Consider the following 242,717-nt stretch of genomic DNA (forward strand, 5'->3'; position numbering starts at 1 on the left):
ATTATTTGACAGTGGAGTTGTGGTGACGTCATAAGGAGCACCCAATAGGAGTGGGGCTGGCAGAGTGATTTCAGAGTGCTATTTTGGCGGACCACAGTAAACGACATTGGGGAAATGGAGGAAAATGTAGAGCTGTCAAAATTAATTGATTAATTGTCAAGTAATCAATTATCAAATTATTGACAGCTATTTTAATAATGGAGTAAATGTTTGGAGCCATTTTTAAATTGACAATCGTCCAAATCCTCTGATTTCAGCATATCAACAGTAATTGTTTACTGATTATTGTAGACTGATTATCTTCCGTTTTTAATCAAAATAAGACATTTGCAAACATCTGTTTTTACTTCGGAAAACAATGACCAAACCGGTAACATAGTACAACATAACCCCCCCCCCCACACACACACACACCTTCTTTTTTTTTTTTTTTTTACCAATATACAAATACTAAGTATGAAATAAACACCAATCAAAAAGTAATCAGGGGAAAAAAAACGCTTTTTGAATACACTTTAATGGTAAGTCAAAATTAGTCGATTAATCGAGATTAATCGATTCTAAAAATATTCGATAGTGACACCACTAAATGTGAGTGTTAAGAGCTTTGGAACAAATGAGAATTACCTATGGAGACCTCAATAAATACAACTTTAAGTGGTCACATTCTCCTTTTTAAAAAACAAAAACAAAAATTAGATCATTATTTTTCTGCTTGTCTCCTCCTTCTCATCCTTAAAATTAGCAAAAGCAGGGCTTTCTTTTGTCTTAACTATTTGTATAAAAGTCATCTTTTCATAATAGCGTCCCTGGTAAAGGAACCAAAAGGATCCTGAAAGAAATCGAGTCTTATTATCAGCACAAGAGTCTTATTTTATGGAAATGAAAACAAGTTTTGCATCAGCCACCCATGAGAGACGCACGCGTGTGCTTCAAGGATAACAAGCACATTCTTGTATCATAACAGGATGAGAAATGTAACCGTCTTCACTTTGTAACGCAACAGCAAGTTACATACATTGAGACATTACGAACGCCAGCACGGCCGCTAAACAGTCGACGCCATATTGTGGTCGAAGCCTGCAGCTGTGACAAGTAGCGATGAAGCCTATTTATGCGACTGAGGTCACGTTCATCAAATGACCACAGCATATTTCTCCCTCACCAGCCACTTCATTAAGTACAGCGCAATCTAATGAGATCCTGTACAAGAGCTCAGTCAAAAAATTAGTAGATTGCTCCTTGCACATAAACTCCAGGACACAGAAGACAAACAAGAAACTCGTGTAAATTGGTTCTACATGTAGTTCCCCTCCAGTGCAGAAGACACACATGAAAAGAAAATGTTCAATAAAGGGTAAAATTATGCTCCTGGCAAGGACATTTAATAATATGTGTTTATTGTTGTTTTTCTTCAGTAGACTGGAACTGCACATCACACTGAAAGCTAACAAGTAACAAAACAATTGATTGGGTGTTGCATATGGATTAGTTCAAAACATGGATGGCAAAAGTCACCTGAGCATTTGGTTTGGTAATCTAATAGTAAATTGAAGTTGGCAGCCTGTTACAACAGCTTTGCTGATTTTCTCCTTAATATGTATTTTTTCCACCCTTTTTTTGGTCATTAATGATTGTTGAGCGCCAAGGTAAACATTTTTGGACTGCTTTTTTTTTTTTTTTTTTTTCCCTTTTCTTTTTAGCCATGATGATATTCTATGAACAATATCGGATCTTATTGTGCATGTCGTCACCGGTGGAATGTTTACATCAAGTTCTGTTGTGTTTTTCCGGGACAAGAGAAGGAAGTAATGTCAAGTGAGAGAAACAGGACAAAATCGAACCAGTCCTATTGTCCTAAACTATTGGCTGTTAGAAAACGTCAGTTGTTTGTTTACATTCAAAGTCAGCTTGGAGCAGATGTGAGCGACGTCATGCATGCTTTGATCCCAACATTACGATTTCAACATCTATGAACCTGACTTAAAGCTTGCTTCTCTCTCTCACATCTACTGACAGCTACACATGTGCAACAAGAAGGAATAAAAGTCTCCACCTCTTGTACACTAAATGCCACCGTACATAGAGCTCTCGTACATTTTAATTTAATTAGAAATGTTTTATATAGTCACTATTGCATACTAAATGTATTTTTTCTACTTAATAAGATCGACATTGGGTATGTTTTGTTAGCTTTACTTTACCTTACGTGAGAAAGGTCCACAGTTTAAAAGGGGTTTACATGCCCACTTCATGTTTTTTATTTTATTTTATTTTAATTATTTATTTATTTTTTAATAATAATACTCAAGGCAAGTCACCAGGTGTATTTCCACCAATCAGATTGTGCCAGTGGGTCATACCAAGTAAAGGGGGAGGGGGGAGTACATGCTCTAATTGTACTTATTATTTAATTGGGTATATATATTTTTGAATTATTTCATAATATCCTTATGTGGGTTGGTAACTAAGAATTATGGTTTGCTAAGTATGACTTTGGGGGGAGGCATGTTGACAACAGGTTCCCTACCTGAAAAGCAAACACACCCACCAAGTGATTCCTACAGCTGGGGGGCAGTAACCTAATACAAATTTTCATCACATACATTTTTAAAAAGGTACGCTTGGTAGAATTACCCCTTATGGCATCACATACATTGCTGCTTAAGTGCTAATAATGTTGATAATTCCAAATTAAGTCCAGTCTTTGCATTAGCGCCAGAATATAGCCACAAGCAGATGCTAGCTTGCTACATGTGACAAGCTAGCTTTGAGATGTGTCTGTTTTGGAACATTTGCTCAAGTTTAGTCACTTGCTTGACATCTTAAGGGCATGTTAGCAAACTGTTACATTGCTGCTGGTTGTCCTATAGTGGTTGTTCTCATCAGTGGCGAGACGTAACAAACTAGAACAAAGACTTTGCTACTGTAGGCTACTATCAATACTATCACCCACATTGCACTACCGGTGCACATAGAATACATTCTAGACAAGCAACCCTTTAAACTGATATTTACACCTTTGGATATTTTGTCTGAAATGAACCTAATGTATGTTTTTGAAATGTGAGCCTGGACAAAACCCACACAAACATGCCAGCTACACAGAGGAAGACCGGAGCAAAAATCCAAACCTTGAACCTCAACAGGAGACGCGCTAACCGCTCGGTAGGTGAATATTTTCTTCTTCTTTTGTTTTGCTAGCTTTACATCTCACATACTGCTGGTCATTTGAGAGTCCTGTAATTGTGCTTTATCTGAGTAGAGGTTGGTGTACTGTAAAAAGTCTTAATTACATTCACTTGCTTCAAGGCTCCATTGTACTGCTCTGTGGATGAACTCTCAGTTGCAAAAAAAAAAAGCAAAGAATCTTCTGAGCAGTAAGAACAGCCTTTGTCGGTGAGGGGGGTAAAAAAAAAAAAAAAAAAAAGCACATTCACTGACCTTGAAATCTGAAAGTATAAAATAAATAAATAATGCATTGACATGAGGCCCTCACCTTTTGTCATCTACAAGATGACACAGAAAGTCAAGTTGACGGAAAAAGTGCTGGCCGCTGTTGTCCTTCCCACCGGGATCATATCTTGGTCACCATTTTTTTTTTTTCCCTTTCTGTACAAACAAATTGAGATTTATACAAAGCGAAGGCTGCGGGCAGCAGGTGCTATTGATGCAGCTCGGCCACACGGTCGACAGCTCACTCTCTCCGCAGGCCGTCCCCCGCCGGAACGCCTTGCCAATGAGGGGGTAATTGGACTGATCACTCTCTGTTTACTCATTATGCTGCAAAGATGAAGTGGCTTGCACCCAAATAAAACTGTGGCAAGCTGGCAAGGGGAAGTGGAGCCTCCTCCATCAGCGTCTTACCCTAAAATCTGTTTGGAGCCGACAGTATGGCTTACGTCAGCTCAGTTTGTGTCTGTTGTCAAAAGTTGAGAATGATAGTAGGGTTGATTGGCAAATTTGTTCGACTGTGTGTAATGTGTTTTTAAAGAAATCGAGGCCCTGTGGATGTATTTGCTAGAGGTTTAACGGCTTCAGAATTTGTAGTGGACGCAAAAGTGACGTTGATTGATTGATAATATCATTGATATTTTTCTCAGTTGTAATGGGGGGCAAGGAAAGCCTGGTGGGCCAGCCAAGTAGTGCTGGTCAATACATCGGGCTATTTGATTAAAAGTCATTTTAAAAATGGTTGAAAAATTGCTAAATTGTGAAATCCAGTTTTGTCTTCTGGATTATTAAAAGCTGTTTGTTCTTATGTTCTGTTACATCCAAACGTTATTGTGAGTTGAATTGTAATTTTGGGAGAATTTTCACAAGAGATGTTTACAATTACCAACTACTTATTTGTGGCATTTAAGCACAAACTACGAATGTTAAGTTTGGTCAAACTGATTTAGAATCAGTAATATACATTATTGTTGTCTGAACATTTTGCACAGGAATGATTTTTGAATAAATGAAAACATTTAAATAAATGTTTGCTGGGATTAAAATCGATTAAAATCGATTAAAATCGATTAAAATCATATTGGTACTGAATGACAAAAATATTTTTTGGCTATATCGCCCAGGCTTACTGCCAGGCTAATAAAACGCTGGGGTGATCGATGAAGACGTGTCAGTGACATAATTATTAATCGGCTTTGACTCGACTTTCGACATATTATAGGCGACTGCAAAATGTGTCATTAGATTGTTAAACCTTAACTCTTTGACCGCCAAAAATGTTTCATAACGATGAGTAAAATCACGATGGATGCCTCCATAAATGTTAAATGACATCAACTAAGTTTTTTTTTTATCAATAGGAAGTGCAACATCTAAGTCTGGATAATTTTATCACTATAAAAATCAGAATGTGTCAAATTTGCCACAAATCGTATTTAAAGTTCAGAATCTACTCATTGTGTTGACCCCTAACTCATTCAATGCCAGCCCGGTTCAAATGAATCGTTTGACGTCTATAGCCGTCAATGGCAGTCAATGAGTTAAGTGAATGCTATCCTTGTTAGCCACTGTGTGATGGAACAAAGCCAGATCAGGGTTTATTTACTGTTTCAAACCGTCCCATACGTGACCTGAACTAAACTCTATTGCTTGGAATCATGTCTTTAATAACCCAAATTCAACTTTGGAGGAGACAGAGAGAGCCCAGTAAAGTACCGACTGTGCTTGTGTATGAAAGTTATAAAAGTGTTTTTAGGAATAGCGAGATATCTCCTGGCGGATTGATGTTGATAACAAGGAATATCGCACATCTTCCATGGTGGAGTACATTCTTGCGCGGTATAAGAATTAAAGAGCATCAGGCTGAGCAGTGTGTGCGGCAGTATGGTTTGCTCTCCATTTTTTTTTTTTTTTTTTTTTTTATGTGCTCCTCTCTCCGGTGTAGATCATTAGCAAGATTATCAGATGCAATCATCTCATTCTGGTGGCGCATAACTCAGGCAGGCCTCCTCTCCCGCCCGTGTCTCTTGTGAAGCAAACTCGAAAGCTTTCCGGACAAAAATCCCATTTGTGCATCTGCAGTCTGCCTTCCCAAGCTTGTTAGTTCCAACACTTCAGTGATCCCGGTGGAGGCACTAGCACGAGCCATAATGGCCATCATCCAGACAGCTCGCGCTCGCATACAGGGGATGAACAGCAAGGTGCACTTCCCTCTATGGTTTATACCCACGCTGTTAAAAAGGAGAAATGTCCTTTTTGTTATTGCAAATGACAAAATGGCAACTGGAAAAATAGACTTTTTACAATCTCTGTGGGAGGAGTACTTTAGGCTAGTTTGCCACTCTCGTACAACCTTCCTCGCCGTGGCATTGGCGCATATTACCGTACAGCATTCATGTCGGTTTGCCGGCAAGACAAACTCATCTCCCGCTTGTCGCGTTTCATCACAAATACTCGGATGAGCTTATTTCCTCGCCCTTATGATATTAACTCCTCGGATTCAAGGATTCGCGGGTAATTTATGACAACTTGGAACTGATTTTTATAGTTTGGCCGCCGTAGCGATCTGCGCTTACGTTAAAGTAATTGCTGCGATTTGGGGGACTCAGCACATCACTTCAACAAAGTCATTTGTGAGGGGGGGCATCAGTCAGAGAGTCATTATGCAACATTTGAACTTAATTATGTTGAAGTATTTTTAAGAGAAAATGAGTCCTTCTGCACAGTCAACCCCCCCCCAAAAAATGTTCTATGCAGCCCCACTGGTCTAGATATGGTATTCTGGTTAATATCGTATTAGTGGAATATGAGTTACGCATCAAAATCCAGCCATTTTTTAAACATCTCAGGGGGCGCCCATTTTGCCACTTGCTGTCGACCGAATATGGCATCAATGTTGCTCAGGTAGCAACCAATCACAGCTCATCTTCAGAAAACAGGTGAGCTGCGATTGGTTATTGCCTGAGCAACTGTGATGTCATCTTCAGTCGACAGCAAATGTCCACAAATGTAATATTAATCAGAATTTCATGTTTAAACTAGTGAGGTCACATATAACATATTGTTGTCAAGAAATCTTTAAGGCTGACTTCCACTTTAAAACTGATGCTTGACGACCAACAAACATTTATACTGAAACCTTTCAAGCACACGTGAAGGCCAGATAATTAGGAATCCGATTAATATTTTTGGAAAAGGTCACAAACAGGAACACGTGTAATGACATGAAATGAAGTAAATCACAGTGTGTACAATAAAACAACCATACTAGCTGAAATGTTTTTTTTTAATGAAAGACTAGTACAAGGTAACATTTTGAACTGTCTGAAACATGTAAGTGGTTCACAAATGTGATACACCAAGATCTACTACACTTCGAAAAGTACTTTAACTCTCAAAATGTCACAATAATGACCAGTATTATAGTGTTAAGTGAGGCAGTGGTGAGTCCGTACCACTTGTGGTTCCTTTACGTACTGTAATATGTTCCATGTGGGAACTTTGTTTGTCTCTCATACCGAATGCTCCACACCAAAAAAAATGTGAATCAAAATATACACTATGAATCGTACCAATCAAATTAGAACTTTACTAGTATCAATAATATTAATGCTGTGTTTTCTTTCCTTAGGTTGAGTTCAACCTGCAAAGATGGATCCAACATCAAAGCATGCAGGTAAAGATGTTGTCATTTCCCCCCCCCCCCCCCCCCCCCCCCCCTTAGTCTTTTACTTTTTGTTTACTGGCATCATCCACTTATTATCCACTTCACGTACAGTCAGGAAAGAATAGTACAGGCAGCAATTACATTTTGACAAGAACAATCCCACAGCTCAGCTATTGACCCAGATAGTGCTTGTGATGTTAGCATCCGCGGTGATTGGCGAAGGTGAGAAAACGCAGGTCGGGACTTAGACAAATTGTCAATCGTTGGCAACTAGTGTTGAAAGCCGTCCTCCACAGTCTTGTTAGCGTGCTTTTCCATTTAAAAAAAAAAAAGAAAACAAAAAAGAAAATACTGTGAACAAGTGCTGTATGGTGGCAGTGAACAGTTTGGCAAATAATGAATAAAAAAAACAAACAATTCAAGCCACTTCCTGTTGAAGTTTATTGTCAACTATATGTATCTCATTTTGATTTTGTAGGTCAGTTTAATACTATTAATTTACACATAAATTTACTGTATAATTGCTTTGCCACGTACGATTCCACATCAACAACTGATTATATGTCCATTATTATTATTATTATTACTAAAATGTGTATTTTTATTAGTTGTAGCGACATCTTGTGATGTGCGATTGTTATTTTTTGTTTTGTTGCAGCTGTGGTTGTATTTTGAAGTGCTCAAATGAGTTCCAAGAGAATGTGTTTTACAAGAGGAGGTGCTCATCCACCTCATCCTGGCCTGATATCGAGACCAACAGGTACGATGAAATAATCATAAAGCGGCTCCATTAAATCTTAATGAACATGTTTATGTATCGCCACTGGAGAGCAAACGCCATCTGCTTTCAAACGCACTGTACATTTTCTGACCCACTTTGGGAAATTATACCCCACATCTGACTGTTAAAGTGGGGACACACACCAAAGCGATTGTTATGCAAAGGTTAGTTTGACTTGTATAAATGAACCTTTAATCTCACTTGAACCGTATCCAATTTGTTCGCGTCATTCCGCTAACTGGAGGGAGCCTTTTTCTTTCCTTCCCCTCAAGGGAGAAGACATGTTAGCGCCCATTTTATCCACTGAATGGAGTCTGCTATTGTCAGGCAGATAAAGCCAGCGTTGAATTGGGAAAGGAACGCTTAAGTGTAATGAAAGCAACCGGAGATTTGAACATAATTCCATTAGTATATTGGGGAGTAAAATTTAGAGGACATTGTCGAGGTAAAACAATGGAGCTAGATGGATGACTTTGGTCAACAACTTTATTTGCAAAGACAACAGTGCGCAAGTGTTAGCACCCGTTATATTTTATAAATGTGGCAGTAATATACATTTATATAAGAAAGAGGAGGGCCCCAAATCCGGGTTGCTAATTGTACTTTTGCCGAAAAGCACATTATAGTCCAAAATATATATATTATTTTATTTCAATTATTTACACCATATGTTGTCCAAATCGCATTACCAAGCCTCATATTCACTTTTTTGAAAACATAGAGTGTATGAGGCCGACATGCTAATGTGGCCGTGTCAAACCCATGGAAAGGTTTTTCTTTTTAGTTTAAAATTACTTACTAATGGCTGATGGTAGAACTCAATGTGTGTGTTTTTTTGTTTTTTTTCCCTTTTTGTAACCTTTTAAATCAACCCGTGTCATCCATCCGTGTCGTATCAGCTAGCTAGCTGCTACCTAGCTAGCTAGCTGCTACCTAGCTAGCTAGCTGGTACGACACAAGCTACATAGCACTAAGCTAACCTAAGGGTTCATCTTTCGAGTCCAGCGTCCAAGTTTGTAATGTGTACGTACGTACCTTGTCATTCAAAATATTTCTATTACACACGACAATATACTGTGATTCGTCCTCACGCGAATCAGAAAGTTCTGATTCGGCATTCGTTTTTAGCGGCTAATTCGCATCTCAGGTCGTACATATTTGGCCATTCCCATGCTTGTAGTGCCGTCGTTTACAGTTCAGTTGTACACCGCTGCAAACCACAATACTGTTTTACACATCTTATTCTATTAACACCTCATTTTGTCATTGTCAGTCTGAGCATTATTGTCTGTCTCTGGTTGGATCTTATTAGAAAACGCCGTATCTACTGTTCAGGCTGGCGCGTTCACTGTTTCACATGGACTGAATCTACAAGTTGACTTATTATTAAGGCAGGCAACAAATGAGACGTCGTCTTGCATCTCTTCGTTCTATCTTGAGGGCATCGCTGCTGTTTTAGAATGTCAGACCATAATGTGGGAGTAATATATGCATGCGAGTTCCAGTAGGGCTGCATGGTAAGTAACAATAGGCGTAGATTAGATTAACAAGCAGCATGACATGGACACATCCCCGTTCTTCCCCGGTTTGCCTTCGTATGATGTTTGGCAGATTTATTATAAGGGAAACATGGAAAATTAAAAGGGCAAGGTGTACGTGTTGGGAATGAAAAGTGATTGGAAAAAAAGTGCTTCCTTCCCTTTCCCCGGCACCATAAACAAGTAATGGTTGTATCAGTTTACTGCCCCTGATATATTTTATGCTGACAACAGCGAGGAGAGAGAAACGCCTCCCCCATTATGGATTTTGTCCCATCATCGGCGTTTGGGTTTCCTCGGACTTTTCAGTGGGATTCCCTCGCCCGGCCAAAGAGGGGGGGGGGGAATCGATACTTTGCTCCGAATTCTCTGCAGCCTTTTTTTTTTTTTTTTTTTTTTTTTTTTTTCTGAAATGTCTAAATGAACACTTTGAAAGGGCTCCAAAGGTGACATGATCCCGGCTCCCTCACTTTTCAGGAGCGACTGGCAGGCGATTGCACCCCACCCGCGGCCCTTTTACCTCTCCTGCACACACACACACACGCACACGCACACACCCTCTTTGTCTATCTATCTCCTTTCAAGTCCATTTCCACACGCTTCTCTCCCAGCTGATGTATCACCACTCCTTCTGCCCCCTTCCATCTCACCCCTTTTGAAGTTGGAGACAGCTCCAAATCCAACGTGGCTTTTAGGACAGCCGGGGGGGCGGCAGAGAGGAAGACGTTTAAAAAAAAAAGAAAAAGAGGGGCTTAAATTTGATTGCAAAAAAAAAAAGGAACAGAGAGTCCCGAATTGCATGATGTACAGTTTCAAACCATCACAGTGTTATATGAAGATGTATCGTCCACCAACATGCGCCGATTGGGCATAATTGGCGGGAGGAAGAAATGAAAAGCCGCTCCCGATACCCGAGATATGCACGAGTGGTGTGAGAACAAGAGGAAATATTGTACACCATCCGTGCTCGAGCTACCCCGCCTCCGAATCACTCATTCAGCACTCAGATGTAATTGGACGATATAACACCTGCAGTATGCATACATCTTTTTTAAGGCAATGTATGTGAGATTTTAAGTGATTTCAACCTCTGGTGTCATACAATTTGAAATTACAGCAGAGGAAAATTATCACTCTAAAGTCAATAGCGCATTACGGGCGGGGCCTTTGGGACTTCCTTATTTCACCACAAAAAGTTTCGATTTTCCAATTTATTAGGGAAATATTATGCTGTGAAATGCAGACATTGTAGATGCAAGCAGTAAAATATGTGAGCTTGCCTACAGGGTGGAAAATGACAGGGTGGACATTTTTGTCATAATTTAGTTCACAAAGTGTACTGTAATGAATGCATTTCAAATGACTTTTTATATCAGTTAAGGTCATATTTTACTATGACAGAGTTGACAATATCTAACTACAATGCATAATATAATCAAAATTATGAAACTGTTTTTGTTCAGTGCACCATTGTCACTTATGATAATTACGTTTATTAAAAAAAAGAAAAAGAAAAAAAAAGTGGCTTAAGGTGCATTTGTCACATGAATCACCTTCACATTAATAGATCTTAACATGACACTGGCTACCTTATTTTTATACTTACAATTATGAATGATAAAAGATAGTTGAATACATTTATTGTCAGTGGTAAACATTTGACTGGCTATTTTACTATCCTTACTTGGCCAATTTTTATGAATAATTTATTAGAAACAGCTCTTAGCATGGTATAGTTCAGTTTTACACCAAAATAATAAATTTTATTATTAACTCATTCACTCCCAGCCATTTTCACAGAAGCAATCCCGTTCGCTCCCGGCCGTTTTACTGGATTTTGACTGATTTTGCAAGGCCCACAGAATATTGTGTTCAATTGCTATAAAAGCATGGAACCTATCAAAAGAAAGATTAAAGTCTGTTCTTTCATCAGGAAAAAAAAAAGTATGTTTCTATCTGTTTCCATTTTGCAGCAATTAGCATTAGAAGAGAGCTAAGTTTCATCAGTTTTCACAAATCTATTTCAAATTGTAAGTAATTTAGCTTTTTTTCTAGATGGCCCTGGTTGATCTCCTTTGCCACCTGCTGGCCGTTTGTGTAATAACTACCATTTCAGCAACCGTTCTTTGCAGTTGAGAGGCTGCATCAAAGCCTTCTGTATAATCTACCATTTTAAAAAAAAAACACACACAAAAAAACGTATAAATATGTCTTTGGGACACCTAAAACAAAAAAAAATCGTATTTACACGTTATTGGGAGCAAATGAGTTAATGATATTGCCAATTAAAAGTGAACCTTATGTATTGTTTTGGATCATATTCGGTTGTGCAGGTGTAGCTCATGAAAAGTCCTATTTGAGCTACAATATATTCTTTATTGTCAAGTGTTAGCTGGTTTAGTTATTCCCGGGTAGTGCATATTGCTGCCAAGAAGCTGAGTCATATTGGAGCGAGATGTTGCTTTTGATTTTGCAGACCTTTTTGTCTGCCTAATAAAATGCATCACAATTAGAGATAAGAGCTTTTTCGCCTTCAACATCAGCCGCAAAACAAAGAAACTTGAATCATTTATCGTATGTGAAATCATTCTTTAAGGGGAGCAAGTGAAGGAGGCAAGAAAAAAAAACTGGTTGGACTGTCATCACTTCATCTGTGTGTGCCATTATCCTTTCCAACATGGCTCCACCTTTCACGTTCACGCAGAGCGGTTGACTAATGGCGGCGGCTCGCAGACTAGGACGCCGGCTTAGTTAACTGGGGAATGCTCTCCCAACGTCTCATTCCGAACGCCGGGCTGCCACGTTTTACAGGCGCCGCCGTGAAACTCGTAGTAAAAAGTGTACGGATGAAGGGAGTGCGACGAAAGACGTGATAAAGTTTCTCCGCTCGTGTAGCCTTTCTCCACTGGGTTGAGATGCAATGCATCCTTGGAGAGCAGACAAGGTCAGGTTAAGCCGCGGCACTGGAAATGCATGACTAATGCTCTCGATTCTTTGTGCTCGGGTTCATAAAAATATAAATGTCAGCATTTGCATTGTGAACTTGTAGAGGTATTGTTGGGCGTGGTTGCATAGGACACTTCATTAGGTACACCTGCATTAATATAGGAAACCTTGATTTATGTATTTTTTTCCTTTTACGTAACAATATCATATACTGTGCTTTAGAGCTGTCAAAATTAATCAATTATCAAATTAATTGTCAATTAGAGTAATAATTTGGAGCCATTTCTTAATTTAAAATTGTTAAAATCCTCTGAGGCGGCACGGTGGTTGACTGGTTAGCACGTCCGCCTCCCAGTACTGAGGACGCAAGATCGAGTCCAGGCTTTGGCCTTCCTGGGTGGAGTTTGCATGTTCTCCCCGTGCCTGTGTGGGTCTTCTCCGGGTACTCCGGTCTCCTCCCACATTCCAAAGACGTGCATGGCAGCTTAATTGGGCGCTCCGAATTGTCCCTCGGTGTGCTTGTGAGTGTGAGTGGTTATTCGTCTCTGTGTGCCCTGCGATTGGCCAGTTCAAGGTGTACCCCACCTACTGCCCGAAGCCAGCTGGGATAGGCTCCAGCACCCCTGCGACCCTAGTGAGGAATAGCAGTTAACAAAATGGATGGATGGATGGATGGATAAAATCCTCTGATTTCAGCATATCGACAGTAATTGTTCACTCATTTCTATAGTCGCTCATGAAAGAAGACAGATTGTCTTCTGTGTTGCCTGTATTCAAAATTAGTCATTTGCAAATTATGTTTTGAAATTGGAAAACAATGACTGAACCGGTAACAGTACAACATCAATCCCTGGTTAATAAACAGCAATGAGGGGGTAAAAAAAATGCTTTTGTATTACATGTTAATGCAAAATTAAAATATTCCCATTTAGTTGATTAATCAATTGAATAATCAATAGATTAATAGATGATAAAAATATTTGCTAGACAGCACGACTGTGTTTCATTCGTGACCTCGAAATGTTTGTTTAGCAGGACGGCTGTTGGTTAACGACCCCCTGCAGTGGTTAACTTCTCTTTGATGTATGGCGATTATGAATTTGATGTTACTTTCATCAGTGTCTTGACAGTTTAACAATTGTGGGATAGTGGCTGAAGGTCTTCCTAGTGAAATAGATGAAATTGGGTACATTTCAACATCAAATTGGCAAATACTGTACAACAAATCCTACCATAGTTAGGTGGTCTTCATACACTTGTAAACTGGGAAATATGTATTCATTTTTATTAGCATCCTGTAAGTAATTGGACCACACACAAAAAAAGCCAATGGGTAAACATGTTATGCAATCTACATCTCTCTCTTTCTCATGCTCTCTTGCTTACGTGTCAATCTCCAGGCAGTAGCTATGAATAGACTGTTGGAATTTACCAACATTAAATGTCTTATTGTCCAGCTAGTTCCGCTGCCGCACTCGACATCTAACGGAAACGCACCAGCGTACTTCCAGGACTTGAGCGTTGACCCCGCAAGGGCGACTCGCCGGCGTAATGTACTTGTGACTTTTCCGGCGACTTTACAAAATGCGCCATTAGTCCTGTGAAGTCGGGCCATCTCATTTGGAGAGGAGCTGCAGGTTCCGTCTGGCATTCAGCTGCCTCCAAGGACACATGAGGCGCTCGCTCATGATGCGGGTCCTCCTAATGGAGAGACGCAGCCTTCATCCGGAATATAAAGCCGCCTCTATTTTCAGCCGCTCAAATAAGATGCATGGCGAGGAGCTACAAACGGAATAGTCGCCCGCATCTGATGCTGCAACCCAGTTCCCACAGGTCCCAAGAATTTTTACTCTTACACTTTGGAAAAATGCTGGAGTGAAAAATCAGACATACGACACTTTCCAAATGAATGATAATACCGCTCCCTTGCTGCCATATAGTGTTAGGAAGTGTTTGCATTACCTGTGAATTTCCCAGAGATGCAATACAGGACGTTGGCAGGATTTTCTGCGCGGTGTCCGCGCATCCGCAGAAATCCATTAATGCAGACTGAAGGACTTCCAATGAGCACTTTGGAAGAGCGCTACAGCAAGCTAAAAACTTTACCTGGAAAAGTGGCGCTGTACTTTGAAAAGTGCATAAAAACACTGCAACTGTGCAATCGCATTTGGTGTAATTGTCTTCAAAGCAACATTTGCCGCAGACGTTACCAAAATGTTACATTTTGATCACAAAATGCTCATTTTTGCTCATGATTATAGCCATTATGGCTGAGATGTTTTTTTTCCCTTTCCAACCTGCTAATTCTGCTGCTGTTTGCCATAATTGTCAAAATGCTGTCGGTATTCTCTTGCCAGATTCATTCCACCATGTATCCCCATTCTGACTGTTACTACTAATAGTGATGGTGTACATTTGCTGAACTAAAATAGATTTCAAAACAAAACCAAAACAGTTGATTTAGGGCATGAATGCCCTTTTCACCATGTTCTAAAAGCACAACATTGCAGACGTTACTTTGGAACATGGGTGAACATACAAATTCCCCGACTGTACTTTGAACCCTCAACCACGCAACTATTCGTATGAGGATGATGACAGTAATTCTACATTGTTCAACCAAAAATTCCCAATGGGACGTTCAACAACACGGATTCACTTCACTCCCAATTTTAAAATTCGAAACATTCAGCTCATTTTATTCACCTTGGGAACAAGTTTCAACACGACAAAAATTGCCATTCGGCCAAAATTGAACATTTTCACGATTAAATAACCACCAAAAAAAACTTCTGTTTATTCCCAATAGCACATTCTGCTTCATATTGTTTGCATTTGAAAATCTAAACGTTTAGCAAATTATATTTGCATGCCAAAAACTCAGATTTATCAAAAACTAAATATTTTCCCAAATAAATTCTCACAAAAAAATCATCTCAGACACGTTCAACCAAACAGATTCACATCATGCCCGTCTAAATTCTAAAATTTCAATTCATTCAATTCACATTCGTAAAGATTTTCAACATGACAAAAATGACCATTTACCCCAAAAAAAATTTCATTATTAAAATACCCACAAAAAAAATCACTTCATTCTCAGTGACACATTTAACAAAACTGTTTCACATGCCAAAAATTATCTACCAAAAAAATTCTTCTCACTGCACATTATGATTTTTTTTTTTTTTTTTTGAAACTCAACAATGTCCCTGCATTACACAAAATACCGCTATATTCCCCACACGTTTGCAGCCTCCTTGCATGCAGCTTCCTGAATCTTTTATTGGAGAATGGCTGAATGCCTCCAACACGCTTGTTTGGAATTGAAACGTCACGAGTTAATGAAGGATCACATTTCATTTGCCTGCAAAGTGAGATGTTGACGTTGCACAATTAATCATTTTGGCTCCGATAACTTGCAGCTAAACAAACTGTAAATACAAAAAAAAATAAAAAAATTTAAAAAGTTGTGATTGTACTCGTGGCTTATAATCTCAAAAGTTTACGACTCGTGCTTTCCAGTGGAAAATGGCGAAATAAGCCACAAAGTGTCTAAAGGACAAGCGTTGGCCAAGAGGAAACGTAATCCCGGTCACTGACAGGAAATGAAAGGGTGAGGCGAAGGTTTCGCTCTGAGCTCTCACTTCCCGCTGAGATTGTCTTAAAAGGGTTCCCTATCCAACTAATTCGAAAGGAGCGATCCCTGCGTGGCCCAGCCTCCTCCCGAGCTCTTTTCACACGGCGAGATGGAAAAGTGACACACTTGGGTGTGGGAACTCTTGTCTGGGCCCGCCTGCATGCGTCCGCGTGTGCGAGACGTATTTACAGCCGCTGAGGACACTTGTGACAGCTTTCCACTGAAAGCACAGGATCCATCTTCCCCCATCACACTTCTCTTCCAGTTCACTCACTCTCATTCTCCCCTTCTGCACACACTCTGCAATGCTGTCAGTCAGGGAACCTCACCGTCGCTTTTGGGCGGCAAATCAAGTGGAAACTATATGATAAGAAAAATAAAGTGGAAGTACATGAGAAAATACACACATCTTAGAGAGGAAATACAATTACAAACAACAGTTACAAAGTTGCCCATCGGAAATTATGCCAATTACCGTATTTTCCGCACTAGAAGGCGCACCTCATTATAAGGCGCATCTTCAATGAATGACATATTTTCAAACTTTTTCCATATATAAGGCGCACCGCATTATAAGGCGCACCTTCAATGAATGACATGTTTCCAAACTTTTTCCATATATAAGGCGCTACAGTAGAGGCTGGGGTTACGTAATGATCCATTAGATGGTGCTGCGCTAAAGGGAATGTCAACAAAACAGTCAGATAGGTCAGTCAAACTTTATTAATAGATTACAAACCAGCTTTCTGACAACTCAATTCGCTCACAAAATGAATAAACAGCTGTTTTATTATTTTCTCTGAGGTAAAGTATTAGTATTAGCTATAGCGATCCAAGATGGCGGGATCTTCTGCCAATCGTGCAGGGTCACCGATAAGCGTCTTGACAGCGAGACCTGTTGCGGCTCAATATTGATCCATATATCAGGCGCATTGGATTATAAGGCACATGGTTAGCTTTTGAAAAAATTGAAGGCTTTTAGGTGTGCCTTATAGTCGTGAAAATACGGTAGTCATATTTTTGCTCCAGGTTTAATTAAAAAAAAAAAAAAAACAGTTAACTGGATTATTGTCAATAACATTTGAATGCAAGTTGTGGTAAGTGAAATTGCAGTAAAACTACTCACCCTGATGCTGTGATGACGTCTTTGATGTGATGACACCAATTCCCTGTTTTTATCCTTAGGCCATAGCCCTGTCTAATATAAAAGAATGATAGTTTGTTGTCATCTTGATGGCAAGGAACTACAGCATGTTGAAGTGAGGTGAAGAGCTTCATTTATCAGGCCATACCCCTGGCCTGTCGATTCTAAAAGTAGTGCTTAACCACTATTTTATAATCTTAATCTTTCACTTAGGTACATTGCTTTAAATTTCATGTGCAGTACTCCTAAAAATGTACATTTTAGTACATTCCAATTAGTGCCATCACTGTCAAATATTTTTAGAATCGATTAATGTATCGACTAATCGGATTCTTTTTAATATTGCATAAAGTGTATTACAAAAGTATTTTTTTCCCATGATTACGGTTTATTAAGCAGTGATTGGTGTTTAGTTAGTAATTCATATTCGTTAAGCAAAAAAATGGGGATTGATGTGCAGTACTATGTTACCAGTTTGGTCATTGTTTTCCAAAGTACAAACAGATGTTTGCAAATGTCTTCTTTTGATTAAACAGTGAACAATTGTTGTTTGATATGCAAAAAAAGGTTTTTAATACTTTGCCATTCACTCCTAAAAACGTGTTTTTTTTATGTTGTTGTTGTTGTTTTTTTAATAAAAGAGCATACCGAAGGCTTTGATGCAGCTTCTGACATGAAGAGGTGGCTTAAAGTAATGGTAGTTATTAAAAATACGGCCAGGGAAGTGGTAGCAGAGTATAAGAGATCAGCCAGGGCCATGTTGCAACAAGCTCTGTCGGTGTTTTCACCAGGAATGTGAATATTGATGAAACGTAGCTACATATATTCTAATGCTAATGGCTGTAAAATTAAAACAGATACATTTTTTTTTGCCTGATGAAAGAAGAGACTCTAATCTTTCTTTTTGTGGGTTCCATGTTTTTTATAGCAATAGAACACAATATTCTGTGGGCCTTGCAAAATCTATCAAAGGGGGTTTCTTCAGTGCGAATGACTGGGAGTCAATGAGTTAAGGAAAAGCAAAAATGCTACCCTCTAACGTTCTCATGGCATCATGTAGTCCAGCCTTTGTCATTTTGCATGACTTTTCGCCTATATGTTGGTTGAATTTGCAAGTGTTCGACTTTTAGGAGCCAACACTGCACTTCTGTACTTCCCATAAACTCTGAACAAAGTCAGAGCAGCACAGCATAGCAAGCATTTGCAAAACGCTTCATTTCTGCTGAGCGCAATCTCGAAAGGGGCACCTGTTTGTGTCCCGCCTTTGCTGTGCAACACCAGTTCAACACAAGGACCAAAATGTTTTTCCCCCCTTTAGTGGCAGCTTACGCATAAAACGAAGCTACAAACACACACATACATCCATAAATTAAAAATCCCCCCTCCCCGGAAAGAAAAGCCAAAAGCTGCGAGTGACTTTGCATTCTATACATGTTTTTAATTACTTTTAAGTTCTCTGAAAAACAGGACATCAATGTTTCATTGATGTTGTGGCGCAGTGGTTATAAAGACAGAGCAATAATCAATCCTGTCTTTTTTTTTTTCTTTTTTTTTTAGTCAGCCGGCTTGTAAAAAACAAAAAAAAAAAAACGGACTATTCAGTTTAAGATTAAGCCATGTAGCCAGCAGCAGGGATGCTAAAATGTGATATACACAATAATACACCTGAAAGATTATTTAGACGTGAAAACAATGACCATAGTCAATTAGATTGTTGTTCTTTTTGTCCGACGCACCATCAATTGAAATCAATATTATGTAAATTGAGTCTTCTTCTTCTTCTTCTTCTTCTCCTTCTCCTTCTCCTTCTCCTTCTCCTTCTCCTTCTCCTTCTCCTTCTCCTTCTCCTTCTCCTTCTCCTTCTCCTTCTCCTTCTTCCTTCTTCCTTCTTCCTTCCTCCTTCCTCCTTCCTCCTTCCTCCTTCCTCCTTCCTCCTTCTTCCTTCCTCCTTCTTCTCCTTTTCTTCTCCTTTTCTTCTCCTTTTCTTCTCCTTTTCTTCTTCTTTTCTTCTTCTTCTTTTCTTCTTCTTCTTCTTTCCCACTACTTTTCTTCTTCTTTTGTTTTGTTGGGTTTTCTTTGTGTGCAACTTATTGACTTCATTTTTTAAAGGTAACAGCTATAATTGGTTTCTGATAGACATGATTCTTCAGAAAATTTCACTGAATATAAAAAAAAGAAAATGATGTTTTTGTTGGATTTGTTTAGTTTGCTTTGTGTGCAACTTTTTGACTTTGTTTTGAAAGATAACAACGGTACTGTAATTGGTTTATGATTGGTGGAAAATCTTCAAAACATTTTCCCAGAATGTGAAAATCGGCCATCAGCTGACATCAATAATGTTATCTAACTTATCCCATCAGACCTGCTTTAAAAATTGTTGTGCCAATGTATTATTTTCTTCCTATAACATAAATAAAATTTGCTGTATCTAGACAAAACTGTTTGAGAGATTTACGGGACGTATATGGCTGCTTTATATTCATAAACGTCCCCCTAAACACAAGACTACAATTTTGTTTTAGCTATTTATGTAAATTCAGCAAATGTCAGGATTTGTAAACGATGTCACTCATACTACCAATGGCGGGAACACAGCTTTTGCACTTATTTATTGTTTTATTATATGGCGGCTGCATCCAGTGGCGTTGCATTTACTCGCACATGTTGACATTGAAACTTCTGATGATGAAAAAGGAGATTAAAAAGAGAAACAATGAATCACCATCGATAGGCCAGGAATGAGCATCACAACATCGGCCTGCATGAATGGAGAGGATTTTGACTTTTTGTCTCTACTTTTCAAAAACAAAACCACACATCTGTTAGTCGTGTAAACATTGTTGATTTGAAAGGTGCTCATTGTTTCATCCTCCATTCTGACTGCTCTTGTACAGAACAACTTCCCGCTGCTATGTGGAAGTGAGGACGTGTTGGTGCTCGGCAACTGCGCAAGACAGGCGCACTCCCCGCTGCTGCAGGGGTGAACAGAGATGAAAGGTACGTTCACATGAGACACGAAAAGGGATTGGCATCTTCTTGAACTGGGCACATCATTAGGTACGTCTCCACAATGGAATGCAGCATACTGTATTGTCAATGTGCTGCAGTATAATCCAAGACATGCAGTTGAAAATGTCACTTTATATGGTGCATTTGAGATTAACTCATTCACTGCCATTGACGGAAAAAGACGTCAAATTATGCTTTTTTTTTCTTTTTTTTTTGCTGGTCTGGCAATGAATGTGTTAATGGGTATTATTATTATTATTTATTTATTTATTTATTTATTTATTTTTTAATAAAATGGGATATTATAGACCTTTGGTGTCCAACCGCTAGGCTTTGTACGTGTCTGTGGGACATTTGGTGTCGGACCACACAGAGAAACTGAAAAATTAAATTATTGATCATCAGCGTACACATCTGAAATCGCTCATCTTGCCAAGAATGATTTGACAGAAGAGAAAGAAGAGCAAACGACTTCCAAGAAAAAAAGAAGACACACTATCAGCGGTCCTGCTTAAAATATCTGTTTATCACTCCTGGTTGTTCTCCTGCAAAAGGCCCAATCTGCATAATAGGTGGCAACAGACTAACAAATGAGGAAATGAAGCTTTCAAAACTGCTTCCGCACATATAGACCAAGCGAGACAAGCCTGATTAAAATTAAAGCAAAATATCTTTAAAAAAAAATAAATAAAATAAAAAAAATAAAATGAAATCCTTGCCTGCATTTCTGCCATCCTATCTTTGTGATTTGGGATGTTCTGCGATGATGACGACCGAGCAAAATGATGGAGTAGACTGGAAATGTCATACATTTCAGGTCTCCCATTACCTCAGCTTTTCGAATAGAAACAAGTGCCGAGATCCCGACCGAGTACATTCAGCATAATGGTGAGTTGTATTTCTAATTCTTTGTTTTTGTCTGTTTCTTGTCTTGTTTTATCGATCTATCTATCTATCTATCTATCTATCTATCTATCTATCTATCTATCTATCTATCTATCTATCTATCTATCTATCTATCTATCTATCTATCCATCTATCCATCCATCCATGTAAATGTTATTCACTTGTATACTTACAATGTTTGTTTTTAAAGTGCTTTATAAATAAACTTGAGTTGAGTAGAGTTTCTATGCAACTCTGTAGAAATAATATTGCATCATGTGAAACATGTATTTGGTGCAAAAAAAAGAAAAAGAAAGGATGGGGGTTGCAGCTATAAATTAATTGTAGCACAGATTCTATAGTATAGATAGTGCTTAAATTCTGTTTGTGCATAGCATGGCGAGTAATACACAATTCAAATTCTCAACTCACCATTTTGAACAAGCATGCAATAAACTACGTCACCCATAATTTTGTGGCCTGCATCCTGGCGGATGTAAATAATCAGTAATAATTAAAAATAATAATGAATGATTACGTTTGACACCAATACAAGTTATTGACCAATGACCACATATACTCTCCATTGGATTATGAGCCTATACTGTTAAGTACCAAATACATTCTTTATTCTCTGTCTGCTTTTTGTATTCATTAGCATTTTTTAGTGAGCAGCTCCCTGCTGTTAAATCCGCACCAGGAAGTAAGAGCGCGTTGCTGCTCATCCCCGCAGGAGAGAAGCACTCTCACTCAGGTGCTGCGGGATGAACAAAGATGATAAATGTACTTTCGCGAGAAAGAAGGAGCCGAATGCGCTTTAGGATGACCTTGGAGTCAGGCAAGTGCGACGGATGACTCTAAATAGCATCGAGTAGGGGCCAATCAAACTATAGCTTAAACCGCACCCCTTAGCGCCAAACTTTCGTATGAGCACTTCTCAAGCGAGCGGGTCACAGTGCACGACCTCCTTGACTCTTGGTTGTTCTGTGTGCGCTGTATTTGTGTGTGAGTGTGTGTGCGCATTCCTCCCCCATTGTTCTGAGCTTTTATTCCTCACGCCATTAGCAAGTCACCCTTCTCCAAATCCCTCCCTCCCCCATCTCAATCGCTCTCCTGCACACGCCTGCAGGATTTACTGTAGATCCCTGATATATTATGGATAGGGGGAAAAAACGCCCCCAAAAAACAAAGGTTGCCCGCCATTTATATGACACACTTGTAAGATCACACACTTGGGGTGATTACAGTGGTCAAACAACACCTCAGGGGACAGGGGAGGCGCTTGGTGGGAGCACAAAAAATAAAATAAAAAGAATTTGAGCCAGGGCCATTTTTTATTTTTTTTTCCTTCTCCTCCTTCTCTTCCATGTGTCGTCTTGTAACAAATTACACTGAGCCGCCACTCCCACCCATGCTGGGAGTCTATTAAATCCTGCCTTGATATAATCGAGGACTTGTGTATGTTCTATCGGCATGATTATGCTTTTAATTGAGGTTGAGGGCAAACTTCATCAAGCCACAGGCGCTTCCTATGCACAAGCGAATTAAAACAGTTGTTATGAGTTATATTATATGAATATATTTCCATGGTGAGGACGAGGCGTTTTTAAAATATTACGCCTCAGTTGGTGTTCCGCGTGATTGAATAAATACGTATGGAATATATAATTATGCGCTGATGTCAAGGTCACTTATTTTTGTGTGCTTGTAGACTATTTCAAAGTAATTGTTTGTTTGTTGGTTTGTTTGTTTGTTTGTTTGTTTGTTTTTGAAGTATGAATATTACTTAATATTAGGGACGTAACAATATCCAAACATCACGATACAATATTATCATGATATGAAGGCCGCAGTACGATAATTATCACGGTATTGTGGGTAGGTTGGTGATATATATATATAAAAAAAAGTTACAATATTGTAAAAAGAGCTCATACTAAAGAAAAAACAAAAACAAAAAAAACAACAACAATATGCTTTTGTACATATCAGTACATGTAAAAAAAAAAATTAACCTACAATTTCCAATAACTTAATATTCAGACGCTTACTTGCCAGCATATTACATTCCCCTTCATCTGGCTATTAGCGTGGATTTTAAACATAGAAGGGCCAAAACATGCCTTGCGAAATTAAACTGCGCTTAAAAAAAAATAGCCACAAGAGGGTGCTAGAAATGCACAAATGGAAATCAACCTGATTATTTTTTTTTAAACAAATATGCTGCTTTTAATATCGTGACATGACGACGACAATATTGTGGCAATTTTAATATCACGATATCACCATGATATTATTATATCAGTACTTAATATGTAAAAAAAAAAAATAATAATCAATATTCCTGCACTATCTTACAGTATTGCTGTGTTCGTACTTACTATAATTCATGTGGGAATGGAGAGCCACAGTCGCCGAAGCACTCTGTACATGTGTACAGGCCCCGCCTCTTAAAGGGGGAGTCAGCCCCAAAAGCTCATCTAGTGTAATCTAAACACAGTATTCTGATTATTGTTGCATTTGTGGAATATGAGTTAAGCGGCAAAAAATACCCGTTTTTATCCATCTCAGGAAGGGCGGCCATTTTGTCACTTGCTGTTGACTGAGAATGACATTTGACACAGTTGCTCAGGTAACGACCAATCACGGCTCAGCTGTTTTCTGAAGCTGAGCTGTGATTGGTTGGTCACTTAACTTTCCAATAGACATTTGTTGCCTCTTTTATTGGCGAAATTGCACTGATCAGACAGTACAGAAATGTGTGTGCGTGCGTGCGTGTGTGCGTACATGTAGCACTTTCCCACCGCTCTTGTTATATGGCTTTAATTATTTTCTTTTTCATCACAAACTAAACAGTAAGAAAAAGCCAAATCTGTATAATTATTTCCTGATCACTGCTCTGAAATTTCATTTTCTTGAATTTCATTCATTTGTAGAAGACTCACTTGAATGAATTTTTGCACATGAAGGCACCATAGTTGAATTCAATCTTGACATTGTGCTTTGAAGGCTTAACTGTAGCCTGATTAGATTTATTTTAGCAGAGTGGAGGATAGGATGTCAAATTTCTAAGGAACAATTTAAGGTTTTGCAGTGTTTTGACTCTCGCTTCTTGGCTCTGCGCTTTATGTCTGCCAGGCATTGTCAATCAAACTGGATGCGACTCGCCCACACAGCCTTGATGAGGCAGAAAATTGACTTGTTTTGTGTCTTTGATAAATAATAGCAGAGGTTTGTAGTGTATTGCATTCCTAATGCTACAGAAAAATGCTTTTAAACCCGGTTTAAAGAAAAATAAATAAACAGCCCTGTGTACAACGGTACTGTAGATATGAAACAACAAATTAAACATATGTTAATTCCTTCATGGAAGCGCACATCATTAGCAAAGTTAATTTTATTTTTACACGGAAGCGTGGACATGGCTTCCTGGATTTAATTTGTCAAACTTATTCCGGGTAAACAGTACACCCAAATAAATGTACACCAGCAGACATTTTAATCTTGATACTAATGCTCATTTGGAGTTTGGAAGGTCAAAGCGTTGCCGCTTATGCTAATTAAGCTCCATCTTGTGTGTGTGTGTGTGTGTATGGGAATCTTCAGCCTGAACATCCATACAAGACACACGCACCGCGCACTGATTGAATGCACAAGTGTGTCAAATACCCGTCGTATTGAGAAAAGAAAAAGCTCAATTAACGCGCATCCCATAGTAAGCACCTTTCAAAGTTTATAATATCAAGGGCCTTGTGATAAGTGGTCCAAGATATTTGTCATATTCATGCACATCAATCAAGTAGAATGGCACTGAGTAGAGCGTAGACCTCTGCCAAGGCAGACAAATGCACAATGCGGTTTGTCTGTCAAATCCAAGAAAGCCTGGCTGAGAATATCTGAACATGTCATTTACCATATCACATACCTTTTTTAGGTATTATAGCATCTGAGTAATCTCCACTTTATAACATAGCATACAGTATTTCTTCATATAGTGCATATTTGTGTCACAATTAGTCACCAGGTGAGTCATCCACTGAAGACATTGAGGAAAACAAATGGTAGTACCAATAAGCTCTGAAGCTATTTGAAATGTTGCTAACCAAAAACAGCAGCACTTACATTATATAAAAACAGTGTACGTTAAAACATCAGCTTTTATACATGTAACATCACACACGTGCTTTCCGCAGTTATCTGCAATCGTGTATCGAGGCTGAACTATATTTAGAATTTCACTGTCTGTAGAATTAACAGTGAATTTCTGTAAAAAAAAACTGTCAATACAAAAACAATGAAGTATTGTGTAAATTAAATCATCCATCCATTTTCCTGATCTCTTAATCCTTCCAGGATAATTTAAATCAATATGTTGTAAAACTCTGAATCAAACACAACTATTGATTTGACAGCAAGAAAAAATAACAAAATAACTTCTTTTTTTTATTTTTATTTTTTAAGCATTCACAAATTACAACATTTAACATAAGGAACTTTAAAATAATAATAATAATAATAATAATAATAATAAGTAGGCCGGGCGGCACGGTGATAGAGTGGTTAGCACGGCCGCCTCCCAGTTCTGAGGACTCCGGTTCGAGTCCAGGCTCCGGCCTTCCTGGGTGGAGTTTGCATGTTCTCCCCGTGCCCGCGTGGGTCTTCTCCGGGTACTCCGGTCTCCTCCCACATTCCAAAGACATGCATGGCAGGTTAATTGGGCGCTCCAAATTGTCCCTAGGTGTGCTTGTGCGTGTGGATGGTTGTTCGTCTCTGTGTGCCCTGCGATTGGCCGGCAACCAGTCCAGGGTGTCCCCCGCCTACTGCCCAGAGCCAGCTGAGATAGGCGCCAGCAACCCCCGCGACCCTTTTGAGGAATAAGCGGTCAAGAAAATGGATGGATGGACAAATTACTGTAATTTAAGCATAGATAAACTGTAAAACAAAAATCATTGGGATACTGTTAAATTTACATCATAGTAGCAGTGTTAGAATAAAAAAACAATTTTCCAGTAGGTTCTTCGGTACATTTTGTTTACGCCTAAAGAAACTTGCATTTTACAAAGTCATATTACAGATAAGAATATTTAGATATACGGTAAAAGCATGTACATATAAAGGTTAAACTAAATGTATTATGTTCATTTAAAATTGATATACTGTAGACCCAATTATATATATATATATATACTGTATATATAAAAAAAGAAGTTTTGTTTTTGACCACTAGCGGTAGACGACATACCACCAGCCACACTATGACAATCGTTGTCCCAAAACATTGCTTCGTTTACAATTCACGTAACAGTCGCATATAGTCTAAGTGAAGTCAAATGGAATATTTCTTCAGTTTTAACTTCCAGTGTACAGTTTTCCCTTCTGCATTATTCCGAGTGCATCTGGCTTGCAGTTTAGACATCATTCATATGGATAGAAAAAGACACGCTTGACCTCAGATTAGCATATATGGTAACTAGTATGGCGACCCAGATGAATTTAAGATAATAGCGATCAATAGGACACCGCTCCGGTGTCCTCTCTGTGGATGTATGCTGCCGCTGCTCCTTCTGCAGTCTCTTCATCTTGCACCACGCACGCTCGCTTCACTGTCTGGCAGAAATGAAAATGCATCCATAAAAAAAAAAAAAAAAAAAAAACGTCTATAAGTACGTAGCTGCGCGGCAAAGAGTCTGATTGCGAGAGCGGGATCGCTGTTGTAAAATAGAATATTCAAATGTGCCAGGATCACTTTTAAAACGCAGACGGACCAACAAAAACGTCGAGCCATGAATATAGACGGACTACTTTTTACTTTTACTTGAGTCTTAGGGACTTGCGCGCACCAGGTTTGTGACGTACTTCCGTTCTTGCGAGTAATTGGCAAAATTGCTTCCGCTCCCTTCAAAATGATTGGACATAAAAACTGAAAAGGTTTACCTGCCAAAAAGTAGTAAATATAATGTGAGGGATCCTCTATAAAACTGTTGGAATGAGTATCATCGAGTCGAGTTGCGATAAAAGCGAAATTAGCTTCCACAGTTTTCTTCAAGTCTTTTTGAGCATAAGTGGCTACACAGAATACAAAAAGAGCGGGTTTGTTGTTATTCAGCACACAAAGATATAGAGCAGACATTTCGGCAAGGATCAAATTCATTGTTCTGCTGAGCATCCGTTTTAGTCACCAACATCGCATCATTGTTGTTTTGTCATTTCTTGCCCTTCCGACATCACCTCACCTTCATCCGAACACTCTCAATGCAAGCTAATGTGCAAAGTGGGGAAGTAAAAAAATAAATTAATCCCGCCCCAATTTTTTGGACAATAATATATTCTATGCAGTCCCACTGGTCTAAATATGATGTTTTGGTTAACTCATTCACTGCCTTTGACAAGTATACTTGTATTTTTTTAGAATGGGGATAGATGGGGGAGAATCTGATTATGCTTCACTGTAAATGTCAGACTTGGAAACAACTTTACTGATGCCCAACCACCGGTAGATGACGTCATTGCCCCATTTTATACGAAATTAACACAGTTTCAGAGTCCATGGGAGAAATGACTGTATTTTGGCAAACCTACATTTTTTTTCTATTGCCAATTATAAAAGAACGGGACGAGGCAAAAAGTAGGGAGTCTATTCTGTCATTTGGTAGATTCGGTTTATATATATATATATATATATATATATATATATATATATATATATATATATATATATATATATATATATATATATATAAAATTATTGAACGTAATATCGCGTGGGTATTGAAAATTTTGAAATTTCTAAAATGGCTGGCAGTGGATGAGTGTTAATCTTGCATTAGTGGAATATGAGTTAAGCAGCCAAATCCAGCCGTTTTTATCCATCTCAGCCATTTTGCCACTTGCTGTCGACTGAAGATGACATCAATGTTGCCCATGTCTCAGGTAACAATGAATCACAGCGCAGCTTCAGAAAACAGGTGAGCTGTGATTGGTTGGCAAGTGGCAAAATGGCCGCCACCTGAACTGGATAAAAATAGCTGGATTTTGCTTCATAACCTATTTCACAAATGTAATATTAACTCATTCACTCCCAGCCATTTTCACAGAAGCAGCCCCGTTTGCTCCCGGCTGTTTTACTGGATTTTGACTGATTTTGCAAGGCCCACAGAATATTGTGTTCAATTGCTATAAAAGCATGGAAAGATTAGTCTCTTCTTTCATCAGGGAAAAAAAGTATGTTTCTATCTGTTTCCATTTTGAAGCAATTAGCATTAGAAGAGAGCTAAGTTTCGTCAGTTTTCACAAATCTATTTAAAATTGTAAGTAATTTAGCTTTTTCTCTAGATGGCCCTGGTTGATCTCCATTGCTCTGCTGCCACCTGCTGGCCGTTTGTGTAATAACTACCATTTCTCCAACCGTTCTTTGCAGTTGAGAGGCTGCATCAAAGCCTTCTGTATGCTCTAGCATAAAAAAAAAAACATAAAAAACGTATAAATACGTCTTTGGGACACAGAACATAAAAAAACAGATTTATACGTTATTGGGAGTAAATGAGTTAATCAGAATGTCATGTTTAGACTAGTGAGGTGACATATAACATATTTTTTGTCACGAAATGTTTAAGGTTGACTTCTACTTTAACAAGCGGTAGGCTTTCCTGTCAGGTGCGTGACAACACTCGCGGGTCCTCCAGCTCAACTTTGCGAAAGTTGGAGTGAAGACAAATTCAAGTTGCGACATATGCATAATTCATTATCATTATTCCTTCCATCCTGTCAGACAGCCGCGCATTTTGAGTTCAAGGGCCGAGATGAAATGATAGCACAAAGGGGGCGGGATAACTCACAATGGTAAAATGGCATTATATCTCTTCCTTAATGTTTAATCAACGGCGTCGCTGAGCTCCCTCAGTCGACTCCATTTCAATAACTCTCCTTGTGTGTGCGCTCGCAGCAGCTATTCCTTATGCAGTGGGGGACATTAAAGTGTTTACATGGGCACGTCGCGGGGACTCACCTCCTTTTTGAGGACAAAGAGTCCACTTTATGCGACATAAATCGTCATTTTGTAGCGAGGGCTTGTTGTAAAGCAAGGTGCATTTACTTTTGGGGCCAGACGAGAATCGAAATCAACATGCTGTACATCCTGTGAAGTGCGAGAAACATTTATGCGCATGTGCGTAGTTGTGTACGTGACCAGCTTCGGATTGAACATTCATTCGGAGATGTCCTAGAAACTTTCCCAGTGTATTTCCACCGCCCGCAAAAGGAGCGGCGAAAATCACCAATTAAAACGTCAATGCTAAAACCAGCAGCCAGGACAATAATAGACTTTTATCCCACTGACGCAATAGGTTCCGCATGCATATTTCATAATTGCTTCACCAAGTTCAATTAATGGATTCGCTCGTCTCATCCTCCGAAAGCGGCCGCGACAAACTTGGTCGTCCCGTTGATGTGTCCGGGCACTAGTGGATTTCAATAAGCAGAAGGACTCTTTTGGAAATATTAGGGCCACACTGGGAAAAAAAAATACTGTATGTTGATTGATATATCATTGAAAACACATTTTCTTGTAACATTTCAACTTGCATAATTTTATAGGCATACTTTAATGGTCAAAAATTTATTTTTCTCTCATAACATTAACACAATTTGTTTTTCTTTTTTTTCTTTTTTTTTCTTAAGTCGCATTATTGCAGTAGTCACCACTTCTTTCTTTTTCTTTTTTAGAATATATTGTTTTTTTTAAGAATATAACAGCTTTCCTTATGTATATGAACCTTTTCCATTGGAAAAAATATTCAGATTTTTTCCTCTCATAATTATTCTCCTTTTTAGTGCTTAATACTCTTACAGTTCAGCTACCTTCATTGTCTTTTCCCACAGAGAAAAAAATTATACAGCCACTACTGTCATCAAATGATCAGAAAGCAATCCTCAGTTGGGTTTGTTCCATTTTCTGGCAGCAATTAGGCTGTGGGATGGTCAAATTGGAATTGTAGTGGTTTCATCTGCGGAGGTAAACCCGTGTAGGTGGCTCAGGAGGTCGAGAAGCCATTTAATCTTATGACTCGCTTCCTTTTCTCTTCAGGAAAACATCCAACATGGATTAATCACACAAAATGCACTTGGGAGAGCACAAGGGGCATGCCGGAAGCTGATTGGTTGGGGACTTTGTAATGCCATGGCCGTACAATATTTTAATATTTTACAAAAGGCGTGTTTCAGATATGTTTTGGACTTAAAGTAGGCATATTATGGGGAAAAAAACCTGCCATTTTATTGGCTTGTATACAATAACTTGGGTGTATGGAGGGCATATTGTCCCATTCAGTTTGAAAGTGAATAACCAAATGCAGTAGATAAAAGTCTACACACCCCATCCAAATGCCAGATTCAACCTTAGTTTCATTGAAATATAACAAAATGTCCAAGAAATTGGACACGAGAAATGTCCACAACCGCTTCATCACTTGTTGTCTAGCAACTCAAGTCGCAAGTTGAGGCGACAGTGGACACGATAGTCGTCTATTTTCTGGAGCTCTCCATTGCGAGCCGGCGAAACTTCCTTGTTCACCGAGCCGCTCGCTCGACCAATGACAGGCAGTTTGCAAACGGCGGAGTCCAACCCGAGACGCGCTTAGGACCGCCCCCCTCATTTGAATAACATTTCGACTTGGCAGTACGGCCCAAAACTGCCAAAATTCAAAATAAATAAATGACTAAATAAATAAATGCATGACTAAATAAATAAAAAAAAAAATGACTAAAAGTGAAAATAAAAACGGATATAAAAAAAAAAAAAGTAATTCGATCATTAAATACAAATTTATTTATTTATTTATTTATTTATTTATTTATTTTACTGTAAATGTTTTGCTCTTTTTATTTACATTTATATTTACTTTTTTGGATATAATTTTTGAATTATATCGTTTTTATATCTATTTTTATTTTCACTTTTAGTCATTTATTTATTTATTTATTTAGTCATTTATTTACTTTGAATTTTGGCCGGTTTGGTCCTCCATACTATGGATTTATTTATTTAGTCATTTATTTATTTTGAATTTTGACAGTTTTGGTCCACCATACTGGTCGTCATGGTAACCAAAGCCGGCCTCGGTATTGGTCCACGATTCCATTATATGGGGCAATGGATACGGTCAAACACTGGCACGGACCCCTTTAAAACAAGCTAACTTCAGCAAGCCAAGAAATAGGGTTTAAAGTGTACAATAATTCTTGATCCCTGTGCTATTGAGACGAAAAACATGGCACAGACTTATTAATTCACTGGGGGACTGTTTTAAATGCGCAATATGTCTTTCCTCATTGTTTGGTGGTAGAGGTTTCATCAATACTCCATTTGTTTTTCACTTGTGTTGCGTGAAAAGTGTTTTGTCTTGAAGAATAAAGCCCGCTCCAGCCTTGGAGCTTATCTGAATGCACCGCGTGGCCCTCTTGCAGACTTTTAAGATTTCCAAATGGGAGGTCATTACGCTTGACGAGAAAATATCACCATCATTTCCCTTTTGAAAGCAGGCAGCCGTACACAAAACAAACAAGGCGAGGCATCGCAATATACGAGGCAACGTGTCAGGGGAAGATTATGTTCTCTCGGCAGGTCTTATTTAGATGTCTGCGCGAGCACATTAGCGCTTTATTTTCTCCCGCATCGTGGCGGCCGTGCGCCCGGCTGACGTTTTTAAACGCATCGCCGCAAGTGCGCGCTATTTACATTGCAAATTGCTCCGGCGCTAATTAGTGCACGCACGTGTAAACATTTTTCTTTAAGTGCACCGGACCATTAATTCCACATCATGCGTCGTTAAAATAAAAATAAAAAAAAGATCGTAAGCTTGTTAGATTTATGAGATTAATTGTGCATGGACCGCTCCCACGCTCTTAAAATAAGGGAGGTGGGGGGGGAGACGGATGAGTCTCCATCAGGCAGTTTCCATATTGCTTCAGTTTAATGTTATGTAAAGCACAGCCCTCGGAGTGCCAGTAAATAATCTACTGGTACAAGAAGTGCCTGTGGCTGTGCAGTTTAAAAAAAAAAAAAAAAAAAGTAGTGTTTGGGGTGTTCAATCAGTGGTCAGGAGTGTAATAAGTGTGGAAGTCACTCCATTGCTAGTGTGAAAAGGCACTTTGCTGCAAAATAAAAAAGTATACATACTTTATTACTGTACTCTAGTTTTTTTCTGGTATCTTTACATGAGTATTTTTCTGATGAATTATTTTTTCTGAGGTCACAACATGAGCAAACGCTATGACAACACATTGGGGTTTTTTTTTATATATTGTAAAATTTGAGCCAATGCTAGCTAGCACCTAAATAAAACCATGCATCATGTAAAGTCTTTCTTACCTTATTCTTCTGCCACCAAGATGTAAGACCATAAAAACAGGGAGACTTTACTGTTCATCACCAAATGAACATGACATCTACATTTAAGCATGATTGTGTAACATCATGCTTTGGATTTGGGTTAGGGGGTAAAAGCATAAAAGAAAATCTGAACTTTATTTTGGGTTAATCCGAGGCATGTTAAATGGCCGCCTGTCTGTCCGAGACCCATTTAACATGAGTTTGAATAGGGTTATTCTAAGGGTGTGTACACTTGTGCAACCATTTGACCTCAGTTGTGTATTTTTTTACTTCCAGGGCCTATAAAAGATTTTTATTAAAGTAGTTGTTCATTGGAAAAGTATTTCTTTCATACCACAAGATATGACAAGAACCTGGCATTTGTCTAGAGGTGTTTAGACTTTTTGTGTCCACTGTTATTGACAGTAAAAATCAATTTGACTTTACTTTTATACTTGGCTACATTTCAGAATCTGTAGTTTTACTCTTTTTTTTTTTTTTCTTTTTTTTTTCTTTTTTTTTTCTTTTTTTTTCCTCCCCCCCCTAAAGTACTGGAGTTGAATCAGTACTTTTGCCAGCCTTTTGTATGCTTTAAACAAAAGACAAGGCAAGGCAAGTTTATTTGTATAGCACATTTCATGCACAAGGCAACTCCATGTGCTTTACACAAGGAAAGACAAAACATAAGCATCAAGAAACAGTAGTTAACATTCAGAGGAAGAAAAATAAATGAAAATAGGTTACAAAATTTACTAAAAAGAACATACAATAACAATCTTAAAACATTATTCAACAAACATTAAAACATTTAACATAAGGAAGTTTAAAAAAATAATCATAATAATAATGATAATAATAATAAAAGTATAAGTAGGCCGGGCGGCACGGTGGCTGACTGGTTAGCACGTCCCCCTCCCAGTTCTTAGGACTCGGGTTTGAGTCCAGGCTCCGGCCTTCTTGGGTGGAGTTTGCATGTTCTCCCCGTGTCCGTGTGGGTCTTCTCCGGGTACTCCGGTCTCCTCCCACAGTCCAAAGGCATGCATGGCAGGTTAATTGGGCGCTACGAATTGTCCCTAGGTGTGCTTGTGTGTGTGGATGGTTGTTTGTCTCTGTGTGCAGCTGGGATAGGCTCCAGCACCCCCCCGCGACCCTTGTGAGGAATAAGCGGTCAAGGAAATGGATGGCTGGATGGATATAAGTTGGCCTAGTTCTACTTACATGGAGGCGGCATGGCTCAGTGAGGTTGTGGGTACGATCCTCACCCCTGGTGACCATGTCGAAGTGTCCTGAATTTACTCCCAGTGCAGCTGGCAGTGCCCTGCGTAGCAGAAGCCAACCACTGGTGGATGAGTGTGTGTGAATGGGTGAATGTGAGTACTTTTGCCACCAAAGGTGAGCCCAGCCCTTGCCTCATCAGGCGCAGATCTCACACGCGCTAACAAGGTATATAAACAGTGACTCGATTTTTAATGACTGTGGCGCGCCTCCAAAAACACCTCCCTGCCAGTCTATAAACTGTGAAGGTTAGCCGACCGGGGAGGGCGGTGGTCTCCCTCGCACCCCAAGTCAATTTGTGCGCCGCGTCTTGGCCTTTTAGCCCTCAAGCTGTTTGATCGGGCTGCGCCGGCGCCGCCGTCTGCTCTCCCGCTTTGCCATTTTGCTACTCGGGTCGCTGAGCAGCGCTGGTCGCCTCACTCCGGCGGTCGGGTCGTCCGCTGAGGCCCGCGCTGTTTTCATACGGCTCATCTCATTTTTGAGACAGGGGTGGGGATGGGGGGGGGGGGTAGACTTCAGCCCTGGAAGCAAAAACATGTCAGCATTGATTTAAAAAGCCAAGCTTGTGTGTTTGAATGTAATAAGATTTCACCTGCTTGAATTTCCTTTTGTTTGTGTAGTGAAGACCGAGTCACCATAAACACAGTAAGAGGAACCCCTTGCCAATTTATCCATCCATCCATCTTCTATACCCCGCTAGGGTTGTAGGTGTGCTACGATGGAGCCTATCCTAGCTGACAAGAGGCGGGGATGAATTGAAACCAATTTTTCAATTTGGGCGTAGCGTGCTGTGACGTCATCAGTGCGCAGCCAATAGGTGACAGCAGCAAGAGATTTTGGTTCGACAGTGAAAACAGCATGGGGGAGGAAATGGAGTTATTTAGTTAATATTTAGATTTGTGGGTGAACAATACAGTACTTGGTGAATTTTGCCTCCGGATGGTTTTGGTCAGCGCTCCATCTGGCTTTTAAACGGTTTCCGACTCAGACCCAAGTACACCTCAAAGCGGTCCTCATGGATCTGTGGCTCAAGGACGAGCCTAAAGTCCCTCAGATCCTGCTGTCACATTACAATCGGATGAACGCGTTTTCACAAGTTCCTTTTTATACCTGTGTACTTTTATTTCATTTTGGAAATGCACTGTTTAAAATAATAAAATTAATCAAATCCTTTGTAATGTTCTGAGGTTGGGTCTCAAAAGCGCAGACACAAATAAGAGTTTAACACTTTATTCGCATAACATCGAGAGGCGTGGAACTAACTTGACTTGACCAGAAACAAGAGGAGCATTTGGCTACCTGGACAGAGGAATAATCCAATATAGAACATGAATCGATCAGATTGGCTGTGGCTAGACATGTGGGTAACAGGACTGACATGGAATTATCCGATTGGCTGTTGACCAGATAAAGAGATTAACTCTTTGACCGCCAAAAACGTTTAATAACGATCAGTAAAATCACGACGTATGCCGCCATAAACGATAAATGACGTCAACTAGGTTTTTTATTTTATTTTTTTTCTCAGTGCAACGTCTAAGTGCAGCGCTGCCCGGTCAATGGGTTGTGGAATCAAAAACACTCTAACTATGGCCAGCAGATGGAAGCATAGTATCTCTTTTTGTGAATGATCAAAGCCTTTGTCATATCAAAGGTTTTTTTTGATAACCTGTGGCAGTAAAAGAGTTAAAGATTCTTGACATCACATAGCTCCTGACATCACATAGCTTAAGACCAGTTGAAACTAGATGCCGGTTACATCAGTTCAAAACAGACACTTGACCTGAAACTTAACCCTGGCATGACGCAGTATTGACATTTTTTCTAGCTGCTGCTGCCGCCAACACCACTGACCAATTAAAAAAAAAAAAAAAAAAAGTAATGCTAACTTCCTTAGCATCAGCTTGAAGAAGCTCTAGTTTCCAAGTTTTAAGAGCAAAGCTAAACAAACTTGATTTCCATCATTGGGTTTGAATTTGTACATTAAGGAAAACGTTTGGTTGCTGTTTAAATCCAAAGTTACATTGCCAACAACTTCCCTGGCATGAATACTGCGGAGTTACTCATGTGGTGTAAACAAATACTAAATAGAGACGAAAAAAATAATAATTGTCATTTCATATAGTTGCCAAACTGAGCTCTATTGTGTCTAAGAGAAATAGCATCTTAATTTTCATTTTCCTTTACTCTGATTTAACTGTGATGAATATTTTATCAGTCTTTTATTGCAACCTTCCCTCTAGTGAAGCTTTGCAAAGTTTCTTCTCCTTCAAAATGCTGCGGATTTTTATTCCTGGCTTTTCAAATGAAGAAGGTTCTGGACCCTCGTGGACACGTGTTAATGTGTTCTGGTCACTAAACGAAAAAATCCAATATGCACAGTATAATTGAGTGATTCAAAACTAAATATAGTATATTGCTATGTCGACAATGTCAGATTGACGGCTCAAATTGGAGGCCTTGCATCATTGCTCTCAAGTGGATAATGTTGAAAAGATTTACTCAAATAATTACAAGTTGTTTCTCGAGAATCATCACAGCAATTGCGCTTCATCTGCTTTGTGTGAGTTGAGTGGAGGAGATGATGTTTTTGGATGTTGTAATTGCTTTTGCAACGTCAAACGCTTCAAATGGGTTCTTGGAGATGATGCATGTGCACAGAGAGAGCGCGTGTTTGGATTACAGCGAATCCTGCAAAAAAGAAAGAGAGAGAAACAAAGACGCGTGTTTGTATTTGTCTGTACATGCAAAGTTATATTTGTAGGGCCTTGGCTTACATCGGACTTACCCTGAATGTCAGATGATCAAACGCATGAACATTAGCAGCGACACCAATAAATTACCATCTTATTTGCGCAACATGCGCTTTCCGTTCTTCGACGATAAACTGGAACGTTTTGTTCTATGGATGTCGTCGTTTTTGATTTGTGCTTTGCACGCATGTCGACGTTGTTTCTCGAAAGTACAGCCTGAATTGCTTTTAAGCGAGCTTATCTGGAGGAGGAGGAGGAGACCTATCGGGCTTTTGATTATTTTCTGACATTTAAAAAGACGTAAAATGTCGGATGGGCATGTTGGAGTGTCAAATAATAAGGTAAACAACAACAAGCCCTAAGGCAGGTTCTCAATAGATTTTTTGCACCAAGTCAACTCGTGATGGATTTTTATGTTTGAAAACGCACTCACTTTGACATTCAATGGGCCTTGACGATGTAGTTGTTCGATTGGGGACTAACAATAAAATAATCAAAGTTTTGTTACGTGAAAATGTGTTATGGTTGGGTGAGTTCCTGCCCGAGAAAGGACGACAAACTCCTTTTTAACTTTGTTCCAATCATAGTATTACCAGGAGGCTTTTTGACAGATATTACCTGATTATAATCAATGGCGGATTTAATCTTGTTCATCTTTTGTTTTCTCTCGCACGTCAATTTTAATATTACAAATGCTTTTAACATTAATGCATGTTTTGCCCTGATACTCAAGAGAAGGACGCTCACCAGAAACAGTTGACAAAAGGTTTTGGAAATGTTCTCCTTGGTCTGAGTTGTGCAAAATATTATTTTATGGAAACGCTTGGGTTATTATTTGTTTTGTTGACCAGATGGCCTTTTGGCTATTCCCCATAACTGAAAGATGTTATTAGCTTCAAGCAAATACTACAACGATGTGTTTTAAGATATAAACAGTTGAAGTCAGTTTCTTTTCAATCTCCTTTCCTCTGCTTGAACCAAAAAAACAAAACAAAAAGGACATTTTTCTTTTCTCACCGTCACTTAAAGATGGGTTACGCATGCCTATAATTTGGCCTAATTTGAGCTTGATCCACCCGCTTCTGATGAAATTCAGCAAAGGACTGATTATATTATAAAAAAAAAACAAAAACAAAAACAGTGATACTCAAACTTTTTAAAACCTAAAAAAAAAAACACAAAAAAACACCATCATGACCAATATTAAAGTTCAGTAGGATAACAGAACTACCCGTAAGTATTCACCCAAAATGATGCAGAGGGTTTATTTAAAATTGTTGTAAGTCTCGTAACATTATGCACAGTTTCAGCACCGACACTGTGCTTACGTATAGAACATAATAAAAAAGAAAATCACTTAAATATTCAACTAAACTAACTGAACATGAATTAAATATTTTTCACTGAGTAAATTTAAAAAGAAAAAGGTCTGAAAGATTAAAATTGAAATTAAACTGTAATTGTTAAACCTGTTTATTATTTACAATCGTAAATCTTTGCATGTAGTCTGAGTTTCAAAGTTAGATATTCTACCAAAGCTTCAGAAAAGCTCCTCAAGCTAAAATGTATTACCAAAGTACAAAGACATGGGGTTGTGGCATCCTGTCTATAATTGGTTGTTTTTCTTCGGGCACTGTGATTCATTGAAAATCTAATTAACGAAACCATAATTTTCAACAGATCATTATTAATAATCTGCTAAAGTCACACAGTTTTAACAAACAAACATGACAATACTTTTTTTTTTTCTTGAAAATTGCAAACAGCCTTTTGAAGATGTTGAGAAAATCCTCCCTATTGTGTTTCCCCCTTTTGAGGATCTAGTGGGTCCATTTTAATGTGTAAGTAGCATGGCCCTCCTAACTAAGCCTGCTCAATATGAAAATGGCCTTGATATAACTTTTCCCTTTTTATTTCCCCACTATATAAAAAGCGATGAATTGAATTGACTGCTACCAGCCTGCAGAAGTTTGTCAAGATTCATCAAGAACTCTGGATCAGTGAATCATTAAAGAGCCCAAAAGTGGGTCACGGCGCCAAACGTTAAGCATGTAAAATATATCTTGGTGAATTTTCAAGACTTAACATAGAATAACTTGGTGACTTTCCAACTCGGAATAGGAACATTAGGTATCACAGACTGGTAAATATGTCTTCTCTTGGTGACCCAACACTCTTGTAATAACTGATTTCACAAAAAAAAAAAAAAAAAAGTAAAATCAAATGATTTTGGAAGACGACCTAATTCCAAACACCCGAAATAATTTCCACTTGTGTCAACAAAGGCCAGTGCTTCCGCCACATTTCCATCGTATTGCTTTAATGTGAAGTAACCATGTAGCCAAAGTAATGAGGCCTTTGGGGAACACACAGCCATTATTCATGACATCTGTCTCGGTATGGCGGAATGTCTGAGCGGCTTTTCCGTATGTTCAATAATTCTTTCAAAAGTTCTTGAACATGCGTCGCGCCCAGCACGCAGCCCTCCTCTATGTTGAATACGGCTAAGAGTCGACGGCAGGAGACGACGCGCTCGCGCCTGATACGGTGAGAATGAAAGCGTTTGAGGAATGGCGCCGATCGTCATCTGCCCCGAGATTGCTGAGCAGGCTGACATTTTGATTTCTTTCCCGCGAGCTTGATGTTAATGATTTGGCTTTGGATGGGGGACCGTCACAGCGTTGCAGCCGTATGAGTGCAATTTCCGTCCTGGGGATGAAAGCACATCGATTGCCCTCTGATGGTTTTATGGGGGGGGGGCTGCTTTCATCCAGACGGAGACATTATTGAACTGCGTTTGTCACTAATGTAGGCCTGATTCTGTGTAACTATATCAGCGTGAGTGCAGCAAACAGTCAATATGCGTATGTGTGTGTATGATAAAAGTAATTCATTAGTGCAGATTGCTGTAATACGCTCGTGAAATATGGTCATTTCGTATTTATAATACAACACAACCCAGTGAGTGAATGACAGCAGGCAGCTATAATTTTATATAGTCTGTAATTGATTTTAAAATTACAATTACACTTTCCATTAACTCTTTGACTGCCAAAAACGTTTAATAACGATTAGTAAAATCACGACGTATGCTGCCATAAACGTGAAATGACGTCATCTACGTTTTTTGGGTTTTTTTTTCGTCAATGGACGGAGCAACGTCTAAATGCAGCGCTGCCCGGTCAATGGGTTGTGGAATCCAAAACACCACCTAACTATGGCCAGCAGATGGCAGCATTGTGTCTCTTTTCAATGGGCTGCTGGTGTATGGAATTACAATGAAATGTAATCAGCAAAATGGCACTGTGCGGGGGTTGGATTTTTATTTTTTATTTTTTATTTTTCATAACGTGTGGCAGTAAAAGAGTTAAGATAATCTTTCAGAATTCACGTCAATTTTCCCCCATGCTGGTGTACAGGTGCTATGTTGCCCCCAGAACTCACTTTTTTTCCCCCTCATAAAGTCCTTTCTCCGTGCCTGGTTGGATTCTGGAATCTCCCACAGCTTCTTTCACTGTGCTGGTGGGGAGCTTGCTTGGGTTACACATTTAAATGTTCTCAAATGGTCCCCCTGGGGAGTACAATCTTTCGACATCAATACGCTTTGGCAGGATCTGCTGTGACTCAGTCGTACCTAAAATCAACTTAAGAGCACATATCGGTAATTGTGACAAATTTAAGCGTTTCCTCCCGACTCCTCCAATCATAGTCACTGTAGCATAAATCACTCATTGGATTTCGAATTGAGTTTACTCAATCGACAGCAGGATGTCGCCATCTGACTTCTCGTTGAGCTCAAATATTACTTTAAGTGTAGGCCACCTTCAGATTTAAGTTTCTTAATGATTTGAAACACTTTAATGCAGTGCTACAAAAATGAAATGAGTTTGTTAACTTGCATAACATGAGCTCTTCTAAGATGTCAAACAAACTTACAGGCTCAACTTTGTGACAACAGGGGTTTTTCAACCGGGCTAAAACGAGACTAAGCTAGACTAAAACCCACATTAGTAAACAGTAACTGAGACTAAATCAGTAATGCATTTTCATTGACTAATGAAGACGAGACGACTTCACTTAATAAAAACTGGACTAAAACCTATTGACATTTTAGTTCATGAACAAAAACGAGATGAAAATTATATGATCTTGTAAAATCTAGTCTCTGATAATCTGTCATGTGACACAGTGACACACCCCCTTTCAAACGTGCAGCTAGCGAAAGTGCAACATGCACAAACACATGGGACAGACATGAGGTAGATTCATGGTGAAACGTTAAAAAATATAATTCTTGTAGTTCGTAACATTTATCCAACTAATGCGGTCTAATTTACTAGCTTGTAGGATGTATTATTATTATTATTATTATTATTATTATTATTATTATTATTATTATTTCATTTTATTTTTTATTATTATTATTTTTATTATTATTATTATTTTTATTTTTTGTTTATGTGAAATAGTTTTAGATCCGAAAGGTTGAACATTACCTGCTGACAAAATAAATGATTGTCCTGACTGAAACTAGACTAAAATGTTGACAGTTTTTGTTGACTAAAACTAGACAAATTAAATGATGATTCCTTGGACTAAAATAAAGACAAAAATGCTAGATTTATAGTCAAACTAGACTAAGTGAAATTTCTGGAGAAATTGCGTGGGAATGCTGAAAGCTGAATGCTAATAGCTGAATGCTAATGAAGGAAACAAAGAAACTGTGAAAAGTAGAAAATAATTACCTATTAATTACTAGTAATAGTAGTAGTAGTAGTAGTAGTAGTAAAAACAGTAGTAGTATTACTACTAATTATTAAGTAGTATGCTTTCAGCATTCCCACAATAAAAATGGGATGAGATTGTCTAACGATCATAAAAACTAACAAGCGTGATTGAAACTGGAGTAAAACTGAGACTAAATTTAAAAAATTCTGATCATGTGTGTATAATCCACCAACTATTGTATAGTAAAATAGCCCAGTTCTAAATGTACAAACTCTGCATTTAATTTTTTCCCCACTAAATCCTCACGAGAATACAGAAACGTGTCATGGTTGCCATGCACGTGGAAACTTATTTAAATATTTTCCTTCCCTGTGTCAACTATCTGTCATCCATTTTTAATGTCTGTACAGCCGCAACAACCCCAAGGGAGGTTTTACCTCTCGTATGATGCGTCATGATGTAGTTCAGTGTACCTCGTTACAGCATGGCGTCTATGTTCAAACCTATAGGACAAAAAAAATAAAAAATCTCTCGAGGGATTTTCGTTTATTTTACTCTGGACACGTTAGCGAGTCGTGTGCTTTCAAAGGGTTTACATTGTTGGCATCAAAGCGCAATGATTTAAAAAAAAAAAAAAAGATCTGCATACAAATTATCGTGTACAAGTCAAACATTCTCCGTGAACATTAAATGAGACGTGCATATTTTGAACACTTTTAAACCGTTCCCAGGTGTCCTGATAAAAAGGTGTCAGGCAGTCTTTTTATCTAAATGAATTCAAATCAAAGCTTATTAGAAGAATTACAGGACATCGAATATCCACTTGTCATACTGCTTAGTATGGGTTTCGTTACCATGCCGACTGGGGGGTGGAGCAAGGGCGTGCGACAAAGTGAGCAGCTACTCAATACTCATTATGATTCGAGATGCCACCACTGGCTAATTGAGCTGATTTGATTACATTTTCACCTGCGGAGGCAGCACTTCATCACCAAACTGCCGCAGGAAGGCCGGAGCCTGAACTCGAACCCGAGTCCTCAGTACTGGGAGACGGACGGGCTAACCACTCCCGCCTTGCTGTGTTATTTTCCTATAAAAATTCGATTGACGGCAACCAATTCTGATTACCGTACTGACTAATAATTGTCACCTGCAGTTATGTGTTTGGCGTGACTGAGTTTTGTTGCCATTCAAGTGTAAACAAAAAAATTGAACCTAGTTAATCAATTTCCACGCTCAGTTTGAAGTGAGGCAGTGAGTCATTTCGATGAAATGACTCACCGGGACTCAAATGTGGGTGAAGTTGGGGGGGAGCGGGTGATTTTCAGCACCCAGGGAAAGAGTGCCGAGTGTGCACGTTTGCCTGGTGGAGTCGTGACCTCTGCTCCTTGACAGCGGGAATGTAAATATGGAACATGGCCGACTCGCCTCTGCAATCCAAATTAGCGCGACGCGAGGTGAGCTACGGGCCAGGGGGGCCAAGCACGTTACAGTGGTATAAATATAAACCCGTACGCGAGTCAAGAGGTCTAATTAATTCCTTCATTACAATACTTGAGCAGAGCTGATTTGGGACGGAGTGACACTTCCTCTAAAAAAAAAACATATCCAGAAAATAAAACCCGACCGTCCTATCTAATCGTCTGGATTCAAATAAGCACAAATGATGTTTGCGCGGCATGCCAAAGGCGACCACCCACAGGACTTTTTTTTTTTTTCATCCCGTCCAATCCAATTTGCACTTTTGTTCCTCAGCCCTCTCCTTTTTTTTATATTATTTGATGCATCTTTTTTTTCTTTTTCTCTCCCAACTAAGACCCGCAATCCCCTCAGATCTCGAGAGGCTTAATCAGTGTCTGTGTCAGACTACTTCATGGCAGCCTTCGGCCGCGGCGGATATTATCCATCTTTTCCTCCTAACAAATCTGTCAATCCACTCGACAGGAAATGAAAGTTTTCCTTTTTTCTTTTTTTTTCTTTTTTTGGCAGACGAGCAAACTGTTTGCATCACGGCGAGAGATAAATCCGAGCATTAAAAATAGGCGGAGCGCTGAGGTGAGAAAGTGAGAGAAGTAACAACAACAACAAAAAGCAATATGAGGAATAAACTATTACAACATATGCAACAGAGAAGTGGGGGTCGCACTTGCTTTGATTCGGCGCCATTTGCATAAACCCTCCCAACTATGCTTTTAATAAGTGATCCTCACCCAGGGAGTTGCCGGTGCATGGCTTATTAGCATATTCCGCACAACACGCAGTGGGGAAAGACAAGGGAAAGTGATGTGGGGGGAAAAGTGGTACAAGGGCAAATTGGAAGAAGGCGATGAGGAAGAGGAGGAGATGTGTCTGTGTGCACCAAAACGACCTGTTTGTTTTAAATTTTATTGAGGCTCAAATACAATCTTATGAGTCCCCTGCTAATTGGCTAATGGCTGCATTGCTTCAGAGCGCCCCCTTGTGCTTTTTGATGTTGTTTGGGAGAGACAACGTGACAAAGAAAAAGCAGCCGAGCAAGAACCACGGGAGGCTAATGGCTCCTCAGGGCACTGATGGACTCAGATGAAATGTGTACCATAATCCAATATTACTTCCAAAATGTGTATTTTATTCCTCATGGTGGTTTGTTGTCTTTTTTTTTTTTTTTTTTTTTTCCTCATGGTGTGTGCAAAATTTGACTAAAAAGCACTTTAAGCTGTCACATGAGAATGCATTGTAGACGTCATCATGTCTCTACACACTAGAGGGGGCTAAATCATCGTATGAAGCTGATTTCATTCACTATAAACATGGATGGGGAAAAAAAAACAGTATTTACAAAAAAAAATAATAATACAACAGGGCAAACAGAATCAAACCTTCCAACTCGTTGCCTTTCGAAGGTAACACTCCAGAGAAAGAAGTGACTTTGACTGCTGCGTGAAAGAATTAGTCCAATAAAAAGATACAGTGCTGCAGGTCCCCACTTTTGGGGCCTGTGCGGCATAAGAGGGGGAGCCAGCTAATTTGTCACAACCTTCATTTGCATGTATTTCAAAAAGGCACTATGCAAAAAAAAAGAAAAAAAGAAAGAAACTAATTGGTGGTTCTGTGTGTGCGTATGTGAAAAGAAGGCAAGTGCCTGCTGAATATTGGCAGGAACAGGAGCACGAGGTCTATTGTTTAATTGCCTTCCAAAGGGAGAGGGGGGGGGGGGGAGAGAAAAAAAAATCTCATTAGCCACAAGAGCAGAATTGGATTTCATAATAAAATACACCTGAAAATCAACACCTGGGTGACCGTTTTCACATTTTGCCAGGGGGGATAAAAATATATATATATAAAAAAAAATATTCCGATTGGGAGGTTTCAATAACTGCTTGGGAGAAGATGCGTCGCCCGCACACAATAACAGCACACGCCTCATTCTTAACACTCTCACAGTTAATATCTTGTATTTTATTAATTCATTTTACTTTTTTATTCATTCAGTAGAGTCACATTTCTTTCAAGTTCTTTCAAAGTGGAAATAAATGTCTCGAAATTTTGATATGCCACAGAAGTGTGTTGTTTAAAAAATGGAAAATGCACGATATAAATACAGGATGTATACCCATGAACTCCTTCTCAATCTACACCTCTGGGCTTCTGTTAATGTGTGGTGGTGATTTTTTTCCTAAACCCCCACGTCCCCAGCCTGGATTTTGCCATTTTGTGTTTGTTTTGTCAACAGCGGGACGTTTCTGTGGACATACAGTTGTTTACCCCTTCAGCCAATCGCAGAGCGGGGGGTGGCGGGGGGCGTGTCCCTCACTGTCGTCAGAGGGGGCGGGCGAATGTGTCGGCTGCATGATGTCACTCCCGCTGCAACTTGACAGCACGCACGGATTTTTTTTTTTTTTTTTTTTTTTTTTTTTTTTTTTTTTTTTTCCACTCACTCACACAAGACATTTAACTTGTGAAATGTTAATGATAGGAAACAAATGTCAAGTGGAAAGAAATGAGGCTTCAAAATCATGAAAAATCAAGTCGTTCTCTCTGCTCTTAAATGCGGAATATGTTGAAACCACACCTGCTCAACTGTCGATAAAATACCACTCATACAACCTTAAGAAATGAGTGCTACTACATCTTGCGTCTTACTTATGACAACAAATAATCCATCCTAAGAGACCCTAACTTCGTCCACGTTTAACCGTCTTTCAAAATTTTGTCAAGTCCTCATTAATCATAAAGCAAGAAAACCAATGCGCATTTTTCGCTTGATTCTCCAACCGCTGTGGGATGGATTTCATTGAACCCTGTTGATTTTCAGTGATATCATTATTATCATATGAAACATCCACACATAATGGTCTATTTAGTCGTGTGTTTTCCTTTAACTCAGCAAGACATCAGATCTGTTTTGATGTAAAGCTCCATAGCATAAAGGCTTACCCCGCATAACATACTTTGCGCAGGATGTTATCTTTTTAATTGGTCACATAAAGCACAGTACATTAATTTTTCTGATTAAAAATGATAGTCGGGGGTGCAACGTGAAAGGGGTGCGTGGGGGTGTTTCCAGTCCAGTGTGTCCATACTCACCACAATATCCGTCTTCAGCACATCTGTCTTTACTCACGCTGTAAAAAAAAATAAAAAAATGACTTCATCCCCGCATGTAAACACACACTCGGATTAAATCAATTCAAATCAACAACAGGCATGCGGTTGAAACAAGTGACTGGCTGCAGAGTGAAGCCTGGAGCAGATTCAGTGAAGGTCAAAAAAATAATTAAAAGAAATCAGTGTACTCTCCCTGACTACAGGCAAACAGGATGAAATGAGCCCCCTTTGTTTTTTTTGTTTTTTTTTTCTCCATCTTGTTCCTCATAAATCACACTAACAAGAACGTAGCTTAATCACCAACGATGCAGATAAGAAAATGGCTGTGGTGTCACACTTGTTGTTGCCAAGGAAACCAGTCAAGATCAGTCCAGCAACCACATGGAGTTGGAGACACAAAATCGTCCTTCTTTAACTGGCAGGATATTTACGTCCACGCACACGAGACAGCTGTTAATATGTAGAGTGTATATACAGTAGTTAACATATATATACACAGCATGAAGTATGCGGCCGAAATAGTGTAAAAGTAGCCCTTAAAGAGCCATATTTGGTTATGTAAGTGGGTGTTAAAAATGACCAAACATGCTTCACTGTGAGGCACTTCTAAAGTTAGTTAAGTCAGTTAAGCTATGATGATGTTCATTATCATTATATTAAAAAAAATGAATATAATTAATAGTGAGCTCTAATTTTGTTTATCACAAAATTAACTCGACTCAGTTTCCAACAAGCAGCAATTTCTGCAATACCACCAACTTATTTTACTGAATTGAATTGAATGTAACTTGTTGAAATTTCTGTCAAGTAGATGACCAAAAAACTAATTAAATTAATTTAATAATTAATTTTAATTTTTTGGGGAAAAAAAAAAGTTTTTATTTTTAAGCTATGATGTGTCCACTACAGAGGACACTTTTTAAAACGTAAATGCTAGGCTCAAATACAGTTAAAATAATTCAAACAATACTTTAATGTGTTCTTAAGAGTCTTATAGAAAACATGCTAAGAACATTTAAAGCCCAAATTTGTTCAATAAAAAGTGTTATACACTTTTCCTCTTCACTAAAAAGTGCTTGCACTGAGGGAAGCCATTTTCTTTTATTATGCAATAAAATGTAGCAAAGCCGTACACATTTGGTATCAGTGGAAAGCTCTGAATGTCCTCTATAGAGCACAAAATGAGTTAATTCAATCGTATGCACTGGGTGGGAGATATTCAGGTTTAAAAAAGTCCACTACAGAGGACAAATTTGAATTGCTGTTAGTCAGGAGCAAATATTGTGACCAACTAATAATAATAACTAATTGAAAAGGTCACATTGTTTGCTCCAGCTCCTGCATCCGCCACCATCACATTAGATTATGCAAGTGGTCACCATGTTGCGGCCCAAATCCGAACATTTACAGCAACGTTCAAAACACTTTTCCAAGTGGTGTCGTTGACACACTTGCAAAAATACACACTCGCGTCACACACACTCAAGAGGTGCTCACGGTGACAGTGACAGCTCATATAGTTGGCCGGCGTCGTACTCGCTCAGCCGAGCATGCAAGCGTGTGATGGAGCATCTGTTTGACACAACAAATGGGAAGGAAAGAAGAAAAGAATTGTGAAGTCGACGCTCTGCACAGCCTCATCCCAAATTGTAACCAATAACGGACACGGCCGCGGAAAATCCCGCACATGGAAGAGGCAGACTATCAACATTAATTCAGCAGAAGCGTGTTTAAACTAACAGTGACGCGCGTGCGGCGGTCGTCGTCGTCGTCGTCGTCGTCGCACTGGAAGCGGGCGAGGCGGCAGCAGGATGGCGAAGAAGCTCATTTGTATCGGGAGGAGGCGAGCTGTCAGCCAGCTGTGGCACTTCACCTTGCTGACAGCTTGCTATGAGGGCCGCTGACGCCACATCTGCTTCCGCAACGACACCGATCGATACTCGGCAGACGAGCGCCGTTTATGCTGAATGTCACCGGGACAAGTTTTACACTCGCCGGACAATACATTAGGCACGCCCGCGCAATCCAAGGACAAAAATGACGTTTATATTATGTTGTGTTCCAGAACCACCCGTGATAGACGGAAATCTGCAAAGTAGCGACCAGATTTATTTACTTATTTATATATATTTATATATTTTCTTAAAGCTTTATGGACAATACCAATACAATATACTGTATTTATTTGAGGCCCAGTTGTTTCCCATTTGTTTAATCAGGGTCACCATCCTCACCTCACATTGTACACTATACTGTGTCTTTGAATGTGTGGGGCTTTAAAAGGCGGAGCTTGGCCGGTGAGTGACATGGGTGTCGGTGAATTAGAGTGTCGAGTTCGTTAACCCACCAATGTGCTTCTTGGGTGCCTGCGCGTCAGTTACGAGTGCGCAGGTAGTGAATGCAGTACTGTTTCAGTTGGCCACTTCTTGCACAACTTGCTGTTATCTAACAATCAATAAAACTTTATTTATATAGCACCTTTCATACATTAAAATGCAACTCAATATGCTAAACAATTAAAACATATTTAACTCAACTCAACTTTATTTATAAAGCGCTTTAAGAACAGGCGTTGCTGTATACAAAGTGCTGTACATAAACATCAGTTTTGCAGTAAACAAGAAAAAAAGCAAACATTTTGACGTGCGAATACAGGTTTTGTTTTTTGTTTTTACAAGTAAATATATTTTACATCAGTGAATAAATCAGAAGTAGTGAATAAAGAGATAGATAAATAAATAAGTAATATTTAATACAATAAAAAGAAAAAACACTCATCTCCCCAACCATCCCTGGAGCACACAAAACATACAACATAAAAAATAAAAAATAAAAAAGCATGGTGGGGCACAGAGAAACCATGTGAGGAAAGAGCACCCAGGAAACACTGGAGCTAAAAATTAAAAGACAACAAAATGAAAACAGTTCAAAGCTAAAACAGAATAAAAGGCCAAAACAAAGCTAAAAGACAATATACATTTTTTTTTTAAATCATTTAAATGCCAGACTAAAAAAGTGTGTCTTGAGCCACCTTTTAAAAATATCAATAGGACCTAAAAGGCAAAATTTCAAATAAATATATGTAGAATGCCTTACCAATACTTAAACATAAGTTTGGACGTAGAATACATCATCTGACTCTGTACTATTGCACTCTGGAAAATCTCTCTTTGGTTCATTGTGACAGTTGCGAGGCCAAAGTAATCATTGTGTTTGTGTGAGGGACGTTGTCATCGGCGTGTCCTCTGCTGCAGCAGTGGTCATTAGAGAGGGTGTGTCTCTGAGGAGCACGACAAGAGCACCAAGGATCTGTCACAGCTGTTAATCAATGATGAGAAACATCCTGACCTTGACGTGTGATTGTTTGCCTGTAATGCAACAAGGACTCCTTCTCCTCTATTCTCAACTACTCTATGAAATGACAATGGTTTTCTTCTTCTACACAGATAAAAGTAACATATGACAATTCGGTGGGTTTATGGAAGAATCATTGTTTAGAAAATAAAAATTAGATGGAAAGGAATATTTTGTATTCATATAGTGAGAGAAAAAAAAAAGGCGGATTGATGTTGGCCTATGTTACTGGTTCGGTCATTGTTTTCCAAAGTAAAAACAGATGTTTGCAAATGTCTTATTTTGATTAAACACAGAAGGTAATCAAAATCATGAAGGACTACAGAAATCAGTGAACAAAAAAACGTATAAATACGTCTTTGGGACACTTAAAACTTAAATTTAAAAAAACGTATTTACACGTCATTGGGAGCAAATGAGTTTTTAATCGATTAATTATGACAGCTCTACTAATACTAATCCAGGATCTCTTATATTGGATCACATTAGATTCATGTGTACCTAATGTTGTGTCCTTGTGAGTGTATGTATATACAACAAAAACTCTCCTGATCTTAGAAAGATACTTTCCAGGTGCATTTGCCAGTAGTTACACAATGTATCCAAGTTTATTGTTTGTATACTTCAATGTCTTGTAAACTTGTCGTTGTGAGGACTTTTTATTCTTGAGATTGTAGTGATTTGTGTCTGAGTGGGAAGAAGGCAATGAAGGAATTTGTAACGTCTAAGCACTGAGGCTTTATTTAAAAAAAAAAAAAGAGAGAGAGAAAAAATATGGTATTAAAAAAAAAAAATCAGTATATTGATCTTGCTATGGTGTAGAGAAACCATCTTTTAAAATGTTGATTGTAGTTGAAAACCCTTGTTGAGATGAAACCTGACTGCTTGCATTTAAAAAAAAAGTTCATGACATTCAACTTGAGCAGAGCTGAAAACTAACGCTTTATCCCTCATTTGACTTTTAAATTGTGTAAAGCTCGTCCATCTTGTTGGCCATTGTTCTAAATCGGTAACATTCTTGAGAACTTTTGTTGACACAATTGAGAGTCGCTCGACCAGGAAGAGGTAGCACACAACAGAAACGAATATTTGTGATGCAACCAGCAGTATACCGTCATCTCCATGCTACACTTATGAAGCACACCAAGACAGGAAGCGCATCCGAATAAATTCACGCCGAGCACTTTAATTATGCATTTCCGCCAAGCTTGATGAGCGCGCTTAAATAGTTACCGATGATAAATGTGGCATTTCATTATAAACACGCTTAATTCATGCTTTGTTTACGCCCCGCGCCAGTTCACATTCCGACTCTGTCTCGGCCACACGCTTTACAGGCTCTTTATTGGTCTAAGCCAGGGGTGTCCAAACTTTCTCCTCTGAGGGCCACATACAGAAAAATAGAAAGCTGCAAGGGCCACTTTGATTTTTTAAGTTATTTATTAATACATTCATTGTTAGACCAGCAAATGTATATATGTATATGTATATATATATATATATATATATATATATATATATATATATATATATATATATATATATATATATATATATATATAAACATCAACAACAAAATAAATCCAAAAAGAAAAACCAAATAATATAAAATATTGACAGCTCGTCTCAGAATCATATCTGTATTCGGTTTGCAATTTGATTTCTGACATTCATAACAACAAAATGACAATGGCATAGTGTTCAATCATAATCTCATTCATATTCTTTAATTATGTAAATACTTAACTTTTGTCTCAAGATATCAGTCATTAAGAACATTTTAGTAGCTTGGCTTTAAGGAATGACATCATCAACCGGTTATTGTGGTAATCTTCTAACTTGTTTTCCAGGTGTGATCAACATTCCGTATGTTTATGCTTTTGTCATTTTGTTGTTGTTGTTGTTGTTGTTGTTGTTTGTTTTTTGTTTTCTTGAGGCACAATTGAATGCGGTGTCAAAGTTGATCATGTCATGGCTTTTCTGACGAAAGGGGTTCATGCGTTGTAGTTTTAATGGACTGTGGATTGGTGTTCAGCACTCATTCGTAACACCTCCAAAATGATCCATTCATATTGTACAGCGATCCCATTTTTTTGTTTTTGCTATAGCTTTATCTCATTTGGTGCAGATGGCACGACTCGTGCGGACATTCAACAAAACAACTGAATGCACCCTTGTGAGTCTGTGGGAAAAAAATTGCTAAATTAAAAAAAAAAAAAGGAAAAAAAAAGATTGCCCCCTTTCAGCTCCTGGTGACAAACACATGATCAGTTGATCTTCCTGCGGTTTTCCAGTGCCACTCTCGTGTCCGTATGTGGTCCGTCTCTTCCTGATGCCCTCCAGGTGGGGATCATCTGATGCGCTCGTGTTGCTTTGTGACTTTTTTTTTTTTTTCTTCTTCTTTTTTCACAGCTCAATGGCGTTTGTTGTCCAATCAGAAACGGCAGAGAGCAAACGTACGTTTATGGCCAGCTGTCAAGATGGTGGCAAAAAAGCCCCCCCCCCCTCCCAACACACACCCACAGGCAGCTGCTGCAGCGCCAGGTGCCCCGCTCCAAATATTCCACAGTTGCAAGGAGGTGCGGCACGTTGCCCACGGCATGTTCAAACCTTTGACTGGGGGGCTTGGAGGCGCGTCAACATGGAAACTGGTTTGAAACGTGAGCTTTGCATGAATGTCATCACGTCTAAAATAGTCATTGCTGGAAATTATTGACACAGCGGCTTAATTGTCACAGTATCTGTTGTTGTTGTTGAACTTTTGGGGGAATTTTCAAACGTTCCCCGCTCTCGTGTACGCGCATGCCATCAAAAGAATGCCGCCATTCACGTGAGACCTGTATTTGGCAACGGCACAACTCGTTTTTGCAAGTCTTGTTTACAAGCTCATTTTGAATAACGACATTGATATATATGGTTCGAAAATAGACACGGCACTGGTGGAGAGGCGTTGCCCATTGTTTCAGTGGTGATGTATTTGCACGTGCGTCCCCATGCAGATCGTCCGATTAGTTCGTTTCAAGTGAAACCTTTAACAACACAAACATCTCCTTTTCAGGTGTGTTCAGTTTTATGCTGCCGATTCTGACGCATCCGTCATGCATGAAGCAGATTGAAAGACTGGTCACATTGTTTAGCTGGTCATTTTTCAATTTTAAAGCTGCTCACTACCGATTTATTTTAACGAGGGGTGTCAGGCGATTACATTTTTTTTATCGTAATTAATTGCATGACTTCAGTAGTTAACTCACGATTAATCGCAATTTTATATCTGCTCTAAATGTACAATAAAATGTACATACGCTTAACAAAAGTGGGGGGGGGGATTTAAACAATATAACTAAAAATATGGCGGCATTTTTTAGTCATTGGTACACTAATTTCATAATAATTTATAAAATTGAGTTAAAATTAAAATGTTCTGTCCTGTAAAAAAAAAAAAAAAAAGTGTGATATCAGATTAATTTGTGTTGTGGTCATTTTACTGCCACTAGATGGCATAATTGCAGTTGTAAGACGTTGGTGAGAGCTCAGTGCATTTTTCTTTAACATGAAGTAACTTGTGAAATTTTGCACATTTTTTTTTTTTATTGTAAAATACAACTTGACCCCAGTCGCCATAAATATATACAATATTATTAAATTTCTTATTGCAAAATTTTGACGTGGACATGTCTGCTGCGTTCCTCCAGTACAGGTTTCCAAGTAAGGGGCGTTCATTAATCATTAATAAAAAATAAAAAAAAATTAGTGCCATTAAAGAAACTTTAGATTACCTGAAAATTAACGCCATAATTTTGACCACCCTAATTTTAACATTGCATCATCAAAGAGAGCAAAGCATTTGCAGCACCTTATTTCAGGGCCCTGGCTGCCCACGCAAGTTATGTAATCGCCAAGGCCACAAGGCAGATTCCTGGGGGCAATGACCATCACGCTGGCCGTGAACAAGGTGTTAAATGTCTTCCGAAATAAAAGTTTTATTCACGCCCATTGCAGATTTTTTTTTTTTTTTTTTTTTTACCGCAGAGAGCGATGAAGACTGGCGAAACTTTTTTCGTGTCGAGTTGTGTTGTTTCACCGTTTTTATTTTCAGCTCCACCATCAGCACGCTGCCTGAAGCCAATCATGTCCATACGGAGTCATCACGGCAAGATGTTCTAGTAGGCTTTTTATTGCATTTTGTTTGCATTCTCGTAGAAGCCTGAAAGTTTTCTGCTAAGGTTGACTTATTTGGAACTGTTCATAATTCCCTCCAGCTTGCCTAAGACCCGAGTCCTCTTCACGTGCCCACGTTTGACCTCTTTATTCTTGATAATGGCACTGTTGTGTAGGGCTGGGTATCGATTTCTCATTTCCTCAATCGATTTGATTTCGATTCGAAGAGTTCAGTGCGATTTGATTTGGATTCCCCCCCATTTGAATTGACGTCAGTTTAATCCGACATTGATTAATTCTTCTTGAATGTCAAGAACTTGATAAAAACGTCACAAATATTATTTTTTTATGAAAAAGTAAAATTTGCAGATGCAAATGACTTAGTTTCTTAATGAAAGTAACAAGTGTTAAGTGTTACACCACCGTCGACATCAGCAAGCATGAGATGAAAATGTTTTCATAATTCTAATTTAATAATTGTAAATATAAACATAAAAGATTCCGAATTGTCTTAAAGTGCAATAAGTCGTCTTTCATAAATGTAAGAAAATTACTCTTAAATTCACGTGAACAGTAAAGGAAAATTAATTTGTGATTGATTATTCTTTTTTCTTTTTTTACCCAGCCCTACTGTTTTGCTATATAATGTGTATTTATATTATTATTATTATTTTTATTATTTTTATTTTTTTTATTTTTTTTAAGGGATGCCGCAGCAGCAGATTCTTTTTTTTTTTTTTTTTTTTTTTTTTTTTTTTTTTGTGCTAATGTTTCAGGCGACGACTGGATGCTGGCTTTGCAATCTATAAGTGGCTGTTTCCATTATTTATGTATTTATTTATTAGCCAAAATGAATTTTAATGTTGATCAAATTTGTTCTATTTTTTTATTTATTTATTTTTTATTTTTTTTTAATTCAGGCATAACTGTGTAACGTCTGCCTGCCTAAAATAACCTCCAGGATTTATAGAACGAACCACCTGCTGCTTTGGCAATTAAGCTCTTCTTGACAGCCTGACGAAATCTATATATTTTCTTAACTGCAGGTTCGCCTAGTTTCACTGTTATGGCATCATCTACATTTGAGGCGAGCTCCTATTGAAAGCACTTCCTGCATGGACGTAGATCGACTCGGGTCGGTCCAAAAACAATCGAGGAGAGTTGCATGGAGCGCGCGTGCCTGTCACGTAAACGGATCTTCCCGCCAGGCTCCGCCTCTTTTATGCAAATGATGCATGCGCCGAGCATGTGCACTCGTGTGTCTGTGAGGCTATTTAAGCTTCTTTCTTTTTGTGACTGAACACATTCCGTGCCGCAGCATCTCGTGCGCTCTCGTGTGTGCGTGGCTGGAATGAAGGATTCAAAGACGCGCTTTGGAAGAAGACAGTTGGTCCTGGATGCGCCGCTAAGTTCCGAGTGGAGAGGACCTTGAACGCATCCGTGCATCTCCACCAGCAGCAGCAACAACTATGGGAGGCCAAGTGACCAGACACGATTGTAAGTAGCTAAAACATGATTTTGTTTGTTTTAATCACATTCGTTTTTGTTGTTGTTGTTGTTATTATTATAATTGTTGAAATGTATATGTTGTGGGATCTTTGTGGCATTTTCGTTAAGAAGCTGTTTGGCTCGTTTTAAATGTCCCTCAGGCTGCTTTGAAAAATCACATGGTGATTACTTTGCAAATGAAACCTGTGCTTACATTTCCTTAAAAAAGAAATATTCCTAAATGGTGTCAGCATACACTTATGTTTATTTCTTTCCTTGTCTTGACTTTTTTTTTTTTTAAGAGTTGTTTGTAAACTAGTATGTTTATTTTCATCTGCTTTTCAACTTGTGCTTCTTTGCTTTATGGGGCTTCATAGCAGTAATGGAATGTAAATCAAACAGGTACATCAGACTGGTTTTAATCTGCTTGATGTTCTTGAGCTGCTTATCGTCACCTGCACAGACTTTTAAGTTTTGTTTGCACCTGTAAACATGTTCTTCTTGTAGTTTATTTATTTTTTTCTTGTGCAGTTAGAAAAGATCATTTGTATTTATTTATAGCTCCCCCCCCCCCCACCTTCATATATCCAGGCAAGGCAATTAAGGTTCTGATTACTGATTATTAGTAGCAAAGAGGGCCGATAACCAAGATTTGCAGCCGATATTTATTTACATTAAAAGGGAAAATATTGTTGTTGATTTTTTTTTATATACAAAGTCCAACTCTTAAATTTTTAAAGCATATGTTTACTGAACAATTTTTAAGATTGGAAAATATGGTTAATTTTAGCTTAGTCAATAGACATATGTGTTTTAACATTCTAAGAAGTTCAAAGAGCTTCCATGGGGTCATTATCATGTCTTAAAAGGTAAAAACAAGTCAATAGCTCCCTAATCTACAGTAAACAAAATTTCCAAATGTCTGAAGTTTTAATTTCGAACAAAAACAGAAGGTGCCGAGCCAGAGAGTGTCTCAAAGTTAAGTCAAATTCCCTATAGTTAATATTTACATAATACTGTCATGCCCTTGTCCAGTATGTGACAAGGATGACCATCGCTGATGCATTTCAATTGGTTTATTTCCATGAGCAGTAACAAAATATACAATTGGCTACAACTCAACACTAACTTGAGCCACCGTTAACAATGCACACACAATAACCGATATTACAACACAAAATATTACATCATGGTGAACAAAAGGTTCATAACAGGCCAAAATTCAAGTTTAAAGCAAAGGCGTGGAACCTACAGCCCATGGGCCATACAAAGCACCTGATAGCATTCAATCTGGCCCACTGTGCAAGAAATAGAAAGTCCTGGTCATAATGTCACAGAAAAGTGTATATCTTTGTTGTGATATTGACCCATGAGCTGTATTGAATTGACTGAGGATTGTTTGCGTCCGTACGCCAGCTAGCTTGCAGAAGCTACACTGTGAATCAAGAGCTGGAAGCAGACAGACAGACAGATGGACTCCATGCTTGCCAAATTTCACCTCGAGGGCGTGTTGGTGTTGAGTCGCGATATCGGTTCTGTGTTGGAAATTCTTGGCTGACCAACGGCTCCCTCTCATCCTCCTGGAACCCGAAAACTGCACATATCAGTGATCCCTCTCAGGGTCTTCTTGATCCTCTTGTCCCCACTCAAGAGCCCATCAATCACTTTTTCGGTCCAACCTCACCCCTGCGCGTTTGTCATTTTTAAGTCCACTCAGTGTCATCATGTAAACAAGCGAGAGTGATTATGTTTATCATGAAAGTGAAACTGAAAAGTTAACTCAGTCACCTCCATTGACGGAAAAAGACGTCAATGTCAAATTTTTTGCTGGCCTGGCAGTGAATGTGTTAATGATGATGTACTCACACTGGAAACTTTCAGATTTTCTCTTTTAGTGGCAGAATCTTTTAGATATTGTAAGATTGTGTAGCTGAGTATGACATGAATAGTTCCATAAAAAAAAGATACTTAATTTGAATACTTAAAAGTACCACCAAAAATACCAGGTAAAACCAACATTTTGAGCAGAATTTCTAAGTATTCTGAACAAAACTGTCTTTCATTTTCTTTTTGTAAACCCACAAAGGCATCTTTCAAAACACACACGCACATTAAAGGCAAGTCAGGCAGTGTTCATGCTTGTGATTTGGTACTGTGGTCCATGATGCCTTTGGAATCACACGTTTGGTTCACTCAGCACTCACAAAGGCGGTCTTATGAAGTCACAACTTGATTGAATGAGTGTACCGGATTAAACTTTGACAGTATCATTTTAATACTGGTCTGTGTAGGGTTGACACAAAGTGAACGGAAGTGTACCAGAGTCGGTTTGAAACTGGATCAATACCACCTCTTGAAGCAGTCGCCGCATACAATAAAAACGGTTTGAATGATGGCGTTGAATAGAAGTGTCACACATCCAGCATGGTGGAAATATGACCGGGACAATTGAGTCTTGTTCTGCACAGAGAAGAAAGAGTGTGAGAAGAGAGCTCGAAATGATTGTGATGCTTGGCCAACAAGTCTAATGGAGATTAACTCTTTGACCGCCAAAAACGTTTAATAACGATTAGTAAAATCACTATGTATGCCGCCATAAACGGTAAATGACGTCAACTTTTTTTTTTTTTAAATGCCTTGTCAATGGATTGTGGAATCAAAAACACTAACTATGGCCAGCAGATGGCAGAATTTTATCTCTTTTCAATGGGCTGCCAGTATACCAAATTACAATGAAACATGACGGAATCTGATGAAATAGAACGTTTTCAAGGATGACGTGAATGATCAAAACCTTTGTCATATCAAAGTTTTTTTTTGATAACGTGTGGCAGTTAGAGTTAAATGTCGACTGTCCAAATTGCACATGCTAATCCGCCGCGTGACACTCTTGGAATAGAAGCAGCGGTGATGTGTCTGAAGTGGTACACAATGAGCATTTCCCGATCCCCGGTTGTCTTGGGTTGATTGATCATTTGTCTCCGGGGTGCAAACCTCTTGACATCACAAAACACAAAAGAAACTGCAATGCAAATTGCCATCATTATATTTTTAAAGCGTCTTCATTCATGAGCAAAACATGAATCGCATTGGATAGTTTCAGTTTGCTAAAGTTGAAGTTGAAATAATGCGAGTCCAACATGTCTTGATCTCATAATTGTTGTGTGTCACAGATCCAATGCTTTCATCGGTTCCCATCTCAGCTCTACCGTCTGACGCACTTCACCACAAGCACTCCTATGACTTCTCGGCTGCCACCATGGTTCCGCCATCCTCCTCACACCACCACCACCATCATCATCACAGTCTCTACAGGCCGACACATTACTCGGATGTGAACTTGTCGACCCCCGCGCGCCATAGCAAGCACGCCCGACCGCCGGCCTCTCAGCCCTGGCTCCCCCGTGACGAACCTCTGCTCTTCCACCCGACGGCGAAGGGTTCGCAGATCATCATGGACGAGTCGCAGAGGGTGGTCAACAGGAGAGGGAGCTTCTGCAACGCCATCGTTTTCAGTGACAGATGTGTGGCTGTCAACGAGGTGGTCCGGCTGAAGGTGAGACAGATCACGTGTCGTTTTTCTAGGGAAATACATCTCAGTTGTCTACTCTGTTGCTTCTGGGAGCTTATTCCTTGACCATCTTTTTATTCATCCAGACATCAACTTGGTTGTCCATTTATTAGCTCATCCATTATCATCTAACAGTTTGTCTATGCTTGCTTGAACCATCCCTTTTTTCTATCCATTTCCATAATCCATCTACTATCTATAGTTCGTCCTATCAATGTATCCGTCTATTTGTCCATCTATCATTGTCCATCTATTTTCCATCCGTCCATCCATGATCCATATAGTATATCCATCCATCAACCAATCAGTCTTTCAATTTTACCAACCATCGTCATTTTCACAAATCTATTTAAAATTGTAAGTAATTGAGCTTTTTTCCTAGATGGCCCTGGTTGATCTCCTTTGCTCTGCTGCCACCTGCTGGCCGTTTGTGTAATAACTACCATTTCTGCAACCGTTCTTTGCAGTTGAGAGGCTGCAGCAAAGCCTTCTGTATGCTCTAGCATAAAAAAAAAAACAAAAAAAACGTATAAATACGTCTTTGGGACACTTAGAACATTTAAAAAAAACATATTTATACGTTATTGGGATAAATGAGTTAACAAATCAGCCCATCCATCTGCCAATAACCGTTCATCAAATAATTTCCAATACCGCCATTTCTATTATATCTCTCAACTCATCTTCCACCTGTCCATCAATTTAAGTATCATCCATGCATCCATTTGATTGAATTGTTAATGTCTCCATCTATGAACCCGTGACCTCAACCATCGACCCATTTAAGTACGTTGCACACATGAAAAGTATTATTGATGTTTCTGCGGTGCTATATTAGAAAATCAACGGTTATTGTGTAAGAGTGTGATCGTGCGAGAAAGTCCTCCTTCACGCCTACTCGTCTTGTCACCTCTTTTCTCTCCTCTTGGTTTTTTTCTCACTTTTGTATTTGTGTTGGCCAAAGAGGCGGCTCAGCTCAAGTTTCCACTTGAGCTATCGGGCCATCTAGGTCTCGAAAAGTGAGCGCACAGTCGACTTTGCCGTTTGAGGAATGCTGTCATCTTGTACAGCAAATGTCATTTGAAAGGGAAACATTTGTGTTGCAGGCGATTCGGTGCTCACTTTAGATTTCAGCTCGTAGATATCCGTCTTGCCTTTAACTCATTCACTCCCAGCCATTTTCACAGAAGCAATCCCGTTCGCTCCCGGCTGATTTACTGGATTTTGACTGATTTTGCAAGGCCCACGGAATATTGTGTTGAATTGCTATAAAAGCATGGAACCTACCAAAAGAAAGATTAAAGTCTCTTCTTACATCAGGAAAAATAAAGTATGTTTCTGTTTCCGTTTTGCAGTAATTAGCATTAGAAGAGAGCTAAGTTTCATCAGTTTTCACAAATCTATTTAAAATTCTAAGTAATTGAGCTTTTTTTCTACATGGCCCTGGTTGATCTCCTTTGCTCTGCTGCCACCTGCTGGCCGTTTGTGTAATAACTACCATTTCTGCAACTGTTCTTTGCAGTTGAGAGGCTGCATCAAAGCCTTCTGTATGCTCTAGCATAAAAAAAAATCAAAAAAATGTATAAATACGTCTTTGGGACACTTAGAGCATTAAAAAAACATATTTATACGTTATTGGGAGTAAATGAGTTAAAGAAATGTTATCAAGTTGCTTAGCACACTGACTTTGTCTGAATTGTTTTATAACCCTCGAACGTACCCCCAACAGATCACGCAGACCCTCCGAGCCTGGCAGGGTTCTCTACGCATTGGTTTTACGACCCAAGACCCATCCAAGATGAACCCCAGAACCTTGCCACGGTATTCGTGTCCAGATCTGGCATCAAAGAGTGACTTCTGGGCAAAACCCTTGCCAGAGGAACTCCTCAGTAACGAGACCGTCATCTCCTTCTGGGTAACCAAGAAGGGCCGAGTGCTCTACCGGATCAACGACAGCACACCCAAGCGGCTATTCAGGCAGGTTAGCTCTAACCTGCCTTTGTGGTTTCTCGTGGACGTCTACGGAAAGACCAGAGGAGTCCAGCTTCTCGGTGAGTTTGCATCACTATTACTTTGCTTTTTCACTCGAAACACATGTACGTCTGATGTTTTGTACATATTAACAGCTGTTCCCACCTTCATCACCCACCTAAATAGCTCTGTGGAAAAAGATGGTGGGAGATTAGGTCGATTTAAAACGCCACGCTTGTTAGTCACAAAGAAATCTCCCCGAAGGGATTTTTCAACGTTTAAAGGGTTGCTGGATGAAAGAAAACGAGCCATCGGGTCATCTGCAATCGGCATCTTCTCAATGATTCACTTCTCGTAAGTTGGGTTTTGAGACGCGTTTATGAAGGAACAGCTGCATCTCATTTTTAAAAAGTATGCAAAAAAACAACAACAACAATGCAACTGTTGCATTGTCCACTCCTCGAGTACGTATTTATAACCCATTCCGAGAACGTCCCTGCTTCTCATCTCGGAATAGAGGCTGTCGACACTGCAAATAAAAATAGAAGAGGCTCCCGTACGGTGAAGCTCGAACCATTTAACCTCATTTCTCGCCGTGCGGTCGAAGGCGAGTGGCACGCGCTATCTGCCGGTGGGCTTCCTGCTATTCAGCGCCGACGTGCGACTATCTGAGGTCCGCTGGCCTCGCGGCGCTTGTCCGAGAACAAATGGAGTGTGTTGGGGCATGCTGTGAGGACTGATGATGTCATGTCTGCTGGGGATGATTTCTACCCCCCCCCTCCCATCTGCATGTGACTTCATATAAGCGGAAAGAGGTTTAATGCTAAACATGGACTATGCTCCGTCTTGACTACCATTGTTTTCTCTTAGCCCAAGAAGAAGATGCTCTTGTCTGACTTTATCATCCTCTGATTGAGTCAAACAGGCACCTTTCACTTCAACTATAGTTCAATTCATTTTCCACGAGTACCTCTCAAAGCCTGAGTGACTATTGTCCTGGCAGCAAAAACAAGAGTTGCTGAAATAGGTTTCTAAACTTGGCACATGTGCAAGATGTCTTCATAGCAAGAGAGGTTTTGCTTTTGGCGTCCTTGCAAGCGTACATACGCGAACGCTACACCAGCTGCGAGAACAGGGGCCCAATTTCCACCTGCTGTGGGCGACGCTATCTGACAATCAGCCCACGTCTGCAACAGTTGTTTTCAGGGGATACAAATGGAGCGTTGCGCTATGAGTGAACTCGACGGAGTGGAGCCAATCGGCCCTCCTCGGATGACCTTGGTTTTACTTGCGATGGGAGATGAATGCGGCTGATAGCAGTTAGTTAGTTTTGGGTGGGCTTCATGGACGCAGGCCATCAAGGGGAAAAAAAAAAAAAAAAAGGGATCAAGGGAAAGCATTTGAAGTCTGCTTGGTTTTAAAGGTACAACTGACGTCGAAATACTGTGGATGAAATCTAAAAATGTTTACTTAAGCACTGGATGAGTGAGACGTTAAGTCTGCAAACACTATTAAAGCTACCTTGAAAGTTTCCTGCAAAATGGCAAGCAGGCGTAATAGTCAAGCATATTTCATTGTGGTCCAATAAAAAGCAAGCATATCCTTTTTTTTTTTCTTTTATCTGACACACAAAGAAAAGTAATTTGCTTCTTTGAAGTTGAAGCGATGGGTAGCCACAAAAGTCAACTTTGGCATTTTTTTTTTTTTTTACTTTTATTCTATGTAATAGTTTCCAATGGAAAGATTTAGAGATACATGCTTTTAATTGGAGCGACATAATTGAATAGGGCACCATCTTAATGAATACACGAACAGTTGTAGGATAATAAAGTTAATTCATCAGGTTTAATACCTCCAGAAGAATATTTTAGTCGTATTAAAATCAATTATATGCAGCAGTCATATAATATTAACATCCAATTACATCCTTCTCTTTCGGTCATTTATAATGATTTCACAAATCATCCTCACAAGACGGTAGTTGATCGTATTTTATCTCCCAAGCAGCCTCCGAAGAAATATTAATAAGTGATGCGTCTGAGGTTCAGCATTAACCTTGAGGCTAAAAGCTTTTATTTTCATGTTAAACTTTGATTATTTGTGGGAATGCATTTAGCGGGGCTAATGGGAAAATTAATATGTTGTCTATTTTTTTTTTTTTTTTTTTTTATTATAACCCTGCATATGCTCTAGTAAAGCTACCCGGCAAGAGTGTAGGGATGAAGGCAAGTCGGGTCGCTACCCTAACTTGCAAGAGTCAAGGGTCAACCTGAGATCTGTGAGCAGGCCTGCAAGCTGAGATGTTATTGCGTAATGGAGGAAGCTAAATGAATCCAGAGAAATCATACTTGGGAGTTCTGGAGGCGTACAAATTCCTTACATCATCACCTACTCACTCATGTCAATTAATGGTGACTGTGAGAGTCGCTTGCACGCTCTGTTGAGCATCTGGGCGGAATCACAAAAGCGAATGCAGAACTGTGCACTTTTGCGTAATTGAAAGCGTTGGCAAAAATGCCTCAGCACAATATGAAGTGAGTCTACTTGTGCTTTTTCACAGCAGACACTGTCAATTCAGAAAAAGATTGTCAATAGGATAAAGGTGTTAAAATATTATTTTTACTATCTGAGCCACCGTTTTACTGTCGCCACTAAAGCTAGCACAGTGGACTAGCGGTTAGCACGTATACATACAGTATTTCTGATATTTAACTCTTTGACCGCCAAAAACATTTAATAACGATTGGTAAAATCACGATGTATGCCGCCATAAACATTAAATGATGTCAACTACGTTTTTGGTTTGTTTTTAACAATGGGAAGTGCAACATCTAAGTGGATCGCTGCCTGGTCAATGGGTTGTGGAATCAGTTTTCAAATGGTGATTACTAAAGAACGGAATAAGCTAGAAACATACTTTTTTTTTTCTAATGAAAGAATGCAATGCGATCTTTCATTTCGTACCCACATTGTATATGTAGTAAAACCAAACAATATTTTTTTTTGCCTTGAAAGATGAGTTAAAATGCTTGAAATCAGCTGGCATTGTGGGGGTTATTTATTTGTATTTTTTTTTGATAACGTGTGGCAGTAAAAGAGTTAATATATTTATATATTATAATGAGTTGAACGATTGTTTTTGTTAAGTTTAATGTGTAGGGTTCTAAAACGTATACCCGGCAATGAACGGGTTGCCACTGTATATTGCGAAACAGACGTTTGTTAGTTGCAGTTTGCCAAGGTTCAATAAATTAGGTCGTATGCTACTTTCAGTTTCGTTCCCCTCAAGTGGCGCACATGTGGGAATGTTACACATTCCTGTTGTCACACCAAAAAAGTCATGTAATCCCTTTTAGTTGGGCTGCGAGTGTTTGTCTCGCAGTCCCAGAAGACCACACCGTACACCGTTCGTTCGTACACGCATGATGGATTCCTGCCAAGTTACATAAGGCCGGTAAGTCAACCGCATCTTTTGATGGACGCAAGAAACTCCGTTGGGAGTTTGTTGATTCGAGCTGGATGAGTCACTTGATCACTGACACAGTGCCAGTGGTCCGCGAGGCTGAAATCAACTCGTCTCTCTTGAACTGTGGAGAAGAATCAGAACGCGTCTTTCTTAGCTCTTAGGTGATGAAGGTGAAGGTGAGGACATCAATCATTATATTGAAACCGGAGAGGAGATAACCTGCTGTGGTCTTTTGTTTTTATTTCGAGTACAGTAAATCCCAATGGTTTCCTTTATGCCTCTGGGGACCAGGCTTGAAGTTTGCTTTGAAAAGTTTTTTGGGGGAAATAAATATAGCCTGCGTATACACTCATTATGATCATCTATGAGTTTTGGCTGCTGTCTTTCCAAATGTTGCAGCAACCGTTAGCATGGTAGCGTTTTAACAAATTTGCTTACAAAAGCATGTAAATACTTTGGCTTTTTTTTTTTTTACTTTTACTTTCAAAGCCTTCTGTATGCTATAGAATTAAAAACGTGTAAATATGTCTTTGGGACACTTAAAACATTTAAAATAGAACGTATTTATACGTTTTTGGGAGCAAATGAGTTAAGTGTCCGTAATGCTTTGTCTCTCAGGCTGCTACCTTGCTAATCGTTAAAAGAACAATTACTAGCATTTTAGCATTTTATCTTTTCTCATTTGGAATGGTAATTGAAATAGTATTTACAGAGCAAGGTGTAAAATCCTGATGTGTTTTGGTGTTTTCAATACCGATGTTGCTATCCTGTTTTATGCTAGTATTGCAAGTGTTAGTATGTTAGCAGTTTGTTGCTTTTTATTTGAAAAGGACATGATATGAAATCCTTCTGAAGTGCATAGAAAGATATCATTTCCTGACAGATCTGTGTTGGAGATTTTGTCATTCAGTTTGCTAACTTTGCCTTAAGCATAGAAACTGTTAACATTGTACACATTTGAGCAATTCTTTTGTATTCCGTGGCTTTAAGTATTTCTCAGATTACATACTGTATTGTAATATTTCAATTCATCATGCCCACACGTCTTTAATAAAAATTGCATTGTGTAGTTCAGATACAGTCTGCATCAACAGTAGTTAGTCATAAAAGTGGCCTATTTTGATTGACACTCTGAAAGAGTAGGCTACTTTTGCTCGCCTTATTTGAGCCACGCATGACAGGAGCAAACTGTGGACTACTAATTATAATTCAGTGCAGTTTTCCAACCGCAACAATAAATGCATTGTTAAATTTATACCACTTTTAAGCATTTTATGGATGGAACGGTTAATGTGGTTATAAACGTTGTCCATAAACCTGTCCCATTCTCCCATTATGATTGACAGGTCCCAACATACAATTTTATGGGGGGTAACAAATCAAATATCGCCCATGAAATGTAATGTTTCATTCAAGATCTGCTTGGTTTTTGGTGCAGTGACCCAATAGTTCTGCGCCTTTGCACATTTGTTTGTTAGCGTGGGTGTAACCTCACAGAATTACATTGTGCTATTGTTGTCATATGAACTACAAACTGGATCATACAGATGGGAGTGACATATGACAGCTTCACGTGGCACGCAAACATAAACAAGGTCTTTGCTTCTATTTCCGTTAATTGGCGCCAGCTTATTGTTTCACGTGTCAATAAGGGACTACTTCTCTTATCACACATTTGTTTGGGGGATAAAAGGGTTTTAAATATAGAGAGGTCTGATACAAGAAACTTAATACCACATCGGGTCACCTTGTTGGCAGTTAAGGAGAATATAGGCTACTGAAGTCTCTTGCGGCCCACCTATTCTCCATCCATTTTCATTACTGCTAATCCTCATTAGCGTTGCTTGGTGAACTGGAGCCTGCCGCAGCTGACTTTGTGCGAGAGGCAGGATAACACCATGCACTGGTTGCCAAGCAATCAGAGGACTCATAGCCTACAGACAAACAACATGACATGGGAAACACTATAATGCAAACAAGTTTTTATTGATCCAGACCTTTCTCTTCATTTTCTTGAGAACTTTACCACCCGGATTTCTCTGGCGGCTCTTGCCTACCTGTCGAATGTCTACTGCAAGCTCCTCTTTACTGTCAAGTCACCTAGCTATTAGCTAATGACCGTGAGCTAGCCCTCAACATATTCAACATTTTATTTAGCGTCTTTGGGTCCCCTCCAAGCTATCTTCGTCGTTGAATGGTGTAGCGTCATTAATGTAAAGGGTCCTGTTTTTAGTTAGAGTTTAAGACAAAGACACCCTGAAAAGCACAAATTGCTCAATTTTGCTGTGCCTCCAACAACAACAAGGTGTATGTTTCAGTTGTGTTGTCACGACATGCAAAGTCATCGATCACGGGTGTGTTTCCAGCCAAAGGCAAACTGCCGTCAGTGAGACGGAAAGGCAAATACGGTGTAATCATTAAGCCCTTTACCTCAGATCGCATCCAATGATACAAAATAACAATGGAGCATTGTTGTTCCTTTCGGTCGTGTAAACATTCAATGTCTGATCACAGCAATTAATCATTGGAAGAATAGAGGGGGCGAACAAATCTTCATTCTTTTCAAGGGAGTGGACATTTTAACCTGATTAGATCTGCCAGAATTTCAAAAAGAGCCTTTTCCAAGGTCTCCACTTAAGGAATTCAGCGATGCTTGAAACCTCCCCTCTGAGTCCAGAGAGAGGACACATACCATCCACGTTGATATCCTTTTTGGGTAAAATTCATACGGCTTGACACGTCCTGTGCAAGGCCGAGGTAAATGGTTCTGTTTCTGACAAGATGCATTGTCTCTTAAGCTTGCAGAATGTCTTCCCACCATGTCCCAAATTCCCTGAACGTACCTTTACATGCCAAACCCACTCTCAAAGAACTCCCCTAATTGCTGCCTACTGCTCCCTTGTGTCTCTAATTGTGCAAAGAGCATAACGGATGAAATGGAAAAATGAGGAAAGCAGTTTGGCTGTTAAACCTGACTATCTGGTAAAAGACGACGACGTGGTTGAAATAATCCATGTCAAAACAACCTGCAAAAATTGACTGAAAACTGAAGAGGCTGTAAAACGCATGCCAGGCCAGTAGTTGGCGATGTCACTCCTGCTAGCTCGTTGTGACACAACATGGTACTCCATTGAAGTACTGGTTTACAGACTTACCATGTAATAGTAAATGGTGCTTCGTTTACTTTATATAGCGCTTTTCCACCTTACAAGGCCCCTAATGGGCTTTACGCTCAACTACTCATTCACCAACTGATGACGCAGCATCAGGGGTAACTGGGGGTTCAGTATCTTGCTCAAGGATACTTCGACAACGTCACGATGGCATGGGATGGCAGGTGACAGCGCTATCACTTCGCCACGCCGCCCCCGAGTGTTGCTCAATTGCCTAGTATGTGTAGAACACGTGGTAACGTGGCACAAGAAGGTTCCCTCAGTTACAGCTGTTTTTCATTGAATTTTCTTAGCTGATAGACCACAGCACGTTCCGACTACCAATACAACTTTTCGTTGCCACTAAAGGAACGGAAGTCCGTCATCGGAAGTCCCCCCCCCCCCCCCCTTTTATGTATTTCCGAGAGTTTTGTTTCAAGTGATGTCAGGGTTTGGCCTCGATCGGTCGAAGCAAAATAAACGCCACTCGCGAGGCAGCTGCTCGGATTTGACGGGTCCTGGCGGACTCTCCGTGAGCCAGCGTTGAAATTATAATGAAGCTTGTCACTTTTGGATCGTAAGGGCTTTGCTGTACAGGGAAGATGCTAATCACTTTCACATGACCACGGCCTTTTGTGTTTACCGACTTCTGACCTCATCTCGTCCGCAACATGTGGCACTACCCCACCACTCTCCTGGATGGAGCCTGGACTTCTGTCAATTTCCATCCTAAAAGCTCATAACATGTTTTCCCCAGTGCCTCCTCTCGCCTGTCTTCCTTTATAAGCCCCCTTCCCTTTTTAGGCAACACCCCTCTGCTCCACCCTGCTCTGCTTTCTCATGACAGATGACATCACTCAACATCTCCTCTACACGTTGTCCTGGATCGGCCCCCAAGGCATGCATACTTAGTGCAAATCCCCGCGTGAATGCTGTTTTAATGCAGGCGGCCTTGGTGAGGTCTTCTCTGAACCGGCCCACCTCCCGATCTATCCGTAGAGCTCCTAATCCCGCCGTGCCGGGCCAAGGAACAAAGTGAACCCGGGTGCATTTGGTGCTTCTAAAACTTTCCATAACATGTTGGATATTAGAATGTTGAAATTGGATTTGACAGGCCCCGACATTAGGTACAGTTAATGTATCCAAAAACTCGGAAGCTATTCGGAACAGTAGTAAACGTGTTAGTGTTTACATTACATAGCATTATTACTTCCACTAAGGGGACTACAGTTGGGTCCATAAATATTGAGACATAATGGATTCATTGTAGCTGTCCTTTATTCAGGAAGCCTTGGCAGAGGTTGTTCATTTTTTTTCTCAGTCAGTACTCTGGACATATTTCAGTTGTGTAGGTGTTGATCGTCTTGACAAGCTGGTGCTACCACGCCAGCTTTTGTGCGTTGTCATGGCGCGGTTTGCCGTTTGGCTTCCTGCTCGGCTGCTTTTAGCTTCATTTCCTTTTTTTGCTGAAACTGGTTCTTCCAGTTTGAGGGTATTTGGTTGTTCAACGTTCATCAAGGGTGGAGCGAGTCTCCTTTGTTTTGTTTTGTTTTTGTCTTTTCCGCAGCTGCAAAGCTCAACGAAAGAGAATGTTGACCTTGTCTGGTATGCATTCTCATACTTGAATTGGGATTTTCTCCTGAGATTGAGAAGATCAAAGACCACTTCATCATCTTCATTGCATCAGTGCGCTTAATCTCCTTTTTGTTTCCCCCTCAAATTTCTTTAGTCAGTCAATAGCTTCAGGCGTTTAACTTGTAAGAGTAGAATCTATTTTGCCAGTATGTTTACTACTTGATCCTCTGAACAAGGCAGACGGTTAAGTGCTGCTGTTGCTTTTCTGTGGCTGCTTTTAAATGAGTGGAAGACGCTCTTAAAGGCACAGCTGTTACACTTTCACACGACTAACATTCTCATTCAACAATCTTTGCATTCTTTTTGACAACACCAAATTGTTACATTTATTTTCCCCAAATTAGGGCCCTTTTTCACACATTTGGAGGAATTTGTGCCTGTGTTCCCACAGCATTTGTGTGTGGATATTCGTTATTTGAAGGAAAAACACTCCAGAAGTCGATGCTAACTTCCTGTTAGCATTTGAATGGGAGCCTCCCTTCGCTTTTAGCATTAGCGCTAGGCTAGCGAAGCATGTTTTGTAATATACAATGGATGTAATTCTTATTGTTGTGTGTTTAGTTTTACAGTTAACTCCCAACTGAAGTGTCATTAAACAGCTTAAAGGACACTTAGGGACAACAGAATAACAAAACAACATACGCTACACACTTGCTAGTTCCTAATGCTACAAAAGCAAAATGGCGCATTCAGGGTACTTTCACAGCGTCGGAAAATTTGGTTTTCTTCGCTTCGTCCGATTATAATCGATCGGCCCTAACCCAAATGTCAAGCATCACTTCAGCCAGTGGCTAATAGGAATTTCACGTGACGTGATAGTGTGCCAAGAAAATTGCCGTTATTTCATGTTTTTTATATTCTTCTTGTGTGGATTGGCAGCTGCAGACTTGAGCAGGTGTATTTGACGTGTGTGTTTGTCCGGACTCTTAATAGGAACTCCGCGTCGGTCACATACGAATGTTGCACCGTGCTAAGTGAGTGCGTGATGTGATCGAACCGCGCCCGCCGCCGTGATGGAGTTGAAGATTCAAACGCGCGCTTGAATGAAGTGTAAATGCCACACGGCCAAACACTTAACATTTTCTTTATTTGCTTTGTCTCTTTTGTGCTTTTGTGGGACTTAACAAGATGTAAAAATGCCAAGCATAATGGCGAGGGGAGAAGTTATCTCTTTGTTGTCAAGATGATAAGAGTGCTAATAATAAGACGCCCATGCTTGCTTGTGGACACTCTTTGCAGAGGAAGTAATTGAGTTCAAGCAGTTTTATCAGTGGCTGGCCGGAGATGTGCTGTCTCTTTGTGATAAAAGTGGGGGGGTGGTGGGGGGCTATGCCCCCCTCAATCAACTGACAAACAGAAGGCTGGGTAGTAGCAAAAACCGTTACATTAGAATATTATGACTCACGTGAAAGTAAACCATAAGTAACGTGTCTTGAAATTGTATATCATAAATAATGTATTTACTAGAAATTGTGGTGCATTAATAGATTTATCTGTATGCTTTCATTTGTCAGTTCTATTTAAAATGTATTATTTTTATATTTATATATACATAATATATTTATTATTTTAATAAAATCAAATACTAATTTAATATTGTGTATAAAAATCGGATCACTGCTTACTCTAATTTTACTTTTTAAAAATATGTGTATATATATTTTTTATATTATTTACAAGTGTACACTTTGGGGGGCATCTGAGTCTTATGGGCTATGAAAATGGAAGCCAATATGTTGTTGTCGAGAAAATGTCCTCCAGCTCCAATCGAGCCTTAAGACTCCGCACTGGAGACAGAGTGGGAGGCTCGTTCGCTGACTTTGTGCACATCTTCTTTTCTCATGTGCGTTACATAAACCTGTTATGCATCTTTTTTTGTTCTTTGGCGTTGTTACGTAGCTGCTGACCCGCAGCTACATTCCAAAGAATGTGCTTCTTTGTATGTGCTTCAAGCTGCTGCATACTGTATCATGACGTTGAGGATTCAAATTCAGATTTTTGCCGAGTAAGAGTGGCAAAATATGGAATTGCATAATGGAACGTAAGGCAGAACTAACACTTTACATCCATGATGTGGTTGTTTTAGTCAGGAATCTGTTAAATTAAAATATGTACGTAATTTATGCTATCCATTGCAAGTTTTTCAAAATAGTAAACAGCGTTCCCTCGTTTGTCGCGGGTTCATCTGATTATTATTTATTTATTTATTTATTTATTTATTTTTACTTGCTTTTTGGTGTGTTTATTTTTGTTGGTCTTTACGTCCGAACTGGGACATATGGCCATCCGTGGATTCGTCTCAACGAGACATTTCCAACAATGTCACTCCTGTCGCTCCACAACATTGCATTCCGGAGGTAGAAACTATATACTACTCTGGATAACAAGTACATTAAAAACAAACCAAAAAAAAAAACATGCTTTTAATGGGAAAAATGGTTGTAAATGGGAAACAAAAAAAACAAATGATGCATGAAAAAAACATTCATAATAAACTAAAAATCATACCAAAAAAACATATATAATAGATGAAAAAAAGTATATACTGTGCTGTATACTGTAATAAGTAAATAAATAAAAAAAAACGTACTTTTAATGGAAAAAATGATTGTAAATGGAAAAAAAAGAAATGATGAATGAAAAAACATTCATAATAAACTAAAAATTATACCAAAAAAACATATATAATAGATGAAAAAAATATGCTGTGCTGTGTACTGTAATAAGTTAATTTAAAAAAACAACAACATACTTTTAATGGAAAAAAATGATTTTAAATGGAAAAAAAAAATGATGAATGAAAAAACATTCATAATAAACTAAAAATCATACCAAAAACGAAAAAAACATATAATAGATGAAAAAATATATACTGTGCTGTATACTATAATAAGTAAATAAAAATAAAAAAAACTACTTTTAATGGGAAAAAAATGATTGTAAATGGAAAAAAACAAATGATGCATGAAAAATATTCATAATAAACTAAAAATCATACCAAAACAAAAAACATTTATAATAAATGAAAAAATATATATACTCTGATTTATACTGTAATAAGTAAATTAAAAAACATACTTTTAATAGAAAAAATAGATGTAAATAAAAAAAAAACATAAATAATGAATGAAAAAAAATTCATAATAAACTAAAAATCATACCAAAACGGAAAAAAAACATATCGCAAATGAAAATAAAATGTATATGCTGTATACGGTAATAAGTAAATTAAAAATATATACTTTTAATAGAAAAAATGAATGTAAATGAAAAAAGAGCATATATGATGAATGAAAAAGCATTCATAATAAAGTAAGTCATACCAAAATGGAAAAACAGATGTAATAAACATTGTCACGCATAGTTTTTGGAATATAATCCGTGTACTGTACTTGTGTGTCCCCACAGACAGTGAGACGCTCTCGTCGGATGTCTCAAGGACGGGTTCTGCCCGCGGCCGGCTGACGTTCCATAAAAATAATCGTAAGTACCAACTTCCCGTGCTGGATCTCTTCGAAGAGGGTCCCGACGAGGACGAGCACGAGGAGCACCAGTGCCCCGACCACATGCCGCAAAACTCTCAAAACTTGCGCCTGTGCTCCGAGCTCCCCGACCACCTGGAAGACGAGCTGCAGGTTCACTACGTGCACGGCGAGCACGTGCGCCTGACGGACCCTCACACGGCGGTGACGCTGCAGCATCAGGGCCCGTCCAGGACGCTGGTCTTCACCAGTCGGCCCCTGGAACGCGGCGAGATCGTCTCGGTCATATTGCAAAGCGACGGGCCGGCCGAGCTGTCTTACGGCGTGACGGCCTGCGACCCGGCCGCGCTCATGCCGCACGAGATGCCCGCCGACCTGACGTGGCTGCTGGACCGCTTGGAGTTCTGGGCCCTGGACGAGTTGTCGGCGTCGCTGGCGGACGAGGACATCCTGAGCTTCGAGGTGAGCGCCGGCGGCGAGGTCGCGGCGAGCCGCAACGGCGTCAGCCTGGGGGTGCGGCTGTGCGTGGACAACTCCAGGCCGCTGTGGATGTTCTTCGCGCCGCGGAAGAACGTCACGCAACTCAGGATTTTCGGTATGTGCGCTTCATCTTCCTTCCTTACAGATAGACCAATTATCTGTCAAAATGCCAAATATCGGCATCAGCCTTTTGTACAAGTGCAAAGGCTGATCAGGCTGCTATATTATATGTGTTATATGTGTATTATTATATTATTATTGAGCGGCGAATACTTGTGAACTTTGTGAATTTTGGGTTCTCGTCAGTGTTTGCAAAATGTTGCAAATGACAACAGACAGTTTTTACATGTTGCAAACGGTTGTCCTTGTAGCAAAGAAATTGTGAACATGTTCAAACAATTTTTCACTCTGCAAACAAGAATCATGAGCTTAGTTTTTATTATTATTATTTATTTTTATTTATTGTTTTGTTCATATTTGTATATATTATATATAGTTATATATTAAAATTATGTATTTTTTAAATTTTTATTATTATTATTTATTATTGTTTATTTTTTATTATTTTTATTTATTTCATTTATTATTTATATTATTATTATTTTATGATTAGATATAATTGTAGATTATCATGGATTTATTACCTGAGCAATATAGCAATAATCGCGGTATCGTCATATCGTGAGATAATCGTTATCGTGAGGCTTGTATCGCATATCGTATCGTATCGTGAGGTAGCCAGAGGTTCCCACCCCCAAAATCAACCCCAATCACGGTTTAATAAACAGTAATCAAGAAAAAAAAAGATTTTGTAATAACTTTAATGCAAAATCAAAATGAATCCGATTAGTCGATTGAATAAACGAAACGCTTATGAAAACTCAAAATTGGCTGCGTTCACAAGTGTTCATCTCTCAGAGATCAATTTAAAATTGAGTGAACTTCAGCAAACTTTTTTTTATGTATTTATTAAAAATTTGACTTTATAAGAGATGCTGCTGAACTGGGAACTCCATCTACTTTTTTTTTGTTCAAAATGTAAACAAAAATAAGCCAGTATCTTAAAACATAACTGTCTATTCTCTAAATTAAAAGAAAAAAAAACTTTTGCTCAACGGCATTTCAACAAATTTTTAGATTTGATTTTCTGTTTTATTGCAATTAAATTTCGGCTCCAAGTATCCGGTATATTTCCATGGCGAAATAAAGTGGAACTCAAAGTCATTTTGGCCTTATAGCTCCCTCTGCTGTTGACTGAAATTGGCATCAAAGTGCCCTCGGGCTCGCATTGTGATCATCACAGCTCACATACTTTTTAATAGCATAAGCGATAGTACAGTATAGTATTGATGGCGTAAATAAGACGATTGCAGAGAAGATCAGACAACATGGCGTGTGTTGTTTTTCCCCTCCTGTAAGTCATTCATCAGCACTTAAGAGGTCATTTCTGTCTAGCTTGTGCTCCCCCGCCGACACCCGTGTTATTTATCAGGAGGGGGTTCGCTCATAATAGCTCCTTACGATGCCCACCACATGCATTATTAAATGTAATTGCGCTGCGGTTGGAGATGGCGGGCGTCCGCCCACCGAGCATCGCCCCCCCCTCTCCCCTCCGTCGATACTCTCCACTTCCTCCGTTCTCACTTCCCGCCTCCGCTCTTCAGGCTCGTCCTGTGAGAGACGTTTTCCCCCGCTCCAGCTGTGGGAAAGGAGGGTGGGCGGGCGGGCGGGCTTAGGACGCGACGTCTCCCTCCGCTCAGGCGGGGGCCCCGCCGACCGCCGGTTGCCGTGGCAACGTGTCGCCAGCGAGGCGAGTGACAGTTATGTCACGGCTGGGCGTCGCGGCGCCCGTCAAACGGAGCAGATGGGACGCCGTTGCGCCCACGCGCTCCTTCTCGCTGAGGTTGGATCCGTTTTATGCGGAATATTCGAAAATTCTTGCTATATTTCGGAAATCTGCGCATATTCACTATTCGCCATTCGGCGATTCATGATTTTTGGTTCAGACAAAGACGTGTCGAATATGAAGGTCATGCATTTGCGCCATCTTGCGGTATCTTGGTGCCAAGTATGTTGACGTGAAGGGAGGAGCTTAATTTAGTCATGCCATGCCCTGCCTCTAAAAAAAGTACATATACAATATATACTGTTTTCTATATATTTTATGCTTGCATTTTTTTGTGCGTGTTCAAATATGTTTATTCAACTCATTCACTGCCAGCCCAGTTAAGATGAATCTTTGACGACTATATCCGTCAATGGCAGGGAATGACAAAAAAATGTAATTTAGTATGTTGAAATGTAATTAAATTAATTAATAAATGTAATGGAATTAAAATGTTCAATTGAAGGTGCTATTTAATTGGTTGCCTGTAGGAGTGTGAATTGCCTACGATTCATAGGTCATGATTCGATTCAATACCGATTCATCAAGTTGATTATTGCGATTTTTTTTTTTAACTCAAATTTAGAAAATATTCATGAGTAAACTTGTACATGTGCACTCTAAGATTTGTAGGAAAATGTATTTATTTATTAATAAATATTAATATTATTAATTAGGGATGCAACGATATGGGCAGTATCGTGATATCGTGATATCACAATATCGTCGTCGTCGTCATGTTCACAATATTTAAAAGGAGCACCTCAGTTTAAAAAAAGTCAGGTTGATTTCCATTTGTACAGTTCTAGCACCCTCTGGTGGCTAGTTTATTAGTGCAATTTAATTTTCATTAGGGATGTTTTAGCCTTCTCTGTTGAACATCTTTGCCAATGGTCAGGTGAATCGAACGTAATATGCTTGTGAACCGAGACAATATGTGGAGGCTCTGTTGTGATGCCGTTCTCTGTCGTCAGGCTCGGACGCCCAAGGCCCCTTGCGATCACCCTCGTCCGTCCCTTCCGTCCCTTCTCCTCCGAGATCACCCTTGTCCGTGACCAACACGCCGGCCACCAACACGCCGACAGAGTCCAACATTGCCGCAGACAGACTACTCAACTCCAGCCAGCCTTCCTCCACAGGTTTGTCCAAGCATTCGACACATAAGACACTTTGAATTTTGGGAAAAGCCCAGCTAAGATTCAAACACGGAGGGGAAAAAAAAATACTCCGAAAAACAGAAGCTGGTGCTCTGTTTTTTGGAATATTTTTTTTTTCTGTTTTTTGTTTGTTTGTTTTTTTAAATAATGTTTTTCCGCCTGTTTTCTGAACATTTTTTTCTGCTGTTTTTTTTTCTGAGTAAATTGTTATTCTGAATAATGTTTCCCTTTTTTTCCTGAATATTTTTTTCTGTTTTACTGAATATGTTTTTGTCATAAAAAAAGAAAAAAAAATATTGAAAAACAGGGGGAAAAAAATAGTCAGAAAAACAGGTGGAAAAATTACACAGAAAAACAGCGGGGGAAACATTATTCAAAAAACAGAATATTGCTGCGTGCTTTGAATGGTCTTTATCGTGCAATCCACTTTTTCCGCATCCAGCAGCTGTGTACGAACCAGATCCACGACACGGACTTGTTTGCACATCAGGTCAAATATTAAACGAGCTAATCGGGCGCCGTGAAGCGATGTTAAGCTGGAGCACAAATAATGGAAGATGAAGCCAAATGTAAACATGAGGCTTCATTTGTTTGCTCATGAGAAAAAATGTGTACCAGGTTCAGAAGGGGTGTACTTAATTAGCAATGTAATCAGTTACTCCATGGCTCCAATTTAGATTTTGTCTGCTGTACATGTTCAGGTTCATCTCGATCCGCCAACCAACTCGTCCAGTCGATCCTGAATTCACGCTCGTCCCCCGTCGGTTTGGCTTCGAAAAGGCACAACCGCTTCGGCAGACCTTCCATCACAGGTTGGTCGCTCACATTTTGCTCAATGTGTCTTTCAGAGTTTTAAGATTCCAGGCAAATGTTTCACAGTCGTTCCAATCGAGTGGTTTGGTTGTGCAGTATTTTGCAACAGTAAAAAAAGAAAAGAAAAAAATCATCATAATCATCATAGCATCATAATGAAGAAAAGATAACATAAGGTGCACTGGATTATGAGATGCACGTTGGGGGGAAATTTATTTTACAAAAAAAAAAAAAGAAATTGATTGATTTTTCATTCGAGTTAGTTTTATTTTGTTTTGACTGTGTTTTTAAATTCAGTTAGTTTTAATTAGCTTAATTAGTTTGAATTTTTTTCTCTTTTTTTTGTTGTTTTTATTAGTTTTAGTTTTTCAGAAAATGCCAAGTCTCAGTTATTTTGTTAGTTTTAGTATTTTTTTTATTTTATTTTTTATAATTAGAGATGTCACAATCGATTAATCAATAAGTAATTGATTATCAAATTAATCTACAACTATTTTAATAATCAAATAATCATTTGGAGCCTTTTTTTTTTTTTGTCCAAATCCTCTGATTTCGGCATATCAGCAGTAATTGTTTACTGATTTCTGTCGTCCTTCATGAGTGATCATCTTCTGTGTTTAATCAAAATAAGACATTTGCAAGCATATGTTTTTACTTTAGAAAACAATGACTGACCATCAATCCCCTTTTTTTAAATCACTATATGAATACAAAGTACGAAATAAGCACCAACTGGTTAATAAATAATCTGGGGGAAAAAAATGCTTTTGTAATACACTTCACTGCAAAATTCAAATGAATCCAATATAATATTCAATAGAGACAGCCCTATTTTTAATATGATCTTATTTGTTAAGTGCAAGATTTTTGAAAGGTCTCAATAAGTATTGTTTATTATTTAAAAAAAAAAAAAAAGATAAAATTTAAAAATGTATTAACTTACTAACAATGTATGAATAACACATCAACAAATGACTACAACTACTACATTGCCATGTCCATTAGATTCAGACCCATTGGTCAACGAAAGTGATTTTTTTTTTTATTTTTTTTTTTAATGATTTGAAAAAAAACACGAATAAATCAATCATTTTTGTTGTCTGATGTGCAGCTTCTTTACGGGTGAAAAAGCAACAGATCAGAGGGGAGCATTGGCACGAAATAAATGTAAACAACAACAAACTGCAAATGGATGAACGCCATTTTTTTTTTTTTTTTTTTTCTCCTGTGTGTTCATCTGATTCAGAAACGCAGCAAAACGTTCCTCCGCCGGCCAGCTCCACGCAAGTCTCGGACGAGTGCGCCATTTGCTGCGACGACGCGGCCGACACGGCGCTCTACGACTGCGGCCACCTCTGCCTGTGCTACTCGTGCGCCCTCAAGCTCAAGCAGGACAAGGCGTCCTGTCCCATCTGCAGGAAGGCCATCAGGGATATCATCAAGACCTACCGCAGTTCCTTTGGTTTGTCACAATCAACTCTGGAATAGTAAAAGACTTTTTTTTTCAAGGGGTTCCGGTTGTTCTTGTTGCATCCCAATTGTAGAAACAATCAATATTCTACAAAAAAAAATGCAATATTAGAGTGCACAATTGTGCCGTGTATAGCAACTGGAGCAGATCACAATCAGTATTTATCTAATAACAAAAACATGAAAGATTTGATGAATTATATATATAGAGCAGGGGTGTCAAACATACGGACCGCGGGCCGGATCAGGCCCACAAGACGACTTTGTAAAGTAAAAAAAAAATAAAATAAAATTGTAATGTTGGACCAATTAATCAGCCAGCCACAATTAAATATATAAATTTGTAATTTTAACAAGCAGTCCTCAGATGAGTAATGTAACTTGTACACGGAATTATTTTAAACACAACTTAAAGTTGTGGTTTGTTAAAAAAAAAAAATAAATAAATAAAGGTTTTTTGTTAAACCATAGACCAACATAAACGTGTTAAATACAACACAAATTCAATCACTGGTAACACAAATACATATGACAAGGATTAAACGTCCTCATAACTTCATTAACTGCGTCACAAAATGCATTCTGGGAACTATATATATGCAAAACAGGTAGACTTAACACATCCGGAACTCATACAGTGTTGCCGCGTTTCATTTGCATTTGCATTTGTGTTATTTTTTTAAACAATAAATTACAGTTGAGCTCCGTAATTTAGGGCTGGCCCAAAAATTGCAAAAATCTGCGTATAATTGACAGCAATTGTTTTTAAGTTATATACCATTATTTTACCAATTCTGCCCACTTAGTAATATATTTTCCTCCATGAGCTAATATGAGTTTGACACCCCTGATATAGAGTATCATAATCACCAAAGATGTCTAGATGTGTGTTTTGCTAGTATTCTTGTAAAAATTGTTTTTACCTTGGGAGAAATTATTCTAATTATAGCATTGTAATTTATATGACTTATCAAATGTTGCCCTGAACTCCTTTGTCGCATCAAATTATTTTGTTTTGCGTTTTTGCGACGTTTCGTCACTTTAGTTCAAACCGGCGCTTGAATGACTTTTATTTTTTATTTTTTATGAAAACACATTGAATGCTCAGACAATAAAAGCCGCTAATGCAATAATAAGCAGCGGGGAAAAAAAAAAAAGTCTCTGAGGGGTACAAAAACAAAAGAAAAGTGGCGTGAAGTACGTGGCTACCTGCTTTGTGTGCACTTGAGATGGTAACGAGAGGCGTGTTGTGGGCTCAAGGAGGATGCAAATGAGCCAGGAAGTGGAAGAAGGTCACCTTGCTGGCGTTTCAAAACAGCTGCAAAAGCACGTACGACTTTCTGTAATTGGGTAACTGAAGAAAAAATAAAAACCAACCGTCTGGTTTTTGTTAAGTAGCTTTTAAAGGATGACAAGATGAGGAGGAGGTGGGCGGACGCAAGGAAAAGTGACAGGTGGCTTTGTTTACTTCCCCACAAAAAGGATATTGACACTTGGGGTGCGTCCAATGACAAGCTTGCACTTCTTAAGAGAATATTTGAGCCACTGAGAGCTACAGTATTTATAGTACAATATATCATGAAAGATGATAATTTAAATCATTAACTGCCATTGACGGATTTAGACGTCAAAGATGGAACGCAAAAATGTGTTTCTTGATGAGCTTTACTGGTTAGTGTGCCTTTTTCAAAAAAACAATACAAAGCCATTCAAATGTCTCCACAGCTGTGTGTGTTTTTTTTGGTTTTTGTATTTTTCCAGTCATGAATTGAAGCATTTCTGTTTCACTGCACTGCTAAACTGGAATGATACTGTGCAAGATTTTCATTCAGATCCATCCAAGAAATGAACAGAAATGATCAGAATTAGGAAATATAAGTTGAAGATATGCGGTTGAGAAAATGGGTGTGTATTAGTCTAAAGTTTATTTATTTTTGTCAAAGCGTCTGTGAATTCATATTGTGTTTATGTACGGCCACAAAATTGCCCCCAAAAGTATTATTTATTGCATATTGTAGCTGATTGGCTGACAAAATGGACACTTTGGATTGAAAATGTTACATGCTAGGTTAGCTACAAGCTAAGCTAGCAAAGTTTTTTTTTTTACTGGTTAGCATTTGGTTTACAAGTAATGAATTGTTACCATACAAAATGTAAATGCTAACATTATAAAATGTTACATGCTTAATGTAAATGTAGAAGAATTACAATGTCAAATAAACAAAACAAGATTTGGCTTAGCTGCTTAGCTTAGTTAGTTTAAAATCAGTGAAACTGTTAACAGCTTTTTTTTATGTGACCAATTTTTTTTTGTCCGAATTCAACTTGTATATAAATTAAAAGGGCATTTTTGTGTGCTTACTATTATATTTTATTTGTTCATTAGCTCGTTCACGTCCGGGGCTATGTTTTTATGCTATGTATGTGAGGGAAAGTGTTTTTCAAATTAGCCATTGACGTTTCATTCTTTGTTCAATAAAGTTTACATTCAAAAGCCCATGTCTCACTTGTGTGTTAATTGTGACATCTGTGGTTACTCTGGTTATAAGTTTACTTCTTCTCCTTGAATTAAAAAATTCCATTTCCTGTCGTACGGTTATCACCGACTCGTATTTCCCCGTCAAAAGAAAAACAAATCTTCTAGTTTTGGGCTCTTCCCTTGTAACAAATCCAATGAAACGCGTTGAAGGCAATAAAGCAGATAAGGCAGCGCATGGCGACCTGCACGCTGTATCTGCGGCGCATCAAACCCAATCACTCAGTATGAGTACTTGCGCAACGCCCGTTTACGTACGCTATATACGTCGTGCGATGTGACGAACGAGGGCGGGGGACTCGGAGTTAAACAGCTGTAAGTCACCGAGTGACTGTTTATAGACTTGCGCTATGTAAAGCAGGCCCTGCTTTGTTATTTACTAGCCCGCAGGCCGCAAGAATGAAGCGACATGAAACAGGCGGTCAAGTGTTCTCGCAGGGTGACAAAAACGGGCGTGAATGTACCACTGCATAACTTTTCATCTGTATCGCCAATAAACAATCACCATTAATTGTGCTTCATTGAAGTGACTTGTTTTTGTTTTAGGATTAGGAAGAATCCTTCAAAGTGAGTCAGAAAACAGGATAATCAAATTACTAATCATTTTTAATTGAAAAAAAAACAACGCCTGACTATACATGGTCGTTTTTTATTTTAAAAAATCGCCTTACTTTACATGGTCATTTAAATTAAAACAAAACAAACAAACAAACAAAAACGCCTGACTATACATGGTCATTTTTCATTAAAAAAAAACGGCTTACTATACATGGTCATTATTAATTAAAAATAAAAAAAATAAAAAAAGTCTTACTATACATGGTCGTTTTTAATTAATAAAGAAAAATAAAGCCTTACTATACATGGTCATTTTTAAGTTTTAAAAAATCAGCCTACTATACATGGTCATTTAAATTAAAAAAACAAAAAAAACAAAAACGCCTTACTATATATGGTCGTTTTTAATTTAAAAAAATCGCCCTACTATACATGGTCGTTTAAATTAAACAAAAAACAAACAAAAAAAACGCCTTACTATATATGGTCGTTTTTAATTTAAAAAAATCGCCCTACTATACATGGTCGTTTAAATTAAACAAAAAACAAAACAAAAATCGCCTTACGATACATGGTCGTTTTTTATATATTTATAAAAAAAAGAAAAAAAAAAGGGCTTACTTTACATGGTCATTTAAATTAAAAAAAATAAAAAATAAAAAAACGCCTTACTATACATGGTCGTTTTTTATATATTTATAATTTAAAAAAAAAAGGCTTACTATACATGGTCATTATAAAAAAAATAAAATAAAATAAAAAAAAACTGACTTACTATACATGGTTGTTTTTAATTTTTTTTAAATCGCCTTACTTTACATGGTCATTTAAATAAAATAAAAAAAAATTAAAAAAAAAATTAAAAAAACGCCTCACTATACATGGTCGTTTTTAATTTTAAAAAATCGCCCTACTATACATGGTCGTTTAAATTAAACAAAAAACAAAACAAAAAACGCCTTACTATTCATTCATTTTTTATATATTTATGATAATAATAATAAATAAAAAAAACGGCTTACTATACATGGTCATTAGAAAAGAAAAAAAAAAAAAAAAACTGCCTTACTATACATGATTTCCTTACTTTACATGGTCATTTAAATTAAAAAAAAAAAAAAAAAAAAAAACGCCTTACTATACATGGTCGTTTTTAATTTAAAAAAATCGCCGTTTTTTATATATTTATAAAAAAAATAAAAAAAATAAAAAGGGCTTACTATACATGGACATTATAAAAAATAAAAAATAAAAATAAAAAAAACTGCCTTACTATACATGGTTGTTTTTAATTTAAAAAAAATCGCCTTACTTTACATGGTCATTTAAATAAAAAATAAAAAAAATAAAAAATCGCCTTACTTTACATGGTCATTTAAATAAAAAAAAATTAAAAAAACAACGCCTTACTATACATGGTCGTTTTTAATTTTAAAAAATCACCCTACTATACATGGTCATTTAAATTAAACAAAAAAACAAAACAAAAAACGCCTTACTATACATGGTTGTTTATTTATATATTTATTATTTTTTTAAAAACGGCTTACTATACATGGTTGTTTTTAATTTAAAAAAAATCGCCTTACTTTACATGGTCATTTAAATTAAAAAAAAAAAAAAAACGCCTTACTATACATGGTCGTTTTTAATTTTAAAAAATCGCCCTACTATACATGGTCATTTAAATTAAAAAAAAAACAAAAAACAAAAAAAAAACGCCTTACTATACATGGTGGTTTTTTATATATTTATAATTTTAAAAAAAAACGGCTTACTATACATGGTCATTATAAATATAAAAAAATAAAAAATAAAAACTGCCTCACTATACATGGTTGTTTTTAATTAAAAAAAAAAAATCGCCTGACTTTACATGGTCATTTAAATAAAAAAAAAACAAAAAAAAACGCCTTACTATACATGGTCGTTTTTAATTTTAAAAAATCGCCCTACTATACATGGTCGTTTAAATTAAACAAAACAAAAAACGCCTTACTATACATGGTCGTTTTTTATATATTTATAATTTTAAAAAAAAACGGCTTACTATACATGGTCATTATAAAAAAATAATAATAATAAAAAAAATAAAAATAAAAACTGCCTTACTATACATGGTTGTTTTTAATTTTAAAAAAAAATCGCCTTACTTTAAATGGTCATTTGAATTTAAAAAACAAAACAAAAACAAAAACGCCTTACTATACATGGTCGTTTTTAATTTTAAAAAATCGCCCTACTATACATGGTCGTTTAAATTAAACAAAAAACAAAACAAAAAACGCCTTACTATACATGGTGGTTTTTTATATATTTATAATTTTTTTTAAAAAACGGCTTACTATACATGGTCATTATAAAAAAAAATAAAAAAAATAAAAAAAACTGCCTCACTATACCTGGTTGTTTTTAATTTTAAAAAATCGCCCTACTATACATGGTCGTTTAAATTAAACAAAACAAAAAACGCCTTACTATACATGGTCGTTTTTTATATATTTATAATTTTTAAAAAAAACGGCTTACTATACATGGTCATTATAAAAAAATAATAATAATAAAAAAAATAAAAATAAAAACTGCCTTACTATACATGGTTGTTTTTAATTTTTAAAAAAAAAATCGCCTGACTTTACATGGTCATTTAAATTAAAAAAAAAAAAAAAAAAAAAACGCCTTACTATACATGGTCGTTTTTAATTTTAAAAAATCGCCCTACTATACATGGTCGTTTAAATTAAACAAAATACAAAACAAAAAACGCCTTACTATACATGGTCGTTTTTTATATATTTATAATTTTAAAAAAAAAACGGCTTACTATACATGGTCATTATAAAAAAAATAAAAATAAAATAAAAAATAAAAAAAAAACTGCCTTACTATACATGGTTGTTTTTAATTTAAAAAAAAAATCGCCTTACTTTAAATGGTCATTTGAATTAAAAAACAAAACAAAAACAAAAACGCCTTACTATACATGGTCGTTTTTAATTTTAAAAAATCGCCCTACTATACATGGTCGTTTAAATTAAACAAAAAAACAAAACAAAAAACGCCTTACTATACATGGTCGTTTTTTTATATATTTATTATTTTTAAAAAAAACGGCTTACTATACATGGTTGTTTTTAATTTTAAAAAAATCGCCTTACTTTACATGGTCATTTAAATTTAAAAAAAAAAAAAAAAAAAAAAAAACGCCTTACTATACATGGTCGTTTTTTTATATATTTATTATTTAAAAAAAAAACTGCCTTACTATACATGGTTGTTTTTAATTTAAAAAAAATCGCCTTACTTTACATGGTCATTTAAATTGAAAAAAAAACAAAAAAAAAAACGCCTTACTATACATGGTCGTTTTTAATTTTAAAAAACCGCCCTACTATACATGGTCGTTTAAATTAAACAAAAAAAACAAAACAAAAAACGCCTTACTATACATGGTCGTTTTTTTATATATTTATTATTTAAAAAAAAAACGGCTTACTATACATGGTTGTTTTTAATTTTAAAAAAATCGCCTTACTTTACATGGTCATTTAAATTGAAAAAAAAACAAAAAAAAAAACGCCTTACTATACATGGTCGTTTTTTAATTTTAAAAAACCGCCCTACTATACATGGTCGTTTAAATTAAACAAAAAAAACAAAACAAAAAACGCCTTACTATACATGGTCGTTTTTTTATATATTTATTATTTTAAAAAAAAACGGCTTACTATACATGGTTGTTTTTAATTTTTAAAAAATCGCCTTACTTTACATGGTCATTTAAATTAAAAACAAAAAACAAAAAAACAAAACGCCCTACTATACATGGTCATTTAAATTAAACAAAAAAACAAACAAAAAACGCCTTACTATACATGGTGGTTTTTTATATATTTATAAAAAAAAATTAAAAAACGGCTTACTATACATGGTCATTATAAAAAAAAATAAAAAAAATAAAAAAAAACTGCCTCACTATACATGGTTGTTTTTAATTTAAAAAAAAAATCGCCTGACTTTACATGGTCATTTAAATTTAAAAAAAAAAAAAAAAAAAAAACGCCTTACTATACATGGTCGTTTTTAATTTAAAAAAATCGCCCTACTATACATGGTCGTTTAAATTAAACAAAATACAAAACAAAAAACGCCTTACTATACATGGTCGTTTTTTATATATTTATAATTTTAAAAAAAAACGGCTTACTATACATGGTCATTATAAAAAAAATAAAAATATAAAAAATAAAAAAATAAAAACTGCCTTACTATACATGGTTGTTTTTAATTAAAAAAAAATCGCCTTACTTTAAATGGTAATTTGAATTTAAAAAAACAAAAAACAAAAAACGGCTTACTATACATGGTTGTTTTTAATTAAAAAAAAATCGCCTTACTTTACATGGTCATTTAAATTAAATTAAATAAATTAAAAAAAAAACGCCTTACTATACATGGTCGTTTTTAATTTTAAAAAATCGCCCTACTATACATGGTCGTTTAAATTAAACAAAAAAAACAAAACAAAAAACGCCTTACTATACATGGTCGTTTTTTTTATATATTTATTATTTTTAAAAAAAACGGCTTACTATACATGGTTGTTTTTAATTTTAAAAAAATCGCCTTACTTTACATGGTCATTTAAATTAAAAACAAAAAACAAAAAAACAAAACGCCTTACTATACATGGTCGTTTTTAATTTTAAAAAATCGCCCTACTATACATGGTCATTTAAATTAAACAAAAAAACAAACAAAAAACGCCTTACTATACATGGTGGTTTTTTATATATTTATAAAAAAAAATTAAAAAACGGCTTACTATACATGGTCATTATAAAAAAAAATAAAAAAAATAAAAAAAAAACTGCCTCACTATACATGGTTGTTTTTAATTTAAAAAAAAAATCGCCTGACTTTACATGGTCATTTAAATTTAAAAAAAAAACAAACAAAAAAACGCCTTACTATACATGGTCGTTTTTTTATATATTTATTATTTAAAAAAAAAAAACGGCTTACTATACATGGTTGTTTTTAATTTTAAAAAAATCGCCTTACTTTACATGGTCATTTAAATTAAACAAAAAAACAAACAAAAAACGCCTTACTATACATGGTGGTTTTTTATATATTTATATATTTTTTTTTAAAAACGGCTTACTATACATGGTCATTATAAAAAAAAATAAAAAAATAAAAAAAAACTGCCTCACTATACATGGTTGTTTTTAATTAAAAAAAAAAAATCGCCTGACTTTACATGGTCATTTAAATTAAAAAAAACAACAACAAAAAAAACGCCTTACTATACATGGTCGTTTTTAATTTAAAAAAATCGCCCTACTATACATGGTCGTTTAAATTAAACAAAATACAAAACAAAAAAAGCCTTACTATACATGGTCGTTTTTTATATATTTATAATTAAAAAAAAAAACGGCTTACTATACATGGTCATTATAAAAAAAATAAAAATTAAAAATAAAATAACAAAAAAACTGCCTTACTATACATGGTTGTTTTTAATTTAAAAAAAAAAAATCGCCTTACTTTAAATGGTCATTTGAATTAAAAAAAAAAAACAAAAACAAAAACGCCTTACTATACATGGTCGTTTTTAATTTTAAAAAATCGCCCTACTATACATGGTCGTTTAAATTAAACAAAAAAAACAAAACAAAAAACGCCTTACTATACATGGTCGTTTTTTTATATATTTATTATTTTAAAAAAAAACGGCTTACTATACATGGTTGTTTTTAATTTTAAAAAAATCGCCTTACTTTACATGGTCATTTAAATTAAAAACAAAAAACAAAAAAACAAAACGCCTTACTATACATGGTCGTTTTTAATTTTAAAAAATCGCCCTACTATACATGGTCATTTAAATTAAACAAAAAAACAAACAAAAAACGCCTTACTATACATGGTGGTTTTTTATATATTTATAAAAAAAAATTAAAAAACGGCTTACTATACATGGTCATTATAAAAAAAAAAAAAAAAAAAAAAAAAAAACTGCCTCACTATACATGGTTGTTTTTAATTTAAAAAAAAAATCGCCTGACTTTACATGGTCATTTAAATTTAAAAAAAAAATAAAAAAAAAAACGCCTTACTATACATGGTCGTTTTTAATTTAAAAAAATCGCCCTACTATACATGGTCGTTTAAATTAAACAAAATACAAAACAAAAAACGCCTTACTATACATGGTCGTTTTTTATATATTTATAATTAAAAAAAAAAACGGCTTACTATACATGGTCATTATAAAAAAAATAAAAATAAAAAAAATAAAAAAATAAAAACTGCCTTACTATACATGGTTGTTTTTAATTTTAAAAAAATCGCCTTACTTTACATGGTCATTTAAATAAAATAAAATAAAAAATAAAAAAAACGCCTTACTATACATGGTCGTTTTTAATTTTAAAAAATCGCCCTACTATACATGGTCGTTTAAATTAAACAAAAAACAAAACAAAAAACGCCTTACTATACATGGTGGTTTTTTATATATTTATAATTTTTTTTTTAAAAACGGCTTACTATACATGGTCATTATAAAAAATTTAAAAAAAAATTTAAAAAAAAACTGCCTCACTATACATGGTTGTTTTTAATTTAAAAAAAAAATCACCTGACTTTACATGGTCATTTAAATTTAAAAGAAAGAAAAAAAAAAACGCCTTACTATACATGGTCGTTTAAATTAAACAAAAAACAAAACAAAAATCGCCTTACTATACATGGTCGTTTTTTTTATATATTTATTTTTTTTTTTTTAAAAACGGCTTATTATACATGGTTGTTTTTAATTTAAAAAAAATCGCCTTACTTTACATGGTCATTTAAATAAAAAATTAAAATAAAAAATTAAAAAAAACTGCCTCACTATACATGGTTGTTTTTAATTTTAAAAAATCGCCCTACTATACATGGTCGTTTAAATTAAACAAAAAAAACAAAACAAAAAACGCCTTACTATACATGGTCGTTTTTTATATATTTATAATTTTTAAAAAAAACGGCTTACTATACATGGTCATTATAAAAAAATAATAATAATAAAAAAAATAAAAATAAAAACTGCCTTACTATACATGGTTGTTTTTAATTTTAAAAAAAAAAATCGCCTGACTTTACATGGTCATTTAAATTTAAAAAAAAAAAAAAAAAAAAACGCCTTACTATACATGGTCGTTTTTAATTTTAAAAAATCGCCCTACTATACATGGTCGTTTAAATTAAACAAAATACAAAACAAAAAACGCCTTACTATACATGGTCGTTTTTTATATATTTATAATTTTAAAAAAAAACGGCTTACTATACATGGTCATTATAAAAAAAATAAAAATAAAATAAAAAATAAAAAAAAAACTGCCTTACTATACATGGTTGTTTTTAATTTAAAAAAAAAATCGCCTTACTTTAAATGGTCATTTGAATTAAAAAACAAAACAAAAACAAAAACGCCTTACTATACATGGTCGTTTTTAATTTTAAAAAATCGCCCTACTATACATGGTCGTTTAAATTAAACAAAAAAAACAAAACAAAAAACGCCTTACTATACATGGTCGTTTTTTTATATATTTATTATTTTTAAAAAAACGGCTTACTATACATGGTTGTTTTTAATTTTAAAAAAATCGCCTTACTTTACATGGTCATTTAAATTTAAAAAAAAAAAACGCCTTACTATACATGGTCGTTTTTAATTTTAAAAAACCGCCCTACTATACATGGTCGTTTAAATTAAACAAAAAAAACAAAACAAAAAACGCCTTACTATACATGGTCGTTTTTTTATATATTTATTATTTAAAAAAAAAACGGCTTACTATACATGGTTGTTTTTAATTTTAAAAAAATCGCCTTACTTTACATGGTCATTTAAATTGAAAAAAAAACAAAAAAAAAAACGCCTTACTATACATGGTCGTTTTTTAATTTTAAAAAACCGCCCTACTATACATGTTCGTTTAAATTAAACAAAAAAAACAAAACAAAAAACGCCTTACTATACATGGTCGTTTTTTTATATATTTATTATTTAAAAAAAAAACGGCTTACTATACATGGTTGTTTTTAATTTTAAAAAAATCGCCTTACTTTACATGGTCATTTAAATTAAAAACAAAAAACAAAAAAACAAAACGCCCTACTATACATGGTCATTTAAATTAAACAAAAAAACAAACAAAAAACGCCTTACTATACATGGTGGTTTTTTATATATTTATAAAAAAAAATTAAAAAACGGCTTACTATACATGGTCATTATAAAAAAAAATAAAAAAAATAAAAAAAAACTGCCTCACTATACATGGTTGTTTTTAATTTAAAAAAAAAATCGCCTGACTTTACATGGTCATTTAAATTTAAAAAAAAAATAAAAAAAAAAACGCCTTACTATACATGGTCGTTTTTAATTTAAAAAAATCGCCCTACTATACATGGTCGTTTAAATTAAACAAAATACAAAACAAAAAACGCCTTACTATACATGGTCGTTTTTTATATATTTATAATTTAAAAAAAAAACGGCTTACTATACATGGTCATTATAAAAAAAATAAAAATATAAAAAATAAAAAAATAAAAACTGCCTTACTATACATGGTTGTTTTTAATTAAAAAAAAATCGCCTTACTTTAAATGGTAATTTGAATTTAAAAAAACAAAAAACAAAAAACGGCTTACTATACATGGTTGTTTTTAATTAAAAAAAAATCGCCTTACTTTACATGGTCATTTAAATTAAATAAAATAAATTTAAAAAAAAACGCCTTACTATACATGGTCGTTTTTAATTTTAAAAAATCGCCCTACTATACATGGTCGTTTAAATTAAACAAAAAAAACAAAACAAAAAACGCCTTACTATACATGGTCGTTTTTTTATATATTTATTACTTTTAAAAAAAACGGCTTACTATACATGGTTGTTTTTAATTTTAAAAAAATCGCCTTACTTTACATGGTCATTTAAATTAAAAACAAAAAACAAAAAAACAAAACGCCTTACTATACATGGTCGTTTTTAATTTTAAAAAACCGCCCTACTATACATGGTCGTTTAAATTAAACAAAAAAAACAAAACAAAAAACGCCTTACTATACATGGTCGTTTTTTTATATATTTATTATTTAAAAAAAAAACGGCTTACTATACATGGTTGTTTTTAATTTTAAAAAAATCGCCTTACTTTACATGGTCATTTAAATTGAAAAAAAAACAAAAAAAAAAACGCCTTACTATACATGGTCGTTTTTTAATTTTAAAAAACCGCCCTACTATACATGGTCGTTTAAATTAAACAAAAAAAACAAAACAAAAAACGCCTTACTATACATGGTCGTTTTTTTATATATTTATTATTTAAAAAAAAAACGGCTTACTATACATGGTTGTTTTTAATTTTAAAAAAATCGCCTTACTTTACATGGTCATTTAAATTAAAAACAAAAAACAAAAAAACAAAACGCCCTACTATACATGGTCATTTAAATTAAACAAAAAAACAAACAAAAAACGCCTTACTATACATGGTGGTTTTTTATATATTTATAAAAAAAAATTAAAAAACGGCTTACTATACATGGTCATTATAAAAAAAAATAAAAAAAAAAAAAAAAAACTGCCTCACTATACATGGTTGTTTTTAATTTTAAAAAAAAATCGCCTGACTTTACATGGTCATTTAAATTTAAAAAAAAAAAAAAAAAAAAAACGCCTTACTATACATGGTCGTTTTTAATTTTAAAAAATCGCCCTACTATACATGGTCGTTTAAATTAAACAAAAAAAACAAAACAAAAAACGCCTTACTATACATGGTCGTTTTTTTATATATTTATTATTTTTAAAAAAACGGCTTACTATACATGGTTGTTTTTAATTTTAAAAAAATCGCCTTACTTTACATGGTCATTTAAATTTAAAAAAAAAAAACGCCTTACTATACATGGTCATTTTTTTATATATTTATTATTTTAAAAAAAAACTGCCTTACTATACATGGTTGTTTTTAATTTAAAAAAAATCGCCTTACTTTACATGGTCATTTAAATTGAAAAAAAAACAAAAAAAAAAACGCCTTACTATACATGGTCGTTTTTAATTTTAAAAAACCGCCCTACTATACATGGTCGTTTAAATTAAACAAAAAAAACAAAACAAAAAACGCCTTACTATACATGGTCGTTTTTTTATATATTTATTATTTAAAAAAAAAACGGCTTACTATACATGGTTGTTTTTAATTTTAAAAAAATCGCCTTACTTTACATGGTCATTTAAATTGAAAAAAAAACAAAAAAAAAAACGCCTTACTATACATGGTCGTTTTTTAATTTTAAAAAACCGCCCTACTATACATGGTCGTTTAAATTAAACAAAAAAAACAAAACAAAAAACGCCTTACTATACATGGTCGTTTTTTTATATATTTATTATTTAAAAAAAAAACGGCTTACTATACATGGTTGTTTTTAATTTTAAAAAAATCGCCTTACTTTACATGGTCATTTAAATTAAAAACAAAAAACAAAAAAACAAAACGCCCTACTATACATGGTCATTTAAATTAAACAAAAAAACAAACAAAAAACGCCTTACTATACATGGTGGTTTTTTATATATTTATAAAAAAAAATTAAAAAACGGCTTACTATACATGGTTGTTTTTAATTTTAAAAAAATCGCCTTACTTTACATGGTCATTTAAATTTAAAAAAAAAAAACGCCTTACTATACATGGTCATTTTTTTATATATTTATTATTTTAAAAAAAAACTGCCTTACTATACATGGTTGTTTTTAATTTTAAAAAAATCGCCTTACTTTACATGGTCATTTAAATTGAAAAAAAAACAAAAAAAAAAACGCCTTACTATACATGGTCGTTTTTAATTTTAAAAAACCGCCCTACTATACATGGTCGTTTAAATTAAACAAAAAAAACAAAACAAAAAACGCCTTACTATACATGGTCGTTTTTTTATATATTTATTATTTAAAAAAAAAACGGCTTACTATACATGGTTGTTTTTAATTTTAAAAAAATCGCCTTACTTTACATGGTCATTTAAATTGAAAAAAAAACAAAAAAAAAAAACGCCTTACTATACATGGTCGTTTTTTAATTTTAAAAAACCGCCCTACTATACATGGTCGTTTAAATTAAACAAAAAAAACAAAACAAAAAACGCCTTACTATACATGGTCGTTTTTTTATATATTTATTACTTTTAAAAAAAACGGCTTACTATACATGGTTGTTTTTAATTTTAAAAAAATCGCCTTACTTTACATGGTCATTTAAATTAAAAACAAAAAACAAAAAAACAAAACGCCTTACTATACATGGTCGTTTTTAATTTTAAAAAATCGCCCTACTATACATGGTCATTTAAATTAAACAAAAAAACAAACAAAAAACGCCTTACTATACATGGTGGTTTTTTATATATTTATAAAAAAAAATTAAAAAACGGCTTACTATACATGGTCATTATAAAAAAAAATAAAAAAAACAAAAAAAAAACTGCCTCACTATACATGGTTGTTTTTAATTTAAAAAAAAAATCGCCTGACTTTACATGGTCATTTAAATTTAAAAAAAAAACAAACAAAAAAACGCCTTACTATACATGGTCGTTTTTTTATATATTTATTATTTAAAAAAAAAAAACGGCTTACTATACATGGTTGTTTTTAATTTTAAAAAAATCGCCTTACTTTACATGGTCATTTAAATTAAACAAAAAAACAAACAAAAAACGCCTTACTATACATGGTGGTTTTTTATATATTTATATATATTTTTTTAAAAACGGCTTACTATACATGGTCATTATAAAAAAAAATAAAAAAATAAAAAAAAACTGCCTCACTATACATGGTTGTTTTTAATTTAAAAAAAAAAATCGCCTGACTTTACATGGTCATTTAAATTAAAAAAAAAAACAACAAAAAAAACGCCTTACTATACATGGTCGTTTTTAATTTAAAAAAATCGCCCTACTATACATGGTCGTTTAAATTAAACAAAATACAAAACAAAAAACGCCTTACTATACATGGTCGTTTTTTATATATTTATAATTTAAAAAAAAAACGGCTTACTATACATGGTCATTATAAAAAAAATAAAAATTAAAAATAAAATATCAAAAAAACTGCCTTACTATACATGGTTGTTTTTAATTTAAAAAAAAAAAATCGCCTTACTTTAAATGGTCATTTGAATTAAAAAAAAAACAAAAAAACAAAAACGCCTTACTATACATGGTCGTTTTTAATTTTAAAAAATCGCCCTACTATACATGGTCGTTTAAATTAAACAAAAAAAACAAAACAAAAAACGCCTTACTATACATGGTCGTTTTTTTATATATTTATTATTTAAAAAAAAAACGGCTTACTATACATGGTTGTTTTTAATTTAAAAAAAATCGCCTTACTTTACATGGTCATTTAAATTAAAAACAAAAAACAAAAAAACAAAACGCCTTACTATACATGGTCGTTTTTAATTTTAAAAAATCGCCCTACTATACATGGTCATTTAAATTAAACAAAAAAACAAACAAAAAACGCCTTACTATACATGGTGGTTTTTTATATATTTATAAAAAAAAATTAAAAAACGGCTTACTATACATGGTCATTATAAAAAAAAAAAAAAAAAAAAAAAAAAAACTGCCTCACTATACATGGTTGTTTTTAATTTAAAAAAAAAATCGCCTGACTTTACATGGTCATTTAAATTTAAAAAAAAAATTAAAAAAAAAACGCCTTACTATACATGGTCGTTTTTAATTTAAAAAAATCGCCCTACTATACATGGTCGTTTAAATTAAACAAAATACAAAACAAAAAACGCCTTACTATACATGGTCGTTTTTTATATATTTATAATTTAAAAAAAAAACGGCTTACTATACATGGTCATTATAAAAAAAATAAAAATAAAAAAAATAAAAAAATAAAAACTGCCTTACTATACATGGTTGTTTTTAATTTTAAAAAAATCGCCTTACTTTACATGGTCATTTAAATAAAATAAAATAAAAAATAAAAAAAACGCCTTACTATACATGGTCGTTTTTAATTTTAAAAAATCGCCCTACTATACATGGTCGTTTAAATTAAACAAAAAACAAAACAAAAAACGCCTTACTATACATGGTGGTTTTTTATATATTTATAATTTTTTTTTTAAAAACGGCTTACTATACATGGTCATTATAAAAAATTTAAAAAAAAATTTAAAAAAAAACTGCCTCACTATACATGGTTGTTTTTAATTTAAAAAAAAAATCACCTGACTTTACATGGTCATTTAAATTTAAAAGAAAGAAAAAAAAAAACGCCTTACTATACATGGTCGTTTAAATTAAACAAAAAACAAAACAAAAATCGCCTTACTATACATGGTCGTTTTTTTTATATATTTATTTATTTTTTTTTAAAAACGGCTTATTATACATGGTTGTTTTTAATTTAAAAAAAATCGCCTTACTTTACATGGTCATTTAAATAAAAAATTAAAATAAAAAATTAAAAAAAACTGCCTCACTATACATGGTTGTTTTTAAAGGAACACTTTACTTATTGATCCATTTTTAGCAGCAAAAAGTTGCTACTTTTTCAATAATTAATTTGGTGACGTGATTATTTTTTTATGTACATTTAATAACTTTTAAACCGATGTTAAAATGAATCGAACGCCGGCATGTTTGTTACACGTGACTAAATAACCCGGATGTTTACGTCACTAGTGTGTAAACGCTACACTATGGAAGCACTATGCAACGCAGCCGTGCATCTCGCGTCAAACCCGGAAGGATTAAACCTTATCGCTTCGAGCCAACACGACAAAATAACTCTACCGAAGGAAAGTCTGCCTTGGATGTGAAAGTTGTGGCGCCAGATGGTCTTTTCGGGCACAAAATAAACTTTGACGAACGAGTGAATCAGGCGGGGGGTGAGTGGTGTTCGTGCGGGAGCTGCACATGAATGGACAATCCGCAAATGAATGTGTGCTGTCTGGAAATGAAAAAACTCGAGGATCGGTTCCTTGCGGACAATCTCAACTGCATCCTGGAACATCAGACATTCAACATGGCAATACTAAATAGACATTCTCAGGATAGCTTTGGTTGCGATGAAAGATGTGAAGAAGAAAAGTCTTGGAGGAGCAAATATCCAACAGGTAATGTGACACACAGTACGAGCAATGCAAAACGTGTGGAACTGACGAAATATTTCAGGAAAAAGAAAAAATAGTAAAATTAAATGTATCGTCGTTACAGCACCCAACCTCCCCTAGCTGTTTTTTTTTTTCTTTTTTTGCGGAGCGTCCCACTGCGGTCAGGCCAGCCGCCACTCGAAAAGACGAAGTCAAGCCAGCCGCCCCAACGATTGTTAATACTGTGCATTACGGTAACGTGCCGACGTGCCCCTGCGTTGGCCACCTTCAAATGAATTATGAAATAAAACAGTCCGTGCAGTATAATAACGAATGCCCCCCCACCCCCGAAACATGCCTACCTTTCGCTTTACATTTGCTTCGCTTCTCCGAGATCTTTCAGTGGCCGTAGTAAGACCTCGATTTGTGCCGGCTGTTGTGAGAGTGAGCTCCGTGTTGCTAGCAGAAGTAGCCGCCAGAGATCCTCCATCGGCTTGATTATTTCCCACGTCTGGTTCTTTAAAGATACTCGGTACTGCGTTGGGCTTTAGTATTAGGCGTGTGGCGTACCCCATCTCAAATTGTAACATATTTTGTATGTAAGTCCTCATGCCTGAAATGTTCGCTGCGCGCACGCCTGCTTGTCCTTCTACTCATGTCGGTTTTTTTTTTTTTTTTTTTTTTTTTTTTTTTTTTTTTTTTTTAAGGGGGTCTCGCGGGTTTTTCCTTGCCGACGCCTTGCAAAATTTTGCAATACACAAAGGCATAAGTGACAGTTTGTGTCCTCCCCGTTGTTATGTCTGCGTGAACTACTGTTCGCCAAGCGAGTATACACACTAGTGACGTCACCACTCGGGGGCGTTGCAACACGGAAGTACTTCTATGTTGAAGAAAAGTTAAATAAATCAATATAAGGGTGTATTCTTCAGCTCTTATGCATTTTTCGTAGCTAAACTAACTATTTACTGCCGATCAAGCCATACATGTAAAATTAAAGGAGCCTTCCTTTAATTTTAAAAAATCGCCCTACTATACATGGTCGTTTAAATTAAACAAAAAAAACAAAACAAAAAACGCCTTACTATACATGGTCGTTTTTTTATATATTTATTATTTTTAAAAAAAACGGCTTACTATACATGGTTGTTTTTAATTTTAAAAAAATCGCCTTACTTTACATGGTCATTTAAATTAAAAACAAAAAACAAAAAAACAAAACGCCTTCCTATACATGGTCGTTTTTAATTTTAAAAAATCGCCCTACTATACATGGTCATTTAAATTAAACAAAAAAACAAACAAAAAACGCCTTACTATACATGGTGGTTTTTTATATATTTATAAAAAAAATTTAAAAAACGGCTTACTATACATGGTCATTATAAAAAAAAATAAAAAAAATAAAAAAAAAACTGCCTCACTATACATGGTTGTTTTTAATTTAAAAAAAAAATCGCCTGACTTTACATGGTCATTTAAATTTAAAAAAAAAATAATAAAAAAAAACGCCTTACTATACATGGTCGTTTTTTTATATATTTATTATTTAAAAAAAAAAAACGGCTTACTATACATGGTTGTTTTTAATTTTAAAAAAATCGCCTTACTTTACATGGTCATTTAAATTAAACAAAAAAACAAACAAAAAACGCCTTACTATACATGGTGGTTTTTTATATATTTATATATTTTTTTTAAAAAACGGCTTACTATACATGGTCATTATAAAAAAAAATAAAAAAATAAAAAAAAACTGCCTCACTATACATGGTTGTTTTTAATTTAAAAAAAAAAATCGCCTGACTTTACATGGTCATTTAAATTAAAAAAAAAAACAACAAAAAAAACGCCTTACTATACATGGTCGTTTTTAATTTAAAAAAATCGCCCTACTATACATGGTCGTTTAAATTAAACAAAATACAAAACAAAAAACGCCTTACTATACATGGTCGTTTTTTATATATTTATAATTAAAAAAAAAAAACGGCTTACTATACATGGTCATTATAAAAAAAATAAAAATTAAAAATAAAATAACAAAAAAACTGCCTTACTATACATGGTTGTTTTTAATTTAAAAAAAAAAAATCGCCTTACTTTAAATGGTCTTTTGAATTAAAAAAAAAAAACAAAAACAAAAACGCCTTACTATACATGGTCGTTTTTAATTTTAAAAAATCGCCCTACTATACATGGTCGTTTAAATTAAACAAAAAAAACAAAACAAAAAACGCCTTACTATACATGGTCGTTTTTTTATATATTTATTATTTTAAAAAAAAACGGCTTACTATACATGGTTGTTTTTAATTTTAAAAAAATCGCCTTACTTTACATGGTCATTTAAATTAAAAACAAAAAACAAAAAAACAAAACGCCTTACTATACATGGTCGTTTTTAATTTTAAAAAATCGCCCTACTATACATGGTCATTTAAATTAAACAAAAAAACAAACAAAAAACGCCTTACTATACATGGTGGTTTTTTATATATTTATAAAAAAAAATTAAAAAACGGCTTACTATACATGGTCATTATAAAAAAAAATAAAAAAATAAAAAAAAAAACTGCCTCACTATACATGGTTGTTTTTAATTTAAAAAAAAAATCGCCTGACTTTACATGGTCATTTAAATTTAAAAAAAAAAAAAAAAAAAAAAAACGCCTTACTATACATGGTCGTTTTTAATTTAAAAAAATCGCCCTACTATACATGGTCGTTTAAATTAAACAAAATACAAAACAAAAAACGCCTTACTATACATGGTCGTTTTTTATATATTTATAATTAAAAAAAAAAACGGCTTACTATACATGGTCATTATAAAAAAAATAAAAATAAAAAAAATAAAAACTGCCTTACTATACATGGTTGTTTTTAATTAAAAAAAAATCGCCTTACTTTACATGGTCATTTAAATAAAATAAAATAAAAAATAAAAAAAACGCCTTACTATACATGGTCGTTTTTAATTTTAAAAAATCGCCCTACTATACATGGTCGTTTAAATTAAACAAAAAACAAAACAAAAAACGCCTTACTATACATGGTGGTTTTTTATATATTTATAATTTTTTTTTAAAAACGGCTTACTATACATGGTCATTATAAAAAATTTAAAAAAAATTAAAAAAAAAAACTGCCTCACTATACATGGTTGTTTTTAATTAAAAAAAAAAAATCACCTGACTTTACATGGTCATTTAAATTTAAAAGAAAGAAAAAAAAAAAACGCCTTACTATACATGGTCGTTTTTAATTTTAAAAAATCGCCCTACTATACATGGTCGTTTAAATTAAACAAAAAACAAAACAAAAATCACCTTACTATACATGGTCGTTTTTTTATATATTTATTATTTTTTTTAAAAAAACGGCTTATTATACATGGTTGTTTTTAATTTAAAAAAAATCGCCTTACTTTACATGGTCATTTAAATAAAAAATTAAAATAAAAAATTAAAAAAAACTGCCTCACTATACATGGTTGTTTTTAATTTTAAAAAAAATCGCCTGACTTTACATGGTCATTTAAATTAAACAAAAAAAACAAAAAACAAAAACAAAACAACAAAAAAAACGCCTTACTATACATGGTCGTTTTTTTAATTTTAAAAAATCGCCCTACTATACATGGTCGTTTAAATTAAAAAAAAAAAAAAAACGCTATACATGGTCGTTTTTTTATATATTTATTATTTAAAAAAAAAATGGTCATGGTCATTTAAAAAAATAAATAAATAAAATAATAGCCTTACTATACATTTATATACCCACTCACACATGTGGCCTCTCCCACGCGGAGGATCGAACCCACGACAACTGGCACCAAAGGTAAGTGACGGTTCCACTCCTCCACCTGGAGCCCAGCAATATACCGACTTTGACGAACAAATCTTCGACCGAAACACACGCGCAGGAGCACGCGCACACAAACGCACGTTCTGTGCTGGGCCTTGAATGCAGCTGACTTGAGTCTAATGGCTTGTGAGCGTTTAGTTAAGTAGCGTAATCTCTTCTTGACACACAATTTATGTTCCCATTGCCATTGCTATTGGAAAAATGCACGTATTGATTGAGAATTCCAAACGGACTTGAGACACGAGATTGGAGCCGCTGTTTGTGGAAGCTTCTGAGCTTTCACCTCACTAATATCGGACTGACTGAAAAGTAATTAGAATCAAAGTTCAACTTTGAGTGCAAAATGGCAATTGCCTGTTGTCAGTGTAATGCTTTTAAATCACTGTCAGTGTTGGGGGTGAGGGAGGGGTGGGGCGTTCATTGAGTGACGTTGTTCTGCCCCGATGCTGAGCTCTGCTGCCCTCCAGTGGACGCAAAGAGAAATGCGGAATAAACAGGAAGCAACCCCCGACTGTTTGATACATTTAAGAATGCGAATAACTTCTTTTTTAATTTGCAAATAAATAAACATGATGTGTACGTGTACTAATGTAATCATGTTTCAGGCTAAAAAGTCATCATGACAGAGGAAAAATAATGTCCTGTCACTTTACCTTTTATTATGGCTGCACCACTTTAAATCAAGCAGGCTTGAAGCTTCTCTCAGTGAAAGTGTCTGAATATTATACTATATTAGTGGTCCTTTTTTTTAAATGTGTTTCTACAAATAGTATCACCTCAAAAAATGATCTCCAAGGATCAACATTAAAATATAATAGTGTATTTTTATTTTTAATATTTAATATTAATATAAGAATCTAACACTATTCTATCTATCTATCTAGTTAGCTAGCTAGCTAAGCTAGCTAGCTAGCTAGCAATTGATTCAAGTACTTGTACTAAACGTTTTGTTTCACACTGTACTACATTATTTAGCTCCTCTTATATACAGGTATGATGCTTCCATGCTTTGAGAACATATGAACACAATTTATTGAGTCAACATCACACACTCAAAGAAAGAAATGAGCAGTTTAAAAAGTGCATTTATTTTCATTTTTAGGCACTTGAGTTATTGCTGCTTGTCACGCTGTAAACAGTAAAACAAAAAAAGTGAGCATCCGATTCAAGACTACAAGTAAAAATGTCAAATTTACTGCCCAGCAGAAATTTTTTTTTTTTTCCAACGTCAGGATGGATTGGGAGCAGATGTGTGAAGTGGTTGTGAACAATTGAGTCAGTCGTAAGTAATGGTACAAAAAAAAAAAAAGAATAAATACAGATTTGGGTGGAAGCTCGTGAAGGGCCCCGTTTTCCTGGTAAAACCATCAAGGGATTCTTTTCATATTCCAAGCCATCGCTATTGATTTGAGATGCTCACAAAAGGTCAATTAAATGTGTAGAATATCTTACATAATGGCGACGTACAGTACAACAAAATAAAGCTATAAAAACATGCAATGAAGACAGCACCAAATGTGACTAACACTTAGCAGCAAACAAACAAAAAAAGAAGTTTGAACAGCTCAAGGCTTTGTCAGTATAATGAAATCAAACATGCAGTAAGCTTTAAATGCTTAGAAAGCTCTACAAAAATGATTACAGTAATCCCCCGTGTATTCGCGGTTCACTAATTCACTAAATTTCCCCCAAAATTTTTAGGGGGATTCTAACCTGTTATTTACGCAATTCTCTTAGATTCCACAAGATGGCGCCAAAGCCCTATCTAATAGCAGTTTTATTGGCGACAGGTCCTTTGTCCCCGCGAATCGCGAGGGATTACTGTACTTCCGCTAAGGGGGACACCAATGAAGCATCAAGTTCCTCTCTTAGGTTGTTCTTTGGCTTTTTTCTCCTCTTGCTTCATGGTCAACTTCCTGGAGTTCTCGTACAAAATCAAAGTGTCCGCGTGAGTAGTCTTTCCGTTCGGAGTTCTGCCAGCTCCGAGCGCGCTTACGGCTTCCTCTCGAGGTAATTGGAAGGAACCCACCCTTTCCTGGGCTTGCCACTGTCCAGCACCTTGCAGTACCACCAGCCGTTGGGGTTCCTCTCCAGAACCTCCAGACTGGTCCCCTCCGGGAAGCCCATGGTCTCCTCGTCACCGTGGTAGTCGGCGATGGAGACGTAGACCTCCCGGAGGTTGTTGTGGATGATGTGGGGCTTGGGCCTGACGGTGGACACGGGGAGGGCGTTCTTCTGGGGGCCGGCGCCCAGGAACTCCGAGCCGCCTGGGCCGGACGGGTTCCGGCTGGGCAGGGCGATGTTGTTGGGCGCCAGGCCGCGGGGCGCGGTGCCGAATGAGGCGTTGCGACGCACCGTGGGGCTGACGCGAGGGTGGTTGCCCGAGTTGAGGGATTCGTTTCTCCTGAGGGAGCCGACGGGGCTCGGGTCATCCCTGATGGGGGCTGAGATAAAGACCGACTGGGGTCGCACCACCTGCTGCTGCTTGCCACTGTTCTGCTTGCGTGAGGTGAACAAGCCGGTGGGTTTGGAGAGACCGCCGGGCGGTTTGGAAGGGATCGGGGGAGTGACTTTCTTTAGGTTTTGATTGAGGTTGTTCATGGCCTGCACCCTCTGCTCGTTCTTCTCCAGGCTGTTGGACTTGCTGAGGGTCCCAGGTCTGGATGGCGTTCCGTCGGATTCCGCGTCGTCCTGCTGCCGCACGGGCTCTAGGAAGTACGTCGGGGCCCAGCCCTCGGAGTCATCCCAGCGGATGTACCACCATCCGCTCTCCTGCTTCTCCAGCACCAGCACCTCCACACCGGCAGGGAAGCTCAACTCCGACTCTTGGACTTTCTCGTACAGGTCGGTGGTGCGGTACAGGACGCAGCCCTCCACGTCCGAGTCGCCGCGGCTGCCTTTGGAGTAGATGGAGGAGAACTCGGAGGAGGTGCTCTGAGATGAAAAGGAGTCTTCGGAGGAGACGACTGAGGCGGTCTCCGAGTCCTCGCCTTTGCTCTTGTTGCCGTTCTTGAGTTGGCCGGTGGGTCGCAGCTGTCTTCGCAATGTGCTGATGTCCATCTTGTCGCCGCTGGATGCCTTCACCAACTGCGGTTTGGGTCTCACTACCGGCTTGGGTTTGGAGGAAGACTTGGCGTTAGGGGATGCTTTACTTTCCTCTTGGTCTTTCTTGGGTCTGGACAGATCCGGGGTTGACTCGTTGGAGGCTGATTTTGATCCGGACCACTCCTCGCTTTTGCCTGACGTTTGGCTTCCGTTCAAGTTGATCTTGAGCTTGTTGGCCGCAGATCTCCAACCTCCCGACTTCAGGTTGGCGGTCTTGCCGCTTTCGGGCGAAACGCTAGCCTTTGAGGAGCCGGAGTCGCGGCTGCACTGCCTCTCCGGCGTCTCCTTGACGGGCCGGAAGCCGTCGTTCTCGTAGATGCACTCCTCCTCCTCTTGGCCGTCTTCGAACGACTCGCACATCCTAAAGGAGGCGCTGTGGAGCGATGAGGCCGGAGACGGTTTGGAGGACCGCTGGGATCCTTTCTCTGAGGACGTGTCCTCGTTCTTGGCATCCACCAAGGAAGCTTCGCCTCTCAGGAACTCAAACTCAGACTCCAGATCCAGGTCGCCGATAGCCGGGACGTCGTATTCCGGCTCTTCGTAGACGGGCCTCCCGGGAGACGCGGGAGACTCCGGAGCCTCGCTGCTGGGTGGCGCCGTCTCCACCGAGTCCTGCTTCTTGACAGGCGGCGCCGGTGGAGGCACTTTGGGGCGGCACAGCGTGCTCGTCCTACGATTCAGGTTGGGCTTTTTGCGTTTGTCGATGTAGGAACACGGAGCCCAGCCTTCCCGCTCTCCGATCTGGACGTACCACCAACCGCCGGAATTCTTCTCAATCACCTGAAACGTCACACGTGCCGCCATTAAGTTTGCGATATGAAAGTCTTATATTGTGTGATCGTTACCTCTGCTTTTTGGCCACCGTTGAAACTAATCCCATCAGATATGCAAGACTGGAATTCGGCAATGGTGTAATACTCAGCTTCAACTGTAGGGGGCTCTGGTGGGGAGGGCAAAGTAAATCCCTGGGAATAAAAGAAATACCGGTGCTGTTTTAACCCCAAATACACTTGAGACATCAATTACTGACATTTATTGGTACACATGAATGATAGATATTTAATCCAAAACTAAAAAGCTCTTAAAGGGGAAGTCAACATAAATATTTCTATACAATAATATGCTATATGTGACCTCACTTGTCTAAACATGATATTCAGATTAATATTACATTTGTGGAATATGAGTTATGAAGAAAAATACAGCCGTTTTTATCCATCTCAGGGGGCGGCCATTTTGCCACTTGCTGTCGACTGAAGATGACATCACAGTTGCTCAGGGCTCAGGCAACGATCAATCACAGCTCACCTGTTTTCTGAAGATGAACTGTGATTGGTTGTTACCTGAGACCTGAGCAACTATGATGTCATCTAAATTCAACAGCAAGTGGCAAAATGGCCGCCTCCTGATATAGATAAAAACTGCTGGATTTTGCTGCTAAACTCATATTCCACTAATGCAATATTAACCAGAATACCATATTTAGACTAGTGGGGCTGCATAGAACCTTGTCAAGAATTTTTGGGGGGTTGTGTTTTGTTTTTATTAGTTTTAGTAATATATGGAATACATTTCAAGGTAGTATTGTGAAATTCTTTACTTGTTTTTTATTTTTATTTTTATTTTTTATTTAGTTTTTATTATAGTTTTAGGAATATATGGAATAAATTTCAAGATGACGTAATATACTACAATTCCCAAATGACTGTTTGCTCTTCTTTATTTCATTAACAAAAATATGTATTCAATTTGAATTATTTTGTAGAATTGCTTAATTATAATACACTTGGTATCTAAATATTTTATAGTCACGAATAGGGCACAAAGTCTGTGTAGAAGCAATTTAGCTGTGTTTATGAACATTTTAACTTTAGTATCTGTATATGTATGAATATGTTCTAAAAAGCATTCCCACCAGGGTTGCATCTCTTCGTGGAGGAGGTTTTTGCCTGAGAACTGGGGAACCTGTGAAACAAAGAACAAATGTAAATACACAATACAAAAAAATACTTCACAAATATTGAATACATAAAACTTAATGAATAGTATATAGTAGGCCCGCCTCGTTGCAACAATTTTGGAAAAAAAAATTCATGCAATTAATAACTTCATTTTTATGTACTATTATATTGTAATTCCACTATTGACTACTAGATGTCACTAGTGGTTAGTTTTAGATGGTGTAAATTTGAAATGAGAAGAACAAAAGTATTCAGCACAGCTTATATTTTGTGGAAAATGATTGAACATCATCCTCTGTAATCCTGCTTTTTACGCCTACAGATAGCGAAGGATGTAGGTTAATTTTATAATGTAGATCTTTGGGCATGATTATTGATGTATGATGTGAGATGGGGGGGGGGGGGGGGATAACTTGTAGGTTTAAAACTGTTTCCATACTTTAATCTATTAGTGTGTCAACAGAGATAACAAGATCCTAAATGAATGAGTGCGACTGACCGATTTCCACCCGGTGAGGTGCGATGCGGGCCACGGCAGGCGAGGCCTGCTCCGTTCGGCCTTTGCCATCCTGAGACGTGACGACCGGGCCCGAGTCCGAACACAGAACCGGCAAGCTGATGTCCTTGCGGGCCGCTTGCGGGCTCTCCGACACGTCATCGCCGCCGACGTCCTTGTCGCTCGGGGATTTCTTGTTGAGCAGGTTGCTGATCTCCATGATGTTTCCGATGATCTCCACCGGGCCGGTCACCGTCTTTTTTCTGGGGGAGAGATCCTCCTTCATCTTCTTGAGATAAGACGCTGGAGCCCAGCCCTCCTTATCTTGGTACCTGGGAGGAAATTAACACACATGCGGAAGTCAACATTGGAGGTTTTCCAGAGAGAACTTTTGTGAAATTCCAGGTATGTGAAATGAGGCTCACCTGATGAACCACCAGCCTTCCAGATTCTTCTGGATCACTTCCACCACCGCGCCTTTCTCGAACGCGATTTCATCTTTGCCCTGGCTGGCGTACGGCTGCACTGTGATGTACTTCTCCTCTGACAAAGACAAAACAGTGCAACACATTTTAGAAACATGATTTTTTATTTTATTTTTATGCTTTGTTTTTTTGTGTGGAAAAAAATGGTGGGCCAACAATACTCAGACAATTTTTTTGACTGAAATGTACAAAATTTATATTTCAAGAAAGGTTATCGTTCATGAAAACTAGCAAAATAGCTCAAGATAAAATGGGAAAAAAGTTATATTGAAATAATATTAAAACACAAACGGTTTTAAAAAAATGAAACTAACTGAAGCTACATCTTACTTTTATAAAACCAAAATTAACTAGTTATAGGGAAAATATAATTAATACAATAATCTATATACTGTATTTTAAAAAATAAAATAAAACTAGTAAAAAATAAACTAAAATGAAGCATTAAAAAAACAAAACAAAAAAACAGTAATAAATAACAAACCTGCTCCAAATACTAATTAAAACGAACAGAATTTAAAAACAAAAAAAAAAAAACAAAAAACAAAAAAAACCAAAAAAAAAACCCACACAACTCCAAATGGAATCAAAATTAAAAAAAATAAAAAATCCAAAATTATTATAACCCTGATTTAAATTAACTAACTGCATTATTATTTCACATTAGATTTTATTTTTAGTTGTTTTTTTTCTAAATGCAAATTTACCAAACTATTCACACAACAAAAACCTTTCCTCATGTCACATCACATATTTGCATGACCTCTTGTTGCTAGGCATTTTTGAGGGGCAAATAAATAAATAAATAAATAAATAAATACATCTCCACTTTTAAATATGAAAAGTGAAGACCCCACAATTGACATTAGACTGGGTATGCCATGTCACTTCACATATTTGCATATTTGGTTACCCCTAAAACTGTATCCGTAGCACAAACTATGAACCCAAAACAGTTTAACATCATTTCAAACACAATTTACAAATTTACTCTTCAAAATAATTGCCCTACAGACTATTTGATTCTCCGTGAACTCCTCCTCAACAAATGAAACCTGTGAAATCTTACTTTGACATACATTTACGTTTCGGAGGTTGAACAATTCGGACTTTGAACACTTCACAGGAACGAATTATGTTCAAACCACTGACATTTCTTGGTTATGTACTACATTCCTATTCAGATAGGGCTTTGACGCCATCTTGTGGCATTGTCAGAAAGAGCACAAACCGTTTTTTCAAATAGCTGGGGATAAGTTCCACAGGCGGGGGAGAAACGATTAAGTAATTTAATCTGTGAATAGTAAGTATACTTCTGCAAAGTGCATTTTAAAGTCAGCGTAAAGAGAGCAGTGCAACTAAATGGCAACACATTATAATATTATGGTTCAACACATCTTGAAAGTGGACTATTATGTTGCTCGCAGAGCCATCCTGAAGATATAAACGTCGCGCACGGGCTACTATTCATATACTTTTGTTTACATTAAGTGCACCTTGGGCGAGCCGGCGTCCTATGAAGTGTCCTTGGCCTTGCGCCTCTTCACTCAGCACGTTAATAGCCAGCCAGAGGCTCCGTGCTGATTTATGCATTCCTGCAAGGCCAGCCGGCCGTCGCGCAGACACCATTTCCCGTCATTATGGCAATTCCTGACGAACCCCGTCTGACCGAGTCCCGGGAGAGCGCGGCGACAAAAAGTTAGATGAAGATGATGAAGAAGCAGTGTTTGGGATCCTGCTTCCAAATAATTCATTTGTCCCCCTTTCCTTGCCCTTTCCCAAGGTCCTCCAGGAAGTGGGATAGTATTTCCCCTCACTGTTTATGATGCAGATTTTTAGGCAATCATTTTTGTGGGGGGTGGGGGAGGGGTTTATACAGTTGACAGGAGAGTCCAAATTTAAAGTTGTGCATCTTCTTTAGTGTAGTACCACATTGTGCCACAACATGCCTAGCAGCACTGAGGTCTGCTGGAAGAGATCCAGTTTAAGAAAGCGAGAAGAAGAAGAAATACTGCCCTCTGTGTGTCGCTAATAAAATTTACTTAGATTTTCTGAGTGAAAAAAATTTACTAGGTATTTTTTCAAGTCAATATCACATCCCATTTTGTTCAGTGATGTTTTAGAAGTAGCAGTTAAGTTTATAAGTAATGTAACATTGATGCTAACTTTTGTTAGCCTGTTTATGGGATTAGCATTCTATATTAGCATTATGCTAGTAGACGTTTGCTAGTCGATATTACCACATTTCACGGAGGATACGGCTCGGGTCCTGGTACAAAAACATTATTACATTATATTGTATGATGTAAATTGGCAATAGGTGCCACAAGATGGCAGCAAAGCACCATATTTGTCTAAATAAAACGCCCCGACTCACTTCAACATAGTTCCTTGGTAACAAAATGCAACAAGATGGCAGCAAAGTTCTACTTTTACCGACACGAAACTACTCAATTCACGTCGACATACAGTAGTTCCACCAAGATGCCACAAGATGGCACCAAAGTATTGGCTAGTTGAACATTTTTGTGTTCAATTATATATCCATCCATCCCTCCATCATCTGAATCACTTATCACAACGTTTAATAATTCTCATTTGTCTAATGTTTTTCAGTAAACTTTAACTGGTAGTGCTTCTCTTTTAGAGAACAAGCAAAGGAGTCTTTTTTTTTTTTTCCCCCTCTTCTAATTTATGTTCCCCTTTCATTACCCTTTCCCACCGTTGTCCAGGAGAGGAAGTGGTATAGCAAATCCCCTCCCTTTCAATACTAGAGTAAGATCCAAAGAATGAGTATATTTATGTATTTTTGTATTTTTGACCTTGTGGACTCTTTTGTGTGTGCGGCTTGGTGAAACGCCCCCCCCCCACTCAAACAATATCCAGCCGAGCATGGAGGGGAAACTCTGAATCAGATGTTTTGTTAACCACAACATGCATCGCCTCCATCACTGTTTGAGTTGATTCTAGTGGAGTCAGCACAATCTTTCGACTTTTTTTTTTTTTTTTGAGTCCTCGGGTGGAAACAAGGCTCTCGCACACTCTTGCTCCAGAGCGCGGTGCCAAGCACAAATTTGGTATGAACCCAATAGCCTATCCTCACCGCTCCTCTAACGGTGACCGTCTTGGCCCGCCCGTGACCGTCATAAACGTCACTTGTGATGCGTCAATATTAGTCGCAATTTGCGCCGGAGCCGGAGTCAATAACTGGCTCTAACACGGCTCTCAAATGCAGCGTCAGGCCAATCCCGCTGTGTATTGCGCAACAGCTTTTCGGTGCGTGGGCGAGAGCTGTTTGGGAGAATTTGGCAGGGTTGGAATAGAACAAAAACACTTCAACAAAAAAAAATATTTTGTAACATAATTTCAGTAATTGTTTGTTAGGTATAAAGCTACTGATTTCAGCTCAGCTCCCCTGGGCACACAATTGCTCGAATAAAGAGATATTTAAATAAATGGCAATGAAAGTACAATACGATATCACGATACGATATCACGATATTGTGGGGGCGTTGGCGATATTTAAAAAATATCACAATATTGTAAAAATGAGAGTTCATACTAAAAAAAAAAAAAAAAAAGTACACATTGATCGCTTCACAAGCAAATTAGGTTTCCCTTCATCTGACAATTAGCATTTTAAACATAGAAGGCCAAAACATCCGTAATGAAAATTAAATTGCACTAATAAAACAGCCACTAGAGGGTGCTAGAACTGCACAAATGAAACTCAACCTGATTTTTTTTTAACAGATGTGTTCCTTTTGAATATTGTGAACATGACGACGACGATACTGTGGCAGTTTTAATATCACAATATCACGATATTGCCCTTATCGTGACATCCCTAGTAAATGTGGCATAAATGTTGGCAATTTTGTTGTGTTTGCGGGACATTTTACTGAAAACCAAAAAGCAATCGACACCCTCCAAAAAAATGTTTATCATTGCCACCTATAGATGCCACAAAATGGCCTAACAGAAAGTCATCAACTCACTTCAACATAGTTCAACATACTGTAGGACATTGCAAAGGTTTTTGGCCAATGATATGCCACAAGATGTTGTTGTGTTTGTCGGAGAGATTACTGAAAACCAACAAGCAATTGACACCCTCCAAAAAAATGTTTATCATTGCCTATCGATGCCACAAAATGGCCGCACAGAAACTCATCAACTCACTTCAACATAGTTCAACAAACTGTGTAGTTCCTGACCATAGTTTTTGACCAACAATATGCCACAAGATGGTGCCAAAGTAATACTTATCTATTGCTTTTGGCTGATGAAAAGCATTTTGGTGTATAAATATGCAACATTTGAAAATTGTCTTTAATTGTATCTATAAGCATTCTAGTAAACTTTTAACTTCAGGTAATAAACAATTTAAATCTTCTTTTTAAGTTAATAAAAGGCTATTTTATGTTATTAGAAACAAGCTTTCATAATGATAAATTTGATTTATTTATTTTTTGGACTGTAACTGATTAGTTGCATTCCAATTCATTTCAATGGGGACCACTGCCTTCAATTCCAACTTTTTCAAAGCATATCTTCAAAAAGACTGATTCGACTGTCAGTTAGTGGTTAGTCACGGTGGCTTTACGTCCACAACAGGATGCGGGATGAGACAAACAACGGCACGCACAAACAAAAAGGCATCGAAGTGGCGGCATCTGTCTCACTTCACCTCGGCTCTGCTGCCGGCTGATGACACCCCCCAGCGTCCATCTCCGGTCCAGCCTCTTCAGGTGGGCCTTGTGGCGCTTAGTGACTGACGGACACAAACGTTGACCAGACAGCGGTGAACGCACACACACGTGGAAAGCGAGGGGTGAAGCGGCACATGTTAAAAACACACAAGACGGAAATGCTATTAGCTGCGCATGGAAGACGGTTAAGGGTGGGATGACGGGAGGGTTACGTTGGGGGGGGGGGGGACATGTTAAACGAAGACATCTCCTCTGCGGCTTTTAATTAGGATGTTGTTAACATGGTTTCCCCATCCTGTCATAGTGAAGCATCTGGGCCACACATTGCTGCCCCCAGGAAATGCATCAAATTACTGGAACAGCTGACTATGCCTCATAAGCCTGAAAAAGCCTGCAGATTCCACTTGTCTTAAGGATTATCATATGCTAAATGCACGGGTGTACCTAATGAAGTGGCTTACATTTGTCATACAAACACTTCTGTGTGTTGATCAAATGCTAACCAAAGTCCAATCCAATGTCACATTTTTGCACAGTAAGGCAATTGTGTGGCAAAAAACATCTTTTGGCCACACTGTTACAAAATCTCCCTGTTTGTTTGGAAGTCTAATAATCATTTCCATACTTCGTTTGTTGTTGTCTCCAACAAAACGCTGCGTAAGCCTTTTGCAAATATGCTGCAATTGCTTCACTTTTATTTCAAAGGAGTCCAAAAGGGAGAATTTTCCACTTATTATGGGGATTGAAGGCCACGCGAGCGGGAGACTTGAGCGAGGCCATCCCAAAGGTGTTCTCAGGTTAGACTTGCCTGCGCTATATGGGCATAAGTGTTGGGACACCTGAAAAGTGTCTATGGATTTATTGTGTCACATTGCTCACATTTTGCATTATAGTTCAACCCAAAGGTTTTGGATTGGGGTTGAAGATCAGTTTTTCCACATGAAACTTTTCCAAGTACGCCTCGCTGGGACAGAAAAGGGTCTTCCCAAAAATGCTTCCCACTGACAAGGACATTTTCAGTTGTCCAAAATGTCTTGCTACAGAATTAAAAGGTTGATATTGATCAATTGATTGATTGATTGATTGTTCTGCGTGGCTATTCATCACAAGAAAGAATTATTGAAATGAGGCTACATTCAAATCTTGCTAGCAGTTTTAATAAGTACAATGATGGCTTGTTTGCATGCAGTGCTAGCCTAACGCTAGCTCATTATTGCTAGCACTGGTATTTTGTGGAAGCTGGACAGCATTCTGTGTGACTATTTATCACAAATACACACTTTCATAATTGTGGGAGAGGGAATATTGAAATGAGGCTATGTTTAAATTATGCTAGCTGTTTTAAAACTGAAATGATTGCTTGTTTGCAGTGCTAACTTAATGCTAGCGTCGTATTGCTAGGATTATGTTGAAGTAGGAAAGCTTTCTGTGTGACTATTTATTACAACTACACATTTTTCATAATTGGGGGAATAGGGACTACCAAAGTGAGGCTACATTCAAATTATCCTAGCAGTTTTAAAACTGCAACATTGGTCTGTTTGCAGTGCTAGCCCAATGCTAGCTTCGTATTGCTAGCACGAGTATCTTGTAGAAGCCGGACAGCCTTTTGTGTGACTATTTATTACAACTACACACTTTCATAATTGGGGGAGAGGGAATATTGAAATGAGGCTACGTTAAAATCTTGCTAGCGACTTTAAAATTGCAGACTTACTTAAACAATAAAACATCTTTTTAATTTTGATCCATTGATTCCTGGCCAGTATTCTAAAACCTAGCGACTGCTAATCCCAAACCTAGCTAAATGAACACAACTAATTTTTGAGAGTGGCTCGCTGTGATAAACAGAAAAGTGGATTTCAATGGTTGAGTGTGTTGCTTGATTCATATTGGGTGTAAAAAAATAAATAAATAAATAAATAAATAAATAAATAAACAAATAAAAAACCCGCTTTGAAATTTATCATTCATCATTTCTGTAGCTAGTGTATGTAGTAGTGATTCAGTGCTAACTGAAAATGAAACCACTACCTATCATGTCAAGCGTGACGAACATCCTGGTGTGTACAATGTCCTACTGTACAGCTCATCACCGGGCTGTGGTCTACTCCCTGCTAGCTGGAACCCCTCCTCCCCACTGACGCAGACTTCAATCCGCGCTTTGTTCAAGCGTGCTTACGATGGCAGTCGGACAGGGAAAGCGGTTCACGGCGAGCCCACATCAGCCGTTAGGAGCCGGCGGCGTCAGACTCCGGTTTGTGCTGTCTTGTCACCCATCAAAGGTGGAGGGGTTTGTGGCTATAAAGCGCCGTGTGTTCGCGTGTTCGGGTGGGCGTGCGTGCGGTTGGCGATGACTTACCTTCCCCGCTTTTTGAGGCGCCGACCTCCAAGTCGTCCCGTGTGCCACTGTGGGAGTTGAGATAGGTGGCGGGCACCCATCCTTGCTCTTCTGAGGTGCTGACAAACCACCAGCCTGGAGAAAAAAAAATAAACACAGCAAATGATGGATGTGGATTGACATTTACAATATGATTTCACCAGGCTCCTTTGGGTACAATCTGGGGATCAGCACAATAAATTGCAATACATTTTGTTGCATTTGAGCTTTTAATAAGAAAAAATAGAACTCTGCCATTTGTTTTTTGCTTCTAAAATTGTTAAAATATTTGCCAAACAGCTGCTTATTGAGAAGTAAGTTAAATTGAGTTTACGGCCACTATACGTTTGCACCTGATGTCCCTGCATAATCATATTGAACATGTGCCACGAATTGCTTTCCACCTTGACATTATGACCAGCAATTTGTCTTTCTTCAATGGAGGCTGTGCAACATACATGGCTGCTTCGTAATTGTCATTTATACTGCGCGTGTGCGTGCGTGTAGCTGGATGTTGTCAAGCTGTCCACTCTGTCATAGTGAAACAATTAATTGACATAAAAATGTGTTCAGATAATTCAAGCAGGACACTGTCAGTTTTCTGATTTCTATTGCTGAATCAAAGTCCACCATGTACTCATTAAATGATGAAATTAGCCTTAAATGTCCATCCTGTCATTGTTCACCCAGTTGGCAAGCTCACAAATTTTACTGTGTGGATGTGTGACTGCTTTCAGGCCTTTTTTTTTTTTTTTTTTTTTTTTTTTTTTTTTAAATTTAAATGTGGGAACTTGACTCATAATAGTATAACATCCACTAAATACGATTAAGTTGAATGGAAAATCTCAGCTTTATTTTGGAAAGCGATATTGACTCTCGACTATGTTCACAGCAATCATGTTAGTGTAATCAGTGCACATCAGCCATAGACGAAGGATATTCAAATTAATTCAAATTAGTTTGATTGAGTTCCTTTTCCATTACACAGTTCATGAATATTTAAGTTGAAACATGTTTAAAAATAAGAGTAAGCCCATGGCCTTTAAGTGGCAGACATATTTAATTGGCGTTTGGATTATGAACGGATCGACGGAAAAATTTCCCTAAACCGAAAAACTGAGCGACCCACTGGGCCGCATTATCACACGTGTGACCAACCCTGCATGAGCTCTCACAGCTGGCACCAAAACTCTCCTATAACGTACATAAATGTATCGTATGCGATACGCCGCCGCCCCGTACGCTTATTTGTTGTGGTAACAGAGACACAATGCACCTGACAGCTGCTGGAGAACCATAAAGAGGATGAGCGTTCCATCACAGCTGGCCCAATCCTCTGGCGCACGTGTTCCTGACAAAATGTTGTGTTTAGAGGGTTTTTATTCCTACCATGGGAAGAAGTGGAAAACCCCATTGTAATGGGTTGTTACCACGGCACTGTTTTGGGATCGCAGCAGCTTATTAGTGCCATCTCTGTGATTCATGTGGATGTGGTCAACGTTAGCAAAGCGGCACTATGGAAAGCCGTTTGGGAATTTATTCCATATCGTTGCTATCCATGTACTAGTACACTTAAGACAATTCAATAGATTAGTAAAATGACTAGGACTCACCAGTCAAAAAAGGCTTCTGCTGTTGGGCGTCGTGCCGGGAGCACCACCCGCTGGCTCGGACTCAAGGATATAACAAGGCATGTAATGTGCTGAGACTTTGCGTAAAACCCGAGACTCAAACAAAAAGCGGCACCCATAAATCAGTCAAGAGCCCGGACAACAAACCAACCCCAGAAAAATAACATGTTGCTCGTTGAGGTCTAAGACTAACAACTCCCTAAGGTCCATCGCACGCGGAGCAATGCGGCCGAACTAGATGGAAACAGTAAAACTACTTTTTATCCAGAAACATTTTGAGGTGCCACATACTTTATCATTGTTATTCTACTCAAGCAATTCAAGCCTTTCAGTCATATGAGAGTCTTTTTTTATGATATAGCTAAGCTAAGAGTAGTCAAGAGTAGTGACTAGTTAGCATAGCGGCTAACACAGCTAGCATGTACTCTTGAGCAACAACTTCAACATTAATTGAATTTCAAATGATTTATTCAGCAGCATTTTTTAAAATATACGTTTTTCAGGTACCTGAGTATCTTTAACAAGGTTCTGGCAAACAAAGCAAAATAATGGATATGACAAATAAAATCTCTACCTGGTCAAATAAAATTCTATGATGGTTTATCGCATCTTTTCTTTTTTTGACAAAAGTATGAAAAATCTCTAGAAAAAATGTCTTTCTTTGCTTCCCAAAATGTTGGCGCCTAAATTGTCCTCAATTAACAATCTCCTGTGCATACCATTATGAAACCACATGCCGTTTTGACTGCTACATCTGCGATGGTGCGACACCATTTACCTGCAATTGAAATTTCCAACCGCAGCAAAACCGGCAGCCGGTTGGCCACCCATGAAATCTTGCACAACCGTCACACTGCGTGACGATTCAGTCGCATTCGGCTGCATCGCACTTTCAAACATCTGTGTCTTCTGTTAATGACGGGAGGGGTTTCGTCCCATATGGCAGGTGCTTGGGCTGAGTTTATTAAACAACTGCCGCGGTATTAAAATGACACCAACACTATCCCATGGACGGCCTGACATCTGCATCTTCATACCTGTCACAGTGAATAGTAAATAAGAATGTCATATCTGTTTCCTCTTTTTCATTGTCATGTACATTGTACTGCTGCTTACTAAAGTTATTGTATTTTGATTTACTTTAAACCTTCTGGAACATAACCCCAGTGGCCTAATGGATAAGGCACTGGCCTCCTAAGCCAGGGATTGTGGGTTCAAGTCCCATCTGGGGTGGAAAGTTGCATTTTGAATGAGGCACCCCACAAACATATGGGCAGTCATTTTGGTGTCAGTCCAAAATGTGTACTAAAATAGGATTCACCTCCATCCGCAGCACTGAAACAAGGGTATGGGCTATTGCTGAACTCTTCTAAGAGAATAGTCTACAATCTGTGACTTCTCGTTTTTGTAATTCCTCTGTTCAAGTCCTTGATCTCTATCATAGTTCCCCTATTAGTATGCCAAAATTGTCCTCGAGGACAAAGTGTACTTGGTCCATTAACCTCAATCTGGATGTCAAGGGTATGGAATAAATACTCAAAAGGCTTGCCATAAACTCCGATTTGAGGGCGTAACTGACTCTTAAAGGAATTAGATTACACACAAATGAATCCCAACAAGCTGTTGAGAGGTGCAGATGCAAAGAAGCAGATCCGGATGGCCAAAAATTACACTACAGATGTGGGATGACGCACGTCATTTCTGGCAAACGTGCGTGCGCTGTTTTGTATAAGATTACAAACACAAGTCAATCACTGACGCTCTCGCCATATTTTTCGATGGCTGTTCATCACAAGCAGCCCCTCCCCGTGTTGCTAACAAGTGAGGAGTTTGACCGCAAGTCTTAGGCGACAGAATGCTTGTCCATTGTATCATTTTGGTAGCGTGTGCTCCTTTATCTGCATCCTTTACAGCACCAGAATGCATTTGAAAGAGGTGGTTGTCACTGTATTTTTTGCATGCACTTATTTCACTTTAATGCTTTGTAGCTATTAGAAAGAGGTCACAAAGGGGATATTTATAAAAGAAAGGTAAAGAAGCAGGGTGCTACGGACTGTTCTTAACATCTGGAAACTCCACACATGCTTCATTTTCACTGTTCCACACCAGATTGCAAAATATACACAAATTGTTTTTTTCACCATAAAGGACTGGATGATGTTAAAAAAAAAAGACCATGTTTTCAAACACAATTAATCAAGTGCGCTAACAGCACAATTTGACATTATTAGCCCCAAAACAAATGAAAACTTTCACGAGCAAACAACAACAACAAAAGCTCTACACTTCTCACACAAAGCACTGAATCAGCAGCAAAACAGATTTTTTTTTTTTTTTTCTTTTCTGGACCTGGAATGCTGTGGAATGCATCGGCGCAGCAGTCCTGCAGATATATGACACCACTGTCAAGTAGAGCACCCGTTTATTTCCAGCTTCTGTATTTATTAACAGTAGATCCAGTATCAACACACAAGAGGGGGCGGTATCAACTCCACGCACCCCCCCCCACCACCACCACACACGCACCCTCGCACACACTTCCAGTTTTCATAAAACACTGGGTTTCAATTACCTGGGCGCCTCTGGTGCACCGAAAAGGAGCGGATTGTGGGAAAACTACACACCAGACATTCAAGAACTAATGTTGACCTAAGGAACTGCGTTCTTTCCCTCAAGAACTGTGAAAGGATCGCCTCATGGCTCATGGTCCAAAAACGAAGCGCTGCTTGTGCCGGCGAGGCCCCACTGATGGGGAGACACAGCAAGCCTTCAATGTGTCAAGGGCAACCCCGGGAAATGTTGGTTTAACTCAACGGCTGCTTGCAGACTTACTGTCTTGCTTCCTAAGCTGCGATAATTGACTACTTGTGTACCACTCCGACAGCCTCTCGAGAAAATGGGAGCTTAAAAGCGATACTAGGCAAGCTTTCCAAAACACAGAATGGGGTTAATGCCTTCAATTGGTCCCCGTGGACTTCGGATGGAAATCTCAAAGAATGCGCAGGAAACGCACTGCGATGGGAGGCTGATGCGTCTTCCATCTGCTTCTGCGAAAAAGACATTCAGCTGTTGATTGCGTGAACTCGTCTGTTATGGTGGTTCACCGACAAAAGCCCCTTTGAAAAAAAAACATGTTGATGCTGCAAAAACCAAGATTGAAAGCGTGCACATGAAAGGCAAAAGCAGCTTTTGGTGAGACTTGCCAGTGTCTTGATTATCACTGAAAAAATGTGCAAAGCATGTGCTCGACCCGAGTCTACTGTCTTTCTGACAGGTTGGAATTTGTGCCAGATAAATGAAAAGTGGGGTGGTTATTCCGTGTGACACAATATGAAAGCCTTCAAGAGCACTGCAGTTTCTTATCATCATCCAAACTGTGTCTCGGTTCTGCCTGAACTTGAGTCGACAGTATAGACAAGTCCTCTGAGGACTTTGGATATCCATGCAAATATCAATGGCGATCCATCAGAGCTGTGCTAAATGCGTTGGGGAAAAAAAGCCTTGGAACACACCTCTCAATTAATCAATCCCTGATATTGACTGGCAAATTGTCCAGGGTATACCTCTTCTTCTTTACGTCAGTGGATAGATGGATTGGACCAGTAACCCCCTGAATGCTTCCATCCTTGTAGGAACAATTTCACAATTTCAACAAGGCCCTGGATGAATTTGGTGGGGGAAAACCTGACAATCCTGACAGACCCTAAACCCCTTTAGACACATTTGGGACTGAACTAGAATGGCTTGCAAGCCAGGCCCTCTTTATCCAGTGACCCTTAGGAATGCTCTTCTGGAAGAATGGCCAGAAATTCCCATGCACAGACACTTAAAAATACTGTAGAAAGTCTTCCCAGAAGAATGAACTATTATAGTTCCAGTTTCTGTAACGGTCTGTTGTAAGTTGTAACCGACAGGTAACCTAAAACCTTGACCCATGTTTGAGCCAGTAAACTTGACTGATCTTCCACAGCCTGAATGAGCGTAGAAACATAAGGAATACAGATGCTTCAGGGGGGCCTCGAACTGGTGATTACAATGTGTGACCTTCAAAGTGATGCTGCTGCTGAACTCCACCGCCATTGTCGCAATACCAAATAAGGGAGTAGAATCAACATCATCTCTCCAGTCGCGTTCCAGAGAATCTAGGTCGTGCTTCTTATGAAAGCTGCTAAAGTGACAGCTTGGAGTGGCCCGACACCTTACAAACACACTCCACATGATACGCCTTTCCCTTTCTATTTGTCACAAATCTGTACGTACAAATGGTGTGGGATTGCAAAGGATAAATCAAAAGACTTTCCGAACATGCGCTTGCTGAGCCGAGCACTAAAGCTCATCTCGCCCTCAGCCCCCAGACAGACGCCGGAGACTACAGTACGGATATATTTTTACCATGTGAGAGTAGAACAGACATCCAGCACATCCATCATGTCGTTCCAAGAGCCCGAGCAGCTTAATCTCCCCAGAATTTCCTGCAGGTTCAGTCGGCATGTCGCCAGCCAGTTGAACATCAAAAGCAGGTGAAGAAACCTTTTTACTTTCCAGGTTTTCCGCAGTTCCGATCTGCCAAAGCTTTCAGTGGGAGGCAGAAGAACATTAAGACGAGTACTTCTGTCCTTAATGACCTTTAGGTTCCTCATATGTCTTTACTTACTCCACCCTATTTATTAAAGTGGGTGGGGAAGGTACAATGCATACAGTACAAGTGCCAAGGGGTCTTTGGGCATTCCTGGAGTTCATTTGTAATTCATGAAGGCTTGTCTCGACTTGGAATGGAGACAAGTTAAACACTGGCTGGTCCTAAGAGAGAGATTTGCAACACCGGACTGGGCACAGCGTGCCTCGGGGTGCCCTTGAGGCATTGACAAAATGGCTGTAATAAGTACAACATTTCCAGGACTTAAAGGCTTTTTTTTCTGTTCCATTCAAATTTTCAATAAAAAAACTCAATGGAGAGCCTTTCAAATTCAACAAGGTTGGTAGCTTAGTTTTGTTGAACATCTCTCACGTAGTGTAAACTGAGGAGAGGCATCCTGGAGTATCCATTAAGCCATCGTAATGAACCAACCTCTCTGAACCACTAACTTTGGCAGGAAACGACTTTTTCCATTTCTCCTGTGCTACTCTCAACAAGCAACCCCACCGCCACCAAACTCCCACCAAGGAGACAAATAAAATAAAGTATGTGTAATCATGCGAAGGGAGTGAGGACAGAATTATTATAAAACACTTTTTTTAGTGAGGATTTAAAGCTTAGGTTTGGACAGTCTTAAGCTATAAGTTTCCTAGCATGGCCCATAATGCTCCTGTGATAAAACCTTTTCCTTTCTTTGCAAACGGGCTGTGTTTTTAAAAGGTTAAACTTGGGCTTTACAGGGTTAGGAGTTTGTATGATAATTTACCAAAACAGGACTACATACAGCCCCAGTGGCCTAATGGATAAGGCACTGGACTCCTAAGCCAGGGGTTGTGGGTTAAAGTCCCATCTGGGGTGGAAAGTTGCATTTTGAATGAGGCACCCCACAAACATATGGGCAGTCATTTAGGTGTCAGTCCAAAATGTGAACTAAAATAGGATTCATCTCCATCTGCAGCACTGAAACAAGAGCTCCAGCACAAACTGTAGCGTCAAGCCATTTCAGCGGAAAATACCGCTTTGGCTGGAGAAGTGGAGAAAGCTGGGCTCTCTTACAGCTCTGACCTAGATTCCCTGCTTCTCCAATGACATATTATTTAATCCAAGGTGAGTGACATGTGAACACCCAGTCAGCAACGGAATAATAAACAGCAGGGCAAACTCAACAGCTGACACAAACAGCGTCAAAACCGAAATTGTCCTGATTGCATCCAAAAACTGCAAACGTCTACAGATCAGCAGATTTCTGGCCTGCATCTGTAATTAAGAGATCAATATGTCAAAAACCATCTTTTTTTTTTTTTCTTTTTTGACTTTTCCTCCTTGGGGGAAATTAATGCTAAATTAAATGAGCTCTAAATTCCTCTCAGCCACGTGCTTGTGTTAGTGTTGGCAAAGCCATATGGAGTGATGTCACCCAGCCCGAATGGAGCGGTATGAGCCTTCTTCCATTGCAAGAGCTGTTGATATTTCATTTGCTGGAAACAAAATGTAGAACCAAGGCATCAACCTGAGAGCTTGGCGAAAATGTCCGATCAATGAAACAAATGGAAACGCACAACGGAGCATTTGGTTAGCATATCTTCCTCACATTCAAAGTTTCTGGGTTCTTGGTTCCCTGCTCAGACCTTTCTGTGTAGAGTTTGCATGCTTGGAAGTACATTTTCATACCGCATCCCAATAAATGGTCGATTAAAGACTCTAAATTGCCTATAGGTGTGAATGGTTCTTTAACACATTCACTGCCATAGACGATTTTAGACGTCAAAGATTATTTTTTTCCTGGACTGGCAGTGAATGAGTTATGTGCCCCTGCGATAGGCTGGCAACCATTCCTCTCAGCCAAAATCAGCTGTAAGAACTTTCAGTTTTCTCATGAACTTGAACAGGCTAAGTGCCACAAAATGGACAAACAAATCGAAAAAAGTTGGAAAATCATAACGAGAATAAGTACAGAACGTAGTCCATCACATTCTCCATGGATCATCGGCACACAGCGGTCAACTGAAAGGCATGGAATTTGACTTCCTCCAAGGCACTGGATGAAAGAACTTGTTGGTGTTGGTGTACACGTCTCGCTGTGGCTCCCCATTGGGCTACGATCCTACTGGAGCAGCGAGCGAAAACAAATATGTGAACCTGAGGCTCCCACACGTCACACTTCAAAGCGATCCCTCGCTTAAGACCAGTGTGACGCGGCGTTTCACTCACACCCATCGTGAAACCAAAGTCCCATTCCGTTCCTGGTCACTGTTTTCCTCCTCCATCTCTCTTTCCGTGGCATGCCTCTGAAGAACACATGAGTCCCATTACGTTTTTACTGTCTCAGCACACCATTAATGCTCAGCGTCAAACCCTTGTGGGCCCAAACCTCCCTGGCTCATCTTCCCATTCACGCTTTACAGCCGCTTTTGTTGTAATTGAGAGTTTTTACCAAAAACATATGGTTTGGTACTCCTGGTGTTCATTACAAAATAACCACCACACTACATTTTTTATTCTCCTGCCGTTAAAGTCTTATTGTGTGTTTGAATTTAATTTGCTGCAAACCATTTCAGGCATTTTCGCGTCTTCTCAAACAGACAACAACATTTGTGATGGTATCTAAAACCTCTTCGCCCCGTCCACGAACATTTTCCAAGGGTTAAACAGCTGACTAAGGACTCTTTGCAGCTGGCATTTGTAAATCAGGCATGTCTTGCTGGCTTTCCAATAAAGTGCGGCGGAATAATTAATACAAGTCTGGGAGAGATTGGTCTTGCCAGAGGCGGAATGCTGGCCTCTCGCCTGAACCAACAGTGGGACAAAAACAGGGCTGACTGCAGGCCAGAACGAGTCTCCAGATGGAGCTAAAGCAGGGTGGATGTAGGACAAAGGAGTCAAAAGAGGTTGTGATTGTGGAAGAGTGGAAAGACTGCATGGTAAAGGTGTTTCTGATACTTGCTGAGCATGCGATTTGTGCGTTTGTTTTGCTCACTCACCGCTCTCGCTCTTCTCGATGACGTCGACCACCTCACCCGCTTGCAGGCTGATTTCCGCCGGCTCCTGCTTCTCGTAACTGGCCACCACCACGTACTGTTCCAGGAGCATGGGGTCCGAGGCGTCCACACCTGGAGTTGACGGGAAGAAACAGGCTGTCAGCCAGCTGCCAGCCATAGGTCCCCTGGAACGACCGCTGGGCACCCGTTGTGCCATAGGCCACTTTGTCACTCGAGCTCAGCCAATCACAATATTCACAGGGCTCAGTGCATCTTCCCGAGAGTCTAGCCATAGAGGTGCATCCCCCTCCAGCCCAGCATGAGGGGCAGCGGAGATGCTGAAATTCTACAAGGAGATCATTATCATCCCGCCAAGGGAATGCTCAGGCAGGCAAAAGTTGAGAATCCATTGTGTGTTACAGAAACCGCCTCATCCACAGTGTCCAACAAGGCTGAAACCGGGTCAGGAGAAGCAGGTAGAAACATTAACATAGTTGGAATGAGAGCTCCAATCAGATGCCGCGCGAGTCATACAAGTGTTAAGGACAGGGCAGTTGAGAGAAAGGAATGGCTTCCCTTGGAAAATAAACCATCTGCTAAAAAGCCTCCTTCTCTTCAGTCGGGGCTGGAACTTGGAGGAAGAGTAGGGGGGTTGTGTACGCCAATCATAAGAGTCGGCACCAGAAGCCTTAAATAGAACCAGATGAAGGGGCTGGAACAGCGCTCAGAGGGATGGCCCTCCGTCTCCATGAAACACAAGACCTCGACCTACGGCGTGCAGCGCAGCCAATGGAAATGTTCCTTTCTCTACCTCGCTGGGTTAACCATGTCGACACCAGCGGCGACTTGGTTGCTGCTTGTTTTCATAACGTGATCACATTCATCTCTTAGTTCACTCCGAGTATCGGAATGCCCACTCGTGAGGCATACACAGATGGGTTTTATTTGCGAGGATACGCGGAAATGTGAGACATCACCGCCGCCAATAGCGGGGCAGCGCACCCGCTCGGAAACGAAGGCTCAATCATGAAAAGTCGCGCAAATAGGTGTAGTTGACTGAAATAATGCAGAGCTAACAAGAGTCAACTGCTGCAATCAATTCACCTATAAACAAATCTTTCCGCTGACCACACTTTAATGTGGGAGCTTTACAACGCGGGCACCAGTAAGCTTCTACTTTAATGTGCTTTTAAAGTTTGTTCACATAACAACAAAAGAGCTACTAATGACATGGTGTGAAACACTGCAATGCAGATTTGTTCCTGGTTTGATTAATACAGTATCACTGATACCGTGCCGATACAATACCAATATTTAATATGAATTAAGATGGCTGTGACATCAAGTTTCTTATTCTCAGAGGATTTTCTGTGGATTCATAATTAGTTCAAATCTAAGGCAGAATTTTGAATTTTATGATAAATGGGAAATACAGGGGCACACATTATAGCACGTTTGTATGTAAGTCGGAATACATAACAGACTAAATGCAGTAGTTAAGTTATAATTACAGTAAATATTTGTAAACAAAACAAAGGCCATAAATATGTTTTTTTTTTTAAACAAAAAAAAAACTGTAAGGCCTTACAGTGTCAGAACAGAACTTCTTGCGCTGTGTGGCAATCTAGTCTTACACCATCATGCAAGCTAATTTATTGTGCACTGTTTTTTTTTTCTTTTTTTTTATTTATTTCAGTTTAATTCATCCGTGACCACTTTCATAACTTAAAAATGTTGTATCTTAATTCATCTTTCCCCATTGAAATGAATGAAAATTTCATTGAAAACACTCTCAAAAACAACTCCAAATTTGTCATGTCATGTTCAAAACATGCTATTCGTTAGCCTGTCTAATCCCAGTTTGCATTGTTTGTTAGCATTAAGCTAAGTGGACTTTCTTCTAAGGCAAGTTTAGTGTTTTTTATTTTTAAAATACACATATAATTGTCTTTGCTGTATTTTTAGTTTGACAGTAAACTTCAACTAGGAGTGGCATCAAACAACTTATAGCCTTTTTTTTTTTTAAGAATTATTTAACATATTCCAAATTGCTGTGCATCGCAATCATAATTCATGCAGGACAAGGGACCAAGTCTTCCTGAGACTAGCAAAACCCCTCAAAAGGTTAATTTGCCTATAAATGCCACAAGAAGGCAGTAAAGCCACTACTTTTGTGGAAATGAATCTCCTCGACTCACCTCAACCTAGTTCGTTCTAATGGTTAACTTTTCTTTTCATGGTGATTTTTACGTCCACGCATCCCTTCATCATGCTTGAAAAGAAAAGTCTAATATTTTAATCTAGGAAAAGTGGGCGGGGAGCAAATGAATCATTTATTATTCAAGTGTGACAAATTGTTCCTGGAAGGAGAAAGTGTGTTCTCGCATGAGGATGAAAATTACGAACATATCAATCCAAATGAGGCTTAGCAGTAGAAGACAAGATTGGATTTAACTGCCATTTCACCAAAGAAATCACCTGGCGACCTCAGTCCTGAAACACACTAGAGAGTCATACTTTACTCTGGATGTGTCTTAGTTTTCCAGATTAAAAATTGACATCTAACTTAATCGTTTCTGAAGGTCAAGTCAGCACCATCCGTTCTCCAAATCCTACCGTTGAGAGCCCGACATGGGATTACTGCGGTATCACAAACGTCATGTTGCATTGTGAAGGACGTTTGCCGAAAACCACATTTGCTGGAGACAGAAACACAACTTCTATTTGAGGTATTGTCTCCTCGTCTTCCAAGTATAATATGACGGTGGTTATAATTCAGTTGACGCAGGCAAAAGCATCCATTTTCCTAGAAGTACATAAGTGTTTTTGCATTCGCTGATGACTTACTTGGGCGGCTAAATGAGGACGCGAGTGCCACGGTGCTTTTTACGGCTCGTAAAATTCAGAATGGATTCATGCGTGTGTTAGCTTTCCTCTGTAATTACTCATTTCAAATGCAGTGGGTTCACATTTATAATAGTGTCCGTATGTTGATGCTTTTTTGACAGGTTTAGAATCATTTTACTATTCTACTAGTATTTATTACATTCTTCATAACTAATCAGGTAATCAGATGAAACTAGATTGCATTGTTAAATAGCAAATGTGACTTTGAATGTGTTTGGCTTTAAAAGGTGGGGCGGAGCTTGGCCTGGTGAGTGATGTGGGTGTCAGTTAATGAAAGAGGAACTTTTTTTTTTAATTATTATCATTTCTTAAGGTTTTGCGGTCAGGCAAAATGAGCCAATTAGACACTGTAGAGACAGAAGACATGACCGAGTGTTGCGTCAATTATTTGCTCATGCGAACTGGGGCTCACAAAGGTGCGGAGTTGATCATGCAAGCTTCGTTAGCATGTGCTCTGTATGCATGCTAGTAGGCCATTTCATTGGGCCGAGGTGAATGGTGGGGATGAAACGAGGCTACGTTTAAATCTTGCTAGCAAGTAGTAGGTGGAATACATTTTAATTGAATTGTTATTGAACTCATTCACTCCCGGCCATTTTCACAAAAGCAGTCCCGTTCGCTCCCGGCTGTTTTACTGGATTTTGACTGATTTTGCAAGGCCCACAGAATATTGTGTTCCATTGCTATAAAAGCATGGAACCTATCAAAAGAAAGATTAAAGTCTCTTCTTTCATCAGGAAAAAAAAAAAGTATGTTTCTATCTGTTTCCGTTTTGCAGCAATTAGCATTAGAATAGAGCTAAGTTTCATCAGTTTTCAAAAATCTATTCAAAATTGTAAGTAATTGAGCTTTTTTTCTATATGGCCCTGGTTGATCTCCTTTTGCTCTGCTGCCACCTGCTGGCCGTTTGTGTAATAACTACCATTTCTGCAGCCGTTCTTTGCAGTTGAGAGGTTGCATCAAAGCCTTCTGTATGCTCTAGCATAAAACAAAAACAAAAACAAACAAAAAACGTATAAATACGTCTTTGGGACACTTAGAACTTAAAAAAAAACGTATTTACACATTATTGGGAATAAATGAGTTAAGCACAGTAAATCATTGCTAATGTCAAACTGAGCATAACGTTGCAGTAACTTACAAAATATTAAATATGTTTACTAATGTTGGTCATAATTGTGATACGTGAGCTACATATTTTTCAGGTGCTACTTTATGCAAAAAGTTTGAGAACCACTGCTATATATAGTAAACTTAACGGATTTTAGATAACCAAATGAGATACACAATTAGAGACGCAACATTGACAGACATATTCTCACCACATTAAATAACATTCACGAGTAAACAAGAGACCTTGGATAAGTATGCAGCAAAATCAGTGCGTCGGGAAAAACAAAAGTTAATATTTCAAAGCCGAGGAAAGGAAATTGAGGCAAAACAACTTAGCACCTAAATGGTCTTGTTTCAAATGCGTCAACCTCGTTGCTGCATATTAAATATGCATGCGCTGCGACTATTCATTTAACGGCCCCAGAAAAGAAAAGTATTTACTTCTTGGCTCGCATCAGATGGCTCTATTAACTTCTCGCTGTGTTTATGCCTCACGCGGATTTATCCGCGTGCTTCCTGATCTCCACCCTCACACTCCCAGTCGACCAAAATCCATCCAAACCTCCAAAAACCCACCCGTGCATGCTCACCCATCACCGGAGCTGCAAAAAGACTAAGACCGTTAAAAAAAAAAAAACTGCAATAATTACTCACGGTACTTCATCAACAGAGTAACTTTTCTTCGCGAGGAGTCAAAATTGGCAGCGCCTTTGTTTGGCTCATCAGCGGCAGATGTGCAGCCAGATTAGCAAAGGTCACAGGACTGCTGTTCAATGTAGTGCAGATGTACTCATGTCACTGCATCACTATGTAGCCCTCGGCGGGGGAAAGGTCACACCGAGGACTGACATTTCCAAGAACAACTCTTTAGTTAAGACAACCTTTACGAGCTTGTTAGTCGGTGTTATAAAAAAAGAGCTTTGTTGTATTTGATTTAGAAAAAAAAAAAAAAAACTATATAGGAGAAAACATTCACTGTTTCTCAGTAAATGGAGTTTTAATAGAAGTCCCTATGGAGCCATTTATAGTATTAAGTGGCAATGGGAGGAAATGGAACAATACATTAACACCAGTTAGTCAATAGCCCCTTTTGTAAAACCAAGATTTTTTTTTTGCCCCTGCCTTTTTCCAAATGCTCTTCTGTACAAAGGGCACCTAACATGGAACGGGAGGATAAATTCAAGATGTTATTTTCTGCTTTTGGAGATACACTAATCCCCCTAAGTTATTGATGGGTGTATTGATGTATCAATATTTTACACCTCAATATGATCAATACTAATAAACAAATGAAAAAAAGCCCATGCGTCACGTGCACAATTGTTTGGTTCACTATACAAGCTGTCTGACAAATGCGAATATGCATCATGAACACCAATTGAGCAATATTAAAGTAAATAAATACATAAATAAATCTATGATTTAATTTGGTAGTTTAACTAACATAACATAATGAACTAAATTAATTCTGATGTAATTATGATTTATTTGCTTTTCTTACATGACATTTGTTCTAATGAATAATCCTGCTCACCAAAGGTATGGTTCATTAGAGTAAAATGTCATTTCGTTTAAGTCATTCATATTTAATTGAATTCATATTTATGCCAATTGTTTCTTTATGTAACGTACAATAATGGCACAAGTCATTATAATGCACAGAATTAAACCATTTTTCAGTCTGCGACAGTAATATTAGTCATTCTTCACGGAGGGTAAAGAATATACTCGAGATGTAACGATATCCAAACATCACGATACGATATCACGATATGAAGGTCACCATACGATAATTATCACGATATTGTGTGGATGTTGGCGATACAAAAAAGGTCATAATATTGGTGGGGGAAAAAAAGAGCTCATACACACAATATTGTGCTTTTGTACAGTACAGCAATGAAAAAAATTGTAAAAATATTATAATTATAGAAAAAAAAATTGTAAATATATATACATGTATATAAATTGAGGCACTTACTTGCTAATACTCGAATCACAAGTATATTACGTTCCCCTTCATCTGACCATTAGCGTGGATTTTAAACATAAAAGGCCAAAACATGCCATGTGAAAATTAAAATGGCCCAAAATAAGTAGCCACCAGAGGGTGCTAGAACTGCACAAAGGGATATAATCAACTAGACTTTTTTTTTAACAGATGTGCTGCTTTTCATATTGTGACATGACGACGACGATATATTGTGGCAGATTTAATATCGCAATATCACGATATTATTATTATATATGTTTTTCAATATTTCTTACATTTTTTTTGTTTGTTTTTTTTAATTATACAAGTAGAGCTTCTTTAAATATTACCTAAAATTTTGAGCCTAGTAAGCTGCATGATACTATGACGACTGTCCATCATTTTTATGCAACAGAGTACAGTAAATTTCAACGTTGAGGCATCATTTATGACTCAAGTTGCATGCACTGAAGCTGAACCTGGTTTGTCCCCTACAATGCCTCCTTCTTGTTCTGTGAATCTCATCATTGTGTATGAGAAAGTAAAGGGGGGGGGGCACAGTACTCAATGGCTCTTCATTGAGAAAGAGGCTGGCGAACAGTGCAGAGTTGTCCGACCGTTTGCCCTTAACGATTTCCTGTGCCAATTTTGAGTCATATCCATCTGCAAACACAAAACACCTCTTGACCCACCCAACATTTCACCCGTGCATCGGTTTACCCTTTTGGCCCCCCCGCCTGAAACGTAGCACAAACACAAACGCTGACAGAGGTGCAACCAGACACATACACACACACCCCATAAGCCCCCCGGAGGCCTGCAGCTCAAATAAAGACAGCAAGGCTGCACACATAAACACGCTCCCTTAGGTTGAGGCGCAACACTGAAATGGTTTCCACTTGCCACGTAAACCTCCTCTCCATCTGCTTTTCACATGCGCTGCACCCCCGAGCGCTGCGCCGCTTTTTCTTCTCGTGCTGTCTTCTGACTTCTCACTTTCATAATACACACAAAAACATGTCAAATGCTCCAAAAATATCATACGCTGCCGAGCCTGGATATAGTTCGACGTGACAGGTTGACATGAATGTTTGGGGAAAATGTGTATCTATTCAAACTGAATTATGAATGAAATACATATAGAAATATAAATGACTCTTTAATTATTTGGTATGAGATTTTGAGTTTTTGTTCATTTAAAAAAATTAAATCAAAATTACGCAATGTCACTAACCTCAACGGTTGAAACACGTTTCCCCATTGGAAATAATGCAATGAGAAGTATTGAGGGGTTCAGCAATCAAATATTTATACCCAATGGATTAATTAAGTAATTGGATAAAAAATAAATAAATAAAAAAACATTTTGCATTAACTCGTTCACTCGCAGCCACTTTCACTGAAGCAACCCCCCTTCACTGTTTTACTGGATTTTGACTGATTTTGCAAGGCCCACAGAATATTGTGTTCTATTGCTATTGAACCTACCAAAAGAAAGATTAGAGTCTCTTGAAAAAAATAAATAAATATTTCGATCTGTTTCTATTTTGCAGCAATTAGCATTAGAATATTGCTAAGTTTCATCATTATTCACAAATCTCTTTAAAACTGTGGCGAAAACAGCTTTGTTGCAATGCATGGCCCTGGTTGATCTCTTATACTCTGCTGCTACCTGCTGGCCGTTTTTGTAATAACTACCATTGCTATTACCATTCTCTTCAGTTCAAAGGCTGTATCAAAGCCTTCTGTATGTATCTCTAGCATAAAAAAAATCAAACATGGAAAATGTATAAATACGTCTTTGGGAGCATGGTAATATTTAAAATAGAAGGGAGAAAATGAGTTGAACAACGATAAACGATATCATTACAAAATATGAACGTGAGTTGCACATATTATTTTTGTCCACTTGGGGTCACCAATCCTCACTGTAGTATCCGTGACTTCAAATGTGTGGGGCTTTAAAAGGCGGGGTCTGGCGTATGTAATTGCCGTCTGTTAGCTCAGGTGGGCCATTTGTTACGTGTTTATTTCGTTAGCATTTATTCGATAAAGCGGTTGAAAGTGCACCACATTACAGTTCAACACTTTCTAACTGCCGGTGGCAGGCTATATTAAATTAGTTGTTTGTTGATATTTTACACAAATGACAAGAACTGACGTTAGTTAAAAACATAATGCCTTAATGAACTCCAACCAAAAAAAAAAAATAATAATAAATAGCCACAAACACGATGAAACGGATACTAAAATCGAACAAGTCAAAGAATTAAGAAATCCCATTGTAATTCTTTGTTGCTAGCTGTGTTGACTGTAAAACTCTTGTTGTGGAAACAACAGAATTACAAGAGACAAACACAAGGCTGCCATTTTAGAGCACTCATTCTCCCTAATCTCTCCACAAAGACTACTAAACAAATGGAAAAAAAACAAAAGATCGATTGTGCGTTAGCCGCAAATGTCGCGCTTTGCCAGGTAAACACAACGCACACACATCCTTGAGCGCAAGCTCCCAACCGCTCGCATTCTCAGCAAAGTCTAGCGGGATACTGGCACCGTGTAATTATGGAAAGCATAAAAGATGCAAGCTCCAGCACAAAAACTTCACCGCAGTCTGGTGGAGGGAGCGAGGTCAAGCGTTTCATCTGCGCTAACCGCTAACGTCCAGCGGAGGTTTTTACAGATCAGTAAACGCATAAACACATGGCGAGCGTCGACGCTCATTAAACGCTAATTAGGACGACATGATGAACTTTCCAGGGCCGCCTTGCTTCGACTGAATGTAGGCTACTTGACACACAGTGCAAGAAATGTTTCCATTTTGCAACGGCGCTGGAATTCCTTGTTGCGTAAAAGCGTAATGCCATGGAACATATGATAAATTTAGGTTGGAAGAGCTTTTTCTTTTTTTGGTGGCAGATCTGGTCAAGTGGAGCAAATGTGCACGATTGCAAAAAAGAAACGTCATTTAGTCAAGTGTGTGCGGGTCTTGCTAGACTACACGCACACACGAGTGACAACTAACAGACACAAATATACTCGCGCAGCTGCTCGCCAAAGCCTTTTGCATACTTTTATTGCTGCCTCCTACGCCCGTATCCCCATGGTCAGCTGAGTCACTCACACTTTCTTCTCCCTTGCACTCTCTCCTCTCACACACCCACTACAACGCGCACGCACGCACACACACAACTCCGACCGCCAGCCCCTGGCAGAGAAACTTTAGAGACACAAACAGGTGGTCCATCCAGCGCCCACCCATCATTTTCTTATGACGGGTCAGTCGGTTCAAACAAATAGTTTTGATATGGGAAATTATTTTAAAAAGATGTATTGTGAAGCCCCAATTATACACAGTTCAGGATTTACATTTTTGTTTCTGTGGAATCTATCCTCAGATATTGACTTCACTCATTCATGGCATTTGTGATCTTATTGTAATGCCATAAAATGCCACAAGATGGTGCAAAATCTCTGGCTAATAGGAAAGTAATAATCCAACCTTCATTTTGTCTTTTCTGTTTTTGTTTTGTTGTTATTTATTACTATCCTTTTTGGATAGCTTTGTTTTAGTGCATTGTATTGGTGTTAAGGAAGTATGTTGAAGTGAGCTGTGCAATCTGGCAATGGGATATTCCTCAGTGATTTGTTATCAGAGTTTGTGGTTTATTTACAGTTTAAACTTCATATAGGCAACTACAAACATTTTGAGTTGGGCATCAATTATTCAAGTTTGGCCTCAGTCTCTAGACCACAAAATTAAATAATACAATAACATTTATAAGAGCCGTAAACAGCGAAATCCGAGGAGATTGAATACAATGGGTGCATTTCTAAAAACAGATCCTTACCCGATTTGCGCCTGCCAGAGCCTCCGCAGTCCCTGGGAAAAAAGCAACACAAGAGAGGCACGGTCATTTTCGGGCTTGAGCTCTCAAAGCGAGACCAAGCATTGATGCAACTTGATTAATCCAGCGTATGAATACGACTCAATCTATTTGTGGGACGGTCCCAATGCGGTTGGCACGAACACAGCCGACCAAACCCTCATTGGGAATGCATGTCGAACTTGTCGCGATATCAAAGGGATGTGGAGACCACATAGGAGTGTGTGGAGGATCTCAATCATCAACAAGGTGTCATAATTCAAGTAGAAATTCTACAGAAGGTTAAACAATTTGGAAGTCCGTGTTTCCAATGTCAAACTGATGCCATCGTAACACCTTTGTCAACGTTGAAAGAAACATCTAACAGCCATGCCATAAACAAGTGTTTCAAGTTAACTATTGTATTATATTGTAAATGTTTGTGTAAAACGTGCTCTTAACGGTTAAAGAAAAAGCAAAGAAAAACTAAGTTTATCCACATATTCAATATTAAATCAATAAAATACTCTACATTTGATGGGAAGTGACAGTCTAGGTGCTAGCTAGCTAGCTAGGCTAGCACTAGCTTCTAATGTTAGCAGTTGCTACTGAAATAAATGTCAGTATGTTTTTGTGATATTCCTTAGTTGTTTTTTGTTTTTGTTTTTTTTTTTTCTCAAATGTTAGGGTTAGTGTACAATCTATTTGGCTAAACTAGTTTCTACAATCATGAGATAGCACTCCAATCTGTCTATTTTAGTTATATTCTTCCACAAAGATTCTGTATTCACCCAGTTTGGTATTTTTTCATTTAGCTCAACTTGTCCAACTAGCGCACCCTAGTGTTTATTTTTTTATTTTTATGACATCACATTACTTGTATTACAAAACCTGACTGAATTATGTATTTATTTATTTTTTTATGTAAAGTTAATCCACATTAAATCAGAGTTCATCATTTGCAACACCGATTTATCACATTTTAAGTTGTCATTTTTTTCTGGGTTTAACTTTTTACACTATACAGTCCAAACAAGTCCAAATTTAGCACGGTAATAGTAAGCAGTACTAAATAACGAAATAAAGAAAGACAATATGCTGTTTACGGTTATTTAACGTTTACAATTACTGTGACATTGATGCTAATTTCCGTTAGCCAGTCTAAGTTAGCATTAGGGTAGCAGATTTTCATTAGATGAAATGATATGGTTTGGCTGAATATTTGGGTGGTTAAATAAACAAAATGTTTTCATCATGAGTGGGCCTGGAACACATCCAAAGCAATAAACGCGGCTTCACTATCTGTAAAAACTGCCTATGTTACTGGAAGCCCACGGAATTGAAGAATTGCCAAGTGAATTCATGTTACTTCATTAAAGTACACTTACATTTTTGAACGAATCCGTGTAAATATGGATCGTGGCGTGACGCGCGACGGGTTAGCACGGTGGCGTGCAGAGACACTGTGGCGTGACGCTAATGTGAGCTGACACCTGGCGCTCTCCAGCGGCACAGACGCTGCGGCCAGTTATGGATACGAAGGCATGTTTGGAGAGAGCTTCTCCAACATTTGCATGCTTGGAACAAAATTCAACTCTTGTTTCATTTATGCTGATTTTCCAGAAAAGAAAATATTTGCTTAACCCTTTACATACGGTTCAGTTTCCATCCACGGCGTTCTGGGTCAGTTTTGACCTGGGCCAAGAATATCCTCAGAATAATTGTATTTCAATTATGAATTACAGATCTTATCAAAATAGCCTGATTATTAAATGGCCGAGCTGGCCTGTTGAGTGACGTGAAAATCAGTGAATGAGAATGTAGCATTGGCTGGCTGTTAATTGGAAAAATGATGGCATCAGTTGAGGTCATCAACAAGTTGAACCAAGAATGTGCTTGTGTTACTGTATTTCATTACAATTTGTTCAATAAAGCGCTTAAAAGCACAGCAGCGGCTAACCGAACCACCTATGGAGAGATTTAAGATCCTTCTAACTAGCGGTGGTAAGCTAACTAGCGGTGGTAAGCTAACTAGCGGTGGTATATTACACATATACTGTATACGAAGGACCATAAAAAAAACCTGTGATACAATTAAGTCGCAAAAAGTGGACTTCATTGTGTATTTTGGGTCACTTCAGAAAAGTCAGGGCATTTCAAGGTGAAATAATGACATTTGTAAAATAGCAAAACGACCTGTATATTATGTAAGGCTCAGCTTAAATAATAATGAACGGTCAAGATTTGAGACAATTGGAGGAAAAAATTATCCGGTTCAAGGCGAGCAACGCTTATTGCTTGAGTAACATCCAAACACGAACTGGATTCATGTGTTAGTTAAGATAAAGTCACTCTTGGCCGACTCCCACTGTGGTTCTGGACTCATGAATCCCTGAGGAGACATTCCAAATGACGAGCATTAGATAACGACCCAGTCCGGCTTCATTAAAAAGACATTCTTTAATATTGAAACAGGGCCGCAGCAAAATATTGAATTAGCTTGTGACATAGAAATGTTTCCATTGGCTCGTCGGGAAGATGAGAAGTGGAAATGATGCATGGGGAGGCGTAAACATGAAATGATGGACGTAAAGTAGATGACCTGCGAAGCGAGCATGTGATCTCTAGCACGGAGTTGGGAGGACGTTCTTCCCGAGAGGAGGACAAAGAATGCAAACTCTGGCTCGCTGCACGTTGTTGCAATCTTGAATCTCCAACGTGTGCCAAATCATTAGCCGTGTGGAGATTACACATTTAAAAAAAAAAAGTTTTATCACAAAGTGCTGCTGATTAATCTCAGGGTGAGGTTGTTTGCAGAATCAGTCAATCAACTGCTGTTTCAACTTGTAATATAAATCAACATGTCTGTCAAGCTATCGTCCTCATGAAGTAATAGGATTATATTGCACGAGAGTTATCTCAGTTTTGCTGGCGTGCGGTTTTACAGCACAAAGCCATTAAAATGTCGAGCACTTGTTGGGTTTATTTTCACTGGTTTTTGTTTTGTTTTGTTTTGTTTTGTTTTGTTTTGTTTTGTTTTGTTTTGTTTTGTTTTGTTTTGTTTTGTTTTGTTTTGTTTTGTTTTGTTTTGTTTTGTTTTGTTTTGTTTTGTTTTGTTTTGTTTTGTTTTGTTTTGTACCAGGACTGGATGGATGGATGGATGGATGGATGGATAATTAAGTAAAATCTAATAATAATAATAAAAACAATAATAATAATAATAATAATAATAATAACCACGACCCTTGTGAGGAGAAAGAAAATGGATAATAATAATAATAATAATAATAATAATAATAATAATAATAATAATAAAATTAAATATTGATACGACAGTAGGTGTCCAACTTTTGATGTATTTGACTGACTTGTGCTCGCGATTTAGAATAGGGATGTAACGATATCCAAACATCACGATATGATACGATATCACGATATGAAGGTTACGATAAAATAATTATCACGATATTGTGGGGAGGTTGGCGATACCACAAAAGGTCACAATATTGTAAAAGAATGAGCTAATACTAAAAATAATAATAATATACTTAATATTTAGGCAATTGCTAATGCTAGCTCACATTGAGTTCCTCCACATATTGACTCGCTTCACAAGCATATCACGTTCCGCTTCATCTGAACATTATTAGCGTGGATTTGAAACATAGAAGGGCCAAAACATGCCTTGTTAAAATTAACTAAAAAAAAAATAGCCACCAGACGGTGCTAGAACTGCACAAATGGAAATCAACTTGACTTTTTAAACAGATGTGCTGCTTTCAACACATTCATTGCCAGACCAGCAAAAAAAAAAAAAAAAAGCATAATTTGACGTCTTTTTCCGTCAATGGCAGTGAATGAGTTAATATCGTGACATGACGACGACGACGATACATTGCGGCAGTTTTAATATCGCGATATCATGATATTGCCGTTATCGTTCCATCCCTAGTCTAGAACACGTCACAAAGACAGAAACCTTCAAGATTTTGGCGACCGTATTAGTGGCTGAGTATGTACATTGCTCCGAAGCCACATCCATTATTAAATCAGCCATCCGGCACTTGTATTAGGGAAACTAATCTACTCCGTGCGTCATCTTTGGTGCGCCTAGTAGAAATGGAATGCGTGGAATATTACCGCTGTGCGCCAGACATACATTACACAGACATCAGGGTTGACCCGGGATTAACCTCGACGGGAGGGAACCGGCAGCTCGGGCCTCGACCGCTCGACATCACAAAGCAGGAAGTCATTAGAATAGGGCAAGTTGATTGTTTAAAAGCCCCAGACGAATGCACAAACAAAGACCGCGGCGCTGTGAACTTGCGGGGGGAAATGATGTCTGTTTGACCAAACAGCAACCACTAATAACCTCCCATGTGGGGAAAGCTAAGTGTAAAGGGAAACACGAGTCTGTAAAAAAGGAATACTTTAGTGCACTCCTATCAAATTGTATAAGAAATGTAGAGAAAGGTTAGTGGTGGGGTTTTTGTGGTGTTATGTGGTGAAGTCTCAGGGGCATTGAGGTCAACTGAGACATCTGCAGTCGAACCTGTCATATTGCAGCCATGTCAGTCTTCGCAGGGGATAAAGAATATACAGTGCAGGCAATTATAATAAGTGTCAATTATTCGTGGGTTTTCGCTATCTACGGTTGAACCCGCTCCCTGTGCATTGCAGGAGGAAGTGACACAAAATCACTTTAATTATGTCATCACTTAATGATTTTCTACTGTTTCGTACTGTATGTGTATGTTTGATTTTTGTTGTTGTGTTATTGTCTGCATGTGTTGTTTAAACATCCCTAAAAAAAAAAAACTAAAAAAAAACCGATTGATGCTATTTGTTAGCTTGCCTATAGTGTTTTCCATTGGTTGTTAGCATTAAGCTAAAAAGACTCATCTAAAGCAACACTAACGAGAATTTTTTTTTATGTGTTTTATAATGAGAAATATAGCACTATAAAAACGTACAAAAATGTCATAAAATAAACTGTTTTTTGCCACATTTTGTTACTTTAATTTAATAGACATTGTCCTTTTCCTTCTGTTATGTGCGCTTTGGCCACCTGGGGGCAGTATAATATACTGTAGACATACGGATTTACATGGATACTGAGTAACAAGGCTGCAGTTTCCATCTCAAACTCAAATAGAGCCACTAATTTGTGAATACCTCACCTCTACAAAAAAAAAAAAAAAAAAAAAAAAGTCATCTGGGTAAAATTCCTGACCCAGAAAAGAAAATGAAGGAATAGGTGGACAGCTGACATCCTTTCCTCCTCATAAATACAGGGAATACACTCAGCACTGATTAGGATGTCTGCAGGTAATGGGAAATGCACTCTACAAGTAAATGAGCAAAGCCAACCTAGCTCACTTGGATTGACATAAATTATCAACGCGGAAAGCTCAGTTGATGAACTGCTAATATTTAAAATACTCAGTGGGCGGTGGTCTTCTCATATTTGCATGTTGAGTACATAGAATCCACGCCGGGCTTTCATATGCTCAGATTGGAGGGTCCAGATGTAAAGTACAGCCAGGCAGCCCCCACACATACCCGCTGAAAGTCATTGAAAACTCCAACTGTGATGAGCGGATTATTAACGCCGCTGAGTAGGCATAGGCTGTTTGAAATGGAGTTGCAGTATGCATGCGTTTAGCGGAATTATGCATACTTCCATCAGAGCTGGAGCGAGTCCTGGAGTGTCTGGATGGATGTGCGCATGGTTCCAAAAATGATTCGGGAAGCTTAGATGCAGAGGGGAAAGAATCATCTCCATGGGGACTGATGGGGTGTAATTTACTAGCGGCCATTAAATGCAGCGCAAAGCCGTCAGACTACAGGTTGGCCAAGGCATTATGCTTGTCAGTAACAAGCATAATATAAAGGGAATATTATCAGCGAAAATGGCAAATTACACAACAGTCAATTTTACGCCAGCATAAATAACACTGCCATTTTGAGGAAATGTGTTATACAGTTTATAGCTGATGATGAATTTGATGTTAAAATTGAAGTTTCACTTATAAATATTACTATGTATCATTATATTATCGTTAGTAGTAGTATGGGTAAGTAGCAGTGATAGTGGTACTAGTAGTAGTAGTTGTGTTCTTGTACTTTTCATATAATATGAGTTGTAGTAGTAGGCTGTAGCAACAGTAGTAATTGTATGGATGTCGCCTAATAATAGTAGTAGGCAGCAGTATTTCTGTGCTAATGCAGTCAGAACCACACAGAGCGCAGGCTGGCTATTTGGCTCCCTCTATTGACAGCTTAACGACACAGCAGTCCATAATTTTGGGGACCAGTGCTTGCCACTAGATGGCAGGAGAGGATGAGTCGTTCGAGAACCACCCGACAACAATGTCCTTCAAAACAAACATTAAGTTGCCAATGAAAGAAGGTTTGAGAATACTATTTAATTGGATATACTCATTTGTCTAATGTAATCAACATAAATACCATAACAACTGTTTTCAGGCAAATGGTGAATCAAAGTCTCTCTCTCACACTTCTCAGTAGTCAGCATTTGGGTGGCATAACTTTTGAGACCCCCCCTCCCAATGTTTAAACTCAGCTGGACTGTCTCCCGGCTATTCCTTTGAAGTGGGATTAACATGAATGAGACTGCAGGCCCGCTGGACGCGGAACGATGACTCAAGAGGTTTCTCCCCTTGAGTGGGCCGAGCCGGGACACTGTAGCATCAACATTCATGGTCTGAGGAGTTTAAATTCATGGCTGTGCACTATCTAAAACAAAGCTTTAATCCGCAGAAATAAAAGGATAAGAATATCACTTCAGCTATAAAAAGGAGAATAAAAGGATGTGAGGGCCACTTTGACATTTTTAAGTATGCTAAAACCAATCCATTGGGCAATGGACTTTTATTTATTTATTTTTTATTTTTTTTGTATGTTATAGTTCCAATATTTTTTTTATATATAGAAGGTGATGAGTCGAGTAATTTTCTGTATTTTCTGGTGGATCACAGAAGAGCAATCTGAGTAAATTGGCATGCTTTGAAGCAGCGTTTACACGAGGATAATTCATGTAATGTGTCAGAAATTGGAGCAAAACGTTTTTGTTTTCAAACTGAATTCTCATTTTTCACTGGTGTGTTGTGAAGTGACATTTTGTCTGTATTTCGTAAAATGAACTATCGTGAATTTTTGGCTAGTATGCTAGTTAATACCATACTATTAATGAGCCTGAGGTGAAGGTGGTTTGTGTTGAAAAAATTCAACTGCTGAATACAGTCATTCATGTAACATGGTTTCAAGATTGTGTACATTCCAAATATTCTGTATGTGTTGATGCTTTTTGATTCTTTCTGTTGAGGGGCTTTGCCACCACCTTGTGGCATCTATACGCAACTACAAACCCCTTTTATGAAGGATAAATAATTCATGGATTTTTAGGGTTCACTGTAGGCCGCTAAGAATTGGATCGCAGTCCACAAAAGGCCCTGGGCCGAACTTTAGACACCAATAACTTGCACCAATTCAACACTGCGACTTCAAAGTGAGCATGACAAATTGACGACGCCGTGCCAAGACGTGAACTTTTGCCACATTTTCATGACACCGCTGATCCTAATTGCGTTTGTTCTGGGATCAGATGTCCCCCTGCCAGACGCTACATTTCATTAAAAGCCATCTCACTCATCTGGATCCAACACACGCATACAATGAGAGCTCATGAGTCAGTATATGGAGCGCACACGGTGAGTGTTACTCACTCAGTGGGAGGGTTGAGGTCCTCTGACTTGGTCTCAAAGAACTTCAGAACCTCCTCGCTTTGGGAAATGTGGGTGGGGAGCTTCATCAGAGCCTGCGGGAGGGAAGGAGAAAAGCTTCTGTTTGTCACCTATTGAACAATAAAAGGTCGCATGTATTCTGAAGTAGGTTTGACTCGGAATGAGTAAGAGTTGGTGACTGCACAGTAAGTCAGATGAGAAGACCAGGTGGAGGGTGCGGAGGGGAAGGAAGAAGCTTTCTTAGGCCAGAGTCAAGCCCACAGGGATGATATAGAATAACAATCATCTGTCTCAGCCAGCTGCTCTGGAGCCATAAACAAAGATTATAAAAAACACATTTCAAAGGACATGTCTGTGGTGTTCACTAAATTTCATTAGGGCAGGACACGGGAGCCAGAACACTTCCATTAGGTCAAAAAAAAAGAAGAAAGAAAGAAAACAGAATAAAAACCAGGAAGTTGCAACTGGAAAAATGATGACTGGAAAAAAATAAAAAGATGTGTCATTGTATAAGACGGTCGTGAAGGGGAAATCCGAGGACTGACACCGAAAACCACATTTTATGATATGCAATATATTTGTTCTTTCACTGTATTTTGCTTTCACAGTGGGATCTTGTTTTGGTGCCTATAATTATATTCCTACAATGACAAAATGTAATTTGAATGCCAAAACCACGTTGACATCAGTGCATGAGTTGAGTCAGTATAATGGAGTGCACAAATCTGAGCACTTATGTATTCTATAATTCACGATACTAATGAATCCTAAATGACCTCATTGTGGGACTTAAAAAAAAAAAAAAAAAAAAAGCCTCATTCTATTGCTTCTGCCAAGCATGAAAAGTTACTCAATTTTTATTGTTTTTAAGTAAATTAAGTACTACATAATTCATGTTCACCAACTTTGCCGGCAAATGAAGAAACATGTCAATCTGGGTGCAGAAGTGGACCAAAGTGCCAAGTGAAGAATTGAATAATATTTTTTGACAGTTACAGTCAACCTGCATTGGGGATAAGGCAGGGCAGTGTATCCGGTGTGTACTGAACCTTCGTAAATTCACATATTCACACATTTGTTCTGGTACCTGTCCTCAGCTATTCAGCTATATAAAAAGCAGTCCATTAGCATTACCATAAGCAATTTTGTGAAGTGAATGGAGGAGCTTCATTTAGACAAATGCAGGGCTGGACTGGGCAACTGGCATACAGGGCAGATGCCCGCTGGGCTGAATGTGGTACTATTTCATTAATATTTTCCTCTATTTTACCCCAAGAAAGCGAGAAGACCATTAATCGATTTCCAATATAAACAGCAAACTGAACCAGCGGTAGAGTAGAAATGTCAGGTCTGATTTCTTGGTGCCAATACAGCCCTGGACAAAAGTAGTTCTTTGCTACCATCTTGTGGCACCAACTTTTTTAGCCCCCAGACTCCAACTCATCTATTTCATACCCACTTTGGAAGGTGCATTACTGCCACCTACAGCACTGGAATGGGACAGTAATTGGCACATTTTGCGGCTGGCGTGGTCCGCTCTGCTGGGTGAGCTAGGCTGGGTAGCGCTCAGGAGTCATCAAGAACTACAAGTGCTAGCAACAGTGGTGTGCTGAGCTGAGCCAGAATCGAGGCAAAAAATTGCTTGAAAGCAATGGGCAGAATGCAAGTCGATCTCCTCTTCTGGAAGCCACAACATGTGTGTAAGCTGATCCGAGGTCAGCGAAGACGCTACTGGTGAAAGAGAAGAATTGCGCTTGCCTTGGCTGCTCGCCTGGCGGGGTGGGCCTGCTGGTGGCGTCTGGGAACCGACTCACCAGTTCCAAATGACTGGGACTAGACACAATCTACACACGGACATTCAAGATGAACTGAGCGAGCAGTGTCTGGGATAGTACGGGATGGATAACGCTAAAAATTAACTCATTCACTGCCAATGACGACAATAGACGTCAAAATTCCAAGCAAACAGCCAGTGCACATTTTGACAAGAAATTTTAATTTAGTTTGTTATTCATTTTTTTCATTCATAGTTATTAATCCCCATTGTTATTAATAACAATAATGACAACAATTTCATTGCTTAGTGCTACCATCGTGCATAGTGATCGGTCTTGGTCTTACTGAGACCACAAACTGGGTCTCAACCTCCAGAAGTCAATTTAGTCGACTAAAATTGCTCCTTATTTTTGTCGACTAAAGTTGGATTAAAACTCAAATACAATCAGGTGACTAAGTTATGACTAAGGCTTTAATTATATTTAGTCAGAAGACTATAACTAAAACTAAATTGAAATTTCTTTTTTTTTGTAAATAACATTTTAATTTTATTTAATTTATTTTATTTTTTTTTAAAATTAACACTGGCTGTTTGCTTGGATTTTGACGTCTATAGTTGTCATTGGCAGTGAATGAGTTAATGACTATTCTAAATAATGTATATGACTGATGCGTTATCGTAATGGGTCGATGGGGACGCGTCTCGAATAAGCCTCGGCTTCTACCCGTCAGCCCTTCTTTCGGATGTCAATGTTTCAAATGATGTGATGTGATTGATGTCAGCTGTAATGTGTCTGAAGGGAAAAAATGAATAAACCAAACCAAACCACATCATGATGCCACAAAACGGCCGCCCCGTAAGATTTGTGTAATGTTGTAGATTTGTGAATGAAAATCAGCGACACACTTGGCACCACACCTGCCCAGCACTTCCTCCCTGACTTCACAATGAAGAGAGGGTCAGGTAGCGGCATGTTATGTTAACTCCGCTGATTCATTCGTGCTTTCTTCATGTATTCTGCTCCAAGCGAGTGTGCCCCCACTTCCTTGGCTTCCTTTAAGGGCTGCCTATTTACAACTGGCCACAGGAAATGAGCGTTACAGATAGAGCGCTCGCTTTCCTGTTCAGGCCTGGGACGGGAAGATAAATGCCCTGAAAGGCTGCCCTGAAAAAGTTGCAGCACTTACGCGCTGCGAGTGAAGCACTCAAAGAGATAACTTGTCCCCGTCACCCTGACTGACCAACACTAGCACTAAAGAGTCAGTCATTGTCTGACCTAGAACATAAAACTTTATAGCATTTACACGCCATAAAATGACATTTATGGACATGTGTTACAAGACAATTACATCTCTGAGGATGAGACGTGCAATCTTGGTCTTACTTTGCAGTAGTTGTCCAAGTGCTTCAGTCTTTTGACGGCCACGTCTCGGATGTGGCTTCGACGAAACAGGACTTTACCTGCAGACGAACACAATACAGTCAGTTCATAAAAACAATCAAATATAGCACATAAAAGTAATAATGAAGATTCTAGTAAAGTTGTTATCAACATGAGCTGTCTTGACAATCTATCATGTGAAGATGTGTTCAAATAGTCTTCAAAAAGGCAAATTTGTGAATGGTAAACAATCCCGAATACAATATGTGGGGATCACTGCATAAGCCCATCCAAATTATTTTTACTAAAAGGGAAGTCAGCACCAAAAAATGTTTTGACAAAAATATGTTGTTCTACACAGCCCCACTCGTCTAAATATGGTATTCTGGTTAATATAGTGCCATCTGTTTATCCATCTCAGGGGGCAGCCATTTTGCCACTAGCTGTCGACTCAAGATGACATCAATGTTGCTCAGGTCTCAGGTAACAACCAATCACAGCGCAGATTCAGAAAACAGGTGCGCGCTGATTGGTTGTTGCCTGAGCCCTGAGCAACATTGATGTCATCTTCAGTCGACAGCAAGTGGCAAAATGGCCGCCGCCTGAGATGGATAATAACGGCTGGATTTTGCTTCATAACTCGTATCGCAAAAATGTCATATTAATCATAATGTCATGTTTAGACTAGTGAGGTCACATATAACACATTATTGTGAAGAAATGTTTAAGGTTGACTTCCACTTGAAGTGTTTCATTGTAACTATAACATCCTGTCATGTTGCGGGTCAAACTGACCTGTTTGGAAATTCTAGGGGGGAAAAAAACGTAGGTTCAACTTTGTCTGCTGTTCTTGTTAAGAAACAAACACAACAGGAAGACTATATTTTGCTAAAATGATGTTCGTTGTGTGTGTGGGAGTATATGTCAATCAATGGTGGTCTTACAGAAGCCCAAAATAGTATTGGCCAGACTCAAGCAGTCCATTTTGTCTTACAAAGGAGCTCTTCATTGCCCCCTTCTGCTTTGACTCAAAATACGTTGATCAGATTAGACCAATTTCTCCTTGCGAACCTCCTGCCTACATGGCCGACAACGCATCTCTCAGGCTTAGGTGGAGTGAATGATCGTAAAAAGTAAAACAATGCGACATGACCGGCCATGCAAGTGTACAATAAGTTGCAGTCATAAAAAAACATGGGCTGTACATCCTTCTTCTGTTCATACAAAATAACTTCCACACTAGTTAAAAGTTCAATATGTCCAGTTCATTCATTTTACAAATGGCCGACGTGATCTGACAAGAATTAGCTTGCTTCCTTGGACTTTAATCAGGTTAAATTTGTGAATATGCTGCAAATATGTGGGGCATAACTGTGCCATAAATTGAACAAAAATTGCTCTGATTGGTTAAAATAATCTAATAATCTATTAGCTATAGGTATTCGTAATATGGACTCTGGACCCGCCCATTGAGAATCTCTGATGTAGTCTCGAACTGTGTCAAATTTGTGTTGAATCGTCACCTGGCAAAAAAGGAATAATCCTCTTTTTGGGGTCCTTCTGTCCTCCTTCGATGGGAAATTTGTCAAGAATCCGCATCTGCAAAAGTAAAGAATTAAAAACTCACAAATGACTCAAAATCACACTTCAATGAGAGAAAGAAAAGCGTCAACGGCGACGTAAGCAAGGCAGAAATTGCATCGATCGTTCCCTGTAATTTCTTTCAGATGAGCTCTGGTCTTTGTACATGGATTCGCTAGCTGGCGTGTAAAGTGCTACTGTGTCATCCATCACACATAAGTGCCACTTTGATCTCTGGACTAGTAGACGAGGTTACATCACGCGCACTTTTAAATGGGGGGGAAAATACCCTCTTAAGCACGTTCCACTTAAGAAACTTAAAAAGCCATAAGATAAAGACCAGAGAGGCCAGCATACCAAATCCAGCCACCCAGACAAAGCATCTACATTATATGCGTGATTGTAAAATGAGCACGATTCTTTTTTTTTTTTAGTTTGTTCTTTTAAATAAATCCAGGTGATAAAATATCCAAAGACAGGCCCATTTCTACATTTGTTCCAGATGTGCCTTGTGAAGCAGAAAGTGAGGTGAGTGTCGAGCGCGTTCAATAGCAAACAGAGTAGTGAAGAAACATAGAAGTACCAGGTGGACAAACAGAAATGTAGAAATTTCTGCCATCCGATGCGGTTTTGGTTTTTGCGGCCCTCATCTGCTGCCTTTAACAAAATCCCCACAAATTTTTACCCTTGGCTCAAATGTGGAAGGTTAGAAGATGTGGTTTCCTTTGTAGACGTTGACTATTGTCATTGTGTTCTAAAGTGCAGACTGAAATGCTGCGTCAGAAAAACATCCTTGTTGGAATGGGCCAGAACACATTCAAAAGTCCTTACGAGTAACATCAGATTCTTCTACCGCACTGTTTTTCACTTTGGGATACTACGTCTGTAAAATTACCTCTGCCAGGGAGGTTCTGTTTTCACTTGTGGTTTGTTTGTCACCCCACAAACTTTTTTTTTTTCTTTTTATGATGATGACTAAGTATTATTCCAGTGATGTGTAAGCTGAAACGGGCCAATTTATTTATGTATTTATGTATTTATTTATTTATTTATTTTTTAAAGAAGAGTAAGTATTATGTTTCCATGAATGTAAGTATCTTAATTAAAACATCTTTCCCAATTTAAATGAAAGGATAACATTCCATTAAAATATATACATATATATATATATATATATATCAATGTGTATTTCTAATAATGAAAAGAAATAACATAATTGTAGAAATGTAGAATGTAAAGAATTCAACAGTTTGTGCATCATAATTCATTGCAACTCTGTTATGCACGACTTGACCACTAGGGGCAGTGTAATACAGTCATGAAGACTAATGAAGACGCATTTCATGATACATACAATGAGTAACTACGTAAGGTGCTGTAATATTAGCAGAGCCGAGCACATCGGTGTCACCTGGTGGGCTTCCACATTTTCGGCAAGTGCTTTATGACGCAAAGCCTCGTAAAAATACACTGGCCAAAATGTGGAAGCACGCGCCGGCCGAATGGTGAGTATCCGTCAACGACGGGCCGATGGAATGACGGTTTTGCCAACCTCTGAATATTAGCTGGGGGGGTTTCACAGAGGATGAAGATTATATGCCAGTTGTTATTTTGCATGCTCGTCACATTGATGAGGTTTCAATTTAATCTCAACCAAATTGCATTTGGCTAAAATTTCGGTTTGACTCGGAAAATCCCATATCACACGTTGCAGGGTTCATCAGGTGCTTTTAGTTATTAACTCATTCACTGCCAGTCCAGGACAAAAAAAAATCTTTGACGTCTAAAACCGTCTATGGCAGTGAATGTGTTAAAGTTGGATGTTCGCATGTTTTGAATATTCTTGGAGACTACACAAAAGTTGTTGTTTTTTTAACTATGTGTAGTAAACGCTGCAATTTACTGTTGTTGCTTTAATACCAAGTTGATGCATAAGGAAAAAGATTTTTTGCACATTGTTTTATTGAGTGTGCAGGAAAAAAATGAATCTTTGACGTCTAAAGCCGTCTATGGCAGTGAATGTGTTAAGATCATAAATTGTAGCACACATTTCTTTAATATTTTGAAGGTGACAACTGATGAAGCTCTTCCAAAAATCTTTCTTTGGCAAATGCGCTCAGTCGGACAAAAGCGAAGCCTTCGACTCCCTCAGCGATGGGAGTGCTCACTCAACACCTTTCCGAGGCATCCATTGGCCACGATGACATCATCCCGTGGGATGTGGCTGGATACATTCACAGTTTCACTGCTCAACAGGTGTGAAAGGTGCTTGTGTGGTAACAGCTGGCCAACTTGGAGCATGACCCACATTAGAACCACATTGATTTGGATCATGTTTTTTTTTTTTTCTTCTCCATCTCTGCATCCCAGTAACAACTAACTTACTATCTTGTAGCATGTAGCGATAGTAGCCACTTGTGCTAACTGAGCTATGTTATACAGTGATCGGGCAACTGGTTTAAGTTGGATTCAAAGTTAAAGCAGACAGAACTATGAGCTCATTTAGAAGCTGCAAGCAAACTATAGTTAACACGAATAACCTGCGCAGCTACACATGGGTGGAAACAAAAACTAAAACGAACTGAAACAATTGTAATTTTTAAAAAAAAGTGTAAAAGGGTAAGGCTCTTCGGAAGGAGCCCTAGTACTTCTGTAAAATCTAGAGCATTTCACTTAATTGAACTCACAGGGGTGGATAGGCCAAAACAGGCAAATAAACAACACCGCATGGAACTGGAGACAATGGAACTTTTTGGAGAGGAATCTTAGGCAGGAGGAGTCTGGAGGAATGTTGGTGTGGGCAGGGACTCCAACTCTGACTTGTGTTTTGACATCTACTAGACACTTGTTTACTACAGAGAGATTAGAGTGCACTGACCTCTTCTTTCTTGGACATGATTAGACTGCTGTTGTGAAAAAAATCGAGTCATATAGCTAACCTCACAATCAGAAGCTGCGTTAACAATTGCCTCGTCAAAAACATCTGTTTTCTGGCACTCATCTCTCAAGTCTGTTTTGCATTAAATCCCACCGAATGCAGGCAGAGTAAGAGCATTCGCAATTCGATTCAACAATCTGATTCCGCAATCCGATAACGATGGCAGCTAACGGACTTTTTGGGGAGGTTTCGATCCAAAAGGAAAAGGCAAGCCAGGTCGCACACTCCCAAATCCTGATGTGGAATGCAGCAAAAAAGCCGTGTGCTCAATCCACTGAGGCTGCAGGGTGTGGAGACTGAAAACTCCCTTCTGCTTCTCTCGGGGGGTAAACTCTGCTTGACACACTGACCGCTTCAAGAAAACAGAAAAAAAAAATAGATCTGTGCTCAGCACTATTCTGACATGAAAATAGGTTAATGTGCTTCAGTCTGCACATGTATTAGGGAAGGCAAACCACATTTAAGCGAAGCAGCGAGAAATAAAATAAGCAAAGAGGAGGATAATATATGATGATTGTTACCCAGAGGGGCTCTATGAGCTATGCTAAGTGCACTACTGGAGAAGTTTAAAACATTAACAACATACAGTAAATAGATTCTTAGTCTTCCAGGCTGTTTTGACACGTTTTAAAGAGCAGGTCTACACCACCGCCTGCACATAATTGTCCACTCGGTGACCTTTCTTTGTTTTCCACTGAATTGATAGTTATCTGATGAGATCATTTGTCAGGCCCGGGTGTCAAATGGCTCTTTATTTTTGCCTCTGTCAGCTTCTAGAGAGCATAAACCGAGCAATTGTGCTCCAAAAACTGAGACGGCATCTGGAGTTGGATAGTAGGTGTTAGTTGGCCGACGCACAAACAAAAGCTCAGTTTCTGGGTTGAGGGAAGAGAAATATTCCGATACATCCGTGAATTCAAAACACTGGGACGGCCTCCGACATCAGTTTTAGGAAGAATTTGTTCGTGTTATTCCAAACTACATCCCCCTTCTCTTGGTTTTAGTTCACTAATCCTCACTCAATTTGTTTTCCCGTTCCCCAAGAGGTGCACCTGCTCAGTGCCGATCAAAATATTGTCATCACCCCCCCCCAGTGTGCTTCACATGCTTTATTAATAAAATGCACTTTTCCCTACACATTTTGCGCATACAGCTGCGGACCCCCGCACATAAAAAGCACCTCAACGGCAGCAATCTGTGAACATGATGGCGAATGTTGACAGAAACGTGTGAGAAAACCTTGTTTCCATCAAACACAGAGTCGTGCTTCCTGGATATTAGCTCGGGACCGTAGAACAAAGGGTTTCCTCTGCTCTGCTGTAGTTCCAATAGGCTACCAACGAGGTTGGCTCACCAAGAAGAACAGATCAACAGAGTTGAGGGGTTGTTTGATCTATGCTATACGATTATGAATGTGTTAGCAGCTAACTAACACAAGTACTGTGCGCAAAGTTGTTGCTGAAACTGTTTAATTCCCTCCTTAACTCATTCACTCCCAGGCGTTTTCACTGTTTTATTGTTTTTTGACTGATTTTGCAATGCCCACAGGATATTGTGTTCTATTGCTATAAAAACATGGAACCTACCAAAAGAAAGATTAGTCTCTTCTTTCATCAGGACAAAAAAGGTTTGTTTGTTTTTTTATCTGTTTTTGTTTTGCAGCAATTAGCATTAGAATATAGCTATGTTTCATTATTATTCACAAACCTGTTGAGAACACTGGGAAAAAGAGCTTGTTGCAACATGGCCCATGCTGCTCTCTTATACTCTGTTGCCACCTGCTGGCTTTTTTGTTGTTGTTGTAATAACTACCATTGCTTTAAGCGACCTGAAGCTGCATCAAAGCCTTGTGTATGCTCTAGGATTAAAAACAACAACAACTACAACAACAAAAACGTATAAATACGTTTTTGGGAGTGAATAAGTTAATCATCCAAGCAGTATGCTTTTATTTTGTTTCCATTGTAAATACATCTGAAGTGTCCCTTTTTTATCAACACCCCTCCATTTTGATGCCAGTCTCAGTGGTGTGCCTCGCTACACTTGTTGAGGGTGGAGCTAGACATACTGCAGTCCACTAATTGGTTGAAAGACAAACTGGCCACTTTCTTTTATGCTACAAAGAAGGGATTGAATGGGGTGAAATAATAAAAACTTAATGTGGATTATAACAGAAGAGGGATAAAAAGCATTGTTTCTTGTTTACAGGCATTGTAAGCCGGCGATGTAAATTCCCGCCTGATTAGGATTTACCTGGTTTGAACCGTACCGTGGCAAACTGAACTGAACTGAGCCACGAGGTTTCAGAGATCTGTTTTGTTTTCTTCTGGCAGTTTAGCCCCCCATCAACCTCTAAGCCCCCACCTTGCATCCTACATTCCATCTGACATGTTTTTTTCCTCCCTCCATTTACGTGAATGAATATGATACAGCTGTTGACTGGATTTCATCTATATGCTTATTTCCAAGGGGGGCTCAATCATTCTTTGGCCACAATCAATCATCTGAACATAAAGTAATGATCTTAAGGTCAAGACAACCAATGGGTTTAATGGCAAACTGGCAACATAAATAACTTGTGACTTATTTGTGTGTTGCTTATTACATACCTGTAGGTCAAAGAATTTGCTGTATCTCCTGTAGATGACATGAGACGTGGAGTCAGAGTAAGTCACGTTGATAAGGTACACCTAGTGAAAGAATCACAAAAAAAAAGACAGGCATGAAATCCCTTTGTCAGAGATACAAGAGACAAGAGACACACACAAAAAAAAAGCACATTCCCTCCCGTCTTAACTTGAGGAGTTCGACAAAGGTCAAGTAAACTCATTAAAGTTGGTGCGCTTCACTGACACATTGGAAAGCTATGCCCGGGTCAATGGATTTCAGGTAATGTCTCATGCCTGTAAATCATTTGTTACGATTAAGATGCACGAGCATGACTCTTGTCGATCCAAAAATCAATTTCTGAAGGGGTGGGTGGTAAAAACAAAACAAAACAAAACAACATGCTCCAATTGTGTCAAAGCACTGACAGCAGTGAAATGTTTACACATCCACAAGCTGCACTGGGAATAGCAGACATCAGTCACTAACAGGACACAACGCAGATGCCAGACATTCTCCCATAATAATTCTCCATTTGCATGAACAATTAAAGGCCAAAAGACATTTTTTCCAGCACCTTTGAGGTTTCGGAAACAGATGGCTGAACCTAATGCTTTTCGATCCGAGCACGTGGGAGCTCGCTCGGGGTTTAGACACGCAGCGTTCACACATATGGCGACAATCTGCAAGGATGAGTTTGAAAGTCGGTCTTCACTTCAGTTTATTGAGCAGGGTGTGCAGTGAGGAGGAACTGCCTCTCCGGCGGCTCACTAATTATATACGCATGTGTGGATGTGTGTGTTTAACATCGTAAAATGTCATTCACAAAAAAAAGGAGGCCAGAATGAGAAAGTAACCTCAAAGGGACTGCTATTGTACGCCGATATATTCGACCCAAAACAAATTCATTCCTTACAAAACTGATTTTATTCCATTTTGGAGGTTCAACTGTACAGCCTAAGAACTTGCCATCGGATCATATTCAAGCAGAGTCCTAAACAAGGATGAGTTGCCATGGTCTCCAGTCCTGTCAGTCCCTGGAAGGAAGTTCCACTCGAACTGCGAGGAAGGACAAAAGACAAAGGGTTGCTTCTTTCCTCCCTCCAACCGGATAAGCATTTTCAGTTGCTTAGCTCATTGATAATGAGATTTTTTTTTTTTTCCTTCCTCTACTTCCCTAGAGGGGACTTCCCTAACCTCCAGCTTTCTTCCCCGGGGACCGTCAGTCTGTGCCTTCTGCTTTTAGGGACCTTGGGGAAATCCCCACACAGCAGGAGATGGATGAGGCAATTGATCCTAACGCTCAGGTTAATTAATCCAATTTCCGCCTTTGGACTAATTGACTTTGGGGTCCCACTGAGACGTGTGTTGTTACTTACGTCAGTGAAATGATAACAAGCAGTCCAATTCAGTCATATAGGTCTGGGATATGGATTCGTTTCGTTGGTGGCCACCCAGCTAACGCGACACCATGGACCAATCGTCAGTCAACTCTAAATTAGGCAGTGAATGGGAAGTGAAGTGTTTTAGGGTTGCAGGTAAGCTGCAGCCTGAGCCAGTCATTTCGGGCTAGAGGCAAACTACACTGTGGACTGGTCACCAGTCAGTCAAAGAACACATACAACCAATTAATCATAGCTACTAACTAGCCAATAATACACAATGCTCATTGTACTTGTTGTAATTAGTGGGAGGAGTGTGCATGTTTCCTTTAAACAAACTGGTCGGCATCATTTTGTGTTCCATAGCATATATGCTATAATGCTAGTGTGTTTTCCACCCATCCATCCATTTTCCTAACAGCTTTTCCTCACAAGGGTCGCGGGGGGTGCTGGAGCCCATCCCAGCTGGCTTCGGGCAGTAGGCGGGGTACACCCTGAACTGGTTGCCAGCCAAACGCAGGGCACACAGAGACGAACAACCATCCACACTTATAAGCACACCGAGGGACAATTCGGAGCGCCCAATTAACCTGCCATGCATGTCTTTGGAATGTGGGAGGAGACCGGAGTACCCGGAGAAGACCCACACAGGCACGGGGAGAGCATGCAAACTCCACCCAGGAAGGCCGGAGGCTGGACTCGATCTTTCGTCCTCAGTACTGAGAGCTGGACGTGCTCACCTAACCACTCAACCACCGTGCTGCCCTTCAATGACATATAAATTGTGTTAAATTGAACACAAGTGGCGTTTGGTACAAAAGCTAGCAAGGCTAGCCGCTATTTTCAACACTTTCTGTACCCTGTGCATCGAGCTTTATAATATGGCAAAATAGGCCAATTGGAAGACCAGACGCTAAAAAACACATGATTAGGGTTTGAATATCGATGCAGAGTAGACTAGTCCAATCATCAATTCAACCCCTGGCTCACATTCAGTAAGTAGGCCTCTGCATCAATAAATATCTTACAAATTTCTTATATGTGTTTCTGTACAGGAAGGTGGCCTTTTCTTTGTTTAGGGTAAGCAGTATAGTAATAAATAGCTAGTACACACTGAATGGCTTGCCTTTTAACATTCAGATGTATTGCTTTGTGAGACTACTTCAGTGATTATCCAAACTTTACCATGACTCCTTCAAACAAAGAAGCAAAAAAATAAATAAATAAAAACAAAAATAGATAACCGCTAAAATACACTAAAGTCCATTGAAACCTATGCCGTTTCCTAATTCATACAATTAAAATTACATTGAAAACAATTAATAAAGTAAACAAACAGATATCAGCTGAGGTTATGCAAGTATTTCTCAAGCTATTTTTACTAATTCAGATGTAACCTAATAATGACTTAAAAAAAAAAAAAAAGGAGCATCCCATGATTCCCATTTGGTTCTTCTTGTGGTTCCCAAGCTTGTTTGCAGGTTACAAGAAAACAAATCGTAATTGATGTCATATTGGAGCCAGGTATTCGTACAACTTACATAATGTTTGGAGGGATTCCTCCTCTTCTGTACATCCACAACATTGACGTCAAGCACTGTCCTGAGCTGCATCTCGACAGAACTGAAGTTTCACCACGAGATCAAAGCACAGCGTCTGCCCATGAAAGCCAGAAGAAGTTTAACAACGACTGTCAACTAATTTCTTTTTTTCTAAGTTAGAGGGGAAAGTCCATGGATGAGAAGAGGGTGCCTCTCGGTCGGTCGCGGAGCTTCTGATACATGACAGTACAGCAAAAGTGGCATTTAATCAACAGTTCTCCTCCCCCAAAAGGAGGGGGTTGGACCATCGCAAAAAAAAAAAAAAAAAAAGTGTGCAGGGCGGTCTCATGCACCGTCCTTTTGCTCCCGCCGGCTTGGCCCGGGTACAATGCATGTTGAATCCAGATCACAAGGTGCAAGAAATCATCAGTTTAATGACTTCATTGACAAAAAAGGCTACAGTGCATGCAAATAATTTTCAAAGATTGATAGAAATTAGAATCACAGCATGTTGTACGAAATGGTGGGAAAATTTGATGGTTTGTCGCATGGGGGCGCCATTACACAATAAAGCACATTATAGGGAAACACACCTACTCACCTACTGTATGTTTATTTTTGGAAGCAACTCCAGCAACCTGCATTGAATTTGGCACTGCACTGCATCACATTGGCAGCTTGAATATTTTTCTCATAACCAGTTATCAGTGTAACAAAGCTATTATTGCAATGTTATTAACAGTGGATAGAAAGTCAGTTTTAGTTACTATACTGCACTTTTTACAGAGATGGTTAAAAATAAATAAACTTAAAAACACATTTTAAAAAGTAATTTAATCTTACTGGGTGGAATGTATTCATTTTTTGTCTGTCATTCTTCCTTTTTAATTAAAAAAATGCATCCAGTTGGTAAATAAAATACAAATATTAGCAAAATACACAATTTTACACACGCACACATTTGCTTTATTAAGTGTTGTATTAAATCTTATTTATTATATTTACCTATTGACTGATGGCATTGATTAATTATTTTGTTGTTTTGTTTTACCAGTATTTTACTCAGTGCAGGGGTTTGTGTACATCGATGGTTGTTTTAAAGTGCTATATAAAAAAAAAATTGAGTTGAGTTGATAATTTGTGTGAAGTTGAATTAATAGGCAAGGCCCTACTGCGCACGTGTAAAATTATACCATTTGTATTATTAATTGCCCTTTTAAAATAACAGAAAAACAGTTAAATCCATCAATTTGTGTATAATAGTGATAATATGAGGCAAAAATTTAGACAATTTAAATTGGTTCATTCATAATGTCCGTCTGAGGAAAACCACAACTACAATAATTTGACATCCTTGCCTAGGCTACTGCATATGGAACGGTCATTCAAAACAGTTTACGGTAGGCTGTCAGTACAGCTTTTTATGTAGGCTACCCAGGAAAAAAAAAAACTTTTCTCCTCTTTTTGGTACTAAAGTCGAACGCGTGTTGTCTTGACTTCTTCTAGCGGGTCGTAAAAAAGGGGGCAACATAGGAAACCCATACGGCTAATCAGCATGAAGTTAACATATGTTTGCCTACTGTGTAACGGAAATGCCTAAAATAAATAAAATAACTGTTTTCGGGATACGGAGTTTAGCCTGAGCAACACAAGCAAAACACACCGAAGAAAAAAGTCTGAGCTTTTATTGTGAATGCTCGTGACGGAAATGCCTATTCAAACGTCATATAACTTGACACCAGCTCGCCAAGTTGTGTGTGCGGTCAGCTAGCTGAGGAAGAAGAAGAAGAAGAAGAGGAGGAGGAAGGCGCGGGGCGTCTCGCCTCGCCTTCGTGTGCCATTTCCGCGGTGACGTTCAATGAAGGCGCGTCGACACTTTCATGAGTATGCTCGTCACCGGCGTGGTGCTCTCCTTCAAGCCGCTTCAAACAAACCGCACCAAAGCGGAGTGGAGCCTTCGCGCAACGGCCAACTCCTCCTCCGCCTCCGTTACCTTCGCCCCGGGCTTCTCCTTCTCCCCATGACCGAGACGACTCGAGATGCCCGGGAATGGAAGTTGGAATTGACAGCACCGCCGCAGCTTAAATGACATTCGCCCGCTTCGTAGCTTCTCCGGCCCCGCCACACGAGCGGAAATCATCAATAACATCGTAGTAACACCCCCTCTGTCCGCCTACAAAAATGTCCTTTTTCAATTTTCGCAAAATCTTCAAGCTAGGGCCCGACAGGAAGAAGAAGCAGTACGAGCACGTCCACCGAGACGTCAACCCCGAGGAGATTTGGGACATCATCGGGGAACTCGGCGATGGAGCCTTCGGGAAAGTCTACAAGGTATTTATTTGTTATTACACCCTTTTCGACACGTTATTAGGTAACCGTCCTCCACGGAGACTCCATTGCGGTTCCGTTCTGACACACGCTGGTCAAGTGAGAACACGTGAAAATGACAGCAAGCCATGATGACACACTAGCAGAGTTGCCAAAAAATGTACTCAAGTACGACTAAGGTTACCCATTAATCATATGACTCAAATAAAAGTAATTTGTAGTCCTCCAAACAAGCAAATACTAATTCAAAAAAGTACTCAAGTACTGAATAAGTAGCTTCTGACATGAACATCAAATGAGACATTAAGTCATTATAAATTCAAGTGAATTCAGTCATTAGAAATCAGGGGGAAAAAGCCAACAGGCAGAGATTAAGGCAAGTGTTTTTGGAGGTTGAAATGTTGACATTTTTGGGCAGGCAAAGATGACACTATACTACATGTCATAACTGTTTTTTGTTTCAGGCTAAAGCAATAGCAATATTGTTTTGACATCATCTGGTGCCAAGGAAACCATTTTGAGTGACTCGAGAGCTTGATGTAGACAATAGTCTTTTGACTCGTCCTACAAGTTTTCCCTTCCACAATTAGACATTGTGATGCATTATGGGTGTAACGAAAATATAATTAGAATTAAAAAGTACTGACAAGGTCATTTGTATGTGTGTGAAATCACAAGAAACGCATTACATCATACCTCCGAATCGGAATTCCACTGAATCGTTCCACTTTAAAATGTAAGCGTCCCTGAATCATATCGCACCATTATGATTTATTAAGTGTTTTGGTGCCACAGCAGAAAACAAAAGTTCAACATCACATTATAACGTGGCAAGTTGGAACACTCTTCCTAGGCACATATCGACACACATTCACAAACGCGTTCAGCTATCAAATATTTTTTGAATTGATTATGCCATCGATTAGTCAAATAATCGTAATTTATTCGACAACAAAAATGTAAGGTGCAAGTATTGTTGTTGCACACTTGACGTCGTCATCCTCACGTTATACACACTACTATATTTGTGACTTTGAGTGTGTGTGGATTTATTTGCAAAGTTAGGTCCTGGCCTGGTGAGTGACGTGGGCGTCAGTAAATGAGCGTATGAGTGACTGTTGTCAAATGAGCCAGTTTGTGTGTTGAGCGAGTAATTGGCTGTCAGTTGTGGTTATATCAGCACATGTATGTATTTATTATTCACATGTTTGTATTGTAAGTTGTAACCGTTTGTTCAATAAACTGAGCTAAAGTACAGCTGAGCAACCTTGACCACTCGTGGAAGCATTACAATTTTTGAACTAGCGTTGCTAGGCTATATGAAAATTAGCTTATCATTCTTGTGTTGGCGAGTGTGCTGTTGTAGGATGCTGATGACAAACTGGACATTATTTGTCTTTTACATAATTTTTCTCCATCATGTCAACCTATTGAATACGTAAAATGTCGATTTTTTTTTGTGTGTAATCGAATGAATTGCCTGCAATGGAAATTAGCGAGTAAACCACTATATCACCAACGAGAAGGCAACTTATCGTTCATTTCTAATTATTTATTGCAGTATTGTAGTCTGATCTGGCTTTTCCCATTGTGCCCCTTTCGGCGCCAACACAAGATTTCCTTCCTGGAACTCTCTTGATTGAATAATACTGCTAATTGTCCAGAAATGTCCATTTGCCAGTTTGCAGTTCCTTATTAGCTGAGTAAGTTGCCTCGATGAAAGCCAGGAGTCTGTCATGGGCTTTATACAAACTAAAGTTGATATAGCTGCACCTGGAGACAGTTGTGACAGAATATCGATGCTGTGATGGATTGCTAGGATAAGAACCACAGCAGCGTAAGATCCGATAATAGTACTATCAAAATGTAATCATTAATATATCGAAAAACTTTCAATTTGCAGTTTCTCTTTGACGACATTCTACATTATCCAACCGGCATTTTCACCTCACATAGAGCATGAAGGGCATTGAATTGGCATGCATTACACGCCACAGACAAGCTCGTGTCATTCACATCGGGGCGATTCACATTGCATGAAATATGAGAGACAAAAATTGACACTGACGTCAGCCCATGCGGATGGAAAGAAACGGGGCGTGTGTCAGGTTAGCGCTATGTAAACATAGGATCACTTGTTCCAATCCTAACAATCCCTCCCTCCCTCTTTTTCCCTTTTACTCTCTGATGTTGGGTCTGGGTTCAGCCGGCCTTAAAACAAGTCCCCTGCTACTGTTTTTCTAATTGATGAGACATTTTCCCCATCAACGTTCAAAATCCCAGCCCAAATCCCAAATGTGACGCCTGGCTAAAGTGACAGGGGAAAAAAAAAAAAAACAGGAGGATGGGAGGAAAAACCAGCGTGAGGAAGTGAGCCGACTTGTGTGAGAGTGGGTCAGATGATAAGCTTTGCTGACAATAGTTTGACGTGTTATTAACTCTGCGGGTCATTCCTGCAGCAGCATTCGTCACGCCCATGGCTGGATTTACACTGCGTGGCTCAAGTGACGCAATTCAGATTTCTTTGCACTCAAGCGGCACAATTCGGATGTGGGTCAAGTCAGCATAAATAGAACCAAACTCATGGAATCGGATATCTTTAGATCGGAGTAAGACTTCATCCAAATGTGGGTAAAAATCCAATATGTATGGTATATTTGCCATTGCGAGCGCGGGACATATAAATACGAGCTTGATATAATCTAAAACTAAAGCTAACGCACAGACTATTAAATTTGATGTAAATATTGTCAGCCTAATTGCATAATTGCCTAAGTCATTTATTTTTAACTTGTTACAATATCAATAAAATACCAAATTAATGTACGAGCTAAAAAATGTTCCCCCTTTCCTGTCAGTCAAACAGGTCATGGTAATACGCAAATGTTGAAGCGAAACAGCTGGACTCTGTTTTCGTGCCTAGCGTGAGTCTAGCGCAAAGCACAGTCTAACCACGTATGGGTGCAGTTTTTTTCTTTTGGTATTTTGCTAGACTAGCACAGATAGACGAGGGCGTTTGCTCGGTTGTAGACCGTTGTGGGATGGAACGTAGCCAACTCTCGGTCAATCGAACCAGCTCCCCTCATTCTCTTTAAAATCAGGGCGGTTGGAAGAAGAAACTAACTCGCTCGGGTCCGTGCATGAGATTCTTGTGCGCAAAGTGTGTTTATACCGGTAAACTACAAGCTCTTCTTTGATCGTGCATCTGTTATATGGTGCCGTGGCGAGTGGGGTGCTTTTAAAATATTTTTAAGATGGCAACGGCAACAATTCATTCAATTAATTGATTTCTACGATGATTCATAGGGAATGTGTCAACGTTGCTGTCCTATTTATGAAAAATACGATAACATCCACCTGACCACACACATCCGCGGAGTGCCTATTCTGTTTGCCCGTGCCTCGATCAAATCCACCAAAATTGTGTGTTGCCACCGGTTAGACCTGCATTTTGCGAGTCTCAAAATCAAGTCTGCTTCTTGTCACTAAATTGGGCGTGGCGGCTCTCTTGGAAGGAACACCCAGCAAGGCGTAGCGCCGCGGTCTACCAAATTCACAAACACGCTAAACTAGACTTGCCCCGTCATGAAAATGAAATGCGGCCGTTTTTACGCCAAGCGCACGGGCACCTGTCTACAAACGTAGGGCACTTCGTGTTTGTTTGTTTTGTTTTGTTTTGTCTTGGTTTCTGAAAACATTAAGAATGACTTCATAGCACTCGACGCTTTTAGGTAAACAACACTCTGCTACATTAGAGGCATGCAACCAATAAGTGAGAGCAAAAATGGAGTTTACCATTATTAAAATCAATGACGTCAAATGAATCAGCCCAGGCCAATTTGATGTTATTTAACATTGTTGACTTAAGTGTTGTTACTGCCCAGTTATTTTTATTGGTATTTCTGCTCATGTGTGTGGTTTGATGTGTTCCGTCAGTGTAAACAAACACAGCCTTATCAGATAACAGTACGTGCCTCTTGAAACGTGCTTGGAAATGGACCAGATCAGATATAGGCATTAAATCGGAATTGGCCACTTGGGCCTGCAGTGTAAAATCCAGCCCTTGTAATTAAGAAGTCTTTATGAAATCTGTTAATGGAAATGCCATCCTGCTGGGAGATTGCTTGCAGCCTCACGCAGTCTTTAATGCTTTCATATTTATTGCTGTGATACAAACTAGCTTGATGTGGATTTTTGTTGAGGACGTCACAATAACCACTGTGTAGCCTAGCTGGAAATAATTGCAAATAAGTTGTTTTGTGACACTACTAACTAATCTGACAATACTACATTGTTGCCTCCAGGCTCAGAACAAGCAGAACGGGACCCACGCCGCCGCCAAAGTCATCGACACGAAGACGGAAGACGAACTGGAGGACTACATGGTGGAAATTGACATCCTGGCCTCCTGCGATCACCATCACATTGTCAAACTGCTGGACGCATTCTATTTTGAGGGGAAACTCTGGGTGGGTAACGTGCTGCTGTGTTGATTTGTAAGCCGAAGAGATACAGGAAGTAAAGACATGTCAGTTTGGCCTCTCTCCGGCATAGCAGTTGAATATCGCAAAAGTGCATTTTTATTTCCGCTTTAACCTACATTTGGCAATGAAAAACGCTCACGTGACGTAACACCGTTACGCTTTACTTCTGCTCTATAGTACCACTATGTTGTAACAAAAAGCAACTGCAGAGGAAGAAAAGGAAATCTGGGGCCACAAAAAAAGTGAGATCAAGAACTCACTGACAGTATAAAAAAAACATGCCTGCCTTTGCTTTCCTGCACAGATAATTCTTTCTCCACAAAATGGGTGGGGGAGGTGCCGTTGCTGATCCCGTCTTTTTAAACCCTTAATGGAAACGCTAATCAGCGCAGCGCACTTTGAATCAGCCTATGAAAAAGCTTTACTACATCTTGTAGCCATCTTCATGAGCACTTAAATACCATCTGTTTGAATGGCAAAGGACAAGTAGTTTATTATTACACTTTCACCGACATGTTGATTATGATCTAATATCTAAAGTAATTATACTAAAAACTATACAAATGGAAACAGCACCATTAGTAGGCTATTGCTGTTAGATATTCAGACTCATTATTATTATTATTATTATTATTATTATTATTATTATTATTATTATTTATTTATTTATTTATTTATTTTTAGTAAAACACCAAAAAGAAGGTTTCAGTTTGGGCTGCAAATAGTTAACTCGGCACATTTAACTTGTTCTTCGACTTTGTGTGAAATTGAAAATGACATTATTGAAAACAAGTTTTTCTTTGTTCAATGTGATTGAGTGCGATTTCCTTCCACTGGGCTCCTTTCTTGTTTGTGGAAAACAATTTGAAAATGGTTCTGTTTCTGCTTCTTAGTGGTCAGTAAACACACTAGTTGCTTTAAAAAGAGGGGGAAAAAAGAAAGAAAAGATAGTTGGTAGAGGAGTCCAAAGTGGGGATGCAATTTTAACTACTGATCTAAAAAAAAAAAAATCTTAAGAAAAAAAAATGTCCTGATAAAGTGTTAAAATATTCCTGAAAACATTGCCGGTACAGGCTGATAATGTTTTTTTATGTTGATGATAGTTTAACAGAACTGGTTTGCTTTAGTTCCCATTTTTGTTGGACTTTGTACTTTGTACACTTTCCTAATCTTTGTTGCAGTGAGTGCTGAGTGGAGTCCCTGTGCTGTTTTAGTCCACACTCAGTAAATCTCACACTGTGCGGGACAGGCCAAGAGGGCCCTCAGCAATTATGTCATGGCCCGTGGTGTCATGTGACCCGTCTCCGGGGTACGGGACGTATCCCACCGCTGAGATAATGGAGCGGTTTCGGCCGTTGGAGAAAGTGCCCGTAAATAATTTAGAGCTAAACTGCATGTTGTCCCGACGGTCTTCGTCTTTAACCAGCGTGATGAATGTGTAACCACACGCGCGCTCGTGTGTGTTGTTGTACAAGTTGTTATTACACAATATGTTTTGGCGGGGAAATGCTTAGTTGGCGTTCATGCAGGATGAAATTTTGTGACAGTTGGGTTACGCATTTAACGCAGGTTAATACCTGTAAATTTCAAAAGGAAGTCAATTACATGCAAAACTCTTATCACGTTGAATGAAAACAAACACCTGTCTGTCTCTTTGTTTGCATCCCTGAATAGAGAGCAGTGTTTGGTAGTAGCTTGTATTGATTTTTATCAATCACCTGAAACCACGCAAGCTTTCATAATGGACTGGCGAGAGCACCAAAGTCGAACTGGCTGTTGGGTACATTTCATCATGTGTATGCTATGAAATTTTAGTAGCATTCGCAGTAGCCTGATAATGTTCAGAGAAAGCAAGCTTTACTTTCTGTTTCATCAACGAAATCCTCTGTTGCATCTAACATTTTAAATTAAGAAAAAAAGAGGAAGTCGGCAGCACGTACGTCCGGCCTCTTGCCCAAAGTCAGCTCAGCCTCGACAAAAATGATGACAGGTGCTATTGGAATTGATGGACAGAAGATGATGAATTCCACCCAATGTATGATGAAATATGTCAGATGTGAAGCATTGCATTCTCAGTATGTTTCCGTGCAACGTTCAGAAGAACAGAGCTGAATTGAAATAATTCAGTGTCAGCGATGTTGTACCGACTCTTCTAAAACGCCCGTTGATAATTCTCTCCAATTGATTGGCTCCTTGGAACAAGGTCTAATGGATGATGTCTTTCCTTTGAAAGGTCATTCTGTCCATCACATAATAAAAAGCTCGTTCTAGAATGGCATCATTTTAAATGTATCCCACGAGATGTTTTACTGTTCTCCTGTGCAGATCCTGATTGAGTTCTGTGCGGGTGGTGCAGTGGACGCCATCATGCTGGGTAAGTCCCTCATTCACCGTAAAGTTCCAGTTCAACTCTTTCTAGTCCATCCGGAATGCAGTGTGGGTTTTTTCCCCTTCTGTCTGGTTAAAGTGGCCATTTCACGCCAGTGCGTAATTATTGTAGCTCCGGTTTCAAGGAGTGGTGCTAATGCCAACACTTTCACCCTTTTATTTTGAAGCTTGAATAAAAGCATCTCTGAATGAGCTTTGTTTTGAATAAAACGTGGAACCACTCAGACTGCACTTGAACACTAAACTTTTCCTCTCCTCCAAGCGAGTTTTGTTCTCCCCTTGCTGCGGGTTACCATCACAGCTGATGTTTACTTACTTCGCGACCAAACTGCACGCTGTGACATAACAACGAAACGTAGAAGAAAAAGTGACTCACCAACGGTCAACCGTGTTCTTTCGCAGAACTGGAGAGGCCCCTGACCGAGCCTCAGATCCGTGTGGTGTGTAAGCAGACCCTGGAGGCTTTGGTCTACCTGCACGAGAACAAGATCATCCACAGAGACCTGAAGGCTGGCAACATTCTCCTTTCCCTGGACGGAGAAGTGAAACTTGGTAATTTCAAATGCATTTATAAAACCACAAAATATATGTATACTGTCAGTGGTTGGGACAAAAGCGTCAACACCAATTTATAAACAACATTAGAAATGTTCCTTTGCATTGGGTGTGCATGTGTGTCATAAATGGGAAGGATTATTCATCCCGGCCCTTCCCGCAAAGCTCACGTCTAAGATGCTCAGTAGAATACAGCGTAGAACAAAAGCAGATTAATTGTTGTCTTTTCCGCCTTGTGTCCTAGGTGGCCACTTAGAAGCCTCCTACTGAGCCACTTAAAGGCTTAAGGGGATAATTAGTTAAGTCAATTTTGGGGCTCCCGTCAGCGCCGCGGCACCCAGCTGAGCCGTGTGATTTTGACAAGCGTACGCCGCAGAGCACCATGTTTACACAAGCGACTGACTCACTCGTGCAGCGCTTTATTTTTCCTCAAAGAGAATTTTTGGTTATGCCGCACAAAGGGATATTTACATTCAAAAGGTGGCAATAATTAGGGGTTGCATGGCTTGAGATATTTTGAAGTCGACACTGACGTGATGAAAGTCGAGTCGGCGTTGAATAATCGCTAATGTTATTGATCGAGTGGAGTAATAAAGTCGACTAATCTGCACAACTCCTGCACAATGTCAAATCGGTTGCATAATATTGCAAATGTATTCATGTTTTTCCTGTTGCACCCTTCATGAGTCACGCTGTGGCAAATGGTGGAGTCTAACAAGCGATAATTATCAAGGAGCCTCAAGGGACTTAATGATATATGTCTGCTTCCTCACAATGTTTACATAGCACGTGTGAGGCGAGAAACATGCGTCGCATCAAGTGACGACTAAAAAGCTTTGCGCATCCCTTCTTGATCATTAACCGCAGCTGTGTTTAGGATTTGAAAAAGTGCCACTTGAGTCACTGATAAACACAAAGCTTTGACATTAGCGCCTTGGCTGAGCGAACGGAGAAAAGATTTACCAATACACTTCCTCTTTTTCAGCGGATTTTGGGGTTTCTGCTAAAAACACAAAGACGTTACAGAGAAGAGATTCTTTCATCGGAACGCCGTACTGGTGAGTCACGCAGCCTGATTACAAAAGGGTATTCAACCCTTTCTATCTGATCATTGTTGAAGCATCTTGACAGCATCCATTTTCAACGTGCTATCGCTAAAGTTGTTGGAAAGTAAAGGATGAGGGAAAACACGTGAGTATTGGATGACCTCAGATTTAAATACAGGCTGGCGATAAATTCACAGACACATGCCAAGTCATTTTCCCTACTAAAAGAATTTCCCTTGAAGGCTTAGAAACCTCTTAAATAAGTTCTCCAGTCGTAATGGTGCTTGCCTTATACAAACAGATTCTTCCCTCAAATCGATGCCTCCATCTTCCTGTTAGAAATAAAAGAAATGGTAGTAGCGATAGTCCTCTCATTTTGTAGTCACAAGCATTCACACAAAAGCTGTGGAGTTAAATGCTAACTCTATTGCTAACCAAACAGTAGCTCCAAAGCATGTAAACAGTCTTAGTTGTATTTGTGTGGCTTTCTACTGCATGCTGAAAAACGAGTACTGTATTCAAGACGACCTTTAATATATGCCATCTTGCCATGTACATCTTTTACGCCAGATGTGATTGCGCCACGTCGCTGTGTCCATATTGTGCTCCCTAATCTTTTGTTTAAAGTAAACTACATTTTCATTCATTAATATATTAGTAATATGGTTTAATATTATTGAATACAGTAATTCTAATTGCCAACCCACTAATTTGTCACTGTGCAGGATGGCGCCAGAAGTGGTGATGTGCGAGACGTCCAAGGACCGCCCGTACGACTACAAGGCGGACATCTGGTCCCTCGGGGTGACCCTGATTGAGTTGGCGCAGATCGAGCCGCCCAATCATGAGATGAATCCCATGAGAGTGTTGCTGAAAATAGCCAAGTCCGAGCCGCCCACCCTCATGCAACCCTCCCGCTGGTGAGATAACGTGCCGGTGTTGAGGGATAGCGTGTCTGTTTAATGTGTGAGCCCCCATTTATCATCACGTTTGCTTTTCTTTATTGTCACTCCTTGAAGAAAGGGGGGAAAATTGACTAATTTACGGGGGATTGAATTTTTTTTATATATTTCTATTTTTCATCATTTTGTTTGAATTTTTGTTTGTTTTTTCTGTTTTGTGGAATTTTTTCTGTTTTTTGGAATTATTTTTATTTTTTTAAATAATAATATTTTGCTACTCTAAATATTTTTTTAAGACGGGGGACACTCAGAAAAACAAAAAAATATTCTAACAAAAAACGCAAACAAAAAAAAACAAAAAAAAACAAAACAAAAAAAATACCGGTACTCAAAAAGCAAAAAAAAGTTGTTGTTTTTTCAAGTGAATGCAATACGCTTCCACAAGTTCACACATACAACCAATGAATGTTATCAAAATATTCAACAAAATGTCATTTTGTCAAACAACTCAGTTAGCCTAATGCTAACATATAATAAAGAATATATATAGATGAAGATGAAGTCATAGATGGGCTAACAGAAATTAGCATTGGTGTTTTGATATGTGCCTTATGTACTCCAAACTGTATTGCAGGTCACCAGAATTCAACGACTTCCTCCGTAGAGCACTTGATAAGAATGTGGACAACCGGTGGGGCCCATTGCAGCTTCTGCAGGTGGGCCGCCATGATCCGGTCACTGCTTAGAGAATGCCGTTATCCCTGCACTTCTATTTAGCTGATATTGATGGGCGGATCCGCTCACAAGTCAGCTAAACGGCTTTATAATTACATTTCTTGGTCTCTCCCTCCATCCTGGCAGCATCCATTTGTCGCCAGTGTCATAGACAGCAAACCTCTGCGAGAGCTCATCGCAGAGGCAAAGGCTGAAGTCACAGAGGAGATCGAGGACAGCAAAGAAGAGGAAGAGGAGGAAGAGCCCGATACGCCTGTGGTACTATCTAACTACCAGGTTACATGGCATACGTCAGTGATCAATTTTAACGTTTTGCGTTTTGTTTCAGGCCGCTGCCGGACACAAGCGAGCACCGTCTGACGCGAGTATGGCGAGCTCCGAGGAAGACAAAGTTCCGTCCACTCCATCCGCGTTGGAGTCCGTCACAGAAAAGACGGAGGCTGAGCCGGCTGAAGACGGGTCCAGTGACAAGCTCTCCGACGAAGGCCTTGGAACCAGCGAGCCCGACAAGACGGAGGAGGAGAAACTCAGTGAGGTGCCCGAGGCCGGTAATGAAGATACGGCCTGCGGGCTGATGGAGGAGCCCGTCTCGCCGCAGCCTACGGAGCCCAAGGGCCAAGCTGATGAGATTCCTGCTGAGCCAACTGCTTCGGAGGAGCACGTTATGGATAAAGTGCAGACAGCGGAAGAAACGCAGACGCGGGAAGAAAAAAGAAATGACTCACCACAAATAAAACAAGTTGAAAAAGAGCCCGAAGAGGTGACCAAAGAAGACGAGTCAGATCAGCAGATTATCGAATGTGTCGAATCACACGAGACACCTGAAGACGCACGTGCCAAACCAGAGTCTGTATCGGAGATAGAGGTGGAACAAGTGAGCAAGCCAGACGACATGCTTCAGCATGAGCTGGCCGACTTGGCCAATGGCACGGATCTCATTATTGAAGGCGGTGCTGACATCGCAGCACAAGTAGTGGGAGACGCAGACATAAATTTGAGTGAGGGTGAGTCCGTTCTGAAAAAGCCCAAAGAGAACATTTCCGAGTTGCCTGATCAGGACGCAGAGACCGTTGACGAGATCAGACCTTCAAATGGAACGTGCGATGACGCCATCAACACATCCGCGGGACTCCCGGCCAAGGATGACAACGAAGCGACGCTGGCAGAAGAGAGCACCACCCACAGTGAAGCCGAATCGGAGGCCAAGACGGAGCAGGGAAGTCCTGCCGTGAGCCGGCAGGATGTGGAGAAGGACTCGGACTCCGGAAGCAGCTCGGCCGCCGACAGCAGCAGCATGGACCTCAATCTGTCCATCTCTAGCTTCTTATCTAAAAGCAAAGATGGAGGGTCAGTGTCTGTACAGGTAGGTTAATCTCTCCTTTTTTAATGTCCAATATTAGCACTTAATAATTATCCATCCATCCATTTTCTATACTGTTTATCCTGTTCAGAATGAGCGAGAAGCTGGTGACTAGTACAGCTGACTTAGGGCAAGAGAAGACCAGATCACCGATTGTCAATTTAGTCTTCATAGCTTAAATGAGAAAATCTATGCCAAGTACAGGGAGAACAAAAGTCAAAACAGAAATCATAGAAAGCCCCGAGCAAAGATTCATACTCTCAAGCTCTTCTTGCTGGCACTGGGCTGCTACGTCACAACGTAAACGTGCTTTAATTTCATAGGAGGCAAAACGCCAGAAGAAGACGCTGAAAAAGACACGCAAGTTCATGGTGGACGGCGTGGAGGTCAGCGTGACCACGTCGAAGATCGTGACTGACGACGACGCCAAGAACGAGGAGATGAGGTTCCTGAGGTGCGTGCCTGCCTGGAATCGCCGCCGCCGCTATACCGCCGCTCCTAAATTAGCAACGTGACCTATTTTAGCATGCATGCTTTGAAATAGTTCACGCAATCCACACACATGACCGTGAATAAATGAAATATACCGGAGATAATCTTCTGTTGTTAGTCGAGATAGAAAAATAGTTTTAGCGAGCTGACTTGGCAGCCCCCTGACGACATGGCCGCATGCTGTGGTTTCCTCAGGCGGCAGGAGCTGCGAGAGCTGCGCCTGCTGCAGAAGGAGGAGCAGAGAGCTCAGCAGGATCTCGGCAACAAGCTGCAGCAGCAGAGAGAGCAGATATTGCGGCGTTTTGAACAGGAAACGACAGTGAGTCACTTCCACCACAACTTTTTGGGTTTTTTTTTTTTTTCCTTTCTTCAGCGCAGCCAACCTCTGCCAAGTGAGACGTTTTGTTTCGTAGTTGAGATCAATCGAATGGAGAGATGAGGTTTGGCACAACATGCTTTTAGGTCTATACAGTTAAACCTTAAAGGATATATTGTAAAACTTCCTGTTTATGTTTCCAATATAATTTTGCCATAATAATGGTCAAACTTGGCATTGGAAAATTATGGTACAGACAGTGTTTTAATTAACATTCTTTAATGTCATGCAAGTGTAAAAAAATAAGTTCACCAATAAATGTTGCAAAGAATAAGGCTCCTCCCATAAAGGCACCTCCCTTCGCAGAGTACATTCTATTGTATTATTTTCAAGTCAGCGTTGAGTCAGGGCAAAGACCACTTCCGGAACTGCACTTGTGGCGAGGTCGCAATAAGTTCCATTTCCTGTTCTGTGGTCATCGTCATATTTCTCTTTGTCATCACTGGAAGATACCGCAAAAGAAAAAGCCTACGGAAAATATCCGCAGTATTTACTTTTATAAACATTACTTTATCTTTGATTTATCTTTTATTTTAAGCATGCAAGCTGAATGGAATAATCACATTGCAATTGATTTGATAACCTGATTGAGAAGAGTTGTGAAAGTCCGCCTCTTCTCTCCCTGCGGGAGCCGTGCCACTTCATGTCAGTTCAAGATTGAAAAGCTGGATGTTTTTGAGACAATAATGAGTCCAAAGTGGGTTAGGATAGATGCCCGAGGGGATGCGTGTAACCTCAAGGAACATTGATTTTTTTATTTTTTATTTATGTATTCATTTTTTGCCATACTAGAATAATTGCACATCCACTACAGTAGGTGGCAGTGGCGCTCACATTGTTAAGGACTCTGACAATACTCCTCTGCCAAATGACACTATTTATATTCATGCTAGGAGAGTTAAGGTGCGCCAAATATTTTCTTCCTTGGTGGTAACAAAAAATAATTGAGAAGCACTGAGTTAGATACATTTGAGTTAGCCTGTTTTGTTTAAAAAGGATAGCTCTAATGTTTTGGTGCCGCAGGAAGCAGTCAGCCACAAGGTAAGGGCACGTAGATTCATTTCTGACCGAGACACCGCTTAGTCAGCTAATTGTCGAATTAATTGCATCCCTCATGGCTCTTTGAGTTAGTTTGGTTCAGACGATGCAACCATAACTGTATTAAATGAGCGATTGAATATGTTGGGATGATATGTTATGTTGATATTAGTGGTCACAGAATGAATAGTCAAAGTACCATGTCGTACGTCTTATTCGGTCATCACCTTGCGTGCATGTGTTCAGGCGAAGAAGCGTCAGTACGACCAGGAAGTGGAGGGCCTGGAGAAGAAGCAGAAGCAGACCATCGAGCGCCTGGAGCAGGATCACACCAGCCGGCTGCGAGATGAAGCCAAACGCATTAAAGGGGATCAGGACAAAGAGCTGTCCAAGTTCCAGAACATGCTGAAGAACAGGAAGAAAGAGGTACGTGCGTGCGTGCGCCGTTGGTGGTGGTCGCATGGCGGCTTCTTATCTTGGCTGAGTCATTTCAAGTCTACTATGGGAGTGGTGCGCCATGACGACGGTATATTGCTGTCCTGCTCTTAGCCGCTGCATGTTTCTGTATCCATTATTCATCCGCCTCCAGTAGTTGCAAGTTCAATCCGGGTGGCACTGAAGCATCAGGGTGCTTTGCAAGACATCTTTATCCTCCTCTTCATCATCTTTATCAGCGCTCTCTGGCTTTCCGCTGTTTTATTATTACGCTTTGTTTGCCACTTGGCATTGTGCTTGGCGTTGCCATGGCGATCATGCTATTTGCTGTGTCCTTATTGCGGTTGTTTGCTTCTGCTTGCGGCAACGATATAATGTAGAAATTATTATGCCTTACAAACAGTGTTGACTTTGTATTTATTTTGTTTTTGTCATCTTGAACTGTACTATATTGACCTAACCATGTGTTTGGGATGAGTGTGTGAGGTGGCGTTGGTCATTGGATGGGTGATTTTTGCGATACTTTTTCCTCTCCGGTGGTGGCGGGATCGCTTGGGAACATGAAGAGGCTGACATGGGCTCATCTTGAATCCATTCTTTTAATATTCAATCAGCATTGTGAGCTTCTGTTTAGTCGCTTGGCTTTTTTATTTTTATTTTAGAAGGTGCAAAAAAACATTTATGGCTGACTCAGACAATTGCAAAGTATCCAACTCATGACTAATTAATCTGCAGCATTCCGTAACCAGTCGAGATGGGTGAGGTGAAATGCGGTGGCGGGATGCGGCTCTAAATCCTCTCTGCATGTCCTTTAATCGCAACCTTCTTACATTTTTTTTTTAATCTAATTTCTTTCAATCAACAAGCAGTCTCTGCACAAATACAATACTTTCTAGGCCAAACAGGAAGTCGGGCAGTCACCTAAACATATGCGAAAAGAGCTCCTGAGGCGCTTAAAGGAGGACCTATCGCTTCTTAAGACCGCTGAGGTAAAACACAAGCTTGTACTGACGTCTTCTCTCCTCAACACCTTTCATGATTCTCCTCCTGACTTCCTCGCATAAAAACAAAGTCTAGACTCACTCCAACCTCACGGTCGGAATTCCTTTTCTTGCATTCAGTGTGAGACCCTTAGTTGAGGTCAGTTATAGAAGTTCAACATGTCAGCACTATATCAAGTGGAGATAAACAGGAAGCTGGTAGCCCGTAAATAGCAAAAATCTGTAAAATTGACACCCATTTAAATGCATGGAAGACAATAAATTGTTGGAAAAAAATGGGAATAACCCTCCAATAAGTGTTTTCCATGAAAAACTGATGTTGACTCCTGGAAAAGCAAACAAAAGTGTAAAAAATAAAATTAAATTCTCACACTTTGGAGGCACTCAACTCAACTTCATGCATAACACATAACAAGTTTAACAAGAAGTTAATTGATATATACTGTGTAATTAACATTTTTTTAAAAGGTCAAATTTGTACTCACCCTTAACTTTGATCACATTAAAATATGTTCCTTTCTGGTTCAGTGCTTATCATTGCACTTGATCTCTTTGCCATTACTGGGACCTTAAAAAAAAAAAAAAAACACTCACAAAAATGCCACTTGTATGGTTAATCCTTAAAGAGGAAGTCAAGTCAAATATGTTCTTTATAAAATATATTCTGCTGCTTTTTCGGAGTAACATTTTGTTTGTGGAATATGATTTAAAAAGCAAAATCCACTCTTTTTTTATCCATCTCTGGGGGGGCGGCCATTTTGCCACTTGTTGTCGATTCAAAATGACATCACAGTTTGCAAACGCCACATGACCAAACTCAGCAGGTGGCAGTGCAAAACAAAATGGCCGCCCCTTGAGATTTTGGCCCTAATTTGGTGTAACTAGAAAATGTGCAAGACTCCACATCGGCACTTTAATAATCCAATATTGAGATTGGGAATCAATAAAGCAACCAATTTCCTTTTAGAAGCGAAAACACAATCCACAATTGATAACAAAATAACCCTCAGTTGATCGGAAGCATGCATTTTGTTAACAAAACTGCTTTTTTTTTTGCAAGCTGGATGCAAACCTTGTGAGATTCTGTAAAAGCATGACAAGACAAGCGGAGCATCAATTAATAATGCGGACTAACTTAACAACTGTGCTGCGTGCCGCTAATTCAACGATATTCCCAAAGTGGGAAGAGGCTAGCCCGTTGCACGATGAGCGTGTGTGTGCGTGTGTTTGTGTTGGTGTGCGTGCGTGCTTGCACATGTGTGAGATGGTCATCCTGTCCCTGACGAGGGCGAGTGTGCGCTGTGTGCTCTCCTCCGCAGGCGGTCGCCCAGGTTATGATACAGTCTTTTCAGTTGTCCTCATGCGCACTCTTCAATGCTCAGATGCAGGATGTAAGTCCCCCCCCCCCCCCCCCCCCCAACACTCCTCCACCACTCTCTCTCTCTTTCCAGCCCATACTTAGATGTGTGTAAAGTGACAGCGCAGTCAAGTAACGTTTAAGCATGGGCTCGCTCTGGTGTGTTTGGAGTGACGTCATCGCCATGTTTTTTTTTGTGCAGTGGTTCCTTGCTCTCCTCCACCGGTCCGTCTCTCGTATTTACATCCGGGTCATACGCAGCAGACGGACAAAGCGGGTCGCTTATGTCAATGTTTGTCTACGTCGCGACAACTGGCAGAATTTTAATGTTGAATTTTAAATACAGTGGTTTAATGGTTAGGTTTTGTCTGGTTATTGTCTATTGTGATTTCAATAACAGTCAGAATAAAAAAATCGAGATTTTTTTAAAATTATTATTAGTATGTTGAATCAACCCCTTCCTCTAACGTAGTACACCTGCCAATTGGGTTTAAAAAAAAAAAAAAAGTATAGCCACTGTTTGAGGAAATAAGGTTTCTTTTAGAATGGGCACTCTTGGAAATATTTATTATTATTCATGTGACAAATGAATCACGTGTTTAGCATACTTAACATGAAAACTAGTGCTGGGTTTAAAAAAAAACAAAAAAAACCGAATAATTGATATCAAATCAATTTTCCTTTTTGAGCACAATATCGATTCATAAAAAACATCGATTATTTACATTTTTCCCACATAAATTCTGAAGAAAATAGAATTTTAAAGAATGATTTTTTTTTTTATCTTACCGTTTTCTTGAAATTTACTGTTCACATGAATGTAAAAGTATTTTTTTACATTTATCTGCAAAATTTACTTTATTATGAACTCATTCACTCCCAGCCCTTTTTTTTTTTTTTTTTTTTTTTACTGGATTTGGACTTTTGCAAGGCCCATAGAATATTGTATTCCATTTATATCAAAACATGGAGCCTACCAAAAGAAAGATTAAAGTTTCTTCTTTCATCAGGAAAAAAAAAAGGATATTTGTATGCGTTTCTGTTTTGCAGCACTTAGCACTAGAATATAGGCAAGTTTCGTCACTTTTCACATTCCTGATGAAAACACTGACAAAAAAAGAGCTTGTTGCAACATGGACATGGCTGATCTCTTATACTCTGCTGACAGAAGCTGCATCAACGCCTTCTGTAAGCTCTTGCATTTAAAAAACAAAAAACAAAAAAAACAAAAAAAAACATCTAAACACGTTTGTGGGTAGGAAGGACAAAATATTCAAAAACGTTTTTACACGTTTTTGGGATTGAATGAGTTCAAATGTAATCTCTGTGGAGTTTTTAATCATATCCTTGACATTTACGAAGAATCGATGTTTCATAATTGACATTGGATTGAACTGAAGTGAATCAAATCAAATCAAGGAAAAATCGAATCGAACGTAACTCTTGGTAAATCGAAATCCAGCCCTACTGAAAACTCACCAATTTTGGAACGTTAAAACAAAAACTTCCCCTCACACCAGTTTTTCACTGCTTGCTAGAAAATTTGGTGGAAATGTCTGTCTAAATAGGACACGAGAAAAAGTGTCAATGACTGGAAGTCAACCATTTTGGATTCAAACGTCCATTTGGGGCTCATATGTTGACTAACTTATTCTTGAATTTGTCCAAATGAGCGCTAAACTTGACAAATGGGAGATACTAAATTGATAAGCTTCTTTTTTTTTTTTTTTTTCCTCCACCATCAAAATGTTGGCGGGTTATGTTGTCTCAAGGTTTAATCATTGAAAGGATAGGAAAGGAAACGCTTTGAAAACCGCTTCTCGAAAGTCTTCAAAAGCAATTATTTAGTTAAAAAATAAAAATAAAAAAAAATTCAAAGTGAGGTCAAACAAATGACGTGTGAGGTTCACCTGTGCGATGTGGTTGTCGATGTCGTCTCACGTGACGTGAACGTTTCTCTCTCCTCCATCGTGGCTCATGCGTGCCCCTTTTGAGCGTCTCCTCTCGATGATGTCACATCTCCTCGCCCTGTACTGTGCATCGAATCCGATGACATCATTCACTTGACAGCAGATGTGTCCTTTTCTATTTCAACTCTCACCTGTCTCTCCTCAGCTCCACTTCTTTCTTTTTTTTTTCTTTTTTCTTTTTTCTTCTTCTCAACTATCGCTCCCATTTTGTGGCCCCTCAGGAGCAGGAGTTCCTCCAGAAGCAGCAGCAGGAGCTGGACGGCGAGCTGAAGAAGATCATCCAGCAGCATAAAGTGGAGATCGCCACCATGGAGCGGGATTGCCTCAATCACAAGCAGCAGCTGATGAGAGGTGCCTCGCGACTCCGCCTTTGAAGCAGAGTTTGCGCAAAGAGGCCACAAAAAGTTGAGGCGTTGCGTGCGCCTGTGTGTGCAGCCCGGGAGGCGGCCATGTGGGAGCTGGAGGAGCGCCACCTGCAGGAGAAGCACCAGCAGCTCAAGCAGCAGCTCAAGGACCAGTACTTCCTTCAACGCCACCAGCTGCTCAAGAGGCACGAGAAAGTATGCGCAGCAGTTATTATTAGTTTGGTTTTGTTTTATTGTATTATAAATACATATAAATAATTTGTTATAGTTTAGTTTTATTATTACTGATTACCTGCGATTGGCTGGCAACCAGTCCAGGGTGTCCCCCGCCTACTGCCCAAAGCCAGCTGAGATAGGCTCCAGCACCCCCCGCGACCCTTGTGAGGAATAAGCGGTCAAGAAAATAGATGGATGGATGGATGGATGGATTTATTTATTATGTTATAGTTTAGTTTTATTATTAATTGCTGAATGAGTTAACAAATAAAAAAAGTTGTAATTAATTGTTACAGTTTAGTTTTATTAATACTTATTACTTTTAGTTAGCAAACAAACAAATAAATATATAAAATGTCAGATATTATATTATTATATTATAGTTTAATTTTATTATTAATTAGTGAATGAGTTAACAAAAATATTATTTAAAAATTTTATTTGTTATATTTTAGTTTTATTAATACTTATTACTTTTAGTTAGCAAACAAACAAATAAATATATAAAATGTCAGATATTATATTATTATATTATATATTTATTATAGTTTAATTTTATTATTAATTAGTGAATGAGTTAACAAAAATATTATTTAAAAATTTTATTTGTTATATTTTAGTTTTATTAATACTTGTTACTTTTAGTTAACGAACAAATAAATAAATAAAATGTCATTTATTATATTAATGTTATCTTATATATTTATTATTTGTTATAGTTTAATTTTATTATTAATTACTGAATGAGTTAACAAAAAATTATATTAAAATTGTATTATTGTTATATTTTAGTTTTATTAATACTTATTGCATTTAGTTAACGAACAAATAAATAAAATATCAGATATAATATTAATATTATATATTTATTATTTGTTGTAGTTTTATTAATTACTGAATGAGTTAACAAATAATAAATAAATTCTAATATATAATTTATTTGTTATAGTTTAGTTTTATTCTTAGTTATTACTGACTTAGTTAAATGAAAAATATAAAATAATATATATTAAATAAAAAGTATATTAATATAATATTTCCACCTATTTGTTCAAAACCTTTATTTCAAACGAATAGCGCAGAAAACGTCCACAACGTTTTTGTGACTGTAGGAGATGGAGCAAATGCAGCGCTACAACCAGCGTCTGGTGGAGGAGATGAAGAACAAGCAGAACCAGGAGCGGGTTCGCCTGCCCAAGATCCAGCGCAGCGACGGCAAGACGCGCATGGCCATGTTCAAGCAGAGCCTCCGCATCGCCGCCTCGGGCGTCATCACGCCCGAGCAGGAGAGGGAACGCATTAAGCAGGTGCATGAGACGCTTTTATTATCATTATTATTATTATTAGAAGATCACGCAAATGTTGGGGGTGCTTGGATTTATTTTCAAAATGGGCTAGACGCGCCTATGCTCTGGAGAAATCTGACTAATATTACTGCAACTTAGTTACAACCGTCTTGTGTTTCATCATCAGGGAGACATCCATTATATATAAATGGCTGTACTGCCCCCTGGTGGCCAAGGTGCACACACCAGAAAGAACACTATAAAGTTAAGCAAAAAAATAAAATAAAAAAGAAACAGAAACTATTTTTTATATATGCAAGTTTTTTTGGGGGGAGGGGTTGTACTCACTACACTTATGATGTGCACTTATAAAATCCATCCATCTTGTGCGCTGCCCAGTTTGCTTTTCAAGAAGAGAAGCGGCAGAAGAACGAGCGTCTCCACCAGCACCAGAAACACGAGAACCAGATGAGAGATCTTCAGCTGCAGTGCGACTCCAACATCAGAGAGCTGCAACAGCTACAGGTGAGTACAGCGTAGTGGTTCACCTAGCTCAATGCCCCATTCAAAATGGGCGACGACATATTCGCCACTGAATCTCACGTGGCCTCCCTCCATTTTTGTTCCCAGAATGAGAAATGTCACCTGCTGATCGAGCACGAGACCCAAAAGTTGAAGGAGCTGGATGAGGAGCACAGTCAGGAGATCAAAGAGTGGAGAGAGAACCTCAGGCCCAGGAAGAAGGTTTGTTGCTTGTCCTTATTGCCGGCATATGATCCACACACTTGGGAAACCGGAGAAAAACATTTTTTACAGTTATGCTTGACATAATATGAAACACTATAGATGGGCTAACAGAAATTAGCATTGCTGTTGTGACCATTTTTTTTAGACTTGCCTGTATTCTATTGTTCTTCTTCTTCAATGTCCTGACGCTCTTCTTGCCCTGCGCTGCCCCCTGCAGGCACTGGAGGAGGAGTTCACGCGCAAGCTCCAGGAGCAGGAAGTCTTCTTCAAGATGAGCGGCGAGTCGGAATGCCTTAACCCCACCACCCAGAGCCGCGTGTCCAAGTTTTACCCCATCCCGCACGTGCACAGCTCCGGATCGTAGCCGCCCGCACACCCGCCGAAAAACTGCTACGATATTGCGCTTAGTTGGGAGAATACTGTTTTGCTTTGTTTTTTTGTTTTTTTTAAGCATGTTCTAATTTGAAAACAGGTTGTATATGAGTGCCTCCTAATTTTTTTTTTTTTTAGTTGAATTTTTGTTTATTACAGCCACTCCCACCAATGAATGTCTTGCTCACCATCACTGAACAAAATGATTTCATTTCGTGGTTGCACGACTCTCCTCCATTCATTTCGACACGTGGGGGCGTGACTACTTCCTGGGAGCCCCGCTATAGAGTGAACGCCGTCAAATGCATATCATAGGAATGTAAAACTTGCTGTCAATTTTGCACTGTTTTTTTTTTTTTTGCCACATTAGCTGAAATAATATGCAGTACAAATTATTGGGATATTATTACATGCTTTATTATTTTATGACCACTGTTGTCTAATGGTATTTTTGCTGTACACTGACGCTGTAATTCAGGGTTGGGGAAAACATCCACACACAAAAAAAAGCCCCTCAAACAATAAACCCACACTGCTCATAATATGAAATAATCATTTGTTGAGCTTATTTTTTCCTAAATGTATCATGGCCCTCGGAGGATTATTTTTTTGTTGAATGAAATTGCTGTAATAACGCTCATCCGCTGTTCGCAAAAAGGCCTAAACTTGATTAATTTATACCGCACTGCTCGACTTCTCATCATGTTAGTTACAAATGCTGGATTTTTATTTGGGTTGTTTTACACCAAACATAGATATGGATATATTTTTTAAGAATTTTAACGCGCTGCGTTTTAATTGTGATGTCTTTCTCCACCTCAATGGAAAAAAAAAAAAGTACAGATGCAGTTCTATTGTCAGATCAAATGTATTGCAAATGTTAGGACATATTGTAAATAAAAAAAAATATTCATGTTTTATTTGTGTGTGTTTTTTTTCAATAAAAACAAGAATAGTAGCAATTTATAATTTAATGTTTTCAATAAAACGTGACGGTATAAAGTCAATAGATCAAAGTCAGTGTTCTCGTACAAAAATATACAATCTAATCAATTCCTTCAGCTTCATCAGCAGCCCAAAAGCGGAATATTGCTTTGTTTGCGTATTCATCTCCAAATCTTCCTTCAAGTACAGCAATAATCGGTCCTAAATACAGCAATCGATAATGTAACTTGGCTGGGGTGAATGCTAGCTAATGCTACAATGCTGACATAAATACGTTGTATTAGGCAATTTTAAATCATTTGTACGGATTCTGGAGGCTTGAGTGGCAAATACCGGCTAATAACAATATAATGAAAATTTTCATAAAACAGCAATTAACACATTGACCTCAATACAGTAGAATACTCAAAAAACGAAATATTAAAAAACTTCAGTCACTCGAGCTTAATTCTACTGTAATAATATTTCCATCTAAAACAAAGCAAATATTAAACATCCACAAGTGAGCGATGGAAAAATGTGTCCAAAAAACTAAACACCGGCCAGCAGCAAAGCTAACGAGCTAATCATTACTAAAGCTTTTTTTTTTTTCCTTCTACTTGCATTGCTTCTGTTGCGAACAAAGAAGAAGAAAGTAGTAGCCACGCTTCAGCCGCCGTCTGCTGGACTTTCCTGCTGCTCACGCTTGATTACTTTATCACCTGGAACAACAAAACAGAAATGCTAATCATATAGGATATAATAACCAATATTGGGCACACATTTAAGACATATTTAAAACTGGAATACTGTCGTTCGGTCCTGTACTTTCATATGTAGAAACAAGCACCCGGCTGTAGCACACACTTGCTGGCGAGATCCACATTTCTGTTACATTCACATACACCGGCGAGATCCAGCCTACTATAACGCATACACTTACTGGCGAGATCCAACACACACAAACTCCCCAGCCCTCTGTTATGTATACACTTGCTGGCGAGATGCCTCACTTTGTCACAAAGCTCCGCCCCAGTCGTCATGGTAACAAAGGCCAGAGTCCCCCCATTGGCCCAAAAGTATATGCGGAAATGTTTTGAGTACCTGTGTCCCTCCTCTGTACGCGATGTGGAATTTGGATCGTGTACGTCCCTGGAATTCCTGGTAAACCCGGACGACCGGCATCACCTGGAAACAAATATGATTGAAACATCAGACCCTAAAACGGCCACTTAAAACAAAATGGTGGACTTCCAGGGATGAGTTCTTGAGGCATTTTTGTCTACAGTAATTTCATGTAGTTAAGTAAAATTGGGTCTGAATGAGAATTTGACTGGAAATGGCCAAAATGACCTTATAAAATGGCCGCCAAAAGGCCATTTTTATATTGAAAAGTGAAAATGGCTCAAACCATCTGGAACTGTTTTTGAATTTCACAGGAAATGGCCAAAATGGCCTCTTCAAACTAAAATGGAGAACTTCCTGTTTGTTTGACACCATCTACTCGTGATAGACATTCCCACCAAATTTCATGGTTCTAAGTGAAACAACTTCCGATAGACTGTACCCTTATCTCCCTTGGGTCCCGGGTAGCCTCTCTCTCCTCTTGGTCCGGCAATTCCCGGAGGACCCGGGATGGTGCCGTGAGCTGCGCCAAGACAAGAAGAATCAGTCAAAAGCTCAGGTTAGTCGGAACCATCCCGTGACCAGAGTTCTCACTTCTGAAGAAGTCCATGAGATCAGCCGTCACGTTCCCATAAGCCGCGATCACGCGGCTGTAACCGGGCGCTCCGGGGGGTCCCGGTGGGCCGGGGGGACCTTGAACGGCTCTGACTTGTGCTCTCCAAGGACCCTCCACCAGGTACTCCTGCAGCAGGCCTTGGTCTGCGTGAGGAGAGGAAGACGAGCCTTGAACGTGTTGGAAATCTGCTGACTCATGAAGTTGCACTAAAGTGGCGAGTCATCCGCTCACTCTTGATGTAGTCGGACACTTTGAGGGCCACGCTGCTGTAGTCCATGGCCTCGCTCAGCTTGCTGATGTCGATCTCGTACTGGGAGGTGCGCCGCGAGTCGCTCTGAGACGAACTCTGACTCTGGCTGCTGTGTCTTTGCACGTAAACCGTCTCTCCGCGATCTCCCTTCTGGCCCCTCGGTCCCGGAGGGCCCTGGGGTCCGGTGAGGGCCCGTCGGACGCTGTCAGCTGATGGAAAGAAAAAAACAAACGTGATTATGTTGTATTTGCAAACGTGGCAGCGTGTTGTCAAGGCGAAGCTTACTGGTCAGGTAGTCGTGAACTTCAGAACGGATGGTTTCGCGAGGGAAGGTTCCGCTGTAAGTAACGGTGCCGCCGGAGCTACCGGGTGGTCCTTGAGGGCCTGGAGGTCCGGGAGGACCTGGGAGACCTCTGAAGCTAGAGCCTGTTAAACATTTAAGGTTGGATTTCTGAACTATATGTGAAACATTCTTCTGCGAGAGACTTTGAGTGTGGCTAAAGCAGAAGGTAGTTCCACTTCCTGTCCTTTATAAGGGTTTTGATCGGTTCCCTGTTCCAACGGATTGATTGACCCAAATTCTAACCCTCCATACTCACCCTGTAGGTAACGCTGAAGATCATCCAAGGTATACTCTCGACCGCCCACCCCCAACACTGTGGTGGAGACCCCTGGTGGCCCCTGAATACCAGGGGGCCCAGGTTGCCCAGGAGTACCAGGAGGACCGGGAGGACCTTGGTGCAAGGCGGAACTGATCCATGTACGGAAGTCTGGATCTGTTCGGGAAGGAAAGACGTGCTGTCTCTAATCTGCCTGAGATGGAAGATGAAGTGGATTCTGGTGTTTGTTTTACTTCTAACTAGCGCCGAGTAATCAATCGAAACTGTCGAGTAGCCCGCTCCGCCCGAGCCGCCCGCTCCTGGAGGCCCAGGGAGTCCCGGTGGTCCGGGTGGCCCTCTCGCGATTCCTCTTTCTGTTGACCAAGAAGAACTTCAACACATGGCGGCAACAGTGTCATGGTTTGGATTCTGGGCTTACCGTTCATGATGTTGAAGACATATGTCGCGACTTCCTCGATACTGTAAACGCTGGAAATTCCTCCTGATGGTCCAGGTGGTCCTTGAGGACCCGGTGGGCCTGACAGGTATCTCCTCACGTCTTCTCCTAGAGATTATGAAGAGAGATGGTCTAGCTACGCCAAGATGCTACCATGCAGTTTGAAATTGGACAATTTGTTGGACTGACTCTGCAGCATGGCAATGAGGCCACCGACAGTCAAGGCCCCTCCGGGACCAGGAGGTCCGGGTGGTCCTGGTAGACCTTGAACCCCAATGCTGATGCCTGAGCTGGAGCCAGAACCTGTGAAAGGAAAACAGAGTGAGGCAAAAACGCTTCTCAGTTTAAAAAATTGAGCGGATCACCAAAGACTCACGTTGCAAGTAGGCAACAATTCGAGTGGAGATCTCCTCAATGGAACCTGAGAAGGTTCCGGGTTGTCCTGGAGGACCAGGTGGACCTGGAGGTCCTGGAACGCCAGACTGCCTGCTTCTACCTGTTAAGTGATATAATTTGGTAGGCATGGTCTTCATTGGTGGTCTTCGAGCTTCGGCAAGCAACTTACTGAGGTAGTCCGACAAGTATTGACGCATCTCGGTGGACGAAGCGAAGGAACCGGGCTGCCCAGGAGGTCCTTGAGGCCCTGGAGGACCAGGAGGCCCTGCGGTGACCGAGACTGAGCCTGAAGAAAGAAATATGAGGAAGTTGGTGTGGGAAACTGTGTCGTCACTTGAGTTGCAAAGAGGAGGAACATTTACGGTAATCATTCATTGAACGTTACGATGGGGAATTTTGGACTTTCCGCAATGGAACTTGATGAGAATTGAAATATAGTCCATAGAACCACTTCACTTCACTCGTGTAGATTTCAGAAAGAACTTGATCTACCTCGAGAAGATCCGGGAATTCCAGGAGCTCCAGTGTCACCTTAAAAGCAGAAACAACAAATCTTCATTGGACGTACTGTTCAAAGGTGATCTTCTGGCTCCTTAAAATCGTTACCTTTGACTCCCTGTGGTCCCGGCAGTCCAGGAGGCCCAGGTGGTCCTGGGGGTCCTTGGACTCTGTGTTCTCCGGAATAGGTGGACACTGGGAGGGAAAACAACAAGCTTAGTCCAGCGGACTGACTGGGTGTGGTCTTCTGTTTGCAATGTTCTTCAGCTGACCTCGCTCCAAGCTTCCTGGTCTTCCAGGCAAGCCGGGTTGTCCTGGTTCACCTGGAGCACCACAGTTCATTAGTTAGCAGTGTTGCCCCGTACATTCACGATCTGTAACTCGTGGATTCATATATTTGTACTTTTTTAACCTATCCTCTATTAAGACATAGCCCTGTCTAATATAAAAGTATCGCTTTGGCGCCGTCTTGGTGACAAGGAACTCTGAAAAAGGGTTTCTCAACATTCACCTTGGTAGCCTCTCGGTCCAGGGGAACCTAAAGATGGATGGAAAAGTTGTTGACATATATTGGATCCAAAGTGGTAAGATAACCCAGTGTTGGTCAAACCTGTGGATCCTTTCTGCCCAGCAGGTCCAGGTGGTCCTGGTGGTCCAGTATAATAAGTTCCTAAGTGTTCAAATGATAGTATTGTTATCTTTAACTGGCTCACGAGTACAATCCCAATGGGTGAGTGATTTCATACCGGAGCCGGACGTGACCACAGAATCTCCCTTGTCGCCTTTCGGTCCTGGTCTTCCGTAACCTGGACAATCGCGAAGTTAATGATTACAGGGTGATGGTCTATGGACTTCATCAGACGCATCGGTTGATTCCTACCTGGCTGACCTGGTGGTCCTGGTGGCCCAGGTGGACCCGGTGGGCCTCGTAGAGAAGATACGCCACCCGAAGCAAACTGCCCTAAATCATCATTTGAAGATAAACGTTCAAGGTTCAAGAAAAAACAGGTACATTTAATAAAGGAAATCACTGATAGCGGATATTATCCTCGGGGAATTGGTTCCCTGGACCGACCCCACATTTAACAGACAGTCCTTCTCAACCTTCATTTCCTGTCTGTCTCTCATGCATCCTGCTTAATTAAGGCTCACATACTGCATTCCGACTGTTAATGTGCAGAAGATAAAATTACATCCAGGATAACATTTGGTTTTTTTCTTCTTCTTCTTCAATAACACTCACTCTCAGCTACACTTGAGCTGAAACTCTCAGATGTCCTCACTGTTGATCCGGATTCTCCTCGGTCCCCTTTGGGACCTGCCAAAATCAACAACAGGCAGCATGTCGGTCAGGTCACGTATATCTAAAGATATTAGTGCAAATGTGTGATGATTTACCTGCAGGACCGGCAGGGCCGGCGGGACCTAAGGAGGCATATCACCACATATTACAAAGATATGTGTTATTACCATGTAATTAACATGTTATTACAACATTGAAAGACGTCGTCACACCTGATACTCCCTGTGGCCCACGAGGCCCAGGTGGTCCAGGGATGTGAACAGTGGCAACACCGGCTGGAAAATGAGTGACAGATAAGCACTCTCATAATGAACACAGAATATGAAAAAGTACCTTGACTTACAAATTTCATTCATTTTGTGACGAAGATCATAACTTGCAAATCAAATAAATTTTAACAATTTAAATGCATGGGAATGACATAAATCTATTCATTCAACAACACTGAACTAACCACTGTACATGGTTTAGTCGCATGATACACGTTTTTTCTTATGTTAGTTACCTGCATTAATAATTCTTCCTGCTTCACCCGTATCACCTGAAAACAGAAACAATAATTAATGCCCTGATTTGTGTGTAGTTTCTGCAGTTTTTGTGCTGGTTCCGTGCCTTTGGGGCCAGGTAGTCCTAAAAGAAGAAGAAGAAAAAGGTTCAGACTTTTTAAAAAACATTTGGAAGCAACACTTTTGAAACGTTTGTTAAGATGTTTTATCGATTCCATTGATTAACAGGAGCGGGACGATGACGGCACCTGGCGGTCCGGCATCTCCTGGAGGCCCAGCAGGACCTCGAAGTCCGGGGTGGCCGGGACTGCCGAGATCACCTGTGGGCACAGATTAAAAAAAAAAAACGTGTTCAGCATTTACGATAAGAAACGTCTTGAAACGTTAAAATTCAAAATGACTCGACAAATTCAATGAAACCGTTGACTGGCTTTTGATTGTCGCGTGAATTGTGACAATCAATTATGAGCTACATGGCTAACGAAGAATGCTAACATTTACCTCTTGAGCCTTTGGAACCGTCTTGTCCTGGTGTTGGGGCAACAAAGACACAAACATTAAACTACGTTTGTCAGGGGGAAAAAAACGATAACAATCCTCTCTGCTGCTCCTGATAACGTTTATACAAACAATGAAAAACACAATCGAGTCATAAAATGTCTTAAAGCTGCTAAATTATAACCCAAATCATTATTATTATTGACGTGGTCAACTGGCAGTCCTGTCACCCACCTGTTGATCCCTTCGCTCCTTTCTCACCGGCCGTTCCGGGCAGACCAGGTAAACCACGGTCACCTGACCACACAAATAAGTCAGTTTAGGTTGATTTCACCTTCATCCATCTTTTTACGCGCTTTATTCGACAAGACTGCACCTTTAAGACCAGGTGTTCCAGCTTCTCCGCGGAAACCCTGAGGACCTGGTTGAACAAATAGATCGTGTTTCGAAAATAAGCGATCCGAAAATGCCTTGCTGATGCTTATCGTCCGTCATTTCAGGAGCAAGTCAAGAGGAAAGGTAAGCACAGGAGCGACGAGGAGTGACGGTGAAGGTACTTGGATCAACTTTTTCAGAGCAAAGGGGAGCTGGAAGAGTGTTAAAGAAGAGAGTAGTGTAGAGGGTAGTGTCAAATGTCAGGGGTGATCTGTGACTGAAAAACACCAACCAAAGCGAAAGAAGGCCTTTTGAGGGAGACCAGGTGGGTTTATAGACTTTGGAGAGGGTAGCGATGATCTGAAGAACACATGGCAAAGTTGAAGATACTGAGATTGTCTTTGGAAGAGACCGGGACGGACGGGATTACAAGCGCAGAGCAGACTGGAAGGTTTGGAGGCAAAGAGATTCGTGTTTATGGTGAGGGAAGACTTGCCGATACGCGGAGTTAATTCAAGCAGATTATTCCAAGCACAGGAAGAGATGAAAGAGAAAGATTGACAACTCAATTAGTCCAAAGAGAAAGAAGAAGAAAAGGAGTGTTTGCTCGAACAAAAGGGAATAAGAAGCTCACCTGGTGCTCCAAGGAGCCCGGAAGCACCTGGAGTGGATCATCAGGGTAGAGTTAAACTAAATACTGTCCTCTAGATGGGTCATTTGATTACTATTAAAAACTGGTCTCACCTTTTTGACCAGGGAGTCCAGGTTCCCCAGAATTACCTTCCGGAACAAAAACAATGAAATACTGAAGACTTCCTGGTGATTTTTTTTCCAACTCCCACCATACGTTGCTAGCACTGCTTGGCTCACTACCACTCTCCAGTCCTATCCTGTCCGGTCCTGTTCTGTCCTACAGTATCTGCTGCTTGTCGCATCTCTTCCTCAGGTAGCACTGCTTTCTCAATCCCCATACACAATCCAAAACCAGGTTCACGACCCCTGTCCTCTCTTGTCCTGTCCATTGTCTTATAGCTAACTGTCACACCGTTTCCTTATATGGAATTCCACTGCCTTTCCAGTCCAGATATCAACACAATGTCAGCTCTTGGCTTACCACTTGTGCTCTATCCTGTCCTGTTCAGTCCTGTCCTATTTGCTACTCATGATGTCCCTTCCTCAAAGGGTGTATGTAGCGTTGTCTTCCCAAGTTCAGTTATAGATGCAATCCAATTTGGGGCTCACTAACCAGGTTGTCCTGTCCTGACCCATCCTGTCTCATCACACCCTTCCTGTCCGAATATCAACAGCTCTTGGCTTACCACTCGTGCTCTATCCTGTCCTGTTCAGTCCTGTCCTATTTGCTACTCATAGTGAACCTTCCTCAAAGGGTGCAGCAATTGCCTTCTCAAGTCCAGTTATACAGTAGATACAATACAATTCTGGGCTCACTAACCCTGAACCCTGTCCTGTCCTGTCCTGACCCATCCTGCCTTATTAGCTACTTGTCACACTACAACCTGTGCTGCATTTCCAGTCCACATACCAAGACAAGGTTAACTCTTGAATCATCACTGCTGTCCTATCCTGTCCTGTCCTATAATAGCACTGCTTTCCCAGTCCACACAGATACAATCCAACGTCGGGATCACTACCCCAGTCCTGTTCTATTGTGTCTATTGTCATATACAGTACATGAAGACAAAATATTTCGTTTGATGTACCTTTTTCCCCTTTGGAGCCAAATCCTGCTTCACCTCTAGGTCCAGCAGGGCCTTCTCGCCCCCTCAAACCTGGAGGACCCTCCAGTCCCTGTTCACCTGCAGACACATGTTGACATTTATAGTCCCGTCTTCAAACAGTTCTAAAAATGTACTTGTATTGTACAACGATCCATACCATGGCTTCCTTTTTGGCCCTTCGGACCCTGAGGACCCTCGTGGCCAATCGGACCGGGAGCACCTGAGGTATTAACCAACAGAAAATATGTCAAAATGCATCTATTTATTTTATAGAAAAAATGTCTATCACAACAAATACAAATTTGTAACTAAATTATGCACACATAGGAAAATTGTTCAAACAAAAGTTCCGTACCTGGAAATCCGGTTTGACCCGTGTCACCTGCGAAGAGTAAAACACAAGATTGGTTTGTGTTAATGGGATGGCGCTGATAAGAAAGCATTAAGCTCCGCCGCTAGAAAAGAAAAGTAGTAATTTGGCGCCATCTTGTTGCCAAGGAATTATGGTGAAGAACATAACAGAGAACGTAAAGAAGGTCATTTAAAAAAAAATGTGAATTAGCCAACTGTCACAAAACAACGTTGTGGTCGTCGTGTGTTGAAATGTGCCTTTAAGGGGCGTGGCCAAGTTAATGATGTTAGGAAATGCAGTAAAGTTGATTTGGCCGGATATTATATATATATATATATTGTACAGGCAAAGTTAACACATTCACTGCCGTAGACGGCTTTAGACGTCAAAAATTAATTTTTACAGGGAATGACAGTGAATGAGCTAAAAAAAAAAAAAGTTACCTTTCGGTCCAGGCAATCCTCTTTCGCCTTGCATTGCACCTGTTATGAAGGCTGAAAAATACATTTCAGAGATTATTTTCATTACATAAGTTAGTTTTTAGTATGTAAGTTGTAGTTTCAATAAGTTTTTTTTTTTAACAAAAATATTTCAATTTTATTTTTATGATCTTTGGTTCGTTTTCGTCACCAAGTTACCTTGGAACGCCTGCGACTGCATCTCCCCTCTGACCATGCGCTGGATGGCCACGTGAAGCGCGGCGGCGTCCACGTAACCGCCGGTGCCGCTGGTCCAGAAGCCGTTGCCGAACGTTTGACCCTCCCTGTGGCTCACGCTGGAGGTGTCGGTGAAGCTGCTCGTGTGGATCGAGGTGTGGCTGGAGGAGGAGCCGCTGGTGCCGCCCGAGCTGGTGCCGCCCGAGCTGGTGCCGCTGGTGCCTACGCCGCCGCTGGAGTCGGTTCCACTGGCACCGGCGCCAGTGCCAGCGCCTCCACCGCCAATGATGATGGTAGTACGTCCGGAACTCGAGCCGCCACCGAGGCTGGTGCCTGCGCCACCACTTGAGCCGGTCCCAGTGGCTCCGCCCCCGCCGATGCTAGTTCCACGAGATCCAGCTCCAGCGCCACCCGTACTGGTTCCACTAGCCCCGGCCCCAGCGCCAGCTAGACTGGTACCACCAGCTCCAGCGCCACCTGTGCCGGCACCACTGGTGTCACCTCCAGCTCCAGCTCCAGCACTGACACCAACGCCCCCAGCAGAAGTCCCACCACCACCCCCAGTCCCAGCACCCGCACCGGCGGCAACCCCGATTTGCGTTCCAGAACTGGAGTCCGACCCTCCTCCTGCTGCTCCTCCTGCTCCGAACACGAATATGTCCGTTTTGGATTGGTCGCCACCGTCCACAAAGGTGTTGCCGCCGAGTCCCACCAGACGACTGGTGCGAGCCGAGATGATGGCCGACTCGCTCTCCAGTGTGGCCACCCGACTCTTCAGCTTTCGCACGTCCTCGGCTGAAAACCACAACCGGATCATACGTTTCATTGCGCTACGTCACATTTCAAAAGTGAATTGAATTATTTTTTTTTCTAGAATGAAATATAGTTTTAATATGTCTCCAAGTGGCTGAAAATAGCCTTGGGATCGGCAAAATCTGATTGGATAGTTGGTAAATATTGTGATCATGTGATGATGCTATGACATTATTGGTTTAACTTCTTTTTTTTTTTTTATTATTACACAACAATAATACAATTCAGCCAACTCACAAAAACATGAATATGCTCTTTAGATGTTCTATCAAGATGTAGCTACATAACAATGATTTGCTGGTTTTAATATAATTGTAATTACAAGTTTATTACAATGTTATTGATCATGTACTGCATATAAATGTATGAATTTGCAAAACATGAGGTGCAATGGGTTGCATATAGGACGGACTAACAGAATTATCATTTGCTATTCGTGTTATTATAACTCCATAGTTTATTACACTGTATAGGACAATAACTATTCCATTCAGCAATTTAACTGGATAAACCATTCGCATGTGTCTCTATAGACACTTTGAATAAGATTCATCTACATTTATAATTACGGTGTAGTCATTTGCACAGTTCTAATAATTGAGATAATTAATTTCTGTCATTAAGCAAGATGATCCTAAATTAAATCAGGTGCTTGTTATTCATACTGCTTCATTTATCATTCTGTTAGGTGACAGGAAATTTATCAGCACTTTGTTCCTATGGGCATTTTGAATACAGTATAATTAAGTTTTACTTACTCACATTGTAATAACTAGTTTATTATAAAATCTGATTGTAATAACTAGTTTATTAGAAGGGTATAGGATAATAATAAAGGAATTCTTACATTTGACAACAAATTAATTTGTAATGTGTCTCATGTTAATGTGACGTTTTTGTATTTAACTTTTTTTTTTGCAATGCTGACCAGGCTATGAACAGCTGACTAAAAATAGTACATAATTACATTCTTGCATTGCATTGTTATAAATGGTTTATTACAATGTAATTGGACAATAATAATGTGTGATATATCCCCAAAGACCTTACCCAGCGCAATGAGGCCGAAGAGGAGTCCGAGCAGGAGCAGGAACAGGAGCAGGAACGCCAGCAGCCACTTCCACCACGAGCAACAGGCGTCGGAGCAGCAGCACCAGCCGCCTCCGCAGGCTCCGCCCTTCTTGCGAAGCTCTGCAGACCGAGCCCACGGTTAATGCAAATCTGGCAAATCCATGTATGACTGCACATGCAAAATATAGAACAGAAATACATACGAGCGTGTGTGCCTTTGTCTTTCATTAAAACTCCCGATGATCCATCTGGCGGATTCACACAAATCAGTCTCGTTTAGGAATGAACGCAAAAGTAATGTTTTGCGTATCTCAGACTCACAATAAGCATTTCCTGTCCCCGCCTTGAGCTGAGCCGCGTCACCGTAGCTTGTGATGAGCTTCTCCTTCTGGATGGAGTCGCCCGAGAGGGAACCTGAAACATCACATCACAGCACGTCTGTCGGCCACAGTGGAACTCGTTTCATTTCCGACCGCGCAGAAGGTGCGCCTCACCTCCCCCGGCCGTCCTTGTGAACTGCTTGCCGCTGTCTTTGGCCAAAATAAGTGTTTCCGTCTCCCTGGCGTTGTCCTTGTCCGAGTTCACGAACATGTAGTCCTTGTACGCTTCCCCGTTTTGGGATCGAGTGGCTGGAGAGCAAACAGATGAGGTCATACACAGATAGCAGTTTAGGATTTAAATTGTTAAATTAGCGTGTAATAACTTATTTATTACAATGTAATTACACAATATTAACACAAGAAGCTTTACAGTTAAATGAATGTGAGTGCTTTGACAGTAGAAACATTTTAAGTCCACCAGGGGGTGGTAGAGCAGCTTATGTGAAGATACACCACCGCCAACAACGGACACATTTTTCTCCATTCCATAAGCTGGCAAATTTTCTGTAGAACTTCTGCTTTGTACATTTTAAGATTTAAATTCTTAAATTACCATTTAATAACTAGTTAATTATAATGTAATTACACAATAATAACACAAGAAGCTTTTACAGTTAGATGAATGTGAGTGTTTTATCAGTAGAAACATTTTAAGTCCACCAGAGGGCGATAGAACATCTTACTTGAAGAGACTCCAGTGCAAAACGCACCACTGCCAACAACGGACACATTTTTCTGCAAATGTCAATTTTTTTGTAGTATTTCTGCTTTGTAGATTTTAGGATTCATGTAATAACTAGTTTATTACAATGTAATTACACAATAATAACAGCAGAAGTTTAACAGTTAGATGAATGTGAGTGTTTTGACAGTAGAAACATTATAAGCCCACAAGGGGGCGGTAAGCAGCTTACTTGAAGAGACTCCAGTGGCAACGACACCACCGCCAACACCGGACACATTTTTCCGCATTCCATAAGCTGTCAAATAACAAACATGTAAAGGTAAACACTCTCAGCTCATGACGTCATCATATTTTATGGGACATTTTGAAAAATGCGTACTTGTCATGTTGGCATTTGCGCCGCTTGCAGTGATTGCACCGCCAGAAGTGGGCGCCAAATTATTTTGGAAGCCATAAACTGCGGGGTAAAAAAATTATTCAATCTGAATATATTTGTTTTTAAAGGCAAAAATTGGTGACACAAAATACAAGCTCACCTGACAGGGAGGGTGCGGCCAGGCCGATGGGCGTCGCTCCCCCCGACATGTTGTTGGCGCCGGCCTGGTACGTGTAACTGGCGCCGGCGCCCGCCACCGCTGCGCCGGTGCCGGCGCCGGACGGCAAGGTGGCGCTGGACCACGGGAAGGCCGGAAGCGCCGCGTCCGAGTCGTAATTTGTGGCCCTCACGCCCGAGTCGTGGATGCCCGATTTCTGGCTGATACTGTACTGGGATGACCTCACACCAGTGTCGTAATGGCCGGACCGCAAACTGCCGCCGTACTGGGACGATACGGCGCCAGTGTCGTACTGGCCTGACCTCAAACTGCCATTATACAGGGCGGACACGACACCCGAATTCTGCGTCAGGGACCTGACGCCGGTATCGTACTGTCCGCCTTTGCCGCTATACTGTCCCGTCCACATGCCCGTGTCGTACGACATCGATCTCACGCCGCCGCCGCCGTACTGGGCCGATCTCGCGCCCGCGTCGTACGTGACGGTCCTCACGCCGATGTCCGACCTCCCGGCGTCGCTGTAGTGGCCCGATTTGAGGCTGCCTTCGTAGTGGCTGCTTTTGCCGCCCGCGTCAAACTGGCCGGCCGCCAGACCCGTTTCGAGCAAGCCGGACGAGTCCACCGTGTGGAAGCCATCCGACCTGGCGCCAGTGCCAAATGTCAACACTGCGGAAGACACACAACGCATGAAACAGGCAAAAAAAAGTGAGTACACCTCGAAGGGAAAATGCCCAAATTGGGGCCCAAATGTCAATTATTTGGTGTTTTAAATAGGGGTGTCAGGAGATTAAATTGGCTGATCTCTTATACTCTGCTGCCCCCTGCTGGCCTTTTTTTTTTTTTTTTTTTTTTTTAAATAACTACCATTGCTTTAAGCCACCTCTTCACGTCAGAAGCTGAATCAAAGCCTTCTGTATGCTCTTGCATTAAAAAACTAAAAATAAACGTGTAAACATGTTTTTGGGAGAGAAGGACAAAGTATTAAAAACGTTTTTTACGCGTTTTTGGGATTGAATGAGTTAATTGTATGACTTCAATAGTTAACTCACGATTAATCAGAAATGTTATATCTGTTCTAAATGTACAATAAAATGTACGATAAAATATTTTTCAAAGTTTTTATACTCTTGTTAACAGTGTTGATTTTGACTAAAAAAATATGTATTTTTACTTAGTCTTTTAACTAAGATTAATTAAAGTTTTAGTCATAATTTAGTCATCTGATGGTATTTTAGTTTTAATCCAATTTTAGCCGACTAAAAATAAAGAGCAATTTGAGTCGACAGAAATTAACAATTTAGTCGATATTTTGCTACAGCATTTTACAGCTACACAATGAAGGTAAACATGTTTGAACATTAATTAATATATCATTGATACAGTAATTGCATAATAATTCATAAAATTGAGTTAAAATTAAGAAGATGTACTGCACTGTAAAAAAAAAAAAAGTGTGATATTGATTTGTGTTGAAGTCATTTTTCCGCCACTAGATGGCATAATTTCATTTATTCAAAATTTCATTTTTCTTTTCATATTAAGCGCTATCTAATCTTTAACATGAAGTAACTTGTGAAACTGCACATTTTTAAAATTGGAAAATACAACGTGACCCGGTCTCCACAAATACATGCGTTATTTTTGCATTTATTAATGCAAAATTTTGACGTGGACGTGTCTGCTGCGTTGCGACTGGAATTCCCCCAAGTAAGGGGGCATTGGTGGCATTAAAGGCACTAATTTTGACACCCCTAGTTATAATGGCTAAGTTAATGTTTTTATACTGTATTCTGTTCTATTCTGAGCAAGCTACGTATTGAAGGGAGGACCAATCAGGATCCTTCATTCATCTACAGAGAAGAAAGTTTTCGCGTGTATGAAATGTCGGCCTTCCCCCGGTGGATTCACTTTCTCATGAAAGCAGATGTCGTGCTCGTCTAACCTGCTGTAATCGTAAACCCCCGACTGGGGGGGAGACAAAGTGTCTGTGGATGAAGCGTGGGGATGTGGGGGGGTCAAATACCGGACTGCGAGGCCCGAGAGGTCACCGAGATGGTCTGGGTCTCCACGCTGGCCTTCTTGGGGCCGCTCATGATGGCCGACGTGCTGGAGGCGCGGACGGGGCTGGAGCTGCTGGAGCGAACCTTCAGCAGCTTCTTCACGTCGTCTAGCTCCGCCCCTGCAAGGGCCACGACACTGTCAACAACCTCAACATTTGATTTAGGATTATTCAGAATTATTCATTCAAAAGAGTTACAATGCTGCCATCTACTGGCCATAGTTAGTCGGTGTTTTTGATTCCACAACCCATTGACCAGACTGCACTGCACTTAAGACGTTGCACATCCCATTGATTAAAAAACAAACAAAAAAAAACGTAGTGGACGTCATTTAACGTTTATGTCATTATTAAACGTAAAAAAGTTTCCGTTTTGCAGCAATTAGCATTAGCAGAAAGCTAAGTTTCATCAGTTTTCACAAATCTATTTAAAATTGTAAGTAATTTAGCTTTTTTCGAGATGGTCCTGGTTGATCTCCTTTGCTCTGCTGCCACCTGCTGGCCGTTTGTGTAATAACTACCATTCCTGCAACCGTTTCTTTGCAGTTGAGAGGCTGCATCAAAGCTTTCAGTATGCTCTAGCATAAAAAAATTAAATACAATTAAAAAAAACGTATAAATATGTCTTTGGGACAGTTAAAATATATTTTTTTTTAAACGTATTTACACGTTATTGGGAGCAAATGAGTTGTTAATTTGACACAACTTATAGTAAATAACTCACAAAGTAGACCATTTTTCGGCTAATGTTGGGAGTTATCATTTGACCCAAGTTTTTGGGCTAAAAAATTCAAAAAGTTGATTCAATTTGGGTTATTTTTTGACCCAAGTGTTGTTAGAGTGCGTAAATGCAAACATGTCCTTGCAGTTGCGTCGTCTCAACTCGAAATGTGTTGATTGAAATTCATTTCCAGTCCCGTTTGAGAGCATGCGAAAGCGCGATCCCCTTGGCGTGTAAAGAACAGAACAAATAGGAAGCAGCTGGGTAATCGGACACCAGCGGGCCCATGTGGGGCCAAGTCTGCTAAAACCGCCTCGGCCAGGAATAGGTTTGCGGTTCTGACGGTGAATTTTGTTTGCGGTGCTTCACCCTGGAGTTGCGGGCGTACGTCGCACGAAGGGATCTGGCTCGTCTTGAGCTGAATGTCGTGTGGTTGTTGTGATACTTCCAGTTGATATCATGGGAAAAGTACTTTTGAACTATTTGCACGCAAATACTTTGGTCTCCTGAGCGCTTGCCAAGTCATCAAATATAAGAACCTGATCAGCTATGCTAGGTGAAGATCCACAGCCACTTTCAAGCGAGGGCAGAAAATGGCTGTTGGACTACTGAAACATTATCATACAAAAGCACTATCGTGCGGGAACACCTCGAGTACATTCCGCACTGCTAGCACATCATGGCCAAAAGGTAAGCAGAGCTGCATGGAGTAAATTGATTGATGAAGTTCGACACACAGTTTAGTGTAAACAAGTTGAAATGCTTTTATTGTCTTATTGAGTGCTCACTTTTTTTGCCCCCACATTTTTTCTGGTGCAAATAGAAGCTGCTTTCGTCAAAAGGTTTAGGCTCCGCCCCTGATTGTCAAAAGTGGGACTTGCCATTGGTCGAGCAGGCGAAGTATACAATCGCTCTTCCACTCAATTCATTCGCGCACGAAAATTTTGAATTATTGTAACATCTATGCTAATTTTCATTAGCTTGTCTATGGTATTTCACATTTTATGTTAGCTTTAAGCTAACATACTTCCCATTTGACATAATTATGTCTTGGTTGAACATTTGGCGATTAGATTTTTTTAATCAGATTAATCGCATTTTATAATTTTAATTAATCACAATTAATTGCTGAAAGGGATACTTTACGTATTTAGCCATTATTGGCAGTCAAACATGAATATTTTGCCTATAATAAATTTGATATTTTCATTATTTTTCATGTACAATTAGTAGCTTTAAAAACACATTCTGAAACTTGCTGAAAATGACATCACAAGGGCTCAGGTCACCAATCCCAGCTCAGCATGTGAATGTCACATGACCAAACTTTGAAAACAGGTGAGCTGTGATTGGTTACCTGAGCCCTTGTGATGTCATCTTCAGTCGACCGCAAGTTGCAAAATGTGTTTTTAAAGGTACTAATTGTATGTGGAAAAATAATGAAAGTATCAAATTAATTATAGACAAAATATTAACTTTTTATTGCTATAATGGGTTAAAAAAGTGAAGTATCTCTTTAATTAAAAATGTTTTGTTTTTTTTTGTCAACTGTTCTTTCGACATTTAATGAGGACGTCGTCAACATTTTTTTGATCCATCCTCCTCTTTAAGTTAATTACTTGCATAATTTAAAATTGGGGGGGCTTTAACTTTGACATCACTCGCTCACATTCACTTTCATGTGTTCGTTTTACAGTAAACTTCAACAAACCGCTTGAAGCAAGCACGCTTGTCCTCTTAATTGGTGGACTGTGAGCGAAGAAAGTCAAAGAAAACTTTGAACAGCGTGTTTTAAAACGTTTTAAATGTGTTCAATGGGTGGGCAAGGTTAGAACTTGACACAATAGGGACTGAATCCAATCCAGCAGGGGGCGTGGTCAGTGAGCGCGAGCGCGCATGTGGTAAAGAGTGACTCACTTGTACCGGCGCTGCCGCCAAATCTGCACCAGAAGCAGCACATTGCAAAGAAATCCCGCAATCAAGCCCGTCTGAACGTCAGATCGGACATTTGTGTCGCGGCCACGTGTTTGCCGTCTCGACATAAACACGCACGTGAGAAATGCAGGAATGTCATTTGCGGGAGTTAAAAAAAATAAATAAATAAAAAAGTCAACCCTGACAGGGCCCCAGTTCCAAAAAACGTGATTCCCAAAGTAGCCTGCAAACGATCCACGAGGTCCCCCTTTCAGCCAAATAAAGATGCTTTGTTGCTTTCTGATTTGTTGCGTAACAATCAGGGGCGGAATTTGACTCACATCTGCCGGCCGTGGGAGAGGCGCTTTGCAGCCGGGCCCGGATCTCGCTTTCTGAAAATCCAGATCACAATCAAAACGGGAGCGTTTCCACGCGCAGGTGTCGCGGGAAACGAGCGTCTTACCTCTGCTCTCGCTTCTCCCTCGGCTGTTGCCGGAGCCTGGAAAGTCCCCCAAAAATAACATTCAAATGATTAGGCATTCACTTGTTTGTGTTTAATTAGCATCAGTGCAAGTTTTGACCCATGATAATGACAGGAGCTGTTTTTATTGACCAGAACCAACACAACTTAATTTAGAGTAAAGTGACTCAAAATAGTGTTACAAATGAACAAACACAATATTTTTTTTTTTTTTCTCCCTTTAATGCCCATACCAGCCACAGCTTCACTGGCAGCATGGGATGGTGCGTTTTTTCTTACATAACAGTCATTTTATTGCGGATTCCTTTTATATCACGGCAGGAAATGGTTAGTTAGAAAATTAAGTCTTTGTGTGTGACTGCATTTGCCAAACAAACTTTCTTGCCTTTATTGGAACAATGTTCTCTGAGTCACACCCATTTCTTTCTTTTTTTTTTTAACAGTACAGTGATTTTCTTGAAATGTCTCGTGTTCTCAGTACTTCTCATAATTTTTTTATTGTCATTTTTCATCAAGAAAAGTCATTTTTGTTCATTTTCCTCAATCGTCCATGTGATTTACAGTGGATACTTTTTTTTTTTTTTTTTTATATTGTCAATTGTTTTAGATAATGATACAGATTTTATTGAACTAAAAAAAATATGGTTTAATCAACAGACCTGTAATATACATATTTTTTGCATTATTTTATCCCCCTAAAATTGGCAGTGTTTTATTTTCTTTTTTTTTTTTTTTTCAATATTCTCATTAAATAACTAATGTATTGTACATAATAGAAAACAAAGGAAAATGTTTTACATGCATTTAACATTGAATTAAAAATAAATATTATATATATTTATATTAAATATATTATAAATAGTTATTCTTAAATAAAATATGCCATATTTTTGCATTTTTTGTTTTTTTATCTCATCTACGAACGACAATGTGTTCAGTTTTACAAATGAAATGTTGCCCAAGTTGATTGTAAAAGTTTGCCCACCACTTATTTATAATGTTAAAATGTTCTTTCAAACACTGACTGCGCAGTTAAAGATTTTATGATAGATATGATTGGACCCGACAATGGATTACAGTGTAACCTCGCAAATTTACATAGTCACAATTTTTTCTCCCAACTCCGAAGTCATTGGAAAACTTGTTTTTGTTGTTGTTGCTGTTTTTGTACTTTTTTGTGAAGCAAGTACACTGTGTTCCAACTATGCGTTGTATTTGCATTTTTAGGGTTGGAACACCCATGTAAATAGGGGCGTGGCCACGTGGAAACCAAATAAAAAGAGAGAGTGAGGAGAGGAATCTTCAGAGCGTGCAGGAGTGAATTGTATCAGTCAGTTCCTCTCCTCGTGACCTCGTGACCTCGAGATTGTCTTCTCTCCTTTTTGTGTCTTGTTTAAAACCCGACACCCTAATATACTACAAAATGGCGCCAAAGCCTTGTATATTAGAAAAGTAGTGCCTTGGTGCCATTCTGGTGGTAAGGAGGAGTTTCTATTAGACAGATCAAATAGAAAAGTAGTGCTTTGGTGCCACCATCAGCCATCTACGGGAAATCCTGGCAATTTTGCAGCAGTGTATTCATTTGGATGGGAATAAAATCTCTTTCTGATGTTTCCTATCAAGCTTAGAAGCTTAGAGGTTGTCAGAGTCACTTACAATAGATTCCATAGTCTTTGCGGTTAAATTCCGGGGAGGAGTTAGCGCTGGAACTCCCTGCAAGAGACACAATAGTGCGGCACAAGTATAGAAACAGCGTCCTGACGTGCCCCCGTGACTTCCTTCACCTCCATTACACCAACTCACCCTCGTATCCTCCAGAGCGGCTGGACCCGGCGTGCTTCCTGTCCGAGGAGACCGCGGAGGCAGCCTGCGTTCGCTTGCCGCCGCCGCCGCCGCCCGACGAGCTGACCTTGGTCACCGAGCTGACCAGGTAGCTGCTCCCGCCGCCTCCGCCGCCGCCGCCGCCGCCGCCGCTACTGCCGTAGCCCTCGCCGTCCAGGTAGCTTCCGGCGCCGTCGCCTATTCCGATGGCGTCTCCTCCCAGGTAGACGCCGGAGGAGGAGCTGTAGCTACTGCTGCTCACGCCCACTGAGGCTGCAAGGGACATGGAGACGAGGTTTTGGTGGGAATGCTGAAATCGATCGCGCATATAATAACACATTGCAAATAAGACATTTGAAATAACTGAACTCATCGGCATTCGTGTCTAAACGGCTTGGCAACAAAAGTGAGTCCACCCCTAAGTGAAAATGTCCAAATTGAGCCCAAAGTGGCAAAATTATTACTTTGATTGAAAAATCTCATCATGCCCTCCCAAACTCAGCAATATTTCCAAGTATGGATAGTCTGGTAAACATTTATAACTACTAAACTCCAAAACTTTTTTGTACATATTTTAAGATACCTAAAACTAGGGCTGGGTTTCAAAAATCCAATAATCAATATCGAATCGATTTTGCTTTTCGAGCATGATATTGATTCATAAAACTGTGAATCAATTTTTTTAACATCTCTTTTTTCCCATAAATTAGCAACAAAATAGAATTTTAAAGGCCAAATTTTGTTATATCTTACTGTTTTCTTGAAATTTACTGTTTCCGTGAATTTAAAAGTATTTTCTTACATTTATGAAAGATCTGACTTATTGCACTTTATGACAATTCAGAATGTTTTTAATTCATGTTTACGATTATTAAATTAGAATTATGAAAACATTTTAATCAAATCCACGCTAATGTCAATGTTAGTGTAATATTTAAGTGATTATAAGACATTATTTTCATTAATAAATAAATATTTAACCAGTTGCAGCCTCTGCAAAATTTAATGTTTGTAGAAGTTTTTTTTTTTTTTTTTTTTTTAAATCATGTCCTAGTTATTTAAGAAGAGTTGATGTTCCATAATAATCAATATCAGATTGCACAAAGTGAATCGAATCGGGACAAAATCGAAATCGAATCGAATCGATCTCTCTCTCTCCTAATTAATTATGTATATAAACAGCTAGCAACAAAAGTGAGTCCACCCCTAAGTGAAACTGCCCCAAGTGTGCCTAAAGTGTCAACATTAGCCCACCTTTTATAACAGACTAAATTTACGATCCCCTCAAAATAACCCAACACACAGTCAATAATATCGAAACAGCTGGCAACAAAAGTGAGAACACCCCTTTGTGAAAAAGTTCAAATCGATAAATCTCAAAAATGAGAGTCTGTCAAAATGATGAGTTTGGTGGGAATTGCCACCCTGAGTACAACGTATTAAGAATTTGAAAATTTTTGAATATTTTTGGTATGACTGAAAATGGTGGAAGATGTCGTCAAAAAGATATTAAAGTGCTGAACTCTTCCCCACTTAGCTCTCATCGGTGCGGCGGAGACTCACAAGAAGTGAAGTAAGAAGTGCTGCTCTTCTGGGTTAAGATGTTCTTCTCCAAGGCTCCGCCTCCTCCACCGCCGCTGGAGCTGGCCATGTTCCTGTGACTGGATCCGACGGTTCCCTCTAGCAACCAGAAGGACACACAGCAAAACACGCACGCTGCCATTACTCATTCGGGCACTTCCCTCCCTCCCAGCTGCACGCTTGTAATTACGGCGTTATGCCTCGGCTTCCACGTCAACAATTAAAGCCGTGAGATGGCGACACTCACTTGGCGGGAGGGACGTCAGTCTGCCGGTGGATGTCAGGGACTCCGTCGCAACTGATAGCAGACAAAGGGGAAAAAAAATGATTTGTTTGGGAATAATCGCGACACAAAGCAGCACGTTTACTTGAACGTCGACGCTAATCCCTGCTTGAGCAACTGTCGAGTGAGCGGGTGCCTGATGATTATTCCCAAATCCATTAAGAGTGAGTGTGCTGGTGACATGCTCGAGTGCAGTTTTAGTACTTTTTAATTGGGCACAAGCCATTAAAAGGTGACTTTTTGGTTTTGTTTAGAGTTTTGCAGGTTAAAGGAAAGTGCTTTTACACTCCTCCAGTGGCCTCTTAAATGGAATTAAGTGCTCAAAGATGAGATGTAAACAATATAGTTGCTGTTCAATGGAAGTTTTTGGAAGTATAGCAATATTGATACTGTAGTCAAATATTTTGGTATATACCTACTTTTCACTGGACAGCAACTAATTAATAAACTTGTTCTGGTCCCTATCAATCAAATCTGCTTAAACTGAAAACCACTAACTCTATTTAGCTCAACTTCGGCTGTGTATTTCTACATTCCCGTTGCAGCTCAATAATTTGTCGACCGAACGGGTGCCTGATTATTATTCCCAAATCAATTACAATGAGTGTCCTGGTGATATGTTGGGGTACAGTTTTACAATATCGTTATCATTTACTCTTAAAGTTTATAATAGCCTGAAATTGAGAAATTTGCCTTGCATAGATGAATAGGGGTTACCAAAATATTACAAACAACTCAATATGGTGCAGGGCAAAACTATACATTGTTAACTAAAACCTCTATGACAATGAAGTCTATTTAAAAAAAAAACAACAACAAAAAAACACATTTTTGGTACAGCTCTTGTATTGGATCTCATTCGATATGCGGTTGCCAGGTTCAGATTTTTTTGGGTTACTCTAGTGGGGAAAAATTGTACAGAATTTTATGTTTTGACAAACTAACTGCATCTGTCCAATAAATCATGAATACATTCCCCCAAAATATCAGGGGAGGAATGTAAGCCTGCACTTACGTTTATGGCTTGTCCATTTTCCCTTTTCTATCTCCCTATGTAACGCTTACTAGCTACGCTAGCTAGCTAGCTAGCTAGCTAGCACTACTATCTAGCTACGACTTACCTATGTAGCTAGCTAGCTAGCTGGTTACCTACGCACACTGCCTACCTTGCCACATAATCGTCTACACTGCCAGCTACCTTCTAGCTTTCTGTTTATTCATTAACTCAATCAATTGATAGTATCTACCATCTATCTAGCAATCATCGAGCTATCCACCCATCCATTATCTATCTAGTTATCATCAACCTTCTGTAATACAAATACAGCATTATTTTCTTTTGCATTGGAGTGTTTAGTGTCCAGTGAGTGTGTAGCATATTTACTTCCTGGATATGATCATTAATAATAATAACGACCATACCAAGGAAAAGCTCGACTCATGTGAAACGTCATCCTGCCTCCCTGTTCTTGACCCCCTTTTCTTCCAACTCCTCCACTCGCAGACTTTTAAGGACTTCTCGGTTTCGTCGCCCGGCCTGCAAACTAACGGCAAACATACTTTAGCTGTTAACCGCTTTGGCTCGGCTGCCAACAAGCCTTCCAGACGCCAAACCCCAGTGTCCATTTGTTAACTCGGCTCCTCACACCTTTGTTATGTGCCCCCCTTTTGCCTTTTAAGCACTTTGCGTCTTACTGAGCTCAGCCGACTGGAGGTGATTATATTTAGGGGTGACACATCAAGAAAAGTATGGTCTGACATTCTGCGCCCACTTGTATTTTATCACCAGACGGGACTCGACCTCATCACATGTTGATTATTAACGCTACCGCTATGTGCAAAGATGGCTAGGAGGGTTTAAATGTGAGACGACGGTGCCGGGAAGATGGGGAAATTTGAAAGGTGAGACCCGAGGGAAGTAGAAGGCATGCGAAAGTGACAGCCTGCGTGAGACAAAAAGCGCCCGAGAAAAAGGTGGCAACAGTGTGGAAAGTTAACTCTAACCTGGCAGGAGCGGCTGTGGAGTGTTAGCTGGGTTCTTTGAACGCAACATAACATCAGCTGAAAGGTTCAAGTGGCTGCTGTTGAGCATTTCATAAGTGGATTTACACATGACCTTCACGTTAAATCGAGTTAAGAGACAGTGGAACCTCTGAAGTCCGAAGTAACGGAAGCTCTGGAGTACAATACAAACACGGCTCAAAAGTTTCATAAAAGTTCAGTCTGAAAATCTGGCAAAGTTCAAGACAGTTAACCTGCATTTGTTTTCATTTTTAGGGATTATTTTACTTTTTGTTAATGAAAAAAGGACGAACACACCCCAAAAGTTACACAAACAAGAGAGTTCGAACCAGCATCATCTAAACTAAAATAAGCTAAGATAAGCTAAGCTAAGCTAAGCTAAGCTAAACTAAGATAAGCGGCTTAAAGTTCCCGTAAAGTGAATAGATGTATTCTAAATTTGATACACCACGAAGAACAGTTGTATTAACAACCCTACCAAATTTTAAATGCCAAGTACTAAAACGAGGTTTTGAAATAATGTACAGTACATTCAAGTTTTTCTCATCGTTATCCCTGAATATGCTAAAACCACAAACCTACTTCCAACTGTCGATCAAATACAACTACATTGAGTATTTCTTTTTATTTTGTTTATTTGTTTTCATTTGAGCCTTGAAAATCCACTTGAAGCTTGATGGATGGAATATGTCAGACAACGTTGGTTCAAACATTTTCACACCATGGTGGCGAGTTAGCCGCCAGCTAGCTTATGATTTAACATGCTTCCGGGGTTCAACTCAGCCGACGGATACGTGCCGGGCTCGTTCATGGCATGGAATTGAAATAACCACACCAAATAGTTCTTTAAAATGTGACATTCAGAAAAGCAGGATTTTATGGTTGAAGCCATAGCTAGCTAGCTAGCCAAATGCAGTTGGTTATTCTACAAATGGGCCTTGTAATATTAAGTAGTTAATTCTGCTATATCATTACCAAACCATTTTCTAAAAATGTGACATCCAGAAAATTGACATTTTGTGGTTGAAGCCATAGCTAGATAGCTAGATAGCTAAATGCAGTTGGTAGTTCTAGAAATGGGCCATGTAAAAGTCGGCAACTCTGGTATATCGCAGACACTAAAATACGTAGGCTACTGTATTTTCTTTATCATTTTATCCTTGCGATGTTCAAATATGTTTAAAGATATATATTTTTATATGTAGTCTCTCTACATCATGGATTTTCACCAATTGTGTGTGGGCCTGAAATGTTTCCCCTGTGATTAACTCATTCACTGCCATTGACGGAAAAATACGTCAAATGATGCATTTTTGCTGGGCTGGCAGTGAATGTGTTAACAAGGGCTTTAACGATACTGTGTCTTTCTACATGTACAAACCCTTAGAATTACTCAAAACATTGCCTGGCCACAGATTGGAACGGACTATTTCTATTTCCATTATTTCCTAAGGGGAAAAAAAAAAAAAAAAAAAAAGTATTTTTTGAATGCAAAGAAATTTGCGGTTGACCAGTTGGGTTTGTCCTCAGAGGTTCCACTGTATCTTGTTACACCCTGAAGACTTGAGAAACCTCACCCCGTTCGTCCGCCAAGCCTCCCGAGAAGTCCGCCAGTCCCGTTAGCTCGTCCATCCCATTTTATCTGCCGACAGGATGACAGCACAGCGATGACCGCACTCACGCAACTGTTGTTACGCTGCTCCTAACGCGGTTAAATGGCAATTGGGCTATAAAAATGATAATCCAATGAGATGGGAGGGAAAGCACAAGAATGTCACAAGATTCACTTGAGTTTGTGGGGTGAAGGAAGGTCACGAGTTGGGCATGGAACGGATTCTTTCACTGGAAATTTCATGCCAGTAAAACAAAATCACATTTGTAAAAAAGCAAGTTTTGGTCAATTAAAAAATAGGAGTGTGATTTTATATCCATTCTAGGTCTGATAAAGTGAACTACCCGCCTCATATGTAAATGTTTATACCTTTTTAGTGCTGCAAATGCCAAATGTCACGCCTGGTCCAAAAAATGGACTGCGGCGGTCCACAAGGATCAACTCTAAGCACTTTTTTTTTTTTGTTTAGTCAACAATTCTTGCAAGACTTCAATTTCAACAACGATGATATTTGTTTTAAAAACTTTTTGCAGTTTTTTATTTATTTATTTATTATTTTTCTCCATGTTACATTTGCTTACAACTACTTTAGGGGGCTTTTTTTTCTTCTTATTTTTAACTATAGTTCTTTATTTTGATGTCGGTCATGATGGTGGTACTTTGTAGAGTAGAAGTTTTTTTTTTCTTTTTTTCCGTAACCTTCTGACTACCAGCAATTCAAATTATAACACTTTTATTGAACAGATTTAGGCTAAATGTTGTTATCATGTGTTCTATAAGACTCGTAAGAACACATGAAAGTATTGTTTGAATTATTTTAACTTTATTTGAGCCTAGCATTTAAGTTTTTGAAAATGTCCACTGTAGTGGACACATCATAGCTTTAAAAAAATAAATAAATAAATAAATAAATAAATATATATATATATATACACATATATATATATATATATATATATATATATATATATATATATATATATATATATATATATATATATATATATATATATTCTTTTTTGTCAAAAATGTATTTTGCAGTACTCCAGTTACTTCACAAAGATTGGGGAATATCAAAATAAACATGACTGGACAATTTTTTTTTTTTTCCTGTTAGTCAGGAGGCTGTCTTACTGCTAAGAAAAAAAAAATAGAACCAGTTGTAATAGAACGTTAAAGTCTGCGAGCATACATTAAAGTTGGGCCTCCAGGCTAACTGTTTATACTTTTTCAGGGCCAAAAAAAGTCACATGCCAAGCTATAAAAGTCAAATGTCAAGGGTATCAAAACAACATCTTTGAAGGTACAAGCCCTTGTTCAATACAGATACTAATCATGTACATTTTTGTCCTTGAACACAACACTTTGTTTTTTAAACTCCCCAGACATGTTCAATAGCTGATTGGACGTACAAAACAGGGCGAGAAAGGCTCTAAAGCAGCATTGTTGTGCTGGACAAAGGCTCAAAAGGTCAGATGCACACTGTACAAGCCACTCACCACACCCTGAGAGGATATTTAATATATCCAACACTTTTCCTATTTCCTCAATCTCCCATAAACACGTTTGTTTTTCCCACTGCAGATGCTGACCTGACATTTTTTTTTTCTTTTTAAAAGAATCCACATCCCAAATTCCTTTAAGTCACCTAGTAGCCTGTTTAACTTCACCTCCTAACCTGGAAATATAAATAACATATAGCGGGGCTGCTGTCATAAGTGGTCTAAGGGGGGAGAGGTCAAGTCCTGGAATAGATTTAGGAAAGAGCCCAGTAAAGAGCATGTAAAAGTATCCAGAGAGATCATGCTAACAGACTAATTTTAACGTGCGCAAAAAAAAAAGGACCAAAAAAAAAAAAAGATTTCATACAAGAAGATTGAGTGCATTTCCAACTCAAAAGCACAAGCAGAAAAAGTCTTTGAAAACTTCCAGAGTGAAGTGGTTGCCATTAAAGCACATTCAGCAAAGGAAAAAAAAAGCAGCAAAAACGTGCTTTTAAAAACTATTTCCAGTGTTTGTGTTCATACCTCCAGCCAACAGAGTCAATCAAGTCCCCCCGTCCGCGTGGAGCTCCTTCGGGGAGGGGGGAAGCGTGCGCGAAGAAGCCCCGGGATGTTCCTAAAAAAGAAAAAGTCCTCTCCGCTCCTTGTTGCGACTTTTTGGTTTTTTTTTTTCCTTGTTGCCCAAGTAAAGTCGCAACAGAGATTCGCGGGCAGCGGTCCCGGCCGCGCCCCTCAGCGCCGTTTGGCAGGCAGGTGTAGACGTCCGCTGCTCCAAAGTCCCACAGCCGGAGAGGACACGTGAACGCGTCCGTCTGCAAACTTGAAAACAGTGAGTGAAAACTCCTCCTGCGGCTCGGTGGACACAACTGCTCCCCAAATGTTTTTTTTTTTTTTTTTGGACGAGAAGGGGGTGGGACCTTTTTTTTTTTCTTCTATCTTTTATTAGTGTGGAGGCCGATTGTGTGCAGAGTGAAAACGTATCCAGTTGCAACTGGATCACATCTGCTGCACACATTGGACAATAATTGGCAGGCAGTTTGCAGCCACTGCTTTTTGGACTGTATTACTGTACTGTACTTTATCACATACAGTACACAACACAGTATTGTGAAGATGACACTTATGTATGTGAAACGTTTTTTTTGTTGTGCACAAAGGCTTGCCTGTGACAGTTTAACAGTATAATTACAAGCAGACCCCATGCTTAGCTTTCATTGTCCATGCACGAAAAAAAAAAAAAAAAAAATTATAGCCTATATTATGTATCCATAATGAAAGGACGAGGAGGTTTATTGTGGCTATAAAAAGTCAACACACCGCGTTCAAATTCCAGGTTTTTGAGACATGAAAAAAAAAAAAGTTGCTACTACACAAAGTTCAGCTGTTCTAGTAGGCTTTTCCTGATACATTTTTTTTTTTTGCATAAAGTTTTGAGCTCACACAGCCGCTCACACGATTTTGAACAGTTAATAATTCACTCCACCCATTTCCATCTTAAGAAAAACAGAATGTGAGCCGCCCATCCCAGCCCAGACATATGAATAAGGCATGCAGGAGATTGTTGTACTAAAACAACCAGTACTTGCCAGAAATTCCTGCACCGCCGTCACTGTTCACTTTTCGTCATCAATTTTGGAAGGGCGTCAGTTTTTTTTTTTTTTTGCAATGTCACAATTTCACTGTATTTTTTCCCGCTTGATGGTGACTGATGAGATCTCTGCGGATCACGGCCCACGCTGCTACAAAAATGCCAGGAAAAGCCAACTAGAACATCTGAACTTTATTTGAGGTTAATTAGAGGGTGTTTAAATGGTGGCAGGTGCAGTATTGGTAAAACAGTGTATTCTTATTAGCGATGTAAAAGCTCTATAGCCATAGCAACAGTAAAAGTTTCTGATCAAGAAGTCACGTTATACTTATTAGCTTGCATTCCTCAACTAACAATATTCATACAAAACATCACACGATCGAAGAATTGAAAGAGTCTGCATCAAAGGATTTACTGTTATGATGCTGGATGCTATTTGTTTTTCTTCTGTGGGGTCGAATAAATGCAGCGAAATCCTCCAAAATGTCAACTTTGAACCCGAGAAAATTACCTTATAAGGATTTGCAACTGAAATCAAGACAGTTTTACTGTCCACATTTCCCCCCCCCCAAAAAAAAAGTGTCTACAAAGAAAGACGATGCTTACAAGTATTCAAGAGGGAAACAAAGGTTTTATTCTTTAACGGCGCTTTGTGTCTAAAGTACTTTTTTTTTCTTTTTTCGCAAGGCTTCCGACCATTTAACATTTGTGCAACTTGGAGCGACGAGGCATTCTTTATCTCTCCAGCGTGGAGCCATTAGAGCCGGTGGGATCCCTGAACCCACCACGCCCATGCGGCTCTGACCTCCGCCCACCCACCCGCCCGCATGACTCACGGCGAGCGTGACTCGGTTCTGCTCCACTGATGGAAAACAAATGGCCCCGAGGACAGTGAGAAGGAGGAAGGGGGGGGGGCAGACTTTGAATCAAGCCAAACCTAACGGGAAAGGGAATGGTTTGAAAAAAAAAAAAAAAAAAAAACGTTGGAACTGTTGACTGTGTTTGATTTTATTTATTTTTTTAATTTTCAGCAGACAGTTTGGATCCGACATGTTTGTGCTCAACACAACTGATAAAACACAACGAGCAGATTAGCTTTGCATCAACATTTTCGGTCCAAAGGTTCAATGCGAGGCAATGATTACTTCATTACTGCAGCTTTCGCACTAGGAAGTGAATATGTAAACATTGATTATGCACCGTGGGAATACTTTTTTTTTTTTAACTGGCCGCATTCACCAGCTACAGTTGGACAGTGATGAGAGATTTTACAAGTTCTTTGGACCTTAAGTGCAGACTTTCAGCTATAATTTATGAACTTTAACAAAAATTACAGCCATTTTTTTATTTACATAAATATTTAGAGACTCAGGGGATTTTCTGTCAAAATACTTCTGGATACTGGATAGCTGTCCAGTGGATATAAAAAGTCTACACACCCTCGATGTCTACTGCAACCCCCTTTTGCCTATTTATTTATTTACTTATTTATGTATTATTTTATCTGGACTATTGTAAATAAACAAACAACATTCGGATTAAATTATATGATATTGTTTTCAACGACTGCATTTCCAAATCCTGTATTTCAAACGAGATCCAAATCAAAGGTCAAGCGAGCAAAGTTGGCCCGAGCGCTCACTGCTCCAGTTTACGCGCGACAATAACGAGAGCCTTTCATTATCTTAATGAGGAACGGGAATCTCTCCAGCAACCAGTCCAAACCGGCAACTGGACCTACCGCTTTGCCCCCCCCCCCCACACAAGCAGACAGCATCACTCATCGCCGCGATTTATAATTAGAAGCGATCCCATCACTCATAACTGTGGCTTATTTTCGCACGTACGCACGCTTGTAACAGAGTCTGTCGAAAAACGCACGCAATGTCGTTTCTCTGCCACACTTTGGAAGCGACACCAAATCATGTTGGAGTCTATTTTGTTGTTGTTGTTGTTGTTCTGGGGCAGCTTGTTTCACACTTTGTACAATAAAGGAGATAAATCGCCCAGTGAGATGAAAACAAGAGCGTCTCTGTGCAAGGCCCTTGCTGGATTTGAACTGAATCTCAGCGTCACGCTCAATCACATGAGAGAAAAGAACATATTATAAAACTGATAAATGGTTTAACCCTAACAGACAGAAAAAGGTGCAGCTTTGGATACCTTTGCAGGCTTGATATAAATTTATGGGTGCTCATGACAGACACACCTGTGTTGGATGAAAAGCTGGCAAACTCACTCACATCTCACACGGATTCGAGATTCTTGATAGACACAACTTTGCCTCGCTTTGGCTGAACAACTGCCAACCAGTGCCTGAAAGTAAAAGTTGAATGTTGACTCAGTTGTGAAGAATATGTTACAAAGCTTAATCGTGGAATATGTGAAATTGCACAAGTGTGTTCAGGCAGGATGATGTTACAGAACAAAATGTAGGAGACTGGTGAAATAAATCTGCGAATGGAGGTGAATCAACTGGTGGGAAGTGTTGAATCACCTCATGACTCCCCCATAGAAACTATAGGGTAACTAAGAAATAGTCTGACAACACAGGACCTATAAACGAAACTAACTTAATTTTTACTAAATCTGTCATGTGAAACGTATTAACATTGATATAAATATATCACAGATGCTGATTAAATTGAGAAAAACGCCACATGGATGCAACTTTAGATATTTTAAAGAGTGTTTTAGTGGGTTTTGCCTAAAAAAATGCGAATAACTACAATTCCCATAAGCCGCCACGGGGTGCGTCATCATCTTTCCGCCAATCACGGGCTTTGGAGGGCTTCTGAACTACAAAACAAGGAAATGCAGAAAATTCCATTCTCGAAAACTTCTTTTATTCGCCATTTACTTACTCCTACGGCTTTGTGTGTTGTTTTTTTTAGGAAGACAATTCCCTCTATTTTCAGTTACTAATAGACGTTGCTTTTGAGTAGTGACTGTTAGCAAAGAGCTGTTCGCTTCATGGAAGTCACGCCGAAGAATGTCTCATTTCAGTCGGAATATCGTTCATCGTCGAGCCCGAGTGGGTCCAATGAGACGGTAAATTACATTTATTGAACGCATTATTGTGTGCTAATGTTAATGGTTATCCGCAACAAGAACAAAAAGTGCAAATTTGTGAAAATGCTCCCTTTTCCTTAGATTGAAAAAGTCCCTAAATGTGTTCTTTTAAAAAGTAAATCATTACATCACAACACTTTTACTGTAATTAATACATAAAGTAACATACTAACATTTAATACAGTTTACCATTTCAACTGATTTACTATTAACGCCTTCGTTTCCGGTTCTTAGTGGTTGAAAGGTTAAAATCTGTGGTCGTTCACTCCTCAAAATGCATTGACACCCCGTTGCTAAATTAAGTGGTGTAAGAACATGGAATAGTCTATTGTTCATTGTTACTAATCCATAGTAGTCCATTTGATGAGACCATCTGTGTTATTTGCATTGTATTTAGAGATGTTTCGAACATTTTTGAAATTGTAATGCAAGTATAGTGCATTAGCTAAATTGGTCAATTTCTGGTCTCCACAGCCTCAGCAGAAGATGAGCGCCTCCCTGAAGGCGCGGCTGAAGAAAACGCGGCGCTCCTTCACCTCGCCCTTCTCCGTGGCCAAGCGCCTGTGCGTGGACGAGGAGGACGGCCAACGGGTTCCATCACATTCCCGGACGACGGCCGATGACGATGATAATAAAAACCCTCCACTTAATAGCCTGTCTGCTGGCGGCAACTTCCAGGAAGGCAAACCTGGGAGTGAAAAGATTTCCGGGATGACTCCTGGACCGGCGCACTCTCACTCCGAAGACTTTGCGCAACGGCGGGAGCGGCTCGGCAGGGAGGTGAAGGACAAGACGGAGACGTTACGGCGATTGAGGATGGTTAAGATGTATAGGAGCAAGGTGGGTCACCTGACACCATTTGGCATGATCATTTCTCAACTTGTTAATCTTCCTCTTCAGAATGACCTGGCGCAGCTTCAAACCTTGATCGACAAGTGGCGGAGTTGCGCTCAGAACGCGTTGTATGAGCTCCAGTCGCACCTCCCTGTGGAGGGACGCACGGCCAGCCTGTCTGAACTCATCGACCTCTTTGGCCTGGATGAGAAAATCCTGCACTTTGACCGCGCCGAGGATGACTTTGATTCCTGAATGTGCTTCCCAAACATAATAACGTGCATACCAATGAATTAGGAAAATTTAATTTATGACACTAGTTCAATTTAAAAAGTGATATAAATTGCACGATTATAGTTATAGCCTGTACAGTCCAATTCGGAATAATTCTAGAGAGAAAAATGTTGACTAATATGGAGTTCTTTATTTGTTGCTGCTATGTTATTATCCTGTACAGCTTGATTTGTGGTTTGCGTCAGTTCAAGACAAGTGTAAATAAAACCTGGTTGCCTGCGGAAGGCTCAGTTGTATTTGATCTGCACCAGCGAAGGGACGTTCCTCATCCTCAAATGCTGCGCCTCGGCGCTGAGGAACGCCAGCTTCTCCATCTGGAACCTGGCGGTGTCCTTCAGCCGCTGCACCAGCAGGACCTCCTGGTAGCGCTGCTCCGTGTTCGCCGCCTCGTTTGCCTCCGTCGCTGTAAAAACGCCGGAATGCGGTTGAGAGGAAAAATTCTGAAATGACGTGACGTGAATGTGGTTACCTGAGGCCTCGTAGATGTGCCTCATCTGTGACACGACCACGTGCATGTCCTGGACCTGCTTGTCCAAAGTGACGTTCTTCTGTTCCTTCATGGCTGCCCGAGCTTGGAGGTGTCTGATTTTTTGTTTGCGATACTTGACGTCCTTTTGATAGTTCTTGAAAGTGAAGGGGAAGAAAATGGCTTAATTTTTTTGCTTAACTCATATTCCACTAACGTAAAATCAACCAGAATGCCATATTTAGAACAGTGGGGCTGCAAGGAACATATTATTGTCAAAAAAAAAAAAAGGGGGGGGTTGACTTGCTCATTAAAGCCCTGTTTATGTAAACGTTTCAGGCAAAGTCACTACTGTATTAGGTCCTCTTAATGTGAGCAGGCCTTCCGTTACCTTTAACTGCAAGGCCTGAGTCTCCTTCACCGATAGCGCCTGCTTGCACACACGATCAGTGTCTGTCTTGAGATACTGAAAAAAAAAAAAAAAAAAGTGTACAGAGAGCACGCTGTTCAACATCCTGTTGCCATGCTGGTGTAAAAACAACTGCGCAATAAACATTACGACCGCACTTTATGGATTCGTTTGTATTCAAACGTTTGAATTGTCAACGTTCCAGAGGCCCGAACAATGAAAGGAAGCGGCGCTGCTCGCCACGGGAGAACCACCTGAGGCGCTTTGCCAAAGTAAACGGGCAGTGGGCGGGGACTGGAGAGCAGATTCTCATGCGCAGTCATCGCCGTGTTCAAAAAAAGACCGAGACGTGTGACTCATCAGATCTTTATGGGGTCTGTTTATTCTCAAAGCTGGACATGTCTTTAAGGGTGTTTTAGCACGTGGGAGTATCTCCCTGTTAGGTGGTGTGTTTACTTAAGATTGATGCGAGCTGCCTGAATTGCTTTTGCACGTGTTTAAAATGGCGATAAAGAAGCAGCGGCTTTCACCTGAGAAGGTTGCGCTGATAAAAGATCTTCAGTCATTTATCTGCTTATAAATCATTTGTCGCCTGCTTTATGGCTAGCTGGTGTTTTTACAAGCTTGATAAAAAAATAAATAAATAAAAAAAAGACAGTAAATCATACGGCGCAGAGTAGAATGTAAACATGGTGAAGCGGCATTTAGCTGTTATGCTGCATGTAAATTGAATAAGCTATTCAGCCGGAAATGTAAATTCTTTTAAATCCAGGTTAAAAACTACAATCTTTTATCATAGGGATAATTAAGGTCTGTCATAACATTTTTAAAATCATGTCCTCCAAAATGATCCCTTACCTCTTTGTGGTCCTCGGTGAGACGCATCTTCTGGATGTCCCGTTCTTTGCTCTTGAGATCCTCGATCTGCATCCTCCTCATGGTGTTGTCCCACTCCACCTGGATGATGCCCTTACGGAAGTCTTTGGTCTGCACCATCACGGCGATCTTCTGATCGCCGAGGGTCTGATTTGGACAAAGCGGCAAAAAGGAGGTGAGGCACCGGTTGAAACTTGGAGGGTGAGCGGCGCTCCTCTGACCCTGATGGTGTGGTTGAGTTCTTCCACTTTGCCCCTGTGGAGGAGAAGGGACTCGCTGTAGTCGGGGATGAGATCCGTGTTGGTCACCTCCACCTGGCCCTGTTTGAGCAGGAACTGGACCGTGATGTCTGTCAGGAAGTTTTTCTTGTCCTCGCGCATTCTTGAGGAGAATAAGAGATGAGATTGATACGAAGACTTTTCATTTCAACTTGACGGATGGGCAAGTACTCGCAAGACTCAATCATTTGCAAAAGTCCGTTTTTCATAATAGGAATGAAGCGTCACGCACTTTTCAAGTTCAGTTGTGAAATGTTTAATTTCCTCCTCGGCGGTCTCGTCCTCTTCTCGCTTTTTGACAAGAGTCGCTTGCATGTCGGCCAGAGCGGCCGCTGAGGATTTGATCTGCAGGAAAACCATTTTTTTTTTTTTTAAAGTTCACACCAATCAATCAATCAATCAATCAATGGCAGTCAAACAGAACAGTGGATCTCATAGTTTGGTATGAATACCAGCACAGAATTAAAGCCATAAAAAATCATATTGGCTATCAAACCTAAACCAAACGTTGTGGACTCAAAATTCTTGCTGTATTTGGTTTAATGTGGCATCCTGAATGTGATTTAGCAATAACTTCATTGTGCACATGTTCATTTTGAAGATTTTGACAGATTCTCCTCACTCAAATGTGCAATCAGATGCTGAAAACGCATTTAACTCATTCACTTCCATCCATTTTCACTGAAGCGACCCCCTTCGATCCCAGCTGTTTTACTGGATTTTGACTGATTTTGCAAGGCCCACAGAATATTTTGTTCTATTGCTATCTATTCTATTGCTTCTATCTGTTTCTGTTTTGCAGCAATTAGCATTAGAATATAGCTAAGTTTCATCATTATTCACAGATCTGCTTAGAATTGTGGGGAAACTGCTCGTTTTCAAAATGACCCTGGTTGATCTCTTATACTCTGCTGCCACCTGCTGGCCATTTATGTAATAACTACCATTTTTTTCACCAATTCTCTGCAGTTGAGAGGCTGCATCAAAGCCTTTCTGTATGCTCTAGCATAAAGAACGAATAAATACGTCTTTGGGACACAATACATTTAAAATATTACGTATTTATACGTTTTTGGGAGCAAATGAGTGTTCATTAAATCCTAAATTAAGGACAGCTGTAACTAAGTAGAATATATTTGTTGAGCTTTTATATGAAATACATTTTTAATTGAATCTGTAAAGTTTTTTTTTTTTTATGAAATCTTAATATTAATGAAATTGTCTTGAAGCTTATCGATACATTATTTCAAAAAGTCAACGCCCCCTTGCAATACCTTATGCTCGGTGTCTATTTTTGTCCTGCGGATTTGGCAAAACTTCTCCCACACTGGCAAGTTTAATCCCTCCGGCATACTCCTCAGAGAGTCCAACTCTTCCATGGCGTTCTTCTTGTGACCCCTGAGCAGAAAGAAAACAAAAAACAACTTTTATTACACTCACAAGTCAGCACGACTGTCGGATATTTGAGTTGATTTTTTTTTTGAAAGGAATACGGTAATAATGACCAACCGAGGTCTTCGCTTGAAGAGTTTGTACAGCTGATCAACATGAGCTTTGTGCAGATTGCTGAACTCCTTCCTGAAGTCTTTGTCCTGAACCTTGAGAGACATCAGATTGTGCGAATAGACGCTCACCGGCAAAGAGGACGCCCGTGCGCTAGCAGCAGACTTACTTTGTCGTCCGCCACAATGTTGTCGTAGCTCTCGTGGAACGCTTCAACTTCTTTTTCAAACTTCCGCAGCTCTTCGCCCATTTTTTTCTGGGGGAGAGTGGGGAAGAAAAAGTCAAAATGGGGAAAACGGAGCTACAAGCACAACTAAAAATGTGCAAATTAGTCGTTTGTACCCGCCGTGCAGACATTTCTTTAAGTTTTTGCGCCAACTCAATTTCTTCATTCCTCATCACCTCTTCCATTAGCACCGAGTAATTAAGAGTTTTGATCTTCAGCTCTTCCTGCGAAATACAAACTTATTTTTTTGCTGGATTTGTTCATGTGTCAAATAATCTTGAGCGATTAACTCATTCCCTCGCAGCCATTTCCGCTCATGGCTGTTTTACTGGATTTTGATTGATTTTGCAAGGTCCACAGAATATTGTGTTCTATTGCTATAAAAACATGGACCCTATCAAAAGGAAGATTAGAGTCTCTTCTTTCATCAGGAAAAAAAACATATTTGTATCTTGTATGTTTCTGTTTTGCAGCAATTAACATTAGAATATAGCTAAGTTTCATCATTATTCACAAAACTGTTGAAAACACCGGCAAAAAGAGCTTGTTGTAACATGGCCCTGTTGATCTCTTGCACTCTGCTGCCACCTGCTGGTCGTTTTTGTAATAACTGTCATTGCTTTAAGTGACCTCTTCATGACAGAAGCTGTATCAAAGCCTCCTGTATGCTCTAGCATAAAAAAAAAAAAAACATTTAAAAACATAAATATGCTTTTGGGAGTGCAGGACAAAGTATTAAAAACAACAACGTATTTATATGTTTTCGGGTTTGAATGAGTTAAATAGATCAAACAAACTTTTCTTTTTTTTTTTTAAATGCCGTTTTTGTGGAAAAACTGATATGTTGTGGAATGAATGTTGATCTTCATAACAAGACTTGGAATGGTTTCAATCAGTCAAGAAATGTGGAACGAGGAAGTAAATGTTCAAAAATTTGGGAACGTTGGGAATTAAATCTGGTGTACAACAATTAACCATTCAAATAAACATGGCAATAAATAAATAAAGTTATGAATACAGAACAATTGAATAAATGTGATTAAATAACAAAACATCCTATGAAACAATTAGTAATCAATAAAACTCCCGACAAAATAATTGCCATACATTTTTTTTTTTTAAAGTCAAAATCAGTCTAGAAATAAATGCATTTTGGATTTATTTTATATGCAAATATATTTCACAGTTTAATTATCTGCAACATTGCCTCCATAACTTCTTATGTTGTGCCCTGGAGCAGAACATTTTTCCCCGCTTATGATGATTTTCAAAAATTAAAAAAAAAAAAAAAATCCACAATAAGCATTAAGTCTTGAGTTTGTTGTGCTGTTCACCTGACATATGGCCATGTCGGACTTAATTTTCATCTCAAACAGCCTTTTCAAACCTTCATCGAAGCGGTCAGTGGCCTCTTTGGTGATTTTCTGAAAGCCTTTGATTTCGGTTTCCAGCGACTTCAAAAACGAAAAAGGAGGAGACGTAAGTACTGGAAGTATTTCCCAAACAGGTGTGGTGGAATACCTTTCTGTATTTTTCCTTCTCCGTGTCCAGCTCTTTCACTTTCTTTTCATATTCTTTAAATTGCTTTTTCTCCTCATCGGTCCACTGGTTGTTCGGTTTGGCCACAACAAACTCGGGCTGCGGTACTTCCTGTGGAGCAGATTCAATAGGCGCTTCCTGTCTTTTCTTTTTTTGTGGACCATTTTTGTTTGATTCGGCCGAGGTTGTGCAGGAAAAAGCTTGCGAAGCAGCTCGGTGAGCTGTCACGTAACCGGACCCACCGCTTTCAAAAGGCTGTCTTTTTTCACTTCCAGAACGCCGTCCATCATGTCATCAAGAGCCCGTTCGCGGACATCGTCACTCTGAGAAAAAAAAAAGAAAAAAAAAAGACAACGCTCTTAATCCATCCTATTGTGTCGACAAATCGAAGTTATATGAATGTCATTATGATGGTGTTTCAAATTTAACAAAACATTTTTACTATTGGCCCAAACACTAAATCATTCTGAACTATTGTACTTTTTCATCAATATGGAAAATAAGAACAATGGTTATTGGTTTGAAAGCATTCACAGTTCATCCAATCAGAATGCAGTGATGTCATGCCAGTTGAACGCAAACATATCAGGTTTGGGCAACGGTGGAAATAGAGTCGCCAAAAAGTGTACTCAAGTAAGAGTACCGTTACTTTAGAATAATATGACTCAAGTATAAGTAATAAGACATTTGCAATTACTGCAGAAATTGTGTGTGAATTCTGGAAGGCTGAATAAAAAAACTTAAAAGCATGCGGAATATTTGGATTTTTGGGGTTTTGAATGTTTTTTTTTTTTTTTTTTAGGAATGAGAATAATAATTGAGATAGATTGAATGATTTGAAAATGTGGAGTATGATTTGAATCGGCCATAAAATGAAGGAGGAGTGAATAATGTAGAATATGTCCTAATCTGGAATTTTATTTATTTATTTATTTTTATTTTTGGGTGGGGGTGAAAAATTGGGAATTTTTGGTTTGTGTGTAATTTTGTCATGTTCAAAATTGTTGTCAAGGTGAATTAAATGAACTGATTGGTTCACATTTCAAATGGAAACGATGTGAATCTGTTTTGCTGAATGTGCCATTGTGAATGAATATGGATTTTTTTTTTTTTTTTTGTGGTCATTTTAAAGTGAAAATGTTGACTTTTTGTTCAGTGGGAAATTTTGGTATTTCGAGATTCAATCTCAAGATCAATTGAAAGGAGATGAACAAATTCAATTTCAAATTGGAACAAAGTTGATGTTAAATGTGACATTGGGAATGACATGTTAACAAATAGAGTAAATTTAGCCTCATTGGGAATGGACGGGGATTTTTTTTGGGTTGAAAAATGTATTTTGAGAAGACGGTGAAATTGAGAAAAATTAGAAAAATAGCAACCTGGATGGCATAATTTTTCTGAAATTGGAAAGGTGTGAATCGGATGAAATATGTCAAAGTAGATGAAGAACAAAAAAGTGAAAGGAAAAACAATATGAAGGTATTTTCTGTATTTGGATGCCCGTGATAAGATGTGATTCATGAGCATGCCTCTTCAACTCGACTTCTCTCTTTGCCATTTCGGCCCAATCTCTTTCAAGTTTTTGTTCTTCTTAAATGTAATATATTGCATGCAAATGCTCGCGCGTGGGTCCGGTCTCCAAGCCAGGAAGAATTTGGACGAAAACCGCAAACAGGAGTTTCAAAAAACAAAGCCCCGTTTGTTTTGGCAGCGTACCTTGGCAGCCAAGCGCTTTTGCTCCTCCAGCCTCTTCCGTTCCTCTTCCTTCTCCTCTTCTGGGGTCAGGTACTTTTCCGCTTCTATCTAATAGATCATGTGACTTTCTTCTTTCTTCTTCTCTTACACATAACAAATGTGACATGCTAATCAAAATGATTTGTGCAATGAGAGCGCGTCACCTCCGAGTCATCCACGACAAACACCCTTTCGGGCACCTCCCTGTCGTTCAGGGCGGGCACCCACAGCTCCTCGACGACCTCCAGTTCGTCCAGGAGCTCCTTCACCTGCTTGTTCCTCTCTTTCACGCGGCTGATCTCCTGCACTTTTTGCTTGTACACCTTGTCAAACTGCGTGTTGAGAGACACTTTGATTCTGTAGATGACGTCCTGCAAAATTGGGGAAACACCGTTTGAAATGAGGGCTGTCATATTTGCAGTTTTTCTTGCAAACGGTTTTTATTCAGGCCATTTTTTTTTGAGAATGATATGAAAGCATGCATGATAGTCGCATGGTAGGACCACCAGTGGAACCAGGCGACATCAGTCATGCTTTTATTTTTGTTGCTCACAGGCGCCCTCTACTGTACTGAAGTGTAACTTACCTTTAGACCACTGTAATTGTAGTACAGTATATGCTGACTTAATCTTAATAATAATAATAAATAACAATAATAATAATAATAATAATAATAATAATAATAATAATAACAATAACAACAACAATAATAATAATAATAATAATAATAATAATAATAACTTTATATCAGTGGGAGGCCATGAATTTGGTACCTGGGCCACACTATCACCTCACCTGAAGCATAACGATCTGGTTGAGCTTCTGCTCGGTGGTGTGCAGGTTAAACTGGTCGTAGAGGTACGGATGTAACAGTCCCAGCTCGGCGGAGTAGCTGCTCGCGACCGCATTCTGGGACTCCAGGAAGTCGTCTTCGTCTCCACCTTTTTCTTGGGCCCTCTGTTTCGGACGAAAATTATTATTATTATTATTATTATTATTATTGTTATTCAATAAATAATTTTAGACCAATTAAGTCAAATTTGATCATGGGTTCATATAAAATAGTTTATTTATAATAAATAAATAAATACATTAAAAAAAAACATAATTCAAAAGCTTGACTTGATTTTCTTATGAATATTGTCATCTCAAAATCATATTACAAAAGCTGCACTTCCCCCCATCCCCCCCCCCGCCCCCCTTAAAAATAGCACTGTGTGGACGGTATGTTGTCGCCGAATGCATAATAAACATTTTTCATTTTATGTTGTTTACATTCACATGTCTATTCATCACCCCAAATCTTCTTTTGAATTGAAAAATATACTTAATTCTGTCAAATATTTGTCATTTTTCCTATGAGTGCCACCACTATTGAAAATTGTCTTCCTCATTTTAAATAATTTTTTGGGGGGGTTTTAAATGAATAATAAAAATTAGGTTACTGTTATTTACTTTTATAATCCTCACAACCAACAAAAATCTTTTTTTTTTAGGAATAAATAACACAGATTTGTGAAGAAAAAAAAAATCTGAAATGTATCAAATTATGAGATAGGAGCAGGGTTATTATAGTTTTGGAATTTTCATTTTAGTTCGTTTTTATTTCGTTTTGAGTTTAGTTTATTTATTTTTTTAGTTTTAAATAGTTTTTAGGGTAGTTCTGTTAGTTTGTATTAGTTTTAGTTATTTAATAAATGGTTAGTTTTAGTTAGTGTCAGTATTAGTTTTACTTTTTAAAAGAAATGTGTATTAATTGTGCGCAATATTTAAAAAAAAAAACACCACCTGAAGGTGCATTTCTATTGGCTGCTGCTAGATGACGTCACTTCTATTAATATCAAAATAAATTATTTAAAATCACATTTAAAATCATCCCCAAAGGCTCATGCATGAAATTAATTATCAAATAATAAAACGAAGAACATTTTTCCTATAATTATTATTTATTTTTATTTTGTTAACAAAATAGTTTTTTGAATGTTAGTTTATCTTTAGTTTCAGTTAGCTAAAATAACCTTGGATAGGTGGTTTTGGCGATAAAAAAAATTTTGGTATTCAAAAGTCGACATCTTGTAATGATTTGACTTTTGATAATACCCGATAATCTTGATAATGATAATCATGACGTGAAATTTTCATCTGTAAGCGTGGGTCTTACTCAGTTCTATTACACACTTAAAAACCAGTCGACAAAATGTCCTATCATGAGATCATAAACCGCAAGGTTATTAAGGACATTGATTGGACAAAGTTGCGCTTACAGCCAGTTCCGCCTTCCTCGTCTCTTCAACTTTTTGAAGGGCATCCAACTCGCTTTGCGGCCGCTCTTTGAGCGGGTAGTTTGTCACCTCGTGGTCCGTGTGAAAAGCCTACAATCGGAAACCGCATATTTAGTTACGTTCATGATGTCATTGAGTTGACTTGAGAATGCATTTTATACCTTCACAGCTCTGTCTTTAACTTTCAGAGAATCCCAGCATTCCCTCTTGATGAGATCACACTTGTAGCATCGCTCTAAGATCTCCATCTCGATTCGATCTCTCACCTGCGGTCAACGCTTGCATCAGAAATAGCATTGAAGAAAAGACAAAACATTTCTCGCCCGCGTTACCATGGAAACTTCCTCCTCCAGCGCGGCGTCGTGCATCTTCTGCCGCTCGTCGTCGACATTGAACTCCTTCAGTTCCAGTCGCTCGATTTCGGGAACGCTCTCATTTTCCCGGATCATCTCTTGGATCTGACGACATGGATCCATTCAGTTACTCGCCGTCTTGTTAACTTGAGCACATGCGAATGTCACATTCCACTCACAGTGCTGCGGATATCCTCCATCCTGGCCTGCAGTTTTTCCTTTGTGGCTGAATAATCCAGATCATCTTCGCCTAGGCACTGTTACATAAATGTTACCAAAAAAAAAAATGCTATGTCAAAAAACTTGAGGATCAAAATGCCTCCGGGATGATGATGCATATGTCATAATTGCAATTCAATGTACAGAAGATACAGAATGGAATTCTTACCTCACTTTCCGGTGGCGTTTCAGTGTCAGTTTCAGTAGCGCCTGCACTGACATCCATTGTGGATTGAGCTGTTTCACCACATCAAGCAGTGAGGACTTTAGTTCTGTACCAGGCCTGGAGGTGAAAATACACCAAAAATACTTATATCATAAACATTGATGTATTATTTCATGGGGGGGGGGGGGGGGGGGCTAAACTGATACAGATTCCTCAAGCATGCCTTCTACCAAGTAATACACTTATACTATCAGTATTCACAAAATACATTCACGATTTTTGGTGTTGTTGTCTCCTATTTGGCCACAAGATGTCACCAAAACGAAGCTCTGAATGAGTGAACCAATATTCAATCACACAGGCTCACGCAATGCATTCAAAACGATGACTGTTTATTTCTAAACCTTCCGTCGCGAAAAAAAAGAGGGGATTTATTTTTGCTGTTGTTGCTAATAGGAAAATGAGGACGAATATTAACAAATAAGAGAACCCCGAAGCACTTACATGTTGCTAAAATGAACGGAGAACGTTCACTCTTCATGTCGCAATGAAATGACGTCATTTCATTTTGACAGTCACCGTCAACAATGACAACCAAAAACACGTTAAGTTATCTCCGCTCACGCGATGTGATAACACGATTGAAAGCGACTTTCGTGGAATATTAGCTAACAAGACTACTTAGCATAACTCATTTCCTGCATCCATATTATAGAATGGGCTCGTTCTGAACACATTTAACATGTAGCATTTTCGGTTAAAAAGCCAAAACTCACCTTAAACTGGAATTTGTGTAGAATAAACACAATGTTAAATCCAATGATAAACATTGAGCCACTCAAACACTCTTTCGATGAAATAAGTATTTTCCCCTGCAGAGCAGCAAGACTAATGTGAATGCTCCATTTTGTAACAATCCAATACCTTACTTGTAACTTTAACGAGATAAACTATGTTGAGGAATCCCACAATATTACTTACGTTCAGACCGCCTACAAGAAAACCAGCGCGTGCGTATCCTTGGCAACCAGAACACGAGACAATGCCCCGCCCACTTCCTACTTCAACTCTCATTGGCTGATGCGTTTTCCCGGAAGCAAGCGCAAAATATAAACACATTTTCCACCCCTCGTCGTATTTTGCTTTTATCGCCGCAAGATTCGACTCGTTTGTGTAGCAAATCCTCCAGTACGTCGTGCCGTTCAACTGCAAAAATGACAAGCGTGAAGTGCGTCTCCAAAGGTAAAACATTTTAATGTGGGTTTATATTTAGCAAAACGTCTCTTACGTAACCGAGATTCAGCTACAATACTGCACAACTAAAATAATTTAAGACTTTCAAAATGCTTCTGAGTGCCTTTCTGTGTGACAACTGCCCCTTTTATTGACAAATTAAGGTGACTAGACAATACAATGGCCTTTTGTGTCACGTTTAAGAGACGTAAAAGGAAGAGGGAGTGCCTTGTTTTAGACAAGGCGGCTGTTTGCTTTATTTTCATACTGGTAAAAGTCTCATTGAAATGAGCAAACAATGTAATGCAATGAGATTATGATTTATTCAGTGTAAAAAAAATATATGAGTATAATTATGTTAAAATAGAGCAGCTAAAAAGTTCCACATCATGGGAAGGTGACTTAGCATTTTTTCAAGTTTATGCATTGCACAACACAACTATTGTGGCAATGTTATTACTTCACGACAATAGTATTTTGAAACCTCCAGGCTGTGTAATTTGGATTCTTCTCTGCATTCTGGTTCGCTCAAAGCATTTCCATTAATATGTAACTTAAAATTTGCTAATACAAACATTAGTTATTTCAAAATTGGAATAAATCGTGTTTACTTGGCATGAGGCGAGCATTTAAGAGCCAAAAGGTGTTTATAGTTTCAAACGTGAGTCAACATGTAGTGTTTAACAACGTTGTGAATATTTTCTTAGGTTGTGCTGCGCCCGGACCCGTGCCAGCCGGTTCCATCAGACTATATAGCATGAGGTTCTGCCCTTTTGCTCAGAGGACCCGACTGGTGCTGAATACCAAAGAGATCAAGTAAGCGATTCATCCCACCCCCTCAATTTGATTTAAAATAATTTTGTTATTTTATATTTTCCTGTTTTGTTAGGCATGACATCATCAACATCAACCTGAGGGACAAACCCGATTGGTTCCTGGAGAAAAATCCTTTCGGCCAAGTGCCCACCCTGGAGACGCCAACAGGGGAGGTGATTTACGAGTCTCCTATCACCTGCGAGTACCTGGACGAGGTGTATCCTGCGAAGAAGCTGCTTCCCGACACGCCGTTTGGAAAAGCTGAGCATAAGATGTTGCTGGAGAAATTTTCCAAGGTCACCGAGCCTAGTCACAGAACAAATGAAACGCACAAGTCGATTTAGCATTGTATTAAGACTGCAATCACAATTTTCCAACAGATAACACCATTAACCTACAAGATCCCGATGGGCAGACTGAAAGGCGAGGATGTCTCTGGGCTTCATACTGAACTGAAGCAGAAGTTAAGCAAATTAAACGAGGTAGGTTGACTTTTTCTGTTTGTGCTTTAATTATCAAGAATGTGAGTTGTCTTTTGGACCGTGACAATAGTTTTGTATATATTCCAGGACCTGGCAAAGAAGAAGACAAAATTCTTTGGTGGCGATTCTGTCAACATGACCGATTACATGATATGGCCGTGGTTTGAGAGGCTGGAGGCTTTCGAGTTGAATGAGTGAGTAATCCCCCGTTTGGAAGAAATATCAGTTGGAATCAAGGATAATAATGGCAATGATTCCCCCTTGACCTCCCAGCTGCTTGGATGAGGCGCCTGAGCTGAAGAAATGGATGGAGCTCATGTCCAAAGACCCCACTGTCAAAGTCAGCGGGCACAGCGTGGACATCTACAAAGCCTTCTACAAGACCTACTTGGAGGGCAAACCCAACTTTGACTACGGCCTGTAGGGTGGAGACAACGCCGACTCGTGCTTTTACCTGCCCAGTTTTCCTTTTATTATCAAGTACTGAGTCACACATATTGCTGAATAAAACCTGTTGTTGTACTCTGTATGTTGTTGGACAGCATTTTTTGCAATTATTTATATGCAGCCACATGAATGGATGAAATGTGTTGTACTCCATACGTTACTAGGCCTTTAAAAGAAAAAGAAAAAAAAAAATCATGTAGGGCAACATGACTTAAAAGTATGGTGGTCGTCTCCCAACCCAGAGGTTGTGAGTTTGATCCCATGTCATTTGTAACCACGTCGAAGTATCCTTGAGCAAGATACTGAACCCCCAGTTGGTCCTGATGCTGCGTCATCAGTATGTGAATGGATAGTCAAAATGTAAAGCGCCATTTACCATGTGCAGAGTCACATTTATTGTTGGATAAAATTAATTTAGGCAATTAATGCATACATCCAAAATGTAGGTTCAAGATTCAAGGTGAGCCTGGCAGAGCATGTCCAAAGACAGTTCTAAAATGTTGAGCATGCATCATACGTGTTTTAAGTTGGTGTATTTTTCTAGTATTTCATGCCGCATTGTATAAGAACAGGCAGTGTCTTGCTTCCCTATTAATTAAACAAGCATAGGGCATATGTCATGGTGACTCTGCACTTTTTTAGACCTGTCGTATTTCAGGTTCGACAACATGATACTTTCGTTAACAAGCTTTTGACTTAAGATGGGCGTAAAATGCAATGCGGTTAAATGTAAATATTTTCTCAAGGAGTGCTATACCTGTGCCGGCCGGCTCCATCAGACTGTTATGTACAGCAGGAGGTTCTTCACCTTTTCTCAGAGGATCCGACCGGTATTGACTGTCAAAAGAATCACGTAAAGATGCGCATGGGAAGCTGTTTGAGTACTTATTTCATATCCTTGATATCAAGGTCCATGTACTAGTGCACACTTTGTCTTAGTAAGTAAGAATCAGTAATTCTACTACTAGTATACAAATTTAAAAGTTACGAATGTAACTACGGTACAAGGGGAATTCCGTGCTGGTTACAACACCGCCACCTGGCGGTCGGGAGGGACGAAATAGAAACAAAATGTGATGAGATTGTTTTTAATACATCAGGCACGACATCATCCGTGTAACCTCAGGCATGCTAGATGATGGTTACTTGAAATGTAGAAATGAAATTCAAATAACAGATACAAACACTGGAGCTTCATTTCAAATCTAGCCTTTGTCAACACTGAGAATGACTACGGCGAGGAGCTGGAGACAACGTGACCCAAGGCCAGGATGAAACCAAGTTTGTTCTTTTTGTTGGCCTTTCCACCGGTGATTAAATCTGAGCGACGGTCTTTCAGCACTTTTTGAAAAAGCGTGAAAATAAAAAGGCACAAATGTGACAGTTCACAGCCTAAGAGGCAAGTGATTTTATTTGATTGGTTGAGGTTGATATGAAATGTGACATTTAACTGCAATAGCTGCCATCAAAATGAGGTAGTTTTTATGCCTATCCCCATTTGTTTGCAATTGTGTTACATTTTTACAAAAGGTTCTTGCGTCACATTGACACCGTGTAACTGTCTCCCATACAGTGGAATACACAATACACTCAGATCGTTTGCTGAATAGTACACTATACAGACAAAAGTATTAAGGACACTTGGGCATAAAGGACCACCACAATGATGAAACCAAGTCTTGTTGCCATGATGCTCGGATGAGATGCTAAACGTAATGCAAGTCAACCAGAACAGTCCATTTGCGGTCAATTCGATCCATGAGAAGGAAATGACCTGGACGAAAGAGAATAAACAAGCAACTAATCCTCGGTTGATTAATTAGGAGGGGGCTAGGGGGCAGTATTTAAAACATAATCCACCAGGACTAATCCTGGTGGATTGGATGGATTTAAACCCAGATCTGATCCAAAATTGGGGATTATACAAACCACGTGTAATCTAAAAGATTCAAATCCAGATTTGTAAATCCGATCCTGCCTTTAATCCAAATTTAAGCCTGTGTCAGTCCCAAATCTGGATCAGAACAGAACACACTTTCTGTCTCCTGTCTATGATCCTAGAGGCGGGATGGATTTGGGAAACTCAAACTGAGAGAATCAGGATTAAATTCTAAACAAATCCAGCCTAGTTTTGAAATACTCGTATATTCTGATCCATGGATATATGAAGTGGGATATGGAAATCTGGATCAGTTGAATCTGGATTTTATTATTTTAAAAACTGGGCCAAGGACGGCCAATGCTGCTGGTTTAAGATTTAGTGGGAAGTCAGGATTCAACCAAGTGTCCAAAGACTTTTGTCCATATGGTGCAGCTACAGCACTACACGTCAATATATGCACCATAAATAAAAACAAAAAATAAGTGCTTTGGGTCTACCATTTTGTTAAAGTATATCTAATAATCCAAGCCTCCACCAGATGAGAGGACTGGAGTGTACTCTTGCAAAAGCATGGCCGCGTTCCTCAACATCTCCTGGAGGTGGCGCACCGTCGCCGCGTAAAGGTCCCTCTTCAGCACCAAACCCCGAAACAGATTCACCGGTTCCGCTTTGCGGATCACCTCCGGGAGCCGGATCTCTCGCGGCACTCTGCCGTTCCCGATCAGGACGTGATGGAGCCTCTTCTCCCGCAGTCTCCCGTGCATGAAGCCGAGCGCGTCTCGCAGCCTGCGCTCGGTTTTGTCGGCGGTCCACGTCGACGGTTTGCTGAGCAGCAACAGGTGCAACAGGACCGTCTTCCAGTGGTAGTCGGTCAAAGCGTTTTCCCCCGTCAGGGTGGTCTGCTTCCTGTGCAGGAAGGTGACCACCTGAAGGCAGTGCAGATGGCAGGGATGGCGAGGTAGCGATTTGGCCACGTGTTTCAGCAGATTCCTCTCGTAGACGGCCAGCGAGAGAGGCCAGAACGGGTCTGGGGGTCCGCCGCCGCCGCCGCCGTCTGTGGGGAAGTGAGAGACCAAATAAGCGTCGGTGTCCGCCAGCCGGACGGCCGGTATGATGTTCACCGCGATGGATTTCCCCGAAGGGAATCGGATCTTCAGGGCGCCCGCCGCGTCCAGTCGGCGAAACGCGACGTCAAAGTCGTACTTGTGGGAGATTCGCCCCCACGCTTTGGTGAGCGACACCTGAAACCACTTCATGACTCGATCCTTGGTCAAGAGCGGCGTTCGTTTGGGGCAGAGCAGCTCATCCAGATTGCGGTTCACGGCGCGCACCGCGTCGGTTTGACTGTGTAGTAAGCACAGCATGTCCTCTCCCAGGTCGGCGGAACCGCACGGGCACTCGCCCTCGTGGCCCCCCAACCTCCTCACCCGGACGGTGCCACAGGCTTGCCTGTCGGGCGGCATGTCGCTCGACGGCTCGCACCACAGGTTGACCCGGAAGTCGAGCGGATCCGGAGGCGATAACGGCACCACCAAGTCGCACGTCGGAGGCTTGCGCGCTCGCCAAGACTCGAACGCGCTTCCGATTCCCACAAAGTCCCCGACCTCCATGTCGGCGTCTCGGTCCGAGACGCTCCGCAGGGATTCCAGGAGGTCGTCGGCGAAACCCTCCACGAACTCCCTCACCCTGCCCCTGTCGGGGGACGAGTTGCAAGTCCAGCGGTTCAGGACGTCCTTGTCGAGCACCATGGCGCCGGTGGGAAGCGCCTCGTCGTCGTCGAGCGACCTCGCGTCCGACTCGACCGTTTCCGCCCTGCCCATCTCGATCGCCAAGAACACCACGAAGGACACCGTGCCCCAAAAGTACCAGCTGTAACTTTCCTCCCAGCCGCCACCGTCGTCGTCGTCGTCGTCCTCCTTCCCATCCGCTTGCGAAAACTCCGCCTCCAGCTTGGCCCGTTCCCTTTCCAGCCTCTCCTCGTGCTCCCGCATGCGCGCCATCAGCTCCTCGTCCTGCTCGGCGATGGTGGCGTTCTCTCTCGGGAAAAGCGAGGGGTGGTTCAAAATGGCGGCAGCGACGACCACGCACACCCTTGCGATGGCTCCCTGCATCTTCGGCTCGGTTCTAGTAAGCGTCTCGAATGCAACCATGCAGCTGCAGCTCACTTCCTGGAATATACGACAAAAAAAAAAAAAGACTTTACTAAAAGAACACCAGACATATTTGTGGAGACATTTTTATAGAAATCCCACCGAGTAGAACATTTATAGTTTACACTAAATAACAAATCTGTCTACAATCTTGGTGGACATGCAGTATTCTAGTACAAACACAACAATGGAAAAATAGAGCATTATTATATTTGTAAATGACGAATGTGTGCTTCAGTGGCCAGTTGTGCCTTTGTAACAGGAAAACAATCCAGCTGTTTGCATAACGCACTCCACCCATCGGAGGGAAACAGACTAATCACATCAGAGGAAGGAAGACTGAACATCACTTTTTTAAATATAAATATATCCTTCTCTTGTTTACAGCAAGCCTGCAAAAATGAATAAATAAATAACATGTCGGGGACGTTCACACTATACATAAACTGATGGTGTTCAGGAAAGAATATGATTAACATTGCAAGAGGAAGTTGCATAAGGGCCTTGCATAGCTTAGCTGCACTTTACTCAACTCTGGCGAGGCACAACAGGATGGCTGAAGATGACGGAATTATTAATATGAAAGAAACGGCCTCTCGCTAAACTCACTAAAATAGTCACATGGCCACTGGGAATGTGCATAAATGAGACTAAGTGCTTTCTGTGTTAAAATGACAACAGTAAAATGGTGGACAAACTTACCCTGTGACTTACACAAGATGGACGCCTTCCAAACTTAGTTACACGCAAGCTAATGTCCTGTCAAAATGTAAAGTCTGGTTGGAACGACCACTTCAACCTCAATGCACCAAGAATTTTGTAAATAAGATTACAGTAAAATAGTTTTTTTGTGTTGGAAAACATGGCATTTTTCGGGATCGTTTTTAATAAGATATCGGCAATAGAAAATTTGGTCAAAAACAGCAAAATATGCCTCAATTATTTCTCAATATATATATATATATATATATTTTTTTACAGTTGTATGAGCTGTTTGTTTTAAAACATTTTTAGTACAATTGTATTCAACTTTTTATGTGCAAATGGTTACAGTACATTGACAGCTGTAACTTTTGTGAGGTGGTGCTTGGTGCAAAAAAAGTTTGACAACCACTGGCTTAAGTCATGGAAACTTTCGAGAATATAACCTTTTTCTGTTATTAAATGTCTTAAGTATAATCATGACTCATGAGCTCAGGTTTTCTGGTGGGGGGAAAAAACGACTACAACTTCTCGAACTTCAAGTGGGTGTTCCAAGGCGACGACTCTTCTGTTGTCCGGGCAACAAAATAGGAACACGCGGCCACAGTTACTACAACGTGATTCAATCCAGACGTATGAGTCACGTTGCAGTCCGGTGCTGCTACAACAACATACAAAAAAAAAAAAAAAAACAGGTTGTGTGGTCTATAGACTATGCTTGATGTGTGGGTTTATTTTAATGACAAGAGTCGTTTAATAATAATAAAAACAAAAACAAAAGCAAAGTTATAGTATCGCCTCGAGCATCTTTGCGAACGAACGAAGTTTAGCGGAAGTTTGATACACACTCGTATCTCAAGTACTACGATGGCCGAGATCAGGTGAGAACTGGGCTTACCTTTATATCTGCTTGGTATCATGGTGGGATTCTTTACGTGGTCGTCGTTCGGACTCTCTCCGGATTTTGGGGACTAACTTCACTTGAACTTTCAAGGCTGCTGCTTTCCGCTGACATTTCCTGTTCGAGCGCTCCACCCAGACCCGGAAGTCACGCCCAAGAGGAGGAATCACCGCATTTGTCCAACAAGCCATACTGCGCACGCGTGAATCATGGACTTATTTGAACAGGATGTATTTTGTGTTAATTTTGTTGAATAAAAATGGTATAAATCATTTAAAATCACTATATATGACTGATTTCTTGTAAACTAAGCACAGTACAGTAGCCATTTTTTTTCCTTCGGTGCTCATGTATTAACGCAAAATACAAATGATGTAATGTTTACAAATCCGTTTTTGTTATTGCTTCTTTCCTGCAATATATTCCACAAATATTTTTTTCTACTTTTGTTGAAGTCAAATCTGCTGTTTAATTTTAAATGAACATTTTAAACAGCATGTTTACAGCAAGTTTTTGGTTTTATTTTCATTTTTTAAAAAACATTCCTTCTGCATACATTCGTGTCGTAGTTAATACAAAAACAATTCTAAACTGCGGCTTGAATGTTAAAAAAAAAACATTTTCAAAAAATAACCTCTTATTTGTGCATAAAGAAGTAATTTAGTGAGGGAAAATACATTTCATATGTCTATTGCACCACACAAACACACTAGCCACAGGTTATATCATCCTTTTGTGTACTTGCAGTCACAAAAAGGGATTTGAGTGGCATAACTGAATGAACTTAAATGCCACAAAAGTCACAAGCATAATATCAGCAGGTTGCAACAGAAATACAGACCGGAAGAGTCACAGACAGGCATAAAAAAAAAATAAAAATGTATATGAACACTTTCATGGCTCAAAACTGCTGCTGTTAAATTTGCCATTTAGCACCTTGTAAAGAACAGCAAATTGTGAAAAACATACTGAAAGATTGAACAATTTGACCATGTGCATCAAATGTTTTAGAGAAGGTCAAATTAAGTTCACCTTTTTAAGTTACGCAGTAGTCCCTTGTTTATATCAGTAGCGCATGTATTTATATTTCCAGTTGAGGTTAAATTAAACGATTCATCCACTACTACATCGATGTATCGATTTCTATTTCTATGATGCAAATACATCGATCAGTGCTCGCCAAGTTGGCCTTCCAGTTGAAATATATCGATTTAAAAATGTAATACATCGATTTTATCGAACCGGATTAACACACAGAAGACTTGATATGGACGCACGTGACTTGATGCGGTGCACTTTGAAGCTCGCTAGCTGCTAACATAGCCATGCATTTGCCACCAACATCGCTAAAGCAGAGATCAAGACACGTGTTGGTGATTATCACGTGAAAAATCGGTAAAGTGGAAATGCTGAAAGCAACCAAAGAATAAAAAGATTGTAGCTTTTGAAAGAACGATAGCAGGCTTTGCTGAAAAAACAAACAAACAAAACAGTAAAATCTAGAAATATATTCTTAAAAAATATGATATAAAATTAGATATGTGCACTTAGCTTAGGCTCATTTTGTGAGTGATTTACATGTTTTCCAAGTTCTAGTGCTAAAATGAAAGTAAATACTTTTGTAAACACAACATGTAAACAATTCCACTTATATTGTTCTAATTCATTCATGAAGATTGCACGTACAAACCATATTGCTTCCTCCATGGGCTAAAGTTTTAGCTCAGGCATGCACAACAACAGTGGCAGTAAAAAAAATAAAAAAAAAATAAAAAAAAGTGGCCACAAATTCAATTTTCGGATAAAATAGCCCTCACCTTTTGCGCTTTGTCTTTCTGTTTGATGTCGTGCAGGATTTGAATCAAATTGTCCATGGCGTCCTTGCCCTTCTCCTGCACAAACGTCTTCAGTAGCTGCAACGTTTGCTCCTGACTGTCATGCGGGTGGTTTAGTTGGCAGCTCTCAACAATGACGGGGTTCATCCCGCTCCATATTGCCACTTTGGACATAGTCGTCCACCCGAGCTGTTCCACGATAGCGGGCAGGTGTCGTGAAGTATATGGTACTGAAGTCAAATATGAAGAAAAATTACAATGGTTGAAGTACGTGACTGGTAGATTTGGGCAAATGCAATGTTACTTACTGTTAATTGGCTGCATCTCCATCTACAGAAAAGGACAAAAGAGAGTCAATGTAGTTGCTCCATATTGTCAAAATGAAACATCAAAATCATGCCAACAAGCACAGTGACAGTTTGAGACGGCCAACCAACCTGTGCCTCCTCTCAAAAGGGGGAGCTAGCAGCAGTAACAGACAAATCAGAAGAATGCACGAATGCTGCACATGGTTGTTTCGATTTAAATAGTCGCAGCTTGCTACAGTGATCATCGCCAAAGAGATCATTATTTTTTTTTATTATTGCAATATCTCAAATGCAAACGGAACATGCCGGGGTTCCCCAGGGATCCCTTTCAGGGCCACTACTACTGTTCTTGACACAAATCCGAAAAACACAATTGACAGTTCTAGAATCACTTACTGTATCAGACGTCGACTGAATCGGTCGCTGTTGCTGACCTCGTCCTGCTAAAGTCAAATCATCCAAAAACAAGACACCATCATTAAGACGAGCAAACACAAACCTACACGAGCTGTACATTACCAGGAATACTCACGCTTTTTCCCGTTCCTTCGGATGCATAAACCAATCACAATTGTTGCGACAACTGCACAAACTACGGCGACTACAGCCCAGGCGTAAGATCTCTCTAAAGCAAATGCATTCAAAGATTTTTATTTGACAAATACACAAATTCACGACGATGAAAATGTTTCAAATGATACCTTCTAATTTGTCATTGCACACAGTGTCATTGGTGGCCGTGCAGGCTACTTTGACGCCTTCTGTACCGCACCTGTTGGACCAAAAGAAACAAATAAATATTATCCAGGGGATATTACATGTTATCTGATGATCAAACTTACTCTGTACAAGAACTGCACAGTTTACAGTCTTGATCCTTGGCACTAATGCAATAGTGATGCGCATCGCAGCGACACGTGGCGTCGCGGGCTCGGGTACACGCCGTCTCCACCCCCAGATTGGCTACAAAGGAAGTAGGTTGAAAACTTCACATGAACTGAATAATGTTTTTTTTTGGGGGGGGGGGGTAAATCATAAGGACTAAAATAGGAATATATAAACAAATATATTTTTAAAACGTATACCGTTGCGGTGTGAGCAGGATGTGCAACGTTGGCAGTTCCTGTTTTGGTTTGGGTGGCTGTTGAACGTGCCTGGCTCACACAGCTCACATTGCGTATCTTGCGGATGGGCGGCAGTGCAGTGCTCCTTCAGGCGCTGACCTTCAGGGAGAAACAGTTTGTTGGCCATCAAGTGACATTTTACAATAAGGGGATTCAAGTTGTCAGGACTAACCAGTAATCCCTCACGCCGTACAAAAAAACGTTTATTACTGTGGTGGTGAATTCACAACTTACACTCAAAGTTTTCAAATCTGGGATATTTCCAAAGATTTCAAACCCTTTGCAAAGTAACTTGTTAAGTTTGTAAAGATAGTGTGGTACTAGTTTGCTGACCTATAGCACAGAGGCAACAGATTCTTGTGTCATGTTGGTACATTCCATCAGCACACTGGACTTCTCTCTTCTTTTGCGTCTGCAATGACCCGTCGACCCCCCTGTAAATGTGAGAAAAATCAAAAGTGAAAGTAAGCAATGGACGTTTCATTTGCGAAATACAACGTAACACATGAAGGCGTGCTTCATAAAAAAAAAAAAAGTTTTGCCAGCGCCTTAACCACTCATATCATCCTGTTAAACCGTAGTTTTAATCATACAAATGTGTTTTAGAGGTTAACTAACATTAGCGACGGTCAAATCCGTGAACGCACCTGGCACTTACAGCACCTAAATTAACGCATTTAAAGCGAATTAAAATCTTTTACTTACAGCGACGAACAGGAACCGAACAAGACAAGGATGAAAAAACACGTAAGAAAAGAAGAAGAGAAAGAATACGTCGCCTTCATGTTTATGGACTTTAAAGTGAAACTAGTATGACAGCTTAGCTTCTGCGCATGCGCACAACTCCGACGGCTTGTTTCGTGACTCATCGTCACATTCAATTTCTGGACAAAAATAATACAAACAAATTATAATTAAGTTCGAGGGAAACCGTTTTGGGTGACAAATACATAATCATGCCATGGAACCAAACCCAATTTCAATGGCACATTAAGTAAATCAAATTAAATTAAAAAAACAACAATAAGTATGTTTCTTAAGCGATATGGGATTGTATTGTTTATTTTTCAATGCCATTCACAGTTTTACAATGTCTGTTTATTCAACTCCGTCCATCCACACGTTTTTGGAAATTCGATGCACATGCTATTCCACGTTCATACACAAGAGGGAGTCATTATACTTGGTACGGAGCGTGAGAAAGAAAGGGAGAATAGAATATACAGCAAGGGCACAAAAAGTTATTATTATTATTATTATTATTATTATTTTAAACCAGTGTATCATTTAAATTTTACAAGACCTGCCTCAAGATGGGGAGGGGACGGGGGTTATTCACACTATTTTAAAATAGAAAATAAAAACGTTAAAAATTGTCCTTGCATACCTACACTCGGGCAGACACAAAACAAAGGAAAACACTGATTGTTCTTTTACTTACAAAAAGTCTCTTTTCCATAAATACACACTTTTTTTTTTAAACTCACAGATAAATCTTTTATTCATCTTTTTTTCCATGTTAAAAGTTTGCTCACATCATTCAAGTGTGATTTTATTTTAGCATTTGGAGTCGTCCTGAGTGGAATTCAACTGTACTTTCACTTACTTACTAAAAAAAAAAAAAAAAAAAAAGCACCTGACCTAAATAAATGCTTAAAAGCTAACAGTTCTAAACTGATATATCCTTAGGCAGTCATTCGCTTTGCCTACCACAAGAGGGAGCAAAAAATCCGCACACGCACTGAGAACGCAAATTCGACACAAAAAGGCCTCAGCCGAGATTCAAACGCAGAGAAGCTCGGCTGCGAGGCAGTTATGCTAACCACTAGGTTCCTATACAACGTTATTATAGTTACTGAAAACAAAACTACAACTAAAATAGAAAAAAAAAACATTTAAAAACATAGCAAAACGAGAGTCATTAAAAATAGCTAAATAAAGTGCAGCAAAAAAATTTCTTTATTTTTGTTGCGATCAATTAATTTCAACATGAGCATTGGGGGTTAATTTTAAATGTACTGTATGGCTGAATTGTAGTTTACTTTCTTTTATTACGCAAGACAGACTGGCATTTAAAAAAAAAATCAAAAAAATCCTGCGCTCGACAAATACTCCATGTTTTAAAGATTAAAACTCATCCTAAAACTAATACAGCTTCACTAAAACAAAGCATTTTCAAACTAACAAGCCTGCTCTATAAACTAATTCAAACTAACATTTATTTATTTTTTGCATACCAGCTCTTTTGTTGAGCCGCATTGCCAATGTTTGAAGCTCTTTTTTTTTTTTTTTTGCAGTGCTCACCCTGTGAATGCAAAACTGTGACTGAGGCTTGAGCGCACACACAGAACAGGAAGTGAGGATTCGGGCCGCTCCTGCGCTACAGGAAATAACCTCAGCGCTCATGACACGGGTCTCTGGGGGAAAGCTCAGCAACTTCCACTGCTCCAACGTGGTTTTATGTTCGCTGCTGCGGTCAAAGGCACTCTTAAGTCCGCGCTTGTACACATGCAGTAAATCTGTAAAGCTGCCACTAGGCCATGTGTATGGTAAGCCGTTTGAGCATTTTTTTTCCCTCCTTTTTTTTTTTTTTTTTTGATATCCAGCTTAAGGTCCACGTACTAGTTTGCCCTTTGTCCTCACTAGCCACTAGTACGCTGATGTTGTCCTACTAGTGAGAGTGTACTATGAAACTTAAACCGACTATCCAAACAGCTTTCCATAAATGTAACTTAAATGTAACACTCGTAACTTTTTGTCCTACAATATGTCAAAGTAGTTCTACAAATGTGGAAAAATGTCAGTAAGTAGACAGCAGAGGATAAAAACATGAATAAAGACAGTTCTACTAGTGCACCCTTGTGGTTATATTAGTATACATAAGCACGCAGGTAACAAAGATACTAAAATGCTAATCTTGTGACAGGAAAAAGTTTATTTTTACTTGCCACAATACATCCGTGGAACCGAAGAGCAGACTGAAACAAAAGTACAAAAAAATAACAATTTGCATACCACATATTTTGCTCTTCCCGAACCGTTGACAGTTCGTTGAAAATGAATTAAATTGCCCATCCATGGTCGACCACTACTGTTTATTTCTTTAATGCAATGAAGCCTGAACCATGAAATATGAGAGAAAATTCAGATTCTTTGTAAATAGAGTATTTATTGGTCCTTTTGAACATATTTTATTTTTATTTATTTTTTATCAACTTCCACATATAACTTTTGATTTGTGTCTTATTTGATACATCCGGTCACAACGCTATGAACTTGTACATTTATAACTGATATGTCTGTTCATTATTATATTTTTGACAGATTAGCATTAAAAAAAAAAAAAAAGAAAAAAAAAAAAAGAAGAATATTTCCCACTATTTTAATTAGGGATGTAACGATAAGGGTAATATTGTGATACCGTGATATTAAACCTGCCACAATATCTTCGTCGCCATGTTCACAATATTTAAAAGGAACACATCTGTTAAAAAAGTTGATTTCCATTTGTGCAGCTCTAGCACCCTCTAGTGGCTAGTGTATTAGTGCAATTTAATTTTCATTAGGGATGTTTTGGCCTTCTACGTTTAAAATCTAAGAGTTGTATCTTGGAAAACAAAAATGCCTTTTCTTTCTGACAGCTTAAGCCGGAAATCAAGGCCACGGAATAAACGCTCCAACGGCTTTCCATACATGCGTCTGCGTGGAGAGATCCCCCACCCCCCCCCCCCCCCCCTTGCAGCAACACATCCAGCGGTTTGCTTAATTACAGCTTAGTGTATCGGCGTCCTGTACACGCAAATGGGATTTGAGGATGGCGGCGGGGGCATCCATTGGCGAGACAATGGAGAGGAGCGCCCATTGGCTGGGGGGAAGGCGAGAAGAAGGCCGGCCGGAATATCCCGTCGTGATGGATCTGTCGAGACTATTGATATTGGAGGGGAAAATCCCAAACGGGACTTAAGAGGCTAAGCCGAGCCTGTAGGCTGGGCCACGCTCGCTTAAACCCTGCTTGTCCCGTCCTTTACCTCTCCTCTGAGTGGGTCACTTCATTAGGTACACATCGTGTAGGACGACGGCATCATACAGAGTGCATTTCACAACAAAGGAATAAATTGAGTTTACGGAACCTTGTATTGAAACCCAACTTAAAAGTAGAAGTCAAAACAACTCAGCTAATTGATTTGGAGCAAACAATTTGCTAGCTTTGTTATGCTAACTCATAGTATTGCCATATATATCAATAATTTGTTCATATTTATATAAAAAAATAAAATAAAAAAAACTTAAATTACATGTACTATTTTAACTATGCTATTAGGCAAAAAATTTTGCTATATTATGTTTATGTGAAGAATAATATGTACTGTAGCATTATCATGTTCTTTTTAAAATATTTGATTAATAATAGTTGACATTTTGCAATATATTTTAAGTTAATTATTTTAGTGACAGCATGCTTTATTAAAGGAAATATTTTCTAATATAAATTTATAACATTTTTAAAATAATGTTTGAGTTTTTTTTAACTTTTTTTTTTTTAACAAAGCATTTTAAATACATTCCCTGTTGAATGGGAGCCTTGCTGCCTTTTTTTTTTTTTTTTTAACAAGAAAATGCAATAACTTTTTATATTTTATGCATTTACAAAATATGAGTGATTTTTTTTCTCACCATAATTTAATAAAATGCTAAAAAATAAAAAAATAAAAAATGAATGGGAGTGCGGCTATATATATATATATATATATATATATATATATATTAGATTACAATGTTTAATTTACTGAGCAGTATTTAATGTATGAGTGATATATTGACATCCAGTATGAATCATAAATCTTTAAAAATAAATAATTAAAACAATTCTATCTAATTTTCCTCAGTAAGCTTTTTTTTTTAAATAAATAAATACTATGAAATATAATGTACAAATGAATAGATGAATTAACTGGACTGGAGCTTTGCTGCCATTTCTTTTCTTTTTTTTAACATGCAGAAATTAAATTAAAATAAGTAAATTTACCTCATTATGGAAAAAAATGCGTATAAAAAGAAAATATTCACATTTTATGGCTTCTTTTCTAAATATTTAATACTGTATGAGCTAAACAAATCAATTAATCCGCCTTTTATTAAGGCAACAGTTTATGTGAAATGCTCTCAATTCGCCCACACATATACTGTTTATCGCCCGCCCCTCTCTCTCTCTTTTTTTTTCTTTTTCTGCAATTAAAACACACACGCACGCACACACCACTCACACGCATAAACACACACACCGAGCTATCACCTCCCACCCACCAGCCTGGAAAATATTAACCTCATGTCACCTTTTCATCTAACTTCATGCATCATCATGCTCGCAGGGCTCCGCACGCACGCCACATGTTGCCCCCCCCCCCTTCTTTTTTTGGTACTGGTCCTCCTGGTTCACACACACAAAAAAGCTCCTCAAGAGAGTCACTCGGGACATCTCGGCCCGAGGAAGGCCAGAGAATTTCGGGGAGTGGAGGAGAAGGAGGAGGGTTTGGTTGGAGGGGACCAAACGGCAGGAAATGAGAACGCTCCCCCGTGACTGGGCTGCATGTGCAATCGGAGGCCCAGATCAGTCGGAGGATTAAAGGAAAAAACAGAGAAAGTTAGCAGTTAGGAGGAGGAGGAAATGTTTGAGCGGCCTATAAATAGACGACTCATGTCGGCGATGATTGCGAGAGGCATGCGAGCATTCATTATTCAGCCTCGTTTTTGCCGACTGCATTAAAAAAAAAAAAAAAAAAAAAAAAAGAGGGGTATTTTGTTTGTTGTTTGTTTGGTATGACGCCAACTCTGCACTATATTAAATGTGTAACATTTGGTTGACAGACTAAAACAAGCATTGAGAGTTGCTTGCCTTTGGTGTAATACCACATTGTGCCACAACATGCCAGGCAGCACTGAGGTCTACTGGGGGGGAAAAAAATGCAGCGTAATTAAAAGCAAGAAGAAGCAAATATTAGCTTAAGTAAAGGCCGTTCCCAAAAATGTGTCGTCATTTCTGCTTGTATGTGTTGCTGCTCTGTGTGTTATGCTAACTATGTCGTTTTTCACATTATGCTGTATGTTAGCTTAGCTAAGCTAAGTGACCGCCATTAGACGGCTCTACATCGTTTGGTTGAACATTTTGATTTTAAATGTACAATTTTTATGTGTCCTTTGTTTTATGCGTCAAGGTTTGTGGTAAAGTTCAAATGAGGGTGACAAACACTTTGAGTTTCTCAAGCTAGCTGCCATGATTGTAATCAAAATGAACAATGTTTAGCACCGTTCCTGGTTTTATTTTGGTAGTTTTCTACTTCCTGTCGTTCCCTGTGAAGAAGAACCATTTAGTGATGATGAACCACTGACCTGTATATATGACTGGATAGCTGCTAGCCCATACACGCCAGTGCAGGCCATCGAAGTCACAGGGCGGCCATCTTGTTACTCCCACCTCACGAGAAGACTACTGAAACTATACGGTATACGTACAGATGAGACATATACAGCTCGTAGGCAGTTAGTATAAGGCCGGAGGCAGGGTGGGGGTTTTGTGCCGGGGTGGTCACTATTTTATAACAAGTTAAAAAAATAAATAAATAATTAGCAAGTGGATGGTATGTGCTACTTTGAAGACCACCTTTTTCTTTTATCGCACAGTACCTGAGACCCCAATATTAGATTTGGCAGAGACATCTTTGTTGAATTAGTTATAATTCTTTAATTTAAAAAATTATACAAGTTTCCTCCTGTACTAAACATCATTAAGCATATGATTTATACATTTAAGGCAAGTTGTAAAATGTCTGAAGTCCTCTTGTGTATGTTTAATAAATTTAAAAACAAGTACCGTCTCAAATGTTCTCCAATTTCAATACTGTAAATGTATAGGATTGTATGGTGAGAAACGTTTCTTGGGAGGAGCAATATGGCGGTCTCGTCTTGGCCCTTCGGCTATCCGGTCATATAGATCAATGAGAGGAACTCAGCCATTAGCTTCTCCTGCTAGCTGCCATGCATTTATCAGTTCGGCAACAGTGTTTTCTATCTTGATTGCTTTCATTTTAGTATGTTTCTACTTTCTTTTCCTTTTTGTTTGAGTGACGTTTGACAAAGAGGAGCACCAAGTGGAGATGTATACTCCGGTTTTAGCATCTCATGCTAACTAGCTAGTTGCCACTATGTTAACAGCCTAACGTCTGCGGTATAGAAACCATCTAAGAAAACTTTATTGGTTTTAACACTCTTACAAGTTCTTTTGAACACCGACATGCTTTTATCAGGCAACAATGTTTTGTATTTTTTTTGCTCTTATTTTAGTATGTTTCTACTTTTCCTTTTTCTTTGAGTGCCGTTTGACAAGGATGAGAACCAAGTGGAGATTTTATGCGCCAATGTTAGCATCTCATGCTAGCTGGCTAGCTGTATAGAGACCATATAAGAAAACTTTATTGGTTTTACCCCGTTACGATTTCATTTGAACACCGAATTGTTCAACCAAACTATTAAAACGTAAGTCGGTTAGCTTAACACAAACGTAATGCAAAATGCTAAGCTAACGTAAATTAGCAATGATCGTTACAGTAGTTATCATTTTATTAAGATCTAACTGCCATAAGGCTGAGGTTCAATTTCATCAAATACAGCGTTTACTGAACAGATTGCGTCGGACCTTGGAGGTTGCGCTGTCCTAAACTGACCACAAAGCACTTTAAAAGCTGCCTTGGTGGTCTGGAGACGCCGCCGTAATTGTCTTCCACGCACACTCAAGAGCCATCTGCTTTGTTTGAGCATGTCCACAGACACAAAGGGGATTTACGAAGGGCCCTCCAATAAGCCTCAAAGATGTTTTGGGAGCGAGGCGCGAGACCGCCGCCATCGCCCTTTCCCTGAGTACAAGAAGACGTCGAAGGCTTTTTTTTTTGTTTTTTTACATTGAGGGGAGGCGCAGGAGGCCTCATTCATAATTCAGAGGCGTCGTCGCAGCGATACGAGAGCGCAGGACGCATCTGTCTGCATTATGCCAGCATTGCCTCGCCGTTGCATCACCCAACCAGCACTCGTTTGCTTCCCCCCCCCCGAGTGTTTTAATGCGCCGCCTATCAGCGTCGCTCCGGCTGCGGTCTAATTTCGGCCTGGGATAAGAGCCTTTATTTGTCACACCGCCTCCGTTTTTTTGGGCCGTTTCCTGAGATTGGCTTGCCAAAACATGGACTGTACACGAGCTAGCGATAAAAAAACACACAGAAATGATGGGACTGATCATCTAATGGATGGAGGAGGGTGTTCAGCGCGTATGTTATGAGCCCGAACTGGAAGCCCCACCCCCCCCTCGTTTCTCTATGCACACATGTATAGCCGTTTCCCCCACACAAAGAGAGGCGCGTGTGCCTTATTACACGCACGTACACACACACACACACACAGCTGGCTGCTGGTCCGTCTGACCTAGTTTATTTCTGTAGGCCGCTCTTAATGGAGAGCTCGGCGTTATTGTTGCCGCTATTTGCATTTCTGCCCCGTCACGGACAGATGGCACCAGAGGTCGAGCTGCTCCGAGGCCCCCGTGCGCACACGCTGGCAACACAATCAAATCGACTCAAGCGCCGCACTGTACGCACACAAATCGTACCTGTTTGTTTCGGAGCTCCACTCAAGGAGATCTAATGCGGGCGTGCGTTTGAGGCGGCGACATAAGAGAGGAGGCGCTTGTATCTGTGGCAAGCATATTCAGCGTTAGGCTTTCTTTGTCTCATATTTTCAACAGTTGCAGAGGTGCAATCATTGATGAGTCGTTTTGATGTTTTTTTTCTTAATATAAAATGGTCCAAATGTTCAGAAGGAACAACAATGCTAAACATTTTTTTTTTTTTACTATTTTTTTCATGTTAACAGAGCAAACCAGTAACTTAATCATAATACTTTTTGCGTACGGTGAATTTGAAATAATGTCCCGTTTTGAAAAAAGGGAAGGAATTTTTTATTTATTTTTTTGTTTAATCAAATTCAGACAGATTAATCAATTACTGAAATAATTGTTAGTTGAAATAGATACAGTAGATATAATATACACTAAGGGCGGACCGAATTTTTATTTTTTTATTTTTTGGTAAGGCAAATCCCGCTTACAATATTTGACAGAATAAAAGTCAGATTAATTGGTTCAATTAAAAAATAAAATAAAATAAATAAATACAGTATAACTTATTTTTTGGTCCATTAACCCTTACAATAATAAAGATGTGAAGTACAGGCAGAATATTTGACTGTTTTACAGTGCTTTGTCCTTTATTTATTCTTTTTTTTTTATGTACCCCCCCAAAAAAAGAGAGAAAAAAAAATCCTAAATCATCAACAAAATCTGCAGATTTATAGAAACAAAACATGTCAGGAAAAGCCTACTAGAACATCTGAACTTTATTTGGGGTTAAACAGCAGCCATTTAAATGGTGGTAGGGGTCTGGTGGCTCCCATTTAAAATATGTTTAATTATGATTGGATAATTCTGAAACAAACCACATCCCCAGGTATGAGGGTGTGCACACTTATGCAACCACACTATGGCAGTTTTTATTCCCATCTAGAAAAGACTTCACTTATTGCTTTGAAAAGGTTTCTTTTGGTCTCTTGGTTGTGCTGAATTTCATCATTTATTGACTCAACTGTAGCGGGTACCCAACGTCGATTAAGAGTACGGTGTTTAAAAATGTATTGTACATTTTTATGACATAAATTATTGCCTAAATTTTGGGGTCAGCGTTAAAATATTTAGCTGCTTTTGATCCGAACAACAGTAAAAAGACGACCGTAAACTTCACAGATGCCACGCTGGCTCTTGACAGATGTCAAACAGACAGAAAAGTTGCAGAAGAAGAAGAAGAAGAAACCACAAATTGGTGAAGGTGATTCATCATTTCCTTCCTATTGTGCAGGAAAAGTGCAGCAAGTACAGCAGCAAAACCTGCCAGTGATGTCTAGCAGTTTTCTTTTCACTCTTACTACAGGTTGGAGATCAACATTACTCAACTTTAAATTGACATTGAAATTGCACTATAAATTAAATGTACTTTTTCAAGACACTTGTTTAGGTAAAAAAAAAAAAAAAATCTATTTTATGTAAATTACAATTGAAGTACAATTATAATTTATTTGCTCAAGAAGACTTTCATAATATTCCACATCTGTCTTAAAAATGCTACTTTATTCTTGTCATTTCGGTTTATTCGATACAATTTTTTTTAAATTTAATTTTTTTGTTTTTGTTTTGAGTCCTCACAATACATCTAGTACTTTTGATATATAACATTTCATTGACCGTAACACTGACAACAAAACGACCACATGATGATTCGCTGATGAGTCAAACTGCAGTATAGCGCCAACTACAGGTGAGGAGGACTTACTCAATGTCGGATTTCTTTTTAGCCTTAATTCATTCCCTCGCAGCCATTTTGACTGAAGCAACCCCCTTCGCTCCCGGTCGTTTTACTGGATTTTGACTGATTTTGCAAGGCCCACAGAATATTGTGGTCTATTAATATATAAAAAAAACCAAAAAAAAACATGGATAATAATAAATAATTATGTACTACTTTTTTGGAAGAAAAAAAATCTTTATTCTTATTATACAAATTTTTTATCTTTGGGAAAAATACCACTTTTTCCTCATGTTGTTGATACTTCTTATCACATAAAATGAAGACTATTTTTGTAATATTATACACACACAAAAAAATAAATCAATTAGACTAATATACACAGTCACCCTTAAAGGATACTTGACTCATTGAACAATTTTCAGCAGTGAAAAGTTAATATTTTTTCCAGAATGAATTTGATAATTTTATTATTTTCATGTACAATTAATACCTTTAGAAAGTAATTTTTCTACTTGCTGTTGACTGATGATGACATCACCTGTGCTGAGGAAGTCGGTAATGACCAATCATGGCTTACCTGTTTTCTGGGTTTGCTTAGCAAACTGAGCCATGATTGGTTGTTCCCTACTTCCTCAGCACAGGTGATGTCATCATCAGTCGACAACAAGTAGATTTTTCTTTAAATTTTATTAAACTACCTCATTAATTAGATAAAATATGAACTTTTGACTGTTGAAAATGTCTCAATGAGTCAAGTATTGCTTTAAGTACAGTAACAAAACAGCCTTTTGATACTTGTAGCTACTTCCCACGAGTGACGTTGTGCATCTGCGACCCGCCATGGATGTTTGTTTGGGGGTTGGATCGGGGTCGTTAGCGAGCGGGGGTCATCTAAAACCGGATCTGCGGCAGAGTCGCTTGAGAGGCAGCGGGCGTAATATGGAGCTGGCTTTGTGCTGGCCAGATTAAAGTCATCATGTTTTAAAAGCGTTCTCACGGCCACAATACGCCTCCCGTTGCAGCTCTGCTACTTCTCACTCTGTGTGTGTGTGTGGGGGGGGGGAGATCGCCTGTCACGCACACACACCGTGGCGGGTTCAAGGA

At 39.1% G+C, this 242,717-nt stretch overlaps 10 protein-coding genes and 2 non-coding genes across 24 annotated transcripts; 7 read left to right on the plus strand and 5 right to left on the minus strand.

The window, feature by feature from the left end:
• Positions 1–3,486: 3,486 nt before the first annotated feature.
• LOC144001592 (uncharacterized) lies at positions 3,487–20,360 on the plus strand. Its single transcript, XM_077496057.1, has 5 exons — positions 3,487–3,587; positions 3,643–3,747; positions 7,085–7,129; positions 7,779–7,880; positions 20,064–20,360. Exons 1-5 carry the CDS (start codon positions 3,487–3,489, stop codon positions 20,161–20,163), a joined length of 453 nt encoding a protein of 150 aa, XP_077352183.1. The 3' UTR covers positions 20,164–20,360.
• Positions 20,361–54,090: 33,730 nt separating this feature from the next.
• LOC144001262 (E3 ubiquitin-protein ligase NEURL1-like) lies at positions 54,091–80,347 on the plus strand. Its single transcript, XM_077495441.1, has 7 exons — positions 54,091–54,780; positions 57,945–58,327; positions 60,072–60,393; positions 71,975–72,643; positions 75,388–75,552; positions 76,272–76,382; positions 77,630–80,347. The coding sequence occupies exons 1-7, from the start codon at positions 54,753–54,755 to the stop codon at positions 77,869–77,871; spliced, it is 1,920 nt and encodes a 639-aa protein (XP_077351567.1). The 5' UTR covers positions 54,091–54,752; the 3' UTR covers positions 77,872–80,347.
• A 19,750-nt stretch (positions 80,348–100,097) lies between these two features.
• On the minus strand, positions 100,098–152,552 carry LOC144001510 (SH3 and PX domain-containing protein 2A-like). Of its 3 annotated transcripts, XM_077495867.1 has the most exons (14): positions 152,249–152,552; positions 149,328–149,408; positions 143,723–143,798; positions 142,203–142,279; positions 139,024–139,115; positions 131,258–131,289; positions 121,418–121,546; positions 112,152–112,265; positions 109,768–109,851; positions 105,018–105,135; positions 104,596–104,924; positions 104,051–104,100; positions 102,981–103,100; positions 100,098–102,915 (listed from the first exon to the last, which is right to left on the minus strand). In XM_077495867.1, exons 1-14 carry the CDS (start codon positions 152,318–152,320, stop codon positions 101,023–101,025), a joined length of 3,267 nt encoding a protein of 1,088 aa, XP_077351993.1. In that variant the 5' UTR covers positions 152,321–152,552; the 3' UTR covers positions 100,098–101,022. The 3 variants fall into 3 exon arrangements, with proteins under 3 accessions (XP_077351993.1, XP_077351995.1, XP_077351994.1); XM_077495869.1 differs by lacking the exon at positions 121,418–121,546; XM_077495868.1 differs by lacking the exon at positions 109,768–109,851.
• On the plus strand, positions 114,961–115,033 carry trnar-ccu (transfer RNA arginine (anticodon CCU)). The gene has a single exon. It is a non-coding gene; the product is annotated as a tRNA-Arg (tRNA).
• Positions 119,222–119,294, plus strand: trnar-ccu (transfer RNA arginine (anticodon CCU)). Its single transcript has one exon. It is a non-coding gene; the product is annotated as a tRNA-Arg (tRNA).
• Positions 152,553–153,986: 1,434 nt separating the features above from the next.
• On the plus strand, positions 153,987–176,621 carry slka (STE20-like kinase a). Of its 4 annotated transcripts, XM_077494651.1 has the most exons (20): positions 153,987–154,579; positions 158,881–159,045; positions 161,386–161,434; positions 161,851–162,000; positions 162,989–163,061; positions 163,775–163,969; positions 164,586–164,667; positions 164,813–164,944; positions 165,015–166,049; positions 166,370–166,500; positions 166,734–166,857; positions 168,199–168,378; positions 169,284–169,376; positions 170,708–170,779; positions 172,937–173,066; positions 173,151–173,275; positions 174,409–174,603; positions 174,982–175,107; positions 175,213–175,326; positions 175,547–176,621. In XM_077494651.1, exons 1-20 carry the CDS (start codon positions 154,430–154,432, stop codon positions 175,691–175,693), a joined length of 3,468 nt encoding a protein of 1,155 aa, XP_077350777.1. In that variant the 5' UTR covers positions 153,987–154,429; the 3' UTR covers positions 175,694–176,621. The 4 variants fall into 4 exon arrangements, with proteins under 4 accessions (XP_077350777.1, XP_077350778.1, XP_077350779.1 ...); XM_077494652.1 differs by lacking the exon at positions 170,708–170,779; XM_077494653.1 differs by lacking the exon at positions 169,284–169,376.
• A 36-nt stretch (positions 176,622–176,657) lies between these two features.
• Positions 176,658–204,340, minus strand: col17a1b (collagen, type XVII, alpha 1b). Of its 4 annotated transcripts, XM_077494646.1 has the most exons (52): positions 204,020–204,340; positions 201,958–202,022; positions 200,363–200,419; positions 198,323–198,373; positions 198,058–198,174; positions 196,477–196,767; positions 196,330–196,386; positions 194,656–194,691; positions 194,534–194,584; positions 191,522–191,677; positions 189,481–190,164; positions 189,324–189,401; positions 189,174–189,239; positions 188,374–188,508; positions 188,201–188,293; positions 188,083–188,127; positions 187,859–187,999; positions 185,978–186,790; positions 185,783–185,833; positions 185,343–185,369; positions 185,145–185,207; positions 184,970–185,065; positions 183,993–184,028; positions 183,883–183,909; positions 183,250–183,294; positions 183,108–183,170; positions 182,877–182,903; positions 182,624–182,695; positions 182,482–182,499; positions 182,375–182,410; positions 182,082–182,144; positions 181,965–181,991; positions 181,810–181,884; positions 181,447–181,527; positions 181,313–181,372; positions 181,177–181,236; positions 181,078–181,104; positions 180,839–180,889; positions 180,675–180,761; positions 180,561–180,599; positions 180,238–180,354; positions 180,049–180,168; positions 179,862–179,975; positions 179,655–179,780; positions 179,470–179,589; positions 179,216–179,392; positions 178,902–179,042; positions 178,598–178,825; positions 178,345–178,509; positions 178,193–178,273; positions 177,730–177,813; positions 176,658–177,347 (listed from the first exon to the last, which is right to left on the minus strand). In XM_077494646.1, the coding sequence occupies exons 2-52, from the start codon at positions 202,010–202,012 to the stop codon at positions 177,295–177,297; spliced, it is 5,583 nt and encodes a 1,860-aa protein (XP_077350772.1). In that variant the 5' UTR covers positions 202,013–202,022; positions 204,020–204,340; the 3' UTR covers positions 176,658–177,294. The 4 variants fall into 4 exon arrangements, with proteins under 4 accessions (XP_077350772.1, XP_077350773.1, XP_077350774.1 ...); XM_077494647.1 differs by lacking the exon at positions 200,363–200,419; XM_077494648.1 differs by lacking the exon at positions 204,020–204,340 and having other exon boundaries at positions 200,363–200,439; positions 201,958–202,018.
• A 3,517-nt stretch (positions 204,341–207,857) lies between these two features.
• Positions 207,858–210,314, plus strand: sfr1 (SWI5-dependent homologous recombination repair protein 1). Its single transcript, XM_077494874.1, has 3 exons — positions 207,858–208,133; positions 208,629–208,994; positions 209,055–210,314. The coding sequence occupies exons 1-3, from the start codon at positions 208,056–208,058 to the stop codon at positions 209,241–209,243; spliced, it is 633 nt and encodes a 210-aa protein (XP_077351000.1). The 5' UTR covers positions 207,858–208,055; the 3' UTR covers positions 209,244–210,314.
• cfap43 (cilia and flagella associated protein 43) lies at positions 207,956–220,309 on the minus strand. Of its 2 annotated transcripts, XM_077494865.1 has the most exons (22): positions 220,113–220,309; positions 219,340–219,453; positions 219,131–219,208; positions 218,931–219,056; positions 218,760–218,864; positions 218,581–218,688; positions 217,112–217,273; positions 216,481–216,687; positions 216,299–216,385; positions 214,822–214,902; positions 214,562–214,690; positions 214,375–214,494; positions 213,157–213,264; positions 212,984–213,070; positions 212,821–212,909; positions 212,586–212,709; positions 211,544–211,656; positions 211,255–211,414; positions 211,016–211,180; positions 210,140–210,214; positions 209,752–209,905; positions 207,956–209,685 (listed from the first exon to the last, which is right to left on the minus strand). In XM_077494865.1, exons 2-22 carry the CDS (start codon positions 219,394–219,396, stop codon positions 209,510–209,512), a joined length of 2,511 nt encoding a protein of 836 aa, XP_077350991.1. In that variant the 5' UTR covers positions 219,397–219,453; positions 220,113–220,309; the 3' UTR covers positions 207,956–209,509. The 2 variants fall into 2 exon arrangements, with proteins under 2 accessions (XP_077350991.1, XP_077350992.1); XM_077494866.1 differs by lacking the exon at positions 213,157–213,264.
• Positions 220,310–220,411: 102 nt separating this feature from the next.
• Positions 220,412–222,394, plus strand: LOC144000997 (glutathione S-transferase omega-1-like). The gene is made up of 6 exons (XM_077494873.1): positions 220,412–220,578; positions 221,277–221,385; positions 221,459–221,681; positions 221,766–221,867; positions 221,955–222,061; positions 222,141–222,394. Exons 1-6 carry the CDS (start codon positions 220,551–220,553, stop codon positions 222,289–222,291), a joined length of 720 nt encoding a protein of 239 aa, XP_077350999.1. The 5' UTR covers positions 220,412–220,550; the 3' UTR covers positions 222,292–222,394.
• On the minus strand, positions 221,004–237,701 carry fas (Fas cell surface death receptor). 4 transcript variants are annotated; one of them, XM_077494872.1, is made up of 11 exons: positions 237,604–237,701; positions 231,550–231,650; positions 231,178–231,315; positions 230,935–231,055; positions 230,794–230,864; positions 230,625–230,717; positions 230,489–230,535; positions 230,093–230,114; positions 229,767–230,014; positions 223,072–223,151; positions 221,004–221,691 (listed from the first exon to the last, which is right to left on the minus strand). In XM_077494872.1, the coding sequence occupies exons 2-10, from the start codon at positions 231,590–231,592 to the stop codon at positions 223,119–223,121; spliced, it is 816 nt and encodes a 271-aa protein (XP_077350998.1). In that variant the 5' UTR covers positions 231,593–231,650; positions 237,604–237,701; the 3' UTR covers positions 221,004–221,691; positions 223,072–223,118. The 4 variants fall into 4 exon arrangements, with proteins under 4 accessions (XP_077350998.1, XP_077350996.1, XP_077350995.1 ...); XM_077494870.1 differs by lacking the exon at positions 237,604–237,701 and adding an exon at positions 231,922–232,041 and having other exon boundaries at positions 221,005–221,691; positions 230,489–230,532; XM_077494869.1 differs by lacking the exon at positions 237,604–237,701 and adding an exon at positions 231,922–232,041 and having other exon boundaries at positions 221,008–221,691.
• On the minus strand, positions 223,693–228,227 carry itprip (inositol 1,4,5-trisphosphate receptor interacting protein). The gene is made up of 2 exons (XM_077494868.1): positions 227,947–228,227; positions 223,693–226,364 (listed from the first exon to the last, which is right to left on the minus strand). The coding sequence occupies exon 2, from the start codon at positions 226,344–226,346 to the stop codon at positions 224,712–224,714; it is 1,635 nt and encodes a 544-aa protein (XP_077350994.1). The 5' UTR covers positions 226,347–226,364; positions 227,947–228,227; the 3' UTR covers positions 223,693–224,711.
• Positions 237,702–242,717: the final 5,016 nt, after the last annotated feature.

The sequence above is a fragment of the Festucalex cinctus genome, chromosome 14 (assembly GCF_051991245.1).
Source record: "Festucalex cinctus isolate MCC-2025b chromosome 14, RoL_Fcin_1.0, whole genome shotgun sequence".
Classification (NCBI taxonomy): Eukaryota; Metazoa; Chordata; class Actinopteri; order Syngnathiformes; family Syngnathidae; genus Festucalex; species Festucalex cinctus.

Excerpts from the sequence above, each read along its gene's own strand:
- LOC144001592 (XM_077496057.1), top strand. The coding sequence starts at position 3,487 with ATGAGGCCCTCACCTTTTGTCATCTACAAGATGACACAGAAAGTCAAG. Across the intron at positions 7,130-7,778 it reads TCCAACATCAAAGCATGCAG|CTGTGGTTGTATTTTGAAGT; the intron begins GTAAAGATGTTG and ends GTTTTGTTGCAG. Across the intron at positions 7,881-20,063 it reads CCTGATATCGAGACCAACAG|AACAACTTCCCGCTGCTATG; the intron begins GTACGATGAAAT and ends GCTCTTGTACAG.
- LOC144001262 (XM_077495441.1), top strand. The coding sequence starts at position 54,753 with ATGGGAGGCCAAGTGACCAGACACGATT. Across the intron at positions 60,394-71,974 it reads CAGAGGAGTCCAGCTTCTCG|ACAGTGAGACGCTCTCGTCG; the intron begins GTGAGTTTGCAT and ends GTGTCCCCACAG. Across the intron at positions 72,644-75,387 it reads CACGCAACTCAGGATTTTCG|GCTCGGACGCCCAAGGCCCC; the intron begins GTATGTGCGCTT and ends CTCTGTCGTCAG.
- LOC144001510 (XM_077495867.1), bottom strand. The coding sequence starts at position 152,320 with ATGCAGCTCAGGACAGTGCTTGACGTCAATGTTGTGGATGTACAGAAG. Across the intron at positions 143,799-149,327 it reads GCAAATTCTTTGACCTACAG|ATGCGGATTCTTGACAAATT; the intron begins GTATGTAATAAG and ends TTACTTTTGCAG. Across the intron at positions 131,290-139,023 it reads GACCTCAACCCTCCCACTGA|GGACTGCGGAGGCTCTGGCA; the intron begins GTGAGTAACACT and ends CTTTTTTCCCAG.
- slka (XM_077494651.1), top strand. The coding sequence starts at position 154,430 with ATGTCCTTTTTCAATTTTCGCAAAATCTTCAAGCTAGGGCCCGACAGG. Across the intron at positions 162,001-162,988 it reads GGACGGAGAAGTGAAACTTG|CGGATTTTGGGGTTTCTGCT; the intron begins GTAATTTCAAAT and ends CCTCTTTTTCAG. Across the intron at positions 164,668-164,812 it reads GCCCATTGCAGCTTCTGCAG|CATCCATTTGTCGCCAGTGT; the intron begins GTGGGCCGCCAT and ends CCATCCTGGCAG.
- col17a1b (XM_077494646.1), bottom strand. The coding sequence starts at position 202,012 with ATGGACGAGCTAACGGGACTGGCGGACTTCTCGGGAGGCTTGGCGGAC. Across the intron at positions 196,387-196,476 it reads CCGCTCTGGAGGATACGAGG|GGAGTTCCAGCGCTAACTCC; the intron begins GTGAGTTGGTGT and ends TGTCTCTTGCAG. Across the intron at positions 177,814-178,192 it reads GGGACCCAAGGGAGATAAGG|GTGATGCCGGTCGTCCGGGT; the intron begins GTACAGTCTATC and ends ATTTGTTTCCAG.
- sfr1 (XM_077494874.1), top strand. The coding sequence starts at position 208,056 with ATGGAAGTCACGCCGAAGAATGTCTCATTTCAGTCGGAATATCGTTCA. Across the intron at positions 208,134-208,628 it reads CGAGTGGGTCCAATGAGACG|CCTCAGCAGAAGATGAGCGC; the intron begins GTAAATTACATT and ends TGGTCTCCACAG. Across the intron at positions 208,995-209,054 it reads TTAAGATGTATAGGAGCAAG|AATGACCTGGCGCAGCTTCA; the intron begins GTGGGTCACCTG and ends CTTCCTCTTCAG.
- cfap43 (XM_077494865.1), bottom strand. The coding sequence starts at position 219,396 with ATGGATGTCAGTGCAGGCGCTACTGAAACTGACACTGAAACGCCACCG. Across the intron at positions 216,386-216,480 it reads TTGTCGTGGATGACTCGGAG|ATAGAAGCGGAAAAGTACCT; the intron begins GTGACGCGCTCT and ends ATGATCTATTAG. Across the intron at positions 213,071-213,156 it reads AAGAAATGTCTGCACGGCGG|AAAAAAATGGGCGAAGAGCT; the intron begins GTACAAACGACT and ends ACTCTCCCCCAG.
- LOC144000997 (XM_077494873.1), top strand. The coding sequence starts at position 220,551 with ATGACAAGCGTGAAGTGCGTCTCCAAAG. Across the intron at positions 221,682-221,765 it reads TGCTGGAGAAATTTTCCAAG|ATAACACCATTAACCTACAA; the intron begins GTCACCGAGCCT and ends ATTTTCCAACAG. Across the intron at positions 222,062-222,140 it reads GAGGCTTTCGAGTTGAATGA|CTGCTTGGATGAGGCGCCTG; the intron begins GTGAGTAATCCC and ends TTGACCTCCCAG.
- itprip (XM_077494868.1), bottom strand. The coding sequence starts at position 226,346 with ATGGTTGCATTCGAGACGCTTACTAGAACCGAGCCGAAGATGCAGGGA.
- fas (XM_077494869.1), bottom strand. The coding sequence starts at position 232,001 with ATGAAGGCGACGTATTCTTTCTCTTCTTCTTTTCTTACGTGTTTTTTC. Across the intron at positions 231,651-231,921 it reads TTCGGTTCCTGTTCGTCGCT|GGGGGTCGACGGGTCATTGC; the intron begins GTAAGTAAAAGA and ends TCACATTTACAG. Across the intron at positions 230,015-230,092 it reads GGAGATGCAGCCAATTAACA|TACCATATACTTCACGACAC; the intron begins GTAAGTAACATT and ends ATTTGACTTCAG.